Source organism: Pongo pygmaeus, chromosome X (assembly GCF_028885625.2).
Source record: "Pongo pygmaeus isolate AG05252 chromosome X, NHGRI_mPonPyg2-v2.0_pri, whole genome shotgun sequence".
Classification (NCBI taxonomy): Eukaryota; Metazoa; Chordata; class Mammalia; order Primates; family Hominidae; genus Pongo; species Pongo pygmaeus.
This window is the reverse complement of record NC_072396.2, coordinates 66,579,444-66,867,801: the sequence shown is the minus strand read 5'-3', so window position 1 is coordinate 66,867,801 and position 288,358 is coordinate 66,579,444. Positions and strand designations below refer to the sequence as shown.

General features: G+C 40.3%; 2 protein-coding genes and 1 pseudogene across 16 annotated transcripts; all 3 read left to right on the top strand.

Moving 5' to 3' along the window:
• Window positions 1-84,664: 84,664 nt before the first annotated feature.
• On the top strand, window positions 84,665-244,680 carry ARHGEF9 (Cdc42 guanine nucleotide exchange factor 9). 15 transcript variants are annotated; one of them, XM_063660645.1, is made up of 11 exons: window positions 115,603-115,788; window positions 146,151-146,330; window positions 164,307-164,498; window positions 173,369-173,548; window positions 198,649-198,881; window positions 203,049-203,178; window positions 211,174-211,305; window positions 221,437-221,680; window positions 235,576-235,644; window positions 241,426-241,585; window positions 242,334-244,680. In XM_063660645.1, exons 1-11 carry the CDS (start codon window positions 115,741-115,743, stop codon window positions 242,497-242,499), a joined length of 1,734 nt encoding a protein of 577 aa, XP_063516715.1. In that variant the 5' UTR covers window positions 115,603-115,740; the 3' UTR covers window positions 242,500-244,680. The 15 variants fall into 15 exon arrangements, with proteins under 15 accessions (XP_054327677.1, XP_054327683.1, XP_063516712.1 ...); XM_054471702.2 differs by lacking the exon at window positions 115,603-115,788 and adding an exon at window positions 84,665-85,078 and having other exon boundaries at window positions 241,426-244,680; XM_063660642.1 differs by having other exon boundaries at window positions 115,600-115,738; window positions 241,426-244,680.
• LOC129024569 (uncharacterized) lies at window positions 116,282-116,461 on the top strand. Its single transcript, XM_055019507.1, has one exon. It carries the CDS (start codon window positions 116,282-116,284, stop codon window positions 116,459-116,461), a length of 180 nt encoding a protein of 59 aa, XP_054875482.1.
• LOC134739011 (uncharacterized) lies at window positions 244,624-251,279 on the top strand (annotated as a pseudogene).
• The last annotated feature ends 37,079 nt before the right edge of the window (window positions 251,280-288,358 follow it).

Below are 288,358 nucleotides of genomic sequence, written 5' to 3'. Positions count from 1 at the left end.
GACACTTTTAATAGGATTTATTTTTACAGCAGTTTTAGGTTCACAATAAAATTGAGCAGAAGGTAGAGCTTTCTCATATATTCCTTGCCTCTAACCACCATGCATATACAACTCCCCCACGGTGGTACATTGTTAAAATTGATTAACCCACATTGATACATCCTTATCACCCAAAGTCTGCAGTTTACATTAGGGTTCACTCTTGGTGTTGTGTATTCTATAAGTTTGGACAAATATTTAATGGCAGGTATCTACCATTGTAGTGTCACCAATTATTTTAATTACTGTAAAAATTCTCTGTGCCCTGCCTATTCATGGCTCCCTCCCCACTAATCCCTGGCAACTACTGACTTTTTTTTTTTTACTGTCTTCATAGATTGGCTTTTCCCAAAATGTCATATAGTTGGAATCACAGCATATGTAGCCTTTTCATATTGGATTTTACTTACTAATACGCATTTATGTTTCCTGCACAGGTTTTCATGGCTTAATAACTCACTTCTTTTTATCACTGAATAAAATTCCATTGCATGAGTGTATCAGAGGTTATTTATCCGTTCACCTATTGAAGGACCTCTTGGCTGCTTCCGTGCTTTGACAATTATAAATAAAGCTGAAGTAAACATTTATGTACAGATTTTTATGTGGACATAAGTTTTCAACTCTTTTGGGCAAACACCAAGGATTCCGATTGCTAGATCATATGGTAAGAGTCTAGTTTTGTAAACCACCACCAAACTGTCTTTCAAAATGGCTGTACCATTTTGCAGTCCAACCAGCAATTTCTGCTGTTTTACCTGTTCACCAGCATTTGGTGTTTTCAGCATTTGAATTTTGTCCATTCCAATAGATGTGGTATGGTACTTCATTGTTGTTTTAACTTACATTTCCCTTATGACATATAATGTGAAGCATCTTTTTACATGTTTATTTTTCATCTGCACAGATGCTCCTTGACTTACAATGGGGTTATGTCCTGATAAACCCTTTATAAGTTAAATCTATCATAAATAGAAAATGCATTTAACACACCTAACCTACTAAATATCATAGCTTAGCCTGTCCTGCATTAAATATACTCAGAACACTTACATTAGCCTTCAATTGGATAAAATCATCTAACACATCTAACACAAAGCCTAATTTATAATAAAATGTTGAATACCTGATGCAATTTGTTGAATACTGTACTGAAAGTGAAAAACAAACTGGTTGTATAAGTACTCAAAATACAGTGTCTACTGAATATATATATCACTTGTACACCCTCATAAAGTAGAAAAATAATAGATTTAACTATCATAAGTCAGGAACCTTCTATATCTTTTTTAATGAAGTGTCTGTTAAGATTTTTAGGCCATTTTAAAACCTGGTTGTTTGCATTCTTATTGAGTTTTAAGAGTTATTTGCATATGTTTGATAACAGTCTTTTATGTAATATCTTTTTTTCTTTTATTATTATTATTATTATTATTATTATTATACTTTAGGTTTTATGGTACATGTGCGCAGTGTGCAGGTAAGTTACATATGTATACATGTGCCATGCTGGTGCGCTGCACCCACCAACTCGTCATCTCGCATTAGGTATATCTCCCAATGCTATCCCTCCCCCCTCCCCCCACCCCACAACAGTCCCCAGAGTGTGATGTTCCCCTTCCTGTGTCCATGTGTTCTCATTGTTCAATTCCCACCTATGAGTGAGAATATGCGGTGTTTGGTTTTTTGTTCTTGCGATAGTTTACTGAGAATGATGATTTCCAATTTCATCCATGTCCCTACAAAGGACATGAACTCATCATTTTTTATGGCTGCATAGTATTCCATGATGTATATGTGCCACATTTTCTTAATCCAGTCTATCATTGTTGGACATTTGGGTTGGTTCCAAGTCTTTGCTATTGTGAATAATGCGGCAATAAACATACGTGTGCATGTGTCTTTATAGCAGCATGATTTATAGTCCTTTGGGTATATACCCAGTAATGGGATGGCTGGGTCGAATGGAATTTGTAGTTCTAGATCCCTGAGGAATCGCCACACTGACTTCCACAAGGGTTGAACTAGTTTACAGTCCCACCAACAGTGTAAAAGTGTTCCTATTTCTCCACATCCTCTCCAGCACCTGTTGTTTCCTGACTTTTTAATGATTGCCATTCTAACTGGTGTGAGATGGTATCTCATTGTGGTTTTGATTTGCATTTCTCTAATGGCCAGTGATGGTGAGCATTTTTTCATGTGTTTTTTGGCTGCATAAATGTCTTCTTTTGAGAAGTGTCTGTTCATGTCCTTCGCCCACTTTTTGATGGGGTTGTTTGTTTTTTTCTTGTAAATTTGTTGGAGTTCATTGTAGATTCTGGATAGATGACATGATAGTATATCTAGAAAACCCCATTGTCTCAGCCCAAAATCTCCTTAAGCTGATAAGCAACTTCAGCAAAGTCTCAGGATACAAAATCAATGTGCAAAAATCACAAGCATTCTTATACATCAATAACAGACAAACAGAGAGCCAAATCATGAGTGAACTCCCATTCACAATTGCTTCAAAGAGAATAAAATACCTAGGAATCCAACTTACAAGGGATGTGAAAGACCTCTTCAAGGAGAACTACAAACCACTGCTCAAGGAAATAAAAGAGGATACAAACAAATGGAAGAACATTCCATGCTCATGGGTAGGAAGAATCAATATCATGAAAATGGCCATCCTTCCCAAGGTAATTTACAGATTCAATGCCATCCCCATCAAGCTACCAATGACTTTCTTCACAGAATTGGAAAAAACTACTCTAAAGTTCATATGGAACCAAAAAAGAGCCCGCATTGCCAAGTCAATCCTAAGCCAAAAGAACAAAGCTGGAGGCATCACACTACCTGACTTCAAACTATACTACAAGGCTACAGTAACTAAAACAGCATGGTACTGGTACCAAAACAGAGATATAGATCAATGGAACAGAACAGAGCCCTCAGAAATAATGCCACATATCTACAAGTATCTGATCTTTGACAAACCTGACAAAAACAAGAAATGGGGAAAGGATTCCCTATTTAATAAATGGTGCTGGGAAAACTGGCTAGCCATATGTAGAAAGCTGAAACTGGATCCCTTCCTTACACCTTATACAAAAATCAATTCAAGATGGATTAAAGACTTAAATGTTAGACCTAAAACCATAAAAACCCTAGAAGAAAACCTAGGCATTACCATTCAGGACATAGGCACGGGCAAGGACTTCATGTCTAAAACACCAAAAGCAATGGCAACAAAAGCCAAAATTGACAAATGGCATCTAATTAAACTCAAGAGCTTCTGCACAGCAAAAGAAACTACCATCAGAGTGAACAGGCAACCTACAAAATGGGAGAAAAATTTTTGCAACCTACTCATCTGACAAAGGGCTTATGTAATATCTTTTGCAAATATTTTCTCTCAGTCTTTTGCCTTCTCTTTTTATACTCTTGGCAGTGTCATTTGCAGAATGGGAAATTTTAATCTTAATGAAGCCCAGATTATCACGTTTTTCTTTCATGGATTGTGCCTTTAGTATTGCAACTAACAAGTAATCGCGGGCTGGGCGTGGTGGCTCACGCTTAAGATCCCAGCACTTTGGGGGGCCGAGGCGGGCGGATCACGAGGTCAGGAGATCAAGACCATCCTGGCTAACACGGTGAAGCCCCGCCTCTACTAAAAAAATACAAAAAAATTAGCTGGGCATGGTGGCAGGCGCCTGTAGTCCCAGCTACTCGGGAGGCTGAGGCAGGAGAATGGCGTGAACCCGGAAGGTGGAGCTTGCAGTGAGCTGAGATCGCGCCACTGCACTCCAGCCTGGGCCTCAGAACGAGACTCTGTCAAAAAAAAAAAAAAAAAAAACTTACCAAACCCACGATGATCTAGATTTTTCTTCTATATTGTCTTCTAGGATTTGTATCATGTTATGTTTTACAGTTAGATCTGTTTTAAGTTCATCCATTTTCAGTTAATTGTTAAGGACATGAGGTTTGTGTGTAGATTCATTTTTTGTCATGTTGATGTCTAGTTGTTCCAGCACCACTTTTTGAAAAGATTATCTTTATTCTATTGCCTTTGCTCCCTTGTCAAAGTTCAGTTGACTATATTTATGTTTGTCGATTTCTGGACCTTCTATTCTGTTCCATTACTCTCTTTGTTTTTGTTTTGTTTTGTTTTGTTTTCAGTACCACAATGTTTTCACTACTGTAGCCTTATAGTATGGCTTAAAGTCTGATAGTGTCAGTCTCTGATTTTGTTCTTCTCTTTCAATATTGAATTGACTATTCCAAGTCTTTTGCTTTTTCATATAAATTTTAGAATCACGTTGTTGATATCCACAAAATAACTTGCTGGGATTTTTATTGGGATTGTGTTGAATCTGTAGATCAAGTTGGGAAGAACTGAAATCTTGACAATATTGAGTATTCGTGTTTATAAGCATGAAATATGTCTCCATTTATTTAGTTATTTTATTTTTTCATCAGAGTTTTGTCGTTTTTCTCATACAAATATTGTACATATTTTGTTGGATTTATACCTAAGTGTTGCATTTGGGGTGGTGCTAATGTAAATGGCATTGTATTTTGAATTTCAAATTACACAATTTTATTGATGATATGTAAGAAATAAGTTGACTTTTGTGTACTAATCTTGAATCCTGCAACCCTGCTATAATCACTTATTAGTTCCAGGAAAATTTTTTTGTGATTTTAGATTTCTATGTGAATGATTATGTCTTCTGTGAACAAAGACAGTTTTATTTCTTCCTCTCCAATCTGTATGCTTTTTATTTCTATTTCTTGTCTTAATTAGCTTAGATTAAACAAGGACATTTGTATCTCTTATTTTCCAATTCACATGCCTTTTATTTATTTTCTTTTCCTTACTGCAGTGGCTGGAACTGCCACTACTATGTAGAATAGTAGTGGTAAGAGTAGACCTACTTGTCTTGCTCTCCATCTTAGAGGAAACATATTAGTCTTTCACTATTACATATGATATTAACGTAGGGATTTTGTGGATGTTCTTTATCAAGTTAAAGTAATTATCCTGTATTCCTTGCTTGCATTGACAGGTTTTTATCATGAATTCTTGTTTGATTTTTGTCAAATATTTTTTCTGCATAAATTGATATGATCATATGATTTTTCTTGTTTAGCTTCCTGATATGGGGAATTACATTGATTGATATTGAACCATTCTGTTTCCAGCAATAAATTTGATTTGCTCGTAATATATGAATTTTTATACATTTCTGGTTTTGAATTGCTAATATTTTGGGAGTTTGTAATTCTATGTTCATGAGCGATGTAAATTTGTAGTTTACTTTTCTTTCTTCCTTTCTTTCCTCCATTTCTCCCTCCCTCCCCATTCCTCTTTTTTATTCTCTGTCTGGTTTTGGTTTGAGGGTAGTTAATACTGGCATCATAGAAGGAGTTGGAAAGTGTGTTCTCCTCTTCTATATTTTGGAATAATTTATGAAGTATTGTTAATAATTCTTTTTTAAATACTTGATACAATTTACCAGTGAAGTAATCTGTGCTCGGGCATTTCTTTGTGGGTATTGTTTACTACTAATTCAATCTCTTTACTCATCTTTACTTTTCTTTGTCTTTAGTGTTCATAAGTGTAATCACAATGTGTCTTGCCATGAATTTCTTTGGATATATTCTGTTTGAAGTTGATTCAGGTTTTTGAATCTGTAGGTTTGTCTTTTCTCACATTTGGGAAATTTTTAGCCATTATTGCTTCCAATACACTTTCAGCTCTACTTTCTTTTTCATCTCCTTCTGCCAGTCTGATGATATGAACGTGAGAATCTTTTGTTATAGTCCCACAGGATCCTGAGTCTCTGTTCATTATTTCAATTCTATTTTCTCACTTCTGTCTAGATTGCATAAATTCTGTTAGTCAGTCTCCATGTTCACTAATTCTGTCCTCTGTCATCTCTCTACTACTAAGCCCATCCAGCATTTTTTTAGTTCAGCTAATGTACATTTTTAGTCTATAATTTTCATTTGTTATTTACAACTTCTATTTCTTTTCTTACAACTTTATATATTTAAAAAATTCAAAATATAAATTCAAGAGAATTTGTAATTGTTTGTTGAAGCATTATAATGGTAGTTGCATTAAAACCATTGCTGGATAATTCCAACATCTTATTCATCTTGGCATTGGCATCTGTTGGTTGTCATTTCTAATTTAGGTTGTATTTTCTTGGATCTTGGTATGATGGGTGATTTTCAGTGTATCCTGGACATATCAGCTATCATATGTGACAATTCTGGATCTTATTTAAATATTTTCTTACATATTTTCTTTTAATAGGCTGTCACCATGTTTAGCTCTAGCACACAGGTCCTCATTTATTTTTGTGAGCTGCGATTCCAATGACAATTTAATTTTTAGAGCCTTTTGTGGCGCTCTTATGGTCTGCTTAAATTCTCTAGTGCTATTGGGACAAAGAAGCTTTCCGGATTGGGCTTCTTGTTCTGGTGGATCCCCCTTGCTGGTGTCCCTTGGCAGCCCAGTATAACTGGTGGGGACTGGATTCTGAGGCCCATGGAAACAAAGAAGCTTCTCTAGCTCAGTGCATGTAGCTAGATCTCTTCCCTGGTGATCCCCAGCTGTCCTGGTTTCTCTAGGAGGAGGACACTCTCAGACATGTGGGTACATAGAGACTTCATGAATAGGCTGCTTACTGTAGCTGAGTCTCTTTTGTTGGTTTTGTGGTTCTGCCTGCCTTCCCCTATATCTCTTGGGGCAGTAGGTAGTGTCAGCTCCAGCAAAGGAGTGCTTGATCTGGCTGCTTATTGTAAGTGGGGATCTCAATGTATCGTCCTTGTTCATTCTGTTAGTTTACCTTTTTGGTGGAACTTCCCTTCAGTCAGGGGAAGGATGAATCTACCTAGGCTGCCTTCAGTTGCTAGAATAGAGGTTGTGAAATGCTGGGTATGGGCTGCCTTCCTCTGCTGAATGGGAGGGGGTCATACGATGCCATGCTTCTGTTTTACTCCTTTAGTCCTGATGTCCCTAACCAGACTGCTTTTCTCTTACTACCTTTCATAGTTATCCTCTGGTTGCTTCCTGTTTTATTTCCAGGGTTTATAGTTGTCTTTAACAAAGAGGATCAGAGAGAAATGGGTTTTCAACATCCAGTCCAAACTGCAGTTCCATCTCATGTATACTTTCAAATTTACAGAACCCATACCTCTGTCACTGAACTCCTTTCCTAGTGAATTCCCTTCTCCTTACTGATGATTGTTGAAGCCTCATCTCTCTTTGAGACCCCTTCCCACTTAACCATAGTCACTCATAGAGCTCCCATTTCCCTAGTGAATCTTCCTTCTTTTGTAATTCATTTTTCCTTACTAAATCCCCCTCTCCTGAGCCCTCTTTTTCTCTTTGAGCTACCTTTTCCACAGTCAACTGCACCTCATCCTGAAGGTCCTGTCCCTTCTCTTAGCCCCCATATGCATGATGATCGATGATCATTCTATCACTTATCCTAATCCCCTGGATTACTCACATTTGCTCACTAAGACCCCCTCTCTTTTCTTTATTTCCTATCCCTACCTCTCACATGCCTTCACGGCTTAATTAGCTTTATCCCTCAATTAACATCATCTCATGACAGTACTTCTTACCCTTCATACAGCCCTGGTCACCTCTGTTAGAAACTCCCTCGCTCTAAGCCCCTATCCAATCGTTGAGTTCCCAACCCCTTATTTATTTTTGACTAACTTCTAAGACACTCTTCCCTCTTTATCTACATTTGCTTGTTTTCTTTCCCATTGCGGAAACATTAGTTTTGTAGGTGAAATCCTATTCCGCTGGCCCCAGCAACCTCCTTCTGGCCCTCTTCTATAACCCTCAAGCTCTTTCCTTTCCTCACTTAACCCCTGGTCCTCTGCCAGTTCCCTATCTTTTAGCTGTGGCTCGCTTCCTTCTTGAAGCTTCCAACTTCCCTCTAAATCCTTATATACCCTCTATGCCCCATCTTCTCTCAATACCTTTCACTACCACTTAACTCTCTTTCTGCCACTTTACTTCTGAAATGTATTTTGTTCTGTGTAAACACTTAGTTCTAGTTCCTGTCTCTGCCAGAAGAGGAGTCACATTTAGACATCTGTTTTCTGGACAGAGATCTCTTGAGAAAATAAAAATATTCATAGCTTCTGAAACATAAATCCTCACTGCATTTTTACATCTGGGCAGGCATTTTCCACCCTACTTTTCTTGGGTTACTCTAAGGTTACCATGTGCTTACATGACAACTGCAAAGATTCAGCAAATGTTAATTCCATTTACTCCTTTGACAAGTTTCTTCTAGCCCACAGGACCTGAGGCTTTTGCCTAAATCTTTGTGAGTTAATGGGACGGCCTTTCACATCAGTCAGCCTCTGGATATCAGATGGAAGTAGAGGGAGAGCGGCATTTCTGGAGGCCAGGGTCCCTGTCTCCCTTAGTTTCTCCTTTTCTTTCATGGGATGGTGTGGACTGAGTTGGATAGACCAAAATCCTAGCCCAGGCTTGGCTACTTGTCAGTCACGTGGTGGTTGCTAAAAATACCAGCACCCTTGGGAGGGTCTCCTCTCTTTGTGTTCTTCTGTCTGCCCTCTTCACTTAGGAGATAGCATGCCCCATCACTCTGGGCATGCATGTATGGGCATACATGCCGTAACTTAGAATGTCAAAGGCCAGGGTCTTGCTGCTCTACTTTGGGATGCAGCCACCTCCTGTTGTAGAGAGTACATCTTTTATATCCTTTCAGTCAGTAGATTCTACCTTGGCTCTTGAGACATTAGAATTAGCCAAGGGCAGAGAGGCATGTAGGAAAGGAGGAAAAACAGGAATTCGAGTGTCAGAGCTGGAAGGCCTGGATGGAACATTTTATCCAATAGCACTGTTGCACAGCTGGGGAAACAGGTCAAAAGACAGGAGGTAACTTGTCCAGTTTGTGATATAGTTAAGGCCAGAAGCCAGGCTATGGGGGAAGGAAAGAGTCATCTTTTCCATCTTAGGCTCACTTTGGCCCCTCAGACTCACATCTCCACACTAAGATTTTGTTGATGTGATGACAAATATAACAGTTTTATTGGGGTCCTCTCAGGAATTGGGGACCAAGTGCTTCTTCTCCCAAGCAATGGGCTACTATCTCCACAGGGGTTTTTCTTGCGTCCATAGCAGAAATATATACTCTGGCTCCTTTGCCATCTGTGGGCCTGTTCAAGGCCCCCGGGATGGCTTGATACAACATTTCTGCTGTGGAGTTGCTGAGAAAATGAGTGATAATAGACAAATAGCTGGGCCTAAGCAGACACAAGTCTCCACTTGTACCCACAGATACACTCCCCTAATAATAAGAGCTACTATTTAAGTGTCTATTAAATACTCTGTGCTGTACATGCATGATTATATTTAATCCTTATAAAAACTCATGAGGGAAAGGCAATTATTATTTCTCTTTTATAGATGAGGAAACTGAAGCTCAGAGGGGTAGTATGACGTATCCAAGGTCACATAGTCAGTAAGTGGTAAAGTTGGGATTTAAACCCACATCTACCTGGTTCTGAAGGTCATGCTTTCATGAAGCTGTGCACCTATAGATGGTTTACCTCAGCCCCATGACTAGACAAGTTCAGATTGGGCCTTTGGGATGGTGATACCACAACCATGATGGTGATGAAAATTTAATATTTGCTCTTGCCTTTCCCCTCTTGGCACTATGCTATGTACGAGGGTTACAGAGATGAGTCAGACACAGCACAGCATGTTCTCTCAAAGCACTGATGGTCTAATGAAGGGTAGGAATACTATACAGACATATGGTGAAATAACAAGTGTTAGAGAACAGTGAAGGAACTCATTAATTTATAAGCTATGATGGCCGATGGCATGTGAATGGGATTTTTTAGGGAATTTTTTAGTATGTTTTTTTCCAACTATACAAAAGGGTAGGGCTAGTGAGAAGCATTCCAGGGAGAATGCACAGCATAAGTAAAGGCACAGAGGAATCAATGCTCTTGATTTGTTCTGCAAGTGGTGAGTAAGGCATGAGAGTGCCAAAGAGCAGGGAAAACAGTCACACTTTCAGGTTGCCACAGTAACTTAGTAACCTATGTTACTTCCCCAAAGCCATTAGGGATTAATTAACTTTGTAGTCCTGAGCCCTGGACCATCATGTGGTGTCCATGGGTGACCTAGTATAGGTAGAATCAATTAATTTGAACACATGGTTTATTGAGGCCTTGTCAGTGGGAGAAATAGCATGCCTGTGGCAACTCAATGTGTCTTCTCTTACCCTCAACTTAAATCTTTCTTCACATGATATCAGGCAAGTTTCCTTTGCCTTCTCCTCTCAGTTCTGCCCTGTTTCTTCTAGTTGCAAGAAAGCAAAAATTAGTCTGTTCTACCTCATCATGCCTGCATTCCCAAGTAGTTTTCTGACCCACATGTGAGACAATACAGAATAATGTTTTATTGGAATGTGGGCTCTGAAACCCAGATTGGTTGAATTCATATCTTGACCTAACACTTCCTAGCTGTGTAATCTTTGCCAAGATATTGAACATGGATATGCCTGTTTTTTCAACTGTAAAATGGTTATAATGATACTACCCCTCCCCTTTCAGACTCATGCAAGAATTAAAGGAGATAATGAAAAGTGCTTAGATTTGTGCTCATCTCATATAACCATTTAATCATATTTAATTATTTTATTATAATTATTTATTATCAATGTTGCCTGAGGATGTCTACCTTATTCTACTGAGTCAATAATGATTTCTACCCAGAAAAAGTACAAAATGTTACCAAATACTTTACATGACTCATCACTTTTAAATATTTTAACTATTTTCCAGGACTCGATTGATGGTCATTTAGGTTTTTAATTTTTTTTTTTTTTTTTTTTTTTTTTTTTTACTATTAGAGATAATGCTTCAGCTAAAACTAGAACATACTTGGAAGAAAACATAAGGGGAAATCTTCATGATTGTATTTCTCAATTATTTCTTAGGAATGGCACCAAAGGCACAGGTAATGAAAGAATAAATTGGACTTTATCAAAATTAAAATCTGTTGTGCTTCAAAGAGCACTATCAAGAAAGTGAAAAGAAAAACCATAGAATGAGAGATAATATATGCAAACCATATATCTAATAAGGGATCAATATCCATAATATATAAAGAATCTTTATGAATCCACAATAAAAAATCAAACAAGCCAATTAAAAAATGGGCAAAGGACTTGAATAGACAATTCTCCTAAGAAAATATACAAATGACTGATAAGCATAAAAACAAATGTTCAATATTGTTAGTCATTAGGGAAATGCAAATCAAAACCACAGTGAAATACCACTTCACACCCATTAGGAGGGCTATTATTAAAAAACAAACACACAAGCTGGGTGCAGCGGTGTAGGGCTGTAATCCCAGCACTTTGGGAAGCTGAGGCAGGCAGATCACTTGAGGTCAGGAGTTCGAGACCAGTCTGGCCAACATGGTGAAACCCCATCTCTACTACAAATACAAAAATTAGCCAGGCCTGGTGGTGCACATCTGTAATCCCAGCTACTCGGGCAGCTGAGGCAGGAGAATCTCTTGAACCCAGGAGGCAGAGGTTACCACTGCTCTACAGCCTGGGAAACAGAGGGAGACACCATCAACAACAACAACAAAAAACCACACACACACAAACCTGAAAATAAAAAGTGTTGACAAGGATGTGGAGAAATTGGAACCCCCTTCCATTGCTGGCAGAAGTGTAAAATGGTGCAGATGCTCTGAAAAACAGTTTTGGAGCTCCTCAAAAAGTTAAATATAGAATTACCATATGATCCAACAATTTTACTCCTAGGGCTACACCCCAAAATATTAAATGCAGGGACCACAAACATATACTTATCTACCTATGTTCATAGAAGCACTATTCACAATAGCCAAAAGGTAAAAACAACTCAAGTGTCCATCAGCAGATGAATGGATAAAAATATGTGAATTGTGGTATATACACATGAAGTGGAATATTATTTAGCCATAAACAAGAATGAAATTTTGATACATGCTACCACATGGATGAAACTTGAAAACATTATGCTCACTGAGGGAGAGAGCCAAGATGGCCGAATAGGAACAGCTCCAGTCTACAGCTCCCAGCATGAGTGACACAGAAGGCGGGTGATTTCTGCATTTCCAACTGAGGTACTGGGTTCATCTCACTGGGGAGTTCTGGACAGTGGGTGCAGAGCACCGTCCAGGAGCCGAAGGAGGGTGAGGCATCGCCTCACCCAGGAAGGGCAAGGGGTCAGGGAATTCCCTTTCATAGTCAAAAAAAGGGGTGACAGATGGCACCTGGAAAATCGGGTAACTCCCACCCTAATACTGCGCTTTTCCAACGGACTTAACAAACGGCACACCAGGAGATTATATCCCGCACCTGGCTCAGAGGGACCTATGCCCATGGAGACTCGCTCATTGCTAGCACAGCTGTCTGAGATAAAACTGCAAGGTGGCAGTGAGGCTGGGGGAGGGGGGCCTGCCATTGCCGAGGCTTGATTAGGTAAACAAAGCAGCTGGCAAGCTCGAACTGGCTGGAGCCCACCACAGCTCAAGGAGGCCTGCCTGCCTCTGTAGACTCCACCTCTGGGGGCAGGGCACAGACAAACAAAAGGCAGCAGTAACTTCTGCAGACTTAAATGTCCCTGTCTGACAGCCTTGAAGAGAGTAGTGGTTGTCCCAGCACACAGCTGGAGATCTGAGAATGGGCAGACTGCCTCCTCATGTGAGTCCCTGACCCCCAAGTAGCCTAACTAGGAGACACCCCCCAGTAGGGGCTGACTGACACCTCACATGGCCGGGTACTCCTCTGAGACAAAACTTCTAGAGGAACGATCAGGCAGCAGCATTTGTGGCTCACCAATATCCACTGTTCTGCAGCCACCACTGCTGATACCCAGGCAAACAGGGTCTGCAGTGGACCTCCAGCAAACTCCAACAGACCTGCAGCTGAGGGTCCTGACTGTTAGAAGGAAAACTAAGAAACAGAAAGGACATCCACACTAAAAACACATCTGTACATCACCATCATCACAGACCAAAGGTAGATAAAACCACAAAGATGGGGAAAAAACAGAGCAGAAAAACTGGAAACTCTAAAAATCAGAGTGCCTCTCCTTCTCCAAAGGAATGCAGCTCCTCACCAGCAATGGAACAAAGCTGGATGGAGAATGACTTTAACGAGTTGAGAGAAGAAGGCTTCAGAAGATCGAACTACTCCGAGCTAAAGGAGGAAGTTCGAACCCAAGGCAAAGAAGTTAAAAACCTTGAAAAAGTTTAGACAAATCATTAACTAGAATAATCAATGCAGAGAAGTTCTTAAAGAACCTGATGGAGCTGAAAACCATGGAACGAGAACTACGTGATGAACGCACAAGCCTCAGTAGCCGATGCGATCAACTGGAAGAAAAGGTATCAGTGATGGAAGACGAATTGAATGAAATGAAGTGAAAAGAGAAGTTTAGAGAAAAAAGAATAAAAAGAAATGAACAAAGCGTCCAACAAATATGGGACTATGTGAAAAGACCAAATCTACGTCTGATTGGTGTACCTGAAAATGAAGGGGAGAATGGAACCAAGTTGGAAAACACTCTGCAGGATATTATCCAGGAGAACTTCCCCTATCTAGCAAGGCAGGTCAACATTCAAATCCACCAAATACAGACAATGCCACAAAGATACTCCTCGAGAAGAGCAACTCCAAGACACATAATTATCAGATTCAGCAAAGTTGAAATGAAGGAAAAAATGTTAAGGGCAGCCAGAGAGAAAGGTCTGGTTACCCACAAAGGGAAGCTCATCAGACTAACAGCAGATCCCTCGGCAGAAACTCTACAAGCCAGAAGAGAGTGGGGGCCCATATTCAACATTCTTAAAGAAAAGAATTTTCAACGCAGAATTTCATATCCAGCCAAACAAAGTTTCATAAGTGAAGGAGAAATAAAATCCTTTACAGACAAGCAAATGCTGAGAGATTTTGTCACTACCAGGCCTGCCCTAAAAGAGTTCCTGAAGGAAGCACTAAACATGGAAAGGAACAACCGGTACCAGCCACTGCAAAAACATGCCAAATTGTAAAGCCCATCAAGGCTAGGAAGAAACGGCATCGACTGATGAGCAAAATAACCAGCTAACATCATACTGACAGGATCAAATTCAGACATAACAATATTAACCTTAAATGTAAATGGGCTGAATGCTCCAATTAAAAGACACAGACTGGCAAATTGGATAAAGAGTCAAGACCCATCAGTGTGCTGTATTCAGGAAACCCATCTCACGTGCAGAGACACACATAGGCTCAAAATAAAGGGATGGAGGAAGATCTACCAAGCAAATGGAAAACAAAAAAAGGCAGGGGTTGCAATCCTAGTCTCTGATGAAACAGACTTTAAACCAACAAAGATCAAAAGAGACAAAGAAGACGATTACATAATGGTAAAGGGATCAATTCAACAAGAAGAGCTAACAATCCTAAATATACATGCACCCAATACAGGAGCACCCAGATTCATAAAGCAAGTCCTTAGAGACCTACAAAGAGACTTAGACTCCCACACAATAATAATGGGAGACTTTAACACCCCACTGTCAACATTAGACAGATCAACGAGACAGAAAGTTAACAAGGATATCCAGGAATTGAACTCAGCTCTGCATCAAGTGGAACTAATAGACATCTACAGAACTCTCCACCCCAGATCAACAGAATATACATTCTTTCCAGCATCACACCACACCTATTACAAAATTGACCACATAGTTGGAAGTAAAGCACTCCTCAGCAAATGTAAAAGAATAGAAATTATAACAAACAGTCTCTCAGACCACAGTGCAATCAAACTAGAACTCAGGATTAAGAAACTCACTCAAAACTGCTCAACTACATGGAAACTGAACAATCTGCTCCTGAATGACTACTGGGTACATAACAAAATGAAGGCAGAAATAAAGATGTTCTTTGAAACCAATGAGAACAAAGACACAACATACCAGAATCTCTGGGACACATTCAAAGCAGTGTGTAGAGGGAAATTTAGAGCACTAAATGCCCACAAGAGAAAGCAGGAAAGATCTAAAATTGACACCCTAACATCACAATTAAAAGAACTAGAGAAGCAAGAGCAAACACATTCAAAAGCTAGCAGAAGGCAAGAAATAACTAAGACCAGAGCAGAACTGAAGGAAACAGAGACACAAAAAACCCTTCAAAAAATTAATGAATCCAGGAGCTGGTTTTTTGAAAAGATCAACAAAATTGATAGACCACTAGCAAGATTAATAAAGAAGAAAGAGAAAAATCAAATAGACGCCATAAAAAATGATAAAGGGGATATCACCACTGATCCCACAGAAATACAAACTACCATCACAGAATACTATAAACACCTCTATGCAAATAAACTAGAAAATCTAGAAGAAATGGATAAATTCCTCGACACATACACTGTCCCAAGACTAAACCAAGAAGAAGTTGAATCTCTAAATAGACCAATAACAGGCTCTGAAATTGAGGCAATAATTAATAGCTTACCAACCAAAAAAAATCCATGACCAGATGGATTCACAGCTGAATTCTACCAGAGGTACAAGGAGGAACTGGTACTATTCCTTCTGAAACTATTCCAATCAATAGAAAAAGAGGGATCCTTCCTAACTCATTTTATGAGTCCAGCATCATCCTGATACCAAAGCTGGGCAGAGACAAAACAAAAAAAGAGAATTTTAGACCAATATCTTTGATGAACATTGATGCAAAAATCCTCAATAAAATACTGGCAAACCGAATCCAGCAGCACATCAAAAAGCTTATCCACCATGATCAAGTGGGCTTCATCCCTGGGATGCAAGGCTGGTTCAATAAACATAATCCAGCATATAAACAGAATCAAAGACAAAAACCACATGATTATCTCAATAGATGCAGAAAAGGCTTTTGACAAAATTCAACAGCCCTTCATGCTAAAAACTCTCAACAAACTAGGTATTGATGAGACATATCTCAAAATAATAAGAGCTATCTATGACAAACCCACAGCCAATATCATACTGAATGGACAAAAACTGGAAGCATTCCCTTTGAAAATTGGCACAAGACAGGCATGCCCTCTCTCACCACTCCTATTCAACATAGTGTTGGAAGTTCTGGCCAGGGCAATCAGGCAGGAGAAGGAAATAAAGGGCATTCAATTAGGAAAAGAGGAAGTCAAATTATCCCTGTTTGCAGATGACATGATTGTATATCTAGAAAACCCCATCGTCTCAGCCCAAAATCTCCTTAAGCTGATAAGCAACTTCAGCAAAGTCTCAGGATACAAAATCAATGTGCAAAAATCACAAGCATTCTTATACACCAATAACAGACAAACAGAGAGCCAAATCATGAGTGAACTAACATTCACAATTGCTTCAAAGAGAATAAAATACCTAGGAATCCAACTTACAAGGGATGTAAAGGACATCTTCAAGGAGAACTACAAACCACTGCTCAGTGAAATAAAAGAGGATAGAAAGAAATGGAAGAACATTCCATGCTCATGGATAGGAAGAATCAATATCATGAAAATGGCCATACTGCCCAAGGTAATTTATAGATTCAATGCCATCCCCATCAAGCTACCAATGACTTTCTTCACAGAATTGGAAAAAACTCTTTAAAGTTTATATGGAACCAAAAAAGAGCCTGCATTGCCAAGTCAACCCTAAGCCAAAAGAACAAAGCTGGAGGCATCATGCTACCTGACTTCAAACTATACTTCAAAGCTACAGTAACCAAAATGGCATGGTACTGCTACCAAAACCGTGATATCGACCAATGGAACAGAACAGAGCCCTCAGAAATAATGCCACATATCTACAACTATCTGATCTTTGACAAACCTGACAAAAACAAGCAATGGGGAAAGGATTCCCTATTTAATACATGGTGCTGGGAAAACTGGCTAGCCATATGTAGAAAGCTGAAACTGGATCCCTTCCTTATACCTTATACAAAAATTAATTCAAGATGGATTAAAGACTTACATGTTAGACCTAAAACCATAAAAACCCTAGAAGAAAACCTAGGCAATACCATTCAGGACATAGGCATGTGCAAAGACTTCATGTCTAAAACACCAAAAGCAATGGCAACAAAAGCCAAAATTGACACATGGGATCTAATTAAACTAAAGAGCTTCTGCACAGCCAAGGAAACTACCATCAGAGTGAACAGGCAACCTACAGAATGGGAGAAAATTTTTGCAATCTACTCATCTGACAAAGGGCTAATATCCAGAATCTACAATGAATGCCAACAAATTTACAAGAAAAAAACAAACAACCCCATCAAAAAGCGGGTGAAGGATATGAAAAGACACTTCTCAAAAGAAGACATTTATGCAGCCAAAAAACACATGAAAAAATGCTCATCATCACTGGCCATCAGAGAAATGCAAATCAAAACCACAATGAGATACATTTCACACCAGTTAGAATGGCAATCATTAAAAAGTCAGGAAACAACAGGTGCTGCAGAGGATGTGGAGAAATAGGAACACTTTTACACTGTTGGTGGGACTGTAAACTAGTTCAACCCTTGTGGAAGTCAGTGTGGCGATTCCTCAGGGATCTAGAACTAGAAATATCATTTGACCCAGCCATCCCATTACTGGGTATATACCCAAAGGATTATAAATCATGCTGCTATAAAGACACATGCACATGTATGTTTATAGCAGCACTATTCACAATAGCAAAGACTTGGAACCAACCTAAATGTCCAACAATGATAGACTGGATTAAAAAAATGTGGCACATATACACCATGGAATACTATGCAGCCATAAAAAATGATGAGTTCATGTCCTTTGTAGGGACATGGATGAAGCTGGAAACCATCATTCTCAGCAAACCATTGCAAGAACAAAAAACCAAACACTGCATGATCTCACTCATAGGTGGGAATTGAACAATGAGAGCACATGGATACAGGAAGGGGAGTATCACACACTGGGGACTGTTGTGGGGGGGGAAGGGGGAGGGATAGCATTAGGAGATATACCGAATGCTAAATGACGAGTTAATGGGTGCAGCACACCAACATGGCACATGTATACATATGTAACAAACCTGCACATTGTGCACATGTACCCTAAAACTTAAAGTATAATAACAATAATAATAAAGAAAACATTATGCTCACTGAAATAAGCCAGACACAGAAAGACAGATTGTGTGTCATTCCACTAATGTGAGGTACTTAGAGTAATCAAATTCATAAGGACAGAAGGCCCAAGGGGCAGGGCATAGGTAATGGAGAGTTATGGATTCAGTCTGTTTGAGATGATGAAAATGTTCTTGAAATACATAGTGGAAAATGGTTGCATGACATTGTAAATATAGTTAACGCCACTGAATTGTACACTTAAAAATGGTTATAATAGGCAGGGCATGGTTCCTCATCCCTGTAATCCCAGCATTTTGGGAAGCCAAGGTGGGAGGATAGCTTGAGCCCTGGAGTTTGAGACCAGCTTGGGCAACATACCAAGTCTTTACCAATTTTTTTTCGTACATCAGCTGGGTGTGATGGCACATGCCTGTAGTCCTAGCTACTCAGAAGGCTGAGGCAAGAATATTGCTTGAGCCTGGGAGTTCAAGGCTACAGTGAGCTATGATAGTGCCACTGCACTGCAGCCTGGGTGACAGAGCAAGACCCAGTCTCTAAACAGTAATAACAATAGACCAGCACTGGCAACATAGTGAGACTCTGTCTCTATAAAAAATAAAAATAAAAAATTAGCTGGATATGGAGGTGTGCACCTATAGTCCTAGCTACTCCAAGAGGCTGATTTGGGAGAATTGCTTGAGCCTGGAAGGTCGAGGCTGCAGTCAGCTGTGGTCACACCTCTGTACTCCAGCCTGGGTGACAGAGTGAGACTCTGTATCAAAAAAAATGGTTACAATGATATATTATATCTTATGTATATTTTACTACAATAAAAAGATAGTGCATTAGTGAAAATCTTTATATTGTTGTTTAGATAAGGGATTTATTGAGATATAATTCACATACTGGAATTGTCATGCTGGAGATGGGAAGAAAGTGGGGAAGTCCCCACCTTGGCTTGGTGGGGGTAAGGCTGGTAAGTTGAACTTTGGTGATGTTGGTTTTGAGGTGACAGTACCCTATCCATGTAGTAAGGCTCAGGAGGCAGTAATGATTTTAGTCTAACCTTGGGAAAAAGGGTTGAGCTGAAAATACAATCTTGGGAGCCTAGCACATCTAAATGCTTGGAGAAAATGTAGGATTTAATGATACTGCCCAAAGAGAATATGAAGACCTTGAATTAAGACTCTGGGACAGCAGGGTAGAGAAAACTGAGAAGTAGTGGTCAGAGGAATAGGAATAAAATCAGGGCAGAATAGTGCCACAGAAAGCACAGGAAGAAAAGTTTTCAAGAAGTAGAAATAATTTCATGATATCAGTATTCAGAGGAATTGAATATGGTAAGTCCCCCAAAAAAAGGCAGTTGGCTTTGGCCATAGGGGCTTTACTAACCTTAGGAGCTAAGGTATTCTAGAGATAAGAGCATGGGCTTTGCAATTGAGTATACCTGCATCCAAACCTAAACACTGGTAATTATAAGCTGAGTGACAATGGGCAAGTCATTCAACCTCTTAGGACCTCAGGTTTCTGTCAAATGAGAGTAATAGCTACTGCTGAGTATTATTTTGAGAATTGGAGGAAACAGTGCGTGAAAAGGATTGGCACAGTGCCTGATATATAGGTGTTCAATAGATGTTCATTCAATTTGTCCCCTTTCCCTGTCCCCTTCCAAGAGAAGAATTTCATTGCTTATCTAAATGGTGATTGGATCTACAGGATTTAACTAGACAAGAAAGTGCTCTAATTCACAAACAGATGTTTGTTAAGGCCAACTCTTATGAATCTCTTAGGCTATCCAGAGATGAAAGAGGAATGGTTACCTTTTAGAAACTCAAGAGTCCAGCTGAGGAGACAAGAAAGTCAACTTCTAATTATACACATGTTACATGCCATTGGCAAGGTGGGAACAAAGCATTCAGGCACATGAAAGGGGAAAGGTTGGAGGATTGGACTGACTCTAAGTTATGTTTTCTCTCAACTAGACCATAGTTATACTTAATCATTGAACATGTTAATTGTCTGTTTTTTTAAAGAAATATGTAATTGGAGACCATTTGGGCTGAACTAATTTAACTTTATATTTTTAATAGAACAATGATGTGAATTAGGTTGATAGAAAAACAGTTTGGTAGAAAACACAAAATCTTCTTCCTCCCCACCCTCTTTTTTTGAGACGGGGTCTTGCTCTGTCACCCAGGCTGGAGTGCAGTGGCATGATCTCAGCTCACTGCAACCTCTGCCTCCTAGGCTCAAGCAATCCTCCCACCTCAGCTTCCTAAGTAGCTGGGACTACAGGCACATGCCACCACGCCTGACTAATTCTTTGTATTTTTAGTAGAGATTAAGTTTCACTGTGTTGGCCAGGCTGGTCTTGAACTCCTGAGCTCAAGTAATCCTCCTGCCTTGGTCTCCCAAACCCTCTACCTCTTTTATTTACAGGAAAAAAAAAAGAGTGAAAGCTTCTTCAGACTATAGCCCAGTCACCACTGTCCAACTTGGGACAAGTCTATCACTGCCGCCATGGCACCCCCAACTCTAGCATGCCAGGATAAACATCCCAGAGTGCAGGATGGTCCAGAACATGATTGGGAGTAAGGGTTTAGATAGGCAGGCAGGGCTGGAGCAGGGAGGCTAGGAAGGACAGGGTTCCAACCACCCCAAGTGATGATTTAGGAGCACCTGTATAAAGGCTGGGTTGTATGATGGAGAAAAGTATGCCAACTTTGGAAATGGAGGTACAGAAAAAGTGGCCACTTTCATTTGCTAGAAGAGTGTATGGTAAAGCTATTAATTTCCAAACAAAAATTAGCTTCAAAGTGTGCATGTGTGTACATTTGTCTTTCTATTTCTCTTTCTTTCTTTCTTTTCTTTTCTTTCTTTCTTCTCTCTCTCTCCCTCTCTCCACCCCACCTTTGGGCAAAAGTTCTGGGCTTGCTAAGACTCTTCCTAGCTTTTCTCTCTTTGTCTCTTCCCAACTTGCCCTAGTTACTGCAGCTTCTAAATGTCGACAGGTGTGCAGTGGATATCAAAACAAATATCTTCCACACTTGCTTGTCAAGGTGATAACCTTGACATCTGTCAAGTGTAATCCTATTATGAATATAGCAAGAGTTGTTTAATGCCAAGTAAGAAACAGATTAGTTAGGGCCCTGGTAATTTCTGCCCCTCCCCCAAACAGCCCATGTAATTGCTTCTTTTTTATATTTCTTTTCATTTTGCCTCTCATTTTGCCTCTCTTCAAAGGCCTTTTTGCTACTTTTGTCTTTTTCCAAGTTTTTCTTTATCTTGTTCTTTTCTTTCTGTTGTCTCAAATTCTCACATTTGTCCAGTCTTTCTCTTGTTCTTTCTCATGCTTACTTTCTCTCTCTTACTTGACTTTTCCCTCTTTCCTTTATTTTTCTGCAGCCCATGGATCTTATTCTGAATCTCTCTCTGAGTCTCTCCTTTCTTCAGGATCTGTTCTTTTTCATTTCCTCTCTCTCTTTTGTCTATAGTGGCCAGTTGAAGTTATGGAGCACTGGGTTTCTGAGGGCCCTTTACAACACTGCTGCTCTGGTTCTACCAGGTTGCTCTTGCTGCAGTCTGCTTAAAGAGCTGACCCTGCTGAAAATTCTGCCCACGCGTTGGCCCCAGGAGAGAAGGAGAGCACTGGGGATTTATTGACCTGTCAGGTAGAGGGGAGCACAAGTCCTCTCATCACATGGCCAGAAGATAAATATTGCAGTGACAAGACACAGCAGCAGCACCACTGTATCTGGAGTGAAACAGTTCATTTTTATACACTTTAATTAAAATATTCCAAAACTCTGTATACATCATCTTCAATCCCCTGGTTTCTTTTGAAGCCCTACCTAGGGAATCCATTGTTATAACAGCCCACGCTTGTCATCTGCCAGCAGGAGGAGGATAATTGAAGAAACGTGTGTTGTTTTAATTGTGAGAGACGGGATGGTAAGTGAGTGACAAAATGAGTTTGGAGTTTTACAGGATGTGGTGGGCATGGGACAGTGAGTGAAAGGATCTGGAAATGGCAGGGGTCTGGGGTAGGTGGAAAGGAGGTGAAGAGTTGAAATCATGCTTTTCCAGCAGTCTTGCTGTCCAAGTAAATGTTAATACCAGAGGAGAGTTGCTTTGTCTTGTAACTTATATAATAGCCTGCATTAAGATTGCTGGTGCTGCCTGATGCAAGCAGAATGCCTAATGAGTCAGCCCATCTCAGTCTCTCAAATGCCTAGAAAAACCAGCACTTTTCAACTCACATTCCTCCATGCTGAGACACTCTCTCTCTACCATCCAGAAGGTAGCACCTACTCTGACTCAGCTTCCAGTTATTGAACACCCCTACTGGGTACCAAACTCTCTCTATGGTAGATAATGGTATTTGCATTTTAAAGATTAAAAAAAGTTCTGAGTGGTTGAGTAACTTTTTGTAGGTCACACAGCTAATAAATAATTGAACTAGTGTTTAATGAATTGGCCTAGATATCAAACTGAGCTGAAGGAAATGGTGTGTGTGTGTGTGTGCATGCACATATGTGTGTGTCCATGTGACAGAGACTGAGAGAGAGGGAGAAGGGAAGAGAGAGAGAGTGAAACAGAGAGAGACTGTTGGGTCTGATGGGTTAGGGCAGAGATGCCAAAACCCCCTTTGCTTCTCTAGAAAGGGCACAAAATGCAGTTCTTCTTTTTAGGTATTGATGCTGAGTGGTAATTTCTGTGCAATAACTGAATAAGATAATGCTGCTAATAATCAGAGTAATCATTTTTATGTTTTCTTCCTGCAGCAGGTTGAGGGGTACATATAGTTCTGCAGTGATGCCAAATAGACATGGAATAAAACTGGCAATTTTCTTGTTATCTCTGACCATAAACTCCCAGTGGGCAATGGATTGCCATGCTCAATGCCCAGTGAGCTCAGAATGCCTAATCTATAGCCCTGATTTAAGAGGCCCATTTACTTAGCAGAACTGAAATCCATTTTGATGCTCCAAGTCATTATTAGAGTAGAGCCCTATCAAAGGTATGAAGGATTTCCTTTTGCCTCCAGTTCACACCCTAATAATCTTGGACAGGCAATCTTCTAGGCTTTGATACAGCCATGAGATTTTAAAACCTACCTTGGATCGGTTCCATGCAATGTCTCCCAACTCCTTATTTAAGGAGGAGTTCTTAATTTAAAAAAAGCTAACTCTAGTCCCCTTGGATAAGTCAATACAGGTCCCTTTCTGCTTGCCCTTTTTTGATAGTAAAGAAAGCTAGTTCTCATCTAGAAATACAGAAGTTTATCACTGAAAACACTTTGGATTTGAGGTCAGAATTTGAGCTCTGGCTGTCACCTCAGGGTATCCACCTTCTTAGAAATAATTTTGTCACTGTCTTCTCTTTGCTTCCAGGGGATGGTGGGATTAGTAACAAATGGATAGAAAGAGGCTTTCCTCCCCTCCAAGGTATTCCTGTAGCTCTTTTTTATTCTTATAGTACATTATTTATCACATTATTGGTCAATCATTGATTTGGGAATCTATATTTCTTGTAGGACTGTAAATTTATCGAAGGCAAAGACTATGGCTTAATTTATGTCTGTCTCTCTCTCTCTTCCTCTCTCTCTTCTCTCTCTCTCGTGGATACAATGGGAACACTTTCATGGCATAGGTATTTCATTCATTCAGTAGATACCTACTGAGGGCCTACTATTGGCCAGCCTTATGCCAGGTGCTGTATTTCAATTATCAGTGGCAAGGAGGGGATGGAAGTGGCAGACAAAGTGAACATTCTGATCTTATATTATGCTCATCCTCAGCAGTCTTGTGGCAGGCCACTGGCCTATCTGTCAAAACACAAAATGGCAGCCTCAGGGTGAGAAATCCTAGAAGAACGCTGGAATGGGGAAAAGAGCATGGAATCTAGACCCTGCTCTGCTCCTGCCTCCCTGCATACTGTATATATGAGTACCTCCATATTTAGGCCTTTATTTCCGTCATCTAATAATAATAGCTAACATTCATTGATGGCTTTCTGTGGGTCAGGAACTCTGTGAAACATTGTACGTATATTACTGCATTCATTCCTCCCATAACACTATGAAGCTATTTTTACATATGAAAATCTTCAGGCCCAGTAAAGATATGTTTAGTGAAACATAACTAAGAAAGAACAGAGCCAGGACTTGAATCCAAGTCAAACTCCAGAACATGGATATGCAACCTTTGTTCTATACTGCCTCCTTAAAAATGGAGGCTAATAATATTAGTGCTGCCTTCCCCACGCCTTAGTTGTGAGGACGAATTGAGTCTATAGATGGGCAAAGTGCTAAGCAAACTGTAAATCATTGTCTAGATGGAAGCTATATTGTTGCTATTGTCAGCTTTAGCATCAATTTAGGCCTTTCCTGTCCTGCTTTTTTGCTGCTATCACATCACATTTGGGCTATCAATACATTGTTGTGCTTAAAAGCATGCACTCTTGCAGATTTGTTCAAGTTCAAATCTCAGCTCTGCCACTCACTGGCTGTGTGATCTTGGGCACCTATTTAACCTTTCTGTACCTCAGCTTGCTCCTTAGTAAAATTGGGAATATAAGAGTGTCTACCTCATAAGGTTGTGGTAAGGATTAAATATGTTAGGCGTTTAGAACATATCTGGCACAGAGCACTTTGAGAATGCAGTGGCTTATGTTCCCTCCATTATTCTACCCATATTAACACAGATTAGCAAAGGGGATGGTGATGGTGAGAGGGGACACTTAGTTTGACATAGGATTAAAGCTGAAATAGCAAAATTCTGGGCCTGGTAGAAAGGCTAAACCCTTTCAGAGCAACACCTGCACGCTGGGGAACAGCAGATGGTTGACTTAGTTAATGTCACTCAACAGAAATTCAAGCCACAGCTGCTACCTGCCAAGCTTGGCTTTTTCTTCTAAGCCTGCCTTCTCCCTTCCAAGAGATATGTCTAAGATGGGGTTCAAGGAAAGAGCTTGTCGGTGGTTGATCTTGGAGCCTGGGCCATGTTACTAAATTGAGGTAAAGCTTATACTCTATCTGATGTAGTGCCAAGGGCGTGGGTTTTGGAGTTAGACAGATCTGTGTTTGAATATTAGCTCTGCCATTTACCAGCTGTGTGACCATGGGAAATCACTTTAACCCCCCTGAGTCTGCTGCCTCTTCTCTAAAAAGCCTGGATAATAATAGTGCATACCAGAGATTGGTTAACTGATACATAGTAGGCATACAGTAAATGTTAACTTTTCATTTCTATCCCTACCTGCCTTTTCACCTAGCAGCTGAAAGGATCAAGTAGTTACAGGCTTGGGGGCATAGGGAATCTGAGTGTCATTAGATCTGAGTTCCTGTAGCACAGCAGTGGACAGTATGATTCATGGGTTTGAAGTCAGAACCTGGGTTCTAGTTCTTATCTTCCCTTTATTAGCTCTGTCACCATGGGCCTCTTTAAGCGTTTGTTTTCATATCTTTCAAACACAGATTTGTCCCTATCTTGACTCCCTTCCAGCATTGTTAGAAAGTTAAAATGAGACGATGTTCCTGGTACATGATTATTATGGTCACACCCATGTGTGGTTTGAGAGAAGGAAGACCAGGTTGGGGGAAAGGGGATGTTGGTAAGCAGTGCCTTTGGAAGGCAGTTCAAAATTTCTGAGGATTCTTACTAAAAGTAAACCAAATGGTCCACTCAGATACCAAGACAGTGCACAGTCCAGTAACAATGAAACAAGCTGCATAGAAAGTAGGACATTGAGAGACCTGTCAGCCAGGAGTAAACACTGTAAGCCTGATTTCCTGTCCTCCCTTTTTTTCCAGGTAATAACAATAGGTGAAAAAAATTTGAGAAACATAAAACCCTTGTAATTTTACCATACTAGCACACTTATTTTGATTTCCTCTTATTATATCCAAGTCTCTATTCCCATGCTTAGATATTTTTATATAGCATGAAATTTATCCACTTTATTCATTTAACAAACACATCTGAGTACCCACTCTCTGCCTGGAACTGCACGCAGTGTTGGCACAACAGAGTTGACTCAAGTACTACCTAGGCCCTCAGAGTTCATTGGCTTGGAAGAATGGATAGGCACAGAAACAAATGACAGTAATAGAAAATGCTAAGTGCTGTAATAAGTGGTGTATAAAGTATTGTGTGTCCATAGATAAGAGGCCACATAATTTTGTAATTTGCATCTTTTCACTTACCCATCTGCTAAAAATAAACTTTTTCTCCATCTGTGGCTATACACTCTTAATAATTATGATCCTTTTCAGTGGCTGCATAATATTCCATTGAGTTATTCCATAATTTACTAAGCAAAAATAATGGAAGACAACCTCAGTGACCAATAACAGGAGTGTAGCTATTATCACAGCACAGGCTGTGCAACCTGAATAACCTGAATATGCAAAAACAGTCTGATCACTGGAAAAGGGAGCTTTCCATTGTACTCAAATACGTACTAGAAGACTTTATATAATTCTAGGTTCCACACTTAAAGGCAGATGAAGAGAGAGTGAAGGGAATCCTGAGGAGAGCCACAAAGGGCATTGGGAACATCTTCAAAAAAGATTAAAGAAGCTGAGAATGTTTATCTTGGAGAAAAGGAGACTTCAAGGCTGTTGAAAAATGGTCTTCAAATGTATGACCAATTGTTCTTTGTTTCCAGAGGCTAGAACAAAAGAAAATGGATTCTTGTTAATAAGAAAGATTTGGGATAAATATAAAGCAACATTCTTGACATTGAGAGCTGTTAAACTTTAAGATGAATGAGAGAGAGGCCTCAGAACTTTCTTCTCTGGAGCTCTTTTACATGGGATAGATTTCCCTCCTGGGAGAATGTAAATATGGACCTGAAATTAGAGAGTGGCTGAGTTGCCTCTTTAATATTCCCTCTTTCCTTCACTAAGTCCATGGGAAATGGCATTTTAAACCGTAAAGAGGTATGTAAGCATCAAAAATGGGCAAGGAGCACCTTCTGAGGTGCCTGTCTCCACATTTCCCCCATCTTTATCCCTAAAGAGCTCCAGGAAGATGTTCTTCTCTTGGTTATCATTCCAATTCAATTCCCAAAATGATTCTTTAAATATAACTTAAATATTTAAAGTTGTTGCCCTAGTTTAGTTTATCTTTTTCTGTTTTCACCAAGAACAATGTTCTTTAATAAATAAAATGGCTTTTAATTCAATAAAGTGTTAACTGTTCTTCTTTACTTTTCTCTTTCTTTGCTCCGTCAACTAACCTCAAGTCCTTTAATTTTTCTCCATTGATTAATTCTCAGGAAAGTCTTACTTTAGGACAGCAGTAGATAGTAAGAAGAATGAGGTAACTTGGCAAGTTTACATAGAGGAGGCTGGCCAGTCTGTTCTCGCAAAAGGCCAGCCCAACAGGTAGACTGGCCAATTCAAAGACCTAACAGCTTCCTCCAGGGTCTGCCTAGTAGGGAATGGCTACAAGAGGCAATGGCACAAGGCAAAAGTTGCTCAAAACCTCAAATTGGCAGCAGATGGCCTGCCAACCTACTGTGAAGGGAGTGCTATATTCGTTGGTAAGGATTTCATCTTCACTTTTGAGGAGAAGGTGAGTGTCTTAGTCTTTTTTTTTTTCTGCTATAACAGCATACCACAGACTGGGCAACTTATAAAGAAATGGTATTTATTTGGCTCACTGCTCTGGAGGTTGGGAAGTACAAGAGCATGGCACTGGCATATAATGAGGGCCATCCCATGGTTGAAGGCATCATGGTGAGGAAGCGTATGCAATGGGGAGAAAATCGGGGCCAAATTTATCCTTTCATCAGGAGCCCACTCCTGTAATAACAGCATTAATTGTGCCCTTATCACCTAATCACCTCTTAAAGGTCCCACCTCCTAATACCATCACAATGGCAATTAAATTTCAGCATGAATTTTGGAGGGGACATTCAAACCATAGCAATGAGTTTAGCCACTAAATTTTCCCAAAACTACCAGCCAGCTCTAATTTTCCATAAATTTTAACTACGTTAGGGATTACACTGAGAGTAGTATGGCGTAGGGGGAGAAAGACATTATATGTTCCTCACCGTACATGAATTGAGAGACACCACGAGCTGGAAGCTTTTTGCCAACGGAAATGGTTCCTTAGGTCTCTACTAAAAACTAGCAGAAGTTTTAGTCAATTGTTTCAACACGTATTGGAATCCTAGAGTTGGTTTTGAGAACTCTTCTCCCCAATAAGAAGATATAATCTAATGTACAATATTTACAAATTAAAAAGTTTATCAATATCCATGTCATGTGAAGTTATCTTGTGTATCTTGCTGCATGAAGCCAAGTTTTGGACTCCATTCTCATGTAGCTCTCAGGCCACACATTTATATGATGGTTCAGTTTTGAGTAGCATGAGTCAATCCATTAGCAAACGTGTGTTGAGAGATTAGTGTGTGCAAAACATTGAGTTGACAGTTTAACTTCAAGAAAGAATAGAAATGGTGCAATTTTATGATCCACAGATATAGGAAGAGTGAAAGTAAACATAGCTAGCAACCATTTCTCTGGAATAATTTCTGCAGCTCCAACTTTTACAAAATAGCTTTCTGATTAATGAAAAATGTTGTTTTTTTATTCTCCAGCTTCCTGCTACCAGCTAATTTCATTTAGGAAAAAGGACAGATCATCCATTAGAGAAAATTGAAGCATTCTCATCTAATTTAAAAGTATAGGGAGGTCACTCCGGTGGTTTCATTTTGGAATTTGGAAAGTGAAGAGTTTTAGTGAGGTACAGTGTAAGATAATGGCCTCATACTAGGTGGCCCAGGCTAGGTGGATGTTACTAGAGCTCAGGATATTACCATAGGCTTTGAATAACAACAGACACTGACTATTTCGTCCTCAGGATTATCAATAAGCCCTCATTTCCACAGCACTTAGGTTTTCTCTTTTTTCTAATCTAATTATCCTTTTAATTGACAGATAAATATTTCATATATTTCTCATGTACAACATGTTTTGAAATATGTATACAATATGAAATGGCTAGATTGGGCGAATTAATGTACGCATTACCTCAAACTTTTTTTGTGTGTTGGGAACACTTAAAATCTCCCCTCTTAGTGATTTTTAAGTATATGATACATTGCTATCAACTATAATAACCATGTTGTATAATAGATCTTTTGCGTTATTCCTTCCATCTAACTGAAACTTTGTGTCCTTGGACCAATGTCTCCTCAACATCTCCAGCCCCAGCCCCTGGTAACCACCATTCTACTCTCTACTTCTATGAGTTCAACTTTTTAAGATTCTACATATAAGTGAGATCATGCTGTATTTGTCTTTCTGTTCCTGGCTTATTTCACTTAACAAAATGTCTTCCAGGTTCATTCATCCTGTTGCAATTGGCAGGATTTTCTTCTTTATTAAAGCTGGAGAGCATTCTGGTTTGTGCGGTATTAGTAGATTTTCTTTATCTGTACATTTGTTGATGGACACTTAAGTTGATTCCGAACACTTTCAGACCTCTAGCCTCCAAAACTGTGAGACAATAAATTTCTGTTGTGAAGGTCATCCAGTCTGTGGTAGAATCCTAATACACAGGATTATGGCAATACTAACTAATACACAGTCCAACAAACTCCACCTGAGTCCGGGGATCCTCTCTGTCTCCTGGGAATTCAGCCCTGTTTACTGTGCTTCAGTCATCAGTCCCCAAAATGCAGCAGCAGAAGCTGCTGCTGCTGCTGTTGGCATTCTGCTGACAGCCCTTTTGCAGACGCATTAGGGTCTCGATTCACACTGCCCTATTCTTGTCCAGTTGCCTGTGTGGGACTAACTGTAGCAGAAATGTGTTTGTGTCAGTGAAAGAAGAAGGAAACAGATTATTTGAAGCCACCCGGGTGTAGCTTTATTTCAGTTACAAGTGACTATTTTTATCATCACTTTCTGCCTAGAAATGATCCCCTAGCTAGCCAATTTCCATAACCCTTTTAGTTACAGAGACTGTATTCCTCCCTCCTCTTTCCCCCAAGAACAGAGTGTTTTAAGATCAGCAGCTAATTTTTCTGGCACTCTAACTTGGGGGCTGGGAGTTGCCTGAGTCCTAGATAAGGACGGGTCAACTGCTAGGCCTACAGCAAAAGCCTATGGGATAGGCATACATTGGTGTATCTGTCTCAGTTGTCACTCTTTTCTCCAGAGGCTTAATCAAAATAATAATCACACACCACAGCAGGAAGGAGGACTGCAACCCCTCAAATCCACTTGGCAAGTCATTTGCCATCCTGCTGAATTACATTTTCTCACCTGCTGTGTGCAAACAGAACTCACTGTGTTAGTTAGAGGGGGAGGTAAAAGAAGTAAGGTGAAGGAGATGGTGAGAAATTAAAGAGGAAGAGGAGAATTAAAGATGAGGAGGAATGGGGAGGAATAAACAGAAAAAAAAAAGAAAGAACAAGAAATGGGAAGGTCAGGCTAGAATGGCTCCAGTGTCCTCAATGCCTTTGGGGTGGAATTGAGTTGGGGAGCACTGTTGAAGGAAAGCGGGAAATGATCACCCCTGTACTGCACTATCATTTGCTAAGAACTCGTACACTTACTAAATTCCTATTCTATGCCAAGACCTTTATATACACTACATTCATTTTATTGATGAGGAAACTGAGACACCAAAAGCCTGTTTCCAAAGCCCGTGCTCATTCCACTCCTCCACATTGCCTCTCATTTGGTGCAGACATGCATTTATATCTGTTAGAGAGTGACCTTGTGTGAGGTCCTTGGTTAGATTTGAGTTAGAATAAAAGGAAGAATTATAAACTTCCAAGGGCAGCTATCAGATTTCCAGGTTTGTCTTCAGTATCAAGGAACATTTAGAGGATAACAATAGATCTCTGAACTGTATGACACTATATGGACTAGCCTCTGTTTGATGCTCTCCACAAAGTAGTCATTTTCCAAACAACAGCAGCAATGTGGAAGATAAAATTATAATCACAATAGACTGGAGACCAAGAGAGACCTGAAGCATAATAGAGTCTCTCCAATGGAATGAACATAACCTGTAACATCCCTTAAGAAGTTGGTAGATAAGCCAATTTGTGTTCAAAGCAAATTGGTCATCAACACCCCAGAAGCTGTCCCTATAAGTGAGCTGATCTCTGGTATAGTCACTCAATTAGAAAAAGGGGGCTGGATCAGATGATGCCTCAAGGTCATTTCTAACTTCCTGTTTTCTGGACTGTAAGATATTGGAGTCACAATTGGTAGCTAATATTCTGGCCTCTGACAGAGTTTCATTTTGGGTGAAATGGCTCTGGTGCCTTTGAGAACAAACTGATTTTTAACTCTTTACATTTGATGTTTTTTATTATTCTTACAGGTGGGCATATTACCTTTCCCTGGGACATTTTGGTAGATGGACAAATGAGAAAAGGGTTTTTTTAAAATGAACATTGCAGTGGCTCTCTAGGCTGTTGTGGTGCTTGGAAATAGTTTTCAGGTTGGAGGCAAAAAGCAAGAAGCCAAGTAAAGAAGCTGTCCACAGAAGAGAAGGCTGGGGAATGGTTCATGAGAGCCTTTGGCCAAGCCAAATGATACCCAAGTTCCTGACACGTAACTCTGTAACGTTTTTTTCTCTCAGTGAAAGAGTGAATTCACTGCAGATTCTAATTAGGAACACCTATCATTTTGTCCTTTGGGGCCTCCATGGGCCAAGGGAAATGCATACAAATTACTCAAATCCAGAGAACAAATTAAGTCCATCAAGAAACAGTATAGAACCAGTTTCCTGACCCTGCTCAATTCCAAACATCAGCCTTGAGAACATCCCATGTAAAACATTTGATGGAACCTGCTAGAATCTGGGTTGCCAATGAAAATGTGACATTCTGTCTCTAGACTGAAGCTATAGAAGGGGACTTCCACCACCTGTCCTGCCCTCTGGATTTCCTGCTCCAATTTGGACAGATAAGTCCTGGCTTCATTTCCCAAGTCTCAAGAGACTCAAATCTGCCCTCATTGCTTCTCAGATCTGTGAGGTCCTGCCCTGTGACTCAGGTTTAATCAGCAGAGTGTAGCCTTGAGGCCTAATCAGGGCTCCCAGCTTCAGGTTGGCAATGAGTCCTTCAGAAGAGAATTGAATGACTCTTTGAGTTGTGAGGTCATATAATAACCCCCCTTCATTTACTAACTGTTATAACCTTGAGAAAGCTACTTCACCTATCTGTGCCTCAGCTTACTTATCAGTAAACTGGTGATGAAACTAATAGCAAATAACTTCTTAGAGTTGTTGTGAGGATTAAATGAGTGAATTTACATAAAGCCCTTAGAACAGTGCCTGACACACAGTGAGCATATATATATATATATATATATATATATATATATATGTGTGTGTGTGTTAGCTATGATGATGATGATGATGATCCTTCTACTCCCATGTGACAAATGAGGAAACTGAGGCACAGAGAGTTGAAATAATTTGCTTAAGGTCCCACAGCTAGTGTTAAACCCAATATTTGTGCCCAGGTCTCTTAACCCAATGCCCTTTCTATACTAAGGTGAAACCACTCATGCAGAAAAATGGTTTAATAGAAGTCATAGAACCATTTCTGGCCAGTGCCAGATTATTCTTCAAAGATGAATTCTGTCATGCTTAGGTTTTCTAAATTATTTGCAATTTTAATATTTCAGAGTCTGGCACATATAGATGCTCAGTTAATATTCATTGAGTAATGAGTTGTTCTAAGCCTCTTTCTTATTTCCTTACCATAGTGGCTGGAAGGTCAATTTAAAGCTATGCTTTAACAAAGACTTGATTTCCACCTCCATCTGGAAAAGAAATTTTAAAATGCAACAGATGGGTTTTGAGGTAATTCTAGAGGAAGCATTTACTCGCAGTGAAAGTTTGTTAGGCCCTGGAACCAGTGGTGTGCTGGTAGATATTTAACAAGAAGCTCTCCAGGACATGGATGGAAGGGAGTAACCTGATTTGCAGCATTTGCCAGTTTCAAACTATCAACTCCATGCTACTGAATGCAGAATTGGGAAGAGACACACAGTAGCACACTATTATACAGTGTTCCTAACATGCAAATAAAATAGTACAAATATTTGTTACATATTACATATATAATACACATGTACAATATAGTAATAATATGACAGACAATAGTAAAATGTAGTAAAATATTTTGGAAATGATGAATGTTGAATAGTTATCACTCTTGTTTCTAATATAGTTTAAAGTTTATAAAATTTAATGAAAATTTAATTGCACTAAAAAAACACAGCAGTGTTAAGTATATTTACATTGTTGTGAAACAGATCTTTAGAACTTCTCCATCTTGTAAAACTGAAACTCTATACCCATTAAACAATGACTCCTCATTTCCCCCTCCCCCAGCCTCTAATAACTGCCATTCTACTTTCTGCCTCTATGATTTCACTACTTCAGGTATCTCATATAAGTGGAATCATACAGTGTCTTTTTGTGACTGGTTTATTTCACTTAGCATAATGTCCTCAAAGTTCATTCATGTTGTAGCGTGTGACAGGATTTACTTCCTTTTTAAGGCTGAATACTATTCTATTGTGTGTATACCACATTTCATTTATCCATTTATCTGTTGGCAGATCTTTTGGCTATTGCAAGTAATACCACTAGGAACATGGATGCTAATTTAATTTTTAATGATGGTTTGGTTTTTGACAACTGGCTCACAAATTTCTTGAAAATTGTTTACAATCAGCTCTTGAGAGTTGGTGTGAGCTGGCTTTAACACACCACTGCCTGGAATCAGTGATTAGCCTTCACTTGAAGATTTAAAAATTGGGCCAGTTTGCCTGGGAGGATTTAATCCATGCTTCCCACCTACTGGTAGAAAGATGGACAAAATTATCAGGAATTTTGGTCTTGTGGAATTGCAAAACTTGGAATATCCCTGACTTTGAGATAACTTAGCCTTCTTACTCAAGGTGTGTCCTGTGGATCAGCAGCAGTTGTATTACCTGAAAACAGAAATGCATGATCCAAGATTCCACTTCAGATTTACTGAATCAGAATATCCATTGTAGCAGGGAACCCCTGTGCGCTTTAAAACTTGAAAAGCACTAGGTTAGTATGCTACTCCCACAACACACATGCACGTGCACTCACACACACACACATACACACACACACAGCTTCAACATCTTCTACTCCATTACACAGATGAGAAAATTGAGGTCTAGAGAGGGAAAGGTACTATCCCGAAATTAAAGTGTATGTCAGTGGCAGAACTAAGACCAGAATTTCTCTACCTCTAAAGAGGCCTTTTATATCTTTTGTTTATATCTGGTTAAAAAAAAGTATAAAAGGTATAATCTGAAGTATATATGGGTGAAAAGATATGATGGTGTGTTTGCAATATGCTTTACAATACTCCAGAAAGGAAGTTTGAAACAAGAATGGCCATTAATTCTTAACTTTTGAAGCTGGGTAGTGAGTAAATGGGGATTCACTATATGATTCTATTTGTATGTATGTCTGAATATTTCCGTATTAAAAAGTAAAATGAGGAAAAGTGTAGTGGAGCAGGGAGTTCTGGTAATATGATAGTAGCTGAAATTAGGTTTTCAGGTTCTTTGTGTGGATTTCACTTACTGGTGGAGTGGGCCATGCGCATAAATGCTCAGCAGCTGTATGGGTCCCAGGCAGGAGGGAAGCTTGGGTTCCAATCCCAGGAAAAGATGCTTCCTCTCCTTAAGAGCTTGAGTATCTGGTGCTTGGAGCTGCCCTGCATTTTTATAATTAGCATTCTGGTGCGTCCATCAATTGAGGGAGGAGAAGGCTTGAAGATGAGTACCAAATTCTGTAAAGCGGAACTTATCTCATTAGATCCTGACACACTGAAAGGATGCCCTGTCAGGCATCTCCAACCCAAGCTGTTTGGAAAGCATCTATTGCTAGAGATGAACAGAGACTGGGATAGGGGCAAGTAGGGAAATATTTCCTCCAAGTTGACATTCAGCAAAAGTAAATTTGGGGAGAATGTGAAAGCTGTCCTTTCATATTAGTTCTAAATATGACAGTATGCTTGCTGGATTTTGCAGAGAGCTGATGGCTGCAAGCCAACAGCGGGAATTGGGAGCAGGAATGAGGTGCTGCATACCTCTCTGGGTAGGCAAGGATTTGTTTTTCACAGGTTTGGAGTAAAATTCAGAGAGTGTGGCTGGTAGACTGGCCCTACTTCAGCATCCTAGCTCCCATCTGATTGACTGACTCTCGGGAGCCACAAAGTCACTGAAGCTTCCCCTTCAGTGCTTCTAGAATTGTCTCTCAGAGCTGTGTCTATTTCCATTTTAGGGCTATCATAGGATAGGAGAGGACTATGAAGTTAGAGAATGAGAGGGGCAGTCTGACAGGGTCTTGCCTTCCAGCTGTCTTAGCCTATTGATATAAAGGAATACTTGAGGCTAAGTAATTTATAAAGAAAAGTTTATTTGTCTCATGGTTTTGCAGGCTGTACAGAAAGCAAAGCATCAATATCTGCTTGTGATGAGGGCCCCAGGAAGCTTCTACTCATGGTGGAACATGAATGAGAACTGGTGTGTACAGATCGCATGGCAAGAAGAAGCAGGAGAGAGAGGAGGGAGTGCCAGGCTCTTTTAAGCAACCATCTGTTGCAGAAGTAATAGAGCAAGAACTCACTCATTACCTCGGGGAAGGCACCAAGCGATTGATGAGGAATCTGCCCCCATGACCACGCCCCACTTCCAACACTGGGGATCAAATTTTAACATGAGATTTGGAGGGCTCAAATATCTAAACTATGGCATCAACTGAGGACCACCTTTTGTCTCATCCAGGCTCTGAGAGTGACCTTGTTCTTCCAGCTCAGCATCCATAGCTGACTCCTACCCCAACAGAATATTTAACAATATGCCTGCTTGTTGACATGCTCATTTGGTGGATGTATTAGTCCATTTTCACACTGCTATAAAGATACTACTAGAGACTAGGTAATTTATAAATGAAAGATGTTTAATTGACTCGCAGTTCTTCATGGCTGGGGAGGCCTCAGGAAACTTATAATCATGAACGAAGGTGAAGGAGAAGCAAGTACCTTCTTCACAAGGCAGCGGGAAAAAGAGAAAGTGTGTGTGTGTGATGTAGGAACTGTCAAACACTTAATAAAACCATCAGATCTTGTGAAAACTCACTCACAGTCATGAGAACAGCATAAATGAAACTGCCTCTATGATCCAATCACCTCCCACCAGGCCTCTCCCTCAACACAGGGGATTATGAAGATTGCAATTAGAGATGAGATTTGGGTGGGGACACAGAGCCAAACCATATCAGTAGGGTTCACGTCATTGCACACTCTAAGTCACACAGTCATTTATTCCCTAGTCAAGGCAGACCTGACACAAAATTATGACCCTCCCTTGGCCCTCCCTTAAAGTCTTTCTAGATCTCCTGTTCCTGAAAATTATGACTTCATTGTATTGTATGTGAAAGGCATTTTCAACACAAATGTAATGATTGGTTCCAGAAAACTACTGGGAGTGGTATTCTCATTCTTCAGAGGCAGGTAGGCCTCTGAAGAATGAGTCACCCAGGCTGGAGGTGTGGGTGTGCCTTATTCACTAGGGGAGAGAGGGAGGCCTGGCAGTGAGGGAGGGCTCTCTGAGGCAAACTGGAAATTATATTCCTGACACAGACTGTGCCTAGAACCAGGGTAGAGGTCTTAGAGACCCCTGATTCAGGAGGCAATAAATTCCAGGGACCTCAGGCTGCAGAGCAGCCCAAGAATGCTGGCTGGAAAATCTACAGTTTATACTCTTCTCTACTTTTGTTTGTATTTAAAAGTTTGAAAGTGGATCTCCCTCAGGCTAAAGAGTAAGCAGCTTGGCTAGCCTCAAACCAAGCTCAAGTATGCCTGGGCTGCCAAAGATAGAGTATTCAAGCTATCCAGAAAACATATTAAAGTGGCATTGCTGAGAATGAAGCAGGGATGGGCTTTATATGCCTTCATTCCCATACATACATCCTCTTACCTTATAATAGCCTTCCAGGTCTTTTCTCAGAATTCTGGGACTCCAAAATTGCTGGAGTAGACAATCCTTTCTGTTTTTAAATTTTGTTATTGAAATTTTCAAACACATACAAAAGTAGAGAAAACAGTATAATGAACCCTCATATACCCATTATCCAGTTTCAGCAATTAGTAACTTTATTTCTCCATTCACTCCCTCACCACACATCTCTGGGTTATTGTGAAGCAAATCCTTGATGTCATCATATCATTTTGTCTGAAAATAGCATGTATCTCTGAATAATATAGACTCTTTAAACATTATAATTGTAATACCATTATCAAATCTAAAAAATACTAAGAATACATTCTTAATATCGTACAGTATTCATTCAGTGTTCAGATTTCACTGAGTGTCTCACAAATTTAATTTTCGAACAGCTGTGTTCCCATAAGAATACAAAGGTCCGTATATTATGAATGACTGATATGTCTCTTAAGGCTTTGTTAAGCTTAGGTTCTGGGTTCCCTCTCCCTCTCCCTCTCCTTGCCTCTATCCTTCCCTCCTTGTATTTATTGGGGAAGCCTTTTTTTTGTTTGTTTTTTTGTTTGTTTGTTTTAGCATTTTGCACAATGTGAAAGGCATTTTACTGGCTACATATATTTTGGTATAATGTTTTCCTATGTTCTATTCCCTGTAAATTGAGGTGATATAGAGACTTGATCAGATTCTGATTCAGTTTTTTTGGCAAAACTCCTTCACAGATAGCGTTGTGTCACTCCATCTGGAAGCTCTCTTTCTGTGATAATATCATCTCTTTTCTTTACAGATGAGGGAAACAGATTCAAACCAGGATGAGACTGACAGAACTGGGCACTCTATGTAGCCCAGGTCTTCTGACTCTCCATGTAGTATTCTATGCCCTGTGCCACATACCACCAGGCTCTTGAGTGAGGCACTTCATGAGTAGGTCAAGAAGACCACACTGGGAAGGGCTGCCTACTTTTTCTGTTTTAAGCAGAACATCCCCTTAGTTTCCTAGGGCTCTCTGGCCCCCACTCCAGCCCCCAGTATTCCTATGGCTTAGTTTGGGAAGTCCCCATCTGAAAAAAATGATCGAGGTAGGTTTCCCTATTTGTTCTGGCAAATCTCAAATAGAGTGGGGCAAGGTGGTCTTTCAGTATGGGGAAGAAACGCGTTGTTGGTCTCAGAACAGCAAGGTGAGATGTGCTTGCAAACTGGTGAAACTGGGTGGATGAGCCTACTGCCCTTCCTTGTAGGAGGAGTATCCTGGGCTTAGTGCCAATGGATTGGAGAAAAGGAAGGGAAGGGAGAGAGGGGAGAAGCAAGAGAAAGTATGGAGCATAGAATTCTGGAGAATCACCTTGAAGGAAGAGGTCAGCCTCTGGCGCTACTGTTCTTTGTGGAATGGAAGCAGGGAGTTCCAGCCTAGCTAAGAAAAACCCTTTCTGCCTGAAGATTATTCATTAGCAAGTTCAGACTCTTAATGAAAAGAATGGTTTGTCTGCTCATTTGTGTACATTTTAGATTTCCATCATGTTTCATGGATCCAGGTGGGCTATTTATTAAGCATAGGCGATTCAGAGAGTCTAAGACCTGGACGGACGCTAGGAGGTCTTCTCCGTCTCCCAACCTTCCTAAGAGATACCCCGATTTCCTTCCCCTCCAGTTCTGTTTCCTTTTCTACCAACCTTCACCATAGGGCAGTCCTTTCTCAGAGTTAATTCAAATCCTTCCTGATAAAACATAAGCCCATTTCCTCTTCTCCTTCATAGAAAAGAAGAGCAGCCTTACCTATAGTAATAACTCAAGGGCTTAATATTCTAGTTCAAACCTCTGTCACATCCGAGGCTAATTATTGCACTAGCCTATCTCTCGGCCTCATCTTTCACTCCTTCTGTCATCATCATCTATACTATGGCCAGATTGATCTTCTCAAGGAAAAGCACTGCACATGTCAGAAATGCTCTACATCTTGGTGCCTGCTTGGACAACTATCCTGGTTGGGCTACTTCCTAGCTGTATGACCTCAACTTATCTGTGCCTCAGTTTCCTCATCTGTAAAATAGAACTAACAACCTTTATGTTGTGTTTGTGAAGATTAAATATGTATGATGCACATACATAATTTAGGCTATGCATTTCTATGCCTGAACTAATCATTCCATACTGTCCCTCTATTTCTGTTTCTTGAAATACTACCTTGCTTCTAAGTCTAGCTCAGATGCTACCTCCTATATGAAACCTTTTCTGGGCTTTTCAGTTGGAAGCAGTCTCTTTCTTTCCTATATTTCCAGAGCAATTTTCTTTGTACAGCCCTTATAACATCCCCATATATTGCCATGTGCTGTCATCATTTACATGTGACTATCTTAATGGGACTACCTTAAGGGAAATTACCTGAAACACACCTACTATTCAGTCCAATGTTCAGTCAGTGGAGATGGTATTATTCCTGTATGTTTTGCTGTTTAAATCAAAGGTTCTCTGGGAGGTGGAGGTTGCAATCGCTCCAGCCTGGGTGACAGAGCGAGACTCCATCTCAAAAAAAAAAAAAAAAAAAAGAAAAAGAAAAAATCAGTCTCAGTCCTGGCTGTACACTGGGATCACCTAAGGATATTTAGAAACTACTGAGTCCTGGGTGCCATACCTAGTGATTCTGACATAATTGGTCTGGGGTGGGGACTGGAAATTTCTAATTTTTAAATCCTCTCGGGTGATTCTGACGCATAACCAGGGCTACAAATTCCTGGTTTAAAAAGTTTAGCAAGATATGAGAGCTTATGTAAACCTCACAACAACATTGGTAGGTTACATTGTAAGTGTATTAGTCTGTTCTCACACTGCTAATAAAGAAATACCCAAGATTAGGTAATTTATAAAGGAAAGAGACTTTACTGACTCACAGTTCTGCATGGCTTGGGAGGCCTCAAGAAACTTACAATTATGGCAGAAGGGGAAGCAAACACATCCTTCATCACATCGAGACAACAAGGAGAAGTGCCAAGCAAAAGGGGGGAAAGCCCCTTATAAAACCATGAGACCTGGTGAGAACTCACTCACTATCATGAGAAAAGCAACACGGGGGTAACTGTTCCCATGATGCAATTACCTCCCACCAGGTCCCTACCATGACATGCTGGGATTACGGGAACTACAATTCAAGATGAGATTTGGGTGGGGACACAGCCAAACCATACCATTCCACCCCTGGCCCCTCCCAATCTCATGTCTTCACATTTAAAAACACAATCATGCCTTCCCAACAGTCCCCAAACGTCTTAACTAATTCCAGCATTAACCAAAAAGATCAAGTCCAAAGTTTCATCTGAGACAAGGCAAGTCCCTTCCACCTATGAGCCTGTAAAATCAAAAGCAAGGTAGTTACTTCCTAGATACAATGAGGGTGCAGGCATTGGGTACATACACCCATTCTAAATGGGAGAAATGGGCCAAAACAAAGGGGCTACAGGCCCCATGCAAGTCTGAAATTCAATAGGGCAGTCATTAAATCTTAAAGTTCCAAAATTATCTCCTTCGACTCCATGTCTCACATCCAGATCACTCTGATGCAAGAGTCCCAGTGGGGACTCTGTGTGGGGACTCCAGCCCCACATTTCCCTTCTGCACTGCCCTAGCAAAGGTTCTCCATGAGGGCTCTTCTCCTTCAGCAAACTTCTTCCTGGACATACAGACATTTCCATACATCCTCTGAAATCTAGGTGGAGGTTCCCAAACCTCAATTCTTGACTTTTGTGCACCCACAGGCTCAACATCACATGGAAGCCATCAAGGCTTGGGGCTTGCACCCTGTGAAGCAATAGTCTGAGCTGTACCTTGGCCCCTTTTAGCCGTGGCTGGAGCTGAAGCAGCTATGATTCAGGGCACCCTGTCCCAAGGCTGTACAGAGCAGGGGGGCACTGAGCCTGGCCCATGAAACCATTTTTCCCTCCCAGGCCTCAAGGACTGTGATAGGAAGGTGTGCCATGAAGGTCTTTGACATCCCCTGCAGACATTTTCCTCATTGTCTTCGTGATTAACATTTGGCCCCTCATTACTTATGCAAATTTCTGCTGCTGGCTTGAATTTATCTCCAGAAAATGTGTTTTTCTTTTTCTTTTTTTTTTTTAATTTTTTTTTTCAGACAGAGTCTCACTGTGTCACTCAGGCTTGAGTGTAGTGGCATGGTCTCCACTCACTGCAACCTCCACCTCCCAGGTTCAAGTGATTCCCCTGCCTCAGCCTCTCAACTAGCTGGGACTACAGCCACCCGCCAGCACACTCAGCTAATTTTTTTGGGGGGTTTTTTAGTAGATACGGGGTTTCACTATCTTAGCCAGGCTTGTCTTGAACTCCTGACCTCGTGATCCACCTGCCCCAGCCTCCCAAAGTGCTGGGATTACAGGCGTGAGCCACTGTGCCCAGCCAGGATTTTCTTTTCTACTGCACCACCAAGCTGCAAATTTTTGAAACTTTTATGCTCTTTCTCCCCTCAAATGCTTTGCTCTTTAGAAATTTCTTCAGCCAGATACCCTAAATCATTTCTCTCATGTTCAAATTTTCACAGATCTCTAGGGCAAGGGCAAAATGCAGTCATGCCTACTCCAGTTCTCAACAAGTCCTTCATCTCCATCTGAGACAACTTCAACCTGGACTTGTTTGTCCATATCACTATCAGCATTTTGGTCAAAGCCATTCAACAGGTCTCTAGGAAGTTCCAAGCTTTTCTACATCTTCCTGACTTCTTCTGAGCCCTCCAAACTGTTCCAACCTCTGCCTATTACCCATTTCCAAAGTTGCTTCCACATTTTTGGGAATTTACAGTAGCAACCCACTGGCCAGTACCAATTTACTGTATTGTCCTTTCTCACACTGCTAACGAAGACATACCCAAGACTGGGTAATTTATAGAGAGAAGAGATTTAATTGACTCACAGTTTCACATGGCTGGGGGGGCCTCCGAAGACTTACAATCATGGCAGAAGGGGAAGTGAACATGTTCTTCTTTACATGGCAACAGCAAGGAGAAGTGCCAAGCAAAAAGGGGAAAGGCCCCTTATAAAACATCAGATATCATGAGAACTCACTCACTATCATGAGAAAAGCAGCATGGGGGGACTGCCCCCATGACTCAATTACCTCCCTCTAGATCCCTCCCACAACATGTGGGGATTATGGGAACTACAATTCAAGATGATATTTGGGTGGGGACACAGCCAAATTATCATTAAAATATTATTAATTCTGTTTTGTAAATACAGATACTAAGGCTCAAATAGGTTAAAATGACTACTCCAAGGTGACAGAAATGTTAAGTGGCAGAGTGGGGAAGTGTAGACAGGGTTTCTAACTCCAAATTTTGTGTTGTGTCCTCCAGAACACAGACCTCCTACCACATTGGTAGCTCCTCAGGTTCAGGAATGTTTCTTCAAGGTAAGAAACGTATCCTCAGGGTCAGAAACATGTTATCAAGGTCAGTTTATGTGTTTTTTTTTAATTCTCTGCACTCTGAGCAGGTGACATAGAGCCTTATCCTGAGTGAGGAATGGTGAAGAATAAAATGCACTGATCACTCATGAGTGAAGGGAGAAAAGAAGACGTAGATTGGTGGAGGGTACTGAGGTAGACTTCTTGAAGAAAGGCAGAAAGGCAAAAGCATAGTCTTCTGACTCCTAGTTCAGTGCTCTTTCCACTATATCTCACCACTTTTCCCAGATTAAATAAATAAATAAGATTGAGGAGAGGCAGCGAAAGGTGGTGGAATGGGACTCTGCAGTCATAGCCCTCCTACAGAAACATCAATTCAAACAACAATCTACAGATGAAAATACCTTCACAGGAGCTAAGGAAACCACAGCACCTGATTGTAGCACAATAATAAGTAAAAACACATGGAAGTGAGTTGGAAGGAGAGTCTTATATGACCCATGTCACCCCTCCCTCAACCCCAGTCAGCTCAATGTAGAGAGATATACTATTTGCTTCCACAATAATGAGTAAAGACACATGGAAGTGGGTAGGAAGGAGAGTCTCATATGACCCATGTCACCCCTCCCTCAACCCCAGTCAGCTCCATGTAGAGAGATATACTATTTGCTTCCACAATAATGAGTAAAGACACATGGAAGTGGGTAGGAAGGAGAGTCTCATATGACCCATGTCACCCCTCCCTCAACCCCAGTTAGCACAATGTAGAGAGATATTTTGCTTGCTTGGGGAAAAGAAGGAAGTGAGCAGAGACCTCTGCCTTAGACTGGAACACTGGGCCTGCCACAGTAAAATCAAGCACCAGGCAGGTCACCAGGGCTCCACACTCCAGGAAGGAACTTGCAGACTGAGGCACCAGACCTATCCTGGTAGCAGGTGGGACCTTACAGCCCCAGCTCACATCTGTGAGGCAGAGTCCATTTCCAGTCTGCACCACTTCAGGACCAACATCACTCACCCCACGAACCAGGCTCTTCTCACCAATGACATTCCTCACAGAAATAGAATAACCAATGCTAAAGTTTGTATGGAACCATGAAAGATCTTGAATAGCTAAAGCAATCCTGGGCAAAAAGAACAAAGTTGGAAGCATCACACTTACTTGACTTCAAAATGTACTACAAAGCAATAGTAACCAAAACAGTATGGAAAGGGCATGAAAACAGACACATAGAGCAAAGAAACAGAATAGAGAGCCCAGAAGTAAGTTCACACATTTGTAGTCAACTGATTTTTTTAATGTAAGTTATTGGGGTACAGTTGGTATTTGGTTACATGAGTAAGTTATTTAGTGGTGATTTGTGAGATTTTGGTGCACCCATCACCCGAGCAGTATACACTGCACCATATTTGTAGTCTTTTGTGTTCACCCACTCTCCCTTCCCAAGTCCCCAAAGTACATTATACCATTTTTATGCCTTTGCATCCTCATAGATTAGCTCCCACATATCAGTGAGAATATACAATGTTTAGTTTTCCATTCCTGAGTTACTTCACTTAAAATAATAGTCTCCAATCTCATCCAGGTCACTGAAAGTGTTATTAATTTATTCCTTTTTATGTACAGTCAACTGATTTTTGACAAAGGTGCCAGGAACACACATTGAGGAAAAGACAGTCTTCAATAAATGGTGCTTAAAAACTGGATATCCACATGTATAACAATGAAATTAGACTGTGACCTCCCTTTATATAAAAAATCAACTGAAAATGGATTAAAGACTTAAGTATAAGACTCTAAACTATGAAAATACAAGAAAAAAACATAGGGGGAAGTCTCCATGACATTGGTTTTTTTGGATATGACCCTGAAAGTACAGGCAACAAAAGCAAAATTAACAAATGAGATAGTATCAAATTGAAAAGCTTCTGCACAGCCAAGGAAACAATCCTGAGTGAAAAGACAACACATAGAATGGGAGAAAATATCTGTAAACCTTGTATCTGATAAGAGGTTGATTTCCATAATATATAAGAAACTCAAACAACTCAATAACAAGAAAACAAATAACATGATTAAAAATGTGCAAGGAACAAAAATAATAAAATACCTAGGATTGCAGCTAATCATGGAGGTGAAGGATTACTACATGGAGAACTACAAAACACTGCTTGAAGTAATCAGAGATTGCATAACCAAATGGAAAAACATTCCATGTTCATGGATACGAAGGATCAATACCATTAAAATGGCCATATGGCCCAAAGCAATGTATAGATTCAATGCTATTTCTATGATATTATCAAGAACATACTTCATAAAACTAGAAAAAAAACTATTTTAAAATTCATGTAGAACTGAAAAAGAGCATGAATAGTCAAGGCAATTCTAAGTAAAAATAACAAAGCAGGGGGCATCATGCTACCCAACTTCAAACTATACTACAGGGCTACAGTAACCAAAAAAGCATGGCACTGGTACACAAACAGACACATAGACCAGTGGAACAGACTAGAAAGCCCAGAAATAAGGCCACACACCTACAACTATCTGATTGTTGACAAAGCTGACAAAAACAAGCAACAAGGAGAAGATTCCCTATTCAATAAATAGTGCCTGGGATAACTGGCTAGTCATATGCAGAAGAATGAAATTGGACCCCTTCCTTACACTATATACAAAAATCACCTGAAGATAGATTAAGATATAAATATGAAACCTAAAACTATAAAAATCCTGGAAGACAACATAGGCAATACCATTCTTGACATAGGAATGGGCAAAGATTTCATGACAAAGATGCCAAAAGCAATTGCAACAGAAGCAAAAATTGATAAATTGGATATAATTAAACTAAAGAGCTTCTGTACAGCAAAATAAACTATCAACAGAGTAAACAGACAACCTACAGAATAGGAGAAAATTTTTGCAAACTATACATTTGACAAAGGTCTAATATCCTGCACCCGTAAGAAACTTAAATGTACAAGAAAAAAACAAACAACCCCATTAAAAACTGGGCAAAGAACATGAACAGACACTTTTTAAAGGAAGACATATGTGCAGCCAACAAGCATATGAAAAAGAACTCAATATCACTGATAATTAGAGAAATGCAAATCAAAACCACATGAGATACCATCTCACACCAGTCAAAACGGCTATTATTAAAATGTCAAAAGAATACTTATCTGGGCGACCTTAGATCAAGCTTGTATCCCCCAATACTACCACAACTGATGCTCTCTTTAGCATGCTACCTCCTGGTTGGAGGCCAACCAACTCAAGCCATTACAGCAACTCATAACAAAGCAACCCTGCTTCAAGGAAGGAGAAAACAACATCTACTTGGCTATCCAGAGGTCCTGAGTCTGCCTATTTGACATCTTCACTGCTAGTACAACCAGCATTTGAGAAAACCAGCACACTAAACAAAACTATAACTAACGATCATCACAGAGTCCATTTCACTTCCCTGTTACCTCCACTGGAGCAGGCTGTGGTATCGACGGCTGAGAGACCTGAAGATTGATCACATCTTGAGACTCTTTGCAGACACTCCCCAGTACCAGCATGAAGCCTGGTAGCTCTACTGTTTGGCTAGACCCAGAAGAGCAATAACCATCACTGCAGTCTGGCTCTCAGGAAGCCCCATCCCTAGACAAATGGGGAGAGCACCGCATCAAGGGATCACCCTGTGGGATGAAAGAATCTGAACATCAGCCCTTGAGCCCCACATCTTTCCTCTGACATGGCCTACCCAATGAGAAGAGAGAAGGAACTAGAAAAACATCTCTGGTAATACGGAAAAGGAAGGTTCTTTAACACCCTCAAAAGATCACACTAGCTCACCAGCAATAGATCCAAACCCAGAAGAAATCTCTGAATTGTCAGTAAGAATTCAGAAGGCTGATTATTAAGCTACTCAAGGAGGCGCCAGAGAAAGGCAAAAACCAAATTAAAGAAAATAAAATAATAATACAGGATACGAATATAAAAAATCTTTAGAGAAATATGTAGCATAAATAAAAAACAATCGCAATTTCTGGCAATGAAAGCCACAATTAGAGGAATGCTAACTAAACTGGAAGGTTTCAACAATAAAATTGAACAAGTAGAAGAAAGACCTTCAGAGCTTGAGGACAAGGCTTTCAAATTAACCCAACCTGACAAAGACAAAGAAAGAAGAATTAAAAAAATAAAATGAACAAAACCTCCAAGAAGCTTGAATAGTAATAAAATATTTCCAACAAAATAAGTCCAGGACCAGAGGGATTCACAGCTGAATTCTATCAGATATTCAAAGAAGCATAGGTACCAATCCTACTGAAACTATTCCAAAAGATGGAGAAAAAGGGAATAGTCCCTAAATCATTCTATGAAGCCAGTATCACCCTAATACCAAAACCAGAGGACGTAAAAAAAGCTACAGGACAATATCCCTGATTACCATAGATGCAAAAATCCTCAACAAAATTTTAGCAAATGGAATCCAACAGCATATTCAAAAAAGATAATCCACCATGATCAAGAGAGCTTCCTACCAGAAATGCATGGATGGTTTAACATACGCAAGTCAGTAAATGTCATACACTACATAAACAGAATTATAAACAAAAATCACATGATCATCTCAATAGATGCACAATAAGGATTTGACAAAATCCAGCATCACTTAATGATTAAAACCCTCAGCAAAACTGGCATAGAAGAGACTTATCTTAAGGTAACATAAGTCATGTATGAGAAACCCATAGCCAACATTATACTGAACAGGGAAAAGTTGAAAACATTCCCCCTGAGAACTTGAACAAGACAAAGCTGTCACTTTCACCACTTCTGTTTAACATAGTACTGGAAGTCCTAGCCAGAGGAATCAGACAAAAGAAAAAAATAAAGGGCATCCAAATGGCTAAAGGGGAAGTCAAAATGTTGCTATTTGCTGATGATATGATCATATACCTAGAAAATCCTACAGACTCATCTAAAAAGCTGCTTAATTCTATAAATGAATTTAGCAAAGTTTCAGGATACAAAATTAATGTACACAAATCAGGGGCACTGCTATACACCAACAGCGACCAAGCTGAGAATCAAATCAGAAACTCAATCCCTTTTACAATAGCTGCAAAAAATAAAATAAAATCCTTAGGAATAGACCTAACCAAGGAGTTGAAAGACCTCTACAAGGAAAACTACAAAACACTGCTGAAATAAATAATGGACAACACAAACAAATGAAAACATACCCCATGCTCATGGATGAATAGAATCAATACTGTAAAAACGACCATGCTGACAAAAGCGATCTGCAAATTCACTGCAATTTCCATCAAAATACGATCATCAGTCTTCACAAAACTAGAAGAAACAATTCTAAAATTTAAGTGGAACCAAAACACAGCCTGCATAGCCAAAGCAAGATGAAACAAAAAGAACAAATCTGGAGGCATCACATTACCAAACTTCAAACTACACTATAAGGCTGTAGTCACCAAAACAGCATGGCACTGGTATAAAAATACACACATAGACAAATGGAACAGAATAGAGAACCCAGAAGTAAAACAAAATACTTAAAGTCAACTGATCTTTGAAAAACCAAACAAAAATATGAAGTGGGGAAAGAATATCCTATTCAACAAGTTGTGCTGGGATAATTGGCAAGCCACTTATAGAAGAATGAAACCAGATCCTCATCTCTCAGCCTATACAAAAATCAACTCGAGATGAATGAAAGACTTAAATCTAAAATGAGAAGGCATAAAAATTATAGAAGATAACATTGGAAAAACTCTTCTAGACATTGGCTTAGGCAAAGACTTTATGACGCAGAACCCAAAAGCAAATGCAACAAAAACTAAGATAAATAGATGGGACTAAATTAAATTAAAAAGCTTTTGCACAGCAAAAAATAATAATAATGATAATAATCAGCAGAGTAAGCAAACAACTCCCAGAGTGGGAGAAAATCTTTGCAACTATGCATCCAACAAAAGACTAATGTATGGAATCTACAAGGAACTCAAACAAATCAGCAAGAAAAAAAATCCCATCAAAAGTGAGCTAAGGACATGAATAAATCTACAGAACTCTCCACCCCAAATCAACAGAATATACATTTTTTTCAGCACCACACTTCACCTATTCCAAAACTGACCACATAGTTGGAAGTAAAGCACTCCTCAGCAAAAAGAACAGAAAGTACAACAAACTGTCTCTCAGACCACAGTGCAATCAAACTAGAACTCAGGATTAAGAAACTCACTCAAAACGGCTCAACCACATGGAAACTGAACAACCTGCTCCTGAATGACTACTGGGTACATAACGCAATGTAGGCAGAAATAAAGGTGTTCTTTGAAACCAAGGAGAACAAAGACACAACATACCACAATCTCTGAGACAAATTCAAAGCAGTGTATAGAGGGAAATTTAGAGCACTAAATGCCCACAAGAGAAAGCAGGAAAGATCCAAAATTGATACCCTAACATCACAATTAAAAGAACTAGAAAAGCAAGAGCAAACACATTCAAAAGCTAGCAGAAGGCAAGAAATAACTAAAATCAGAGCAGAACTGAAGGAAATAGAGACACAAAAAACCCTTCAAAAAATTAAGGAATCCAGGAGCTGGTTTTTTGAAAGGATCAACAAAATTGATAGACCGCTAGCAAGATTAATAAAGAAGAAAAGAGAGAAGAATCAAATAGATGCAACAAAAAATTATAAGGCAGATATCACCACCGATCCCACAGAAATACAAACTACCATCAGAGAATACTATAAACACCTCTATGCAAATAAACTAGAAAATCTAGAAGAAATGGATAAATTCCTCGACACATACACCCTCCCAAGACTAAACCAGGAAGAAGTTGAACCTCTGAATAGACCAATAACAGGCTCTGAAATTGTGGCAATAATCAATAGCTTACCAACCAAAAAGAGTCCAGGACCAGATGGATTCACACCCAAATTCTACCAGAGGTACAAGGAGGAATTGGTACCATTCCTTCTGAAACTATTGCAATCAATAGAAAAAGAGGGAATCCTCCCTAACTCATTTTATGAGGCCAGCATCATCCTGATACCAAAGCCGGGCAGAGACACAACAAAAAAAGAGAATTTTAGACCAATATCCTTGATGAACCTTGACGCAAAAATCCTCAATAAAATACTGGCAAACAAAATCCAGCAGCACATCAAAAAGCTTATCCACCATGATCAAGTGGGCTTCATCCCTGGGATGCAAGGCTGGTTCAATATACACAAATCAATAAATGTAATCCAGCATATAAACAGAACCAAAGACAAAAACCACGTGATTATCTCAATAGATGCAGAAAAGGCCTTTGACAAAATTCAGCAACCCTTCATGCTAAAAACTCTCAATAAACTAGGTATTGATGGGACATATCTCAAAATAAGAAGAGCTATCTATGACAAACCCACAGTCAATATCATACTGAATGGGCAAAAACTGGAAGCATTCCCTTTGAAAACTGGCAGAAGACAGGCATGCCCTCTCTCACCACTCCTATTCAACACAGTGTTGGAAGTTCTGGCCAGGACAATTAGGCAGGAGAAGGAAATAAAGGGTATTCAATTAGGAAAAGAGGAAGTCAAATTGTCCCTGTTTGCAGATGACATGATTGTATATTTAGAAAACCCCATTGTCTCAGCCCAAAATCTCCTTAAGCTGATAAGCAACTTCAGCAAAATCTCAGGATATGAAATCAATGTACAAAAATCACAAGCATTCTTATACACCAATAACAGACAAACAGAGAGCCAAATCATGAGTGAACTCCCATTCACAATTGCTTCAAAGAAAATAAAATACCTAGGAATCCAACTTACAAGGGACATGAAGGACCTCTTCAGGGAGAACTACAAACCACTGCTCAAGGAAATAAAAGAGGATACAAACAAATGGAAGAACATTCCATGCTCATGCGCAGGAAGAATCAGTATCGTGAAAATGGCCATACTGCCCAAGGTAATTTATAGATTCAATGCCATCCCCATCAAGCTACCAATGACTTTCTTCACAGAATTGAAAAAAACTACTTTAAAGTTCATATGGAACCAAAAAAGAGCCCACATCGCCAAGTCAATCCTAAGCCAAAAGAACAAAGCTGGAGGCATCACGCTACCTGACTTCAAACTATACTACAAGGCTACAGTAACCAAAACAGCATGGTACTGGTAGCAAAACGGAGATGTAGATCAATGGAACAGAACAGAGCCCTCAGAAATAACGCCGCATATCTACAACTATCTGATCTTTGACAAACCTGAGAAAAACAAGAAATGGGGAAAGGATTCCCTATTTAATAAATGGTGCTGGGAAAACTGGCTAGCCATATGTATAAAGCTGAAACTGGATCCCTTCCTTATACCTTACACAAAAATTAATTCAAGATGGATGAAAGACTTAAACGTTAGACCTAAAACCATAAAAACCCTAAAAGAAAACCTAGGCATTACCATTCAGAACACAGGCATGGGCAAGGACTTCATGTCTAAAACACCAAAAGCAATGGCAACAAAAGCCAAAATTGACAAATGGGATCTAATTAAACTAAAGAGCTTCTGCACAGCAAAAGAAACTACCATCAGAATGAACAGGCAACCTACAGAATGGGAGAAAATTTTCACAACCTACTCATCTGACAAAGGGCTAATATCCAGAATCTACAATGAACTCCAACAAATTTACAGGAAAAATCAAACAACCCCATCAAAAAGTGGGCGAAGGATATGAACAGACACTTCTCAAAAGAAGACATTTATGCAGCCAAAAAACACATGAAAAAATGCTCACCATCACTGGCCATCAGAGAAATGCAAATCAAAACCACAATGAGATACCATCTCACACCAGTTAGAATGGCAATCATTAAAAAGTCAGGAAACAACAGGTGCTAGAGAGGATGTGGAGAAATAGGAACACTTTTACACTGTTGGTGGGACTGTAAACTAGTTCAACCATTGTGGAAGTCAGTGTGGCGATTCCTCAGGGATCTAGAACTAGAAGTGCCATTTGACCCAGCCATCCCATTACTGGGTATATACCCAAAGGGCTATAAATCATACTGCTATAAAGACATATGCTCACATATGTTTATTGCGGCATTATTCACAATAGCAAAGACTTGGAACCAAGCCAAATGTCCAACAATGATAGACTGGATTAAGAAAATGTGGCACATATACACCATGGAATACTATGCAGCCATAAAAAATGATGAGCTCATGTCCTTTGTAGGGACATGGATGAAATAGGAAATCATCATTCTCAGTAAACTATCGCAAGAACAAAAAACCAAACACCGCATATTCTCACTCATAGGTGGGAATTGAACGATGAGAACACACGGACACAGGAAGGGGAACATCACACTCTGGGGACTGTTGTGTGGTGGGAGGAGGGGGGAGCGATAGCATTAGGAGATATACCTAATGCTAAATGACGAGTTAATGGGTGTAGCACACCAGCATGGCACATGTATACATATGTAACTAACCTGCATATTGTGCACATGTACCCTAAAACTTAAAGTATAATAATAATGAAATAAAATAAAATTAAATTAAAAAAAAATTCTCAAAAGAAGATATCCAAATGGCCAACAGACATATGAAAAATGCCCAACATCAATAATGATATGGTTTGGCTGTGTCCCCAACCAAATCTCAACTTGAATTGTATCTCCCAGAATTCCCACTTGTTGTAAATGTTGTGGGAGAGACCCAGGGGGAGGTAATAGAATCATGGGGGCCACTCTTTCCCATGCTATTCTCGTGATAGTGAAAGTATCACAAGATCTGATGGGTTTATCAGGGATTTCTGCTTTTGCTTCTTCTCTCATTTTCTCTTGCTCCCACCATGTAAGAAATGCATTTCTCCTCCTGCCATGATTCTGAAGCCTTCCCAGCCATCCTGAACTGTAAGTGCAATTAAACCTCTTTTCTTCCCAGTTTTGGATATGTCTTTATCAGCTGCATGAAAACAGTCTAATACAACTAATAATCAGAGAAATGCAAATCGAAACCACAATGTGATACCACCTCACTCCTTCAAGAATGGCCATAATTTAAAAATCAAAGAAATAATAAATGTCGGTGTTAATGTGCTGAAAAGGGAACACCTTTACACTGCTGGTAGGAATCTAAACTAGTACAACCACTATAGAAAACAGTATGGAGATTCCTTAAAGAACTAAAAAACTACCATGTGATCCAGCAATCCCACTACTGGGTATCTACCCAGAGAAAAGAAGTCATCGTATGAAAAAAGACACTTGCATGCACATGTTTATAGCAGCACAATTTGCAATTGAAAAAATATGGAACTAACCTAAATGCCCGTCAACCAATGAGTGGATTTAGTGGATCAAGAAAATGTGACATATATATATATGTATATATATATTACATATATATGTGTATATATATAACATATATACATATATATATATAATGGAATATTACTCAGCCATAAAAAGGAACAGAATAATGGCATCTACAGCAACCTAGATGGAGTTGAAGGTTATTACTGTAAGTGAAGTAACTCAGGAATGGTAAACCAAACATCATATGTTCTCACTTATAAGTGGGAACTAAGCTATGAGTATGCAAAGGGATAAGAAGGACATAATGGACTCTAGGGACTTGAGGGGAAGGGAGGGAGCGGAATAAAGAATAAAAGACTACACATTGGGTTCAGTGTACACTGCTGGGTTGATGGGTGCACTGAAATCTCAGAAATCACATCTAAAGAATTTATACATGTTACCAAACACAATCTGATCCCCAAAAACCTATTGGAATAATAATTTTAAAAAACATCAAAAATAACAGATATGGCGAGGTTGAGGAGAAAAAGGAATGCTTATACACTGTTGTTGGGAGTGTAAACTAGTTTAACTATTGTGGAAAACAGTGTGGTGATTACTCAAAGACCTAAAAGCAGAAATACCTTTTGACTCAGCAATCCCATTACTGGGTATATACTCAAAGGAGTATAAATAGTTCTGTCATAAAGACATAAAGACAGATGCAGAGGTATTTTCATTGCAGCACTATTCACAATAGTGAAGACATGGAATCAACCTAAATGCCCATCAGTGGTAGACTGGATAAAGAAAATGTGGTACATATACACCATGGTGTACTATGCAGTCATGAAAAAGGACAAGATTATATCCTTTGCAGGAATATGGGTGGAGCTGGAAACCATTATCCTTAGCAAACTAACTCAGGAACAGAAAACTAAATATCACATGTTCTCACTTATAAGTGGGAGCTAAATGACGAGAACACATGGACACATGGGGGGAACAACAGACACTGGGGCCTACTTGAGCATGAACAGTGGGAGGAGGGAGAGGATCAGGAAAAATAACTGATAAGTACTAGGCTTATTATCTGGTTGACAAAATAATGTGTAAAACAAATTGTCATGACACAAGTGTACCTGTTTAACAAACCTGCACATGTACCTCTGAACTTAAATAAAAGTTAAATTTTAAAAAATGGACAAAGGGTCTGAATAGAAATGTCTCAAATGAAGACATACTAATGGCCAAAAATTATATGATCAAATAGTCAACATCACTAATAATCAGGGAAATACAAATTAAAACCACAAGAAAATATTACCTCTCACCTGTTTGAATGGATACTATCAAAAATACAAAAGAAAACAAGTATTGGCAAGGATATAGAGAAAAAGGAACCCTTGCATACTGTTGGTGGCAACGTAAATTAGTACAGCCATTATGGAAATCTTTATGGAGGTTTCTCAAAAAATTAAAAATAGAAGTACTATATGAGCAAGCAATCTCACTTTTGAGTATATGTCCACAGGAAATAAAATCAGTAATGTTGAAGAGATAATTGCACTCCCATGTTTACTGCAGCACTATCCACAACAGCCAAAATATGGAATTAACCTAAGTGTCTATGGGTGGATGAATGAATAAAGAAAATGTGGTATATATACATAGTGGAATACTATACAGCTATAAACAGAAGGAAATGTTGCCATTTGCCGCAAGACGAATGAGCCTGGAGGACATTATGTTAAGTGAGATAAACCTGGCAGAGAAAGGCATATACTGCATGATGTTACCTATATTTGGAATCTTAAAAAAATGTTTTCATAGAACTGGAGAGTAGGATGGTGGTTACCATGGGCTGGGACAGTTGAGGAGGTGGTGGTTGGAGAGATGTTGGTCAAAAGATACAAAATTTGTGTTAGATAGGAGGAATTAGGTTCAAAAGATCTATTATAGTACATAGTGACAATAGTTAATATATTATATCTTGAAAAGTGCTAAGAAAGTGTATATAAAGTGCTTTTACCACAAAAATTATAACTGTGTGAGGTAAAGTTATGTTAATTTGGCTAGATTTAGACATTCCACAATACTTTAAAACATCATGTTCTACATGACATATACAAACAATTTTATCTGTGAATAAAAGTATAAAATAAAAAAGATTGAGCTAAGTAGTCGAATGACAGCAGCATAATAGATTACTGAGGAAAACAAGGATGTTAGGCAATTTCCTTGGCCTTGGGGTTTGCTGTCATCTGGTCATTCAAGCCCTGCTCTTACAGATTCTCCACTGAAGGAGATCTGGACTAGAGGGGCTGTGAACCAGCCTGGGGTACCTTGAGAATATTGTGGTTATGGTCTAGGAAGTCATTGCAAGTTATGGTAACAGGAACATGCAAAAGGGAAAGAGGAAAACGGTCAAGGGATGTTGGAACTGCGGACTAATTAGAAATTGGCATGGAAGGAAAATAAGGTCTCAGTAAACAGCGACAAGCATATCTGGTACTATTCCAGGTTGTCAGAGCAAATGCAGATGAGAGAAACAGAGGCAAAAGACAACCCTGGGTGGGGCGGGGGTACAGCAATCTCCTCACAGTGTGAATATAAACTTACCAACTCCACCGAAGCTTCATGAAGATAACCCTTACCACCATCTTAAATTTTACCCCAAGTTTTCTGGTGCTATGGAGTTAAGTGACCTCCCTGAAGAGATAAGTTAATTGCTCAGCCAGCACTAGCACTCCCATTTGCTGAGGGATGTGAGGGAGTATCTGTTACATGCCTTTCTCCTAGCTTCTGGTGGTTTGCTGGAAATCTTGGGCATTCCTTGTATTCTGCTGCATCACCTAGATCTCTGCCTTCATCTTCACATGGTGTTCTTCGTGTGTGTGTGTGTGTGTGTGTGTGTGTGTGTGTGTGTGTGTGTGTGTATCTGTGTCTGTGTTTAAGTTTCCCCTTTTTATAAGGACACCAGTCATATTGGATTACGGGCCCACCCTACTCCAGGGTGATCTCATATTTCCTTAACCAATGACAACTGCAGCCGCCCTATTTCTGAGTAAGTTCACATTCTGAGGTCCTGGGAGTTATACCAACATAATAATTCGTGGGAGGGACACGATTTACCCCATGACACTCATCATCTGATGACTCTCCCCCAAAGACTATCAGTATCAGTTTGTTTATTGATAGTCAGACCTATATATCAACTGCCTGCTGGACTAAGTATATCTACAAATCCCATGAGCATCTCTGTCCTAATCAATATGCCTTACCTTCTACCACTGCTATGACCTCACCTAAACTTGGCTCACCTCCTGAGTGATCCCTCTGGGTTATTAGCTTTACCATCATCCCAGTTATGCAGCTATGAAACCTCAGAGTTTTCTCTGATTCCTCCTCTCTTCTCTCTCTGTATTATCATTTGCAAGGTCTTGCAGATTCTAGTTTTATGATGTCTTGATTTTGTCTTGCCTTGCTTCTCCCCTGCTACTGCCCTAATCAAATGGCACTATTTCTTCTCACCTGGAAGGGTACAGTAACCTCCCAGCTGCTCTCCCTGCCTCCCATTTAGCCTCTCCTGCTCTATCCTGTCTGACATACAAGAGTCACCATCATCAAGCACAGATCTGCCAGTGGCTTCTCTCCTCAGAAACAGCTGCTTTCCCAATTTCTGAGCCTTTTCCTGTGCCAATCTTGTTCTCTATAATGTCCTCCCCTTTGTTCACCTAAGTAGATTTTTAGCTGAAAGGCCACAGTCTCCACAAAGCCCTTACATCCCATATGACCTTTTGTTTCTCAGGCTGTGTTTATATCTCTTGAGTAGCACTTAACATATTCTACCCTGTCTCAGAACTACATATCTCCTTTGTCACTCTTCCAAACATACACTAACACAATATGATTGTGTTTAGGCAGAGTCTGAGTCTTCCTCATCATAGTGTTCTACATGATGTTTGGCTCACAGCAGGTGCCTAATAAATATTGCTTGAGTGACTTGGAAAACGTTGAAGCTTTCTGCCCAAGTCTCTCTGTGTACTGCTGTAGTGCAGCATAAAAAGCAGCACTCTCAGGTTTTTAAAAAATCTTCCAAATTGGGTCAGCTTATAGACTAGGCATATCAGCTGCTTAGTGCTCACCACCCAACTCAGCAAGCATCTCTCAGAGAGGGATAGGAAGGTGGGGGCAAAGAGGGATTGAACGAGCTCCCCCCATCTAGCAGCAGCTGCTCAGCAGTAGGTTGGGGAGGCTCAGAGAGCAACAAGGCCAAATATGCAGGTCAAAACCTGATTTATGCTGGAAAAAAATGCACAGTGACCTTAACGGCAAGATAGCTTATCATGTGAAACCTACAGTAGCTGAGGGCTCATTTAGACTTTTAGCAGCAGATACCTCTTCAGCCCACCCCCATTTTAAACTTCTTCATTTGAATCTTCTTTTGACCTTTCTTTGAAATGATGGCTATTTTTTTTTTTTTTTTGCTCCTAAGCTGTCACTTAGTATACAAAAGTCATCATTTTTACATACTGTGTTGCTAAATCTGGACACAAAATTATTTCTTCTGCCTGCTTCCCAGCAGTGGAGCTGGAGACATCAGAAAAGAGAACTGACTTGCCCAAGGTCACACGGCAAGGGCAGGCCCAGACTGGAAATCAGAAGCTGCCCTTGCCATCATTTCTCCTTACAAGAGTCCAAGGATGAAGTGATGCACCATTGGGAATGGAGCCTCCAAAGGACTGAAGGAAGCAGGTAAAGAGGCACCTCCAGGCAAAAATCTGAGGCCTAGAAAACCTAAGAGCATCACTGCAACAAATGACAAGGGAAAGGTATTACCTACAGCCTTAGAGTGTAGGCCTGGAATCTGACAGGCAGTAAACAAATGGCGCAATGTATGTTGTTAAGGGCCACAGAAAGAGAAGTAGTTTGTTGCATGAATATATAATATGATTGTAAGGGCTGCAGTAGTCCCTCACTTCTTAGGTAGCATGTAAGAGCATTGGCTCCAGACTAGTCTGCCTCGGTTCAAATTTTGATTTCACTACGTATTAGCCCTGTGACCTTGGGCAAGTCAGTTAAGTTCTCCAAGCCTTAGTTTCCTCCCCTAGAAAATGGAACTCATTATTCACAAATGTTTACTGAACACATACCAGTCAGGTACTCTTCTATGTACCTGAGATACAACAATGAACACTTAAAACAGAAATCCCTAACTTTGTGGAGCTGACATTCCAGTAGGGGGAATATTTACAAACAATCTCCTCACCTCCCAGCATGTGGGGAGGGGTAAATGAGAGAATGCATGCAAGGTGCTTGGCACAGACATAGTACCTAATGAATGCTTTAGGCTAAACTACAATTTAGCAAAAGGGATGTGTCAGAGCAGTGAAAATTGTGCCCACTTGTCTGCCCTTCCATTTAACTCCAGCCCTCTTCAGAATGCTGTCCTGACAGGCATCCAAGCTCAGAGGAAGGTGAAGGAAAATGGCATTTGAGGTTGACATTATAAATGAGTGGGAGAAGAAAGAGCTGAAAAGGCCCTGACAGGCCAGGCTGAAGACTTCCCAGGCTCTTGGGATTTGATACGCAGTATGGAGATGTTGATAAAGTAAGAAAATGATCCCAGACTGGGGATTTTTTGACTGGGTTGAGGGTAAGAGAAGATCTTTATTTTCCCATATTTGAGACTGGAGGTGAGTGACAGAGATTTAGTTCCACGATGTGTGTGTGTTTGTGTTGGTGTATGTCTTTATAAAGTGACCAGAATTTTAGCAAGTCCCACTGAGGGAATAAATCCAGCGTTGATCCTTGGCAAAAGACATACAAGTCCTTATTGTTCTGAGCTGAATTTCTCACAGAGATCTGCTGAAGCTATAGTCAGGCCTACCAAACCCAGAGGCATAGTGGGTCTAGGGAACTGGAAAGGCCACAAATACTGGCCAAGGTGATTCAATGTCTGGAGTCCAAGTACATTCTCTTCTGGCTTTTTCCCCTCCAGTCCCATAGTACCTGTTTCCCCACTGAAAGCCAGCAAGACCCTGGTGGTGCCATGTCTCCAGCTCGTGTTCCAGTGAGACAGAGTCAGGAATGGCTTCCAGACCTTTGGCCTCTCAGTGGAGGGGAAAGGAGAGCTTACTTGGGACCCCAGCCTGGGCTTATCATTTCTTATGATACCACTGATTGGGCTGCCATATAAGACTGCCTTTCTTCCTCCTTATGGCAGGAGCAGATTGCATGGCAAGATCACTGGTTTCTCCTTGTCATTTGCTTGCTGTGAAACATAGTGGTGAAAGTGTGTGGGCTCTGAAAACAAATTGCTGTGTTTGGAGCCTGCCTCTGTTACTGCCAATCTGTGTGATCTAGACAATATATTTAATCTCTCTACCATCAGTATCTTTGTCTATAAATTGGGGATGATAATAATACCTATCTCACTGGATTGTTGTGAGGGTTCAATGATCTCCTCCTCCAGGTAAAGTTGCTAGAATTGTGCCTAGCTCGTAGATTATAGGTTATAAGTTAAGAACTTGCTCTAATCACTGCCCCTTTGGGAGGCCTCCATTTCCTCATCTGTGCAATGCAATAATGCTTACCCTGTGTAGCTCCTGAGGTGAGGGACCAAATGGACAAGAAAGCACTATGCTAAGAGAAGTCATACAAGATGCAGTGTCCTGAGGTTGGGGTGCAGTATCAGGGGCACCCTCCCTGGGGACATGATTCAATGGGGTTTTGGCTATAGCTGTAATGCAAGTTGAGAAAATTAAGGTGTGTATAAGACTAGTGGCCTTTATTTAGTGATTTAGATATCTGAGATTATCTGTGGAGGGTGGCACCAAGCTACATTCTGGATGACATTAGGAGGTCTCTCTCTCTCTCTCTTTTACACACACACACACACACACACACACACACCCCTTTAATTTCTTATACAGTGAGGATTTCACAGCTACATGTTACTTTTGACTATTACAGCTTAACAGTTTCATGTAGTTAGGTTACAGCTGATATTTAATAATAAGGTCAGAGTACTTTTATTCAGTCAGTTTTCTTAAAGAATCATAGATAATTTACCAGTTTAAAAACTTTTTTAAAAAGATAACATTGTGGTAAACAACACCTAATCTTGCATTGGAGTTTTGGGATTTTCATGCAAAATTTTAAAATGACCATGTAAAGCATGAGAAATATGAATAAAGAGTTTAGTCAAGCCTTAGTTTCCCATCTGTAAACTGGAATTGATAATCTATTTTTTGGTTGTTCAGCAGGACCATGGTATAACTAAGATGTGATCATGAATGTCAAAATGAGTAAAAAATTATAAAATGATATATATGTATGAATGCTAACAGTAATATTAACTCTATGTACTGAGTACCTATATTGGACTACATGTTTTTAATAATGATAGCTGACACTTTTGTAGTGTTACTCCTTGTCAGATGCTATTCTATAAGCTTCACATGAATTAGTTCTCACAACAATTCTAGTGGGTAAGTACTAGTATCATCTTCAACCTTGTTGAACAGAGGTGACATTGATGCACAAACAGGTGAAATCACTTGCTGTAGGTCACACAGCCAGTAAGTGGCAGATCTGGGATCTGAACCTAGGTAGTTTGATTTTGGAATGCATGCTTGTAAATACTATGCTACAAGCTTTCAGAAAGGGTCTTTTTAGAGTTGTAAGGTAATTGTGTTGTTTAATGACAATCCAGCCTGAAAAGCCCCCCCACTGGCCAAATAGTGACAAGTGAAAAAACAAAATGAAAACATATACACATGAAAACAAAACGTAACAGCTAACTGAAATGAGTTGAGTCTGTAAGAAATTTGAATCTATGATGATTAAAAAAATGGGCAAATAAAATCATTGACTCAGTAGAATGGGGCAGACATGCCTCAGACCACAACAGTAGTGAAAATAGCTAACATTTTTTCATGTTAAATGCTTATTGAGTTTATGGCATCATTTACTATGGGTCAAATACCGAAGCAATGTATGCATATCAATTCACTTAATCCTTACAACTACTCTATGGAGATAGGTGCATTTGTTATCATACCCATTTACACATGAGATAAATGAGGCACTGGGAGGTTATATACCGTGACCAGGGTTCTACGGGCTAGTAAATGTTAGGGTGTATTAGTCTATTTGTGTTGCTATAAATGAATTCCTGATGCTGGGCAGTTTTTGGCTTATAGTTCTGCAGGCTGTACAAGCATGGCACTGGCAACTGCTCGACTTCTGTTGAGGCCCAAGAAACTTTTATTCATGGCAGAAGGCAAAGAGGAAGCAGGCATGTCATACGGTTAGAGAAGGAGCAAGAGAGGGGATCCCAGACTCTTTTTAACAACCAGATCTCTTGTGAACTCATTTCCGTGGGGAAGGCACCAAGCCATTCATGAGGGATCTGCCCCCATGACCCATACATCTCCCACTAGGTTCTGCCTTCAACATTGAGGATCACATTTCAACATGGGATTTGGAAGGGAAAGGATTCACAACTCAGATAGTCTGGCCTCAGAGTCCACTGTGCTCACCTCTCATAAATTACTGCCTAAATACATTCACTTTATATTCTTTTCTGTTTGTAAAGCCTGGATTGGTAAAATAATTAACATTTATTGAGTGCTGACTATCAGACACTGTGATAACAGTCATTACAAATGAACAATGTCTTTAATCTTGACAATAACCCTGAGAGTCAGGGACTATATTTTTAAATCCCCATTTGACAAAAGGAAATTGAGAATTAGAAAGGTTACATGAGTTACTACTACAAGCAAATAACGTAAGTTTTTTTTCTTTTTTTTTTTTGCAGAATAATTCAAAATGATTTATTTATAATAGATATTTTACTCTCAAAGAGGTTGAGTGTAACTTCCTACTCCTTTTTTTTTTAATTTTATTATTATTATACTTTAAGTTTTAGGGTACATGTGCACAACGTGCAGGTTTGTTACATATGTGTACATGTGCCATATTGGTGTGCTACACCCATTAACTCGCCATTTAGCATTAGGTATATCTCCTAATGCTATCCCTCCCCCCGCCCCCCACCCCACAACAGTCCCCCGTGTGTGATGTTCCCCTTCCTGTGTCCATGTATTCTCATTGTTCAATTCCCACCTATGAGTGAGAACATGTGGTGTTTGTTTTTTTGTCCTTGCGATAGTTTGCTGAGAATGATGGTTTCCAGCTTCATCCATGTCCCTACAAAGGATATGAACTCATCATTTTTTATGGCTGCATAGTATTCCATGGTGTATATGTGCCACATTTTCTTAATCCAGTCTATCATTGTTGGACATTTGGGTTGGTTCCAAGTCTTTGCTATTGTGAATAGTGCCACTATAAACATACGTGTGCATGTGTCTTTATAGCAGCATGATTTATAATCCTTTGGGTATATACCCAGTAATGGGATGTCAGGGTCAAATGGCATTTCTAGTTCTAGATCCCTGAGGAATCGCCACACTGACTTCCACAATGGTTGAACTAGTTTACAGTCCCACCAAATAACATAAGTTTTAAGAGCGGAGACACAACATCACAAAGCTAGTAGGTGTTGGAGTTGGCATTTGAACTCTTGTCTTTCCTCCAGCCAAGCCTATGGGTAGAGAAACCTTCCCAACTGTCTACCTTCATAGCCCCTCTGTATCTATTCTCCACACTTCAGCCAGTAGTGTGTTTGAAATGTAAATATAAACAAACTTCTTTAAATGGCTGTCCTTTGGTTTTTGGACAAAGGCCCTTTAGACCCTTAAAGAGGTCCATGTGGCTATAGCTGTTGGGAGGTAGTGGTAGTCAAATGAAGTCAAAGAGGTTGGCAGGATCCTGCAAGATCCTTGGAAGCCATAATAAAGAGTTTGGATTTTATTCTGTGATGAGAATGTACTGGAAAGATTTGGGCTAGGCAGTGGCATGATGTAAATGGCTCTTTGGTTTCTGTGTATGGAATGGTCTGTAGGGGTCAAGGGAGCCAGAAGCTCAGTGAGGAGGCTATTGTAATATCCAAGTGAGAGAGGGTGTTGGCTTAGAGCAAGGAGGATGGAAAATGGCCAGTGACTGGATATATTTAGAAGGTAAAACAACAGGCTTTGCAGATAGACTAGGTAGGGAATGTGAGGGAAAGTGGGAAATCAAGGATTACTGCTAGATTTTGGCCCCATCAACTACATGAATGGTGGCACTGCTAGTTGAAGAAATGGGGAATATGGGGTGGGGGAGGGGACTGAAACCGGTGAAACTCAAGAACTTTTACTGGCCAAGTTTGAGATGCATATATAAGAGAAAAAAAAAAAAAAAACTGGGAATCTAGAGGAGGAGAAACACATTTCCAGGTGAGGAAATTGGAGGGGGTTTTCCAGTGAAGGTGGCAACTACGATATTCTGGGCTTGGAAAAAGAGGTAGGATTGGGAATATGGAGTTAGTGAGGAGAGGAAGGATGGGAAGAGGTTAGGTCAGTGTTTTTCAAACCCAATAATTTCTGTCATTTACAGACATCATTTTGCATACTATTTTCCCTAAAGTGACTCAATTTTGGAAAGTTAAATAATTTAAAAAGAGATCTTTATGCTAGTGCTGTAAATTGATTTAGTTATCTGTTCTTAAATACACATTAAAAATAAACATCTATTAAATGTGTTGTTACTGTAATAATAGCTAGCATTTGTTGAGTACTGCTAGGAGCAGTTCTAAGTGCTACAAATCAATAATTTCATTTGCCCGGACACTGCTCGTTCCTAAGTGCTTTATGTGTACTAACTCATTTAATCCCTGTGGCAGTGTTATGCTATGGGGGTATTGTCTTCCCTGTTTTATAGACAGGGAAGATATAGCCCAGAGGATTTGAGCAATTTACCAGGGTTGCAGAAATAGTAAGTAGCAAAGCTGGGCTTTGTGCTCCAGGTCTCTTTGCTGATTGACTTCTCCAGCAGTGCTCAGGGGAGAGCACCTTTGGCTGCACATGAGAGTTACCTGGGGAGTTTTTGTGTTTGTTTTTATTTTAATACCCATGTCTAGGCCCCACCCAAACCAATTAAATTAGAATATTTGGGATGGGTCTCCAGCATCGGGGTCTTTGCAAAGTTCCCCAGGTGATTCTCATGTACAGCCAGGGGTGAGAACATCTGCCCTAGGCAATAAGGCCTCTACCACCCATCTATAATCACCCCTTTAATTACAACACTCTGGGAAACACGAGCAAGCTTAGGGCATTTGAGACAGAGAAATGCTCAGGAAAAGGCATGAAGATATTCGTTAGCAGCTCAAAGAAATGTATCTAGCCCCCTTTAGATACACAGAGGTCCAGGAGTTCATGTATCTGGTATGGAAACCGCAGCCCACACAGGGAGTGTACTTGGTAGAAGCTCACACAGTCCTCTGAGATGAGCCTGGATCGCCTGGTTCTCGATTAACATGCTGTCTGATCTTTTCACCAAATTTAATTTGCTGGCAGATTATTAACTTCCAGTTGCTGAAGTGTGTTGGAGCCTGAAAAGGGGAAAGGAGCCTAGCAACCGATTGCATGGCTTAGCAACCAATTATCACACTTTAGTTACAGCAGATGTGGGCGTCTGTCTGCAAAATTGCCACTGCTGGAGCTGGAAACACAAGTTACAGGGTAGCCAGGCAGTTGCTGGTAGCAAGTAAGGAGAAAGCATCCTGCTGCTAACTCACTGGCTGAATTTAGGTAAGTCATTACTTGTTTCTGAACCTTAGTTTCCCCAGCTATAAAATGGGACTAGTTTGCAAATATCAAATGAAAAATGTCTTCATTCTTTTCTGCAAATACAAACTTAGATTGAGTTATTTAGTTTTATATTTTTCATTTATAGAGCATTTACCATGTATATTAGTTTCCTATTGTTCCTGAAGAAATTGCCACAAATTTGATGGCTTAAAACAACAAACATTTATTATCTTACAGTTCTGGAAGTCAAAATTCCAAAATTTATCTCAGTGGCTAAAATTAAGGTGTCAACAGGATTGCATTCTTTTCTGGAGGCTCTAGAGGAGGAACTTTCCTGCTCTTTCAAGCTTCTAGAGGCTGCTAGCATTCCTTGACTCATGGCTCCCTTCCATCTTCAAAGACAGCAATGGCTAGTCAAGTCTTTCTCACACTGCAGTACTCTGAAACTAACTCTGCTGCTTCCTTCACATTTAAGCACCTTTGCAATTACATTGGGTCCTCCTGGGTGATCCAGGATAATCTCCCTATTTTAAGGTCACTGATTAGCAATTTTAATCCCATCTGCTACTCTAATTCTCCATGTCCCTTTGCCATGTAACCTAACATATTCACAGTTTCTAGGGATTAGTAGTATGTGAATATGTTTGGTGGATGGGGGAGGGGTCTTTATTATAACTACCACACCCTGTGTCAAGCACTATTCTAAGTATTTTATATGTATTAAATTTATTTAATCCTCATATGTATCAAACTCATTTAATAATCCCTTGAAGTAGACAGTATTACTATCTCCACTTTACGTAAAAGGAGACTGAAGCATGCAGAGGTTAAGTAGTTATATGATTTACTTATTTTTACCACCCCAAGGCCAAGAACTTTTATGCTTGTTTTATGTATTAGGAACTATATTTGGCTGCTAGTAACAGAAATGGGATATAAATGTGGCCTAAATGAGGCAGACATTTATTTTTATATTATGTAAAAAAGATCTAGAGATAGGCTGTTCAGGGTTGGTATGGTAACTTCATACCATGGTTTTTATCCTGAAGGTCACAGGATGGCTGGTGGAGCTCCAGTTATCATATCCCCATTGCAAACAGTGGGAAAAACAAAAATGGTGCATGACAGCTTTCAGGGAAATTTGATTTTCAGTAGGTAACTAGTAGTCTCTCTACCACAACTATCAAGAATGAAAAACTAGTGTCTTACCATAGTCCATGGCTATGATGCCTCAGCCCATGGTCCTCCTGGGAACCCTTAGAAGGAAGCTTTCACCCCTTGTTTGGGAAAATGCTGCAGGGTGTAGGGCAGGGAAGGTCAGCTGCAAAATCTTATGTAGAATTGATTGGTAAGTTACATGAAAGACAAAGACATTGCATTTGAGAGTGGTGAGGCTGGGTGCAGTGGCTCACACCTGTAATCCCAGCACTTTGGGAGGCCGAGACGGGTGGACCACCTGAGGTTAAGAGTTCAAGACCAGCCTGACCAATATGGTGAAACCCCTTCTCTACTAAAAATACAAAACTTAGCCAGGAGTGGTAGCGTGCACCTGTAGTCCCAGCTACTTGGGAGGCTGAGACAGGAGAATTGCTTGAACCCGGGAGGCAGTGGTGGCAGTGAGCCAAGATCATGCTACTGCACTCCAGCCTGAGTGACAGAGCAAGACTCCATCTCAAAAAAAAAAAAAAAAAAAAAAATAGGAGTGGTGGGGAGTATGTCAAACTAGAGATCACATGCTGTGTCTAAATGAAGCCAGCCACTACCCAGTTCTAGTTGATTTTCCTAAATGGCCAGACCTTCTGATTTTCTTTAACGGAATCTGGAAATCCAGATTTTCTTATGTAATATTTTGCTCTTTAAATAATGGATCAACTTCATTTTTACATTATGTGGGACAAACTAAACATAGATTCCAGCCCCACATAACTAGTTTCCAAGCACTGGTGTAATGGAAAGAACACTACATTAGGAGAACAAGATTCTAGCTCAATTTGCTGTGTGGCCATGTGCAAGTATCTTTCGGTCTCTGGGATTCACATTTCCAATCTTTAATCTGAGGTATTTGCCTAGAGAATTTCTATGGAGTCTTCAGGTTCTGATGTTCTATAATTTTTCCTTATATCTAATAACCAAATGAAAGATTACTTGCTTTAAAAAATTTTAATGCTTATTTCAAATTTTACTTTTTAGGGGACATAACCCATTATATATTTATTTGCTAACTCTACAATTGCCATTTGAGAAAAACATCCAGTGGCTTATTTAGCATTTATTGCCAAGACTTCCTTAGTTAGAACCTACTTGCTTCACCCAATTCACTTAGGTATTTTAAAGCTACTGAAATTCCTGCTAACTTATTCTTTTAATGTATATGTTCAACAAATAATGATTGGTATAGCTGTCTATGATAACTTTTCAGGAAAGGCTGAGGGAAACATGACAGCTGGGAATGAGTCAAATCTAAGAGGAATTCCTTTGGGGGATAGTGCAGGAAGCAAAGAGCTAATGGCAGAAGGAGTATAAAATTAATCATAAAATCTGTTATTTTTTGAATACCTACCAACACTTCCTATAAATTAAATCATTTGATCTACCCACAAACGAATTAGAGGTATTGTCTTGCCCATTTTATCGTGGTAAGCAGGGGACGATAAACTTTTTCAGTGAAGGGACAGACAGTAAATAGTTTAGGCTTTATGGACCAAACTAGGTGCACGTTGCATGTTTTTCTTTTCTTTTAAAACAATCCTATAGAAAAGTACAAAAATATACAGAAACAGGCTGTAGGCAGGATTTGGCTCACACTGTAGTTGGACAGTGCCTAGGTGTAAATGCTAAAAGCATGGACACTGGAGACAGCAGAGTTAGAGTCTGGGCTCTACTTCTTTATTATTATTATTATTATTATTATTATTATTATTATTATTATTATTATTATACTTGACTCTGGGCTCTACTTCTTATAACTATGTGCAATTGAGGAAGGTACTTAGCCTTTCTCTGCCTCCATTTCTTCATCTGTAAAAATGGGATAAGAATAGAACTTACCTCACAGGGTTGTTGTGCGGATTCACTAAGTCGTCATTTGTAAATGCTTAGAAAAGTGCTTCACACATAAGTGCTTGTCAGATAAATAAGAGACCCTAGAATCTGATGTTGAAAGGGTGGAGGTATGTTTGGAAACAGAAACCTCTCTAACATGCGTCTGATTTTACCCTATGAGTAGCCACTTTCTCTACATCTGTGACTGGTGGGCCAGGTTTTCCAGTGAGGTTCGCTGCTCCATCTGCTCTGCTGTCTGTATTAAATGCCTCAGATGACACACCAGACACACAGAATTGCTGGCCAATCTTGCCTAGGTTAGTGTGCCTTTCAGCCTAGAATCTGAATGCCACACTGCCTCTGTATAAGCCACTCAAGGAGTTGTCAACCTCCTCTATTCCTTGAGAACATATACCACCATTGTATCGGCTTGTCATGGAGCTGGACCCCTTCTCAACCACAAAAGAATTCCTCTCATCAGCACTTGACAAAGTTGACAACTCTTTCCTCCTTGAAACTCTTTCTTCCTTGGCTTCCTAGACTTCCTTGGCTTTCAAGACTCTCCTAGTTTCACTCCCACCTCACTGATTGCTCCTTCTCAGACTTCTTTGCTATTTTCTTCTCACCTCCCCAACCTCTAAATATTAGAAGTCTTCAGGAGTTAGTCATTGGACCTCTTCTTTTCTTCATTTCGATTTCCTTCCTTGGTGACCTCATTTAGACTCATTACTCTAAGTAAAACTAATAGGTTAATGTCTCCAAAATTTATATCTCCAGCCTGGCCTTTTCCTTCAACATGTATATCTAACTGACTACTTAACCTCTCCACTTGCATATCTAATAGGCATTACAAATTTAATATGTCCCAAACTGAACTCCTAATACAAAAACCAAGATCAAGTTCTTCTGCACTTTTCCCTCCCTACCTCAATTAATAGCAAATTCCAGATGCTTCCTTCCAGATGCTCAGAACAAAAGCCTTATGGCTCATTTTCTTCCACATCCCACATCTAATCCCTCCAGAAATCCTGTTGGTTCTACCTTCAAAATCTATTTAAAATTGATTACTTCTCACCACGTCCTCTGCTATCACTCTAGTCTAAACTACTGTTATCTAGGAATGCTACATTATCCTCCTTACTGCTCTGTTTCTTCTCTTAACATCCTACAGTCAATTATTTACACAACATCCAGTGTGAGTGTATTGAAACCTAAGTCAAATCATATCACATGTCACTCTTCTGCTCAGAATCCTTCAGTTGTCTCCCATCTCACTAAGAGTAAATGCTCAATTCTCACAGTGATATTTAAGACCTTACATGATCCGGTCCCCATTACCTTGGTCACCTTATCTTCTACTGTAGTTCAGTGCTCATTCCACTTCAGTCACACCAGCCTCCCCACTCTTCTTTAGAGTTGCCTGGCACATGCCAGCCTTAAGGCCTTGCTGGCTATTCCTTTCATCTGGAACAGTCTGTTTTCAGATGTCTGCATGGCTGGCCATCTCACCTTGCTCAAGTATTGTTTATGAGTCATCTTCTCAATGAGACTTACCCTGACCATCCTTTTAAAAATTGCATGATACTTTTCCCCACCCTCTCTGCTTTTCCCGTCAATAGCAGTTATAACCATCTGATATACTATATATTTTATTTGTTTGTCATTTGTCTCTCCCTGCTAGAATATAAGCACCATGAGAGCAAGGATTTTGACAGTTTTATTCACCAAAATATCCCCAATGCCTGGAACAGAAACAGTGCCTAGCACATAGAAGGTATGAGATAAATATTATTTGAATAAATAAATAAAACAAATGCTTCCCCCACTGTATCCTTCCCTTTATTGCTTTCCTTCTCTTCAAGAATATAAAATAAACCTAAACACCCTGAGAGGTTCTAGAGGGAGGCTCACAAAAGAATCATAGCACAAAAGGAGAGAAAGAGTGAAGAAAAATAAACACGTTGTCTTATGCCTGCCTGGATTTAATTTGTCTGGCTGCCAGGGTTTCATGAGACTGTCTCAATCTAGGCTCCGGGGTTTGGGGTTGGGATATTTTCACTGCTTCTAATAGTTGCCGCCACAAGCCTGGGCCCCCTTCTCCTCTTGGCCTCAAGCACCTTAATTCTGTGACAGGCACAGATTCCTCATAGGAGTGAAGCAACCAGCATACCTGGCTGCTGACAGAGACTAAGGGCTTGTGAGTCCACTCTGTGTGTCTGTGTGAACGCATGCAAACAAGTCTTTTTAAAAAAATTTTTTTTTTAAATTATACTTTAAGTTCTAGGATACATGTGCAGGACGTGCAGGTTTGTTACATAGGTATACACGTGACATGGTGGTTTGCTGCACCCATCAACCCATCATCTACATTGGGTATTTCTCCTAATGCTAGCCCTCCCCCAGCCCCCAACCCCCAACAGGCCCCAGTATGTGATATTCCCCTCCCTGTGTCCATGTGTTCTCATTGTTCAACTCCCACTTATGAATGAAAACACACGCTGTTTGGTTTATTGTTCTTGTGTTAGTTTGCTGAGAATGATGGTTTCCAGGTTCATCCATGTCCCTGCGAAGGACATGAACTCATCCTTTTTCATAGCTGCATAGTATTCCATGATGTATATGTGCCACATTTTCTTTATCCAGTTTATAATTGATGGGAATTTGGGTTGGTTCCAAGTGTTTGCTGTTGTGAACAGTGCTGCAATAAACATACAGATACATGTGTCTTTATAGTAGAATAATTTATAATCCTTTGGGTATATACCCAGTAACGGGATTGCTGGGTCTAATGGTATTTCTGGTCCTTGATCCTTGAGGAGTCACCACACTTTCTTCCACAATGGTTGAACTAGTTTACAGTCCCACCAACAGCGTAAAAGTGTTCCTATTTCTCCACATCCTCTCCAGCATCTGTTGTTTCCTGACTTTTTAATAATCTCCATTCTAACTGGCGTGAGATGGTATCTCATTGTGGTTTTGATTTGCATTTCTCCAATGACCAGTGATGATGAGCATTTTTTCATGTTGTTTGACTGCATAAATGTCTTCTTTTGAGAAGTGTCTGTTGATATCCTTTGCCCACTTTGTGATGGGGTTGTTTGTTTTTTCTTGTAAATTTGTTTAAGTTCTTTGTAGATTCTGGATCTTTGTCAGACAGATAGATTGCAAAGACTTTCTCCCATTCTGTAGGTTCCGTGTTCACTCTGATGGTAGTTTCTTTTGCTATGCAGAAGCTCTTTAGTTTAATTAGATTTCATTTGTCAATTTTGGCTTTTGTTGCCATTGCTTTTGGTGTTTTAGTCATGATTTCTTTGCCCATACCTATGTCCTGAATGGTATTGCCTAGGTTTTCTTCTAGTGTTTTTAACGTTTTAGGTTTTACATTTAAGTCTTTAATCCACCTTCAGTTAGTTTTTGTATAAGGTGTAAGGAAGGGGTCCAGTTTCAGTTTTCTGCATATGGCTAGCCAGTTTTTCCAATACCATTTATTAAATAGGGAATCCTTTCCCTATTGCTTGTTTTTGTCAGGTTTGTCAAAGATCAGATGGTTGTGGATGTGTGGTGTTATTTCTGAGGCATCTGTTCTGTTCCATTGGTCTATATATCTGTTTTGATACCAGTACCATGCTGTTTTGGTTACTGTAGCCTTGTAGTAGAGTTTGAAGTCAGGTAGCATGATGCCTCCAGCTTTGTTCTTTTTTGCTTAGCATTGTCTTGGCTATGTGGGCTCTTTTTTGGTTCCATGTGAACTTTAAAGTAGTTTTTTTCTAATTCTGTGAAGAAAGTCAGTGGTAGCTTGATGGGGATAGCATTGAATCTATAAATTACTTTGGACAGTATGGCCATTTTCATGATATTGATTCTTTCTATCCATGAGCATGGAATGTTTTTCCATTTGTTTGAGTCCTCTCTTATTTCCTTGAGAAATTGTTTGTAGTTTTCCTTGAAGAGGTCCTTCACATCCCTTGTAAGTTGTATTCCTAGGTATTTCATTCACTTTGTAGCAATTGTGAATGGGAGTTCACTCACGATTTGGCTGTCTGTTTGTTTATTACTGATGTATAGGAATCCTTGTGATTTTTGCACATTGATTTTTTATCCTGAGACTTTGCTGAAGTTGCTTATCAGCTTCAGGAGTTTTGGGGCTGAGATGATGGGGTTTGCTAAGTGTACAATCATGTCATCTGCAAAGAGAGACAATTTGACTTCCTCTCTTCCTATTTGAATATCCTTTATTTCTTTCTCTTGCCTGATTGCCCCGGCCAGATCTTCTAATACTATGTTGAATAGGAGTGGTGAGAGAGGGCTTCTTTGTCTTGTGCCAGTTTTCAAAGGGAATGCTTCCAGTTTTTGCCCATTCAGTATGATATTGGCTGTGAGTTTGTCATAAATAGCTCTCATTATTTTGAGATATGTTCCATCATTACCTAGTTTATTAAGAGTTTTTAGCATGAAGGGGTGTTGAATTTTATCAAAGGACTTTTCTGCATCTATTGAGATAATTGTATGTTTTTTGTCATTGGTTCTGTTGATGTGATGGATTACGTTTATTGATTTGTGTTTGTTGAACCAGATTTGCATCCCAGGGATGAAGCCAACTTGATTGTGGTGGATAAGCTTTTACATTGATGTGCTGCTGGATTCGGTTTGCCAGTATTTTACTGAGGATTTTTGCATCGGTATTCATCAGGGATATTGGCCTGAAATTTTCTTTTTTTGTTGTGTCTCTGCCAGGTTTTGGTATCAGGAAGCTGCTGGTCTCATAAAATGAGTTAGGTAGGATTCCCTCTTTTTATATTGTTTGGAATAGTTTCAGAAGGAATGGTACCAGCTCCTCTTTGTACCTCTGGTAGAATTTGGCTGTGGATCCATCTGGTCCTGGACTTTTTGTGGTTGGTAGGCTATTAATTACTGCCTGAATGTCAGAACTTGTTATTGGTCTACTCAGGGATTCGACTTATTCCTGGTTTAGACTTAGGGTGTGTATGTGTCCAGGAATTTATCCATTTCTTCTAGATTTCTTAGTTTATTTGTGTAGAGGTGTTTATAGTATTCTCTGATGTTAGTTTGTATTTCTGTGGGGTCAGTGGTGCTATCCCCCTTATCATTTTGTATTCCATCTATTTGATTCTTCTCTCTTTTCTTCTTTATTAGTCTGGCTATTGGTCTATCTATTTTGTTGATCTTTTCAAAAACCAGCACCTGGTTTCACTTACCTTTTTAAGAGTTTTTTGTGTCTCTACCTATACCAGTTCTGCTCTGATCTTAGTTATTTCTTGTCTTCTGCCAGCTTTTGAACTTGTTTTTGCTTCTGTAGTTCTTTTAATTGTGATGTTAGGGTGTCAATTTTAGATCTTTCCTGCTTTCTCTTGTGGGCATTTGGTGCTATAATTTTCCCTCTAAACACTGCTTATCTGTGTTCCAGAGATTCTGGTATGTTGTATCTTTGTTCTGATTGGTTTCAAAGAACATCTTTATTTCTGCCTTAATTTCGTTATTTACCCAGTAGTCATTCAGGAACAGGTTGCTCAGTGTCCATGTAGTTGTGCAATTTTGAGTGAGTTTCTTAGTCCTAAGTTCTAATTTGATTGCACTGTGGTCTGAGAGACTGTTATGGTTTCCATTCTTTTGCATTTGCTGAGGAGTGTTTTACTTCCAATTACGTGGTCAATATTTGAATATGTGTGAGGTGGTGCTGAGAAGAATGTATATTCTGTAGATTTGGGGTGGAGAGTTCTTTAGATGTCTATTAGGTCCGCTTGGTCCAGAGCTGAGTTCAAGTCCTGAATATCCTTGTTAATTTTCTGTCTCGTTGATCTGTCTAATATTGACAGTGAGGTGTTAAAGTCTCCCAATATTTTTGTGTGGCAGTCTAAGTCTCTTTATAGGTCTCTAAGAACTTGCTTTCTGAATCTGGGTGCTCCTGTATTGGGTGCATGTATATTTAGGATAGTTAGCACTTCTTGTTGCATTGATTCCTTTATCATTATGTAATGTTCTTGTCTTCGTTTTTTCTTTGTTGGTTTAAAGTCTGTTTTATCAGAGACTAGGATTGCTATCCTGCTTTTTTTGCTTTCCATTTGCTTGGTAAATATTTATCCATCCCTTTATTTTGAGCCTGTGTGTCTTTGCACATGAGATGGGTCTCCTGAATAAAGTACACCAATGGTTTTTGACTCTTTATCCAATTATCCAGTCTGTGTCTTTTAATTGGGGCATTTAGCCCATTTACATTTAAGATTAATATTGTTATGTGTGAATTTGATCCTGTCATTATAATACTATCTGGTTATTCTGGCTGTTAGTTGATGCAGTTTCTTCATAGTGTCGATGGTCTTTACAATTTGGTATGTTTTTGCAGTGGCTGGTACAGGTTGTTCCTTTCCATGTTTAGTGCTTCCTTCAGGAGCTCTTGTAAGGCAGGCCTGGTGGTGACCAAATCTCTCAGCATTTGCTTGTCTGTAAAGGATTTTATTTCTCCTTCGCTCATGAAGCATAGTGTGGCTGGATATGAAATTCTGGGTTGAAAATTCTTCTCTTTATGAATGTTTAATATTGGCCCCCACTCTCTTCTGGCTTTTCTTCTGTAGGGTTTCTGCAGAGAGATCTGCTGTTAGTCTGATGGGCTTCCCCTTGTGGGTAACCTGACCTTTCTCTCTGGCTCCCCTTAACAATTTTTCCTGCATTTCAACCTTGGTGAATCTGATGATTATGTGTCTTGGGGTTGCTCTTCTCAAGGAGTATCTTTGTGGTGTTCTCTGTACTTCCTGAATTTGAATGTTGCCCTGTCTTGCTAGGTTGGGGAAGTTCTCCTGGATAATATCCTGAAGAGTGCTTTCCAATTTGGTTCCATTCTCCCCATCGCTTTCAGGTACACCAATCAAATGTAGATTTGGTCTTTTCACATCGTCCCATATTTCTTGGAGGCTTTGTTTGTTCCTTTTCCTTCTTTTTTCTCTTATCTTGTCTTCTCGCTTTATTTCATAAAGTGAATTTTCAATCTCTGATATCCTTTCTTCTGCTTGATCAATTCAGCTATTGATACTTGTGTATTCTTCACGAAGTTCTCATGCTGTGTTTTTTAGCCCTATATGTTCTTCTCTAAATTGGTTATTCTAGTTAGCAATTTGCCTAACCTTTCTTCAAGGTTCTTACCTTCCATGCATTGGGTTAGAACATGCTCCTTTAGCTCGGAGGAGTTTGTTATTACCCACCTTCAGAACCCTACTTCTGTCAATTTGTCAAACTCATTCTCCGTCCAGTTTTCTTCCCTTGCTGGTGAGGAGTTGTGATCCTTTGGAGGAGAAGAGGCATTCTGGTTTTTGTGATTTTCAGCCTTTTTGCGCTGTTTCTCTCCATCTTTGTGGACTTATCTACCTTTGGTCTTTGATGTTGGTGATCTTTGGACATGGTTTTGGTGTGGATGTCCTTTTTGCTGATGGTGATACTATTCCTTTCTGCTTGTTAGTTTTTCTTCTAACAGGCCTTTCTGCTGCAGGTCTGCTGGAGTTTGCTGGACATCCACTCCAGACCCTGTTTGCCTGGGTATCACCAGCAGAGTGTGCAGAAGAGCAAAGATTGCTGCCTGTTCCTTCCTCTGGAAGCTTCATTCCAGAGGGGTACTCGCCAGATGCCAGTCAGAGCTCTCCTGTATGAGGTGTCTGTCAATCCCTGCTGAGAGGTGTCTCCCAGTCAGGAGATACGTGGGTAAGGGACCCATTTGAGGAGGCAGTCTGTCCCTTAGCAGAGCTTGAGTGCTGTGCTGGGAGATCCACTGCTTTCTTTAGAGCTGGTAGGCAGGAATATGTTTAAGTCCGCTGAAGCTGCACCCACAGCCGCCTTTGCCCCCAGATGCTCTGTCCCAGGGAGATTGGAGTTTTATCTAAAATTCCCTGACTGCAGCTGCTGCCTTTTTGCAGAGATGCCCTGCCCAGAGAGGAGGAATCTAGAGAGGTGGCCTAGTGGGCTCTGCCCAGTTTTAACTTCCCAGTGGCTTTGTTTATGCTGTGAGGGGAAAACTGCTTACTCATGCCTCAGTAACAGCAGATGCCCCTACCCCCACCAAGCTGGAGCATCCCAGGTCGACTTCAGACTGCTGTGCTGCCAGCAAGAATTTCAAGCCAGTGGATCTTAGCTTGCTAAGATGGTGAGTGAGATCCACTGAGCTAGATCCCTTGGCTCCTTGGCTTCAGCCCCCTTTCCAGGGAAGTGAATGGTTCTGTCTCACTGGCATTCCAGGCACCACTGCAATATGAAAAGAAACTCCTGCAGCTAGCTCGGTGTCCACCCAAACAGCCACCCAGTTTTGTGCTTGAAACCCAGGGCCCTTGTGGCATAGGTACTGGAGGGAATCTCCTGTTCTGTATCTTGTGAAGACCATGGGAAAAGTGTAGTATCTAGGCTGCAATGCATCTTTCCTCATGGCACAGTCCCTCATGGCTTCCCTTGGCTAGGGGAGGGAATTCCCCTACCCCTTGAGCTTCACGGGTGAGGTGATGCCCCACCCTGCTTCTGCTCACCCTCTGTGGGCTGCATCCTCTGTCTAACCAGTCCCAATGAGATGAGTCTGGTACCTCAGTTGGAAATGCAGAAATCATCCACCTTCTGTGTTGATCTTGCTGGGAACTGCAGACCTGAGCTTTTCTTATTTGGCCATCTTGACAGCTGCCCACACAAGTCTTTTTATAGTCTGCACCCATCATGAATGGGTGTCAGTCCACATGGTCTGCATCAGGTTTGGCAAAGTCCTTCACCATCCTTAGTGGTCATTTCTGCAATCCCCTCAACCCTACCTCTACTTCCACCCAACAGCTAATCACTATTATCAGAGCTAACGTATGCCAGGCATTGTGCTAAAAACTTTACATGAGCTCACTTGTTTACTCCTCAAAGCAACTTTTTGATATAGGTATTATTATTATTCTTGTTTTCCAGATGAAGAAACTAAGGTACAGAGAGGTAAACTAGCTCAAGTTCTATATTGCTTCCAGCTGAGTTTGGTGTAACCTTACCTGTAGTCTGATATTTTCTGTTAAAAAAAAAATCTCATCAGGATATATCTAATTGATTTTACCACACATATGGATCCACTTCATCATTCACTAAAAGTTTGCAAACCACCCTTTGAGAATCACTGCCTTAGGTGTTTTCCCTCTTTCAAGGCTGTTTGCATTTCTCAGAGACCTCCAAAATGTTTCCTACCCCAAAAGGTGTCACTCTGTGGAATTTCAGGAATCAAGAGAGGCATGAGAGGAGATGGAGGCATCTTTAGCAAGCCTCAGAGTGGTGAAAGTTGGACCCTGCATGGCTTGCTCTGGTCCTCTCAGAGTTTGCTCTGCCTTTCTCAGAACCTAAGCTCTGGCCTTTCTTTCTCCTTTCTCTGAACACCAATTCACTCAACAAACATTTTCTGAGAGCCTCTCAACACTAGAGGCTCTGACAGAGGCTATGAGCAAGCAAAATTGTATGTAGGAGATAAGTTCATAAACGGCTAACTACATAAACGAAGCGGTGGCAAGTGGCTGAAAAAGTGCACCAGCAAAACATCATTTGCATTTACAGAAAGGGAGATGGATTTCAACTTGGGTCCGGGCTTTAATTAATAGATGGCATTTGATCCAGGCCTGGAAGGATGGCTAGGATGTAGACAGCCAGAAGTAGGGGAAAATAAATTCTGAAAGAATATACAAAGAGACTAAAGAGTAGGTAGAAGAGTACTCAGGGACAGGTTGTAGATACTTGTTAATATCTTGCTAAGGAATTTGAAGTCAATCTTGTATGCAATTGGGAGTCATTAAAAGTGTTTGATCAGGGGAAGATCTGATTCACGCAGTGCCTTTGGAATATAACTTCAGCAGCATTGTGAGAATTTACTGGAAGGCAGCAAAAATTGAGGTGAGGGGACACATAGGAGGCTGATGGGATGGTCCAGGAGAGACATAATAAACAAGAGTCTGACCCAGGGTAGTGGTTATGGGTATGAAGAGGAGGGGGCACACAGAAGAAATGCCATAGGAGTAGAGGTAACAGGCCTTGGCAACTAATATGTATATGTGTAGAGGCAATGCCTTCTCTTCTCCTTCCCAGTTTACCCCATTAGGGATTCCACAGCAGCCTATATGATCTCTGGGAATCTATCGTATCAGGAAGATGAAGCATTGGCTTTGTTGGGTGGCTCCTGCTGTGAGACAGGAGAGGAAGAGGAGACAGTTCACCATAGGCAGGCTGGATGGAGCCAGCTCATCCTGTTTTCATAGCACTCGGTGGAGGGTATTTCTTCACACAGCATGTGAATGAACTAATACAGGGACTTTAGGAAAAACCTCAGCCTTGATCTCTTAAGGTTCCCTCTTCCTCATCTTTCCTTCTTTCCCTTCTCCTCTCTCCTTCCCCCTCCTCATCTTCTTTTCTCCTCATTCATCACCATGTCTTCATCCTCCTTCTTTTCCATTTTTCTTGTGTCCCGTTTTCCTCCCCTCCCTCTCTTCCTCATCCTCCTGTTTATCTTCCTCCTCATTTTCCTCCTTTCTTTCACCCTCTCAAAACTTTCACCAGTAAAGCAAGTTTCCCTTGGAGCTCAGGAATCAGCTCCTCAAACCTGAGAGATGGCCTAAGCCAGTTGAGGTCAGGGAAGGGGGTCAGATCCCCTGGAAGAAGCCTCACCTCCCTCTAAACAGACACCATGCCGGCTTTCTTTGTAATTCTTTTTCTCTTCAAGCACTCCTCCGGCTGGAAGATTCTCTTTTTGTCCTCTCACCACCTCACTGGAGAAAGGCTTAGCAGGCCCACCAAACAGAAGGTTTAGTGGTTTCCCCAGAACACTGAAGGTTAGTGAGAATAGGGGCTGAAGGCCAACCCTCTTGTTTCCTCACTTGTTTCTCCTTTCTACGGGCCCCTAATATCTAAAGTGTGGTCCATGGACTAGCAGTATCCACATTACCTGAAGGCCTGTTAGAAATGCAGACCCTTAGGCACCACCCCAGACCTACTGAATCAGAATTTTCATTTTAACAAAAACATCCATGAACATTAAAGTTTGAGAAGCACTGCTCTACATAGACCTCACTCCTCATGTATGGACACAGCCATTTCTAGAACAACCCATTCTGGGTTTGGTCTCCTAGACCTGTGGAGGGGTAAAGAAGCTGAAAATCAGAGAGACCTGGAAGGCAGTGGTCTCTGGTGACCAGGCATCTGGTCATCATGCAGATGCCGGCAGAAGCTGGGTAGGGGCCAGTGGGCAGGGGCTCTGGCTCTAAGGAACGTAGCTGCTGCTGAGCTCAAGCTCATTACTGCAAGGTAGGAATACAAGCCCAGGGCTGCCAGACTTTCCAGTGTTTCAAGAGAAGCTGTATTTTTATATGAAGTCCAGATTTTTATGTAAAATATATTGAGCCTTTTGAAATACATATTGTTTAGCATCCAACAAGCATTTAAGACACTGTGGTGGGCAAATAAAACAGGCGGTCAGTTGCCCAGACTTTCCATTTATAGCCATTGATGTAGTTTCACTTTGTTTTTTTAGAAGCAGGAACTATGTTCAATCATAATCTTACCTGGAAGCTTAATGTGTAGAACTGGTGAAAGAAGAACCACTTTGGTGAAAGTGGAGCCTAGAGCTCCTCCCACTCAGCCTCCCACATGTCCCCCAGGACAAGAAGTAGCCTCTGAAGGACCCTCCCTACACTCTACAAAAGCAGAGGTCAAAAAGTATTGAGAGGTTCTAAACACACACGTCATTTGACACATGAGGAGACTGAGTAGCTTATCCGAGGTTACACAGGAAGTTAGCAGTCACCCAACTCCTAGTCCAGTGCCCTTCTCCCCTTGGCTCACTGACTTCTTTGCATGGTTCTCTAGTGCAGCCTTCTATCAATGGAAAAGTCATTCTACAGCATCTCTGGCAGGTACTTTTCTAGACTCTGCTTGGACACCTTCAGTGATGGGATTTCATAAGGTTGGACATTAATATGTGAATTTAGCTTTTCAGAGAATCTTTGAAGAGATACATAATATATATGAGATTTGCAGGTCCTGAATCTACCCAAGTGATTTAATCAACACCACTGTCTGGATGGAGGTTAAATCTGCTCATCTAATTGAAACTCCTCATGCCATTATTTCAGTTCCTGCCTTTGTCCTGAAAATTAATAGTGAACTGGAGAGCAAATTATTTGTTAGACAAGAAGCTGTTTGAGGCTGAAGGCATGGCATGGGAGGAAGATAAGAGGGAGGTAAAGAGGAAAGAGACAGACGTTAGGAAGAAGTGAACTTAAAGTCACTTCAGTTATACAAATTTAAGAGTAGAGAGCCCGTGGAGAGCTTAAAGAACAAGACTAACTAATGGGTATATACCTTGGCGGAAGGAACAGGCCTTTCATTTGACTGGGTGATCAATCTGAAGTGGCCTGGGGGAGAGTATTGGGCCAAGACCCCCTACTTTCTAGGGTGATGCTTTCTACAGCAGCCTATTGAGCAGCATCTGATCCTGTCTCCAGGCTTTGGCTGTTGTTGTCTGAAGGAAGACAACTGTGACCACTTCCTGCTCTTCCTTGATCTGCTTGGAGCTGCTTCAAGAGCTTGCTTCAAGTTTCCCCGGGGATCATGGGTTTACAGTGTCAGGGACGTGTTTGGAAAACATGGGTATGAAGAATTGTGTTCTGAGGGGAATGACTACCTAGCTGATGTTCCCACAGAGGAGATGGGAGCCCACATGCTCAGTAAACCTTTTTTTAAAATGAGGAATCCTGCCTGTCCTCAGCATCTTTGACTATCGTGCTTCCAAATGCTGATAAAGATGTTTCCTTTTGAGGTGGGGGGAGGGCAAATAAAATTACCTTAATGGCTCCAACACAATGACAGGAGTTTGGTCTAGACCTGAGCTTCTCACACTTAATGTGCACATGTGTCACTGGCGAACTTACGAAAATGTCCATGCTGAGTCAGTAGGTCTGGGGTACTACGGTCTTCAAGGCTTTATATGACCCGGCTTCTGTCAAATTTGTCTCCTATCACTCTCCCTCTTTCTCTCTAGGTTTCAGCCTCATTGCACTTCTAATTCCTGCAACACTACATGCCAGTTCAATCCTTTGGGCTTCTGTACTTTCTGTTTTCTGTGCCTGGAATACTTTCCCCCTACCTCTTACATGGCTGGCTCACCTTAAGCCTTTAGGCCTTAATTTGAATACCTTCTCCTTGGAGAAGACTTCCTTATCTAAACTCCCTTTCCTCCCCCAGAGTTACTCTATCCCTTCACTTTCTTTCTTTTATAGCACTTATCACCATCTGTATTAGCACATTTACTTACCAGATTTACTTGTTTATTGAATAGAAATGAGGGCATGAACTCTGTCCATCTTGTTCACTGCTATGGCATCAGTGCTTAACACACTATACCTGGTACATTGTAGGCACACATATTTATTGATTTTATGAATAAATAAAAATAGGTAGTAATGTATGTATCAAATATTGCTTTGTAAAGATAAGAGTTTATAATATACATGTTAGTCTTGGGCCTCCAATATTTGGAATTATAGTAGTTGTGTCCTTTCAGTATTTACCCGTTTTCACTACTGCACTCCACTCACTGGAGAATCAAGGGTTTGAGTTTTTATCCCAGCTCAGCCACTAGCTTACTTTGCGACTTTGGGAGCTCCTTCCATTCCCTGGGGCTATATCTTCTCATCAGTAAAATGAGACTGTTGGAGGAAATAATCTTTACAATTATTAAGGCCAACCCTGATATCTATGGATCAGTGATCCTTTAACACTCTTAGGTACACAATTAGTGTGTTCATTGTATGGCTGGAGAAACTGAGTCACAGATAAGCTGGGACATGACTGTCTTTCTCTTCATTTTGCTCATGGCCCTCTACTAGAGTGGAGAGCTGGTGCCTGGCTAGGTACCAAATGGGCTTCTGGGAGATCACAGGACTTCAAGAGAGTGAACACAGAGATTATGGAAACCCCTTTTCCAGATTTCTATTGTCCTGTCCTGAATTCTTACTGGCTTCCAGGCCCTGTGCTAAGTACTTTCCTTGGACAAATTTATCAAATCTTTTTAACAATCTTGTCAGCCCTATTCACAGATAAAGAAACTGTCAGGGCATAGAACGTTGAATAATCTGCCCAAGTAAGTGGTAAAGCCAATAACTGAATACAATCCAAGTTGTTCTGACTTCAGAGATTATGCCCTACCAACTACATTATATCTCCTCTAACTACTCATATGGTTCTAGGAAAATAGGTGCTCAAGACATAATGACTGGATTCAACAGCATCTATTTACACCTCTGGGATCAACACCTGTTTTTTGCAGGAGTCTCTAGGCACCTGTTTTTTGCAGGAGTCCCTAAGCTTTATATTAACACTGGCCTGTTTGCATCCAGATCCATTCTCCACTCTTCTCCTGAAAATTACATTTCTTAGATTTCCTTGCTTTCTCACTTCTTTTGTCCAATGGGAGACATGTACAGGAGATTGGTGGCTAGGAGGAAGGGAGAACCCAGGGTATTTCTCCCACCTCCTGTATCAGAGAGGTGTTTTCTGGTGGTAGCTGTATTCCTCCATGTCTCCAGCTCCTCTTGAACAACTCCTCCATTCATGGCACCTGCTTCCAATAGGCTGTCCAACCCATGATTTTAGCTTCTGCATGGCTTCATCTGTTATCCATCCATCCCTACAAGTGGTAGCAGCTTTCTGTGTTTGTTAAATGCTAGATTGCTGCATCCTCATCCTCTGTCTGGCTTCTTAGCTCTGCAAGTGTGATGCATTAAATGCTCGCAGTTTAAAAGACCTAGGGTGGTTTTTATTTTCCCGATTGGACCATGACCGATACAGATACCTTCTACAATTCCAGGGCTACTCACATCACATAAATTGGTTTATATCCTTCAGAGCACATATTACAATCTCTAAATATTTTTGCTTGTTTACTTATTTATTGTCTATCTCTCTTCTCTAAGTAGATTGTAAGGTCCATGAGGAACTTTGTGTTGTATCCTGAGCATCTGTCACAATGCCTGGCACATAGGGGCTAAATGATAATGTTGAATGAATGCATCCATCAAAAAATTCCAAGTTTTTACTGGGTATTTACTATGTGCCAGTCACTGTTGTAGAAGATACAGAAATTAGTAATTCATTGCCACTGCTTCAAAAAAACGTAATGCCATTTAAGTGAAAGGGGACAGTAAAATGTTCATATGACCATTGTGTTAGTTCGCTAGGGCTGTGCCATAACAAAATACCACAGACTCTGTGGCTTAAACAACAGAAACTGAGTTTCTTATAGTCCTGGAGGCCAGAAGTCTGAGAACAAGGTATCAGTGGGGTTGGGTCTTCTGAGGCCTCTCTCCTTGGCTTGCTTTTTAGGTGACTGTCTTCTCCGAGTCATCAGAGTCTGAGGTACTGGAAGGACTTCAACATATAAATTTTGGGGGAAAACAATTCAGCCCGTAACAACCAGGAAATAAAAAGATCATTTTTAATTGAGAGAGTGAAATCATAGTGCTATAGGAATCAAATGAAAGATGACAAAATCAGGGCCTGGAGGTATTCCTGGAAAGCTTTCTAAAGGTAGTGTTCCTGGTGCCAGATCTTAAACAGTCATGACAGTTTGAATGGGCTGGTTGGCAGGGCAGGTGCATCCAAGATACTGAGCATGAGAGAAGGCCCAGAGATGGGAAAGTGAGAGAACATTGTGGAATCACTGATGCCTGGGTTACCAGACTTGGGAGGGAAGTTGAAAGGTCATCCAGGGCAACCTCCCATTTGATTCAGGAATCCCTTGCCAAAGGGTCATTCAGCTTCTGCTTGTACACCTCCCATGATGGGGTGCTCATTAAGGTACTGCTTCTATCTTTGCCCAGCTCTGCATGGACAAAACAACAGGTTGGATGAAGTGCAGAAGTTGTGCTAAAAAGAAGAGGACAAATAAAGTTGTACGTGTGACAGGCCAGTGATGTCTTCATGCCAATTATCTCCAGGAACTTCTTTCTAATATCACACTGTAACTCCTTCTACTTTGGTTGCAACCTCTGTTTTTGCAATTCTGTCTTTGCCTGACCTGCTCTTCTAGTCAGGAGCCTTGGATTTTTGTCTTGTTTGGCTGTGCTACTTTGAGCAGAAGTCTTTCAATCTCTGGGCTTCAGTGTTCAAGTCTGTAATGGTGGGCAATTAAGAATGCCTGTTGTGTCCATCTCATAGAGTTACTGTGAGGATTATAAGGGATAATAACAGATGTCAGTGTGACTGACAAAGTCAATTTTTAGCCTAAGCAAAGGTACCAGCCTGTGTTGTGTTCCCCAGAGTTGGGGGAATCATAAAGAGGTGGGTGGTTTCTCCGTTTGCCTGTTTTGCTGATGTACATTCAACTCATTCTCAGCAAAATAAGCAAATGGAAAATTCGTCCATCAACAAGCTACCTTTCATGTTCCTGAGGGTGTGAAGGAGAAGCCTGGAGTGGTGTGTGTGAGATAGAAAGGGAGAGATAGCCGAAAGAGGCTTGGAAAGCCGCAGAGGGTAAAGTCGAGGATTTATCTTTTTTTTTTTTCTTTAATGTGATCTTATGCCCCTTCCCTCTTCCAAACCTCCATTTATTTATCTGTAAATTGGAGATACTAATGCCTGCCTCTACAGGGTTGTTCTGAGAAGTGAAAGTAATGCAGATGAAAGCTCTCAGATAGTACACAAAGAGAGAAGACCCTAGGGGAGTATGCAGAGGGAGGGTGGGGGAGGGAGGCATGAGAGTGCTGGCTTGGCTCCACTGGGGCAGGATCTTATTATTCTGGAGATTGGTCCAACACCTCTGGTAACTTTGGAAAGGACTTTCCGCTGACTCGACACAATTGGGAAGCCCCACAATAAACGGCATCTAACTCCAGCGCGGCCGGAGGCAGGCAGAGGTAGCAGCTGCCTTCTCCTGGGCGGGCGGAGGCTATTCGCCCCCATCCTCTCCCTGCACCCCACCCCCACAGTTCTCAAGCCTTGGTGGGGGACAAAAGCAGCCCATTGGGACCCCCCCACCCCCACCCGCCACACTCGCACCTCTCCCTGCCAAGACCTCTAGAAGCAGCAGGGCGGAGAGACAGTGCCTGCCGGTTGGCATGGAACAAACTGACTGAAGGCGAGGTCGGGGCGGAGGGGATTGGGTTGTAGGGCTGTGGAGGAGGGGAGGCGGAGGGGGCGCTGGGGCTCTCGCTTGCTTCAGCCCAGCCCTCCTAGTCAGCCCGCGACAACTCGCGCCAGCTACGGGGCCTCAGAGAAGCCGGACTTCGCAAGCACCATGCAGTGGATAAGGGGCGGATCGGGAATGGTGAGTGCATGTAGCCTTGGCTTCCCTTGCTTGAGCCTCCCAGTCCCCCAGCCCCACCTCCAGTTCCTCCAACGAGCCACAACGCAGTGAGCACCCTGGCCTCTGCCCACCGCCCTAGCCGCCGTCCTTGAGACACCAGTGAGCTTGCTGTGGCCATTTTAGGAGTCCCTGCTCGCCTGCCTGCCCAGGAACCCCCCCTACCATCCCCCTCCACTTTTCTATCTCCCTCTGAGATTAAGGTGGAATAGGGGTGGGGGCCAGATTATGTGCCCACGAACATCCCAGGGGTCACTTGGGAGGCCAGAGAGGGAAGGGGGATGGCAGAGGGCTTCTCTGGAAGCAGTGAAGCTCGCAGGAGGCTGACAAGCTGGCACGGGGTTGTGGGGGGAGGGGACGGTCACAAAGCCTGGAATTGTGGAGGGGGCCTTATGGGAGAGCTGCATGACTCCCCCCTGCCCCCAACTAGATTTCCTGCAACTCCTTTCCCTGGTCAGCCCCAGGGCATGAGGGCCAGAGAGCCACTCTCTCTCTCAGGAAGCTGCCTGAGGGAGCCCTAAAGCCCTTCCTTGTCTGGGCTGGGGTCACCCTGTCCACACTTGGGGCTTTGTCAAGGAGAGACAGCTGCAGAAACCCACATTCTGGAAATGGGTTTGGGCCACAGTCAGTTAACAGAGCTCTTCTCTCCCTCCCAAGGAGTGTGTGCTTGTGTGTGTGTTTAGTATAATCCTCCAACAGTTCATTTTATGCCATGGTGTTCCCCTCTCCACCTGGAGACCTTGGAATGACTTCCTTTTGCAGAGAGGAAGTGGTGGCTGCATTTTGATGCCTCTCTGACTTAGCCAGGAGCAGCTTAAGCCTGGTTAGGGCCTCTGGGGAGTGGGAGGCCACCATGACTTTGTCCTCAGCTGGGAGGCATAAGCAAAAGGGCCTTAGAAGGCAGTTAGGTTGGGTCAGCAGGCACTGATGGCAATAGCCCACACTTCTAAGCTGCCACCCATAACCCGCAGATGAAGGAAAGTAGCCTGAAGTGGTTGGGCAAAAACTGATATTTAACTCCTTTTTTGCTTTCATTGTGGAAGGGAAGAGGGAATCTGGTGTGGGCTAGGACTATATTCAAAGGAGCTGTCCCCTTCCTCAGAGTTTTGTTAGATCTCTGTGTCAGTGGTTCTTAAGGGCATCCGGTTCATATGCCTATGTGTTGGGGCTTCAAAAGACCCTTCTTCCCAGACCTCCCTACTTCCCTGAGGTCCCATTAAAGCTACGTCAAATGTTTGTAGAACCAGAAAAGATTAGAGCAGGTAAAGACCTTAGAGTCCTTGCTGTCCAACCAGGAAAGCTGAGATCCAGAGAGTGGGAGAGACTTGCCCAGGGCCACAAACTCCTTGGAGGCAAAGCTGAGTCTAGCACTTGAGTCTCCTGACTGCCACAGTCCTTCCCCACTGCTCCACCAATCATTTGCTCAAATGGTGCTGAGAGAGGAAGAAAGGAACAGAGTCATGATCTTGGGAAAGGACTTTCTTCAGGATGATCGAGTGCCATTAAATTTACCTGAAAGCCGGACGCGGCCGCCCACGCGTGGATTCCCAGCACTTTGGGAGGCCGAGGCGGGTGGATCACCTGAGGTCGGGAGCTCAAGAAGAGCCTGACCAACATGGAGAAACCCCATCTCTAAAAAGACAAAATTAGCTGGGCGTAGTGGCACATGCCTGAGGCTGAGGTAGGAGAATCACTCGGACCCAGGAGGCGGAGGTTGCGGTGAGCCGAGATTGTGCCGTTGCACTCCAGCCTTAGCAACAAGAATGCAACTCCATCTCAAAAAAAAAAAAAAAAAAAATTACCTGAAAAAAATCCATGCCAGTCCTGGCATATCTGGCAACTGGGAACTGGGTCAGGGTGAGACTTACTTCCTCTCCCAAATATATTGAAGTATAGGGGCCCAGAGCCACTCATTGACAGCAGGTTAAATTAATGAAGAAATTTGAAGTTTTGCCAACAGTGTATGAGAGAGAAAAGGGTGGCAGACATCTTGTGGAGACTGTGTAATTAAGGATTGGTTGATGGGGAAAAATCTCATAATATTCTTAGAGGGCTGAGGCAATGAATGTTATATGATGAAAGCATTTATTTAGCTGTTTACCAGAATTCAAGAGATGGGAGTAGTAAACTCTATTCTTGCCTGAGAGGCAGGGAACCTCTAAGTTTTGACCTTGCCACTAATAGAAATCCTTTGGGCCTCAGATTTCTTACCTATTAAATGTGGATGTTAATAAGCACCAAAATTCCTTCCAGGTCTTAGATTCTCAAATTCCTAGAAGTATGTGTTGGATAAAATTTAACTAGTGGCTCATTACGAACAAATAGGGATTGTGTATCTAGCCACCATTTTATAATGTGGCTAGCTGAAAGATCTTTGCTTCTTGTTCTTTCATTTGCAAGGTGCCCGAAGTACAAACTGAGCTTTTTATAACAGTGAGATTTCTTTTTAGTACATTTGACTGTAGTAACTTATTTAAAGTGTTACATGTAAATCATGGCCCTTGAACATAAAACATTGTTCAAGATTTTACAGAACAAAATCTGTCTCATAGAGGATGCTAAACTGTGAGTTCACACTGGATGGTAAACTGTTATTTATTCTTGGCTTCTTTCTGCAATGCCAGTTTGTGCTGGGTTAGCCAGTATGTCTAAATTGGAAAGAACACTGTTCTCAGAGTAACAAATCTGAGGTTTAGGACCTGGCTTTTACGTTTCTCAGTCCTGAAACTATTACCAATTGTCAAACCTACTTTATTCTCTGTATTCTCTTACATAAAATGGGGATAAAGTGCCTTTTTATGGGTACTATCGGGTCATGAATTTATTCAACACAAATGTAGAGCATCTACTATGAATTGACACTGATCTAAGTTCAGGGGAGATCACAATGAAAAAAAATTCCTCACTTTCATGGAGCTTATATTCTAGGGGTTGTGAGGTTCATTAAACCATAACAGAAATGAATATACACTATGTCAGGAGGTGGTAATCACTAGGAAAAAAAATAAAACCTGTTAAGAGCATAGAGACACATGGGAAGTTGGATGGTATATTAGATCCGTCGAAGCCTCACTAGTTAAGGGACATTTGAGCAAAGATGTGAAGGAAGTGCAGGAACAAGCTCTGTGTATATGTTTAGGAGAAGAGGATTTTAGGCACAAGGAACATCCAGAAAGAACACAACTGGTTTGTTTAAAGAACAGCAAGGAGGCCAATGTCCTTGGGATAAAGAATTAGTACATGGAAGAAGGATAGATGAAATCAGAGAGAAAACAGCCACTTTTATAGGGCATTATTCTGAGTGAGATTGGGAGCCATTGAAAGGTTTTGAACAGATGAGGGACATGATCTGACTTAAATTTTAACAGGAGGCTAAATTGTAGTGGGACAAGGACGAGAACTGTGAGGAGGCCCAGGGTAGAAGTGATGGTTGCTTGGATCAGGGTGATAATGGTGGAGATGATCTATATGAAATGACTGACATCATTGTTTATAGATGATACGTGTCTTTCTCCTTTCTGGTCACCTGCTCGGACCCTCAGATCACTAAGAGTAGGGCTAGAAAGAACATAGAGTGGGTGTATACATGGAGGGGCATTTCATATCTAAGTCAATGTTCGAGTGATCTGCTTTTGGACTTCTGACCATGGTAGGGCTAATTGAGACTTGGTTCTATGTGGACTACCAATAAATTAATACCCTGCTTTCTGGAATTCTGGAGAAGAAGATTAAGTGTATTATTAGCACTTCAGTGTTGTGGTATACCTATTGTTTATCTATAATATCTGGAATGGATCATTTTTAATAGTCTTATACATGAAAAAATTATTTTCAGTAATAATCATCAGTACTATTTATTATTTTCTTGATTTGTTCTTTTATTTTCAATTACCGAGGAAAACAACACATTTTAATGGTAAAGATATTCAAATTCACAATTTATCTCATGTATAAACTACAATGTGCACTCACTAAACAGAAGTATTACACCTTTCAATTTTCATTGTTTCACTGTTTTAGATTTTAAGCACACATAAAACTACAATTGGTCACACAGAATGACAGAATTGAAGTGACCCACATTCTGTTTTGTTGTCTTTATAATCACTACGTTATTATTGTTTACTTTCAACCTACTATGTAAATGCTGGAACATATAGTACCAGAGGGATTACGGACACAAAACTGACCTAATGGTATCTTTAATGATTTTGAACCTTTACAAACTGAAATGAGCTGAACGAACACTTGTAGTTACAACTGTGTGCGTCAGGGGCCAACGATGTAACTGGGAGCTCTCTGAGTCAACTTCCATGTAGAATAAAGTGTCGATTAAAGGATAAATAAAAAGGTGCTAATTTCAAGCTTCATATATATTATTAAAAGTCAATAGTAACCACAACAATTGTTTTAAACTTTGACCAACCAAAGTTTTTTTGTTTTGTTTTTGTTGTTGTTTGTTTTTTGTATTAAGGAAGGATTTTTTTATTTCTAACATTGTTTAAAATTGCTGGTGCAAGGTGATAGAAAATGCTTTGACTTTTAGTCTTAAAAAAATTCTCTATAGCTATTGTACTCTTATTGCTTGCACTCAGGGTTGTCTGCTCCCATTGCCACATCTTTGGTGTGCCACCACTCTGGATAAGAATATGGAATTGTGGACCAATTCCATGCCCAATACCATATGACCTGCGTAAGAGTCATATATGACTCGGTGGCCATCTCTCCAGATGGAATGACCAACTGCAAGGTTTAACAGCTGATTTTACTTTATTCAGCTATGAATAACAGAAGTATATCTATACTGACTTAAAACACACAGGTTTTATCTTTTCACATAAAAAAATCAGGAGACAGGCATATCTGGGCCAGTATGGCAGCTTCAGGAAGTCTTTAGAGACTTTTCTCCTCTGTCATCCATAGCACTTGGCTTCCATTATTCATAGTCCAAGATGAGTGCTAAAGCTCAAGAAAATCTATTAACATCCATAATTTTGGAAGGCAAAAGAGAAGGAAAAGTTCTTCACCCCTCCTTTTTAAGAAGTCTTCCTAGAAGTCCTATTTAATACTTCTACTTATGTCTCATTGAAGAACTGTGTCACATGGCTGCTGCTAGCTGCAAGGGAAGCTAGGATATGTGGTTATATAAACTAGGTGGCAAGTGTACACTTAAAAATTGGGAGTAGGGTTTCTAATACAGAGGAAGAAGGGAAGAATGATGTTTTTGGGAGACAAACTGCAGTCATTGTCATGATTAGTTGAACTATATGCCTGCGATTGTAGAAACACAGAATCTAAGGGCTTGTAGTCAGCTTTGGACTGTGGGCCAAAGCCTGATAGATGTTGCTAATAGTAAAAATGCTGCCATCAATCTTGTGAAGGATCAATAAAGACTTGACGTATCCTAGTCCTCCTATGCTTCCTACTAGTGACAGTCTTTTTGTGAAACTAGATGGATGGTTATATGGTTTTGCTGTGTCCCCACCCCAATCTCATCTTGAATTGTAGTTCCCATAATCCCCATGTGTCATGGGAGGGACCTGGGGGAAGGTAATCAAATCATAGGGTCAGTTACCCTCATGTTGTTCTCATGATAGTGAGTTCTCAAAAGATCTGATGGTTTTATAAAGGGCAGTTCCCCTGCACAGGCTCTCTTGTCTGCCACCATGTAAGATGTGCCTGTGCTCCTCCTTCACCTTCTGCTGTGATCGTGAGGCCTCCCCACCCATGTGGAACTGTGAGTCCATTAAACCTATTTTTCTTTGTAAATTACCCAGTATCCGGTATTTCTTCATAGCAGTACAAAAATGGACTAATACAGTAAATTGGTACCAGCAGAGTAGGATACTGCTATTAAGATACCCCAAAATGTGGAAGCAACTTTGGAACTGGGTAACGGGCAGAGGTTGGAACAGTTTGGAGGGCTCAGAAGAAGACAGGAAGATGTGGGAAAGTTTGGAGCTTCCTAGAGAATGGTTTAGGACCTAGGTTTAGGACCTGGCTTTTACGTTTCTCAGTCCTGAAACTATTACCAATTGTCAAATCTACTTTATTCTCAGTATTATCTTACATAAAACGGGGAGAAAGCGCCTTTTTATAGGTACTTTCGGGTTATTAATGTATTCAACACAAATGTAGAGGATCTACTATGAATTGACACTGATCAACCACTGAATGGTTTTGACCAAAAAGTCCAGGCTGAGGTGGTCTCAGATGGAGATGAGAAACTTATTGCGACTGGAGCAAAGGTGATTCTTGCTATGTTTTAGCAAAGAGACTGGCAACATTTTGCCCCTGCCCTAGAGATCTGTGGAACTTTGAACTTGAGAGAGATGATTTGGGATATCTGGTGGAAGAAATTTCAAAGCAGCAAAGCATTCAAGAGATGACTTGGGTGCCCTTAAAAGCATTCTGTTTTATTAATTCACACAGATGTGGTTTGAAATTAGAACTTATGTTGAAAAGGGAAGCAGAGCATACAAGTTTGGAAAATTTGCAGCCTGGCAATGCAATAGAAAAGCAAAACCGATTTTCTGGGGGAGAAATTGAAGCTGGCTGCAGAAATTTGCATAAGTAACAAGGAGCCAAATATTAATCGCCAAGACAATGAGGAAAATATCTTCAGGGCATGTCAGAGGTCTTCCCAGCAGCCCCTCCCCTCAAATGCCTGGAGGTCTAGGAGGAAAAAATGGTTTCATGGGCCAGCCCAGGGCCTTGCTACTTTGTAAGGTCTTGGGACTTGGTGACCTGCATCTCAGCTGTGGCTAAAAGGGGCCAACATAGAGCTCAGGCCATTGCTTCAGAGGGTACAAGCCCCAAGACTTGGCAGGTTATACATGATGTTGGGCCTGCGGGTACACAGAAGTCAAGAATTGAGGTTTGGGAACCTCTGCCTAGGTTTCAGAGGATGTATGGAAATGCCTGGATGTCCAGGAAGGAGTTCAATGCAGCAGTGGAGCCCTCATGGAGAACTTCTGCTCAGGCAGTGTGGAAGGGAAATGTGGGGTTGGAGCTCCCACACAGAGTCCCCACTGGGGCACTGCCTAGTGGAGTTGTGAGAAGAGGGCCACTGTCCTCCAGACCCCAGAATGATAGATTCAACAGCTTGCACTGTGTGCCTGGAAAAGCTGCGGACACTCAATGCCAGCCATGAAGGCAGCCTGGAGGGGGACTGTACCCTGCAAAGCCAGAGGGGCAGAGTTGCCCAAGCCTGTGGGAGTCCACCTCTTGTTTCAGAGTGACCTGATGTGAGACATGGAGTCAAAGAAGATTATTTTGGAGCTTTAAGATTTGACTGCTCCACTGGATTCCGGACTTGCATGGGACCTGTAACTCCTTTCTTTTGGCCAATTTATCCCATTTGGAACAGGCTTATTTACCCAATGTCTTTGTATCTAGGTATCTTTATGTCTATAATTTCATTGTATCTAAGAAGTAACTAACTTGCTTTTTATTTTCCAGGCTCATAAGCAGAAGGGACTTGCCTTGTCTCAGATGAGACTTTGGACTTGGGCTTTTGAGTTAATGCTGGAGTGAATTAAGACTTTCAGGGACTGTTGGAAGGGCATGATTGTGTTCTGAAATGTGAGGACATGAGATTTGGGAGGGGCCAGTGGAGGAATGCTATGGTTTAGCTGTGTCCCCACCCAAGTCTCATCTTTAATTGTAGTTCCCATAATCTCCACGTGTCATGGAAGGGACTTGGGGAGGTAATTGAATCATGGGGGCAGTTACCCTCATGCTGTTCTTGTGATAGTGCCTGAGTTCTTACAAGATCTGATGGTTTTATAAGGGGCTTTTCCTCCTCTTTGCTCTACACGTCTCCTTGCTGCCTCCATGTGAAGAATGATGTGTTTCCTTCCCCTTCTGCCATGATTGTAAGATTCCTGAGGCCTCCCCTGCCAATGCTGAACTGTGAGTCAATTATACCTCTTTCCTTTATAAATTGCCCAGTCTCAGGTATGTCTTTATTAGCAGTGTGAGAATGGGCTAATACATGACATGCTTCATGGAGATAGGGGATGCAAAATAGAGCAGTGTTTCTGGAGGATTTACGGGGAAGAGATGACTAGTACAGTAGTATAGTCTCAGCCCTGATGAGTTTCAGATGCTTGGACAGTCTTACATTGTAGATATCTAATAGGCAGTTGGTGATCAGATATTGAGCTCAGAGGGGATTGGGAGATATTGATGACAGTTGAAGTTCTGAGGGTAGATGAACTACCTAGCATTTAAAAGTGCCATACAGCCTGGGAAAGTGAGAGGTAGGAGCAGAACTTGAATCTCCTTCTGTTTTAATTCTCCTAACCTGGAACAGTCCACTTTGTTATCTACTTTCTAGAATTTACATGTCAGCACTATTGTTTCAGGCTTTACTCTCTGCACAGTGCTCATGTTGCTTCTGGACTGCCTGAGCTATAATGTCCAAGTTGGATGACCTTGGGGATAATCTAGCTCGACTCCTTAGATCAAGGGTCAACAAACTATAGCCTGATGGCCAAATCTAGCCAACAAGCTAAGAATGATTTTTACATTTTTAAATTGTTAGGAAAATATCAAATGAAGAATAGTGTTTGGTGGTACAAGTATATGAAATTATAATAAAATTCAAATTTCAGCATCCATAAATAAACCTTCATTGGAACACAGCCATGCCCATTCATTTGCTTATTGTGTATGGCTGCCTTTGTGATACAAAAGCAGAGTTGAATAGTTGTGACAGAGACCATATGGCCCCCAAAGCTTAACAAATTCAGTATTTGGCCCTTTACAGAAAAGGTTTGTAGACTCCTGGCTCTGAGCCCTAGGGTTACCATGGCAGTGCCTTGGTGAGGGGGAGAAAGGAGCAGAAAGGAGTGTGGATCTCTCACCTCTGGTCTAGAGCACCTGGGCCCTTTGCTTTATACATTGGATTGTTGCTTAAGATTTTGGAAAAAGGGGGTTTTTCTCATCCTGCATTCCCTCTATCCCCCACACAAAATGTACTGGGCTGAGATGTGGGAGAGTCAAAGGAAGATGTGGCTTATGTCTTCAAGCAGCTTAGTACTGAGTAGGGGGGAAATAAAGACAGACTGGATTACGTGCTTTAGGAATATATATAGAAGATAATGTAAGGAAATAGGAGAGCAAGAATGTGGTGGGTGAGGGGTTCAGGGTATTGTGTAGGGCTTCCAAGAGACAGTATTTAAATGTACTTTTTATTTTATTTTTTATTTTTATTTGTATCTTCTAATTTTTATTTCAGGTTCAAGGAGTATGTGTGCCAGTTTGTTATATGGGCGTATTGTGTGTCATGGGGTTCGATGTATAGATTATTTCTTCACCTAGGTAATAAGCATATTACTCGATAGGTAGTTTTTCAATCCTCACCCTCCTCACATCCTTCACCCTCAAGTAGGCCTCAGTGTCTGTTGCTCCATTCTTTGTATCCATGTGTACTCAATGTTTATCTCACACTTGTAAGTGAGAACATGCAGTACTTGGTTTTCTGTTTCTGTGTTAATTCGCTTAGGATAATGACCTCCAGCTCCATCCATGTTGCCGCAAAGGACATGTTCTTGCATTTTTATGGCTGTGTAGTACTCCATGGTGTATATGTACCATATTTTCTTTATCCAATCCACTGTGATGGGCATCTAGATTGATTTTATGTCTTCACTATTGTGAATAGTGCTGTGATGAACATACATGTGCATATATCTTTATGGTAGAATGATTTATATTCTTTTGGGTATATATCCAGTAATGGGATTGCTAGGTGAAATGGTATCTCTGTTTTAAGTTCTTTGAGAAATCTCCAAACTGCTTTCCACAGTGGCTTAACTAGTTTACATTCCCACCAACAGTGTATAAATGTTGCCTTTTCTTTGCAACCTCATCAGCATTTGTTATTTTTTGACTTCTTTAATAATAGGCATTCTGACTGGTGTGAGATGGTATCTCATTGTGGTTTTGATTTGCATTTCTCTAGTGATTAATTATGTTGAATATTTTTTCATATGCTTGTTGGCCACATGTATGTCTTCTTTTGAGAAATGACTGTTCATGTCCTTTGCTCATTTTTAATGAGGTTGTTTTTTGTTTTTTTTTTTTTTGCTTGTTGATTTGTATAAGTTCCTTGTAGATTCTGGATATTAGAACTTTGTTGGATACATAGTTTGCAAACATTTTCTCCCATTGTGTAAGTTGTTCGTTCACTCTGTCTCTTTTGCTGTGCAGAAGCTCTTTAGTTTGATTAGGTTGCATATGTCAATTTTTGTTTTTGTTGCAATTGCTGTTGGTGTCTTTGTCATGAAATCTTTTCCAAGGCCTATGTCCAGAATAGTGTTTTCTATGTTATCTTCTAGGGTTTTTATATAAACTGCATTTTTTACAGCCTTTCACATAGCACAGTTGCATGGGATGGGGAGTAGGCATGGTAGGTGAAGCATGAGTTGTTCCAAGCAGAGAGTACAATATAAGATAAAGAATCAAGGCATTAAAGGAATAATAAGTTCTGGAAATAGCACATTAGTGTTCTGGTGTGGCTGCAGCCTGTAATTCTGGCAATGTGTACTGGGGCTAGAACAAGAAGAGCTCAGAAGCTTTGCTTGGTAGAAAGGATAATGACATGATGAAACAAAGTAGTGGAGGATTCCTTTGGCAACACAGGGCACTGGCAGAGTGGGTTGGAAAAGGAGAAGGGTTGCATTTGACAACCAGAGGCAAATTACACAGATATTATGATAGGCAATCTCAAATACTCTGACTGAAATGAAGGTCTGTTGTAGAAATTTCATGGGAAAAACGTATGATTAAAAGTCAGATGGACCTGGGTTTGAGTCCTGCCTCCACCAGCAGCTGTCACTATGTGTCCTTGGCCAAATTGCTAAACCTCTCTGAACTTCAGGATCCTTATCAATTAAATGAGGGTAATATCTTGTATTAGTAAAGGTTCTTTAGAGAAGTAAAACCAATAGAATGGATGGGTGAGTGGATAAGTAGATAGATAGATAGATAGATAGATAGATAGATATTATAATGGATTTGCTCATGATTAGGGAGGCTGATAAGTCCTAAGATCTGCATTCTGCAAGCTCAAGTCCCAGGAGAGCTAATGTGTAGGTGTAGCCCCAGTATGAAGGCCTGAGAACCAGAAGAACTGATGGTGTGAATGCCAGTCTGAAAGCCATCAGAATTGAGACACAAGAAAAATTGATGTTTCAGTCCAAAGTCTTAAGCTAGAAAAAAACAATGTCCCAGCTCAAGCAGTCAGGCAGGAGGAATTCCCTTTTACTTGGCCTTTTTGTTCTACTCATATCTTCAACTGATTGGATGGGGGCTCATCCACATTGTGGAGGGCAATCTTCTTTACTTTGTCTACTTATTCAAATGTTAATTGAATCTGGAAAAGTCCTCACAGACACACCCAGAGTAATGTTTGATCAAATATCTGGGCACCCTGTGGCTCAGTCAAGTTGATACATTAAAATTAACTATCACATAGCCCTCGCTTGTCTTCCCAGTCTGCTGTGAGAATCAGATGATTGAGCAGGTATAGATGGGAAAGTGTTGTGTGAACTGCGCTACTCTGTATCTGTGTGGGGAGTAATTATTATTCCTGGCAGGACAGAGGAGACGCACACTTGGGTGGGCAGAGTATGATCTTTCCCACTTCCCTGAATTTATACCTTAGAAGATCATACCTTCTCCTTCTATGAGTGCTAAGAAATCCAATAGGAATTTTATTCACAAGGAACAATCCCTTCTGCCCCAACCCAAGGCTTCCTGGATTCTGTGCTAGAGAAAAGACTGAGAAAACACCAAACAGTTCTATGATATAATGTGAGGAGCTTCTTCTTAAGATATCATTGCTTTTAAAGTTTTCATATGATGCTGATTTTGTTTTTTGTGTGTGTGTGTGTGTATGTGTGTTAGAATGTGGTTAGTTCTGTAAGTGATTAAGCTGCTAGATGATGGAAACTGGACAGTGGAGGAGAGAAATGCATTTAGCTATCTCTAAGAGATCCTATTGCCATGAGGACATATACTATCAAAGGGTCATCCTAGCAAACCAGGGAAGTGACATTTCAGCTGAGTCAGTTGTGTAGAGACTTAGGGAAAGATCCTGACACATTTGGATTACAATTAAAAAAAAGGAAGAGACAGTGAGGCTTACGGGAAGTTGAGGGGAGGCAGCAGGAATAGCACATGCAAAGGCCTTCAGGTTGAAACAACTTGGTACACTTGAGAGACAGAAAGAAGGCTAGTGTGACTGACACAGTAAGAGAGGGAGACAAGTGGCATGATAGGAGGGTAGAGAGTAAGGCAGGGACCAGCTCACAAAGAACCTTGTAAGCCCTAGGAAAGTATGCATTGGCTATACTCAAAGTTAGTGCGGTTCAGTGGTCAATAGCACAGACTCAGAAACCATACTCCCTGGGTTCAAATTCTGACTGTGTCACTTCTTAGCTATGTGACCTTGAGAATGTTACCAAATCTTTCTGTGCCTCAGTAATGCCCTCCGAAAAGTGAGGAAAATAATGACACTATTCATACTGTTATTGTGAGGATTAAGTGAGTTAACATGCCACAGTGTGCATGGCAGTACTAGGCACATGGCAAGCATTATTTATTTTAAACACAATAGGAAGTGTTCGAAAGAGTGGAATGATAGGGTCTGCTTTGTGATACAAGAAAAGGACTTTTGCAGGCCCTGTAGAGAATGGACAGGATATGGTAAGCCCAATTGAGTGGCTGCTGCAAAAATCCATGCAGCTATAGGAGTTGGATAGAGGAAGGAAGACTAACATCCATTTTTGAAATAAAATCAATGGGACTTGCTGGTGAATTAATTCAGAGACATATAAGACAGAACGGTAACAAGGAAGATGACCCCTAGGTTTCTGGCTCTGCCACAGACCAGCTGTGTAATGTTGAGTAAGTGACTTCACCTGTTTAAGCTTCAGTTTCCATATTTATTAGTGAGGGTTCTCCAGAGAAACAGAACCAATAAGATATGTACATACATAGAGAAAGAGTTATTTTAAGGAATTGGTTCACACAGTTTTGGTGGTGCAAGTCCAAAATCTGCAGGGTAGGTAGGCAGGCTGGAGACCCAGGGAAGAGTTGCAGTCAGAGTCCAAAGGCAGTCTGCTGTCAGAATTCCTTCTTGCTCAGGGAAGGTCAGTCTTTAATTCCATTAAGATCTTCAAGCCGGGCATGGTGACTCATGACTGTAATCCCAGCAGTCGGGGAGGCTGAGGCAGGTGGATCACTTGAGGTCAGTAATTAAAGACCAGCCTGGCCAACATGGTGAAACCCTGTATCTACTAAAAATACAAAAATTAGCCAGGCGCGGTGGCTCATGCCTGTAATTCCAGCTACTCGGGAGGGTGAGGCATGAGAATCACTTGAACCTGGGAGGCGGAGGTTGCAGTGGGTCGAGATCATACCACTGCACTCCAGCCTGGATGATGGAATGAGACTCTGTCTCAAAAAAAAAAAAAAAAGTTCTTCAACTGACTGGATGAAGCCCACCTACATTATGCAGGGTATTCTGCCTTACTCAAAGTCCACCAATTTAAAAGTAAATCTCGTCTATTAAAATACCTTGACAGAAATATCCAGAATAATCAACCAATTATCTGGGCACTGTGGCTCAGCCAAGTTGACACAAAAAATTGACCATCATGCCTTTCCTATGAAATTGGAAAAATGGTAATATCCAGTCATTGGTACTATTGTTTTGAGCATGAAATAATATGAATTTAAATAAATAATATTCATTTAAAGCACTTGGTACAGTGTCTTTCATATAGCAAGGGCTCAATTAATGATAGCCTTTACTATTTCAATGTAATAATAATCCTTCACATTCATTTGGTATTTCATATTTTCAAAGTACCTTCACAAGATATACAAAATGGTCAACAAACATATGAAAAAATGCTCAATGTGACTAATCATCAGGGAAATGCAAACTAAAACCACAATGAGATACAACCTTACTCAACCAGAATAGCTATTATTAAAAAGTCTACAAACAATAGATGTTGGCGTTTATGTGGTGAAAAGGGAACACTTATATACTGCTGGTAGAAATGTACTGTATTAGTTTGTTTTCACACTGCTGATAAAGACATACCTGAGACTGGGCAATTTGCAAAAGAAAGAGGTTTAATTGGACTTACAGTTTCACATGCCTGGGGAAGCCTCAGAATTATGGCAGAAGGCAAGGAGGAGCAAGTTACATTGTATGTGGATGGCAGCAGGCAAAGAGAATGTACCACCAGAGGAAATGCCAGGTACTTATAAAACCATCAGATCTTGTGGGAACTCACTCACTATTATGAGAGCAGTAGGAGGAAACCACCCCCATGATTTAATTATCTCCACCTGGCCCCACCCTTGACAAGTAGAGATTATTACAATTTTAGGTGAGATTTGGGTGGGGACACAGAGCTAAACCATGTTATTCTGCCCCTGGTCCCTCCCAAATTTTATGTTTTTACATTTTAAAACCAATTTTGCCTTTCCAACAGTCCCCCAAAGCCTTAATTTATTTTAGCATTAACCCAAAAGTTTACATTTTAAAATTTGAGGCAAAGCAGATTCCTTCCGCCTATGAGCCTGCAAAATTAAAAGCAAGCTAGTTACTTTCTAGATACAGTGGGGGTACAGGTATTGGGTAAACACAGCCATTTTAAATGGGAGAAATTGGCCAAAACAAAGGGGCTCCAGGCCCCATGCAAGTTTCAAATCCAGTGGAGCAATTAAATTTGAAATCTTTAAAATGATTTCCTTTGATTTTATATTTTACATTCCAGTTACGCTGATGTAAGAGGTGGGCAGTTAAATTTTAAAGCTTTAAAATGATTTCCTTTGACTTTATATTTTACATTCAGGTTACACTGATGGAAGAGGTGGGTTTTTATGGTTTTGGGCAGCTCCACCTCTGTGGCTTTGCAGGGAACAGCCTTCCTCCTGGCTGCCTTTGTGGGTTGGCATTGAGTGTTTGCAGCTTTTTTAGGTGCAAGATGCAAGCTGTTAGTGGATTTACCATTTTGGGGTTTGGAGGACAGTGGCCCTCTTCTCACAGCTCCACTAGGTGGTGCCCCAGTAGGGACTCAGTGTCGGGGCTCGACCCCACATTTTCCTTTCACACTGCCCTAGCAGAGGTTTTTTATGCATCCCCCGCTCCCACAGCAAACTTTTGCCTGGGCATCCAGGCATTTTTATACATTTTTTGAAATTTAGGTAGAGGTTTCTAAACCTTAATTTTTGACTTTTGTGCATCCGCAGGCTTAACACCACATGGGAGCCACCAAGGCTCGGGCCTTGCACCCTCTGAAGCAACAGCCTGAGCTGTACCTTGGCCCCTTTTATTTATGGCTGGAGTGGCTGGGACACAGGGCACCAAGTCCCTAGATTGAATACAGCAGAGGGACCCTGGGCCCGGCCCAAGAAACAATTTTTTCCTCCTAAACCTCTATGCCTGTGATGGGAGGGCTTGCCATGAAGACCTTTGACATGCCCTGGAGACACTTTCCCCATTGTCTTGGGGATTAACATTTAACTTCTTGTTACTTACGCAAATTTCTGCAGCCTGCTTCGGTTTTTCCTTAGAAAATGGGATTTTTTTTTTTTCATTGCATTGTTAGGCTGCAAATTTTTCAAACTTTTATGCTTTGCTTTTATTATAAAACTGAATGTCTTTAGCAGCACCGAAGTCACATCTTGAATGCTTTGCTGTTTAGAATTTTTTTTTCACCTGATACCCTAAATTATTTTTTTTAAGTTTAGTTTCACAAATTTCTAGGGCAGGGGCAAAATGCCACCAGTCTCTTTGCTAAAACATAACAAGAGTTACCTTTGCTTCAGTTACCAACAAGTTCCTTATGTTTATCTGAGACCACCACAGCTGGACTTTATTTTTCATATTGCTATTAGCATTTTGGGCAAAGCCATGTAACAAGTTTTTAGGAAGTTTTTAACTTTCCCACATTTTCCTGTCTTCTTCTGAGCCTCCAAACTGTTTCAACCTCTGCCTGTTACCCAGTTCCAAAGTTTCTTTCACATTTTTGGGATTTTTTTTAGTAGCACCCCACTCCCGGTACCAATTTACTGTATTTGTTTGTTTTCACACTGCTGATAAATACATACCTGAGACTGGGCAATTTACAAAAGAAAGAGTTTTAATTGGACTTACAGTTTCACATGGCTGGGGAGGTCTTACAAGTATGGTGGAAGGCAAGGAGGAGCAAGTTACATTTTAAGTGGATGGTGGCAGGCAAAGAAAAAATGTACCATCAGGGGAAATGCCAAATGTTTATAAAACCATCAGCTCTCATGAGAACTCACCCACTATTACAAGAACCATATGGGGGAGACTGCCCCATGATTTAATTACCTCCACCTGGCTCCTCCCTTAACATGTGGGAATTATTACAATTAAAGGTAAAATTTGCGTGGTGACACAGAGTCAAACAATATTGTATACATTAGTACAGCCTCTATGGAAAACAGTATAGAGATTTCTCAAAGAACCAAAAGTAGATCTTCCATTTGATCCAGCTATCTCACTACTGGGTATCTGCCCAGAGGGAAAGAAGTCATTATATCAAAAAGACACCCACACACATATGTTTATCACAGCACAATTCACAATCGCAAAGATATGGAATTAACCTATGTGCCCAACAATTGATGAATGGATGAAGAAAATGTGGTATATAAACACCGTGGAATACTATTCAGCCATAAAAAAAGGAATAAATAATGTTTTTTGAAGTAACTTGGATGGAGCTAAAGGCTCTTATTACAAGTGAAGTAACTCAAGAATGGAAAATCAAATACTGTATGTTCTCACTTATAAGTGGGAACTAAGCTATGGGTACACAAAGGCATACAAAGTGGTATAATAGATATTGGAGACTCAGAAGGGGAAGGGTTGGAGAATGAAAAATAAAAAACTACATATTGGGTACAATGTACAATACTTGGGTGGCTGGTGCACTAAAATCTGACTTCACCACTATACAATTCATTCATGTAACCAAAAACCACTTGTTCTCCAAAAGCTACTGAAATAAAGAAAAAGTGCCTTGACATGCATGAATTCATGTAATCCTCACAACAACACTCTCTCTACTTTAAAGGTGGGGAAACTAAGGCTGGAAGAGGGGTAATATCTTCTCCATGCAACTATCTCCAAACAGAGCCAGAATGAAAACCAGGTGTGTAACTCCATAGTAGTTATTTGGTCATTACTCTTCTCACTTGCCAGGAGTGAACACTGCCCAGCCTCCTTCATTCTAGAGGTGAGGGGTACCAGGAATAAGGTTATAAATGCAGTATGTCTTAAGAAAGATAGCTTACCTTTTCCAAGCCAGCATTTATGTTGTGCCAGGCACTGTTCTAAATGTTTCTGCATGTGTGTCTAATACAATCTTCTCAACAATCTTATGAAGTAGGCACAATTCTTCTTTTTTTGACTAAAGAACTTTATTAACCTTTGTCTCAAACTTTATTCCCAGGCTTCTTCATCTTAATGAGCTGCAAAGGGTGAATTGTTTATAAGCAAAAACTGAAAAGAGCTGCAGTGTCCAAGGGGCTTGGACTTAAAAATTTTAGAGAACTAGATTTTATCAGATCCATAAACAAAAATTTTTTAAAAGCAGTCATAATATAAAATAGCAGCTCCCAGTAACTTCTTCAAGTTTTATCTTCTTCAGAAGTTGACTCAATTCAGTTTGCCTCATTCTTGGAAGCCTCATCAAAATTTTCTACAATATCTGGAACTTCATCATCATCATCCTCTCCAGTAGCAAGTGGTGCTTTCCATCCACATATTGTTTAGGCAGAGCTTCAGCCAGTCTCCTTAAACTAGCCAAACTGCACCAAGCTGGTTTAAGATGCTGCGTAGCATTTCTGTCAGCTGCTTTGTCACAGCATGGCCTGTAATGGTGAAAGTGTTCACCGCTAGAGATGCCTAAACTTTAGGGTTGTTAAAGTGGATCACTGTTCCTTGGTTTGTAAACATATTCACCTCTTCAATACCAGAGACATTGTTTACCTCTAACTTCGTTAAGGAGAACTGAAGTTTTTAATCATCTGCTGTGGCTGTTTTATGAACCACCTCCTTCTTTCTGTGAGCAGTTCCTTTCCTGCACTTTGGTGGGTTTTCCTGGCCCATGATTGTTTCTTTCATCTTGTTGGAGTGGATGAGGGGCCGCGTAGGGGACTAGGGTTGGTGATCAGGGGTCTTGGATGGCTCAGCTGAGGTTAGGCATGCACACGCAGAGACACAAGATGGGAGATAGAGGGGCACAGTTCTTTAGTGAGGAAAATGCAGGTAGGGCATGGAGGAGAGGGACACTCAGTTCATATGCTGAGAAGACTCAAATGACTTTTGCCCTTTCTTCTTTCACCATTGTACATTCCAGAGAGGATGAAAACTCAGAGAAGTCCTTTGAGTGTTTGTGAGGTGCATACATCGGGGTATGTAAAGGCAGTGATGCCTGACAGAATGCCTTTTGTAGACATAACAGGCACTCTGTTACTGTGAACCTCAGGCAACCTGTAGCCATCAAGCCTGGAGCTGGCCCTAGAGAGGGCAGAGGCATTGGTAGCAAATGACTCTTTTGGCCCAGGTAAAATGCCACTGAACCAGCCAAGCAGTAGGGTGAGGGGAACAGGCTGAAACAAGACACTTCAGAAGTCATTCCTAGAAAAATTACCTAACTCCTCTGGATATCAGTTTATTCACACACAAATGGGGCCTTTCCCATCAGAGAAATGCAAATCAAAACCACAATGAGATACCATCTCACACCAGTTAGAATGGCAATCATTAAAAAGTCAGGAAACAACAGGTGCTGGAGAGGATGTGGAGAAATAGGAACACTTTTACACTGTTGGTGGGACTGTAAACTAGTTCAACCATTGTGGAAGTCAGTGTGGCGATTCCTCAGGGATCTAGAACTAGAAATTCCATTCGACCCAGCCATCCCATTACTGGGTATATACCCAAAGGACTGTAAATCATGCTGCTATAAAGACACATGCACACGTATGTTTATTGCCGCATTATTCACAATAGCAAAGACTTGGAACCAACCCAAATGTCCAACAATGATAGACTGGATTAAGAAAATGTGGCACATATACACCATGGAATACTATGCAGCCATAAAAAATGATGAGTTCATGTCCTTTGTAGGGACATGGATGAAATTGGAAATCATCATTCTCAGTAAACTATCGCAAGAACAAAAAACCAAACACCACATATTCTCACTCATAGGTGGGAATTGAACAATGAGAACACATGGACACAGGAAGGGGAACATCACACTTCAGGGACTGTTGTGGGGTGGGGGGAGGGGGGAGGGATAGCATTGGGAGATATACCTAATGCTAGATGACGAGTTAGTGGGTGCAGTGCACCAGCATGGCACATGTATACATATGTAACTTACCTGCACATTGCGCACATGTACCATAAAACCTAAAGTATAATAATAATAATAATAATAATAATAATAATAAAATTTAAAATAAAAAAAACAAAAAAAAACAAATGGGGCCTTTCTCCCTCCCTCCATTTCCTCCTCTCAGTGTGCATGCACACACATTCATTCAGTCATTCAGTACTATTGAGCATCTGTTATGTAGCAGGCACTGTTTTAGGCACTAGATGTGTGTACAAAACAGACAAAACAGATGGTGTACAAAACAGACCAAAATTCTGTCTTCAGGGAACATATATTCTAGAAGGGAAGTTATATGCTAAGTAAATGACTAAATATGTAATATGGTAGTTTTACATGCTAAGGAGAAAAAATACAGCAGGGAAGAGGGATAAGAAGTATGCATGTGGGTGGTTAAAATTTTAGGTTCCTATTTCCTGCTGCATTTCCCTCACAAGGTTGTCATGAGGTTGATATGTGATAAAAAGCCAAGTATTTAGGAAGCTGTGAAGTTCCATTTACATGTAAGGTGCAGTTATTCTTGGGCGATAATTTTTTCTAGTTTCTTATTTGCTGTTCCCTTCTCCATTAACAGTATAGTAAAGCTTCAAGAATTCTGGCCGGGAGGGTGGGAAACTCAGGTTCTAGGCTTCACTCTAGCATGACAATTTTTAAAAATCCCAAATGTATAGAACTGTACAGATTCTAAAACACTTTTCCCGGAACTGGGTCTTCTGGCTGTTAATCCTTTGTTCTTTCCACTCTTCCATGAAGCAGTAAGAGCAGTGGCAACTCATTTGCTTCCTCAGAAACAGTCTTTCCCTTCTGGAAAATGGGAATGATGAACCACCCCACCCCCACCATTACCCCTTTCCAGTCTCCTTGGGCTTTTGTGAGGTACAAATCAGATAATGCTTATGAAACAACTTTCTATGTCATAAAATAAGATTGTAAGGGCTGGTTGCTAAGGTTGCTAACATCTAGAGTTGGTACTCCTGCTTAAGCGAGGGTTTTTTTTTAAATTTTTTTTATCCTTGTTAACTGGGTGTATGTGTGGAGTGGGGAGAGTGAGCCTTTGGAACTGGTGCTACTTCCTTTCCTTTCTGAGAAGCAGCTGAGGGGAGCGGGGGCAGCACTGAGCCCCAGCGTCTCCTAGAAATAGGAATAGTTACATGGAAACAATTGGCATCTCATGATAGACTGGCAACCACTGATGTGCAGCTCATTTTGTCCACTCTGCTTTTGGGAGGTGGGAACTGGGACTCATTTCCTGAAACTTAATACACAAATGACTCATGGCCTTTAAAGACCTCCACTTGCCCCTCTGATACAATCTCATTTGGAATGCTGGGGGTGGGAAGGGGGAGCCTTGAATAGGTGAGATCTTCATTTAGTACCTCACCTTTTTCTGCTATGACAATTCTTTTGTGTTGTTTTCTTTTTCTTCAACTTTTAAATTCCAGGGTACATGTGCAGGATGTGCAGGTTTGTTACACAGGTAAACATGTGCCATGGTGGTTTGTTGCACAGATCAACCCATCACCCAGGTATTAAGCCCAGCATCCATTAGCTATTCTCCCTGATCCTCCCCCTCCCCCAGCCCCCCCAACAAGCCCCAGTGTGTGTTGTTCCCCCACCATGTGTTCTCATCATTCAGCTCCCACTTATAAGGGAAAACATGCAGTGTTTGGTTTTCTGCTCCTGCATTAGTTTGTTGAGGATAATGGCTTCCAGCTCCATCCATGTCCCTGCAAAGGACATGATCTCATTCCTTCTTATTACTGCATAGTATCTCATGGTGTATATGTACTACATTTTCTTTATCCGGCCTATCACTGATGGGCATTTGGGTTGATTCCATGTCTTTGTGATTGTGAGTAGTGCTGCAATGAACATACACATGCATACATCTCTATAAGAGAATGATTTATATTCCTTTGGGTATGTACCCAGTAATGAGATTGCTGCATTAAGTGGTATTTCTGCTTCTATATCTTTGAGGAATTGCCACAGTGTCTTCCACACTTGTTGATCTAATTTACATTCCCACCAACAGTGTAAAAGCATTCCTTTTTCTCCACATCCTTGCCAGCATCTGTTGTTTCTTGACTTTTTAATAATTGCCAGTCAGAATGGTGATGAGATGGTATCTCATTGTGGTTTTGATTTGCATTTCTGTAATGATCAGTATTGTTGAGCTTTTTTCATATGTTTGTTGGTCGCATGAATGTCTTCTTTTGAGAAGTATCTGTTCATGTCCTTTGCCCACTTTTTAATGACGTTGTTAGTTTTTTCCTTGTAAATTTGTTTAAGTTCCTTGTAGATTCTGGATATTAGACCTTTGTCAGATGGATTCATTGCAAAAGTGTTCCTCCATTCTGTAAGTTGAACTATGACAATTTTTGACATACTAACTGAATTTTTCATTCCATAGAGTACTTTCAAATCCATGATCTCATCATCTCTTTGACAGGTATTACGTCTTCTATTTATAGATGAGGAAACTGAGGCTCAGAGAGGTTATGATTTGCCTAAAGCTAGGCACATATAATCACACCCTCAAATAGTAGTATTTATTATCATTTACTGAGCATTACTATGTGCTGGACATTGTTCTAAGTACTTTACAGCTTTTCACTCATTAAACCCTCATGAACACCTACCCCTGTTTTGCAAATGAGGAAACTAGGTGACTGAGAGTCAGGGGTTTGCTCGAAATGAGGGACAGCATGAGTATCATGACATTATACCATTCTCCCTGATTTAAAGATGAGTAAAGTGAGGCTCAATGACATTAAATAAGTTGTTCAAGTTCTCACAACTAGCAATTGGAAGAACTAAGGTTGGATCTCAGTAGGCTGGCTCTAGAGCCTGTATTCTTAGCCATTAGGCCATATACTGCTTTTAACTCTTAGGATCTTCCTAGCTTGATAAACTGAAGCACGGGGTAGGGGGAGGGGGTGGGGAAAGAGAGAGAGAGAGAGAGGACTTATTAAGATCACATAATGGATTTAACATTTTTAAATTTAATATATTAATAGATAATATATTTATGTGCTAAAAAATCAAACTATAAAAATGTGTACAGTCTGTCTCTCTATCTACCCATCAGAGATCACAAACTTAATGGCTTTCTATGTATCCTTCCAGAGTTTCTTTATGCAGATATAAGCAAATCCAAATATATTTTTCCCCTCTTCTTTACCTAAAAGATCACACATCATAATACTAAATTTGACCCTTTAACAACATGAGGATTAGGGGCCCCAAATCCCACCCTCCATGTAGTTGAAAATCAACGTGTTACTTTTCACTCCCTAAAAACTTTACTAATAGCCTACTGTTGACTGGAAGCCTTATCTATAACAAACACAGTTGATTGACACATATTTTGTATATGTTTTATATACTGTATTATTACAATAAAGTAGCTAGAGAAAATAAAATGTTATTAATAAAATCCTAAGAAAGTGAAAATATATTTACTATTCATTATGTGGAAGTAGATCACCATAAAGGTCTTCATTCTCAGTGTTTTCACATTGAGTGGGCTTAAGAGGAGTAGGAAGAGGAGGGGTTGGTCTTGCTGTCTCAGGGATAGCAGAGGCAGACGAAGTTAAGGAGGTGGAATGGGAGGCAGGAGAGGCAGGTATACTTGGTATTAACTTTTATTGAAAAAAGTCCCGGTATAAGTGGACCTGTGCAGTTCAAACCTGTGTTGTTCAAGGGTCAACTGTATTCTGCATCTTGCTTTTTCCACACTGCATATCTTCAAAATCTCTCCCTGTCAGTCCACAGAGAGCTTCAGCAGTCTTAGCTAGGCCCTCATTAATTTCTATAAGCCCCCATCTATTTATGTGTCCTGCACACTTCTCTTCTTTACCAATCTTTGGGGATGTCCAGCCCTTTCTTAACATCTTCACTTAGAGTCTCATTGCTAGACTATCTTGGCCTTCTACAGAAAATACAGTTCCTCAAAGTGAATTCCTTAGTCTCCCTCCGACATATAATCTAGCCTCTTACAAACTCCCCAGCTATACTTACCTCCTTTCTTGCTTTGCAATTTCAACATATTACCATATCCTGGCTATCTACCTGCCCACCTACCTGCTTATCTATGTGATTCTTGTTGAGTACCTCTTATAAGCAAAGCTCCATGCTTAATTTGATGATGAGTGATTAGTGTCCCAAATGTCCAATGGCTTGCGTTCAAATAAAGCTTGTAAACAAATACACCTGGACATGGAGATCAGAGGGGCTTAGCTGACTGAATGAGTTATGAGGCTCAGGAGTGGAATTATCCAGGAGATTAGGCTCTACAACTAAACACTGGGTTCTGATACTGAGAGAAATGTTCACTCCCTACCACAGTCTTGAACTGATGCATGATTGACTTTAGCTGCCCCAGAAAGATCCTGAGCTTGACAGAAAACCATTGTACTTCCTCTAAAGGGGCTTTTAGACCTTTGCTGCTCTTTTCCAACCAGTTCTTTCTCTACCCTGAGTAGAGCCAGATGGTCTGGCCTACTAGCTTGCTTGAAATAGAACTGAAAGAGGCCTAAAATAAATGTGAAATAGGCCCAAAATAGATTCATGTGAAGGAACAGAAGGAAACTGCTGTTTCCTGGGTATTTACTCAGGTATTTATTCAGTCATTAGCCACAGGAGGGTGGTATAGGCAGTTTTTCTTGAGGGAAAGGTTTCTGGGTGGTGGTTTAGGGTGGCAACTATGTCATCAGAGAACAGAAAACTAAAGAGATCTTGAAATTCTCAAACTGTAATCTTTATAGTACCTTTTGGAGGAGTACTTACTAATGAAGGCCCTTGGGGTGGGAGAAGGGTGAAGATTGGTATTCTCAGGCTGTAGCAGAGAATACTTTCCATAACAAGACTTCCTTTACATTTTACATTTCGAGTCCTCAGGGCTATGCCTTGCTCTTCATTCACTCATTCATTCATTAATTTAGTTATTCAGTCATTAAAAATATATTTATTGAGTGCTAAGCACTATTTTAGGTGCTGAGGATACAGATATGAACAAAGCAATGTGCTTTCATGGAGCTTACATTTTATAAAGGAGACAATAAATCAATAAACAATAAAAATATATAATATTTTAGGCAGATGTAAGTCCAGCCTCTGCTTCTTGGTAGCTGTGTGACCTCAAACAAGTCTCTTGTCTTCCCAAAAGCTCAAACAGCTGACTTATTTTTAGTGGTAGATTTTTAAAAGCATTGGTAGTTTTAAATCTTCAACAGCCTTGCCAAAGGTGTGGCAGGCATACCCTTGGTTTCAGGTGGTAACCTGCACAAATGACCATGGGTGATTTGTGGCTTTGGAAAGCCAGGGCTGAGGAGCTAATCATTCCATGAGAGGGTCTGGGATAGTAATGCCCTCAAATTCACACTAGTTCTCAGGTATGAAAGGCAGTTCAATAGATTATGATAATGATAGTTAACACTTACAAACTGCTTTGGAAGAGTGGCTTTGGAAAGAGATCTCAATTCAAATCCTGCTACTGCTTCCTCAAACTTGTATGGTTATGGGCAAATGATGTAAACACTCTCAGGTATAGTTACTCTTTTAAAATAATGATAACAATTTCTTCTTCTCAAACTTCTAGGGATAATTAAGTAAAATAATATGTTAAAAGGCCTAGCACCATGTGGGCCCAAAGTAGGTGAGTAGGTGTTTCCTTCTCCTCCTCCCCCTCACCTTTCATATACTGTAGAGAGGATACCTACACAGGGAGGTTGGGAGGAGATGATCTCTTTTTCCCTTTTGAACATAAAATTATTTATTTGTTCTGTAATCATCAACAACTTTATTCATTACCTGATTGTGCTTGGGATACTTACTGTATGACATTGAAATTATGTGCATCACTGATTAGCTCTCCCACTAAACTGTAAAATCCCTGAGATCCACTCTGTATCCCTTAGCTGTCAGAATAAGGGCTTATTGAATTGAACTGATTTTGGAGGAGTAGTGATTTCTGTGCTGAATAATTGAACTAAACAGGAGTTTTTGTCCTTAGGGGGCAGCCTGTCTTAAATAGAGATGATACCCATGAACATGCAAGAGCATCTAGTTGTATCAGTAGCTAAGACAATAAACAGACAGGATTCAGTATCTGTAGACTGTAGCAAGCATGAGGGACTATGAGGAAGCTAGGGTAGGGGTTGGATGGGAAGTGAGCAGCAGTGGGGATTGGGACAAAAAAATGGAACTTTGCCTGGGAGTGCTTCCTGGCAGAAGTGGGTCTTTGGGAGCTATGCAAAACATGAGAAGCAAAGGACAACCAGGAATTTTTTTTTCCCTGACAGAAGGAAAAGCTTTGAGAACTAGGGATCTTGGGTTTGGGAGGTAGGCCACTAAGGCCCAAATCAAGACACTGAAACAGTTTATCCCTTTGACCTAGGAGACATCATATCAGATGTTATTGAAAGATGGGACATGTGTCACTTATTGGCATTTATATAGAATAGTTTTTAATAGCAGACTCTAGAGCTAGACAATTTGAGTTTACATCTGCACTCCATATCTTACTAGCCATGTGACCTTAGGCAAGTTATTTAACTTCATTCTCTCTCAGTTTCCTCATCTATAAAATAAGGACAATAATAGTACCTACCTCATAGAGTTGTTGTGAGGATTAAAACAGTTTATGTATGTACAGGGCTTCAAACAGTGCCTGCCACAGAGTAAGCAGTTTGTAAGTGTTAACTATCATTATCATACTCTATTGAACTGCCTTTCATATCTGAGAACTAGTGTGAATTTGAGGGCATTATTATCCCAGACCCTCTCATGGAGTGATCAGCTCCTCAGCCCTGGCTGTGGTAGAAGTAGTGACAACATCTGGCTCAAAGAGATGGAAGAACTTTCTACCATCTGAGATTGTCCCAAAGATGAAGGGGCTGTCTTGGGAGGGAGGAACTGCCCCATCATTGTAGGTGTTGGAGCTGAGACTGGATAACCAATTAGTGGGGATGTTGCAGAAGGGATGGCAGGATGGAACTGGAGTTGTGCTAGACCAAGAGATTATCTAATTCCTTGAGACTTGTCAGCAAGAAGGGATAGATCTGGGGAAGGGGTATTGCTACTCCAAATGTAGAGGACTCCTCCATTAAAAAAAATTGTGAGCAAAGTTGATTGGTCACATAACTCAGAAAGCTACCCACACATGGACAGGGCTGGTATCAAATCCCATGGTCCAGGGTTTGAAATCTCTCAAAAGTACTTTTGAGACTTAAGATACAAGGGCTTTGGTTCCCACTCTGCCAGCAATTAGCTGTATAATCTTAGACAAGTTGCTTCCCTTCTCTGTGAACCTGGAATATAAGGGCTTCGATTTTTCTCTGTGGTTCCATCAGGTCTTGCCTTCTGTGGTTGGAAGATATGAGTCTTTGAGTGGAGACCAATGGATGAAGGAGACATTCATGCATCCAATAGGTGTTTGTTATGAAGCACCTGCTAAGTGTCAGGCACTGCGCTGGGCACAAAAGGAGAAAGCAGTGAACAAGACAGTCATGGTCTCTGCCCTCCTAGCTTCACAGTCCAGTAAAGGATACAAACAAGAAAAAAATACAATACTGTTTAATAAATGTTTCAAGAGGATGAAACGTAGGATCCTATGGGAGAGGACTATCATTCAGAATATTGTTGAGGAAGAGAACATTAGAGAGAGCCTTCTGGAGGTGGTGGCACCTCAGCTGAGCTTTGAGATGGGGAGCTGGAAAGATAAAGCAGCAGTTTATATAGGCCCTGAGGCAAGAGAACCTCGTGAGTTATGAGAACTACTGTAGGTTCTATGTAGCTAGAGAATAGAGAATGAGAGGGCACTGGTAAGAGCTGAGGATACAGAGGCCAAAGGACATCAGATTGGCAGGACATTTTATGCCACACTACAGAATTTGCCTTAAATGCGCCGAGGAGCTATTGAAGGCCTTTGAACAGAGGCATTATATAAGTCAGGTTTCAGCTGCAAAAATAAACCACTGTAGTTCTTTTCAGAAGAAGGAGTTTTAATATAGAAAATAAAGTGCTTACAAAATTGGTGGGAGGGCTGGAGGGGCAAGCTTTAGGCTATGCCTCCAAGAACAATGTCAGGGTAGCTGCTCTCTCTGACAAGCAGGAAGATGAGGTGTCAGGGGCTCTAGGAGCATGCTGCCTTGTCTGAAATTTAGGAATGAGGAAGCTGCCACAGCTCTAACCATCTGTTGGCTAGAGTATCACTATGCCTACCAGATCCTCAGTGACAGAAAAAAAAAAAAAAGTCCCATTCTCTGGCTCTCAGAATGCACAAAGCCAGTGGCTAGACACTGGAACCTACGGTAACACACACAAAAAACCCCAACACTTTCACCATTGTGCTTTCCAACAGAAGCAACAGAGACATGACTTCTGCCTCACCAACCACCTCCTTCTAAATACTGTGCATGTGCATGTGATTGGCATCACTATGTCATATCCAGAATGCTGGCTGTAAAGGAATCTTGGAAATGCCAGTTTATTGTTGTTGTAGTTTTTTTGGTTTTTAGCTTTTCAGCAATATAGGAAGGCAGGCTAGAAGGAGTGGATCCTTAAAAACCAATCCAGAGTATCTACCACAAGATTGACAAGAGCAAAACTGCTTTTGAGGAAAGAATTTGGGCAGAAGATTAGAGGCTTAATTGGGGAGGGAGAGCAGCATAAGATAACTGGTAATGAATTGTGATGGATCAGAGACTATGAGGAACTGATTAAAAGTAGTGACAGCAGGGAGAGAGAAAGGGACAAATGAGAGAGATTAAGGAGGAAGAGGATTAACAGAACTAAAAGACTTGTTGGCCATCAGTGAGGTGAAGGAGAGAAAAAACTTGTAGATATTTTCTTGGTTTCTGGCTAGTTCAGTGTGTGACTGCCATTCCCAAGAGACAAAGGACTGAGGGGAAGAAGGAAACCAGCAAGAGTGGGAGGAGATGACTTCAATTTGGGACTTTTTAAGTTTGATATGCTTGTGAGATACTAAGGAGGAGATATCCAGAAAACAGTAGAACCTTCATTCTGGGGTCCAGGAGAGCTACCTTGGAGTCAACAGCAGCTCTCTGCTTACGTGCAAGCAAGGTCCTGTGTCTGTTTTGTTTCCCAGTGGTGGTCTAATTTTGTTGAAAGGAGGTGCATCAATGTGCAATATAGGTGGTAGTTTAAGCCTTGGAAGTAGATGAGCCCATTCAGTGCAAATGCAGAATGAGAAGAAAAGGGGACTGCGATCAGAAGAACTCAGAAATCATGGCATTAATGACTGGATGAAGAAGAACCCATGCAGGAAGTGAAGACAGCATAAACATACACGTCATATGGATGGTGTTCCCAAGGAAAAGGAGCATTTCAGGATTGAGGAAGGCATCAGTGGAGTCAAATGGGAGAAAAGTTAGGAAAGGTAAAGATTGAAACTTGGCCATGAGATTTAGTAACAAGTTGGTTGTTTTTTTTTCTATTCACAAGAGGTTTCAGTTTTCTATAGGACAATGAGGGTAAAGCCAGGATGCAGTGGGTAGAGGGGTCAAAAGATAGGGAGGAAATAGAGACAGGATAAGACTGAACTTTCAAAGACTAGGAGAAAGATTGTAGTTGCTTATATTACGGTACTGTCCTGATCACCAGTATCTGTCTCAACATAATCTAGAAGAGTAGTTTTCAAACCGTTTTGACTATTACTTGCTATAAGAAACACATTTCACATTACAGGCCAGTACATTTATATTTATATATAACTGAAACAAAAGCATCATGAAACAGTATTTACCCTAACTATATGAACATTTTCTATAAATGGAATCATACAAAAGCCTTTTTCTCACATCTTTTATTTACCATGTTTTCAAAGCTCATCTATGTTGTAGCATGTATCAGTACTTCATTCCTTTTTATGGTTAAATAATACTTCATTGTATGGATATACCACATTTTGTTTACCCATTCATCAGTTGTTGGACATTTGAATCGTTTCCATCTTCTGGCTATTGTGAATAATGTTGTTATAAGCATTCATGTATAAGTTTTTGTGTGGGCGTGTTTTCATTTTTCTTAGGTATATACCTATCTGTTCAGTCATATAATCCTATAATATAAGAGCAAAAAGGCTCTGAGAGATCTCCTGTATAAGGGAATCCTTGGTTTGAAGGCCCAGGGAACGAATGAAATTGTTTTTTTCTGAGGTGAGTGTTCTGAGGTTTAACTGAATTCTCAGATAAGTCTAAGTCCTCATTGACAGGAGGGAGACAGAAGATAGACCCCTGAGAGGAAAAGGTTTGAGGTAGGGCTGAGAGTAAATTTGAAACCTTCTGGTCTCCACTCCATGGCTTTCCCCCACTTAGCTCCAGATACCAGGTCACAGAGCAGGGCAATGATTACAAGCAGAGTGCAAGTTCTACAGAGGATTTTCCATGGCGAATGTTTAACCCTATGCTGGCTTCCCTTCATAGTACCCAGAATGCTGGAAAAGTGCAAGCTAACTGTCCTAGTCTGAAGAAACTATAATTAAGAAAGGAAATCTGACCAGGTAAGGGCAGTGGTATCCGGGAAAGCCAAATAGAATTGGATTTTGGAAATTCTGTCGTATGTCCCTGTGATTCTGTCCACAACACTGGTTTGTTGGCTTTTTATAGCTAATTGTGAGTTGCCTGTAAATTCTTAGGCAGTGGCCAAAAGCACCTTTGCTTCCTCCTTGGCCCAGGCTCCAAACAAAGTGGCTGCTAGGCACATGCATTCTCCACAGCTACCTATCCTTTTTCCCCCCTATTCCTTCTTTCTCCTCCCCATCCTTTTTTCTGCCTTTCCCCACAATTCTCTTTCTTCATTATCTTCCCTCTCTTCTCCTTCCTCCTCGTCTTTTCTTCTTTTTCTCCCTCTTCACGTGATCTCCCCCCCTGCATCCTATTGGGTCCCTTCCCTCCCTCTTTCCCAGTCCTTTTCCGCTCCATCTCCTTATATACCCCCTCTATCCGCCCCCAAGAAGCTCCCCACCCCCAAACCAGAACTGGTGGCTGGTGACTCTCGCCGGTCTGTGGAGAGCGAGCTTGCTTGGGAGCCTTGAGCCCTCTGATTGGCGGTCGCGGCTAGCACGCCAGCGCAAGTCCCGCCCCCGAGCAGCGAACGTGCTACTGCGGCATCTGTTATTGGTCGGCGGGTATGTCAGTGGCTCTGGCCGCGCCTCACGCAAGCGCCCGCAGTCGCTCGGTGAATAAAAAGGCAGCCTATGGGCTAAGCGGGGGATGGGGAGAGAAGAGGGATAGGGCCAGCAAGGCAGGGATCGAACGAGTGTCTGGCAGCCGGGAGCCCAGCGAAGAGAGCGAGCAAGCTTAGGAAAACGAGCGAAGTAAAGGGAGTAGGGGAGACTGAGACTGACCGGTAGCCAGGCAGGCGGACGGACGCACGCCCGGACAGACTGAGCAGGCGCCGGAGAACCACTCACAGGTTCCCCCCGCCTTTCCCTTTGAAAGCTAGGATTTTGCCTTTCCCGTGGCGCCCGAGAGAGAATGCTGGACTCTGCCGACTTCAGCGCAAGCTAAGATTTCTCAGCTAGGGACAAAAGATCAGCCCAATCCTGAGAAAGGGGGAACCAAGCACCCCGTCCCCATCCCCCTCCCCTCCCCCGACTAAACTCGGGCGCCAAACCCAGCCCTTCCCTAACCACCCTACTTCCTCCTCTCCTTTCTAGCATGGTGGCTGTATGGACAGTCTGACAGAACAGAGACTGACATCTCCCAATCTGCCGGCCCCCCACCTGGAACACTACAGTGTTCTGCATTGCACCATGACCCTGGATGTGCAAACTGTAGTCGTTTTTGCCGTGATTGTAGTCCTCCTGCTTGTCAATGTCATACTCATGTTTTTCCTGGGAACGCGCTGAATGGAGTCCAGCCACCTGAGCTGTCGCGAACTCTCGCTTTGATTTCATCCCGAGAGCCACCGAGAAAAAAAATTCACAGACAGACAGGGAAAGAGAGAGAAAGAACAAGCTTTCTTACTCAGGGGGGAAAACGTTTTGAGCTTCAACATGGCCTCGCTGTGATATGTATGACGTTGGTATATTATCTCTCCCTAAATCTTTTGTCGTGTTTTGTCTTTTAAGAATGCCTGCGCGTATAGTTGCCTATTGCTTGAGTGAAATTGTTGATGAAGAAATGCTTTCTATTTAAGTGTGCATGCGTGTGTGCATTTTTAATCTATGTGGCGTTCATGGAGCAAGCTCTGCGTCCTTAAACAGTGGCTTTGCTGTCTGTGGTGTCTTAACTCATTTCCTTGAAGACTACCTTTAAACTCTATCAGGGAATTTTAGTCAAAATTTCTCTCTTGCCATCAGGAGTGCATTTGGGTTTGAGGGGAAAAGGGTTTGTGGAAAAGCATGATGAATATTTGACATCGTAGGAAAGACAGTCTTTGCACTGGATATTTAGAGGGAAAATGATGCAAGGAATGGATTTAGGGAAAATGCTTCTTTATAGTCTCTAAGGAGAAGCAAGAATTTGGGAAGTGACACGGGTGTGTTGTGCTGGCAGTTGGTGACTGTGTCCTTTGAATCTCAGTTTGCTCTCCAGGGTTCACAATTTTCAATTTTGAAAGAAGCCACATTTAAAACACTTCTTGAACCTTAAAGCTTTAAGATATTTAAAATGTCAATTTCCTTGGAATCATTAAATAGTATGTGAAAGCATTCTCTGATTTTTTGAACTGGCAAGAGAGGACTTTGACAGGAGCTATTTGGGCTCCCTTTCCCAAAGATTGTACCCCTGGATTTGAGTTTGGGGATTTTGTCTGTCTCATAAAAAAAAAAAAACCCACAAGAAAGAAAAACCAGCTCTTTATCCATCTTGGGAATAATAGTATTTGGATATGGCTCCTTTGGGATAATCTCCTTTGCAATGATGTTCTTGAACTACATTTTAAATATAACTTGATAAGGCTGATGAGAAAGTGGTGATGCTATTGTGTGCTCCCCTGTTTGTTACTTTAAGATCAGAGGTCTCTGTAATTGAAACATTCCCGTAACAAACTGAAAGTCTGTAATGTGCTAAATTAAGAGTTATCAAATTTTGGTGCTAAATTTGACCACCAAAACCCAAAAACGTCTAGATGGAAAGGGATGAGAGCATGGAAAACATGAGCTGGAAGCAACATTCCAGTTTGAGATATGACTGCTTGTCTGTATCAGATGGTGTTGGTGGTTTCTGTTATTATTGCTATTGCTATTATTTTTATATTTCTGTTTCCTTTGAGAAAGCTCTTGGCAGAGCCAGGAAAAAAAATGTCTCTCATGCCAGTCTGTATAATACTTGTTTTTTTGCGTTTTGGTTTTCTTTCTCCCCTGTTAATGTAGGCAGGCCTTCCCCATTCCATTGCTTACCTGGCTTGAAATAATGCCATTTATGGCTCATGTATTATAGCAGTGAATCAGGGCACATACACATCTACACACATGCTCCCCCTCCACCCATGTGGGTGGCTGTTCATGTCTGATGTGCAAATCTGCTGGCATTATGCTGTCAAGTTCCATGTCCGGTTGTTCAGTCTCTTTGGAAATGATTGTGAAAGGAGAGGGGCTGTGAAGGGGGCCTTTGAAATTGTCTTGGCCACAGGACCCAGAGAGTATTATTTAATGGCGTCAGAGGGGATTTTGGGCCTCAAAGCATGCTGTCCTTGACTTGGTGTGGGTGAGAAGCTGAGGTTTTTGTGAGATTAGTATCATGGTGTAAACATGATCTGGGAGGTTTGCTGGCATTGATTCTTATTAATTACTCTTTGATCCGTTTGTGGAGACCCCCGGATGGAACTGAGAACCTATTTCTTTGCAAAGATAATTTAGTGATTTTTTTTTTCCCCCCTTAGCTTCAGTGTATTATTTAAAGTAAGCTTATATCTTGTCTGGGCATTTTGTGTTGGAGAGTAGGGAATGGCTCTATGCTGGGCAGCTGCAGACCTGATTTTTTGTTTTGTTTTTTGTTTTTTCCATTCAGCAGCTGTTTGACCTTGGACAATTTTTTTCCTCCTTGGTGGGTTTGGGATTCCCAGTAACATTGGCATTTTTTGCTGTCTCCACTAGGTGACTTCTAAGTTCTTGCATTTTATGATTTTATGACCCCTAGACACTTGAAGTTGGGGGGAGGGTGGGGGGGATGAGCTGGAAAGACAAGTGAAAAGGAAAACAAACTGTTAATCAAAGGGTGATGGGAGGAGGAGAAGGATATCTGGTACTAGAGCCTGGATAACAAGTTTAAGGGAAGGGATTTTTTTTGCCTAGTTATTTGGGAAGGAAACTGGGACAGCAATAAGGGAATGCTTTTTGACTTTTTTTCCCCCAAGGGGAGAAGGGGTCTCTGAGACTAGTCTTTGATCTAGGTTTATGACTTAAGTAGTGTCACGAAATGCCTTCTCCTCTGTGAGCCTGACAGACCTTTGGCAGAAAGCCTCTGGGAATGTATGTGTGTGTGTAGGGTGTGTGGCAGTATGTTCATGGGGGTGTGTGGCGGGGAGCACACTCCTGAGTGTGGATGCGGGGTGTGGTGGTAGGAATGAAGAAAGACAGTATTGAGTTCCACAGTTCTGAATAGCCTCCTTGTGCTAGGACCTATAAGGATTTCACAAATGCTGGGATGGATGGGTATCACCCATGCCAGTCCTCTTTTCACCACCTAAAACCCCTCAGGCTAAGGAGGTGTCTTGAATGAGCCCTTCCATTAGTAATTTAGCTGTTGAAATGGGTTAGCGCTTTTAAAATTGTCTCCAGGCAAATAAAGGGATGTTGCTAGCCAGATGGCAGGCCACCATCTAGCAACCAGAAGGGAATTTGAGAGTAGAGAACAAAAGGTAGCAGTGTGACTTTTTACTTGTGTGAATCCTAAAGGTTTGGCATTTCTGCTTCAGACTTGTGAGGATATTTTTCTCTAGCAAAAAGAGAAAAGAGTGGGAGAAAATGAGAAATGCAGCCCAGAGAAGCGGAACCCTATGCATTTTGACTTGTCTTCTTTTTTCCTTCCTCCTCTGCCTTCTCTCTTAATCTTTCTCCTTCTTCCTTTCTTCCCACCCCTGACACCACCTCCTCCTCCCACCTCCCCACTGTAAATGGGTGAGAAGTAAAAAAGAGAAGAGGACTTTTCCTCTCTGATTTGTCCCAACTTTTCCCAATAAAGCTCCTCCATTCCCTTCCATCCTCTCTGGCCCCTTTGAGTAGAGGATAAGCTTTTGCTATGTAGGAGGGGCAAAATCCCAGCTTAGGGATTTTGGCTCCTGGATCCCCATCAAAGAATTAAAGAAAATGCCCTCTACTGGTATCCTAGCAACCCCTGTATCACTGAGCACCCACTGAGCTCCAGAGCCCACCCTTTAAAGGCCCAGGCACCAATAACTCTAGAAAAAGGGGACTAGAGCCTAGCAGGACTTGGAGAGATGCTTTTGGGGAGGGAACAAAGAAAGAACAGAATCCCAATTTCCTGCAAATGCCTCGGAAACATGTCCACAGCAGACATGTAGAGCCTAGCCTCATCCAGCTATGCGATTATTTATTAGAAAACTCCTGGTTTCAAATTCCTTTCTAGTCAGTCCCATCTCCTTAAGATTAACTGTGTCATTTTACTGCCTAGCTTTAGTGCCAGAAGCTCTGCCGGTCCTGAAAAAACAATTTTTTTCACCCTAACTTTTGGCTGCATCAGGGAGGGGGTGAAGTGATATCTTGGTGGGAACGAACTGAACAGCATTCTTCTTCCATTGAGACAGCCTCCATCTGTCAGAACCTGCAGTGTGCTTGTGCAGTGTGCCCCAATTTTGTCTGTGGCTTGGGGAATCCTGATCAGCCTAGCTTTATAGAATTTGGGAATTTTTCTTTCTGTGGTTTTGGTGTAGTAGTTTCTGACAGAGGAGGCTGGACAAGTTGAAAGAGCAAGTTTGATAACGGAGCTGGTCAATAGGGCTTGGACCCTGGCTCAGAGACTCTCACCCACCGGTGTGTGTGTGATTCAGCTACTAGGGAGCTGAAAGATCCCAGCAAGGCTGTAGGTGAGGTGCTCTTCTGCCCTTGAGGTAAGGCCCAGATTGGGAGCAACCAGAGGGCACAGTCTGGTGGTTTGAAGGATGGTAACAAAGCATGTCTTCCTCTTTAGCCTTTGTCTGCCATCTCAGTTTCTGGTCCCTTGACCTGCAGAGTGCTTGCTCTGGGCAGGGATATAAGAATTGAGCCTTTTCTCCCAAAATAACTGCCTCCTCAGAAGACCTCCTACAAGGCATCTGGATCTTGCTCCAGTGGCTTTGCCCCGAGAAATGGGATGGAGGAGGGGAATCTTGGACTCTCTAGCTCTTATTTCCAGCTCTGCAACTTGTTCTAGGCCAACTGAGTCTCTGGCTTTCCAAGAATCCTTGATGAAAGTTTAGCTTCTCCAGTATCTGCCCAGAGTGTCTCCTTCTGTCTTAGGTGGATCCAGCTCCGTAGAGTATTTAGTCTATTGTACTTTGCTCTAGCACCAAAGTACAAAGAGGAAAAACTAGAAGGGGAAGAATATAGAGGGGAAAGAAGTCTCAGGAAGCAGTCCAGTAATGACAATACTAATAACTCCTTATGAGTGCATGGGCCTATAGAGTTTATGAAGGAATTTCACATCCTTTCTAACTTGAGCATCACGTCAGCCTTGTGAAGTGGGTAGAGATTATTGTGATTCCCAGTTTTACAGATGAGGAAAGTAAAGGTCAGCAAGATTGTTGGGATGGGAGTGGGTCTGCCTTTCAAATAGAGAGGAGAGTCAGAGTTGGTCATTCCTAGCTAGTGTGATGTTGAATGTAGGGAGGGAGGGCCTGACATGGTGGCTCACGCCTGTAATCCCAGCACTTTGGGAGGCTGAGGCTGGTGGATCACCTGAGGTCAGGATTTCGAGACCAGCCTGGCCAACATGGTGAAACCCTGTCTCTACTAAAAATACAAAAATTAGCCGGGCATGGTGGCACGTGCCTGTAGTCCAGCTACTTGGGAGGCTGAGGCAGGAGAGTCGCTTGAACCCAGGAGGCGGAGGATGCAGTGAGCCGAGATCGTGCCACTGCACTCCAGCCTGGGTGACCGAGCGAGAGTCCGTCCCAAAAAAAAAAAGAAACAAAAGAAAGAAGGGAGATTTGGGAGTCATCCCTGAAGTCATACTAGCTTCCTCAGCTACTCACATTTTTAATAACTTTCATTTGTATAGCACTTTTGCTCAGAATTTTCGTTCTATAAAATGCCTTTTTGTCTTGAATATGCATCAAAGAGTTCTATTTAGTTTTATGAAAACTCACTATTTGGGATCTTCAAGGTGAAAGGCCAGTGTGAATTGCTGAAGCCTAAAATACAGAATGTTTTGAAGGAACTGTAGTTTTAATACAACTGTTCTTCTCTTTGAAGCACACTTATTTTTCTATATTTCTTTAAAAATCTGCTGCCTAGAACTGTTCATGCTACTCTAGGTGCCACCTGACTGAGATCAAGTGCAAAAGAACTTTGTTTTGTCTGTGAAATGTCTAATAATGCAGCCTTCTACTGATTCTCAACCCTCACTGAACATTCAGATCACTTGCAAAGCTTTTTTTTAAATACCCATGCCAGGTCCCCTATCTGAGAGATTCTGATTTAATTTTCATGGGCTAGATCCCAGGGAGCTTTATTTATTTATTTTTTAATTTAAAGTTCCCTAAGGTGATTCAAATGTGCAGCCAGGGTTAAGAGTTAGCCTTTTGAGCATGTAGGTCCAAACCCTTTCCTGTCTAGTCCAGTCCTCTACTCTCTTGTGAAGTTGGCCACTTTAGGGTTTTTTGAACCAAACTTGCTACATTTTATCTTGATATGTTGGTCCATTATTCTAGCTTTCTGTGGATTTTAAAATTTTTTCTTCATGCTGTGCTACAAATTAGCAGTCCCTTCTAGCACTGCATCAGTTAAATTCTGTTTGTTTGGTTGGACTATTCTTCTAGCCTTTGGGAGGTTTTTATTTTTTTTCTTCATGTCACACAACAGGTTAGCAGCCTCTTCTAGTGTTGCATTATTTGAACACTGAATAAATGTCATTCGAGTCGTTGATTCAAAGAAACGTTTACTATGATATGATTAATGCTAGCTCTTCTGTCACCTCACCAGAGCCCCTCTTGGAGTTGGGACTTGATAATTTTTGTATGTATCTGGTCAACCAGTGCAGACTGCACCTGGCTGTGCCAGCATTTATCCTACCAGGGTGTTAATGTGAATAACATAGCATGACAGATTTGTTGTATGCTTTGTGGGCATCAAGATATGCTAGGTTCATAGCAAGCATCTGCCAAACTGATAGCCCCATCAGAAAAAGGAGTATAAGTTACTTAGCCTCTTACTCATGGTAAATCTGGTTGCAGGCTCCAGAGCTTCTTGTTTTCTTTCTATGCCTACAATGCAAATGTTTCTAAAGTGGATTCAGAATTTGGCTGAGGGTCAGTACTACAACTGTAGTTTCTGTGTATTACTTTCTCCTCTTTGAAAAAGCAGGACATAATGGATTTAGCTTTAAAACAGAATATATTTTGTGCTCAAAGAGTTCCGGAAACTCTTTGTGTATGTTTCTCTTGTTGTTTTGCTTAATTGTTTCCATTAACCCAGTGGTTCTCATCACTGGCTGCACATTGGAATCACCTGGAATATTAAGAGTAACAACAATTCCTAGAATCTTTGGGAGAGATCTGATTGAGATGGTCGTAGTGGTTTCCTGGCATCAATATTTTTCTAAAAGTTCCCTGAGGTGATGGGAATGTTCAGCCGGGGGTGAGAATGACTGCTATGGAATGCTTCATAGGAAATGTTAGCTCAGCCTGTCTGACTTATCACACATGTGACTAGGCAAGCTTCACAGATGGTGAAATTTTATTCTAGGACTGTGGGAGCCTCGATAAGTCCCAGGGGCTTGTGCTCACTCTAAAAAGGAGGAATCAACCCTAGGGACTGAGTAGTCTGGAGACCTAATTGTATTTAAAATAATCAGCTGTGAGATGGTTTGAATACTTCAGGAATAAAAAAAGTTCAGTTCCTACACATTTGCTATAATGATGGGGAAGATTCTGCTCATTTGCTAGTGACCTCAGGCAAATTACTTCTCTCCTCTGAAATTTGGTTTTCTTCATCAGCAAAATAAGGATAGGTGGATTTGATGACTTCAAAGATTTCTTCTAGCTCCAACAATATGTGCTTATTTTGTGATTAATATTAATGATCAACACGAGTACAGATATTGTTTAAATCTAGCAGGTAATCCAGAGATCCATTTTAGCAGGTTTAGAATACACAGAATGGTTTTAAGGATAGCAGTTTTGCCTTCTTAATTATACTTGGCTTAGGTTTCTTTTAGAACAAGTGAACTTAGATTGTATTCTTTGAGCACACACTGGCCGCCAAGCAGGAAAGGAGACTGTATGAACACGCACTGGCTGCCAAACAGGGAAGGAAGTGGTACAGTGAATTGAGTAGCAAGGGTATACCAGTTTGGGATTCTGTTTATTCAAGAGATATGTCATATGGATAATTGAGAATTGCCTCTCATAGATATAATACCAGTCTCATAGGTCTGAAAAAGATGGATTGCTTTGACAGCTCAGAGCCCCTTCCTGCAGTATTTTAAGTAGCCATTCACTTGATTAATAATACTACTTCTATTAATAAGAGTTTCAACAAATAAGGTTTCCTATGTATTTCATGGGCTTGGCTTCTTCCTCAAACCTAAAAGTAGTTAAGAAAGTGAGGCTCATAGAGATTAAGCAGCTTACTCAATGTCACACAGGTAGTGGTAGTGATTAGTGGTAGTGGTAGTTCTAGTGACCTAGAACCTAGGCATCTTGATACCACATCCTGCAGTGCTTCTGGTATAGCCTGCATAATGGACTCTGTGGTCAGGATGCAGTCATGACTCTGAGAATTAAAGGGGTTTTACTGACATAGAGCAGTATTCAGGAGGAAGCTTTGAAGAAAGGAGCAAAAGGGGCAATATGGAGGAAGAAAAAAGGTTTAGAGAGGGATGTGTTCAGGCCAGTTTTTCTCTTGCCCTTATCACTCTTATGTGCTAGTTCCGGGCCCCTGATGGGAATTGGCCATTGATCTTTGAGCACCAAGGTTGAGTGTTGGTAGCAGACAAGAAGGAAAGTTGTACATGTATGGCAGAAGGATAGCATGTGGAAGGCAGACTTGCAGTAGGAGAAAAAACAAGAAAAGGCCTTAGGAGCCCTAGGATTAAGCCTTGGCTCGTACCTACCTTGCTGCCAGATCTTGATCAAGGCCCTTCCCACCTAGGCGTCAGTTTCCACGTCACTAAAATGAGAGTGGTTTCAGTAGAAGAACCATGTTCTCAAATGGAATGTTAGCCAGAAGCTTCTATATAAAACAGGAAAAAGCACAGCTGGTCTGGTTGAAATGGGCATGGGGCAGGTATGGAGGACAGAGTCTAAAGTTCCAGGCAACCATCTTGCCTATGCAGATTTTGGTCACTAGGGGAACTGGAATTAGAAGAGTGGAGATGGCTCTGCCAAGCCCAGCCATAGCGCTTGGGGAGATAGAGCATCCTTGGTTGGAGTTGTGTGATGGGGGTGGGTATTTCATTTAAGTGGCCAGGATTTACAGAGAATCACTTAGGGGCAGATATTAAAGTGCCCCCACTCCTTTTTTTACAAGTGAGAAAACTAAGGCACAGGAGGGGAAAGGGATGGGTCCAAGGTTGCAGTGATGGTTCTGGGATTCTGATTCTTTAGATAGGGCTCTTGCCTGCTGTAACTTGCTACTTCCCCTATAGGTTTCTGGCTCTATGCTCCCTTGGCTAGATCAGAGACCTGAATGCTCTTTCAGGTTTAGTTGGAGAAAGCAAGCTGACGAGAGGCTGGGAGAACAAGAGCTTTATATAACCTCCTGGAGGGGGAGCAGGCCTGTTAGTAGTCCTTGGAGTTCCAGGGAGTAGGATGGGGATGAGGGGAACATAGTCTCCTGAAGGCCACATTAGCTCTCCTGAGGCAGAGCAGTAGATGCAGCCCTGTGAGTGGCCATCTACCCTCAGGGCCCAGAGGAGGCCAGCACTGCACATCCATAGCCAGCTCTGGGAATGGCTTTGGCAGCTGATTTCTCCGCCTGCCTGCTTTCATTAGAGAAAGGAAAGCCATGTACCTCCATGCCCAGCTGGCTGCAGGAAGGATGTACTAAGAGCCCACCCCCCACCCCCTCAGAGTGTGGTGCCTAAAGGCAGTAGCTACTTTTAGCTGAACCTCCCACAGGCTCTCCTCCACCCACTCTCTCCCTCCTCCCTCTGTGAATTGTGCAGGATGGCAAGAAGGCTGGGGAGTAGGTGCCTTGGCATTGGGATAGAGGCAGAGGAGGAGCTAGGCATCTCTAGGAGGGGCTCTGATAAGCCCTGCATGGCAGGAGGGCTCAGAACAAAAGCAAAATGATGAGACTACTTTGTGCTTAGGACCCAAAGGGATTTGAGGGATTTATTAATTTCCTTTGGAGCATGCAACCAGCTGAGGTTCATGTCTTGTAAATTTAGACTGAACTGCATGGGAAGACTTACACTCTACTTGGATTAAGAGGAAAGCAACTGGGGCTAGTGGATACTCACTTGATTCTTAACTACTCCTCTTGAACAGTCTTACACTTTTCAGTGGGTTTTGTACATCATCTCACTTGATTTTCTCTGTGGCCCTATGAAGTGGGTAGGGCAGAGATTATCTCCATTTCACAGGTGAGAAAAAGATGTTCAAAGACTTACTGTCACATAGCTGCTTCCAGCCTGGCCTTCTGGGCTTCAGCTCTGGAAATTATAGTGCCACTTAAAGTCACGCAGACAGCTATATTTTCTAGAAAAATAGGTGCTGGAGCTGTCCTGATTCTAATTTCCTCATTGTGGAAGCTGGGGAACTAGGCCCAGAGAAGAAAAGGACTTGCCCAAGGAAATGTGGTACATCTGTAGTAGTGCTTGAATTAGAACATTGCCTGGCAAGGATGTGAATTCCTGGACCTACAAGATGTGCAAGCCACTGTGGTCTTTCGAGGGTTGTTTGGGAAACCTGTGTGGTGTGATGGAAAGCAAAGTGTCACAGAACTAGGAGTTTGTTATTTTTCAGTTCAGGTAGAACTGTGGGTGACTGCCTCAGTGGAGGCCTGACACTCAATAAACCCGCTATAAAGATTTGGTTGAATGGAAGATGTACACATGAGTAAAAAGGAGGTGCAAATGTGAAGTCAGTTGCTGTGTGACCTTGAACAAATCCCATTGTCTCTGTCCCTCATTTCTCTCTCTCATTTTTGGAGGACTCTTTTTACTTCTCGCCCTTAGAAGAAGAAAGGCCCTGTGACCTGGCCCATGTCTTGGGTGCTTGGTGGAAAGCTGTTTTGTTTTTTGATTTTTGTTGTTGTTGTTGTTTTTAAATAAGCTTTCTTTTGTTTATCCCAAGCTCCATTTCCCATGCAGTCACACACATGTTGCTATGAAGAGCAGACTAACTTTCTCTCTCATCTCCTGCAAAGTTAAAAGAGGAACTTGGAAGAAAGCCAAAATTAATTGTGTTTTTATTTAGCACCTTCTTAAGTCCATCAAGCCATAAACCACTTAGGCACATGGCAATTAAAAAACAATTCTTGGCCCCTAGATCCTTGGCTAGGATTTGTGATGGATTACTGGATTTTCATGATATGATCAAAAATTGTTTTAGAAATTGCAGGTTCCTGCCCAATGAGCTGTGTAGAACAAATCAACACTCTTCACTTATACTTGAATTATTTTGTTTGGAAACATCTCACTGATCTGGGGGCAGGACAAGAAGATAAAGACTATTGTATAGTCTTCTGCTCCTGACACATGTCCTTTTCTCCATTACACTATTAGGTGGCCAAAGCCAAGATTATTTTCCCAATTTTATGGCTAAGGAAGTTGAAGCTCAGAGAATTGCTTTGACTGACTCAGGTCAGTACTGCATCTTAAAGTCAGTGGTATGCTAGGAAGAACATAGCATATAGGGTTAGGTATTATCAACTCAGCAGTACCAAGTGTCTCTAGGCAAGCCATTTATTAAGATTCCTTCTGTAGTTTGCTTCTAAGTATTTTGTTGTTGTTGTTTGTTTGTTTATTTTTTGAGATGGAGTCTTGCTCTGTCTCCCAGGCTGGAGTGCAGTGGTGCAATCTCAGCTCACTGCAACCTCCGCCTCCCAGGTTCAAGCAATTCTCCTGCACGTCACCATGCCCAGCTAATTTTTGTATTTCTAGTAGAGACGGGGTTTTGCCATGGTGGCCAGGCTAGTCTCGAATTCCTGACCTCAAGTAATTCACCCACCTCAGCCTCCCAAAATGCTGGGATTATAGGAGTGAGCCACCACACCTGGCTCTAAGCATTTTTACAAAAGTTAATCAAAATAGAAGAAAGAAGTAGGCAGATGCTACTGGATAATTGGATAGGTCGGCATTGGACCATTAATTGGTATTTTGGTGCATCTACTGGATCTACAATAAATTCATCTGGATATCATATTGTCCAGGGATACATGAGAGGCCTTTCAAAATGAAGAAAAGTGGCCCCAGATTCTGTAGTCTTTTGTGACCTACTTAGTTTGAACGTTTTCTCTTTGTGGGTTTACCTGGCCATGTTCTTAAAGACTGTGCCTTGATCCTAAAAGCAGGCTCTTTACCCTTACCGGTTTCTATGGTCATCCCAAAGGATGGGGAAGAATGATTTGGATAAACTACATGTCATTTTGCCTGGGCTTTGGTGGAGATTGTATGCCATTCATTTTACTCCAGTTGGTTCAGCCACTGGGAAAATGAGTGTGGAATGACAAGAATAGGGAGACAACCAATAGCTTGCTGAGGGTTAGAGGGGGCCTAGCTGGGATGAGACATCTGCAGGTGCTAATCCACATGCACATATCTACACACTGATTCTTTGTGGTGTTGGGGGGAGCAAGCAGAGTTTGTCCGTAGTACTTAAGCTGACAAGTGACTGGGTAACAGTGAGAGGAACCCATGCATTGAGCTCGTTCCTTCAGTGTACTGCTGGGGAAACTGAGGTCTAAGGAGAGGCAGGAACGTGCCCAGAGTCTCAGAATTTGTCCGTGATCTTTGCCTATTCTCTCTAGTCAGCCAATGGCTAATTTACCTTACATTTGTGAGGCTCTTTAGATGAATGAAGGGTGGCAAAGCCTCTTGGGAAAAGCACCTGTGATTACCACATTCAGGAAGTGACAGAGATGAAATTTGAAACCAGGTCTTTTGTCCTGCTTAAGAGCAGATTGACCCAGACTTGAAGGAAAGCTGTTGGAAACAAATTGATGGGGAAGAAAATTGGTTCAGCTTTGCTGTCTATCCATGCTCTATGCCCGTACCTTCACGTACACATACATGATAGATCATATGCGACGCACACTTACACATACTCAGACACATGGGATGTATTTGGGACACACATGGGACACACAGCTGGAACATATTTTCACATTAACACACTTGGAACACACATTCAGTTAAACATGGGAGGAATATTCACACTTGCACATTCTCAGCACAGGCAGGATACACACACAGGAACACACATGAGGGATACTTGTACACATCTGTATGTGTGAATGCACATGGATGCATATAAGGCACAATTGTGCACCCACATACATATGGGGCATGCTGAGATGCACTCTCAGATATACTTTTACCCAGGACATGCACTCCTATACCTGAGATACACACTCCTAAAGACTACTTGGGCAAACAACACTCCACACTTGAGTGTTGAGTCACACTTGAACACACCTATGGGACATATCCACATGCTCCCCACAGCCCTGTGGGACATATTTTGATGCAGAACACGTCCTTCCCTTAGGGCCAGCCAGCTGTCACTTTTTCCTAAGTGGGCCTCACAGGGTACTGGTCCCAGCTGGTGGGCCTCCATAAGTTTGCTCTGGCTCTCCTTTAACCTTGAAATTAGACTTGAGAGGGCAGTAAGCTCAGTAATAAAATGGATGTTCAAGATGGCATGTTTTGTAGCAGGCTCTGTAAGGTAAACAGGGTTCAGAGCAGAGCCCTCAGATGTGAGTTAACAGGCAGATGCAGAAGAATGGAAAACACAAATTGGGACTGATCAATGCAGAAAGCTTGAGCCTGCTCCTTCATCCCCCAGTTCACTTACAAACCATTGTGGAGTGATATGGTTATGAAGCAATGTCACAGAAGGCCTAAAGTCACTGAATATTAAAGTTCATCTTTCTTGGGAATGAAATAACAGTCTGGACTAGAGCAAAGATATCTAAATTGTGGGTGTTAGGGTGTGAGGGGAAGTGGTAGGATGCATAAGCAGGAGATCCCTTTAGGCAGTGGCCCATCCTCTCCTGGGTTAGTGGTGGCCTGAGACCAGCCACATCCTTAATGACCACAACCTAGCCCCTAGGCACAGCAGCTTGGGTCATCTGGCCCCACTAATGAAGACCTGCTATTTTTAGAGTTCCTCAAGCTGGAAACCAGGTCATGGTGTCCTGGGGAAGCCTTTGTGGTCCTTGGTACCTAAGGCTGAAGCTGGAAAGACCGGCCCTAGTTTGGGTCTGAGTGAAGAGTGGGAAGCAGGGAGACAGGTAGCTGGGGAATACCAGGCTTGCCTGGAAGCAGCATCCTCAGAGCCTCAGTTGGGTTACTATTAACTATAACAGCCTCATGTCCATTTCTCAGCTTTGGCTTTGAGGTCAAGAAACATGAGTTTCAGTTGCTACTCTGCCTCTTACAGTGTGTCTCAGTCACATTCCCCTCTGCTGTCTGAGTCTTACTTGCTTTATTTATAAAACATCCAGTATTGCCCTTAGATGATGGAAAGGCTCAGCTAGGCTAAGAGTTGAGAAAATGTTTTGAAGATACACTTTTCTCCATGCATAAAGCTGCATCATCATTGTCCCTAAGCTGGATTCAATTCCTGCCAACAATTGGACCTGACTCCTATTGGAGTAGCTGTAGACAGAAAAGGCCAAAAAAAAAGAGCCAAGAGAAGACACCCTCATGGAGTCAGGTTGGTCAAAGTCATGCTGAGATTACCCCCATGTATACAGATGCTTTTCAATGCCAGGTCAGTCATTCTGGGAAAGAAAACAGATTTGCAGCATTTAGGTGGTCATGTAGCTTTGGCTCCTCAGGAATATCCTAGGTAATGAGAGAAAGGGAGGCATCAGGAGCAGGGATTTCTTCCTCAACTAGGAAATGGAAGGCCAGGTCACCTGTACCTGCCACCTGCCAGAGGAGGCAGCCTAGAGTGCCAGCTCTGGCTCTAAGAGAATCCTCTTTGTGTTTGTGCTCGTGGCCATTTTATCTGGTTTGCTGAGAGGGAGAAGGTCAGGAGCCAGACTATGTAGTTCAGGTTTCCCCCTGCTGCAGACATTGTGGGCAAAGTTCTCCTGACCCTCAGTTTTCTGGTCTGTGGAATGGGCTTAACTGTAGTCTCTCATAAGAGTTTTAAGTGCGAGACTTCATTGTGACATAGGATGTGAAAAATGTCTTGTAAAATGTTGAACATGTGTTCCTGCTGTTTGGATTGTTAAGATTTCATCCAGGTTGTAATTACACATAGCTTGGAGGTAATTGAGAAACTTCACTTTATTTCTCTACCCCATTCCCATACCGTTCTTTTAAGGCATTATTATATCCATTTTACAAATGGGGATACTGAGGCTCAGAGAAAAGAGAAACAAGTCTGAGGTGACAGGATTAGGTGGTGGTGGATACAGGACTAGAAGCCATGCCTTCAGATTCCCAACCCATTGTACTCTGGCCCTGAGCTGCCACCAATGAATTCCAGTGCTAAAGGAATCTGCCAGAGGTAACTTAAGTAAATATATGTAAAGACTTAGATTTTTCTCTGACAAGCAGTACAGGGGATTCTCTGGGGCACAGCTTTACCCAGCACTTTCCCTGCTTGCCCAAGAGAGACACACGGATTGACCCTTCATCCCTCCCACAGCAGCTCATGTCCCACTGTCTCCTGCATGTTGAAAGCAGTGAAGAATTGGAGATGTTAGGCTGTTGTGAGAAGCAATCCTTCTGCTGGTTTAAGCCACTTCAAGACAATAGGAGGATTCTTGGAGGCACAAAATCCACCTTGGTCACCCGCACCTCCTCACAGTTTTTTGGGTACCCCTGACCTGCCTAAGGGGTCAGCTGAAAGGGATCTAAGGAAATATATTTGAGGGCCTTGATCTCTGGAGGATTGTGCTAATAGTTGAGGGATAAGATTGTGGAAGTAATCCAAGAACCAAAACTGGGAGTGTCTCTGGAGACCATTTGGGCTGAATTTCACCTGGCTTCAATGAGGACATTAAAACCCAGCTGGGCTTACTTTTTCTCCCTTAGTGTGATTTTCCTTTGTACACCACAGATTCTTGTGTTCAGTCAGATTTCCTGGAGTCTTTCTAGCTTGCTTGTTTTTGCTATTCTGAGCCCAGAAGAGGGAAGGGGCGACACATTGGGTGGAGTGGTGAGAGGAAAGAGATGGAGGAATCTGATGAGCTCAGGCCTTGAGGGGCAGGCATTGGAGGAAAAGGCCTTTTGTGTCTCTCTTCATTTGTATTGCTGCTAATGCGTTATTTTCCTATCTTCCACTGATTGGCTGTGGGAGCCTAATCCAATCTGTTGTTATCTTCACTTTTGCTGCTCAAACCTCCAAAATGACTACAGTATTCATTTTGAGGGATGTCTTCTGTGGGATTGGATAAGCAGTGGGGCAGGGAAGTGGAGTGGGGGGAATGCAGTGCTTCAGGAAAAACGGGGAGAGGAACTTTCTTTTCTTCAAATTTGAGAGCCCAGAGAAGTGAATAGGAAAAGGTTAGCCTGCACAGCCCTGCCAAGAAGTAGCCATGCAGTTTCCTAATCTCTTTTGACCATAGATACCTTATTTTTAAAATTTTATTTTTGGATAGGAAATATATTCACGTTTCAAAATTCAAAAGGTCCAAGAGAGTGCACAGTGAAAAGTCTCCCTCCCACTCCCTGCCCTCTGCAGAGGCCACCAATGAGTCCTTCCAGAAAAATGTTATTTGGATGTATAAACAAATATGAATATATTCCTCTTTCTCTTTTTTATGGTAATATACAACACATATTGTTCTGTACCTTGCTATGCCTTGGAGATTCTTTGATACTTCATTGAATTTCACCTTTTGGGGATGTGAAGATGTGCTGTGGAAAATAGAGGTTAAGGGCACTGATTCGAGAGTGAAACTGTCTGGGTTCAGGTTTGGATTCTGGCTCTATGAACTTCAACAGTTACTTTATTGTTTTTCTGAACTTTGGTTTCCTTATCTTTAAACTGGGGATCAAACAAGTTATTATATGTAAAAACTTAGATTTGTCTCTGACACATAGTAAGCATTCAATAAATGTTAGCCATTTTTTATTATTAGGACAAAAAACCCACTGGACCATGCGCCAGCAGATCTAGGTTTTCTCCTGGCCTCTGTGCTCCTGGGATAGCTGGGTAACTTCCTTTGTTCACAAATTAGTTTCCTTACCTTTAAAATGGAACAACTCATCCCCACTCTGCTTATCCCCAGGATTTCTGGGCGGATCCAGTGAGCTCATGAATATGAAGGCAACTTAGCAATTGTGATGTTCTGAGCAGATGGAAGAAGTGCAACTTAATATTTTAATAGACACTACTTTGGGTGGCTTGAACCCAGTGGTCTGAACTGGGTGGAAGAGGCAGTGTTTTTCCTTCTACCAGTGGAACCCAAAAGCCATCCCTGTACTAGAGTTGTATTTTGAGTGGGAGATAGCCCATGGCAAAAATTTGAAATACTCAGGTTTTGTCTTCTGACCTTTTTTATTCTACCCCATCCCTCTCCTGACTTCTTTGTTTCATTTTTTTTTGGGGGGGGGCACCCCACCCCTGTCAAAACCTGCTTTTAGAAGCCAAGCAGCAGAATATGTCAAAGATGACCTCAATTTTCCATTTGAAATAATTTAATACAGCTGGCTCAGAGAGGCGCTGGATCTGCCCAAGTTCATACAGCAAGTCCAGAATCAAGCTACACCTAGAACTCATTCTTCCCATCCCAGTTTTTATTACTGACATTTTCAGTTTAGTGTGAATTTGAATGTGAGATTCCTTAGCAAAAAACATCTGGTGGTGGGGGAGATTCTGGAAGTATCTTTACTCATCCTTCATACTGAAGTGTTCTTATCTTTTAATCTTCAGGGTCAGACCTGTTTGGGACCCTGAGCAGGGAGGGAAAGTCAGGTTCTGGTTGTAGTACTGAAGGGATGATGTCTATAGAGCAGTGGGAGAGAAGAACACCAGAAAATGTTGAAAGCGGTAACCTCCAAGGTGAGACTTAGGGAGAAAATATTAGTTCTTTATATATTAAATTGTTAATCTCATTGTTATTTAATTTCTATTTTGTGGAGCTTTTTTTTTTATAAAACACATACTACATTAGTGTTTAAATATTGGGATAGGTGTTTCTTTTTTTTTTTAAATAAATTTTATTGTGTATATTTGAGGTTTACATGATGTTGTAATATAGATAGATAGTAAAATGATTACTATAGTGAAGCATATCTGTCATTTCACAGAATTACTTTTTTGTGACAAGAATAGCTAAATGTTTGTGTTTTTGTTTTTAACATTAGAGGTACATGATCCAAAAACTATTGGCTACCGTTCTTCTAAGACTGTAGGCTTGGTTTCTAATCTTGGCAGTTCTGCTGCTAACTAACTTGATGCCTTAGGAAACTTTTCTCATTGGAGCCTCATTTTTCTTACCTGTAAGAAAGGGAGGATTGAGCTAGGTGTGCTAACTAGTTACTTGGAAATCTCCAATCCTGACCACCTCTGAGTATAAGAATCCACTGCCTTTGGGGCTCTTGAGCTGAGACAGTTAAAAGGAGTTCAAGCCCTGACACCTTACTAGATGCTTTATCCCTCTATCAGCTGCCTTGGTTTCCTTCCCTTCTCTACCCCCACCACTTTCACCTAGCCCAGACTGGTAGATGCTTCCTTACATAGGTTTAGCGAACCTACTTGACATTGTTTTGTTACAAGCACAACCACTTTTCCTGTAGACACAGACCTGGTGCCATCCCTTCTGAGCTTTGAGGGTGTGTCTGATTTTGCTTCTATTTTGTCCTCTCTGGCAGCCTAGGTTTAGTCGTTGTATCCCCCTGGCTAAGTCTTTGGTTTCAAGGTCTGAGGGGAAGCCAGCTCAGCCAGTTTGAGTCCCTTGGGGCCTGACCCAATGGCTGCTCACTGAATCCCTCTGCCACTTCCTCATCCAGGACTGGGCTAGACTTTTTTAGGAGAACATAGTCCATTCCTGAGCATAAAAGGCTTCTGACATGGACTAGAGGCATTGCTAGGTGCCTTGGCCTTGGCTGGATGTCTTTTCTCTCACAGTGAGCCAATAGGTAGAGGGAAATCATTGCACCACTGGAAACTATCTTCCACTTTTTGATGGGCTGTTTAAATGCCGATGTCCTCTCTGGGCTGTAAAAACTCCCTGGGAGATACTTACATTCTCTTTGGAAACGTATGCCAAGTTCTAGAGTTTTTGCAAGCCTGTGTCCTTGCTGGGCATGCTCAGTAGATGTATAGGTGGTTTCAGTTAATTGAAATATATTTATTTTTCCTGCTTCATCTCTAGATATAGGAGCAGGTCACAGTGCTCCTAACTAAATGTCGTTTCTGTTCTTGTCACTGTAAACCAGATGGCCACATTTAACGACGTTAGGACCGTTAGTTCCAACCTATCTCCTCCCCTGCTCCTCCCGCTACCTTCAGCTCTCCTTTCTCTACAAGATTTTAACACGACATCTGACAAATGGACAAAAAATGAATTTCCCTTTTTCTCTCTGCCTTGCCCACCCACCCTCTGCCTGTGGTGTTGAGTATAGAACCATGCATGTGGGAGGCATGGAGGACAGATTTCTTCATGTAGTTCTAGCCCCCTCCTCCTACCTTCTGGAAACAAAGGAACCCCACCCCTGCCCAGAAAACTCCAAAGCCTGGCTTCAAGTCATAGTCCAGGAAAAGTTAAAGCTCCCAGGACTGGTCCTAAGGGGACTACATGAAGAAATTCCAGAACCCAGATGCAGACCTTAAGATGAGTTTAGGTCGCCTAAGGGATTTGTGGCTCTTAGAGCATCCCTGCATATTCCCTAGGTTTGTCCTCGTCAGCTCCCATATCTCAGGGTGGTAAGGCAACAAAAGACTTCAGTGGGTAGCTGGAGCTCGACATTCACACCAAGTCCAAGAAGACGAGCATGGCTCCCAGGGCAGGAACATTTTGGGTATAAGACCCATGCTGGCTCAACAGATGGGTGAAGGTCAGGGTAACCTCAAGCTTCAGATGGCATGTTCTGACTCAGGAACTCATGGAAAGGGCATTGCTGAGTCCATTATTATTATTTTTACTAACCATCTGTCTCTTAGAATATTGGAGGTTGCCTTGGGGAGATTTAATACAGCTCTAGGAAATTGCTTCCAGATTATAGCATAGAGAGATGCTGCTAGGACTTTCTATTAGAACTAGTGGTAGCTTCAGTGCCTGAAGGTTGGGACAGGAATGAGGGTGGAACAGAGCAGAAGCAAATAGTCTCTCAAGGCAGGCTGGGAGAAATCCTCTCGGACAGGCCACCGTGATTCCTCAGCCTTTCTGGAATCTGACACAAGAAGGATAAGCCTAGAGTTGGACTTCCAGAGATTCTGGTTTCTTCTGAGTGGCCCAGTGTAGTAAGAGGAAATTCCTGTAATATAAACTCTCTGGTCCCAGAAAGATTAAGACAGTTGGTTTCAATGTGGCACATGATTCAGAATCACTCTGGTTGCTTGTTATTAATAAATATGGTAGGGTGGTTCTGAGCAGGGGTCTGTGGACCTCACATTAAGAAACAGTGTTGTAGTGCATCAGAAGTGCCAAAATATCCCAGAATAACTTGACAATTACTCCTGTTCCCAAGACATTTTGTAGATACAAGCTAATGTTTATCAGATTGGGAGCTGTTGTAGTATAGGACCTTCTCTAGCCAACATCATCCAGGTTGGCCATTCAGAAACATGTCTTCTCTTTGATATGTGCAATCCTTGGCCCATTTGGCTGCATTTTCTTTAAAGGGGATCATTCTCTCAACAAGACCAAGTTCTTAACATTGTGAACTTTGAGGCAGCAGCTGGGTCTCACTTCAGAAACTCCTGGGCCCATTTGGTTGAGCTACTGGCTTGGGTTTCTTACCATCTATTGCTGAGGTCCAGACAAGCAAGCAACAACCCTTCTCTCATCTGTTGGGTAACCATTAGAGCAGAGATCACCTTTTAACTTCCTTTGGAAGAAGTTGTTATTAGCCTCAATGAGAAAATATTCTGGATGGCATCATGCCCTAAGGGGCTTCTCTGGGTTTTCCAAGCTAAAATGTCCTAAAAGGTCCTGGAAAGTGTGGATCAGCTTGTGACCACTGTTCATATTGGGCTCTAGATCAGGTGGTCTGTCTTGCTCAAGGCTGACCCGATCTAGGCCTACCTTTTGTGTCTGCCAGGTGTGGCTGAACAGTAGATCTTTCATTTTATTAAAGTGAAAACTGGATGGTATAATGGGATATTGAAGGAAACTGATGTGTAATGACTCACAAATCACATACCCAAATTAGGAAAAAGATGATTTTGTGTCATGAAAAAAATGTATTTACATACTTCCATTCAGCATATTTAGAGTCATTATCACTTGAGTGCATTAATTATTCTGCCAAGAAATGAAATTATTTACTTATGGGCAATAGCAACAGCCACACTGAAACTGGAAACAATCAAGTGCAAAATGTTAAAACCTGAGGAAAAGAAAAGGCAACTCTTGGGATGTTTTTGATATTCATAGTGGGATTTTTCTTACCTAGCATCTATCTCTGCTTCTTTCCCTGGTGATCATTGGGCACCAGTGCAGATCTTTAGCAAAAACTGGCCTGCCATAGAAGCCACCTGGCAATAAATCCTGGCAACAGTGGACTGGCATATAGGGCAGCTGGGTACATATTATGTAAACAATTTCCTTGGCCCCATAGATTGTTCTGCCACCTGACAGAGATGCTTACTCTATTGCTGTGTTCTGCCTCAGAGTTTGCTTGCTTTTAGAACTCAAGTCAGAACTTTAGATGGAGTATACAAATTGTTCATTATGGATTAAGCTTATGTTTTAGACCTATCATTCAGAAGTATACACTCTGGTTATTTGAAGAATAACACTCTGGTCAACAACTTGAATAACTCTTCCAAATTTTTGTTTTCTGCTTATCCTAGGTAGATAAGGTTACTGAAAGAGGCAAAGAGAGAGAGAGAGAGGATACAGCCTGGAGTCATCAGAGAAGGGATTAAGGAGTAGGTCGGCCACAATCACACAACTAGGAAGAAGCAGCCTGGCTCCAGTGTTGCGACGTGTAACCATTGGCTAAGGATATGGCCAAATCAGAGGCACAGAAGTAGGATTGATCATTATTTTATTGGAGGCAGTAGCAGGCCATCCAGTGAAATGTTGAGCAGGCAGTAGGAAATGTGGGACTGGAGGTGAGTGACAGCTGATGTCATGAGAAGGATGCAAGAGACTCATTTTGGCAAGAGTGGTGGAAAGCCCCTGCCTTGTTAGAGGTAAAGGTAGGATCCAGAGATGAGGCTAGATTAAGGAGAGCTTTGAGATAGTGGGGAGTTACTGAAGCTTCTTGAGCTTGAGGAGTGATACTAGCAAAAATGCGTTAAGATTTGCATCATTAAGGCATAGCTTGAGGAAGGGACAGACCTGTAAGGGCCAAGGAAGCCGTTTGGGAGACAGTTTGAGCTGATGAGGACCAGGATGAGACAGTGGGAATGAAGAGAATGTGTTGTATCTGAGAGGGAGAGACATGAAGAAGAAAGAAATAGCAGGTCCAGAAGATTTTCCTTAAATGGGAAAAATTGAGAAGGAGGGGGAATGGGGGAATATGATGAATTTTGCATTTTATTGGAGGTGGTAGCAGGCCATCCAGTGAAATGTGGAGCAGGCAGTAGGAAATATGGGACTGGAGGTGAGTGAGAACTGATGTCATGAGAAGGATGATTTATCTCAAGAACTAAGTGGAGAGAACAAAAAGCAAAGGTCCCTATTGGCTTTTGAATGCGGCAGTCAAGGGTTTAAGTGGGAAGCCCATTTCTCAATTTTCCCAGGTAGTCTGACTGTTTTGCCAGCAATGCTTGAGTGAGTTATCTTCAGGAAAAAGTTCTCATTTTTTTAAGCAGAAAGCAGTAAAAGCATCCTATCAAGCACAAAGAAGGGTGAGGAGAATTAAGCTGCAATAATGACATCCCTGTCCTTTGCAGAGTAAGTGTTAGCCTCAGTAGACTACCAGAGCTGGAAGGGACTTGAGAGGTCATCTGTATGGTTCCAGTCTGTCACTTGACATGTAAAAAAACTGAGACAGGCTGGGTGTGGTGGCTCACGCCTGTAGTCCCAGCACTTTGGGAGGCCGAGGCAGGTGGATCACCTGAGGTCAGGAGTTCAAGACCAGCCTGGCCAACATGGTGAAACCCTGTCTCTACGAAAAATACAAAAAATTAGCCAGGTGTGGTGGCAGATGCCTGTAATCCCAGCTGCTTTAGAGGCTGAGGCAGGAGAATCACTTGAACCCCGGAGGTGGAGGTTGCAGTGAACCGAGATTGCACCACTGCATTCCAGCCTGGGCAACAGAGCAAGACTCCGTCTAAAAAAAGAAAAAAAAGAAAAAAAAAAAAAAAACTGAGACAGGGAAAGGGACCTGTCCAAGATCATTTGGTGAGTTACTGGCAGATTTTCTTCCAATAGCCAATCTGAGTCTTTACTGTACACCATGGTACCTCATAGCTGTTGTTGGGGCAGCCTGGTTCACACCTTTCCAAAAATAGGGAGGATGGTTATCCTTCAACACTTTGGGCAAGATAGCCAGAGTGTTTTCAAGGCTGTATTAAAAGGAATCTAGCTTTTTCAGGAGAGAACATAAAATCTCAGCTTGTTTTAGATATGCTTAAGGGAGCAAGGGAAAATAATTTGCTCTTGTCCAAGTTTAGCTGTTCAGGAGAAGGGGGCCTTCTGAGAGGATACGGGCAGACACCAAACTGAGAAAACCTCATAGGCAAACCCCTGTCATGTCCCTCCTTTTCCTCCTATAAAGCTTCTTGGAAGGCAGGTCCAGCTCATCTACCTTCATGGCAATTGGCATATTTGCTATTCCATACATGTGAGGTTCACATTTTTTAACCCATTCTCCCTTCTGCTTCTTATTATTAAAACGCTAATATTTCTGACAGCCACCAAGGCTAATTAAATATCCATTTTGGGGGTGGTGCTGTTGAACTAGAGGGGAAGAACAAGAAGTTGTAGATAAGTGGCATGGCTCTAAAAGACTGGGTGACAGCCATAATCACAAGTTTTTTCCTGTGTTAACACAGCCTGACATTGGGCATGCTGCTTACATGACCCCAAATACCCTTTTTCAGACATTTATCAACCACTGAGGAAGGCCTCGTAGATAGGCAGGGAGTGCTGGAGGCAGGGAGCACAACATATGGTGTGGCATGGGGAAATCTGTGAAGAATGAGGCATCAGAAGAGGCAAGGGTAGGGCCTACATTAGGAAAGTCCATTAGGACAGTGGTTCTCCAGATGGGATTCCCAGACCAGCAACATCAGTATCACCTGGGGATCTGTTTGAAATGCAGGTTCTCAAGCTGCACTTCAGACCTACCTAATCAATACTCAAGACCTATGTGGCCCAGCAACCTGTGTTTTAACAAGCCCTCTGAGGAACTGAGAATCACTGCTGTAGGTCATTCACAGGTTGAGCTGGTCCCCCTCCCTGCCATTTGACTGGTTCCATGGGGGACTGGCAAGTAGCAAAGCTGCAGAGTAAGGCCAACTGGAGATTGAAATCTGCTCCACCACCTACTAACTGGGTAACTGTGGGTTACTCGTTTTATCTCACAAGTTATCTTCAGTAAAAATGGAGATGTTAATGCTTACATTGGAGAATTATAGAGGTTGAAATCACAAAAGAAAGCCCTTTATCCAGTTTGCAGCATATGTTTTCTACAAGTGCAAGCTTCTCTTGCTTCGTCCTTCCCTTTATAACTCTTTTACTTTCCTTCTGTCTTTTCCATTTCTTCTTTTGTTCCCACTGAAAGAGTCCACTGGCCACCCCAAGCTCACTGCAAACACACATGCCTTTTTTGGTCACAGAGACCAGCCTTAGATCTCAGACTCCCAGTGCCTCCAGGGTATAGCAATCATATTTCTAGGTTAAAAATCAAGGCACATGACAGCTGATAACAGATATATCTACTTTGGGGAGCAATTAGATAGAATATTTGATATTAGGATTGTCTTCGGAAATCTGGATACAAAGAAATAATATCCTATTCTGTCTTTAAGCATAATGCAGGACTCTTAACCCTCCCCATCCTCTTATTCATGTCCGAAAGTTTTGTTGATGTGGGAGTGGGAAACACTATGTGTCCCACTCACTTGTAAGTCTGAGCAAGAGCTACCCTATATTTAGTGCTTCCTCTGAAATGTCCTGGGGGTTGGGAATTATTTTGTTAGAAGCCACAGTAGTGCTGTCCTAAGGCTCAGAGCTCTTTGAGTACCTTGCTAGAATGATGCTGCTCTGTCTTCTGGCTTTATGATATGCTTGCAAGATGAAGGATGGTAACAGTTGGAGTTTGGCAGGGAGAGGAATATAAACCAGTTTGGGAATAGAGAATATAATATCTGCTATAGCTACTCCCAAGTGGCCTTTTCTTGGTTTTCTTTTTATAGCTCTGTACCATTTGATAATGTTGATGAGCTCTTGCTGCTTGAAACTCTTGTCTTTGACTTTTGAGAGATCATGCTCCTTTGTATCCTAATGATGTGCTAACAGCTTCTTTTAGTTTTGTTTATGTAGCTCTTTTTCTGTTCCTTACCTCACTTTCCATCTTTAAGCATAAATCTCAATTTTCCAAGGCTTCTGGCCTTCTTAGCACTTTTTTCCAGGGCAAACTCTGATTTTCACAATTTCTCCTGGGCCATTGATTCCCAAACCTGTATATATACCCTAATCTCTCTTGAGCTTCCCAACCACCTGCATGTCCTGCTGGCCCCCCATATTTAACACCTTAAGGAGAAAATTTGTCATTTCTTCTCTTGCAAAGCCAAGCCAATATTTCCTCCTAATTTACCCTATGCTTTAATTGACGTTTGCACCCAAAAATTAACTTTGACCTTTTTCTTTTCCTCAAACTAGATTTAAGGTCCTTCAAACATGACTTCACTCACCTTTTTAGCCATCACTCCCTCCACTCCCCTTTCCCAACCCTAACTTCTCCAAACTCCACTACTTGTTCACCATCACATTTCCCAGTCTTCTTCTCTGAGACTTTGCTTAATCTCATTTCTCTGCTTCAAATGCGCCTCCCTTTCCTTCTGTATCTGGCACCATCCTACCCATTCTTTAAGGGCTATCTTCATTGCCACACAAAACCTTTCTAGAGCCCAATACCCATGTATAATCAACCTTCTTTCTCTGAAGTCTTGTACTAGGCCAGCACATGCCAGGCACTGTATATCCACCATATGAGTTCACCCTCTCTATAACCCTGCCTGTGAGGCAAACGTTATTACCCCCATTTTGCAGATGAAAAAACTGAGACCCAAGGTTGTATAGTTAGAAACTCTTTGGCTTTTGTGAAATTATACTCCTAGATGTCATAATTACATGCTGACAATTACATTTAAGTTTGTCTCTCTGACTCCTCTTCTATTCCTCACCTCCTATTGTCATTGCTACTTTCTAAAGTAGTAAAGCCCAGAATTGAAGGTAGGTATGCCTGCCCATAAAACCACCTTTGCATCCTGCTGGAAAGACATGCATTGTTGGTACCTGGAAACCCTTTGTTCTTCAGGTAAGGACTGCAGCTGAGTCACAGTGAGCAGATCCCCGCACACAGTAGGAGCTCAATGAATGAATGTTGGATGGAAGATGGATGAGCAGAGCAAAGTGCATTTTAACAAAAATTGTAGCAAGTTAAAAGTTAATTCTGTACACAAATGGAAGATTTGGAACCAATTTCCAGGTTAAGTTTAGTTTACATTTTAAAAACAACTCAGAAGATGAGGGAGGAACATCCCCTTGCTCCTGCTTGTGTTTGTGAGGAGAGAACACAGAAGCCCCACACAGCTGTTAACCCCTTCTGGATTAGCGTTCCTCTCACCTCCATGCACATACCTGTCAGCTCTCAGTTCAGTGTTTTATACCCTACAAAGCAGATGGTAGAGTAGAATTATCCCCATTTTATAGGTGAAGAAACTGAGACCCAGAAGCAGAATAGTTTATAAGAGCAGAGTCTCTAGAGCCAGACTGTGCCTCTACTGGAATAATGGCTTCAATAGTTATTGGCTGTGTGAACAAATTATTTAACTTCTTTGAGCTTCAGCTACCTCATCTGTAAGATATGAATAGTAATAGTTTTTCCTTAAAGGGCTGCTGTGAGGCTTGAATGAATTAATGTATATAACGTGTTTAGAATAGTGCCTGACATATAGTAAGCGCTCTATATTAGCTAACATCATCATAATTATCATTACACCTTTAGCTAGTAGTATAACAAGGTCTTAAATTCAGATTATTTTTTCTACCTGTATTCCCTCTCTGTGGTGTTATGTTAGAAAAAACACTAGTCCAGGAGGCTGACCATTTGATGACTGTAGGCAAGTTACTTTTGTTAATCCTCATCTATAAAATGAGGGCATGAAGGTGATGATCTTTAAAATTCTGTCCAATTCTGACAGTCATTAATTCTAAGTAAGCCCTGACAACAGGCTTGCAAGTTGGTTAGTTGTTTTTGTGATCACTAGGTCCTAGATTGGCTTTGTCCAGGGTATAGCTGAGCCTTGTGACCTGAGGGCCCAGGTATATCAGCTGGACTAAATGGGGGACAAAAGTCAGCTATCTGCTTCTGGGAAAAGCCAGGCATGGAGTTCCTGAAAAGAAGACTGCAAAGTAAAAAAGTATAGACAGTGGAATCAGCCAGATCTGGGCCTGGGGGACCTCAAAGAGCACCACAGATAGTGTCCTGAGCAGAAGGTTGGTAACTGATACTGAGATACTCTTTGACACTTGATAAAAAGCTATGGGTATAGCTTTAAACTACAGGTCTTAATGGTGCTCTGGGTTGGGGCTGTATGTGCTTATTGAGTTCTAACAATGCCTACTTGGGACCCATCTTTTCCAGGAGCGGGGAGACTTCTCTATAAAAATTTACTTTAGTAGGCCAGTGACCAGCTTTTCTTTTTCTTCACTGAGGCCAAAACAAGGAGAAATTGACTTTTAGTACAATTGGAAGAAAGCAAGTTCAACATAAAAATGAATGTCCTCAGCATCAGGGGCATCTATGATTAAAGGTGGCTGTGTAAATCTCCTGTAGGGTTCTTTAGGAGACAACTGTCTTATGATATCATAGATGGAATTCAGTATAGATAATGAGTAGACATTGGTAGTACAGTTTGATAATTATAAGAGCACACAAAGTTAGAAGACCCAGCTTCATAATGTATTACTTGTCTTATTGGCTGAAGGACTAGGTCACCTTTCTGAGCCTCAGTTTCCTCCTCTTTAAAATATAGGTAAATGGCCAGGTGCAGTTGCTCACACCTGTAATCCTAGCACTTTGGGAGGCTGAGGTGGGCAGATCACTTGAGGTCAGGAGTTTGAGACCAGCCTGGCCAACATGGAAAAACCCCCATCTCTACTAAAAATACAAAAATTAGCTGGGCGTGGTGGCATGCACCTGTAGTCCCAGCTGCTTGGGAGGCCGAGACACCAGAATCGCTTGAACCCAGGAAGTGGAGGTTGCAGTGAGCCAAGACTGCGCCACTGCACTCCAACCTGGGCAACAGAGAGATTCCATCTCAAAAAATAAAAATGAATGAATGAATGAATGGTAATAGTGAGGCCCAGTTTATTCCGTAAGGATCAAGTGATGTAGTAGATGTGAAAACACTTAGCAAAGCGTAAAGCATGACGTATTTGAAAGGTGGTGTTGTGAAAGGTCCTGCTGGAAATTTATTTTTTATCTATCTTGAAGAGCTCACCCTATGCCTTACCTTCTATGGAAGGCACAAAGATGAATCCTGAGCCATGGCAGATGCATCAGGCAGGACCTGAACAAAACATGTTAACTTAAGTCAAAGATCAGCATGTGTGTATGTGTGTGTGTGTTCATATATATGTGTTCATATGTGTTGTGCATTTATTTTGAGAACCTAGGGTTATTCTGTGGCTAGCATGTTGGAGGACAGATATATGAAAGAGGATGTATATTCTATAGACTATTTCTATTGTCTTAAAGTTGTTTTAGTTTTGGTCTTACGGAGCCATTATTGCCTTGAGCAAAGTAGGCTGATGGAAAAGCTGACTTCTAGAGGACTTGTTCAGAAATTCAATGCTTGGGAGAGAGTGCTTGAGTCTCTTTGCCTGATAGGCCATGTGTTCTCTATTCTGGAATCTGTTACCCCAAATGCTGAGAAGACTGATGGCCCATACAAGCTGGAACAGTTGAGGGAAAAAGAACAAATAACACAGTGAGCAGGATGGTAGAGAGAGGCAGACTACCTCCCCACCCCCACCCCATCCCTATCACTGTGCTTAGATGAGTTTCATGAATGTCTGTTTGCTGGTATGGCAGTGGAATAGATGTCTGCCTGCTCTTGTGTGGAGCCCAGTCCTGCTAGCCATGAAGTCTAGTGAGCAGGGTTAGGGTCCATTCCATGCACAAGTCCTACCTTGCGGGCTGATCTCCAGCTCATCACTTCCTTGTTCAGTTTTGCCATCCATCAAATGCAGAATTCAACCCAGACATCTCCCCCTACTGTATCTCACAGGATGGTTGTACAAATCACTGAGAGAATCTGTGCTAAAGTTGAGTTTCTTGGGTGCAAGGCATCACAGAAAGCCATATTCTTTCCTACCCATGACCTCTCTGGATGACATCATGTGTGAGTGAGAGGAGGAGGCTGCAGGACTGGGGTCCATTATGCGTGAGGAATGTTATGGTCTGTTACACCAGGAGGAGGGTCACGGTGGGGTTAAATAATGTACCACCAACTCTCAATTGGTCAGTTCCAAGGAGGAGGAGGAAAGGGGAAGGAGCACAGGGAATTGAAAGCAAATAAGCTTGAGTCTCATTTTAGCCATTGCTTTCAGCCTCTCCACCCATTCCTGACCTAGAGCTGCCTTGAAGCACCAAGGAGAGATGGACTGGAGCTTTCTTTGTTCTGCGTAGGAGAAGTTCATGATTAGGGATAAAAAGCATGAGGCATATGTAGTACATATTCATATTCTGGGTCATTCCGTGCACTGGCTAACAGAGAGTTGACAGTATTGTTTGTCTTGTGGTCTAATGGAACTTTTGTTCCAGTGCCATCCCCCTCACCCCTATCTCTCACCACTTGAGTATATGAGTTTCTCTATAAGTAGTAGAGCTCTGTGGGTGGGGGAAGGGGCAAGCAAGGTAGCTGTGTGGACTGAACACATTCTCATTTTGTCTCCTAAGCTGATCACTGGAGATTCCATCGTTAGTGCTGAGGCAGTATGGGATCACGTCACCATGGCCAACCGGGAGTTGGCATTTAAAGCTGGCGACGTCATCAAAGTCTTGGATGCTTCCAACAAGGATTGGTGGTGGGGCCAGATCGACGATGAGGAGGGATGGTTTCCTGCCAGCTTTGTGAGGGTGAGTGTCAGTCTTCACTCTCCTCTCCTATTTCCTTGGCTGCCTGTACCTGGCTTCCCCTTCACCAGCCTCTGTTCTCCTGTTTATTTCTCTCCTGGTGGTTTTTCTCATATTTTTTTCCTTTTTTTTAAATTGTCTCATACAGAGAACTTGGGCTTCCTTTAATCTGTGACCTTTTAATTTTTAGATTTTTCATTTGTCTCTTGTTTAACACCCCCGCCCCACCACCTCCCACCTTTGTACAAATCACTTACCTTGTCTGGGTCTTGGTTTCCTCTTTTGGGGTTGGCCTTGGTGGTTTTTGAATAACTTTTTTAACCCTATATTGCTGTGAACTTTTGTCTTTCTTATCTCTCTTTTTTCTGCTTTCTATTTCTCATCTTTTTTTATCCTTTCTTCTCGTAGTTTCTTCCCATCTCCTCCTCTTGCTCCTCTGCTCTTCTCCTCTCCTTCCTGTCTACTTCTTTGCCTCTCACACCCCTGTGTGTTGTCACTATGTATTCAGATGTTAATATAAGAGTGTGAGCTCCCTGCCCCCCAGGCGCTAGAGCTTACTGATATCAGATTTTACTTTTTTCAAGAGAATCAAGTGGCTGGGATCTAAATATGCTGGGGGTGGGAAGCAAGTGGCATGTAAGGTCTTGCAGACCTTCTGCCTCTTTGACATTGTACCATGAAGAACCTGGTCCTTAACAGAGAGGCTCTTGAGAGGAATTTCTCAGCAGTTTTTGCTTTTTCTGGGTCACTATAAAGGAAGTGATCCCAATGTGCTTATGACCTCAGGGTGCTATGGGAGAATAACATTGGTTAGGTGTCTCAGCTCTTATTCTTTCTTGGAATTGTGAGCTGGAATCAGTTATTTGACTATTTTGAGCTCTGATTTTCCTCATCTGCACAATGGTCTTGACAGTTCTTTAATGCCAGGGCATGTCACAGTGAATGAGATAAAACATGCAAAAACTGCTTTGTGGCAAGACAAGTACTGAAGCTACATGAGGGTGTGTTATAACTATCCTTACGACAGCCTATCACATTTTGTTAGTTTCTCCTGTAAAATTAGGCTGAAGTCTTCTAGACCCCAAACAAAAGGTCAGAAGGGCTAGCTAGGGCTCCTAGAGGTTGAAGGGCCTTAATATTAGAATTATGGCAATGTGATATAAAGAAAGGAACAGGGCATTTGGAGTCAGAAAACTTGAGATACAGTTTTACTACCTTCTAGCTCTATAGCTTTTGGTAAGATTTTTAACTTCTCTGAGCCCTGATTTCCTCATCTGAAAAATGGGGATAACAGCCTTTTTATAAGGAATTAGATCATACATGCCAATAAGGTGTCTAGCACAGTGCTAGACAGATATTAGGAACTTAGCAAATGGTAACTTGTTTTATGATTATCATCATAATTATAATCATCACCACTACCTTATTAGCTCCAAGAAGGTCCATGTATCAAGGCTTCCCTCGAGGTTGATAGAGGCCTCCTTCCTCAAGGTAAAAAATCCAGAAAGTATTGTTACCTGGTTGGGACAGTTTAGGTGAGGGCACTGCCTAGAAGCAGAGGAATGGACAAAATTACCTCTCATTCCCTTCTATCATGGATAATGAAATATCCAATCTTTTCTTCTCTTCTGTCAGAGTCTGCAAATGCCATCTGTGTCCCATCTCATCTTTGCTGGTTAATGAATCAGTCCCAGGGATAGTCAGAAAAAGCGTATCAATAACCACAGAACTTCAGGACTAATGTGAGGCCCTGTACGCATACAGCTGGTATGTCTTGTGCTTACAGACCTCCCTCTTTAAAAGAAGGATTAAACTGTACCAAATGATGATGCCACCCAAATCCAAATGCATTTCATTTTCAGGGAAATGTCACTTTTATAATAAATAGTAAATCCAAGGATGGGGGGAAATGATTGAGCAAGCCAGGATGGCTCAGGGAAGCAAATGACAGAGCCAGACTTCAGAATATCAGTGAGCAGCCATTAATGCCCCTAAGTCCAAGGCCGGGAGGAGTGTTCCTACAGGAACCACAGAGTCTAGCTCAAGTGGTTCTCAACCCTGGCTATACAACAGAATCACTTCAGTAGCACAAAAAAACAAAAAAAAACAACAAGAAGAACCCAAACAAACAAAAACACTTAACACCCAGGCTCCAGGCTAGTAAAATAAGATCATTTGACTAAATTGGTGACTGACATGGTGAGGTATCTTCATTCCCTACCTGGAAGTCTCATTGCTGACATTTGAACCCTAGGATGGATAATCAAGGGTGCTTACTGTGGTTCTGTTCAAGTTAGCCCTACCTGTTGTTACACGTTAAAACCCAACCTGCAGTCTGGGAAACCCAGATGCTTGCCTCAGTTCTATTATTAGAAATGCAACTTGAGCAGCTTCCTATGCATCTTCAAATATCAGTTTTCTTCCTTGTAAAATGGGGACAATTCGGTCTTGTAAAAATGCTTTGTTACCTGTGATATGCTGCATACTTGTAAAGAAGAATTATGATACCATTTAACCACTGTACAGGAACTTACCAGGTATATGTGTCTTGACCTATTCACACCTGTCTCCTCTGTTGTTCAGAATTTCATACTTGTATGTGCTTGTGTGTGTGTATATGTGTGTTTGTGTGTTCTCAGGTTCTTTCCTTTCTGTACTGGGGACATGGCTTCACAAGAGCAATGTAGGAGCTGATATACCTTCCCAGTAGTTGGTAAGGTTAAATGAATTAAACTTGCTGAACATCAGTCCTCATATCTAGTTGTCGACATCTTCAGCTGTTTTTCTGGGCTGGTTTCCCTGCTAGGAGCTAAGGGTAGACTACTAGAATATGATTGTGTCTCTAAGTAGCAAATCCTACCTCTGTGGTGGGCCTCCTTTTGTCTAATAGACCCTAACTTCAAGTCATTCAGGCTCTTTTCCTTTGTCACTGTGCACAAAATGAACCTTTTTTTTCTGACTTTGGGCCATGGCCTGAGGAGAGCTTGCTGCCTAATTAAGGGTAGGTTGTGGACAGGACACATGACAACCTGTTACTGATGGGAGGTGAGGCTTGTGTGACAAGGCATGGGTTTGGTCAGAAAGTAAAGAGCTTGCTGAGGTGTCATCAGGAGCTGGATATATACTTTTCTTGTTCTTTCAAATTCTTTATTTCTCTGGTTTCTGGCCTGCTTGGAAGTATGGAGATGAAAGGATCATTTCTTGGCTTTCTACAGACCAGATATCATGGAAACCCAACTTTTCCTTTTCAAAGGAAAGCCCATTGTTTCAGAGTGTGACCTGGCTTTTATTTATGTATTATCTCTTTTGGCTGCAAAAAGAGATACTTGGGAAAAGCTTTTCACCTTTATGAAACCCTAGATTCACTGTAGATTTAGAACTGGAAAGACCCATCTTAGCCAAGAGTGGCCAACTTAGATGCTTACAGGGGCCAATTAAGTGAGTGAAACAAATTGAGACAAGGGTTAAGTGGGCACCTGTGTCCAACTGGGAGATCCATGCCCCATCTAAAGACAGCAAAAGTGACTTGGATGGTTCGCATCATTAGAGTGGGGTATAGTGGAGAGGAAAGCCCAGAGGGGCCAGATCTTCTAGTATTTCAAGAAAAGCCAGGAATTGGATTTTTATGTAAAACTCTTTATATTTAAAACAGTGTTAATGAGGAATTCATATTTTTAAAGAAGCACAATGAGAGTCAAACAGAACACATCTGTAGGATAAATTATCTCCCAAGGACCCAGCTTGTTGCCATTGGTCACCCTACCTCCACATTGTATAAATACTGAGGCAACATGGGCCCAGAAAATGGAAATGACTTGCTTTCTCATGTAGGGAATTAGTGGCAAAGCCAGGACTTGAACCCAGGCCTCCTGAATCTTAAGATAATTTTACTAGACAGTCTTTGTCTAATAAGTTTAATGTCTTGGCTTCCTTTGGTATGTTTTCTGCCAAATTATTTTTTTCCTGTGAATAGGTCACATGTTCCTGTTTTCTTGTAGGCCTTGTAATTTTTTGTTGAAAACTTGGCATTTTGAATATTATAATGTGGTAACTCTAGAAATCAGATTTTCTTCTCTCCCCAGGGTTTGCTACTGTTGATTGTTGAGGGCCGTGGTTGTCCATTTGTTTAGTGACTTTTTCCAACTATTTTTGCAAGATTGTATTCTTGTTATATATGGTCGCTGAAGTCTCTGTTCTTTTATCTCATTGGTCAGCCAATAACCTGACATTTCCTTAAACATCTGGATCCAAGAAGAAACAAACAATACTACTTTCCTGGTTTTTGCAGCTTGACTCTGAGCTGGAGTACCCACTTGAGACTGTGCCAGGTCATCAACTCTTCTGTCTCAGCCTTCTCCTGTTTGTATGTAGATCACACATCCTCCAGAAATACAAGCCTATGGTCCTCTGAGGGTTTTTTCTGAGCATGCATCTGGTCCTGGGCATGTGTGTTATAGTGTGACTTCCCTGGTATGCATGGTGGCCCTTATGAATCCTTATTCCCGAAAGAAACTTCCTTTTTAGCTTCCTCCTTCCTGTGCTATTGCATGTGTTTGCTATTTGTCCTGTCCACAATCCCTTGTCCCAAGTGGACATGAGCAGTGTATGTCTTTAAATCTTTCAACAAAGGCAGCCACAGCCTGGAAAGCCTCTCCAGCCAGAGGTCAACCTCTGTGCTAGTCCCTCAGTGCCAAAAAAGTCAAAATGCACAGCTACAATATTGTAAAGAACAAGGTCATTATCTCCTGGCACCAGCAAGCCACACCAGGAATGTGGGCCACTGTCACCTCAGCCGCTGGGGAATGGGGGATGGTAAGAGGATAAGCAATAGTGCTTCAATGCTCTCTTACCAAATTTTTGCTGCCCTTTTCTGCATTACACAATCCCCTGTAAGTTGCTGCAAGTTTTGGATTAGATTCTGGGGTTCCAAAACAATGGGTTCTGTCATTCATTGCCAGTTTAAGGTTGTTTCAGTGGAAGAACTGATTGTTTGTGTGCCCTGCTCCAGCACTTTTAGTGATGTTGTCCCCTTCTGAATCTTAATCCTGTGCTTTCTGGCCTATAGCACAATCAAGAAAGGGCAGGCTTGGGCTGCTAACAAGACTGTTAACACTTGAGGACTTACCTTCCATTCCAGACTAAAGGCAATAGTGTTTTGCGTTCTTGAGAGGAGTTTCAATATACCAACGCTTGTTTATCCATTCAAGCTTCAAAGTGTTCGTAAGTCTCTAGTCTTAAACATTTATATCATTTATATGTGTGGCCCTAGAGGTAACACATTATAGGTTGTGAGTTTAGGCTGACATTAGCAGGGAGAGTCTTTCTCCCTGGATTATGGCAATTTCTCTCCCCTGTACTAGAATTTCAAATGACATTATTAGAACTCATTTGCATTCACATAATCTATCTTAATGGCTTCTCACTATGCACATTTTTTGGATTACATCATCTAGCACATCATTTGGCTAATTGGAGGTTTTTTATTTTTTTCTTTTAATATGGAGACCTCTTCAGCTCAGAGAGAACCTTAAATGTAGCTGTTACATCACCCAGATGATTCCTCCAAATTAGGTAGCACAGGTCACCCTCATAGAAATCCCAAGTTGAAAGCAACCTTGAGAGTCATATAGCCTATCCCTCAGCCTCCAGGCAGGACCAGAGCTAAAATTACCCTGGGCTTTTGAGAACCTGGCCAGCATCTGTAAACCAAGCTTGAACTACTCTGCTATTTCCAGCTACTAGCCCTTATGCTGTAGTCTGAGCCAATTTCTTGAAACATGTTGCTTTTTTTCAATAGGAAGATGGTATTTAAGAGTTGACACCAGTAGGAGACATTCTGAATGGTTTTCTTGGCTCTGGGGCTTTCCAAGGCCCTTCTGTTGACCCATAGCATGGATTTGTAACCTGGTTGGCTGCCTGAGTTGAGGCTATGATCTTGGGCCTGGCACCTGTTTTTCTCTGTGTAATCAAACCCCGGGTTCATTTGGGGATTAGCGTAGACCTTCCTAGCATCGTGTATGTACTGCCTTGGTGGTGTGATGACTTGAGGAGAGGAGGACCATGACTGAGTACCTGGAGATGAGGTCTGTTTCTGTGGCTCTTTGTAAAGTACAAAATTTTTGGAAAATCATCATACTTGTATATATATATTTTCTTTTTTCATCAGTATATTTATCATTATGAGTAAGAGTGAAACCACTTATCTTTACATGGCTCTAGTGCTATTAATATCTTCTCACCAGTATTTACTAAGTCCTGAACAAAAGTGACTGTCTAGCACTTAGCAACAGCCACCTCCTGGAGTGGTCTAGACAAGTACTAAGGGTATCTGGCATCTTGAGAGGTCTGTTGTCCTCTATATTAGAGGGTCACTAGAGAAACAATACTCAGAAGTGGGTTGGTCTCTTTTTTTAGTTTTCAGAAGTGAAAACTGACAGATAGCTCCGTACCTCTTCAGGCCACCAGTTATACCTCAGGACAGATCTGAAATAGTTTGTCCTTATGTTGAACTAGAATCTGTCTTTCTGGAGCTTCTACTCATGGGAAGGGTGTAAATGTCCAAGAGAACTGGCTCTGGAGATAATCTTTCTGGATTAGAATCAGAGCCTTTCCATTTATTAGCAAAGTGGCTATTGTATGCTTCAGTGATCTCATCATTAAATTGAGGATATAACAACACCTATCTCATTAAGTTGTCGGGAGAACTAAACAAAATACAGGAAGAGCACTGACAATAGGATCTGACACATAGGAAACACTCAATAATAATACTGGTAATACTTGCAGCAAACTCTTAATGTAAATGGTAGAAATAATGTCCTCATTTTTCGCTGCTCCTCTCTCAAACCCTCTTGGAATATACTGACTCTCCACTCTGTCTACAGCCCGTCAGAGATCTGAAACCTAAGACCAGGTCAGCCAAGCCTCTCCTGTCCTCCAGGCTTCTGAGCTTTCATCTTTTAACCATTATTTGGATGAATCAGCTTCTTGTTGCTGCTATGTGTGAGTGGCTAGACTGAGGCCATCTGGGCATGCAAGGCCCACTCCATTCAGCCACTTGTATGAGAACATGGGCTACATGGAGGCCTGGACATGCTGACACTGCCAGGCTTTCAAGACTAATAGGAATGATATTACAACTAATGACCCTGCTGAACGTGTAATTGGACAGTGTTCTTTCTTGGCTGTTCTGACCTCTACCAAGAGGCATAATAATGTTACTGGGGCCATACATCAGCAGTTAGCTTCCATTTATGAACAAATAAATGGTGGAACATTGTGTTATATGTAGGAACCCAAGAATGGATTGAAAAACTTCTTTTTAAGATGTACTAGGGAAAAGAGCCATAATAATAGACCTGAAAATTCTGCCCATTGGTCCAACTCTTTGTTTTGATAAGCTTATTAAGGTAGTACAGTTATTGACATTGCTGCTCAGTAGAGCTTGGCCCTGAATGCCATGTGTGGGATGGACTCATTCCCATATTTATATAAAGTAACCATAGCTTACTGTTAAGGGTACATTTAATAAAGATGCTATATATGGGACGGGGCCAGCAGTAGCCCTGAAAAACAGTGCAGCCAGATGAACTTGAATTTGGGGCAAGTCCTAGAAGTTCACTTTCCCTTGTGGGTTGGGATAGGCTGAGAGTGTGCGGTGGGTAAGGACCCTCCCAACTGAAAATATTGGGAGAAAGTCCAGCCCAGTAGGTAGAGTGTAGCATCAGTAGGCAGCAGACAGAGGGTGGTTTGTTGTCATGACAAGTGACTGGTATTATTGGTCTAACATCAGGTTGTTTAGTGTGCTTCAATAAGCAGGTAAAGCATGGTGAACAGGTATCCAGGGGCAGGGAGTATGCAGTGAAAATGGTTTCTTAATTTGTAGAATGAAGGACTTAATAAAAATTCATTCACCCAACAGATGATCATCAAATGGCTACTGAGAAGATACAGAGGTACTCTAGACCTTCAGCCCATCCTCTAAGAGTCTGATAGTAGATGTGAAAACTTATGCATAAGGGTATGCATAAGGGAGGTGATTTGCCTAAGCTCTGTCACTTTAGTCAAGTTCTTTCACTTTGCCAAATCTCACTTTTCTCCCCTGAAAGATGGAGGGGTTGGAACAGATATACTCCAAGAACTTTTCTAGCCCATTCTCCATAATTTCTTTTTTTTTTTTTTTTTCTTTGAGACAGGATCTTACGCTTTTGACCTGGCTGTAAGTGTAGTGGCGTGATCATGGCTCGCTGTAGCCCCAAACTCTTGGGCCCAGGCAATCCTCCCACCTCAGCCTCCTGAGTAGCTGGGACTATAGGTACCTGCCACCACACCCAGCTAATTTTTGTATTTTTTGTAGATGCAGGATTTCACCATGTTGCCCAGACTGGTCTTGAACTCCTAGACTCAAACAATCCACCTGCCTCAACCTCCCAAAGTGCTGGGATTATAGGAGTGAGCCACCACCCCGGCTAATCTTTTTTTAGTTGAGGTAAAATAAACATAACATCACCTTCCCCATTTCAATCATTTTAAGGTATACAATTCAATGCATTTGCAATGTTGTACAACCATCACCACTATCTTATTCCAGAACTTTTTTATCACCACAAAAAGAACTCCATACCCATTAGCACTCACTCCTCATTCCTCTCTCCTCTCAGTCTGTAGATGGTATAATGTTTTGTACAAATGTTAGCAGGTAGAAAGTACAGGATAGTTAGGGAAGGGATTAGATTCATAGGAACTGAGGTCGGGAAGAGGCATATGACTTCAGTAGCTATAGGAGACTACATCAGCCTGGATACAGGCTAAAAGGAGTAAAAAACATAAGACAGATGTTGCGAGAAAAGCCTCAATAGGGAACAGGTGCCATCTAGGGCATTGGTACTATCCTGGAGGATCAGAAAGTAAATGAGACCCTGCCAGACTTGCCTTTAACTTGTTAGTAAATGGCATAGCCCAAACAAGATCGCATTCCAACTCCAAAGCCAGTGTTTGCCACATCACCATCCTGAAGTGTTTTTTTTTTTTTCTTTTTCTTTTCTAAATGTCTGTCAAATAATTGCAAGCTTTCTGGGAGATGAGTAACTCAGGTCAGCTTGATTTCAGCATTCTCCCTTAGTGAGGCTTTCATCATGAAATCGGTACTTCCATATCTGAATAGCTTAAATGGAAGCCTTCTCTTTATTTTAGCTCAAACAGAAAGAAAATCAAAGGAAATACAGAAGAAATGAACTTCTAAAGGTCTTGGTAGAGCACTCCTTTTGTGGCTACTTAACTAATTAACCTAAATTCTATCAACATCTAAGCAGGATAATTCCATGAAAACCAATGAAAGGAGAAGACTTAGGGGTAGAGTGGAGTGTAGTTCTTATTAGAGGCATCTAGTTTTCTTGACTGGGAAGGAAGCTATGTTATCTGTGAAGGGTTTCCCTACACTCCAATCCACTCCCATTCTAGCTTGAGTTCTCACTTTGAGAAGCCTTGTCATGGGCAGAAATCATCAATACCTCTAGCCTCGACTAAGTAAGTCTCCATTCATTGGGAAGGGTTTTTGAGTCTGGTTGTCAAGGAGGTGGCATTTGGAGTATAAGAAATTTGGGACAATTGCGAAGCAATTACAAAAGTACTTCCTAAAACTCTTTCCTGACTAGAGAGGACAATGTTTCTCATATGTTGCTTCATTGTTCTAGGGGCAGATGATGCCAACCTAGGGGATAATAACAAGAACAGCTTATTTGACTCTGTGCTAGAAACCGTTTTACATGCATTACCTTATTTAATACTCACAACAGCCCCATGAGATAGATAGATATTATTTCTGTTTCAGAGGTAAGGAAACTGAGGATCAGAAAACTTAAAGTTGCTTACTCTGTGTTACTCAGAGGTAGTTGTAGAGCCAGGATTTGAAATCAGGCTCCCGAGTCTTCACCCTTTACCACTGTCATAGACTGTCTCTCCTAATTTTGGCCTAAGAGTCCGGAGACTTTGCTTCAATCCTGACTGCCACTTTGATGCATCCCCCTATCTGGCCTTGTATTTCTCATCTGGGAAATGGAAATAAAAAGGTTTGCTTGCCTGCCTTGCAGGGCTGTTTTGAAGTCCAAGTAAGAGAGTTTGTGGGAAGGCACTGTTCTTGAACTAGGTTTTCAGAGAAGCCAGGGACAAAAGAAGAATGATAGAAAAGAGTAGGGAAGGTCTTCCTGAAGAGGGAGTAGGGGGCAGGCATTAGAAAGATACAAGGTACAGAGGTGTGAATAAACAGAATGTGTTGGAATGAATGGAAAGGGTAGCTTGCCTGAGGTCACACGTCTGTGTTGAAGAGCAATGAAACTCGGTGGGTCGGTCCCATTTTAATGTGCTGATGGAAAGCCATGAATGCAAAAACAGGATATTCACACAGGTCTTTTCTTTTTCTCTTTTCGTCTGTTATATAACAAAAATTTTCATTGCTCTGATTGAAGCTGCTTATTTCTCATTGTGTTGGTGCTGGAGAGGGAGAACGATTTGTTAGCAGCCTTCTTATTATGATACTTCATATAATTAGTGACAGTTATTAAATCTTCCCTTGAGGGGTAGAGGAGTAGTTTCTGTGCCTGACTGTACGTACCATGCTGATTGTCTTTGTGCCAGGCAGGAATGCTAAGTGCTTCCTGGCATGCACATTCAGGAATCCCAAGCACTTCTGATCCTCCTGAAAGCTGAGACTGGGGCTCCAAAACAGGGTGTGTGTGTGTGTGTGTGTTTGTGAAGTGGGAGCTCTGCTTGCAACTAACCAGGTTCCTCTCAGTCCCTCACATTCACCTTTGTATCCACACTTCACCATTGCTTCACTGTGGTGGCAGAGAAAAGGCCTTTTGGTGACCTTCGTTACTGAAGAGTTCACGTTCCCTCCAATCTCTCTCCTTTGTCTGTGTTTTGCCCTTTTGTAGTGTTTGCTGAGATTTTTGGTTGGCAACTTTATTCAGACAGAGACAGAGCTCATGATTAGAATTATCTGAAAAAGGAAAGGGCTGCCTTGGGAGACAGTGATCTCCTCATCATTCGTTGTGTTCAAGCAGATAGGCTATGCAATTGCTGGCAGGGTATGTTGTCAAGGGAGTTTATGTATTGATTGGGGAGCAAGGGGTGGCATGGACTAGTCCACCTTCCATTTCCTTTATAAACTGATGCTATAGCTTTGAGAGTCTGTTGTTCAATGAGACTGGAAATAACCCCTCACCTTCTCAAAGGATGTCTTGCTTTTTACTCTCTGGTTGGTTAGATTTGGCCTTTGAAAATATCAAGGTGAGATTTAGACAATACCGCTTACCCATTCTCTTCTCAGAAATATTACACTGCTGGAGACAGGGGCCGGCTGGCTTTCTAAGACACTCCTTGAGCCTTTATTAACTTTATGAAGGAATTACTGGCTGGATATTATGGCAGTTTTCTTTTAGAACTACTGATCCATTTGCAGGGAGAGGCTACTAAAGATGTTGAAGAGGTTGTACCAAGGACTGGGTAATCATCACTTTATCATATGGAACAGTGGTGAGTCTGTTGGAATATGCATATAGGTATATAAATGCAAGGAGAGAGGTTGACAAGGATTTCACACAAAATCCATAACCATGGTTTCCTCTGGAGAGGTAGAATATGGTTAGGATAGGGAACAATCAGGGGAAATTTCACCTTATCTAGACAGTTTTAGCTTTTTATGTATCTATTTTAATAGAGATATAATTTCCATATAATAAAATTTACCATTTTAAAGTATACAGTTTATTGGGTTTTAGTATATTCACAAAGTTGTATAACCATCACCATTGTCTAATTCTGGAACATATTTTTAAAATCATTTTTAATAGATAAAACTGTATATATTTGGGAGATGTAATGTTTTGATATATATATGTATACACATATTGTGGAATGATTAAATTAACATATCATCATCTCACATACTTATCATTTTTTGTAGTGAGAACATTTAAAACTGTACTTTCTTAGCAATTTTCCAATAATAATAGTATTCTATTATATAACTATGCCATATTTTGGTTTATCCATTCATCAATTAATGAACATTTGGGTTGTTTCTACTTTTGGTTGTTATGTATAATGCTACTATGAACATTTGTGTACAAGAATTTGTGTGAGCATGTGTTTTTATTTCTCTTGAGTACGTACCTACGAGTGGAATTGTTGAATCATATGGTAACTATATGCTTAACTTTTTGAGGAACTGCCAAAATATTTTCCACAGCAGCTCTACCATTTTACATTCCTGCCAGCAGTGCGTGAGAGTTCCAATTTCTTCACATGCTCGTCAATACTTGTTATTGACCTTTTAAATTATTATAGCCATTCTAGGACGTGTGAAGTGGTATCTTTTTATGGTTTTGGTTTGCATTTCCCAGATGGCTAATGATATTGAGCATCTTTTCATGTATTTATTGGCCATTTATATGTCTTCTTTGGAGAAATGTCTATTCAGATATTTTGCCCATTTTTAAGCGGGTTGTTACTTTATTGTTAAGTTACATATATTCTGAATACTACATCTTTATCAGATATATGATATGCAGATATTTTTCCCATTACTGGGTTGCCTTTTCACTTTATTGATGGTATCATTTGTAGCACAAAGTTTTTAATTTTGTTGAAGTCCGCTTTATTTTTGCTTGGTTGCTTGTGTTCTAGGTGTCATATCTAAGAAACTATTGTCTAATGTTACAGATTTTCCTCTATGTTTTCTTTAATGACTTTTATAATCTGATTCCATTCAGATAGTTCATCCATTTTGATTTAATTTTTGTGTATAGTGTGAAGTAGGAGCCAAAGTTCATTCTCTTGCATGTGGATATCCAGTTGTACCAGCACCATTTGTTGAAAAAACTATATTTTCCCCCTTGAATAATCTTGGCACCTTTGACAAATATCAATTCAGCATGAATGTAGGATATATTTCTGGACTCCTGGTTTTATTTCATTGATCTTTATTCTTGTGCCAGTCCCCCATTCTCTTGATTACTATAGGTTTGTAGGAAGTTTTGAAATCAGAAAGTGTGAGTCCTCCAACTTTATTCTCCTTTTTCAAAATTGTTTTGGTTATCCTGCGTCCCTTGAAATTCCATATGAGTTTTAGTACCAGTTTTTCAATTTTCTGCAGACACCAGGTGAGATTTTGATAGGTATTGCGTTGAATCTGAATTAATCTGAGGAGTATTGCTATATTAGCACCATTAAATCTTCCAATCCATGAATAGGAGAGGTTTTTCTATTTAGTTCTTCTTTACTTTCTTTCAATAATGCTTTGCGGTTTTCATTGTATAAGACTGCACTTCTTTTGTTAAATTTATTCCTATGTATTCTTTCTTTTCCTATTTAAATGTGATTATTTTCTTAATTTAACTCAGATTGTTCATTGCTAGTATATAGAAACATAATTGATTTTTATATCCTGCAACATTGCTGAACTTATTTATTCATTATAACAGGTTTTTTTGGTGGATTCCTTATGATTTCCTGTATATCACATTATATGATCTGTGACTAGAGATAGTTTTACTTCTTTCTGATGCAATGTTTTTTATTTCTTTTTCTTGTCCAATTGCTCTGGCTAGAACCTTCAGTATAAGGTTGAATAAAAGTGATGAAAGTGAATATCCTTGTCTTGTTCTTGATTGTAGGATGAAAGCCTTCAGTGTTTCACCATTAAATATGATATTAACTATGGATTTTTTATAAATGTTCATTATTATTTGGAGAAAAGTTCCCTTCTATTTCTAGTTTGTTTAGTATTTTTTTTTTAATCATGAAAGGGTGTTGGATTCTGCAAATGCTTTTTCTGTGCCTGTTGAGATGATCATGTGGGATTTTGTAACCTTATTTCACTAATATGGTGTAATTTACATGGACTGATTTTCGTATGTGAAGCAACCTTCCATTCCTGGAATCACATCTGGTAAGGTAGACAATTTGTTTTTAATATGTTGCTGGATTTGGTTTGCTAGTATTTTATTGAGGATTTCTATATTTTTGTTATTTGGAAGGGTTTGTGAAAGATTGATGTTAGTTATTTTTTAAATGTTTGGTAGAATTCACCAGTGAAGCCATCTAGTCCTGAGGTTTTTTTTTTTTTTTTTCCCATGTGGGAAGTTTTCAAGATTGAATGAAATTATTCATTAAATCTTTTTCTTGTTATAGGTCTTCTCAGATTTTCTACTTCTTCTTGAGTCAGTTACTGTAGCTTGTGTCTTTCTAGGACTTTGTCCATTTCATCAGGTTATGTAATTTATTGGCATACAATTGATCATAATATTCCCTTTAATTCTTATTTCTGTAAGACTGGTAGTAATATTTCTTCTTTCAGACATGATTTTAATAATTTTAATCTATTTTTTCTATTTTAACTTTTTGCAAGGCAAATGTGTTCTTGTATAACGTATAATTTTAAAAACAGAAAAAAATGGAAGGCACAAAATAAAAATGCATATTAAAGATATGGGTATATTGCTAACTCCCTGGGTGTCTCTGTGGGTATCAGTTTCTTTATTATGAAATTGAGAGGATGGATTACTGTTGCTGAAGTTTTTGAAAGCCTTTGGACTATAGTATTTCTATGTTTGAGCACGGGATTAAAGAACATAGATGGGAATATTTGTGGACGGAAAATAGACCAGTCTGGGAGGAACCCAATATTCCTAAAGGAAGTAGTAGGAAGTAAGAGTGGAAATACAGATTGGAGTCAGATTATGGTAATATTTGAATGTCAGGGTGAGGGATTTGGACTTGCTTTATAATCAGTGGAGAGCTATTAAGGATTTTGGGTTTATGGGATTAGCCAATCAATGTGATAGTCAAGGAAATTGGTCTAATAGTGGTATGTGGGAAGGGTAAAAGCTAGAGGATCACCCAGGAACTTGTTCAGGTATAAAAGTATGAGAGCAATGACAGTGAAAATAGAAAAGGGAGTAATGAAGACCAGAGATTGTCTCCAATTTGGAAAGCACTCCGTGGTTTAGAAGGAGGAGGGAGGAGTGAGTTGTCTTGCTCATCTGCATGTCCTTCACAGTTAGTGGTTAGGCACAGAATAGGTCCAAAGTAAGTATTTGTTAAATTGAACTGCATTAATCAGCCTTGCTTCGGAGTTCAATGAAGTTCAAAGGCTGGTTTCTCCAGCCTTTAAGCACTCTAAGAGGACTTCCAGGACAGCCCTTCAACCTGGCAGGTTCCGGGCATTGTCTGTCTTCTTACTTGTCACCCAGGCATCTATATGTGCTAATTGCAGCATCAGTGAAGAAAAGGTACCCATTAGCCTGCACAGATTGTTGGGCAGGGTTGATAATGGCTCTCTGGTCTGATATTTCAACCAGGGCAGATAAGCTTATGGGCTGACCTGTGTCAGTGCACTCTGACATACACGCAGACAAAGACCTTCCTCTTTACAGAACAGAGAAGCTCCAAGAGCAGAGGACTTAGAGGTTAGACCAGAAAGTCTTATCATTAGGCCCAGGGGATGTTTTGTGGGAACCTGGGATCAGGAGAAAAACAGTTAGGCCTTATATGCCACCTTTTTCTAGGCTAAGAAACATCTTCCCTCAAATGTCAGCTCTATAAAGTGCAGTGATTTCTGTCTTTTTTATTTGCTGTTGTATCCCTAATATCTGGCACATTATCCGTACTTGGCATAGATTTAATGAATGAATGAATCTGTTAGTAGTTATTTGGGATGAAAGCAGCATCTTAACCTAAGGAATGGGCTTCTGGGGTTGTTGCAGTAGAGTAGATGAAGGTGTCTTCTCAGAAGCTCCTTATGAAGGACCCTGCTACACAGGCCTTTAGGTATAACCAGAAGGACTTCTCTACCAAATTCTTCATAAGGAATCTGTTTTCACTTGGCTGCAGTTGCCTTCGTCTTTTCTCATTGTTATTTGGAACGACAGTGTCATGGTGTATAGCTTGAACCTAAATGTGGTTCTATTTCTGCCTTTACATCTGCTTCCCCTCTCCTTCATATCCTGTCTTCATTCCCACTAGAATTGTTCAAAATATTCATCTTATTCCAGCTATCCAAAAGTGAACATTTGGACCTGACTTTTCTTAACTCCTAAGAAGAAAAGAAATGATTCTTATTCCTTAAAGTCCTGCCTATGTTACCCTTTCCATAGCAGGGTTTAGCTTGCTTTGTGAGAAGCAGGGAAAAGCTAATGGATTATTAAGAGGGTGAGGTTTTCATTGTTACAAATAGACAGCATCATGTATATGAGATGTTTGTTTCAGTGCCTTAAATCACTTTTTTTTTGCCCAGGTCTATTCTTTTGAATAATTATCTCTCATATTGCCTATTGATTGCATTAAAGGACAGCTATTAGCATATTGAAGACACAAAGCTGACCTTTTAGAAGCTGGAAAGAGATTTATAATGGAGCACTTGCAGAGGGTGATAGGTTTTGGATAGAGATACATTTTGCAAATTTGACTGTATATACAAAATACATAAAAACAGAGTGAGCCCTATTTACTTTGGCCTATGACAATTCAGTGATCTATATGCTGGTGACATCTCTAAGTTCGCTGAGTGGTAATCATGCCCCCTCACCTCCTATGAGAAAAAGAAAGAAGGAAGAACATACAGAGTTGGGAAGTAACTACCATCCTTCTAGTTCTATCCCAAAGCCTCTTCCCCCCGAGTGATTACCCACTAAAAGTCTTTTCTGATGGCAGAAATAGGGATGCATCTAAATTGTGTGATTTCAGCTTCTTGAGGCAGAAATGTGGAAAAAACTGGGGTTTAAGGAGGGAAAATATGGAAAATATGGAGAATTGATTAAACCTGTTGAGACAACTGGCAAGCTCTTTGGATAATTACCCCTGACAGATTTTGTCACTCTGCCAAGCGGGCCCACCCTTCTTTTCCTTCCTGCCCCCATGGTTCCCCCACTTCCTAGGACTGCGGGGGGTGGCAGGAAGGGCTATCTTCTTGGGCCTTCTTCTTGATTTTCAGTCAAAGTCATCTAGAAGATCCAGAGACATCTCACTCGGCCGTCCCAAAGGTTGTTTTTTTTTTTTTTTTTTTTTAGCTTTCCACTGCCTTCAGGATTTAGAATGGACAGTCGTAACTGTTATCAAATTTATCAATTTCTGATGATTCTAATAATTCTCTGCCCACCTTGGCCCAAGCCCTTTCCTTTTCTTTTCCTGTCTTCCTTAGAACCAGAGGCACAAAGATTCTAGCACAGTGTTTAAGAGCATAGGCTCTAGAGACAGACAGACTGGCTCCTATGCCAGCTCCTCTGCTTCCTGTGTGACTTGGGATAGATTACTTAACTTCTCTGAGCCTCAGTCTTCTCTTCTGTGAAATAGTGGTAATAGTAGTACCTATATAGCAGGGCTGAATACAGTATATTGCAAGCTCTTAGCACAGTGAATGGTGTATAGTTGGTGCCAATTAATAGCTATTGCTAGTATGTGGTGGGGAAGTATTCTCCCATCCCTATCCCAATCTTGAAGAGGTAGAGATCTTTGCATGTCCAAGGCATTTTACAGTCAAATTTTGATGATTATTTATATATCCTATCACAGAAATCAACACTGAACTTTGTTTTCAAGACACCCACTCTAGTATTTAACTTTGGCCTCTATACTTGCAGGTGCATAAATGCTGTGTTTTGACAGCAATCCAAATGTGGCACTCAAGATTTATAGCTTAACCTTTTTAAAAATCCAGTTGTGCTACCTAGATGTGCTCCAGCATGAATGAATTTAGTCCCTCCACTCTATTTACAGATAGGTCACCAGAGACTTAGAGAAGATTAAACCCATGCCCAGGGCAAAAAGTCACCCTAGAACCAGGTTTGGAATTCTACTTGCAGAGGTCTCTGGTTGAAGGTTCTCTGAATACCTGAGAAGTTCGGTTCATCCTTTTTCTACTTGCCTGGAAACCTCTCAAAGAAGGAAGCTAACTCATTATTTTTCTTTTGCCTGCTTCCACAGCTCTGGGTGAACCAGGAGGATGAGGTGGAGGAGGGGCCCAGTGATGTGCAGAACGGACACCTGGATCCCAATTCAGACTGCCTCTGTCTGGGGCGGCCACTACAGAACCGGGACCAGATGCGGGCCAATGTCATCAATGAGATAATGAGCACCGAGCGTCACTACATCAAGCACCTCAAGGATATTTGTGAGGTAACCGTGGTGGTTCATGTGGAGGCACTTCCATGAAGAATCAACAACCCGCCTGGGCCCTGCCTGTGACAGTCCCAAGATGTTGGAAAGGGCACATAGCCTCCCAGATTCTGTTCAGTGAGGTGAAACTGCTTCCTTAGGGTCAGTGAGGTGAAACTGCTTCCTTAGGGTTTCTCAATCTCTGTTTTTCACATTTTTCTCTCTGTCTAGTTTTAATATTTATTCATTTATATTCATTGTCTCTCTCTCTTTACCCTTTCTTAGTCTTCCTCCTTCTCTCCCCTGCATCTCTACCTTTATCTTTTTGGTATCTGATCCAGTTACAGCCATCTCATGTAAGGGCTTAACCTCACTAATTAAAGCAAAATGCATCTCCCGCCAAGCCAGTGATTCACAGACTTCAATATGTACCAGAGTTTCTGGGGGAGCTTGTTAAGCAGCCCTCTCACTCTTGTCCCCCAAGTCATGGATTATCAGTCTCAGATAAGGCATGAGCATTTTTTGGTTTATTGAGCATCCCTGGTGATGCTGATGCTGCTGGTCCTACTCTCTCACTTGGAGAACACCGGTTGTGAGTTTAAGCAGAAAAGAGCTTGGAGACAGGACTCCACAGAAGATGAAGCCTGGATGGACAAACCTGGGCTCCTTCAGTATGTCACTTTTTTTCCCCAAGAGCTGTCTCTCTACATTCCCTGACCCCATTCCTTCCATCTCTTTGTCCTAAATGAAGATGAGAGCCTTCACTTTCGTACTCTCTTAAGCTTAGTAGATGCAAGTTGGCATTTTTAAAGGGCATTTTACTGAACAGGAAGGGAAAACCAATGGGAAATGAAGGCAGCGTTTTAAAAGGATTAAACACACACATATACACACACACACACACTTATATCTTTCTTCTTGACTCAGGTAAAACTCTGCATTGAATCTTTTTGTCTCCTTCCTTCCAGAGGAGGGGTTAGGTTCTATTTTCTGTCCCCCAGCCTAGGGTCCACTGTGGAGTCAGTAGTACAGCTCCAGCGTTTTTCAAAGTTCTTATTTCTCTACATCAGTACTGCCCAATGGAACTTCCTGCAATGATGAAAATATTCCATGTCTGCATTCTCCAATATAGTAGCTATAAGCCAACAATTTATGGTTGTTGAAGAGTTAAAATGTGGCTGGTATGACTGAGAAATGGAATTTTAAATTGTATTTACATTTAATTAACTTTAATTTAGTTAACCATACATCTGTAATGACAGCCACATTGGACAGTATAGCTCTGGAAACACCAAGGCCAAGGATTTTGTGCCTGAACTTTCTTTATCTCAACTCATTTTCTCACCCCTTTCAGGAAGATTAAAAGTTATCTTTTCCCACTGCCCCACTCCCTGCCCTGCCATGAGGCAGATAGAGTAGAAAGAACAAGAGGTCTAGGGACATGGAATGCTGGTTTTTCACATTCTAACTTGGTCATTAATTAACCCTGTGAGCTTGAAGATACCCCTTAACTCCTCTGACATTCAATTTTCTTATTTTTCCAATGGGCTTCATTATACCAATCTCTTAAGTTTGTTGAGGAAATTAAGTAAATAGAATATTGCAGTAACGTATGTTGTATTTGGAAAAAGGTAATTTTCTTTTTTTCCTCCTTTTTAAATTTATTCACCCATCCATCCATATGTCTTTTTCTTCTTCCTTCTCCCTTCACATCAATGGCTGATGCTAAAAAAATCCCCCCTCGTAATGTGCTACATGGCATTCAGCATCAAACCACTGACATTTCATTCATTCAGCAAACTTTTAGTGGAATTCTGTTCTGTGCCAGGCCTGGACATAACTTCTAGCCTCAAAGTGTTGTACTTTAGAGCAGCATCTGCATCACCTGGAAACTTGTTATAAATGCAAAATCTTTGGCTCCAACCCAGATTTACTGAATCAGAGTATGCATTTTAACAAAGTTACTATTTGATGTATAATACATATTAAAGTTTGAGGAGCATTGCTCCAAAATGATACCTATATTACAATGTCATAGTGTTTTTCATAAAATTAAGTACAATCTATTCTTCGCTTGGTAGCTGAGGGATGCTGTCAAGATCTAAGTCAGGTCATATCACTCCTCTGCTCAGAACCTTCCAATGGCTCACCATTTCTACCTGAGTAAAAGCCAAAGTTATTATTGTTTACAAGGGCCTGTGTGGTCAACCCATCCTTGCCTCTATGACTTTCACCTCCTGCTCCTTTCTGCTATGCTTTCTTTACTACTCCAGCTATACTGGCCTCTTGCTTTTCCTTCAGCATTACTAATATGCTCCTCCCTTAGAGCCTTTGCACTGGTTTTTCCCTCTGCTTAAAGCATTCCCCTCCCCAGCCCACATTTACATGGCTCCTGTCCTCAGCTCCTTCAAGTCTTTGCTCAAATATCATCTTCTTGAGACTTCTCTAAGCATTCTATTTAAACCTGTAACCTTGCACTGCCTCTGCCCCTTTCCTGCTTTATTTCTGTTACATTTATCTATCTGACATATTATATATTTAACTTATATATTTTGTTTATTGTCTGTCTCCTCTACTGGAATGTACTTTCCATGAAGGGCAGGGATTTTCATCTATTGATTTACTGACATATTCCCCCAGCACAGTGCCTGGTACATAGTAGATGCTCGATAAATATTGCTTAAAGTCAAAATTAAATATAATTGCTCACATGTATGTACTGCTTTGATTGGCAAAGTACATTCACATCATATGTCATTTGATCTTCAAAGAGGACAAAAGTTGTTATTGTTATTCCTATTTTCTAGATCAACAGATTGAGTCTTTAAGAAGCAAAATTATTTTCCCAGAGTCCTCAGGTACTAGCCCAGTGGAAGTCCTTAGAAGGTTCTCTCAACTCCCACACATCTTGGCCTCTTCCTATGGGACACAGACTCAGGACAGCAATGGAAGTTATTTGTCTTTCCAGAAAGTAGGGGGTGAAATGATCCTGCTTTAAGGAGTTTTCCAATCCAGCCAACCCAATCAAACCTTTTGTTGACAATTTGCTGGTTCCTTATTTTTCAACAATTATTGGTGCTGAAGTTAAGTATTTAAATGGGAGCTATCTCGTTGTCTCACCCTATAATCACAGGCATCAAAGGAAAGTGGAGAAAGCTGCATCTAGCTGGATCAGAAGACAGTAATTTAGCCCAGGATTGTGTAATCTTTAAACCAAAAGCTGTGAGGAGCGAATGGTTTATCAGAAAGAATACCAGACTCAGAATTGGGAGTGCTGGGTTCAGAAACCTACCCAGGTTCCCCTACCTGGGGAATCTCAGATGAGTCTTTTCACCCTAGGCCTTGTACCCCATCTCTAAATTGCATAGGTTGGAGGAGTTCTTTAAGTTCTGTCTGGCTCTTACTTTTTCTCTAGTTCTGTAAGATGTAGATATGCCCTCACTAGAGAAAAACTGTGATAGTGAGCCAGGCTACTTCTGCCTTTTCTGCCTCTTCCTTCTTGGTACCCTTGGAAGCATGTCTTACTCAAGCATGGATGTGTTAACATGGCATAAACCACTCTTTCTGTAGGTTATGGGAGAGCTCTAAACACTTCCTACTCTTGTGCTTGTTGAAGGGGAAAGGGGGAAAATTATATTCAATATAAAAAAAGTCACACTATTTATTAGAGGACATTCTTTTTCCCTCCTGGGAGCAGAAAGTGCTTTACAAACATTTAAGTTATAATATCCTTATTTTACAAATGAAGAAGTAGGAAATAAAGGGGCTTTTAATTGAAGTTATTCAATGAGGTCAGTAAGAGACATAATCTTTTCAAATGAGTTCTCTGCAGATTACATTCTTCTTTCTAAACCCAGACAGTAGTATAAAATACCTTCAGTTTAGTTCTAGATCACCTTGACCAACAATTGGTGATATTGCCTCTTGTAACCTTAGAACTCAAAGTACAATCAAGGAAACTGTGGCAAGAGTAAGCAGAGCTAACTATGCTTTATAAAGCTGTCTTGTCTGTTTTCTCTTGAGGAAGATAATCTCAGACCTCTGAAATACCTTCTGTCTTCAAATGCTTCCAGAGAAGCTGGCCTAGCTTTCCTCACTCATCTGTATTGGTGATCATACCATTCACTATCAAGAAATTCTTTCTTAGGCATGCTGTAGCTTCAAGTCATTTCCATTTGGTATGTTTTAAGCCTGAGGTTTTCAAATGTATTAGCCATTTGGGTTTTCCCTTCTGCAAATTGCCTATCTCAATACATCCCAATTGTCTTTACATCTTGGCACATAGAAAATGATAACACATGGTATAAAATAGTAATATTTGTACAGCATCCTAGGATAAAAATATGAGTCAGCTAGTCAGCCTAAAATGCCAAGCCCAGGGGTTTCTGCCTGCCATAGGCCCTACCTGTCCATTCTGTCTGGACATTCTGTGCCGTGTTCCTATTCTTTGCCCATTTTCATGGAGTTTCTTATGTTTTTTCTTGCTGATTTGTAAGAGTTCCTTGTATATTCTAGATATGAACTCCTTGTCAGCTTTCAACGTTGCAGGTATCTTCTTTATTCTCTTGTTTTTGAATATCTTTTTTATTTCATTTGAAGAAAGGGTTTCCTATCTCAAAGAGAGGAAGAAGGAAATAAAAGAAAACCACCAATTTGAACATTCTGCTTCTAACTTACCTTTGATCATCACCAGCATGGGAAGAACTAATTAGCATTTAGTTGACAAATAACTGAGCAGCAACTATACGCCAGGTATTCTGTTAAACTTTGAGGATACGGCTGTGAATAACAACCATGGTCATTGTCTCCTAATTTTCTTAAAAAAATCTTCAAGATGTTTGTCAGGCCTCCCATCAGGCCTCAGGTTCCAGGCAAAAAAAAAGACTTATGAAACCCCTAGAATGTCAGAACTGAAAGGATCCATGGAAATCTTTTTCGATGTCTTCGTTTTAGAGACAGAGACACTGAGGTCTAAACTTTTTGTGAGGGCCCTTCCCTAAAGAATTTCATAAACCCCAGGTGATCCAGGGGTTGTTTGGTTCATCCTATTTTCTGGTAGTTTCTAGGATCTTTTCTGGAGATCTTGGGTATTGTTTATATCCCATATCAAGGCATTGCTTCTAGATCAATGCACTAGGTTTCAACTCGTAGATCAGCCCTGGTGGGTTTAAGAACAAAGTGAAATAGATAGGCATCTTTCCTTGCTGTTACCATAACAGTGCCAGAGCTAATTTATGCCAATTGTGACTGATTTGATAATACCCACATTTATCTCAGCTACTCTGTGGCCTGCCTTCCCACCCATGCCCACTTTACTCCTAGGAGACAGAAGTTAGGCTCTAGGAAACTGCTTCCCTTGAGCCATAGTACCCTGTTCCCTGTTACCATTCAGATGGGGCGTTCAAAGCATACCTGGCAGTAAGAGCCACAGACCCCTTTTGTTCCCCCTGCCCTGTGACAGGCCTTCAATGGGCCCTGAGTCTTATCTAAGACAAACAAATTTTATTTCTTCCATCATTCTTCATGATGTTGCTTTTCAGGCCCTTCCCTACCCTGCTCACTCCCCTCTGACTGTGTGCTATTTTCTTGGTGTTCCTCTGAAAAGAGGGTGGACTCAAAATTTAATTCTGCTCTCCTGCAGTGGCATGACTACCTTCCAATTATCTCTCCCATTTTTGCCTCTCAATATACTTCTTCTTTTTTCTAACTGAAAATGGTATTAGGCTTTTTGGCAATCACGTTTCACTGCCAACTCATTTTAAACTTACATACCTTCAAAAATGAGTGAATGAGAGTAGACAAGTATTGATTGACCCCCTAATCTACCCTCTGTTCACCGCTGATGTGGAAAATTTGATAGCCATCAGGCCAGCCAAAAGAAGGGGATAAAAAAAGCAAGACTCGAAGGAGCTAATCATTTCTCCTGGCCTTTCTTTTTCCAGAAACTTGTGTGGTATAGAGGTTGAGGGTGACACTTGGGTTATCCAGCTACTCCCATATTCCTATGTCTCATCGCTTATCTTTTTGATAAGGGCAGTTTACATCTATTATTTGTAATCTTTAGCAAGTGAGTATCTTAGACACTAGGGCTGCAGGAGATCCTGAGAAGACATTGGGTCTTCCCTCCTCTTTCCTTGATAATATTTCATTCCAGGCAGCCTTCTTATAGCTGCGTTTTCTTTTCTTTACACTCTCTGGCAAAGACTTTTATCCCATTTTTGATCATGAAGACAAAAAACAGCATTAGAGGAAGTTTAAAAATAGGAACAAAAATCAGCCAGAATCCATCAACTATAACAGAATTATTTGCACTTTTGCATAATCCCTTCAAATCTGTCCATATGTATATATATTTACAGAGTTGTAATCACACTGATACACCATTTTATGTCCTACTTTTTAACATTGTATCATAAACAATTTTCCATGTTTCTACATGGTCTTCCTAATTATCATTTTAACTGCTATGTAATATTTCATCAAGCTAAATGTACCAGAATATATTTATAATCTATCATTGGCTTTAAAAATAAGAGTTGATAAAACATTCTAGGGTCCTACCATCCTGTGGGCATTCTTCCTAATATATCCCCTGACATAACATACATAATATAATAGAAAGAAAATGATTTACTTGAGAGTGGCAATAAATAACATATTTAGGGACTTAGGAAGTTGGACTGAATTCTTTATTCATTCTCTTTTCCTAAGACCACTCTCTTATTTTTATTTCTGTTATATTTTATGCTGATATTGACTCCTAGTATCGTTGTTGAATTTTGGCAATTTTGTGGTGTTTTGTTTCTTCCCTGAGACTTTTCAAATAGGAGCAGTGGACACAACTATTAAATATTTTCTGAACTGGCTTCTCAGGAGATAAATGAGCTATCTAGGCTGGCCTCTTCTGTCTCTCATTGTGGTCACTCATCAGTACCTATTGCTTACCCGGAAGTAATATGTTGAATGTGCCACTGTTACTATTTTCCCCCAGCTGTGCTCCTCAGCCTGCCTTAGGGAAAAAAAAGTGGGAGAAGGGGTAAGGAAGCCCTCACTCCCATTTAATGTTGAGATGATATGCTCACTGCTCTACCTGCTCCATTGTAGCTAAGACACGTCCAGAGATGGTAGGGTGAAAGAGACAGATAGACAGGCACAAAGGCACAGACCAACCCAGACATACTAGGCTCTGGGAATTACATATTAGGTAGCGAAGGGCCTACAGGAGTTTATTGCCATTCCTTCTGGTAGTCAATGTAAAGCTTTCTAGGGAGGCAGAATTTGGGGAGCAACCTCTGTAAAGGTAGTGGAGCCAAAAGGGTGTTCTGGGAATTTTCTTCCTGATCAAAAATTGCATATGAAAGAATGCAGGAAATTTTCAACATGTCAGTCAATGAGGGCACAAATCATTAGTTAAACAGATGTCAACACAGGCATAGACTATTAATTTGCCAACTATTTAAAGACACCTACTAATTAATGGCTAAATTGGAGAGTGAGAACAGATATGGGAAGTGAGATTTGTTGTAGGGGTCAGTAAAAGGCATTGAAGCCAGGGATGAGGATCTTCCTGGAGTGTGCCCAGATGACCTCATTGGTAGCTGTGTTAAGGGAGACAAGTGAGGATAGGGACAGGGCTATATGTGGTAAATTAGTCCCTGTAAAACTCTTCCTTGGGGGTTCAACCCTTAAGAAAAGTGTTAAGATAATTTCACTTAGCTTTTTGATGAAAACAAATGAATATAATTTATTCTCACCAAGAACATTTTTATGTGTTACTGATTTCTAATGAGGACAGTAACTATCAAGTGAAAACCCATGATAGTAGGTTCCAAATGGAAGATGCAATTTAGATAGGGCTGTTTTTGTCCTGACTTAAGTATGCCCTGAGTCTGGTTTATGTTACCCCAGTGCTTTCTTACTAGACCAAGAATCTCTTTCATCCTTTTTTTCTCTTTCGTCAGTGGTTATCTTTATTAATGTGTTTTATCTGTTTAGGGCACATTTATGTGTTTAGGACACATGTGTTAAGTGTTAGGACATATTAATGTGTTAGGACACATTTATTTATAAATATATATAAATTTATTAATGTGTCCTAAACACCTGTTCTGTTAAAAACACCATGTCCAGGCACACATAGGCTTGTTGGCTAAGCTCATCTAAATGATCACTCCTGGCCAGCTACCTCAGATAGTTGAGACATTTGCTTTGAGAAATGGTTTGGCAGATATTTGCATAATGTGAATAGTATGAATGCATTTTCTTAAAGTATGTGAAGACATGAATGTCTAAGAAAATATCGTATGTGTATTTTGATATACACAACAGGGAAAGTCTAAAATGATAAACAACTATTATTCCTGGTTATTTCCTGACATTAAAGTTCATGAGGGAATTTTTTTTTTTTTTTTTAAGAAATGGTTTTGTTTTGTCAATTTCTGTTCCCTTATGGGAAGTTGTCCTGTTCTGGCCTCTGTTCCCAATTTTTTGTCAATGTTATTAAGACCTTTGGTTTGGTCCTATAAGGAATAGAACTTTAGAGATGTGAATGGATCCAGCTAAACCAGTAGCTAATAAGACCTGTGAAAATGTGCTCAACCAGCTTCTTGGAAAGGGATATTTGACTTTGGGGGTCTTCTTCGTAGAGGATGGAGGGAAAAGACTTTGGAGTCTTTTTACTCTTAAGACTTTTGCTGACAATCCAGCTTTCCTAATTACTCACTGGGGGAGTGATTTCCTTCTGTAAACCTCAGTTTCCTCATATGAAAAATGAAAATAATTATTCCATGCCTACTTCTTGGGACCAAAATGAGGCTCTTAAGTGCTTAGGAAGCGTAAAGCTTTCTGGAAGTCAGAGACTTCCTCAGCCTAGGCTTTTTCTTTGTCTGCAGGGCTATCTGAAGCAGTGCCGGAAGAGAAGGGACATGTTCAGCGATGAGCAACTGAAGGTAATCTTTGGGAACATTGAAGATATCTACAGATTTCAGATGGGCTTTGTGAGAGACCTGGAGAAACAGTATAACAATGATGACCCCCACCTCAGCGAGATAGGACCCTGCTTCCTAGAGCACGTAAGTATCTTATCCATTTGGGGAGGGTTTTGAGAGGTGTTAGGAAACAATGGAAGGAGTGTTTGAGCTGTCTGGTTCTGTTCAGCTCCTTTGTCCTGCAGTGGGGGATGGGTTCCTCTCGGGACTTCATTTTGACCCCTGGTTTCTAGCCAGGAAACAAGGACTTAGAAAAGTGCTGTGATTTGCCCTATAAATGTTAAGCATGTGTATGACCTGCTGGTTCCATTCCCAAATGTATATTCCAGAGAAACTCACAGAAGTCCACAAGGGAGCACATACAAGGCTGTTGTTGATTGCATGTCAGTGTCGTATGTGGTGGAGTACCATTAGAAGCAACCTAGGATTCTCCTTCTTTACCATTCCCCTCCCCTCTCCCTTTCCTTCTTGGCAGTTACCAGTAGAATTTTTCTTCATCTTCCCTTTTTTGTTTCTGTTAAGTTTCCATGAGACTCAGTGTTTTGGGAGGAACTCAAAATATTCACTGCACAGAGAATCAAGGAATCTGAGAAATAAGAAGGACCATGGTTAGTAAGAAAGTGGTCCCTGTAAGACATTTATGGGAAGGGCACTGGAGAAGGAGAAGTGACAAAAATAGGAAAAGAACACATGGACTTCGAGGACAGAGCTCTGGGAAACGGGATAGTGAGGATTTGAGTCCTGTATCTGTAGTGTCTGTCTGGGTTACCTTTGGGCAAGTCCTTCATGGGCTTTGGTTTGTTCATCTGGAATGTGAGGTTACACTGTATGATCTCTCTGGTTCTTTGACATCATCTGAGTCTCATTCACAGGTGACCTAGTTGTTTTGACAGCACGTTTCCCCTTTTAATAAAGTATTTATTTTTAAAGATTTAATATGTGCACATAATATAAAATTCAAATGACACACAAAAGCATGCAGCTAAAAATAAGCTTTTTTGGAAATATTCCTGTTTTACTTATGAGACTCTGTGTTGGGGTCGGTTCCCTAAGATCACTCTTATGTTTAGTGATTTGGACTCAGAATATGGTTATATTGAATATGGTTTAGGACTCAGAATATGATTATACTCATAGCTATGATTTATTATAGCAAAATGATTCGAAGTAAAATCAGCAAAAGGAAAAGGCACATGGGGCAAAGTGCAGAGGAAACCAGGCACAAGCTTTCAGGAGTCCATCCCCCAATGGAGTTACACAGGATGCACATAAATCCCCTAGGAATGAGTTGGGACAACACATATAAAATGTCTGCCAAGAAAACTCATTAGAGACTCAGTGTCCAAGGTTCTTATTGTGGGCTCATCATGTAGACACCTTCTGCTTAGTGTATACTAAAATTACAGACTCCCAGAAGGAAAGCAGGTATTTAGCATAAACCATATTGTTTGTACAGGCAGTCTGGACACAGTGAGCCACTCTTATCAGGGAATAGTGGGGGAACCCTCTTGAGAACCAAGTTTCAAGATGCCAGTCAAGGGGAAATATTTCCAGCAGGTTTTTCTGAGAATAGCAATTTCAGGCCTGATATGATAACTCTTTTCTGTATGGTATGTAAACTCATTCAGCCATTCTAGAAAGCACCTGGGTAGTATTTATAAATGTTAAGGATGTGTATGACCTGCTGGTTCCATTCCTGAATGTATATTCCAGAGAAATTCTCACAGAAGTCCACAAGGGAGCACAGACAAGGCTGTTGTTGATTGCATGGCAGTGTCGTATGTGTTGGAATACCATTAGAGGCAACCTAGGTATTTATCACCAGGGAGATATATAAGTGGATGGGGTTTGCTTATTGTGAGGTATTATGTAGCAACAAACTGAAGACTAGATGTATGTACCTTATAGCAACATGTATCAGAAACATAGTATTGAATGGGGAAAGTAGAATATAGAATAGTGGTTCTCAACTGGGAGCTGCCCTGTACGTTGTAGGATGTTTAACAGCATTCCTGGTCTGTAGCCACTAGATGTCTGTAGCAATGCCTTGCTACCCAGTTGTGACAACCAAAAATGTCTCCAGACATTGACAAATATCCCCTGGGGGCAAAAAAGAATCACTTATGTTTTGAAATGATAACATACTTTTACCTTTAATCTGTTAATGCATTGCATTTGGATTGAATGATTTTCATATGTGAAATGAACATTGTATTACTGGGATAGACCCCACTTAAACACCGTGTGTTATCTCTTTTAATGTATTATTTTTCCTTTTAAAAATTAATTGTTTTCCCTTTTATTAGTTCTAGAATTTCATTTTTATCAGCTTTACTTAGATATAATTTACATACAATAAGATTCATTCATTTTAAGTGATTTTAAGTGTATACTTTAAGGAGTTTTAACAAATGTATATAGTTGTGTAACCACCATAATAATCAAAATATAGGACATTTCTATAACTCCACAAAGTCCTCTTATCTAGACATTGCAAACAATCTGTGCGCCTACTCCTGGCTACTGGCAAACATTGATCTCCTTTTTATTTGAAATTTTGCTTTTTCTAAAATGTCATATATGTGAAATCATACAGTATATAATCTTTTGTGTTTAGCTTCTTTCATTTAACATAATGCCTTTGATATCCATCCATGTTTTTGCATATATCATTCGTTTATCCTTTTTTATTGCTTAGTAGCACTCCATTGCATGGATATACCACCTATTCACAAATTAATGGATATTTGGGTTGTTTCCAGTTTTGAACTCTAATGCATAAAGCTGCTATAAACATTCTAGTACAATATTTTTTGAGAATATATGTTTTCATTTTTCTTGGTTAAGGTCTTCCAGGGTTAGGGTTGCTAGGTGGCATGGTAGATTTTTTAACTTATTAGATAATGCCAAACTATTTTCCAAAGTTTCTATACCTTTTTGCATTTTCACTACTAATATGTAAGAGTTGAAGTTACTCCACATGGTCATCAACACTTGATATTATCAGTATTTTTTTTTTTTGGAGACAGAGTCTCGCTTTGTTACCCAGGCTGGAGTGCAGTGGTGCAATCTTGGCTTGTAGCAACCTCCGCCTCCCAGGTTCAAGCAATTCTCCTGCCTCACTGTCCCAAGTAGCTGGGATTATAAGCATGTGCCATTACACCCAGCTAATTTTTGTCTTTTTAGTAGAGATGGGGTTTCACCATGTTGGCCAGGCTGGTCTCAAACTCCTTACCTCAAGTGATCTTCCCATCTCGGCCTCCCAAAGTGCTGACTAGGATTACAAGCGTGAGCCATCGTGCCTGGCCAGTCACTATTTTTTTTTTTAATTTTAGCCATTCTAACATGTAGGTGTGTAGTGGTATCTCATTGTAATTTTAATTTGCATTTCCAATGGATAGTGATGTTGAGCATTTTTTTCATGTGTTTATTTGCCATCTATGTAAAAACTGGTGAAGTGTCTGTTCATGTATTTTTCCCATTTTAAGTGTATTGTTTGTTTTCTTGTTCAGTTTTGAGAGTTCTTTTTTATTAAAAATTAATATGTAATAATTTTACTTATTTATGGGGTACATGCGTTTTTGTTTTTGTTTTTTTTTTTTGAGATGGAGTCTTACTCTGTGACGCAGGCTGGAGTGCAGTGGCGCTATCTCAGCTCACTGCAACTTCTGCCTCCCGGGTTCCAGCAATTCTCCTGCCTCAACCTCCTGAGTAGCTGGGATTTACAGGCGTGTGCCACCATGCCCAGCTAATTTTTGCATTTTTTTAGTAGAGACAGGGTTTCACCATATTAGCTAGGCTGGTGTCGAACTCCTGACCTCGTGATCCATCCGCTTTGGCCTCCCAAAGTGCTGGGACTACATGTGGTGTTTTGATACATGAATACAATGTGTAATGATTAAATCAGGGTAATTGGGATAGCCATCATCTCAAACATTTATCATTTATTTGTGTTAGGGGCATTCCAAATCTTCTAGCTATTTTGAAACAAGCAATTAATTATTGTTAACTACAATTGTTTTTATAATTATAACTATTTTGAAATATACCATTAATTATTGTTAACTGCTGTGATATGAAACACTAGAACTTATTTCTTCTATATAACTGTAGTTTTGTGCCCATTAACCAACCTCTCTTCATCCTTCTCTCCCCACAACCTTCCTAACTTCTGGTAACTACTACTATACTCTCCACTCCATGAGATCAACTTTTATAGCCCCTACTCACATATGAGTGAAAACATATGATATTTGTCTTTCTGTGCCTGGCTTATTTCAATTGACATAATGTCTTCCAGTTCCATCCATGTTGCTGCAAATGACAGGATTTTCTTTTTATAGCTCAATAATATTCCATCCTGTATATATAGCAACATGTTCTTCATCCATTGATCCATCAGTGGGCACTTAGGTTGATTCCATATCTTGGCTATTTTGAATAGTGCTGTGATAAACAAGGGAGTGCAAATATCTCTTCTGACATATTGATTTTTCTTCTTTTGACTATATACAATATATACCCAGCAGTGGGATTGCTGGATCATATGATACTTCTATGTTTAGTTTTCCATACCATTTTCCGTAATGGCTGTACTAATTTAAATTCCGATCAGCAGTGTATGAGAGTTCTCTGTTCTCTGCATCCTCTTCAGCATTTGTCATTTTTTGTCTTTTTGATAATAACCATTCTAACTGGGGTGAGATGATACGTCCTTGTGATTTTGATTTACATTTCCCTGATGATTAATGATGTTGGGCATTTTTCGTATACCTATTGGCCATTCGTATGTCTTTTTCTAAGAAATGTCTGTTCAGAGCATTTGCCCACTTTTAAATCAGATTATTTGTGTTTTTTTGCTATTGAGTTGTTTGAGTCACTTATATATTTTGGCTATTAATGTTTTGTCAGATGGATAGTTTGCAGATATTTTTTCTCATTCTGTATGTTGTCACTTCACTCTGTTGATTGTTTCCTTTGCTGTGCAAAAGCTTTTTAGCTTGATATAATCCCATTTGGGTATTTCTGCTTTTGTTATCTGTGCTTTAGAGGTTTAACTCAATAGAGTCTTTGTGCATATCAATGACCTGAGTCATTTTTCCAATATTTTATTCTAGTAGTTTCATAGTTTCAAGTCTTACGTTTAAGTCGTTCATCTATTTTGATTTTATTTTTTCATATGGTGAGAGATAGGGGTCTAGTTTTATTCTTTTGCATATGGACATCCAGTTTGTCCAAGAACATAAATTGAAGAAGCTGTCCTTTCTCCAATATGTGTTCTTGGTGTCTTTACTGAAAATGAATTGGCTGTAAATGCATGGGTATATTTTGGGATTCTCTATTCTGTTCAATTGGTCTATTTGTCTGTTTTTATTTCAGTACCATGCTTTTTTGGTTACTATAGCTTTATAGTGTATTTTGAAGTTAGGTAGTATGATGCCTCCAGCTTTGTTCTTTTTGCTCAGGATTGCTTTGGCTATTCTGGGTCTTTTGTGGGTCCATATGAACCTTAGGATTTTTTTCCCATTTCTGTGGTGAATGTCATTGGTATTTTGATAGAGATTGCATTTAATCTGTAGATTGCTTTTGGTAGTATATTTTAACAATATTAATTTAATATTAATTGCATTTAATCTATAGGTTGCTTTAGGCAGTACATTTTAACAATATTAATTCTTCCCATCCATCAATATGAGATATCTTTCCCTTTTTGTGTGTAGTTGTCAATTTTTTTCAGCAGTGCTTTTTAGTTTTTATTTTAGAGATCTTTCATTTCTGTGCTTAAATTTATTCCTATTTTTTTGTAGCTATTTTAAATGGGATTGCTTTTTTGGTTTCTTTTTCAGATTGTTCACTATTGGCAAACAGAAATGCACCTGCTTTTTGTATGTTGATTTTGTATCCTGCAACTTTACTGAATTTGTTGATCATTTCCAGCATTTCGTGTGTGTATGTAGTCTTTAGGTTTTTCTAAATATAAGATTATATCATCTGCTAACAAGGATAATTTGATTTCTTCCTTTTCAATATGGATACCCTTTATTTCATTCTCTTGCCTAAACTGCTCTGGCTAGGACATGCAGTACTACGCTGAACATAAGTGGTAAAAGTGGGCATTCTTGTCTTGGTCTAGATCTTGGAGGAAAGGCTTTTGATTTTTTTCCTGTTCAGTATGATGATAGCTGTGGGTTTGTGATATATGGCTTTTATTATTTTGATGCATGTTCCTTCTGTACCCAGTTTGTTGTCTTTTTATCATGGAGGGATCTTGAATTTTATGAAATGCTTTTTCAGCATCTATTGACGTGGTCATATGGGTTTTGTCCTTGATTCTGTTAATGTAATGTATCACATTTATTTATTTGCATATGTTGAACCAAACTTTTGTCCCTGGGATGAGACCCACTTGATCATCATGAGTGATCTTTTTAAGGTGTTGTTTAATTCAGTTTGCTAGTATTTTGTTTGGAATTTTTGCATCTATGTTTGCCAGTGATATTGGCCTGTAGTTTTCTTTTTTTGATGTGTTTTTGTCTGGTTTGGGTACCAGGGTAATGCTGGCCTCATAGAATGCGTTTGAAGTATTCCTCCTCTTTACTTTTTTGAAATAATTTGCATAGAATTGGTATCAGTTCTTTTTTAAATGTTTGGTGGAATTCAGCAGTGAAACCATAAGGTCCTTGGCTTTTCTTTGATGAGACACTTTTTATTACTGTTTTGATCTTGTTACTTGTTATTGGTTTGTTCAGGTTTCCTATTTATTCATGGTTCAATCTTGGTACGTCATATGTATCCAGGAATTTATCCATTTCTTCTAGGTTTTCCAATTTGTTTGCCTGTAGTTGTTCATATTCTCTGTAATGATCCTTTGTATTTTTGTGGTATCAGTTATATTCTCCCTTTTCACCTCTGATTTTATTTATTTCGGTATTCTTTTTTTCTTAGTCTAGCTAAAGATTTGTTGATTTTGTGTATCTTTTCAAAAAAACAACTTTTCATTTCATTGATCTTTTGTATTTTTCAGCCTTAATTTCATTTATTTCTGCTCTGGTGTTTGTTATTTATTTCCTTCTACTAGCTTTGGGTTTGGTTTGTTCTTGCCTTCCTGATTCTTTGAAGTGACTTGCTAGATTATTTATTTGAAGACTTTCTCTTTTTTTTTGATGAAAACTTTTATTGCCATAAATTTTCCTCTTTGTACTGCTTTTGCTGTATTTCATAGGCTTTAGTATCTTGTGTTTTCATTTTCATTTGTTCTGAGAAATTTCTATTTTTTAAAAGAATTTTGTTATTTACCCACTGATCATTCAGGAGCAATGTATTTAATTTTGGTGTATTTGTACAGTTTCTTAAGTGCTCTTCTTACTGATTTCTAGTGTTATTTCATTGTGGTCAGAAAAGATAGTTGATATTAATTTGACTTTTTAAAACTTATTGAGACTTGTTTATGGCCTAACATACGACCTATTTTCAAGAATGTTCTATATGCTGATGAGAAAAATGTGTAGTCTCCAGCAGTTGGATGATATGTTCTGTTATTTTCAGTTACGTACATTTGGTCTATAGTACAACTGAAATCCAGTATTTCTTTGTTGATATCCTGTCTGGATAATCTGTTCATTGCTGAAAGTGAGTGTTGAAGTTCCCTATTATTATGGTGTTGTAGTCTATCTCTCTGTTTAAATCTACTAATGTTTGTTGTGTATATTTGGGTGCTCCAGTGTTGGGTGCATGCGAATTTATAATTGTTATATCCTCTAGCTGAATTGACCCATTTATTATTATATAATGACATTCTTTGTCTCTTCTTACAGTTTTTGACCTGAAGTCTGTTTCGTATGATTTATGTGTAGCCACTGCTGCTCTTTTGTGGTTTCTATTTATATGCAGTATCTTTTTCCGTCCCTTCATTTTTAGTCTATAAGTGTCTTATTCACTAGAAATTCACTTAAAGAAGTGAACTTCTTGTAGGCAGCATATAGTTGGATGCTGGTTTTTTTTTTTAATCCATTCAGCCACTCTCTTTTAATTGGAGAATTTAGTCCCATTTACATTCAATGTTATTTTTGAAAGGTAAGGACTTACTACTGCCATTTTGTTATTTTCTGATTGTTTTGTAACTCCTCTCTTCCATTATTTTACTACTATCTTCCTTTGTTGTTTAGTGATTTTTCTCTGGTGGTATGTATTAATTATTTGCTTTTGTTAGTGTGTCTTTTACAGGTTTTTGCTTTGATGTTACTGTGGGGCTTAGAACATCTTATTATAAACTGATCACAACTTAACTTTGATCAAAAGAAAAATTAAAAACTAAAATCTCTACAATTTAAGTCCATTACTTCCCCATTTTAACTTTTTGTTGTCTCAATTTACATCTTTTTATATTGCCTATCTCTTAATAAATTGCCTTTTTTTTTTTTTTTTTTTGAGATGGAGTCTTGCTCCGTCTCCCAGGCTGGAGTGCAGTGGCACGATCTCGGCTCACTGCAACCTCTGCCTCCCGAGTTCAAGCGATTCTCCTACCTCAGCCTCCTGAGTAGCTGGGATTATAGGCACATGCCACCACACCCAGCTAATTTTTGTATTTTTTAGTACAGATGGAGTTTCACCATGTTGGCCAGGTTGACCTTAATAAATTGTCATTATTTTTGATAGATTTTTTTCAGTCTGCATACTAAAGCTATGAATGGTTTACACACCACAATTCAGTATTTGTCTGCATAGTTTATTCTGAATTTGTCTGTATACATTTACCAGTTTATTTTATAACTTCAGATGTTTTCTTGATACATATTAGGGCTCTTTTAAGATTGAACAACTGGCTTTAGCAGTTCATGTAAGACAAATCTTCTGTTGATGAATTCCCTCAGCTTCTGTCTGGGAAAGTCTGTATCTCTCCTTCGTGTTTGAAGGATGGCTCTGCTGGGCACAGTATGGGAGGTTTTTTTTTTCTTTAATTTAATTTTATTATTATTATACTTTAAGTTTTAGGGTACATGTGTACAATGTGCAGGCTAGTCACATATGTATACATGTACCATGCTGGTGTGCTGCACCCATTAACTCGTCATTTAGCATTAGGTATATCTCCTAAAGCCATCCCTGCCCCCTTCCCCCACCCCACAACAGTCCACAGAGTGTGATGTTCTGCTTCCTGTGTCCATGTGTTCTCATTGTTCAATTCCCACCTATGAGTGAGAATATGCGGTGTTTGGTTTTTTGTTCTTGCGATAGTTTACTGAGAATGATGATTTCCAATTTCATCCATGTCCCTACAAAGGACATGAAATCATCATTTTTTATGGCTGCATAGTATTCCATGGTGTATATGTGCCACATTTTCTTAATCCAGTCTATCGTTGTTGGACATTTGGGTTGGTTCCAAGTCTTTGCTATTGTGAATAGTGCCGCTATAAACATACGTGTGCATGTGTCTTTATAGCAGCATGATTTATAGTCCTTTGGGTATATACCCAGTAATGGGATGGCTGGGTCAAATGGTATTTCTAGTTCTAGATCCCTGAGGAATCACCACACTTACTTCCACAATGGTTGAACTAGTTTACAGTCCCACCAACAGTGTAAGAGTGTTCCTATTTCTCCACATCCTCTCCAGCACCTGTTGTTTCCTGACTTTTTAATGATTGCCATTCTAACTGGTATGAGATGGTATCTCATTGTGGTTTTGATTTGCATTTATCTGATGGCCAGTGATGGTGAGCATTTTTTCATGTGTTTTTTGGCTGCATAAATGTCTTCTTTTGAGAAGTGTCTGTTCATGTCTTTTGCCCACTTTTTGATGGGGTTGTTTGTTTTTTTCTTGTAAATTTGTTGGAGTTCATTGTAGATTCTGGATATTAGCCCTTTGTCAGATGAGTAGGTTGCGAAAATTTTCTCCCATTTTGTAGGTTGCCTGTTCACTCTGATGGTAGTTTCTTTTGCTGTGCAGAAGCTCTTTAGTTTAATTAGATCCCATTTGTCAATTTTGGCTTTTGTTGCCATTGCTTTTGGTGTTTTAGACATGAAGTCCTTGCCCGTGCCTATGTCCTGAATGGTAATGCCTAGGCTTTCTTCTAGGGTTTTTATGGTTTTAAGTCTAACGTTTAAGTCTTTAATCCATCTTGAATTGATTTTTGTATAAGGTGTAAGGAAGGGATCCAGTTTCAGCTTTCTACATGTGGCTAGCCAGTTTTCCCAGCACCATTTATTAAATAGGGAATCCTTTCCCCATTGCTTGTTTTTGTCAGGTTTGGCAAAGATCAGATAGTTGTAGATATGTGGCGTTATTTCTGAGGGCCCTGTTCTGTTCCATTGATCTATATCTCTGTTTTGGTACCAGTACCATGCTGTTTTGGTTACTGTAGCCTTGTAGTAGAGTTTGAAGTCAGGTAACGTGATGCCTTGAGCTTTGTTCTTTTGGCTTAGGATTGACTTGGCAATGCGGGTTCTTTTTTGGTTCCATATGAACTTTAAAGTAGTTTTTTCCAATTCTGTGAAGAAAGTCATTGGTAGCTTGATGGGGATGGCATTGAATCTATAAATTACCTTGGGCAGTATTGCCATTTTCACAATATTGATTCTTCCTACCCATGAGCATGGAATGTTCTTCCATTTCTTTGTACCCTCTTTTTTTTCATTGAGCAGTGGTTTGTAGTTCTCCCTGAAGAGGTCCTTCACATCCCTTGTAAGTTGGATTCCTAGGTATTTTATTCTCTTTGAAGCAATTGTGAATGGGAGTTCACTCATGATTTGGCTCTCTGTTTTTCTGTTATTGGTGTGTAAGAATGCTTGTGATTTTTGTACATTGATTTTGTATCCTGAGAGTTTGCTGAAGTTGCTTATCAGCTTAAGGAGATTTTGGGCTGAGACAATGGGGTTTTCTAGATATACAATCATGTCATCTGCAAACAGGGACAATTTGACTTCCTCTTTTCCTAATTGAATACCCATTATTTCCTTCTTCTGCCTAATTGCCCTGGCCAGAACTTCCAACACTATGTTGAATAGGAGTGGTGAGAGAGGGCATCCCTGTCTTGTGTCCGTTTTCAAAGGGAATGCTCCCAGTTTTTGCCCATTCAGTATGATACTGGCTGTGGGTTTGTCATAGATAGCTCTTATTATTTTGAGATACATCCCATCAATACCTAATTTATTGAGAGTTTTTAGCATGAAGGGTTGTTGACTTTTGTCAAAGGCCTTTTCTGCATCTATTGAGATAATCATGTGGTTTTTGTCCTTGGTTCTGTTTATATGCTGGATTACATTTATTGATTTGTGTATATTGAACCAGCCTTGCATCCCAGAGATGAAGCTTACTTGATCGTGGTGGATACGCTTTTTGATGTGCTCCTGGATTTGGTTTGCCAGTATTTTATTGAGGATTTTTGCATCAATGTTCATCAAGGATATTGGTCTAAAATTATGTTTTTTGGTTGTATCTCTGCCAGGCTTTGGTATCACGGTGATACTGGCCTCACAAAATGAGTTAGGGAGGATTCCATCTTTTTCTGTTGATTGGAATAGTTTCAGAAGGAATGGTACCAGTTCCTCCTTGTACCTCTGGTAGAATTCGGCTGTGAATCCATCTGGTGCTGGACTCTTTTTGGTTGGTAAGCTATTGATTATTGCCACAATTTCAGAACCTGTTATTGGTCTATTCAGAGATTCAACTTCTTCCTGGTTTAGTCTTGGGAGAGTGTATGTGTCGAGAAATTTATCCATTTCTTCTAGATTTTCTAGTTTATTTGCGTAGAGGTGTTTGTAGTGTTCTCTGATGGTAGTTTGTATTTCTGTGGGATCAGTGGTGATATCCCCTTTATCATTTTTTATTGCATCTATTTGATTCTTCTCTTTTTTCTTCTTTATTAAGTCTTGCTAGTGGTCTATCAATTTTGTTGATCCTTTCAAAAAACCAGCTCCTGGATTCATTAATTTTTTGAAGGTTTTTTAATGTCTGTATTTCCCTCAGTTCTGCTCTGATCTTAGTTATTTCTTGCTTTCTGCTACCTTTTGAATGTGTTTGCTCTTGCTTCTCTATTTCTTTTAATTGTGATGTTAGGGTGTCAATTTTGGATCTTTCCTGCTTTCTCTTGTGGGCATTTAGTGCGCTAAATTTCCCTCTACACACTGCTTTGAATGTGTCCCAGAGATTCTGGTATGTTGTGTCTTTGTTCTCGTTGGTTTCAAAGAACATCTTTGTTTCGGCCTTCATTTCGTTATGTAGCCAGTAGTCATTCAGGAGCAGGCTGTTCAGTTTCCATGTGGTTGAGTGGTTTTGAGTGAGTTTCTTAATCCTGAGTTCTAGTTTGATTGCACTGTAGTCTGAGAGACAGTTTGTTATAATTTCTGATCTTCTACATTTGCTGAGGAGAGCTTTACTTCCAACTATGTGGTCAATTTTGGAATAGGTGTGGTGTGGTGCTGAAAAAATGTATATTCTGTTGATTTGGGGTGGAGAGTTCTGTAGATGTCTATTAGGTCCGCTTGGTGCAGAGCTGAGTTCAATTCCTGGATATCCTTGTTAACTTTCTGTCTTGTTGATCTGTCTAATGTTGACAGTGGGGTGTTAAAGTCTCCCATTATTATTGTGTGGGAGTCTTAAGTCTCTTTGTAGGTCACTCAGGACTTGCTGTATGAATCTGGGTACTCCTGTATTGGGTGCATATATATTTAGGATAGTTAGCTCTTCTTGTTGAATTGATCCCTTTACCATTATGTAATGGCCTTCTTTGTCTCTTTTGATCTTTGTTGGTTTAAAGTCTGTTTTATCAGAGACTAGGATCACAATCCCTGCCTTTTTTTGTTTTCCATTTGCTTGGTAGATCTTCCTCCATCCTTTTATTTTGAGCCTATGTGTGTCTCTGCATGTGAGATGGGTTTCCTGAATACAGCACACTGATGGGTCTTGACTATCCAATTTGCCAGTCTGTGTCTTTTAATTGGAGCATTTAGTCCATTTACATTTAAAGTTAATATTGTTATGTGTGAATCTGATCCTGTCATTATGATGTTAGCTGGTTATTTTGCTTGTTAGTTGATGCAGTCTCTTCCTAGTCTCGATGGTCTTTACATTTTGGAATGATTTTGCAGCGGCTGGTACCGGTTGTTCCTTTCCATGTTTGGTGCTTCCTTCAGGAGCTCTTTTAGGGCAGGCCTGGTGGTGACAGAATCTCTCAGCATTTGCTTGTCTGTAAAGGATTTTATTTCTCCTTCACTTATGAAGCTTAGTGTGGCTGGATATGAAATTCTGGGTTGAAAATTCTTTAAGAATGTTGAATATTGGCCCCCACTCTCTTCTGGCATGTAGAGTTTCTGCCAAGAGATCCGCTGTTAGTCTGATGGGCTTCCCTTTGTGGGTAACCCGACCTTTCTGTCTGGTTGCCCTTAACATTTTTTCCTTCATTTCAACTTTGGTGAATCTGACAATTATGTGTCTTGGATTTGCTCTTCTCGAGGAGTATCTTTGTGGCGTTCTCTGTATTTCCTGAATCTGAATGTTCTCCTGCCTTGCTAGATTGGGGAAGTTCTCCTGGATAATATCCTGAAGAGTGTTTTCCAACTTGCTTCCATTCTCCCCGTCATTTTCAGGTAAACCAATCAGACGTAGGTTTGATCTTTTCACATGGTCCCATATTTCTTGGAGGCTTTGTTCGTTTCTTTTATTCTTTTTTCTCTAAACTTCCCTTTTCGCTTCATTTCATTCATTTCGTCTTCCATCACTGATACCCTTTCTTCCAGTTGATTGCATCAGCTCCTAAGGCTTCTGCATTCTTCATGTAGTTCTCGAGCCTTGACTTTCAGCTCCATCAGCTCCTTTAAGCACTTCTCTGTATTGGGTATTCTAGTTATACATTCTTCTAAATTTTTTTCAAAGTTTTCAACTTCTTTGCCTTTGATTTGAATTTCCTCCTGTAGCTCAGAGTAGTTTGATTGTCTGAAGCCTTCTTCTCTCAACTCGTCAAAGTCATTCTCCGTCCAGCTTTGTTCCATTGCTGGTGAGGAACTGCATTCCTTTGGAGGAGGAGAGGCGCTCTGCTTTTTAGAGTTTCCAGTTTTTCTGCTCTGTTTTTTCCCCATCTTTGTGGTTTTATCTACTTTTGGTCTTTGATGATGGTGATGTAAAGATGGGTTTTTGGTGTGGATGTCCTTTCTGTTTGTTAGTTTTCCTTCTAACAGACAGGACCCTCAGCTGCAGGTCTGTTGGAGTTTGCTAGAGGTCCACTCCAGACCCTGTTTGCCTGGGTATCAGCAGCGGTGGCTACAGAAGAGCGGATTTTCGTGAACCGCGAATGCTGCTGTCTGATCATTCTTCTGGAAGTTTTGTCTCAGAGGAGTACCCGGCCGTGTGAGGTGTCAGTCTGCCCCTACTTGGGGGTGCCTCCCAGTTAGGCTGCTCAGGGGTCAGGGACCCACTTGAGGAGGCAGTGTGCCTGTTCTCAGATCTCCACCTGTGTGCTGGGAGAACCACTGCTCTCTTCAAAGCTGTCAGACAGGGACACTTAAGTCTGCAGAGATTACTGCCGTCTTTTTGTTTGTCTGTGCCCTGCCCCCAGAGGTGGAGCCTACAGAGGCAGGCAGGCCTCCTTGAGCTGTGGTGGGCTCCACCCAGTTCAAGCTTCTGGGCTGCTTTGTTACCTAAGCAAGGCTGGGCAATGGCGGGCGCCCCTCCCCCAGCCTCGCTGCCACCTTGCAGTTTGATCTCAGACTGCTGTGCTAGCAATCAGTGAGACTCCATGGGCATAGGACCCTCCAAGCCAGGTGCAGGATATAATCTCCTGGTGCGCTGTTTTTTAAGCCCGTCGGAAAAGCGCAGTATTCGGGTTGGAGTGACCCGATTTTCCAGGTGCCGTTTGTCACCCCTTTCTTTGACTAGGATGGGGAACTCCCTGACCCCTTGCTCTTCCTGAGTGAGGCAATGCCTCGCCCTGCTTCAGCTCGAGCACGGTGCGCTGCGCCCGCTGTCCTGTGCCCACTGTCTGGCACTCCCTAGTGAGATGAACGTGGTACCTCAGATGGAAATGCAGAAATCATCTGTCTTCTGGGTCGCTCAGGCTGGGCGCTGTAGACCAGAGCTGTTCCTATTTGGCCATCTTGGCTCCACCCCCCCCCTTTTTTTTTTTCATTCAGTACTTTGAATATGTTGCCGCCCTCCCTCCTGCCCTTAGGACTTACACTGAAAACTCTGTTACCAGAGGAATTGAAACTCCTTATATGTTATTTGCTTCTTTTCTCTTGCTGCTTTTAAGATTCCCCTCTTTGTCTGTTACCTTTGAGAGTTTGATTATTATATGCCTTAGGGTAATCTTATTTAGATTGAACATGTTTGGTGGTCTTTAACCCTGTACCTGGATATTTATATCTTTCTCTAGGTTTGGAAAAGTCTCTGTTATTATTACTTTGAATAAACTTTCTACGTTTTGTTCTTTCTCAACATCCTCTTTAAAGCCAGTGACCCTTTGGCTTGCTCTTTTGAGGCTATCCCCTAGATCTTGTTGGCGTTCTTCATTTTTCTCATTATTTTTTCTCTTCTTATTGTGTATTTTCAAACAGTCTTAGAGCTCACCGATTTTTTCTTCTGCTTGATCAATTCTGTTGTTGAGACCATCCCATGTATTTTTCAGTTTGACTATTGTATTTCTTAGCTCTAGGATTTCTGATTAATTTTTTAAAATTTCAGTTTCATTGTTAAATTTCTGTAATACATTTCTGAATTGCTTTTCTGTGTTACATTGGCATTTTCTGAGTTTCCTGAAAATTGCTATTCTGCATTCTTGATCTGAGAGCTCACACAACATCATCTCATTATGGTCAGTCACTGGCTCCTTATTTTGTCTATTTGGGAATGTCATGGTTTCCTGTTTGCTCTTTCTATGGATATATGTCTGTGCATTTGCATTGACGGATTAGTTCTTTATTCCAGTCTTCACTGTCTGGCTTGGTTTGGTCTTTCAGAAGTATGTCTGTCTAGAGGTTTTGTACAGAGTGACGATTTAGTTCCCTTAGCCTGAGATCACTGCCTCCTTTTCAACACTAGATGGCACCCTGAACCCAGATTTGACATAGTCTTTCTCAAGTTCAAAGTGCTAATCATCCTGGATGGGGAGGAATCCCAAAGATACCCCAGCTCTGTGGGAAAGCTGGATGGAGGTTTGTCCCCAGAGGACTGATGAAGTGTGCTTCCTGCAACGTGATGCTGTTAAACAGCCTTTCTGATTTGGTGTCTTTTTTGAGGTCAGATGAAGGGAAGCTGGAGTTTCATGCACTGGGTGTTGCTAACCCCACCCCCACCCTCTCTAACTGTAGCTGCCTTTGGGATTTTTTACTCTGCAGGCATTCGAGAGGCTTCTTACAGGTTGAGGCAGGAATAATTTCTGAAAAGGAATCTAAGATGGTGGGGAAGCTAGCTGTCTACTTTTATTTTTTCCAGTATTATAGGAACCTTGATTTTGAGGGTGCCTTTCTACACAGTCCCTGGCAGCTTGGGGAAGGAGCTATTTTACCTTTTGCTTGCAGTGTTTCAGTTCGCTGTGGCCTCTGGGATTGTCACAACTTCAGTCGTTGAGTTCTGGAATATTCCTTTTGATAATCTTGGCAGTGGCTAGTTCTTTTTGGTTTTCTGTGGAGGAGAGTAAAGCTACATATACTGTGTGCTATTTCGGTGACATTCTCAGTTATGAGAATTATATATTTTGTTAACAAGTCCTTTGTCAGATAAGTTATTTGCAGACATTATATCCCAGTCTGTGGCTTAGCCTTTCATTTTCTTAACTGTGTATTTTCTAAGTTGTGCATATTTATAGAGTATGTGAGAAATTTTTAACATATGTATAATGCATAGTGATCAAGTTGGGTTTTAGGGTACAATGCATTTTTTTAAGTATAGTCATCCTAGTCTGCTATTGAACATTGAATGTATTCCTTCTATCTTATGTTTGTACCCTTTAACCCATTTATCTTCATGTTCTCCCTTCTCATCCGCTCACACTTCCCTGTCTCTGTTATTTTTCCACCCTCTACCTCCATGTGTTCAAATTTTTTAGCACCCCCAAATAAATGAGAACATGTGATATTTGTCTTTTTGTGCCTGGCTTATTTCACTTAAGACAATGACCTCTAGTTTCATCTATGTTGATGCAAATGACATAATTTCATTCTTTTTATGGCTGAATACCATTACATTGTGTAGAAGTACCATATTTTCTTTATCCATTCATTTGTTGGTGGACACTTAGATTGATTCCTTATCTTTGCTATTATGAATGGCGCTGCGGTAAACATGCAAGTGCAAGTATTCCTTCGATATAATGATTTATTTTCTTTAAGTCAATACAGAGTAATGGGATTGCTGGATTGAATGGTAATTTGATTTTTAGTTTTAAGAGTATCTTTTGAAAAGCATAAACTTAATTTTATTGAAATCCAGTTTATCGCTTTATTTTATGGGTCATGCTTTTTGTTTCCTGCTTTCTTTGCCTATCTCAAAATCATAATGATTTTCCACTTTTTTAAAAGATAGAAGTTATATAGTTTTATTTTTTACATTTAGGCCTATGATCCCTTTTGTGGTAATTTTTATATATGGCACAAAATACAGATCAAGGTTAATTGGTTTCTGTATGGATATTTGTTAAAAAATACTGATTCCCCTATTGAATTGCCTGGGCACCTTTGTCAAAAATCAATTAAGCATATATGTGCAGATCTATTTTTAGGTACACTCTTCTGTTCTAGTGATCTGTGTGACTATTCTTGTAATAGTAACCCACTTTCTTGATTAATATAGGTTCATAGCAAGTCTTTAAATCAGATAGCATAACTCCTCCAACTTAGTTCTTTTTCAAAACAATTTTAGCTATTTTAGGTTATTTGTATTTGTATATAAATTTAAGAATAATCTTGCCAAATTTTACCAAAAACAAGCAAACAAAAACCCTGTCAGTGTTTTGGTTGGGATTGCATTAAATCTGTGAATCAGTTTTGGGAACATTGATATGATGAGTCTTCAGATCCATGAACATTTAACTGTTTATTTCGATTTTTTCGTGATTTCTCCCAGGATTGTTTTCTAGTTTTCATTGTATGATTTTGACCTTTTAAAATTTGATTGTTTTAAAAAATATTTAAGATATAAATTTAAGATGTACAATGTGATGTTTTGATATAAATGATGAAGTGATGACTACAGTCAAACAGATTAACATATTATCTCACATAGTTACTTTTTTGTGGTAATAGTATCTAAAATCTACTCTCTTAGCAAATTTCCAGTGTATAATACAATATTGTTGACTCTAGTCCCCATGCTGTAGGTTAGATCTCTAGACTTTTCCTACATAACTACAACTTTGTGCCCTTTGACTTATATCTTCCCATTTTCTCCCACCCCCTCACCTCTGGTCACCACCATTCTAATCTGTTTCTATGTATTCATTTTTTTTCCTTTTGATTCCACATATAAGTGAAATCATGCAGTAGTTTTCTTTCTGTGACTGGATTATTTCATGTAGCATAATGTCCTCTAGGTTCCTCCATGTTGTGACAAATGACATGATCTCCTTCCCTCCTTCTTTTTAAAGTCTGAATAATATTCTATTCTGTGTATATGTAGTATATATAAAAATAAATTAAAAATAGAGGTAATTTATTAAAATATAGGCAACATATTACGTATACATATACACCCGACAGTTTCTTTACCCATTTATCCATTAATGGACACTTTGTTTGCTTCCACATCTTGGCTATTGTTAATAATACTGCAATGAACATGGGAGTGCAGATATCTTTACAAGGTGGTGAGTGCATTTCCTTTGGCATATACTCAAAAGAGGGATTACTGGATAATTTGATAATTCTATTTTTTATTTCTTTGGGAACATCTTAAAGGTATTATTTTCCACAGTGGCTGCTGTACCAATATATATTCCTACTAACAGTGTACAAGGGTCTCCTTTTCTCTAAACCCTTGTCAACACTTGTTATGTCTTATCTTTTTGATACTACCCATCCTAATAGATGCTAGGTTATTTCTCATTGTGGTTTTGATATGCATTTTCCTGATGATTAATGATGTTGAGCATCATCATATACCTGTTGGCTATTTTTATGTCTTTTTTGGAGGAATGTCTATTCAAATTCTTTGCTCATTTCTTAATTAGTTTATTTGTTTATTTGTTTATTTTTTTGCTGTGAAATGATGTGAGTTCCTTATATATTTTGAATATTAACCACTTATCAGACATACAGTTTGCAAATATTTTAACTCAGTCTATAGGCTACCTTTGCATGTTGTTGATTTTTTTTTTCTGCATAGAAGCTTTTTAATTTGATGCAGTCCCACTTGTTTCTTTTTGCTTTTGTTGCCTGTGCTTTTGGTGTCATATAAAAAAGCACAGCAGTAGTGCTTTTAGTAGTTTTATTATTTCAGCTCTTATGTTTCAGTCTTTTATGCATTTTGAGTTGATTTTTGTGTATGGTGTAAAATATGGGCCCAATTTTATTCTTTTGCATATAGATATTCAGTTTTTCCAACAACATTTATTGAAGAGACTATACTTTCCCCAGTGTGTCCTGTTGGTGCTCTTGTCAAAAATTAGTTCACTATATTTGCTTGGGTTTATTTCTGGACTCTCTATTCTATTACATTTGGGTTTATTTCTGGACTCTCTATTCTATTACATTGGTATATCTGTTTTTATGCTAGTACCATACTGTTTTGATTTCCATAGTTTTCTAATATTGTTTGAAATCAAAGAGTGTGATGCCTCCAAATTTATTTTTATTTCTCAGAGTTGCTTTGGCTATTAAGGGTCTATTTTGTTTCCATAGAAATTTTATATATGTTTTTGTCTATTTCCATGAAAAATGCCATTGGAATTTAGATAGGGGTTGTGGTTTTTTTTTTTTTTTTCAGCTTAAAATATATTTTTCAGTTCTGTTTCCATTCAAAATGTTCAAATATGTCTCTGGTTCCTAATTGAACAGGTTTATTAGGTGACATCATTTGTGTTGAATCTGTATGTCGCTTTGAGTAGTAGGGACATTTTAACAATATTGGTTCTTCCAATCCTTGCACATGGGAAATCTTTCTATTTCTTTGTGTATTCTTCAGTTTCTTTCATCAGGGTGTTTTGGTTTTCTGTGCACAGATCTTTCACCTTCTTGAATAAATGTATTCCTTAAGTATTTCACTCTTTTTGATGGTATCATAAATATGATTTTTTAAAATTTCTTTTTTTGATACATCATTATAGGTATAAAGAGTGCAACTGATTTTTGTACACTGATTTTTTTTTTGTATCCTGCGTCTTTACTGAATTCATTTATTCTAACAACTTTTTTTTTTAATTTTTGGGGGGAGTCTTTTGGGCTTTCTACATATATAATCATCTTATCTCCAAATAAGGCTAGTTTACTTCTGATCTAATTTGGATGCCTTTTATTTATTTTTCTTATCTGATTGCCATGGTGAGTATTTCTAGTACTATTTTGAATAAAATTGGCAAGGATGGGCATCCTTGCCTTATACCAGATCTTAGAGGAAAAGCTTTCCATTTTTCACCATTGATTATGATGTTACCTGTGGGCAGCTCATAAATGGCCTTTCTTATGTTGAGGAAATTTTTAATATTAATACCTAATTTGTGAAGATATTTTATCCTGAAAGGATGTTGAACTTTGTGAAAGCTTTTTCCACATCTATTAAAATAACCGTGTGGTTTTTAAATTATTCCTTTTGCTAATGTAATGTATCACAATAATTGATTTGGATTTGTTAAGCCATACTTGCATCCCAGGGATAAATCCCACTTGGTCATTATGTATGATCTTTTTGATATGTTACTGAATTTGGTTAGCTACTATTTTATTGACAATCTTTGTACCTATGATCATTAGTGATACTGGCTTGTAGTTTTCTTCTGTTTTTTTGTTTGTTTGTTTGTTTTTTGACAGAGTCTCACTCTGTCGCCCAGGCTGGAGTGCAGTGGCGTGATCTCGGCTCACTGCAAGCTCCACCTCCTGGGTTCACGCCATTCTCCTGCCTCAGCCTCCCAAGTAGCTGGGAATACAGGCGCCCACCACCATGCCTGGCTAATTTTTTTGTATTTTTATTAGAGACGGGTTTTCACCGTGTTAGCCAGGATGGTCTTGATCTCCTGACCTTGTGATCTGCCCACCTCGGCCTCCCAAAGTGCTGGGATTATAGGCGTGAGCCGCCGTGCCTGGCCCTTTTCTTGTATTTCTGTCTGACTTTAGAATCATTTGGGAGTATTCCCTTTAGTTCTTTTATTTATTTATTTATTTATTGAAGAGTTTAAGAGGGATTGCTACTAATTCTTATCTGAGTATTTGGTAGAATTCAGCTGTGAAGCCATCTGGTCCTAGGATTTTTTGTTGTTAGGAGATTTTAAATGACTACTTCAATCTCTTTATTTGTTAATGTTCAGACTCTCTATTTCTTCTTGATTCAATCTTGGTAGGTTTTATATTTCTAGGAATATATTCATTTCCTCTGGTATTTCCAAGTTGTTGTCACATAATTGTTCATAATAGTCCCTTGTAATCCTTTTCATCTCTGAGACATCTTTTGTAATATCTTCATGTTCATTTCTAATTTTATTTACCTATATTCTCTTTTTCTCTAAAAACCAAGTCTTAGTTTTGTTGATTTTTTTCCCTAAGTTTTTCTGTTCTCTGATTTATATCTGCTTTGATCTTTTATTTTTTTCCTTCTGCTATCTTTGAGTCTACTTTGTTCTTCTATTTCTAGTTCCTTGAGGTGGAATATCAGACTGTTTATTTCAGATTTTTTTTAGTGCTATCAACGTCCCTCTTAGAACTTTTTTTTTTCTGCATCCCAAAGGCTTTGGTATGTTGTGCTTTCAATTTCATTTGTCTCAAGATATTTTTAAATTTCCCTTTTGATTTTTTTCTTTGACCCATTTGTTATACAGGGATATGTTGTTTAATTTCTACTGATTTAAGAATATTCTAGGCCGGGCGCGGTGGCTCACGCCTATAATCCCAGCACTTTGGGAGGCCGAGACGGGCGGATCACGAGGTCAGGAGATCGAGACCATCCTGGATAACACAGTGAAACCCCGTCTCTACTAAAAATACAAAAAAAAAATTAGCCGGGCGTGGTGGCGGGCGCCTGTAGTCCCAGCTACTCGGGAGGCTGAGGCAGGAGAATGGCGTGAACCCGGGAGGCGGAGCTTGCAGTGAGACGAGATGACGCCACTGCACTCCAGCCTGGGCGACAGAGCGAGACTCCGTCTCAAAAAAAAAAAAAAAAAAAAAAAAAAAATAATATTCTAGTTTTCTTCCTGTTACTGACTTGTAGTTTTATATCATCATGACCAGAAAAGATACTTGATATGATGTTGATCTTCTTAAATTTGCTAAGACTTATTTTGTGGTATAACATGTGGTCTATTCTGGACAGTATTCCATGTGTGCTTTAGAAGAATTTGTGTGATAGCCTGTCTGCCTGGGTCAGCTTTGGTAACACGTGGTAGTGAGACTAGAATCCCTAGTTTGGGACCCTAGGGCTGTTTGCAGGTACATGCATGGTAGCTGTGCTGGGTCACTGGGCCAGAGGATCCAAGGAGGCAGTACTTGCTTAAGTACCTAGAGAATGCAAAGGCTCCTGTGCTGAGTCCCTTGGCCAAGGCACCTGTGGTAGGAGTAGCTCAGGCAGCTCTGGGCATGGGGGAGGGAAAGCTCTGGTGGATCAGGGATCTGGAGAATGTGAAAGCTGTTGGCCTGCATCACCCCTTCCCACTGGGCTATAGTAACCACAGCAGCAGTTGGGCAGCTCTGGGTGGCTCCAGGAAGTAGAGAAGAAGAAGGGACATGGCTCAGGCACGTTTTTTGTTGTTGTTGTTGTTGTTGTTTGTTTGTTTGTTTTTTCTCCTAAAACTGAGAAGGAAGAAAAAACAACCCATGGACCCTTAGCAGTATAAGCTGCAGGGCGTCTGCTGATACTATACTAGCAGTTGGTTTTCTCAGCAGCAAAAGCTGAAAAAGCTTCTGGGGTCTGTGACTGTGAACACTGAAGAATCTTGACAGGTAAAATCTACAGGAGGTACCCAGTAGCTATGAGGACTGTTGAGGTCCTTGACAGAGAGGCCTACTGGGGCCCTGTGCCAAGCAAGCCACGGCAGATCACTGCGACTCCTGCTACTTTGCTGATACTGATAAAACCAATCCCTATTCTTTGCTCTCTGCTGTCTCCAGACATCTAGGCTATATCTGTCTTCTCAGAGATCTAGGTGGGATGAAACTGAAGCTGGTCATTAGGGCAGTGTCCCATAAAGCTGGGGAAGCTGGTTGTACACTCCTGTCTCCTCCCTGTATGTAGGACAGAAGATCCAAGGAGTTTCCGTTTCATAATGAGCAGTACCAGCTATGGGGACAGGGTGATGCAGACAAAATGAAACTGTTTTTCCTACTCGTTTTGTGTATTTGTTTTCTGACTTTTTCTTTCACTATATTGCTGTGGCTTCCTAAGTGGACCCCTAAGCTTTTCTAGAATTAATTTTTGTTCATGGATAGCTACCAAATTGTTGTTGTTTGCTGAAGAAAGAAAGGCGATATTTCCTACTCTGCCATCTTACTGACATCCTCTCCTAAAAGTTGATTTCTAAGTATTTACAATTTTTTTGGCTGCTATTGTAAATGGTATTTTAAGATGTCAATTTCCTATACTCTATTACTATTACACAGGAATACGGTTGATTTTTGTACCCTGACTTTGTGTCCTGACACATTACCAAATTCACTAATTGTTTCCAGTATTTTTTTTGTAGATTTCTTAGGATTTTATGCATATACAATTATGTCATCTCTGAAAAAAAGAGTTTAATTTCTTCTTTTTTCAGTCTATATTCTGTCTATTTCCTTTTTTATCTTATTTCACTGGCCAGGATATACAGTACAGTCTTAACTAGAAATGGTGAGAACAGGCATCTTTGTCTTGTTTTGATCTTAGGGGCAAGCATTCAATATTTTACCAAGTAATTAGCTTAACGTTTTTCATGGGTACCCTTTATTACATTATGGTAGTTTCTTTCTATTTCTAGTTTGCTGATGTCTTTGTCATAAATTTATTTTCTCAAATGCTTATTCAGCATTATTGAAACGATCATGTAATTTTTCTCCTTTAATCTGTCAATGTGGTGAATTGGATTGGGATAAGTCTGTCCTGATCATGGTATATTATTCTTTTTATGTGCTATTTTGCTTGTTTTTCAACCCTTATATAACAACTCTATCTTGATTTTTTGTTGATCAGTTTCTATTGCCTATTGTTTCTCTTGGGTTTTATAAATATTTTCCATTCTAATGTATCAGGTTATCTTTTATTAAGTACTTGTCAATATATAATAAAAAACATAGAGTTTTTTTAAAACTTTACTTGGAATTAATTTCAAACTTATGGAAAGATTGAAAAATAAGAACCATACAAAAAATACCCAGATTCCCCTGTTGTTAACATTTTACCATTTTGTCTTATCATTTGAGTGTGCTCTCCCTCTCTCTCCTGACTCTCTCCTCTTCCCCTCTCTTTATATACATATTTATATGTCCATACATACATATACACACACTCATACATTTTTTTCTCAGCCATTAGTGTTTAACTTGCATACATCTTAGATTCCTTACCTCTAAACACTTCATCACATTGCATTTCCTTAGGGACATTTTATGGAGATAATATCAGGCTCTGGATTATGTGATTCCTTCAAACAGATATTTATTTATATTTTTAGCTTTTCCAGCTACTCTCAGTGGCAGGGTTTGTCTGCAACAACTTAGTCTGTCATTGCCAGAAGTAGAGTCACTGATCTCTTGCTTTTTGTGATCCAGTCCCAGAGTTTTATTGCCATTCTGTGTTTTACCCTTATTAGGGCCAGTGTTCCCTCATTACCCTTCTTTTACAGAATGTCCCTACTATTCCTATTTACTCATTTTTCTATAAGAACTTTATAGTCAGTTTGTCTTGTTACTGAATAATTTGTTTTGATATTTATTATTAAATTATGAATCAATTTAAGAATAATTGACTCATTATCATTTTAATATTTCTGCCTAAGAATATGATCTGTCTTTCCATTACTTCAAGACTTCTTTTGGGGTCCTCAGTAGCCTTTTCCTTTCCTTTTTTTCTTTTCCCACAGCAAGATGGATTCTGGATATACTCTGAGTATTGTAACAACCACCTGGATGCTTGCATGGAGCTCTCCAAACTGATGAAGGACAGCCGCTACCAGCACTTCTTTGAGGCCTGTCGCCTCTTGCAGCAGATGATTGACATTGCTATCGATGGTTTCCTTTTGACTCCAGTGCAGAAGATCTGCAAGTATCCCTTACAGTTGGCTGAGCTCCTAAAGTATACTGCCCAAGACCACAGGTAATGGATTGAGGGAGGCAGGAGTGAATGAGGGAACTTCCTCTATCTGTTGGTTCTCATTGAGCATACATGTCCTTTTGCCCTTTCTGAGCTTCTGTTAACTTATCTACAAAACAGGATGATACATTCTTGATTACCTTATAGCCAACAGGGTACAGAAGGCAGAGCTATCACTGGCTTTGTTACTCACACAAAAGGAGGGTCCATTGCCACTATATTTGGGTTAAAATCTGAAATCTGCCTAGGGCTCCAGAACCACTAAAGCATATAAGATATGATTTGTTAGAGAAGCAACATCAATTCAAAAATGAACCCAAAGATGTAAACCAAACCAACTGGCCCACACCCACGCCTAATGCATCTGGGTCTGAAAGTTAGCCCCAAGGAGACCAAGCAATGGAGCTAAATCATACTTGTGGACTGATAATATTCACTAGGTAAATTATATATGGCATAATTCATCTTAAAAGTTCCAGAAAAAAGTTTTTAAGCATAGCTCAAAGCTATGTTAGTTTCTTAGGCCAAAACAACCTCAGAGCTTTTTGGGGGTTTGGTGGGCACCAAAAAGATAGGACATTCGCCTGGGATTTGCCATTTCTGTGCACTTTCACCTTGTGACTGGAACTCCTGCTTCAAAGTCCTCTTGCCATCTAGCTCCCTGATTTCCTCTCCTCTCACCCCTTGTGCTCCAGAGTCACAGTAGAGTAGCTCAGGCAGTGTCAGGCTATATCAATTTCTGCCCTTTCTCAGAGTGACCTGTTGGGCCCAGCACAACTCCCACGACATGGACAACCCCTTTTGGCAGGTCTCAGGAATCTGTATTAAGATGATGGCTCCTGCCATGCATGTCAAGAGTAGCTTGGATTTGAAGGCAATTAAAGGCTGATGCCAGCTTGGAAGCTTAGTAAGATAGGTGTTCAGATAGGTAGGGCTGAAATACAGGCAGTCAGAATGGCCCCTGAGGGAGAAGATTAGATGAAGAATGATAAATAGAGAAGAATACTGACTTTGCTTACAGATGATTGATATAATTCCCTACCCTACCTTCCTTAAGTTGATGAGAATGAAGACTGCATGTAAGACGGAGGCTAGCTGACATGTCTGGAACTAGAAAATCTTTGTTCTGTTGCTCTCCCCAATAAGAGGCTGGGCCCAGACCTCATCTGAGGGCTTTGACCAGAGTTAGGCTGGACCACAGCTATTCCTTTCTTCTCCTGTCGACTGCTAAAACTAGTAGGACAGGTTAGAGATGGGCACATTCCCCCTCTAGCCATTTTGAGAAAGGCAACCAGCTAAAAATGGCAAAAATAGGCAGTATGGGACACTGACAGTGAGGAATCCATGGCTGAGTAATCTTGGTGTAGAGGAAATGAACATTCTCATGCCAGGACTGCCCAGTAGAACTTTCTGCAACAATGCAAATAGTCTATATTTGTGTTATTCAATATAGTAGTTACCAACCACATGTGACAGTTTGAGCACTAAGAAACATAGCTAGTGCAACTGAGGAACTAAATTTTAAATTTTACTTAATTTTGATTAAATATGGCTAATAGCTACCATGTTGGACAGTACAGCTCTGTGCTTTACTTCCAAGAAAGTGGCTTAGAGCACTGATCTCCTCAAATCAGAGAAAGGAAAGGTACAGGGGCAGAAAATGGGTCCAAAGAGCAGGAGCACTTACTTATGTTAGCAGTTTCGGTGCTGCAGTCTTCCCTTCTGTCACCACTCTACCTCCTTCTAAGTGTCAGGCTCAGACATCTTGCCAAGGAGAAACTTCGGTGGTGTCACAGAGCCCAAAAGATCCCCATACATTGGAGCAACTAACTGTAAAAGAATGAAATGTAACAGAAACAAATGTAGAGTGTTTCTATTGGGTCTAAGATAAGAAATAAATAGCTCACGGACAGGCTGAGAGAGATACAGCTTCTAGAGAGTGTTTTGAAAAGACTTAGGAAGTGTTAGTTGGCCATAAGCTCAATATGGGTCAGCAATGGGATCCAGAAGAAAAACTGATAATAGCTAACATTCACTGAGGCTCAAAATAAAGACTTTTCTAACATATTTGTCTTGAGACAGAATAGACTGGTTAGGAAGTATAGTGAAAAGCCTTTCACTGGAGGTGATAATGTAACATTGTTTGAGAGCCATGGCTCTGACAGGTGTGCGGATCACAGATTGGAGTGAGGGATGTGAGCTAGGAGGAGGTACTACAGAGGATCTGCCCTGGCAATTAGAAGTCCTTTCCTCTGCCTTTCTTTGGTCCATCAACCCACTATTCAATGTTGTGGGTGTGCAGTTGTGCAGTTGTGCAAAGATGTGTGGTTGTTGCACATCTATTTTTTTCTCCTTCCTTTTTTAAAAAATGATACTGAGAGATTGAGCAGACTAGTGACCACAAGGCATTTTCAGTTTCTCTAAGGAAAGGTGTTAACACTGAACTGTAATGCATCCTCTTGTCTTCTCAGTTTATTTTTGCCCCCACTGAATGGCTGAGATCTCACTATCAATCTGCCTTTCCCAAGAGCCATTTGATTGGAAATCAGAAAAGAACAGCAGAAAAAAACTGGACAGGATATGTAACTCTCAATACATCTGCTATCCAGAGTCCCAGGATGTGAGGCCAAGGGTTACACTTCTGAGACTAGGGGTTTTAAGAGGCATCCCATGTGATGTCTCTACTACAGAAATGTTTGATTTGTAATAATAATACTGCTAACATTTGTTATATGCCAAGAGTAAGATAGTTTACATGGATGATTGTATTTAATTTATGAAACCTTCAATAAACTATACTTTTCCCCATTTTACAGATGAGGAAATTGAGTTAATGAGAGAGGGAGTGAGGCTTGCCAAAGGCCACACTGCTAGTCAGTGAGAAAAACTGGCATTTGATCCCACAAAGTCTGGCTTCAGACTTTGTGTTCTTACCCACTGTGCTACATTCTGTTTCTATATTGTGCAAAAGCAAACGTGAGGATATTTCACAGTGATTTTGGGCAGAAGCTCCATAGAAATAGATGATGGAAGAGATGGTAAGCGGTCTATACTGTGTCATGTGCGAGGCTCCCTTCTTGGTCCTTGGCTGGCTGTATCAGATAGGACACAAAAATGTGATGTAACAAAATAGTGGTCCATTTGTCTCTCATGTAAAAGAAGTATGTATTCTGAAGTTTATGACTGGTATGGTGGCCTCATGGTCATCAGAAACATGAGCGCCCTACAGCTATCTACTATCCTATACCTAGGGTATTGACCTTGTCCTTATGGTCCAAGATGGCTACCAGAGGTTCGGCCATCACATCAACCTTCCAAGCATCAGGATTGAGTAAAGGCTAAAGAAGGGTATGCTCTCTTCCTTAAAGGTGATTTCTCAGAAGGCCTACCTGATAGAGCAGGAGCACTGTCATCTTGGACAAACACCACCACTTCAAGTTCCAGCTCCCTTTCTAGCCTCATGCATTTCAAGGAAATCACTTCTTTTCTAACTACAAGCAGCCAGAAAGAGCAGACAGTAAGACAGCTCAGGCACAGAAGGAGGTGGGGGGAAAGTCTCTTGAGTAACTGCCAAACTTCACCCTCATACAATGGGCCCCAGTAAAACAGTGGGCGTTAATAAGCACATTCCTTTTCCTTCAGGTGCACCAAGATAGACAAGATAAAAGCAGACTCAGGGGATATGCCTGCAGCTGCAAAAAGATGTATGGGAACAGACACACAACTCTCTCTCCCAGATAAGCACAACAAAGAGGCGCAAAAGCAGTTTATGCCACTGATAAAGTCTCCCACCCTGAATCCTTAAAAACTCTTAGTCTGTAAGAAAGTGTGGCTCTGACCTACCTCGGCCAGCCGCTCCTCTCAGGTTTATTTAAAATCAACCTGTCCCTGTTGACTGAAAAGCCATCTTTCATGTTTCTCTCCTCTTTCTTTAATTCTTACACTACCCAACACTTCTATTTACATATCAGTGTACAAAACTTACTTGCATAGTCATTTTTGCTGAAACAAAAGATAGAAAATGTAGTCTTTAGGTGGTGTGGGTTCCCATCTGAAAATCAGGACTCTGTTACTAAGGAGGTAGAGGAGAGTGGATGTTAAGATTGGCACCTAGCACATTGGTTCTTTGGCACATTGGTTCATTCAACTTGCACTCTTTTGTTTTCACAGTGACTACAGGTATGTGGCAGCTGCTTTGGCTGTCATGAGAAATGTGACTCAGCAGATCAACGAACGCAAGCGACGTTTAGAGAATATTGACAAGATTGCTCAGTGGCAGGCTTCTGTCCTAGACTGGGAGGTAGGAAACTTACCAACCAGGGTATTGGGGAATCTGAATAGCTTGGCAAAAGCTTCCCATCTTAGCTAAGGATGGGTGAAGAGAAATTACATTTGAAGAGCAACAGTAAGGATTTAGATTAGACTCAAGGTAAAATTTCCTGCTAATGAGAAGTGTTGGATACTTGAATAACTTTCTAAGAAGATTGGAGAAATTTTTGTGATGATACCTCATTAAGAAATGAAAGGTTCGTTTCTTTAGGTATTGCCAGAGAACAATTGGGTTGACTCAGTAGCCTTTCAAAGCTCTTTCTGGATTTATGACCAACAGATTCACACTTAGATAAGAAGTAGTATATACTAATTTACTTCCAGACTCAGAATACGAGGTTGGTTCTCCTGTTCCCAACCATGCAGGACAGCCAACATACTTTTTTTTTTTTATCGGTGATATCACCTCACCCTGGCACATCTATTAGGTCTCTCTATTAGGCCTGTACACTATAGGCCACAACCATCATCCCTGCCAAAGCCACAGTTTTCACATCTGTTTTTAAAATAATCCCTGATTATTTCATTGTAGACAGCCATGACTTCTCTGAATTCTGAAAGACCTTCCCTTCCTAGATTCCCACCAAAAGTACCAGGAGTAATGACATTTCACATATGTCTTGCAGGCCCAGGTTGTGCAATCTGGTAGTCTGCTGGCTAAAATAACCAAGATGGGAGAGGCTGGACGTGCTACTAGGGAGGGATTAGCAATCTTAAGCCTTGTGGTCACAATATAGAGGTAGGGTCTGCTCCCTATTCCACTGACCTCAACTCAAGTGTCATTTTCAGTGATTAAGAGGTAGTATCTCTCTTAATACTTAAAGTATTTTAGCCCGTTCCAAGGGAACCAAGCATCATCCTCACAAACAGCTACTTAACCAAGGCCCAGAAAAAAGTCACCTTCCTTTTATTCTGCTACCTCTGTCCTACCTTAATGTAGATTGTTGAAAAAGACCACAATTCAGATCAGCTGACATCCTTTTGGGTTATATTTGAAGGATAATATTCCCATATAAGTAGAACAGCACTTTGATTTGCAGAGAAAGGAATTTGTCTAGATGAGGAGACTCTGATTCTCTTAAGCAGAAGCCAGCACTGGGCCAGACTTACTAGAAAATTGTGGGTCCTTTTTTCCTTGTGTTGGCCTTGCTTTGGCCATTTGCCTGATTAGAGGCAGAGAGCTGGACCAAATGACTTCTAGCAAGCCCATCAACTCTAAGACACTCTAAAATTAAGGTGGATTAGCTGGCCTTATTCTCTCTCGTTGGCAGGGTTTTTCGTAAGAGAAGGTGCCCAGCAGCAGTTGTCTTCCTATTCCCTGGAGCATCTCCCCAACTTCCCAATGCCTCGAAGACCTTCTGATTCCCCTGTGTGCTCTGGGACATCAGTCCTTGGAGCAGGAGCCATGGGGAACCAAAAATAGCATGAAATTACCTGGCCTACTCAGGGAGCTTCAGTAGCACCAAGCTCAATAACACTGAGCTATGATTTAAACACTCAGCATCTCAGAAGGAATTTCCTGCATGTTTGTCTGGATGGGGCCACAAAAACATAGTTCTAACAGTTTCTGCCTCCTTTGTTAGCCTGATTGATTGGTACTCTAATCTCATGTAAGCCCACACATAGCTTGTATGCTCCTGCTTGGTGAAGCCTTTCTTTATCTAAATTGACATCCTACTTCATTCAGGCTGCTATAACAAAATACCATAGACTGGGTGGCTTATAAACAACAGAAATTTATTTCTCATAATTGTGGAAGCTGGGAAGTCCAAGATCAAGGAACCAGTAGATTCAGTGCCTGGTGAGGGCCCTCTTCATAGACTGTTGTCTTCTCATTGTAACCTCACATGGCAGAAGGGATGAGAGAACTCTTTGGGGTCTCTTTTATGAATGCTATTCCCATTTAATTCATGACAGCCTCATTCTCATGACCATCATCCCCCAAGGCCTTACCTCCAAATACCATCACAGTAGAGATTATGTTTCAACATGTGAATTTTATGGGGATACAAACATTCAGCCTATAGCAATTTGTAAGAAGAAAAATTCTTCATGGTCTTCTTGTCAGACTGAGGTCACTGTGGAACTTGCCAGTTCCAGCGAAGTTGTCCTCTAGGAAGTCTTTTCTCTAGTAAAGCCTGATGGATATATTTCAGAGGCCAAGCCTAAAGTTTCTGTCATATTTGCCATACCTGTGTTAAAGACTTCTAGAATGTCAGAATCACCAAGGCTCTTAGAGGACTCCCCCTACAACCCTGATGATTCTTGTGTGTATACACATGCACATATGCACATATACACATACTCTCACACACTTACTCTCAAACACCTTGCAATGATGGTGGAAGACAAAGAAGCAGGCAGAGAGAGGCTTATTTCCTACCAAGGCCACACAGCAAGTCAGTGACAAAGCTGGAACTTGAATCTAGTCTCCTGATTCCTTGTGTGGTGTTGTTTTCAGTAAGGTACCACATATTCCTTCAACCTTCTGCCTCTCACAGCCCAATTGCTGTTCTTTGTGATATTGCAGTGACTTGCTTTTTGTATGTAGTAAAGAGTTTATATTTAAATAAGACAGTGAGACTACCTTGGGGAGGTCATCCAAATCCCAGTCAGGTGGTGGGTGAGTGCTGGGGAGTCTCCCTAAGAAAGCAGTGAGACATGGATACTCCATGGCTTGACGATGGTTAAGATTGGTGGCCCAATTTCACAGGTTCCCTGGTATAGGTTCTTTGTGCATTCCACCTGCCCAAGAAGTTGTCTAGGCAAGGAGAGACATTCTGCCAGATTGCCAAGGACTGCTGTGAACAGACCATGCAAATCAAGAAAAAGATGCCATATTTTGCTGTCTCTGCCACCCCCTTGTCTCCCAGATGTTTGAACAAACAGAGTGGCTGTCAAAAGCATCTGCATGATAATTTCAGCTTCATTTGTCAAATGAAAAAGAGGAGTCATAGGGGAAACCTTCAGAGCTTAATCTCCCTTGAAGAGGAATTTGGAGGGTAGCATGCAGGCAATTAGTGTCTGCTCAATAGATCAGAGTGTCTGGCTAGAGAGCAGGAAGCCTTGCATTATATCAAGGCCTGACCCTTCTCTTAGCTTATTCCGTGAACATTCTTGGTCTCTTTGCCCAACTCTGGTTATTATCCCTGCCCTCTACCATTCTATAGGGACTAGAGTTCCTGAAGTAACTCTCCTTTTACCCCACCCCCCAGGGCTCCTGAAAATCAAATGGATGAGTAAAAGTGTCAGTCATCTTTCTACTAATCAATACATTAGAGCAGTATGCGGGAGCAGCAGGGAGAATAATCTGTTCCCAGGGACTGCAGTTTCTGGGAAATTTCTATTTCTAATTTCTATGATGCTGAGGTTTGGTTGAGCTGTCACTTTGCCACGTTGCACACTCATTTAATCCACTTGAAAACAAGGGAAAGGTAACATATCCTGGATAGCTTCTTTTTAATCCTTTTTTTTTTTTTTTCTGGAGATTTGTAGCAGGAACTTAACATTGTAGCTCATGTTTGGGAGCTTGATTGTGTGTGGTTGTGATTTCCTCTTTGTGGCACCCCTCTCCTCCCAGCCTGGTTGTGTAATACCCAAGGACCTGTTCAGTTTACTATTTGATGATTGAATCCAAAGAATTTGGAGGAAACAAGAAAACCCAACATGATGAAGGCAGCAAAAGCATCTACTTAAAAGCTAAACTGGCTTGATGAGGCATACTCCTGGGACCAGAAGATCAAATATAGGGCTGGATGGATTTGTTACTCCTCTGCCTTCCTGTCAGTAGGCAGCACTGAAAATAAACTAGTTAAAAAGTATGGCATTCCCCTTGTCTTTTCCCTGGATCTGCTCAGATTACAGCCCCATATCAATTGGCCTATAATTAGAATGGGGTGAAATCAGGCAGAATGGGGTGAATTAGAATTAGAATGGGGTGAGGCCTCTTCTCTCGGGCTCTGACCCCAAGGAAGGAAGGTAGATAAGCTGGCAAGAAAGCTTTGGGTAGTTTTTGGTGGCCACTGTTCTTTCCACACCTGTTGATTTAGTTGTCAAACAGTATTTATTGAGTACTTAAATATCAAGTACTCTGTGTCAGACCTTATTCTAGGTTCTGCAAAGACATCAGTGAACATGACAAAGTTTCCACTCTCATTGATTTATATTCTAGTAGGGAAAAGAGGCAACAAACAAACATATATCATCAGGTAGATGGGCCTCTGAAGAAAAATAAAGTAGGATAACAGGTTAGGGAGTAATGGGGATACTACCTGAGGAAGTAACAGTTAAGAACAGACCTGAAGGAGAGGAAGGAGCAAACCATTTGGTTTTCTTGGGGCACAGAATTCTAGACAGAGGAGAAAACAAACACGAAGACCCTGAAATATAGGAGTGTGTGCTAAAGGAACAACACGGAAGCCAGTGTGCCCAGAGTAGAGTAAGTGAGTGAGTGGGAGCAAATGAAGTTAGGGAGGTGACTGGAGGTCAGATCCTGTCTTCATAAGACTGACTGTTAGTTTGAGTGAGAAGGAGGCCACTGGAGGGTTTTTGAGCAAATATGTGAAATTATGAGACTTATGTTTTGAGCATTTCCCCTCATATGCCAGGCCCTATGCTGGGCAATGAGGATATTGAGATCAATGAGATGTGGCCTTGAACATCTAGTGGGGACAAACATATTCCAGCAGAGGGAACAGTGTGAGCAAAATCCTGGAGGAAGTGAACAGATCCGAAGGCCCACAGTTGGGGATTTTTGGAAGGAGTTGTACTTTTGGGGGCAAGACAAAGAGATGTGTTATGTAAGTGGAGCAGAGGAAGCAAGGGTGAGATCTCTAAACAATGAGAGGGCTTTCTCCTTTCCATGAACTCATTTGATGCTCTCAAACAGCCATGTGAAGTGGGTCAAACAGGAACTGTTTTAATATTCCCACTCTACAAATGAGGAAACAGATGGCGAGAGTTTAAGCTAGTTTCTAACTTGAGAGTGAGCTGGTAGCAGCATTGGACTCAGAGCCCAGGTCTTTTGAGATTCTCACCTTAGAAATCTTCCATGGCATCTGGTTGTTCCCCTGGGTTGGCGACAGTGGGAGGAGATTGGGTGGGGGCCATCATTCTAAAGTGGTTTGGTGGATAAGAGCATAGGCTTTGGAGGGCTTCTGACCTAGGTTCTGCCCCTTTGGGCAAATTACTTCCAATTTCTTTGACCTTGGTTTTGGGGTAATAACAAAACATCACTTACTGGGTTGCTATATTACTAGGAGACAGGATAGGTATGGAAACTGGGGCACACAGTAATAGTCAAGAAAATAAGTATCACTTATGTTGAGCTTATAGTGTGATGTGTACCTTCTAGGCACTTTATATGTTTTAATTTAAATAATCCTCACAACACCCAAATGAAGTTAGTACTGTTATTATCCCCATGTTAATGATGAGGCAACTGAGTTATAGAGAGACTACGTGTGTTGCTCAAGGTTAGTCAGCTTGGTGAGCATAGAGGAGGAGTATTTTAATCTTTTTTCTATTTGATGGAGTTACATGTTGCAAGTAATTAAAATATAATTGATGCTGGGCACCATGGCTAACATCTGTAATTCCAGCACTTTGGGAGGCTGAGGTGGGTGGATCGCTTGAGGTCAGGAGTTTGAGACCAGCCTGGCCAACATAGCAAAACATTGTCTCTACTAAAAATATAAAAATTAGCTGGGCATGGTGTCACACACATGCCTGTAATGCCAGCTGCTTGGGAGGCTGAGACACAAGTATCGCTTGAGGCCAGGAGGCAGAGTTTGCAGTGAGCCGAGATCGTGCCACTGTACTCCAGCCTGGGCAACAGAGGGAGACTCTGTCTCAAAAAAAAAAAAAAAAATTTAGAATCGAGATGCCCCTGGCTGGTGGAGTGGATGGACCAGATAATACTGGGTAGCCCTGCTGGTTGTATCATCCACATTTAGTAAATTGTATATTTAAAAGTCATTCTGACCATCTTCTTATGGCATTGGCTCTCTTTTATGGCTTTATTGGACTTCATACATATTCAAAGTGGACTGTAGCACCTCTCTCAGCTTCCCATCCCTCCAGCAGGAAATCGCTGTACTGCTCCCTAACCCTGGTGGCTTTCTTTCCCAGTATCAGGCCTCCAGAGGTTCTGTGCTAGTATGTCAGCCCCTCTAGAAGGAGTGTTTACCTAGTTCCTAGATAATATTGAGGCTAAGTCTGGAGCCTAGAGTTGAAGCACTATTTCTAAGCTTTTTTTCAGCGGGGGAGAGGGGGTTCTATTATTAGAAAATAATTCTACTGAGTTCCCCCTTTCCTTCCCATCCTTTAGACTGGGGGAATAAAATGGCATGCTCGAATACACCATTTCTAGATGCCCCACTCTCTGGCCTACTACCCTGCCTGATTTGTTATTGCCTCTGATTATTTCTGGGAGGTATAAAGGTCTCCATCTCTAACCTTGCCTTGAAGCTTTTGGGTGTAAAGCTGAGATCTTAGCATCAAGGTATCAGCACTGAGACCATGAAGATCATCCTCATACTACATCTGGGAAAACTGACACCTAGAGAGAGAGGAAGGAATGGGTTCTCCAATGCCTTTTTGGCCTAAAGACAGTATAATGTAGTACAAGGAGTGAGCATACTCTATGGATCCCCAGAGGTTGGAGTTGGGTCATGGACCTGTAGCTAACTAATTGGGCAACTTTGGCTTATCACTTGATCTTTTTGTACCTCTAACTGTAAAATGGGAACAAGAATATCTACTTCCCAGGGCTATTGCGAGGCTCAGATAAGATAGATTGAAAATATCTGGTGCACTGTCTGACCCATATACGTGCTCAGGAAATATTAATTCTTCTGTGTCTTGGGGCACTACTCTTTGTCCGTATCTTCACATAGGCCCTGGAATACTCACCCCTGTGCCCACAACTTCGGTGTTGGTTTGCCTTGTGTTTCATGAGTTTTGAGCATACCTGCATTCATCTCCTCCATGAAGACATAAGCTCCTTGAGGACAGGGGCCAGCCAGGTCTACCTTGACATCTGACACACACCCGCAACGTACTTCTGACCTATCAGAGTTGCCATAAAGAAGGAGTAGGACTTGGAAACTCTATAAAATTGAATTAGCTAGGACTTAGGTGTCTTGGTGCCTATTTGTGTCAGACTCTTTGTAGCAAGGAGGAGAAGTAGTTCTAGGCTTTCTGGATAACAGACCAAGGAATCATGTGGCAGTTAAGTTTCTTATTCAATCAGTAGATTTTAGTGAACTGAGAGGAGAAGGAAAAACAATTATAAGAGGGGAGTGGGTTCTTTTTCTCTCCCTCTGTTATCATCTTCCTTCTTGTCCTCCCCTGTTTCCTTCTACTCATGTGGGAAGCAGTGAGATTAAGGCCTGTTCTTCAAGTATTAGAAAGAGACTGAGGGACCAGAGCAGGGATTGAGAGACTGGGACAGAAAAAGAGATTTATAGAGAAGAGAGATGGAGAAATATATATATATATATATATGTGTGTGTGCGTGTGTGTATGTGTATATGTGTGTGTGTATATATGTGTGTGTGTGTGCATATATATATATATATAAAACATCTCTCTCTCTTTCTCCACACACATATATATGTGTGTATGTAGAGAGAGAGAGAGAGAGAGAGAGAGAGAGGCAGACACAGAGAGAGACAGACAGACAGAGAACTTATAGGACCAGAGGGTAACTGGCGTAGAAAAGCTGTAGCAGTCCCAGGTGGCGGGGCACATTTGGCCTTGGGGTGAATAAGAAAATGGGTCTTCCTAGCTCACAGAGCTGTAAAGCTTTTTGAGGAGTCCCAGGAGTCCCTCTCTCCCTCTGTCTCTACCAGGGCCTTTCTGGCCTCTTCCTGTCCCAGTCTATGCCCAGCCTTGGGTGCCTCCAGGCAGGTGATGGTGCCATCCTTCTGCCTGGCTGCCTCTCATCATCACATGTCCTTCCCAGGGCGAGGACATCCTAGACAGGAGCTCGGAGCTGATCTACACTGGGGAGATGGCCTGGATCTACCAGCCCTACGGCCGCAACCAGCAGCGGGTCTTCTTCCTGTTTGACCACCAGATGGTCCTCTGCAAGAAGGTAACCCTGCCCCCTTCTTCCCTGAGGGAGATGGGTACCTAACAGGGTACCGGACCCTCCTCTTCATCATCCCCAGGCTCCCAACAAAGTGGGCAAATACTGATGGGGGGAAAACAGACAGGAGATTGTCAGCAATTCTGTATCAGGAGCACTAATGTGGCATGAATGTCACAGGCAGGGTTGGCTTGTGGGCAGTGAAAAACTCTGAAGTCGGTGCATTTTGTCTTGGTATTTTTTTTACCCTTTGCCCTAATGACCCTGGGGTGCTCCTTCTCACTTTCTTCTACCCAGAGCTGCTGGTCTGCACCATTTGTAAAAAATATTGAAATATGTCTATCTTAGTTGGTAAATAGTAGTTTCCCTGAGCACTTTTCCTCATTTCCACTCTAATGGCTCTGGCCATGTGGCCCCTCTCTGCCCTGGAAACCAACAAGGAGCCTGCTACTTTTGCCCTGACAGGTAGGTACCTTTGTGATATAGCAATTTTTTCCATGCCTCTACCTATTTTCTATACAAGGTGCACTGGTTCCCCACAACCCCCAACCGTGCTCTTCTCCACTCTTCCTTTGTAATCCATTTGAGGAGAGGTCTTACTCTTGTCACTGACTCCTGGATAACTCTGTGAATGTTGATTTCTAGGACTCTTCTCCTTGGTGAGGCTGGGAAGGGTAGCATATGTTCTAAGCGTCACCCCTCCTTATGGGATACTCTTCCCCCTACTTCCTCACTAATAGTAGAGAGTTCAGACCAGTTTTGGCTCCAGGGGCTAAGTGGGAAGAATTGGGGACCAGGGAAAGTAAAACTGGAAGAAGAAACCAGAATGCTTAGAGTGACTTTACAAATTCACCATCCTACCCTTGGCTCTTTTGCCATCATCCAGTCCCTTTGTCCTCTCCTTCACCCAGTAGTGAATGCCTCTGAAGAGGAGTGCTGAGTCACAAAACACCAGAGTAAATAGTGTTATATTTTTCTGGGCTGGAACATGAACCACACAGTTGTTTTAAGCCCCCTGTCCTCTGTGTGTGTATGTGTGTGCCATATCTTGTATTGAATCTTTATCCATTTGCTTTGACAGTGGATTGAGGGGAAAAACACTGAGCTTAGGTTCAGACTGCCTCAGTATTTGGTGATAAGCTCTGAATGTCCACTCTGGAACCAATAGCCAGTCAGTTAATGGGGATAATAACTTACCTCAGTGTGGAGCTGACCCTCAAACAGAGAACTTTTATGAATCTGAAACTCAGCCAAACACTAATGCTTCTTTTTAGCTCCCCCAACTCTTCTCAGGACTTTCATACAATCAGGAGGTAGGATTTTTGAGGGTTAATTTAGGCAGCCATGGAAATTCTCAGCATATCAGCCATGTCACCAACACTAATGTGCCTGTTCTTCCCACTAAGGTGTTTACACTCAGAACAAGTAGCCATAGAGACAGCAAACAAATAGGAACCTGGCTTATTTTATAGTTCTACACCCCCTAGGCCCTGTTAATTTTGGCATCTGTTAGCCAAGGCTGGGATTACTTTAACTAAAATGTGAAACTAGGCTCTAGAAAGCAGTGGCTATAAGAGATAGACCAGGATCCAGAACATAAAACAGTGAGTCAGAAGCCAGGAATAAAGGGGAAGAAACAAGATAAACAATGGGTTTAACTTGGAACTCAACGGGCAGTGGAAGACCAAGATGGAGTAATGAACCAAGTCTAAGCCAGATAGTGAGAGCCAATGATTAGGAAGAAACTAGAAGTCAAGTCAGGGCTGGGGATTCAAACCAGCCAAGCTGGCAGGGTGGGGGAAGCATATAACAGGGATGGTGAAAACAAGAGAAACCTCGAAGCAGTCATAGCTTCCCACAGAAGGGAGCTTTCTTGTTTTTACAAGAACCATAGGCTTTCTTCCTAAGACACAGCCAGCCTAGAGTCTGGGGTATAAAGGCTACTAACTCCATATACCTGGGTGTTCTTGACACTGGCTTCCCACAACACGAACAGTTATAGCCTAATTGTTCAAAGGCCATTAAAACTACCTGATGTTTGTTTTGAAGATTTCCATTTGTTATCTACAATAAGACTTTCCATTCAACAAGTAGGAATAAACTTTTGAAAAATGGTCATAGGGCCAAGAGAAGGTATGCAAAGAGACAAGGTATTTTGTCTACTGGGTTGTTTAGGGACCTTTTGCCATTACTACAAAAGACTCTCTTCTTGAGATAGAGCTGGGAGGAATGGACTAGGCTCTCTGGAGGTGAAAATTCGTTTGACAAAGAGAATCCATGGAGGAAAGGAAGGGAATGTCTGGACTGGGCCAAGGTGAGTGAGGCTGTCACCTTACTCACCTCAGGCACATAATTTAAATGGATATCCGAAAGTTCAGTAATCCTTTTTGCCAGGAAGAAAGGAGGTGAGTATGCTAAATAATGAAATATGGCCACATTAAGCTTTCTGATGATCTCATTTTTAAAAAGGAGAAAACAAAGACCCCTAGCAAGTGGCTAAATAATATATAATATTTTACATATGATATAATATTTAACAGGGGTGACAAAATAGTTTCATGAATCCTAGAATGAGTCAAAATCAGTTTTTAAAAATGCTTAATTTTAATTACTTTTAAAGCTATGTTCAAATGAAGAAAAAAGAAGTGATAGTCTGACAACCCCCTGTTTGAGGCAGATGGTTTACTGATAACAGGGGAATATAAATTCCTTCTCTATCAAGGAAAAGAAGGCATAAACTTGTTTCAAAGGGAATTGAAGCCCAAAGGATCTGAGGTTGTAATAGAGTACTTTGCTGCTCTGAATTCTTTCATGCTGTAGATATTGAGCCCCTCTTCTGTGCCAACCAGCTCTACTTTCATAGGGATTCTAGTCTAACAGAACTTAAGTATGATGTTATTTAAAAATATATACATCCCAGGGCACTGAAATAATTCTAAGATGTCCCAAGTGGAATTGCTGTAGGTCATCTTGACAGAATTATGGGTTCCAGGAGATCTGTGAGAAGACAATAGATACGAAAATGTACCAGTTTTCAAAGCAGAAAATAATATGTTCTAGAAAGTAGAAATGAACAATAAAATATTAATGAACTAGCATTTATGGAGTGCTTCTATGATTCTGTTCTAAGAACTTTACACTTATTAACTCAATTTAATCCTCACAACAAACCTATGAAGTAGGTACTATTATTATATTATTTCCATGTTAAGGATATGTAAAGTGAGACCTAGATAAGTTATATAATTTTCCCAAGGTGAAATAGCTAATGAGTGATAGAGCCAGGAATTAAATTCAGATAAGCTGGCTCCAGATTCCACATTGGTAATATTTATGTCATTATTACCATTGAGCTTGTCAAAATTCTGTACTTGATTATTAAACAGCCTGTGAACATTTAGAAAGAGATACAGTGGCCACAGGGGTCATGTTTGGCTTTCTGAGAACAAGTCATATCCCATAAAACTCAGTTTCTATTTTGCCAGTAACTTAATTAGTTGATAGGAGGATTGCACAGGACAGAGAGTATCCTCCTGCATTTCAGATTTTCCCATGGTTTCCTTGCAGACAGAAGTCATATGGAGTGATAGATAAAACATAAAGTTTGTAATCAGACAATTCTGGGCTCAAATCCTGATTTCAACACTCGCTAACTATATGATTTCAAGCAAGTGACTTTTTGCTTCTTGTACCTCCATTATATCAATTGTGAATGGTGAGGATAACTATTCTACAGGATTGTCATGAAGATTAAATGGAATCAATGCATATAAAATGCCTGATAGAGTGCCTGGTACTCATTAATCTCGTCTTACCCAACCTCCAACAAAGAAATAGACAGCCTTATAAAGTGGTGAGGTCCCCATCACTAGATGTACCCAAATATGGGCTAGATTATTATGTGCCAAAGATAGTATAGTAAACATTGGAACACTGATCTCTCTCCATGAGCATGTGGCCTCACCACTAAGTTCTCATCCAACTGTTAAGATTCCCTTAATTCCCAGTCAATTATGCAACAATGTGCCTGTTTTGTACATTGGGAATTGGGATTGACTAATCCACTCAGAACAGCTTAAACAACTTATGCAGCTTGTAGCTTGTTTCAGAGAGAGAGAGAGAGAAAAGGAGAGCAAGAGAGTATGTGTGCATGTGTGAAGGTACCTTTAAAATGGCAATTATAGTATGTGGGAAAGTCACCAGTGGCTTCTAATTATGTGACCCCTTCTTTAATTTTTGCTGTCACCACTCTTTTAACTTTTCTTCCAAAAAATCCAGATAAGACTCTGTTCTCTTTCTTCATATTATCTATACTTGTCAGTCTCTGCTCCTCTGTGTTTCATTGCATTTTTATTTTAGTTTTTGATGTGTTTTATTATTTTCTTCCTGATATAATTATTTGAGAAATTAGTTTGATGCTTTGAGGGGATTTTTTCTCTTTGACTATTTACTGTGGAAAGGAGCAGATCCCCTTTTCCTGCACCCTCTGTCCTATCGTGCCAGTCTGGCCATGTTCTGTTGTCCCTTGTGTCATAACCGTTCTTTTATTCCTGTTGCTTTCACCATATTCAAGGGGATCAGAACTAAACAGCGTGTAATGATGTTGGGCAGAAGACTTCTGTTCAGGGAATTTTCTGCATTTGGACAATTTCTTCTTGCACTGAAGGGTCAGACTTGGAGGATGAGCTGTTTGGGACAGCTTATAAATCCAATAATAGCAACAGAAATGGGGCTGGAGCAGAAAGAAGGGGATTTGAAACCAGAACTCCTGGGTACTTAACTTTACTCTGTCTCTTACTAACTTTTCTAACCATTGGCCAGTTCTTTAACTTTGTCCTTATTTTCCTCAGTGTCAAATCAGGCTGATGATAGAAGTCATCTCAAGAGGCTTTGGGAGGAAACCACCTGAGGTAGTGGGGAGCAGTGGAGTATAGGGTTAAGAGCATGGGTGCTAGGGCCAGACTAGAGGGCAATCTCCTTTCTCCCATGAGCTATATGACCTTGGGCAAACTTTTTGTGCTTATAATTATGCCCTTGTTTGCAAAATGAGAATGACAATGTATCTACAAGGAAGGGAGGTTGTCAGGGTTAAATGAGACAATGCAGATGTAGTTCCTGGCACGTAGGAAGTACTTAGTGAATGTTAGCTATTAATACTATTACTATATATGCAGTGTTACTAATAATTCATTCAGTACTTTTTTATTTAGAGGCAATATAGCACATTATAAACAAAAGCAGAGATTTTAGAGCTGGACAGCCTGAACCCAAAGCCAAGCTCTGCCATTTAGTAGCTTTTATTCCTGGAAAAATTTCTGTTTTTTCTCCCAATTTTTATTTTAGCTTTAGGAGGTGCATATTCAAATTTGTTACGTAGGTAAATTGCATGTTGCTGGGTTTTGGTACACAAATGATTTCATCACGTGGGTAATGAACATAGTACCGATAGGTGGTTTTTTATTCCCACCCTCCTCCCACCTTCCACCCTCAAGTAAACCCCAGTGTCTGTTGTTTCCTTCTTTGTGTCCCTGTGTACTCAATATTTAGCTCCCTCTTGTAAGTGAGAACATGCGGTATTTGGTTTCCTGTTCCTGTGTTAATTTGCTTAGGATAATGGCCTCCAGTTCCATCCATGTTGTTGCAAAAGGCATGATTTCATTTATTTTGATGGCTTTGTGGTATTTTGTGGTGTATATGTACCACATTTTCTTTATCCAGTCTATCATTGATCATCATTTAGGCTGACTCCGTGTATCTGCTATTGTGAAAAGTGCTGCAGTGAACATACGCATGCATGTGTCTTGTGGTAGAACGATTTATATTCCTTTGGGTACATACCCAATAATGGGATTGCTGGGTTAAAAGGTAGTTCTTTTTTAAGTTATTTAAGAAATATCCAAACTGCTTTCTATCATGGCTGTACTAATTTACATTCCCACCAGCAGCGTTATAAGCATTCTATTCCTGAGAAAGCTTCTTAGCTGCTCTATGTCTATAGTTCCTCATCAGATGGGGTTATAACAGTACCTACATTGGAGGATTATTTAAGTTAATAAATGCAGAGCATTTAGGACAGTACCTGGTACATAATATATGCTATTTAAGGGGTCACTGTTGCTATTATTGTAGTTGTTATTATTTTGTTGTAATTATTAAGCATGCATTCTAGGATGCTGGAATATAGTAGTGAGCGAAATAAATCCAGTCCGAGCCCCATGTACCTTCCCTAGGATCTGGAGAGAAAAGGCTAGAGAAGAGTAACTAGGGTCCCCTCTATAAAGGGGCAGGGAGGACCTTATTTACAAACAAGTGAAGCAGGCTACAATCCTGAACAGTTACATTCCCCAGATTGCAGCATCTGTCATTTGTAGAGAATATCCTGCAATGTCTTACTAAGGAGGAACTAGCTCCCTTAATGTCTCCCAACTCAGACGAGCACAAGGAAAAAGGAGGAAGGCTGGCATTTTATTGGAAATGATAAACTTCATTAGGCAGGAAAGTTGTGATGATCCAAATAGCATCTGTTTTCAGCACCTGCTCACCATGTCCCTGTGAAGGCACTCAGACTACCATTAACAAGTGGCATATGGGCAGCCTGGTTCCAACAGGACCACAGGCAACCAGGGTTCAAGAGGACTTTGTCCCCTTGCCATGTGCAGAGGACAACCAGAGGAAACTCTGGGGCTTTGTCAGCTGCTCTTCTCTGGACAACCCCTAAGTGAAGCAAGACCAAAGAAGATAGAGTGCTGGGCACAGCCTTAATGGGCAGGCAAACGAAAAGCTGTGAGCAGCATGGTGGCTAAGTGTCAAGTGTGTGGTATGTCAGGGCCTTCACAATTGGTGTTAGAATTTGGAGAAGGGGAGCCACATCAGCTTGAGCAGTCAGGGAAAGTTTCTTTGAGGAAGAAGAATGTGTAAGTTTGACCTGGAAGGCTAAGATTGGAATAGGAAGCATAGTTGGGCCAGAGAGCAGCTATTAGTGTGACCCCAAATATATATCTGTTATTTTGGTGACAAATACGATTTGGCAAATACCACCCTGTCCTGAAAGGATGTATAGAATTTCCAGGGACAGTGGGGCAGCTATGTAAATTGAAAAAATATTCAGAGTTACCCTTACTTTGACTTATTTTTACTCACAATATTTAAATTATTTGGAACGTTTAAATGAGCTAAAGGAGGTAGTGAGATGTTTTTTCTTTTAAGTGTATCAAAAGAGGGTTTTAAGGACTATGAAACACTGGCCCAGGAGCAAGAAAGCTCAGGGCTGTATTTGGTGGACAAGTCTGGCCTCATGTCCTGGAAATGACATGTTTATATTAGAGCTTTATAGCTATTTTACAGAGTAAGGATAACTGTCTTCATTTCTTAGTTGAGGAAATTGGCGCTCAGAGAGGGTTAACTGGCTTGTCCGTAACCGTACAGCTGGTAGGTTAAGCAGCAAGGCATCAAACTCAGGGCTTCAGACTCTACATCATGCTCTTTCTTTTGTTCCATGCTGCTTACTGCTTATGGTCTTAGCTACTCTTTCTGATTGGAGTTCCTGAACTAGTAGGTCATTCTTAGTTATTCCTATCACATCTCTACATTTGGCTTATGACTAATCTAGTGCCTGAAAACTCACATTTAACCCTCTGGGGGACCGGGGAGAACAGGCAAAGGGATAATTTTAGCAACACATCTCTCTAGCCCTGTTTCCCCACCACAGAAGCAGAAATTCTCTCTAGCTTCTTGTCATCCTTACATATCTAAAGAAACAATAGGAGATTCAATTGATGCTTTTAATGTAGCTCCAAGATCATGCATATTCTTTCTATTTTGGGGAACTAGCAAAGGTGTTGAAAGCTCTTAATGACTATGACACACCAACTCGGAATGGGGGCGGAGCGGAAGGAGGCTGCAGACTGAAGTTAGCAACAAGGAAGTTGAGGCTGCCTGTTTTAGGCAATGTGGTCCGGTGAGAATGTGTGGTTCAGATCTGGCTTTCCAGGTTTGTATGTATTGTATTATGTATGGTAAGGCACAATTCAAACCTTTCTGAGATCGAGATAAATTACATTCATACATTCTGCCTAGCTTATCCTGCTTTTGTACTTAGATTAGCCTGATAGGGCCCACTTTTTATACATGTGTCTCAAAAAGTGTTCCTGAGAATTGTGGAACTCAGTATATGGGAATCACTCTATCCTTTCGGCCAGGATTGAGCTTGTGTGCACTGAACATGGTAAAAGGAACCCAGATTCTGAAATAGGCATGGGGCAACATTGGCCCTCTCTGTATAGCTGAACTCTTCCTCTCCTGTGAACTTGATCCTGGGGACAACCAATAGATCAGAATCCATCTATATTCTTTTCTTATTTATATGAACAATCATTATGGGAGGAAAAAAAGTAACATGATTGTTATTTTTTCAAAAGCAATTCAACGACATCTGTATTTTCCAGCCTGGGCCTTTGAGGTTGACAGAGCTATGCTGGGAATCCTGCAAGGTAGCCTTTCCCAGCCCAACTGAAAATCTCAGTGTACTGCACGGTGTGAAGAGTTAGGATTGGGAATGTGAGTGGCCAAAAGAAGATCCTTCATAGGGAGCACACAGCTGAGAAGTGAGTCAAGTTAGGCAATTCAGTAGAATGGAAATGGTTTAATTGAACTGTAAAATGCTAATAAAAATTAATGAGCATTTCTGACTGTCCAGCTGACTGAAAGAGCAGATAAAGCAGAGAGGAGGGAGAGTTGGCCCGAAGACAACAGGACAGGGCTCATAGGGGCCTTCCTCAACCTGACTCAGCCATACCACATCTCCCAGCAGTGGATGTGTTCTCAGAGGAGGCTGAGGGCAGCGCCAAGAGGAGGAGGGGCTAAAAGGCCACTCCAAGATATTTATAAGATCTGACATTCCATAGGCCTATATGTCATTTCATCCATCCCTCTATTTTCTTTTTTAACTTATGAAATATTTGACATTCAAAAAGATATAAAAATAATATAATGAGTACCCACGTGCTTACGATCCGCCTTAAGAAATAATTCATTACAAATAGTTTTCCTTCCCACCCTCTCTTCTGCTTCTTTTTCTTCCCCTTCCTCTCTTGCCCCTCCCCATTTTCTGCTCTGTACTGTCTGGAACGTGGCATATATCATTGTCACGTATTTCTTTATAGTTTTCTACATACGTATATATCTTTAAACATTATGTGGCATTTTTTTGTATGTTTTTCAAGGTAACAGATACAGATGAGGTAAAACTATATAGAAAGGAAACCATGGAAATGATGAACATAGGCTTTAGGATGGAGGATGCCTTAGAGTTGTAACTTTGGGATTGGTGGCAGATTCACCAGTACTTTATATTATTAAAATAAGTAAGTAAATGAATAAATAGAGAAATAAAAATGCCATGCATGGACCAATTATGAGTGTCTCATGGACTAGGGTTAGGATTAATCCAATTTTGTGTCTATGAGAGCAAAACAACAATAACAAATAGGCAACATACTGTTTGTATCCATCTACAACTTGTTTTTCTCCATAAGATAAGATTTGTGACATTCATCTGTGTTGATATGTGAACTTCTTTATTTACTTTTACCTCCATTTCTCTTGCCAGACTGGGCCTTTTCTAAAAATCCCCAGAGTGCTAAGTGTTAGACCCTCCCTAGGTAATCCTTTGCCAGCAGTCTGTGGCCTCCTAGCTACTCTTACCACTCAGTCCCCCTCTGAAGTTCAGGTCTCACTGGCCTGCACAGATATTTGAACACACTCCAGGCAACGAGCCAGCTCATTTCATACCTCTAGTGGGCTTGCTGATGTTTTAGAAAAGGAGAAGCCCTTGCTAGCCGTGTTTATGTGGCTTACTGTTTCCTACCTCCTATCAGCAGACTTGCACACACGTCCAAGGATTGATTCTGGTGTCTGAAATGATCTTTTGAGGTGAGACAGAGGCTTTTTCTTTGGGCATCTAGTTAACCAACCTGTCAATGTCAGACTACTAATATAACCTGGCCAAATTTAGAACAAACCAACCCCCATTGGTACTTCAAAACGGTGACAGTGTTAGCATTCTGCTGTGCCCGTGTGCCAACTCTTCTAGTACTCACCCTACACATAACTTCAAGAAACCTCTTCCTTCCCATCTAGGACCTAATCCGGAGAGACATCCTGTACTACAAAGGCCGCATTGACATGGATAAATATGAGGTAGTTGACATTGAGGATGGCAGAGATGATGACTTTAATGTCAGCATGAAGAATGCCTTCAAGCTTCACAACAAGGAGACTGAAGAGATACATCTATTCTTTGCCAAGAAGCTGGAGGAAAAAATACGCTGGCTCAGGGCTTTCAGAGAAGAGAGGAAAATGGTACAGGAAGATGAAAAAATTGGTAAGTGACCCGAGAGTAGAAAGAAGAATATGGCTATGAAGAACATAGGAGGTTTGAATTGGTTTCCATTTTCCTGGAGTCAGAGGGAAGATTTCTGTTGCAAACTGACTTAAGCTACTTTGGTGGTTCCTTATTATTAGGTTCTTTTTGGTAAGTACCAATAGCTTCCATTAGTCAGTGGTAGGTTTGAACTATAGGTTGTCCTCCCCTACTAGCTAAGAATATCACACTGAAAGCCAGCCTCAGGCTTGATTCTCCCAAACATACATTTATTAGCAAATAAACAAAAATCAGTTATACAACCTGTTCTGTAGTCTTCATAAAGCCTCAGTTCTCTGTCATTAGGTATATAGTTTGTACTCCTGATTAGGATACTTCAGATGTTAACTAAATCCACCTAAACTGTAGATTCAAATAATATGCACATACACATCACACTTTCTGTGTGGAAGTATTTAAAGTAAATTATAGAAAATATAACAGGACCTAAAACCATGACCATTTTCATGATTTCGAATCACACTGAAACATACTTTTTTGCCTTACAATAGGTTGTTTCTCTTTTCCAGTGGGGATATAGATAGTAGAGATATTTTTCATGCTGCTTCCCAACTGTGGGATTTAGACGCCATTGGTTATAGCTTTGTGACTTATAAAGTACTGTCTGGTCTCTTGCTCATGGTCCTGCCTTTCTGTCATAAAAAATACCAAGCAACGAGACTTGTTAATTCCCTGAGAAGACATACAGTTTCTATCTTTGCCCTATTGCTTATGGGAGTGAAATTGTACTTTAGAACGCCTGTAAGCTCAAGTTTGTGGAAATTGTCTCTAGAAAAATGGGCCTACTCATTGAATCCTGTTGCAAAAGCGTTCTCTTATCCTTCCATGTGGGCGATTGAAATTATCCAGAGGTAAGAAAGGGTGGTCAGAAAGACAAATCTAACTCCAGTCTTCTCCTCAGAACTTGGGTAGAGTGCACATTAATAACTCACTTTGAGTCTCATTGGAATCAGATTGCTTTCAGTATGTGGACACTCCATTGGGACATGATGTGGAGTGGCATATAAATGTTGCTGGCTACTTCTCTCAATGGCAAGCAGCAGCAGCCACTGACCTTGCCTAGGCTGTTAGAGTTATTAAAGGAATGGTCTTAGTGTTCAGACCTTGAATCAGTTAGAAGGCCCCTGCCATTCCCATTGGCTCTAACACAATGTCTCCCACACAGTGCCCTAATAAACCTGTGACTTTATCTGCTTCTAATAGAAAAGCTTCTAGAAATTACTTTCTGAACAGGCATATGCTCATCTTTAAAAATATTGAGGGGTTTTTTTTGGTTTGATAATAACGGTAAATCACTTCCATTGTAGGAAATTTGGGGAAAAAGCAACAGAAAAGTACAAGAAAAAAAAAACACACATGAACATACTCACTAATAACTTTCATAAACATTTTGATATATATTTCCAGCCTTTTTTATGTGTCTAATTAGAAAAACCAAGGTGACTGAATCTTTTTTCTTCTCTCCCCATACCTGCCGCTCTATGGTGGATAGATATAATTTTGTATCCTCATTTTCACTCATCATTATATCATTAACATTTCTATCAGATTATTTCATATTTTTAATCATTATTTTATGAGGGTCATATAGTTTTAATATAGCTTTTTTTAATTTTTACTTTTTAATTATAAAATTAATGCATGACCATTATAACCATTTAAACAAATATGGAAATATATAAAGAAAATTTAGCATTCTTTCCTCTTCTCTGTCACTTCCATACTGAATGAAATAACCAGTGTTAACAGTGCAGTATGCCTCTTTCCATACTTATCTCATGCCCATATAAACATATACAAACATAATACTTTTATATTTACAAAAATTATATATATTACCTTGTAGGTTGCTTTTTTAAACTTAATTTATCATAAGTAACTCCCCAGATAAATAATATAGAATCTAACTATAACCCCTTGTATCAGTTAGGGTTCAAGCAAAGAGGCATAACCTGTAGGAGATACATCATACCACTGCTGAAAATTGTATTACAAGGAATTGGCTTATGTGATTGTAAATGTTGAGTAAGTGGCTCAGAATTCCATAGAGCAGGCAGTCAGAAATGGAGGATCACAGGCAGGCTCAAACCCATGGACATAGGCCAAAGCTGTCATCTACAGGCAGTCAGGAAGAGAAGCTCATGAGAAGGATTAAATGGGACAGACATGGGCTAAAGCTGTGGTGCACAGGTAGAATTTCTGCCCTTTCTATGTGAGACCTAAGCTCTACTTTTAAGGTCTTGCAACAGATTCAGTCAGGTCCATCCAGATTATCTAGGATATTGTCCCTTATATAAAGTCAACTGATTAGGGCCTGTATTAGCCCATTTTGACAGTGCTATAAATACCTGAGACTGGGTAATTTATGAAGAAAAGAGGTTTAATTGACTCACAGTTCTGCAGGCTTAACAGGAAGCATCACTGGGAGGCCTCAGGAAACTTAGAATCATAGCAGAAGGCAAAGGGGAAGCAAGCATCTTCTTCACATAGTGGCAGGAGAGAGAGTGAGAGAGCGAGGGGGAAGTGCCACATACTTTTAAACCATCAGATCTTGTGAGAACTCACAGACTATCATGAGAACAGCATGGGAGAAATTTCCCCCATGATCCAATCACCTCCCACCAGGCCCCTCCCCCAATGATTACCATTCCACATGAGATTTGGGTGGGGACACAGAGCCGAACCGTATCAGGGGCTTTGATTATATCTGTAAAATACCTTCATGGCAACACCTATATTAGTGAGGACTACAGTCTAGTCAAATGGGCACATCAATAAATTCATCACACTTTTCTTATAAACAGCTGTATAACATTCCATAATATTATGTAATAACCACAGTCATCTCTTGGTATGCACGGGATATTGGTTCCAGGACTCCCGTGGATATCAAAATCCATAGATGCTCAAATCCCTTATATAAAATGATATAGTATTTACATATAACCTATGTACATCCTCCATATACTTTCAATCATTTCTAGATTATTTATAATACCTAACACAATGTAAATGCTATGTAAATAATTGTTATACTGTATTGTTTAGGGGAAAAAACAAGGCAAAAATCCATATGTGTTCAGTAAAGAAGCAACCAGTCGCTTTTTTCTGCACATTTTTGAACCACAGTTGATTGAATCCAGATGTGGAACCCATGGTTACAGATGGCTGACTGTTCTTTTTTTGCTAGACATTCATTTTATATTTAGCTTTATTTCCCACTACAGATATCACTGTAATAAATATCCATATACGTATCTCATTGTTACTTATTGGTGCTTTTATTCCTGTAGGATACGTACCCTAAAGTGGAATGACTAAATGTTAGGATGTGAACAGTTTTAATACATACTTGCATATTAAATTCTGAAAGATTTGTAGAATCTATACTCCTAGCATAATTTTATGAGTACCCACTTCCGCATACCCTCACCAGCACTGGATGGTATCTGTTTGTTTCAGTTTGCCATTTCTCAACTAGTAAATTGAAAAAAAGTGTTGGAACCTTTTTTTTTTCATATGCTTAATGGCTATTTTCATTTCTTTTGTGAATTGCCTCATACCCTTTACTCATTCTTTTAAAATAAATTTGGAAGGACTCTATATTGTTGATGTGACACTTGGTCAGTCACGAATTTCACGTTTTCACCAGTCTGTTTTTTGTCTTTTGAGTTTGTTTATATTGCCTACTTCTATAAATATTTAAATTTTTACTTTGAAAAATGTATCTATTATTCCTTTTTTGGCCCCTAGTTTCATCTTGCTTAAGATCTCTTGCCATCAAAACTGTAAAATTTCCTAACTAAAAATATATTTTTGGTTTATTTTTAGAACAGTAATCCATCTGGAATTTACATTTTTATATGATGTGAGAAAGGAGATCTCATTTTTTTCTTCCAGGTGGATAGTCAGTTGCATCTGCATCATTTATTAAATAAATCATTTATTTTCCACACAGTTTAAATGCCATTTTTCATATATAGTAACTCTGCATATATACTTAGATGTGTTTTTTTTTTCAGCTTCGCACTATTTTTTTCTTTATTATTATTATTATTACTATAGGTTTTATGGTACATGTGCGCAATGTGCAGGTAAGTTACATATGTATACATGTGCCATGCTGGTGCGCTGCACCCACTAACTCATCATCTAGCATTAGGTATATCTCCCAATTCTATCCCTCCCCCCTCCCTCCACCCCACAACAGTCCCCGAAGTGTGATGTTCCCCTTCCTGTGTCCATGTGTTCTCATTGTTCAATTCCCACCTATGAGTGACAATATGCGGTGTTTGGTTTTTTGTTCTTGTGATAGTTTACTGAGAATGATGATTTCCAGCTTCATCCATGTCCCTACAAAGGACATGAACTCATCATTTTTTATGGCTGCATAGTATTCCGTGGTGTATATGTGCCACATTTTCTTAATCCAGTCTATCATTGTTGGACATTTGGGTTGGTTCCAAGTCTTTGCTATTGTGAATAATGTCACAATAAACATACGTGTGCATGTGTCTTTATAGCAGCATGATTTATAGTCCTTTGGGTATATACCCAGTAATGGGATGGCTGGGTCAAATGGAATTTCTAGTTCTAGATCCCTGAGGAATCGCCACACTGACTTCCACAATGGTTGAACTAGTTTACAGTCCCACCAACAGTGTAAAAGTGTTCCTATTTCTCCACATCCTCTCCAGCACCTGTTGTTTCCTGACTTTTTAATGATTGCCATTCTAACTGGTGTGAGATGGTATCTCATTGTGGTTTTGATTTGCATTTCTCTGATGGCCAGTGATGGTGAGCATTTTTGCATGTGTTTTTTGGCTGCATAAATGTCTTCTTTTGAGAAGTGTCTGTTCATGTCCTTTGCCCACTTTTTGATGGGGTTGTTTGTTTTTTTCTTGTAAATTTGTTGGAGTTCATTGTAGATTCTGGATATTAGCCCTTTGTCAGATGAGTAGGTTGCGAAAATTTTCTCCCATTTTGTAGGTTGCCTGTTCACTCTGATGGTAGTTTCCTTTGCTGTGCAGAAGCTCTTTAGTTTAATTAGATCCCATTTGTCAATTTTGGCTTTTGTTGCCATTGCTTTTGGTGTTTTAGACATGAAGTCCTTGCCCATGCCTATGTCCTGAGTGGTAATGCCTAGGTTTTCTTCTAGGGTTTTTATGGTTTTAGGTCTAACATTTAAGTCTTTAATCCATCTTGAATTGATTTTTGTATAAGGTGTAAGGAAGGGATCCAGTTTCAGCTTTCTACATATGGCTAGCCAGTTTTCCCAGCACCATTTATTAAATAGGGAATCCTTTCCCCATTTCTTGTTTTTCTCAGGTTTGTCAAAGATCAGATAGTTGTAGATATGTGGCATTATTTCTGACGGCTCTGTTCTGTTCCATTGATCTATATCTCTGTTTTGGTACCAGTACCATGCTGTTTTGGTTACTGTAGCCTTGTAGTAGAGTTTGAAGTCAGGTAGCGTGATGCCTCCAGCTTTGTTCTTTTGGCTTAGGATTGACTTGGCGATGCGGGCTCTTTTTTGGTTCCATATGAACTTTAAAGTAGTTTTTTCCAATTCTGTGAAGAAAGTCATTGGTAGCTTGATGGGGATGGCATTGAATCTGTAAATTACCTTGGGAAGGATGGCCATTTTCACGATATTGATTCTTCCTACCCATGAGCATGGAATGTTCTTCCATTTGTTTGTATCCTCTTTTATTTCCTTGAGCAGTAGTTTGTAGTTCTCCTTGAAGAGGTCCTTCACATCCTTTGTAAGTTGGATTCCTAGGTATTTTATTCTCTTTGAAGCAATTGTGAATGGGAGTTCACTCATGATTTGGCTCTCTGTTTGTCTGTTATTGATGTATAAAAATGCTTGTGATTTTTGTACGTTGATTTTGTATCCTGAGACTTTGCTGAAGTTGCTTATCAGCTTAAGGAGATTTTGAGCTGAGATGATGCGGTTTTCTAGATATACAATCATGTCATCTGCAAACAGGGACAATTTGACTTCCTCTTTTCCTAATTGAATACCCTTGATTTCCTTCTCCTGCCTAATTGCCCTGGCCAGAACTTCCAACACTATGTTGAATAGAAGTGGTGAGAGAGGGCATCCCTGTCTTGTGCCAGTTTTCAAAGGGAATGCTTCCAGTTTTTGCCCATTCAGTATGATGTTGGCTGTGGGTTTGTCATAGATAGCTCTTATTATTTTGAGATACATCCCATCAATACCTAATTTATTGAGAGTTTTTAGCATGAAGGGTTGTTGACTTTTGTCAAAGGCCTTTTCTGCATCTATTGAGATAATCATGTGGTTTTTGTCTTTGGTTCTGTTTATATGCTGGATTACGTTTATTGATTTGTGTATATTGAACCAGCCTTCAACAAGGATACCCAGGAATTGAACTCAGCTCTGCACCAAGCAGACCTAATAGACATCTACAGAACTCGCCACCCCAAATTAGATGTGTTTTTAAACGTTCTATTCTGTTCCACTCTTCTGTTTGTCATTTCTTGTATCAAGACTATGCTGTTTTAATTACAGTAGATTTTGAGAAAGTTTTAATGCCTGGTACAATCAATTCTTATTCACTCTTCTTTTATCATTGTTTCTTAGCAGTTCTTACATGTTTATTCTTTGATATGAATATCAAATTTATTTATTCTAGGTTTAAAAACACTGCCGTAAAAACTGGCATAAAAAGCCCATTTGGATTCTGATTGGCATTATATTAAATTTTTTAATATGTAACGGCTTGGCATTGTTACTAAGTTTTCACATTTAAGACAAGGCTCTGCTCTCCTTTCGTCAAAATCTTGTTCTGTATGCTTCAGGAAAATGGTAGAGTTCTCTTTTTAGATTCTGTACATTTCTGCCTCTTTGTACATTACTTTTGATAATTTCTATTTTTCTGGGAAATTGTTGATTTCCTCTGGATTTTTAATTTAATGCTATATATCTACTCATAACATTTTCTAATTATTATATCTTCCATAATTGTAGTTATCTCCCTTCTTTTGGGTTCATAATATTTCATATATTTTTATTTTCTCACTTTAATCTTTTAATCAGGCTTATCAGGGAGCATTGGTCTTTTTTATGTATATATAATCATTATACATATTTTTAAGGTACATCTGATATTTTGATACCTGTATACAATGTCTAATGATCAAATCAGGGTAATTGTGATATCCATCACCTCAAATGCTCATCTTTCCTTTGTGTTGGGAACATACCAAATATTTTTTTAGCTATTTTGAGATATACAATAAATTATTATTAACTCTAATTTCCCTACTGTCCTGTCACAAACTAAATCTTACTCCTTCTAACTGTGTTTTTGTACCTATTAACCAGCCCCTCTCCATTGACCTGAGCCTTTCTTTCTGAGCCACTGATAATCACCATTCTACTCTCCATCTTTATGAAATCCACCTTTCAGCTCCCACGTATGAGGGAAAATAATCATATTTCACTTAACATAATATCCTCCAGTTCCATCCATGTTTCTGCAGATGACAGGATTTCAATTTTTTATGGCTGAATGATATAACGTCATGTATATATGCCACATTTCCTTTATACATTCATCCACTGATGGGCATTTAGGTTGATTTCATATTTTGGTTATTGTGAATAATGCTGTGATAAACATGAGAGCATAGATATTTCTTCGGTATATTGATATTCTTTCTTCAGCAGTGGCATTGCTGGATTATATAGTAGTTCTATTTTTAAATTTTTTAGGAACTTTTGTACTGTTTTTCTATAATGGCTGTACTAATTTACATTTGGTCGTTTCAAATAACTTGTTTTTGGTTTGTTTATCCCTTCTGCAGTTTATTTCTGTTTCTTCTTAATTTTCACTTTTATTTCCTTCTTTTTCCTACTTTCTTTCAGGATTTAAGGAATATTTTAGATTCTTTCCCCTCTTTCATTGATTGAATACTTACTTTGTTTATTTTGATTTTTACAAAATTAGAAAATCATTTTAGACTTGGGAGGGTGTATGTGTCAAGGAATTTGTCCATTTCTTCTAGATTTTTCTAGTTTATTTGCGTAGAGGTGTTTATAGTATTCTCTGATGGTAGTTTGTATTTCTGCGGGATCGGTGGTGATATCCCCTTTGTCATTTTTTATTGCGTCTATTTGATTCTTCTCTCTTTTCTTCTTTATTAGTCTTGCTAGCGGTCTATCAATTTTGTTGATCCTTTCAAAAAACCAGCTCCTGGATTCATTGATTTTTTTGAAGGGTTTTTTTGTGACTCTATTTCCTTCAGTTCTGCTCTGATCTTAGTTATTTCTTGTCTTCTGCTACCTTTTGAATGTGTTTGCTCTTGCTTCTCTAGTTCTTTTAATTGTGATGTTAGGGTGTCAATTTTAGATCTTTCCTGCTTTCTCTTGTGGGCATTTAGTGCTCTAAATTTCCCTCTACACACTGCTTTGAATGTGTCCCAGAGATTCTGGTATGTTGTGTCTTTGTTCTCGTTGGTTTCAAAGAACATCTTTATTTCTGCCTTCATTTCATTATGTACCCAGTAGTCATTCAGGAGCAGGTTGTTCAGTTTCCATGTAGCTGAGTGGTTTTGAGTGAGTTTCTTAATCCTGAGTTCTAGTTTGATTGCACTGTGGTCTGAGAGACAGTTTGTTATAATTTCTGTTCTTTTACATTTGCTGAGGAGTGCTTTACTTCCAACTATGTGGTCAATTTTGGAATAGGTGTGGTGTGGTGCTGAGAAGAATGTATATTCTGTTGATTTAGGGTGGAGAGTTTTCTGTAGATGTCTACTAGGTCCACTTGGTGCAGAGCTGAGTTCAATTCCTGGATATCCTTGTTAACTTTCTGTCTCGTTGATCTGTCTAATGTTGACAGTGGGGTGTTAAAGTCTCCCATTATTACTGTGTGGGAGTCTAAGTCTCTTTGTAGGTCGCTAAGGACTTGCTTTATCAATCTGGGTACTCCTGTATTGGGTGCATATATATTTAGGATAGTTAGCTCTTCTTGCTGAATTGATCCCTTTACCATTATGTAATGGCCTTCTTTGTCTCTTTTGATCTTTGTTGGTTCAAAATCTGTTTTATCAGAGACTAGGATTGCAACCCCTGCCTTTTTTTGATTTCCATTTGCTTGGTAGATCTTCCTCCATCCCTTTATTTTGAGCCCATGTGTGTCTCTGCACATGAGATGAGTCTCCTGAATACAGCACACTGATGGGTCTTGAATCTTTATCCAGTTTGTCAGTCTGTGTCTTTTATTGGAGCATTTAGCCCATTTACATTTAAGGTTAATATTGTTATATGTGAATTTGATCCTGTCATTATGATGTTAGCTGGTTATTTTGCTCATTACTTGATGCAGTTTCTTCCTAGCCTCAATGGTCTTTACAACTTGGCATGCTTTTGCAGTGGCTGGTACCGGTTGTTCCTTTCTATGTTTAGTGCTTCCTTCAGGAGCTCTTGTAGGGCAGGCTTGGTGGTGACAAAATCTCTCAGCATTTGCTTGTCTGTAAAGGATTTTATTTCTCCTTCACTTATGAAGCTTAGTTTGGCTGGATATGAAATTCTGGGTTGAAAATTATTTTCTTTAAGAATGTTGAATATTGACCCCCACTCTCTTCTGGCTTGTAGATTTTCTGCCAAGAGATCCCCTGTTAGTCTGATGGGCTTCCCTTTGTGGGTAACCCGACCTTTCAGTCTGGCTGCCCTTAACATTTTTTCCTTCATTTCAACTTTGGTGAATCTGACAATTATGTGTCTTGGAGTTGCTCTTTTCGAGGAGTATCTTTGTGGTGTTCTCTGTATTTCCTGAATTTGAATGTTGGCCTGCCTTACTAGATTGGAGAAGTTCTCCTGGATAATATACTGCAGAGTGTTTTCCAATTTGGTTCCATTCTCCGCGTCACTTTCAGGTACACCAATCAGACATAGATTTGGTCTTTTCACATAGTCTGATATTTCTTGGAGGCTTTGTTCGTTTACAGGCTCTGAAATTGAGGCAATAATTAATAGCTTACCAACCAAAAAAATTCCAGGACCAGACGGATTCACAGCTGAATTCTACCAGAGGTACAAGGAGGAGCTGGTACCATTCCTTCTGAAACTATTCCAATCAATAGAAAAAGAGGGAATCCTCTCTAACTCATTTTATGAGGCCACCATCATCCTGATACCAAAGCCTTGCAGAGACACAACAAAAAAAGAGAATTTTAGACCGATATCCCTGATGAACATTGATGCAAAAATCCTCAATAAAATACTGGCAAACCGAAACCAGCAGCACATCAAAAAGCTTATCCACCATGATCAAGTGGGCTTCATCCCTGGGATGCAAGGCTGGTTCAACATATGCAAATCAATAAATGTAATCCAGCATATAAACAGAAGCAAAGACAAAAACCATATGATTATGTCAATAGATGCAGAAAAGGCCTTTGACAAAATTCAACAACCCTTCATGCTAAAAACTCTCAAAAAATTAGGTACTGATGGGACGTATCTCAAAATAACAAGAGCTATCTATGACAAACCCACAGCTGATATCATACTGCATGGGCAAAAACTGGAAGCATTCCCTTTGAAAACGGACACAAGACAGAGATGCCCTCTCTCACCACTCCTATTCAACGTAGTGTTGGAAGTTCTGGCCAGGGCAATTAGGCAGGAGAAGAAAATAAAGGGCATTCAATTAGGAAAAGAGGAAGTCAAATTGTCCCTGTTTGCAGATGACATGATTGTATATCTAGAAAACCCCATCGTCTCAGCCCAAAATCTCCTTAGGCTGATAAGCAACTTCAGCAAAGTCTCAGGATACAAAATCAATGTACAAAAATCACAAGCATTCTTATACACCAATAACAGACAAACAGAGAGCCAAATCATGAGTAAACTCCCATTCACAATTGCTTCAAAGAGAATACAATACCTAGGAATCCAACTTACAAGGGACGTGAAGGAACTCTTCAAGGAGAACTACAAACCACTGCTCAATGAAATAAAAGAGTATACAAACAAGTGGAAGAACATTCCATGCTCATGGGTAGGAAGAATCAATATCGTGAAAATGACCATACTGCCCAAGGTAATTTATAGATTCAGTGCCATCCCCATCAAGCTACCAATGACTTTCTTCACAGAATTGGTAAAAACTACTTTAAAGTTCATATGGAACCAAAAAAGAGCCCGCATCGCCAAGTCAATCCTAAGCCAAAAGAACAAAGCTGGAGGCATCACGCTACCTGACTTCAAACTATATTACAAGGCTACAGTAACCAAAACAGCATGATACTGGTACCAAAACAGAGATGTAGATCAATGGAACAGAGCAGAGCCCTCAGAAATAATGATACATGTCTAAAGCCATCTGATCTTTGACAAACGTGAGAAGAACAAGCAATGGGGAAAGGATTCCCTATTTAATAAATGGTGCTGGGAAAACTGGCTACCCATATGTAGAAAGCTGGAACTGGATCCCTTCCTTACACCTTATACAAAAATTAATTCAAGATGGATTAGAGACTTACATTTTATACCTAAAACCATAAAAACCCTAGAAGAAAACCTAGGCAATACCATTCGGGACATATGCATGGTCAAGGACTTCATGTCTAAAACACTAAAAGCAATGACAACAAAAGCCAAAATTGACAAATGAGATATAATGAAACTAAAGAGCTTCTGCACAGCAAAAGAAACTACCATCAGAGTGAACAGGCAACCTACAGAATGGGAGAAAATTTTTGCAATTTACTCATCTGACAAAGGGCTAATATCCAGAATCTACAATGAACTCAAACAAATTTACAAGAAAAAAACAAACAACCCCATCAACAAGTGGGCAAAGTATATGAACAGACACTTCTCAAAAGAAGACATTTATGCAGCCAAAAGACATGAAAAAATGCTCATCATCACTGGCCATCAGAGAAATGCAAATCAAAACCACAATGAGATACCATCTCACACCAGTTAGAATGGCAATCATTAAAAAGTCAGGAAACAACAGGTGCTGGAGAGGATGTGGAAAAATAGGAACACTTTTACACTGTTGGTGGGACTGTAAACTAGTTCAACCATTGTGGAAGTCATTGTGGCGATTCCTCAGGGATCTAGAACTAGAAATACCATTTGACCCAGCCATCCCATTACTGGGTATATACCCAAAGGATTATAAATCATGCTGCTATAAAGACACATGCACACATATATTTATGGTGGCACTATTCACAATAGCAAAGACTTGGAACCAAGCCAAATGTCCAACAACGATAGACTGGATTAAGAAAATGTGGCACATATACACCATGGAATACTATGCAGCCATAAAAAAGGATGAGTTCATGTCCTTTGTAGGGACATGGATGAAGCTGGAAACCATCATTCTCAGCCAACTATTGCAAGGACGAAAAACCAGACACCGCACGTTCTCCCTCATAGGTAGGAATTGAACAGTGAGAACACGTGGACACAGGAAGGGGAACATCACACACTGGGGACTGTTGTGGGGTGGGGAGAGGGGGGAGGAATGGCATTAGGAGATATACCTAATGTTAAATGACGAGTTAATGGGTACAGCACACCAACATGGCACATGTATACATATGTAACTAACCTGCACATTGTGCACATGTACCCTAAAACTTAAAGTATATTTTTAAAAAAAAGTGAAAAAAAAATCATTTTAGGGTATATTTTCCTTTGAATAAAGTCTCAACTGTATCTCATAGGTTTTGATATAAAATGTCCTCTTTATTTATTTTTAGATATTTTATAACTTCAGTTATGGTGTCCTTTTGATCCAGGTTTTATTCAGAAGACTATTACACTGGGTGCAGTGGCTCATGCCTGTAATCCTAGCACTTTGGGAGGCTGAGGTGGGAGGATCGCTTGAGCCCAGGAGTTCAAGACCAGCCTGGTAAACACAGGGAGACCCCGTGTCTACAAAATATAAAAATTTCAAAAAAATTAGCCAGGTGTGGTGGCATGAGCCTGTGGCCCCAGATACTCAGGAGGCTAAGGTCGGAGGATTGCTTAAGCCTGAGAGATCAAGGCTGCAGTGAGCCATGATCATGATCATGCCACTACACTCCGGCCTAAGTGACAAAGCAAAACCTTGCCTCCAAAAAAAAAAAAAAAAAAAGAAAGCTATTCCTTCCAATATTTCAGATTAGGATTCTAGTAATATTATGATGTCTGTTTTTTGTTAAGTGAGCTGTCCTTTCTGTTGTGAAGCTTGTCAGATTTATTTTTTATCCTGAAGTTTGGGAATTATACTAGTCAATATGTAGATGTGCATCTATGTATGCTCATCCTGCCTGGGACTTAGCAAGACCTTTTATTCTTTCCACAGTAAGTATATCCTTTTTTTCCCCTTAGTTGAGTGTTTTGTTACTTATTTGTTACTATTTTCCATTTGATTTTTTCCTCCTTCTGAAACTTTTATAATCTATATATACGTTTTCTGTTTGAATTATATCTTTTGCCTCATTATGTCCTTTTCTTTATAATTTTGCTTTTGGTTACAAAATATTTTTTTCCTATGTCATGCTTTATTTAACAGTTCTCCATTAACAGACTCTTAGCCCATGTTCATAATTCTTTTTTTGGCTCTCCATTCTGTGATGTGCATTTTGTAGCTAAGTTTTTGTTCAAGTTTGTGACAAATTTCCTTAGTGAAATTCCTAGAAAGAAATTACTGGGTTAAAGGGAATGACTTTTTTTTTTTTTGTATTTCAAGATCTTTGATATGTCTTACCAAATCTTTCTTACAGAAAAGTTTACTCATTTATACACTCAAGAAGGGTGTGTCTCATTTAAAAAATCATATATTTTTCTTTTTTAGGCTTTGAAATTTCTGAAAACCAGAAGAGGCAGGCTGCAATGACTGTGAGAAAAGTCCCTAAGCAAAAAGGTAAAGCTGCCCCACTCAGTCTCTGTGAAAGACTATGGAATCATAAGCTATATGCTTACATATTCTTAGGCCCATTTCTGTGCTGCGGTTTACTTGGGGGTGGTGGAGGAGTATCCCTAGGTGTCCTTGATGACAGGTAGCAAATGGTTTTAAATGCTTAAGGCTAAGGAGTGAATAGTATAGGGTATTGGTATCCAAAGATAGCTCATTGAGTATAGCAAAAAATAGAACCTCTGTTCCTTTTTTTTTTTTACTTAAAAATAAGGGAAACTTTACTAACAATTTAGAGATCAATGGACAATAGTAAATATATACTTTATTTAATAAGTATAGTTTGGGCGTGATGGCTCACGCCTGTAATCCCAGCACTTTGGGAGGCCGAGGCAGGCGGATCCCAAGGTCAGGAGATTGAGACCAGCCTGGCCAACTTGGTGAAACCCCGCCTCTACTAAAAATACAAAAACCAGCTGAGCGAGGTGGCACGCACCTGTAGTCCCAGCTACTGGGGAGATTGAGGCAGGAGAATCGCTTGAACCTGGGAGGCGGAGGTTGCAGTAAGCCGAGATTGTGCCACTGCACTCCAGTCTGGCGACAGAGCGAGACTCCATCTCAAAAAAAAAAAAAAAAAAAAAAAGTATAAAGATATTGCTCAGCTTTCTGTCACCGATCTGGAGGCATGTGCCAAATCAGGAGCCCCAAATCACAATAAAGAACCTCAAACTAAGCCAAGACAAAAGATTCAGATATTCCCTCTCTTTCTCTTAACCACAACCAAAGTACTTAAGAAAAAATACCTTGCAAATCAATTTAAATCTGAAGTTAAGCTTTAGTTTCTCTTTTCTCATGAACCAGAACAAAACTATCATGCTCAGCCAAACAAAGGGAAGGAACTACCTTCTTCTGCTTATTAGAATACCTATTCAGTGTCAGTCACTTTATATAAGTCATTTCATTTCATCTTTATGATAATCCTGAGAAGCTGGGCACTAACTCTGTTTCTCAGATGAGGTAGCTAAGGGTCTTTGAGTGAAGTAACTCTGAACTTAATTTGGCTTGACTCAGAGTCCACCGCTTTCTCCTCTCCATCTCAGGGTCCTGATGAAGCCCCATGCTTGGAAAGAAGAGTTTGGTTTTCTGTCTTGCCTCAATTACTGACAGCTGCTTCTATTACTGATAGCCATGTTCACTGTCCCCAGGTGTGGGCAATCTTAATGAGACCTTACTTTCCCCGGGCCTTTCCTTCTGCTTTCTCAGTGGGCTTTGTGGTTCTGAATGAGTCATCATCCAAAATGATCAGATTCATGTCTCCTGAAATTTCCAGCAGCCATGTAAAGCACTATTTTTTTTTCCACTGAAGCTCCTTTTGATTGAGGCTGAATGCCTGTGAACATCTGATTTCCAGTTAAGCAGTGCACCTAGCTCCGCTGACTAGACATGCCTCCCCTTCAACTGCTTATTACTTCTTGCTCTTGGGAGGCCCTTATTGTCTCTTTTCCTCATCATGAGAATGTGATTCCCCTTATATAGGGAATAAGACCAGCCTTAATTAGCCACCAAAAAGTTGGGAGTTAATTTAAGGTGGGGAATTAACCCCTAACCTTTTGACTGCTATAATAACATGTGAGAGATGGTGTTAGAAAGCAATCTGGAGTTAATGTCAGTAAGGATATGACCTGTATTAACAGAACTCTGTAAGATTTTGCTCCAGTTCCTCAGACAGAAATGTGAGCAGAAAAGAGCCCAGCCAACTGAAGTTTTCAGGCTGCAAAAGGGATACTGTCCTAACAGCTTGCCATTGTCTCCTGGATGCTCTCAACTCCTGAACTTTCTCACTCTGATTTCCTCTACTTCCCCCACTGTATTCTTCAGTGTTCTCTAGAGGGACAGAACTAATAGGATATATATCTATATATAGGAGTTTATTAAGGAGTATTAACTCACACGATCGCAAGGTCCCACAATAGGCCATCTGCAAGCTGAGGAGCAAGGAAGCCAGTCCAGGTCTGAAAGCTGAAGAATGTGGAGTCTGATGTTTAAGGGCAGGAAGCATCCAGCACGGAAGAAAGGTGTAGGCTGGGAGGCTAAGCCAGTCTAGTGTTTCTAGGTTCTTCTGCCTGCTTTTTATTCTGGCCATGCTGGCAGCTGTTTAAATGGTGCCCATCCAGATTGAGCGTGGGTCTGCCTCTCCTAGTCCACTGACTCAAATGTTAATCTCTGGCAACACCCTCACAGACACACCCAGCAACAATACTTTGCATCCTTCAATCCAGTCAAGTTGACGCTATTAACCATCACATCCACCATACTGACCTTTATGGTACTCCTTTATCCAAGCCCGAGTTCCTCAAGCATATCTGAGACTGAATTGTCTTTTCACTTCAAACAAAGGAATACCTATAAAGCAACCAGGAGTTGGTTAACCAGAAGATAGCCCTGCTAACTCATGCCAAGCATTTTGGTCAAGGCCCTTCCCCACCCTATGTATCTCCAGGCCATTCCTTTTAGGGCCTTTTGTGTCTCCCAGTGTCTAAATACTGGTTCACTTGAACAGTTTTCTTTCCTTAACAGCAATTCTAAAGTCTTCAAAGAAATTCATTTAGTTTCTTTCTTTCTTTTTTTTTTTTTTTTTTTTTTTTTTTCTCCTGAGATGGAGTTTCGCTCTCATCGTGCAGGCTGGAGTGCAATGGTGTGATCTTGGCTCACTGCAACCTCTGCCTTCTCCTGCCTTACCCTCCCGAGTAGCTGGGATTACAGGCACCTGCCGCCAAACCCGACTAATTTTTGTATTTTTAGTAGAGACGGGGTTTCACCATGTTGGCCAGGCTGGTCTTGAACTCCTGACCTCAGGTGATCCCCCCACCTCCTCCTCCCAAAGTTCTGGGATTACAGATGTGAGCCACTGCACCCAGCTTCATTTAGTTTCAAACCTCCCAGGATTACTACAAATCTCCTCCCTTATTTCTATTTTTGGTCTTCAAGACTCTCCTAGTCCAGGGCTGTAGTAACTGATGTATTTTGAGACTCAAGAGTGCCATACATGTGGAAGTGGTTCTCAAATGTAGGAATTCAGTAATTACAATATGTACATGGGAAGAGCAAGAAGGGATTATTTAAGATAACCATGAAAGCTGGCTTCCTTGAGCTTTTCAATGACCCATCGCAGGAAGTGAGGGGCATTGTTAAGAGGTCTCCAATGCAGATATCATTAGATAGGTAACTACTCTAGTGTCCCTTTCCAACCCCATCTGTAACACTGGGACATTATCAACTCAGTCTGCTGCTCTGGGAGAGGGGGAACCTGGCTGAAATAACAGTAGAGAATACCAGATCTAGCTCCAAGAAAGGCCTTTTCACTTGACCTTTGTCTTTCACGGTGCTTTCAAGTATTGATATATAACTTCTTGAAAGTTATATGCTAATTCCTGGTACATAAACCTAATTAACTAGATCAATATAGAGCTCCCCATGGCTATGAGTACAGACTCCATCTCCAGAGACCTTGGGGCCAGCACAAAATCAAATGAGTGCCCTAGAATAGCTAAAATGATCTCGAAAAAGAAGAATAAAATGTGAGTAATCAATCTACCCAGTTTCAACACTCATTATATAGTTAACAGTAACCAAGACAACGTAATTTTGGCAGAAGGGTGGACATATTAGATCAATGCCACAGAACCCAGAAATAAATGTACACAAATATGCCCAATTGATTTTTAAATTTATTTTGTATTGATATGTAATAATTGTACATCTTTACTGAGTACATGTGATATTTTGATATGCATACAATGTGTAATGATCAAATTAGGGTAATTAGGATATCTGTCACCTTAAACATGTATCATTTTTTTTGTGTTGGGAACATTTCAAATCTTCTGTTTTATGTATTTTGAAATATGCAATAAATCATTGTTAACTACTGTTACCCTGCTGTGCTACTGAACACTAGAACTTATTCCATCTATCAAACTGTATTTTTGAATCCATTAACCAACCTCTCTTCATTTCCCTAGCACCATCCTTCCAAGCCTCTAGTAACCATCATTGTACTCTCTACCTCCATGGAATCCACTTTTTTAGCTCCTACATTTGAGTGAGATCATTTGATATTTGTCCTTCTGTGCCTGGCTTATTTCACTTAACATTATGAGCTCCAGTTCCATCCGTGTTGCTGAAAATGACAGGATTTCATTCTTTTTGTGGCTGAATAATATTCCACTGTGTATGTATACTACATTCTCTTCATCCATTCATCTATTGACAGATACTTTGGTTGATTCCATATCTTGGTTATTGTGAATAGTGCTGTGATAAACATAGGAGTGCAAATATCTCTTCAATGTACCGATTTCCTTTATTTTAGACATATACCCAGAAAAGATTGTGGTTATAAAAGTGTAACAACAGGGATCCTTGTGATTATGGAAATGTTCTATATCTTGACTGTATCCTGTTATAATGTCAATATCCTGGCTGTGATATTGTACTATTGTACTATTGTTTTGCAAAATGTTACCATTGGGAAAACTGGGTAAAGAGTACACAGGATCTCTATTATTTCTTAAAACTGCATGTGAATCTGTAATCATTTCAAATAAATGCTTTTTTTAAAAAAAACCAAATTAGTACTCACAAAACTCCCTCTCTAATATCTGTGTATTGTCTGTTGGCATTCAATACCCTCATACTTCTGACACTTACCACCTTGCAAAACTAGCTCTTAGAAAAGAATCTGATCTTTCTCACTGAAGTGCCAGTGGCTGATGATGGCTTAATTGATACTACTTCCAGGGTAAACGGACTTAGTCATCAAGCAAAGGCAAACAAAGTAACTGTAATGTTGGAATTTCAGACCCTGAGTAGCAGGTGAAGAAGGTATTTGGGAGCAGCAGAGAAGCCTTCCTGGCATATCTGAATTATATGCTGTATGTCTTGTCCTATTCTGCTCTGAATGTAGATCAGGATTGAACTTTCACTTTAGGCCTCCAGGTTCCTGGAATCCTCCATTAGTGTGGATTTTGCTTTGATGGTTGCAAACCTACCTACAAATGTTGAGAAGGTTTTTAATATTAGTGTCATTTAAGCTATTCTGTTTGAAAAGACGCACGTATATTCCGTCTTCCTTGCTCCCCATGAATTATACTTCCTGGTAGTAAGTTTACTTTTTCCTTCACCTACTAATGTCAATTCTCTATTAAGTGCAGGTTCATCACTCTCAACCCAGGACAGAACACTAAATCATTTGCACCTTATGCTTTTAGAAAATTTCTCCCAGAAACCTGTCCTGAAGTCAATAGTTCTTAACCAGGCTCTTTTAAAACTTCCAGGGGGGACTTGGAGAAGGAGAAATAGAGTTTGTTGGGTTCTTTGCAGGACCAAGCCCTGCATAAGGGATTCTGGTGTCTTGGAAAGAGCTCTGAACTGAGAAGTCAAAGAATGTAGGTTCTAACCCTTGCTTTGTCACTAACTTACCATGTGACCTTGGGTATGACATTTCTTTTCAGACATCAGTGTTCTCACCTGTAACATAGATTATAGCAATACCCCAAATTTCTTTGATACCTGACTAGATGTGGAAGTGTGTAGGGTTGCAGTAGTAGCCATGGTATTCCAAAATCTGTTTGAAAGAGGAATTCTCCCCTTGGATGATTTGTAAAACCAGTTCACACTCTCTAAACCAGTCTGCCTTGAGTTGTCTGCCCAGAGTGGTCACTGGGTAATTTGAGAAGCCCTTTGTTACATAACTTATACCCTTTCCCTTTGATCTCTCATCTACTCTAGGTGTCAACTCTGCCCGCTCAGTTCCTCCTTCCTACCCACCACCGCAGGACCCGTTAAACCACGGCCAGTACCTGGTCCCCGACGGCATCGCTCAGTCGCAGGTCTTTGAGTTCACCGAACCCAAGCGCAGCCAGTCACCATTCTGGCAAAACTTCAGCAGGTTAACCCCCTTCAAAAAATGATACCTACAGGGAGGCAGATAATTTTAAAATAAAGTAAATAAAATTATATTTATAGATGGACCTTTTTTCGGAGAAGCACTGTTGAAATTTATACACACACACACACAGAGAGACCCTTGAGTACACATACACACACACACACACACACACACATACACACACACACACAGAGAGAGAGAGAGAGAGAGAGATAAGGAACAAAAGTGTTTTCTGTTGTTTTGGGGAAGTGAAATATGTGGTTGGTAGGAAGAGGTACCAATGACTTCCAAACATGTGATCCTATCTTAAAAGTTTTCCATTTTTACCCTGTCCCCCTTCCCTTTGCTTTCAGAAGTTGACATTTCTATTCATTCCTTTTCTTATTAAGATAATCTCTTTACTCCCCTGTGAGTGATTCACTGCCTTGTCATTATTACCATAGATGTGTTCGTATTGTTTTTTTTTTCCTGATGATGCTGATGTTGATGAATTTTTAATTTTATTTGATATGGTAGAGTTGGGAGGTTTCAGGGTTTTTTTCCCTCTTTTACTTTCCATTGAGGAAGGGAATGAGCTCCTTTCTCCTCTCCTTCAGCCAATCATTTTCAAATGTTCCTTCAGCCCTGCAGTTGCCCCAAATAACCTTTTTTCAGCATCCTCTGTCCTCAGTCATGCCAGTCTGGACATGATCTGTTGTGCCCTGTGACAAAACTGCTCAGTATTCCTATTGCTTTTACTGTGTTTTAGGTACTGTGAAGGGATCAAAAAACCAAACAGAAGCAAGAGAGTATCAGACTATGATGATGCTGGAGTGGACTTCTGTTCAGGGAACATTTTGCATTCGGGCTGTTTCTTCTATCACTGGGGTTTCCCATGTTGCAGCACTGCTGGGTCATTGCAATTTTGCATCTAGGAGTTAGTTTGATCCAGTTATTCTCTTTTTTCAAGTCACTTTTGTTATAGGTCTCCCTCTAGGCCTGTCTCTCCCTTAGCCCAAAAGATCTGAACTGGAAGCAGAGGTTGAGATTCTGCCTCCCAGGAGAGGGATTTACCTGCCCCCTAGTACCAGATAGGTTTAGGGCAGGGATCCCTACAGCAATCAGTTCAGTGTCCTGGTTGTCCCTGCTCCCATTTACAGATGTTTGGGCAGCATTGATAGAAGTATGGAGGGGTTCAAGACAGAGCCCACCTGACCAAGATCATCAGCTACCTTCAAATTATTGACCTGGACAGGGTCCAAGGCTGATAGTAACCTTTTACAAGAAAGAACAGGGATGGGAATGGAAAGAGATAGTCTTGATCCACAGTATTGTACCTGCATTTTCTACCACCCTAAAATTGTGTGGGACTTCTCCCATTGTTAACAGATTGCATGGACAATCTTCCCTGGCTTCTTTCTTTCCCTCTCTCTTTCTTCTTTCTCCTGCCATCCTAGCACAGGAGGATTTTTGGTATTGACATAGTTAAAGCTGTTCTGGCACTCAAAGAAGGCCCTGTTTCCAACATCCTCTCATCCCAGGACATTTGGGGCAAGTGAGTTAGGGGCCCAGGGGCAATTTTCCCTCTGAATAAGGGGTCTGAGGCAGGGATGCTACCCTCAGGCTCACTTTTGGCCAGCTTTTTGCTTGGGAAAATCTGACTTCTTTCACAAGGAGGCAGGCTTCCTATGGATGTTGGAGTACCTGTTTTTCCTCCACACATAGCCCTTTTCATGGATAGACCTTGAACAACAAAAAGGGTATAAGGGAATAAGGATGAACTCTGCTGTGAAGAGCAAGCCACTGTAGTGAGGAAAGTGGAGACTTGGAGTCTGTCCTAAACCCCATGGGAGAAGACTTCATCATGAAAGGACTTCATCTTACCAAGCAGCAGCCATAGCTGTGTGGAGGCTTCAGCATAGCTAGCATGTTTACTGCTCTATGCCTACTGATCCAGACCAGGCATTGCCCAGCCTGGGAATCTTTTCTTTGTGGGAATCAAATTACAAGCTATTTAAGTTTCTATTCCATCACAACCAAGTTAGACTTGTATTATAAGTCAAGGATGAGCCTGATCTGGGGAGAGGGCCGGGGCTCGGGACTGGCCACCACTGTTCAGCACATGACCTAACTACGTAAGCCTCCTTGGCAAGGGACCTGGTGCCCAGCACCCAGGCTAAAATATCCTGTCTGGCAGAGTGTTTTGGTAGCGGTGCAGGCCTCCCTTCAGTGTACCTCTTTTTCCAACTTCTCCCTCCTCCTCACTAGGCTTGGCCTTGACATGCTTCTTCGAGGGTTGGCAGCACACCGGGAGGGGATGCTTGGACAAGTTTCTGGGCCTACATTTCTTGACTAGGCCCTCTCATTTCCTCCCTCCTTGGGGCTTCTGCCCAGGGCTCCAGGATCAGGGATATTACTTCTCAACCCTCACTTCTCCTCTACTGAACTCACTGGCATCACCAGATGCCAGTAATTTGTGAACAACACGAAGTCATCTCCCCATTGGTTGGAGTATTCCCTCAGCCTATAGCATCAAAGCAGACCAGTGGCCAACAGCCCCAAGGGGAGCCCAATTAAATACCTGGGTTCAGTATCCCAACCTGTTGTGTCCTGACAGCAATGGTAACCCCAATAATTCTGTAATGCTCTAATTTCCGCATGGCCCCGAGCTCCCTTTTCCTCAACTCAATGAGGCCAGGATTTGCTTTCCAAAAGGCTTTGCTAGTGTGTTCTATGGGAGCTGCTATGGGGAGTCCTAAGACAGACATCTAATTATTCTCTCTTTTTTTCTCCCCGTCTCTCTATGTGTATATTTCTAATGGATCTATAAGAACAGCAACAAGAGAGTTCTAACAATTCTAGTGTGAAGCCAAATAGTGATCTTTTAGTGCTTTGGGGATGGGGTGGGCTGGGGTGGATGGATGGGCAACAGTGACTTTGATTACCCTTGCTGCTCTGCATTTGCCAGTTTATTCTTTTGTTTCTTTTATCTGACTGACTCTGTCAAACAAGTGTCAAAGTTGTGTGTTAAAAAAATGTTTAACAAAAAAAATGTTGTAATGACACAAAGCCTTATGAAAATATTTATGGAGTTCAATAAAAGAAGTAAAAAGACACCTCCTGGCATAGCTCTCGTTCCTGTGTGTGGTGTGTGTGTGTGTGTGTGTGTGTGTGTGTGTATTTTGCCAATTGTGAAATAAAGGGAATTTGCCTGGTGTGGGGCAGCTTACCCCAACCCAGCCTTGACCTGCCAACCCTGCTGTTCTATTCCCAGGCATCCTATGGGCCACCTATGGCCTTGCATGTGTTTTCTGGAAGAGTGGACCACGAGGACTATGTTTGATCCTGTAGCCAGGGGCAGTCAAATGTCTTTATGGATGGGACTGTCCTTCATGTCACCCAGCCCTTTGACAAGACTTAAAGGTCCATTTCTGACCTTGCTCTTTTTCCTTATAGCAGCAAGTCCAGTACTGGCCCTGGGCCCTCATGGAAGCTTAAAGGCTACCTTTTGAACCCATCCAGAGACCATATCACTTAGGAACTTGCAACTCTCAGTTCCTTCCTAAAGCCTTTGGTCCTGTCTCTTCAGAGGTAGTTATCTTCCTTATCTATTCCTCAGAGTGGGTGGAGTGACCTTACTATTTCTTCCATCATGGTGTTACCTGGATGTAGATGTTCCTTGCTGTCAGTAGGCCTCTATGTGGTATCTGATGCTCCCTGTGGGAAACCCAATAGAGGTTCCTTTCTGGCATTGCCTTACCTGCCTTTCTTCAGAGCAACTAAACACTCCAATAAAATGCTTATTTACTAAAAGGATCCGGATAATTATTCCAATCTGTAGAGTTGGAAGGGGGAGCAGATGTTGGGCCTCTGGATTAGACTGTGAGCCCTGTCTGTCTTGGCCTTCAGGATCCTCCCACCACCATCCCCAGGATTTGATTTGAAGAAAGTGATAATTAAACCTTCCTCTCCTTTACTAACTTTTCCCCTTTCTCCATTCCTTGGCTCTCCTTATTTAACCCCTTCCTCTGCTATCACCATCATTTCCCTTTTCCCTAGAGTCTGCCATCTCTCCCCACCAAAATCAGCAGGACTTAGCTCTCAGCAGTCGCTTCTGCATCTTGCCAATTCCTAGCTTCCCCAATTTCTGGAAATAAATCTCACTTACCTCTTGCAGAGAGCAAGAGGGCAGCATTGGATCTCAGTCTTCCCTGACTACTTTCCAAGGGCACTAGAAGTGGGGAGACAAATGGTAGGGGTCTTACACTCTAAGATAAACTTGGTTCTCTCTTATGGTACCTAAAATGAAACACCTCTTATCACCATAAGAATCATTTCTGAACACCGCCTGTGATGGTTAATACTGAGTGTCAACTTGATTAGATTAAATGATACAAAGTATTGATCCTGGTGTGTCTGTGTCAATGTTGCCAAAAGAAATTAACATTTGAGTCAGTGGAATGGGAAAGACAGACCCACCCTTAATCTGAGTGGGCAAAATCTAATAAGCTGCCAGCATGGCTAGAATATAAGCAGGCAGAAAAATGTGAGAAGAGAGGCTGGCCTAGCCTCCCAGGCTACATCTTTCTCTCATACTGTATGCTTCCTACCCTCGAACATCAGACTCCAAGTTCTTCAGTTTTGGGACTCGGACTGGCTCTTACTCCTCAGCTTGCAGACAGCCTATTGTGGGACCTTGTGATCATGTAAGTTAATCTTTAATAAACTCCCCTTTACATGTATATATATATATATGTGTGTGTGTGTGTGTGTGTGTATATATACACACACACACATCCTACTAGTTCTGTCCCTCTAGAGAACCATGACTAATACAAATTTTGGTGACGGGAGTGGTTCTAGAGGAACACAATATTAAGGATAGAGTTCTTTCGTTGGTTTTGGGGTTTCTGGAGTTGACTGCTTAATATGATTAGGCCCAAAAATGCTAAGGACTGTACTTCTAATAGTATGGAGAACACTGATAGTCCTTGATGTGAACTGTTTAGAGAGTAATGTAAAATAAATGCATTTGATACTCCTGATTCACCACTCATCAGAGGCAAGGAGTGGACAAAGTGATGAAAAAAAATGATGAACTCAATGGATTCTGTCTCACAGCTTCAGAAGCAAATACTGAGCCTCCAATCTGCTAAGATTGCCCTGAGTGAGAGTCTTATCTACTCTAGAGAAAGAGTTGAAATAGGGGAAAAACAGACACAAGCTCTTATCATGCAAGTGGCTGACCTGCAATGAAAGGTGCATGCACAGCCTTGCCAGGTGTCTGCTGTTAAAGTGAGGACATTTATTGGAAAAGAATGGGACCCTGGAACTTGGAATGGAGACATTTGGGAGGATGCTGATGAACCTGAGGACACTGAGTTTGTAAACTCTGATGAACCTTTTTGCCAGAAGGAACAGCTTCCCCATGCCCAGTAATGGCAACATCCCCTCCTTGACCCATGCTGCCATCAGCCTTTCCACCTTTGTCTGAGGAAATAAACCCTGCATTGCCTAAGGCCACAGTGATGGCCTCCCCTGAGGCAGTTGACAGGACAATGTTGATATTCCTCAGGAGCAACCCACAACATCCCTGTTTGCTTCTAGACCTATAACTAGAGTAAAGTCCCGGCGGGCCTCTAGAGGTGAGGTTGAGAGTGTGACCCATGAGGAGGTGGGCTACACTCCAAAAGAACTGCTTGAGTTCTCTAATTTATATAAGCAAATCTGGAGAACAGGTATGGGAATGGATATTAAGAGTATGGGATAATGGTGGAAGGAACATAGAGTTGGATCAGGCTGAATTTACTGACTTGGCCCATTAAATAGGGACTCTGCTTTTAATGTTGCAGCTCGGGGAGTTAAAAAAAAGATTCTAATAGTTTATTTGCTTGGTTAGCTGAAATATGGATTAAAAGGTGGCCCACAGTGAGCGAGCTGGAAATGCCTGATCTCCCTTGGTTTAATATAGAGGAAGGGATCCAAAGGCTTAAGGAGACTGGGATGGTGGACTGGATTAGTCACTTTAGACCTACTCATCCCAGCTGGGAGTGTCCAGAAGATGTACCCTTGACCAATGCCTTGCAAAATAGATTTGTGAGGGCAGCACTTGCATCTTTGAAGAGCCCTATAATTGCTCTTCTCTGTATGTCGATTTAACAGTCAGAACCATGGTCACTGAACTACAAAATTTAAATACAATGGGAATAATTGGATCCCGAGGTGGCAGATGCCAAGTGTTGGCACTCAATCATCAATGAATGGCAAGGTGGGCATAGCTACCATAATGGACAGCAGAGACAAAAGTAGCAATCAGAATAGTCTGACTCATGTAGAGCTCTGGCATTGGCTAATTAATCATGGCATTCCTAGAAGTGAAATTGGTAGGAAGCCTACTGCATTCTTCCTTAATTTGTATAAGGAGAAAGCTTCTAGGTAGAATGGACAACAGACGAATTTGAATTATAAAAACAGAGAATCATGACAACCTCAATCATTTTCCATACTTGACCCAGTTTACAGGCCCAAAACCCTTTGAATGAAGGTAAGGCCGGGTGCCCTTGAGGAAGGACCCCACTACATTACTGACAACTTATGCAGTGAATCTTCCTCTCATCCTTCCCCAAGGAGACCTCTGACCTTTTACCAGGGTAACTGTACATTGGGGAAAGGGAAGTTATCAGACATTTCAGGGACTACTGGATGCTGGTTCTGAGCTGACATTGATTCCAGGGGATCTGAAACGTCATTGTGGTTCTCCAGTTAAAGTAGAGGCTTATGGAGGTCAGGTAATTAATGGAGTTTTAGTTCAGATCTGACTTACAGTGAGTCTAGTTGGTCCCTAGACTTATCCTTTGTTCATTTCCCCAGTGCCCGAATGCAAAATTGGCATAGACATACTTAGCAGCTGGCAGAAACCCCACATTGGCTCCCTGACTGGTACAGTTAGGGCTATGATGGTGGGAAAGGCCAAACGGAAGCCATTTGAGCTGCCTCTGCCTAGAAAAAATACTAAATAAAAAAAAAAATACATCCCTAGAGGAATTGTGAAGATTAGTGCCACCATCAAGGACTTGAAATACACAGGGGTGCTAACTTCCACTACATCCCCATTCAACTCTCCCATTTGCTCTGTGCAGAAGACAGATGGGTCTTGGAGAGTGAAATGAAACACCCCTTATTACCATAAGAATCATTTCTGAACACCCCCTGTGATGGTTAATACTGAGTGTCCACTTGATTAGATTGAATGATACAAAGTATTGATCCTGGATGTGTCTGTGTGGGTGTTCCCAAAAGAAATTAACAGTGGATGATTGTAAGCTTAACCAATGGCAGTGGATTATTGTAAGCTTAACCAAGTGGTTACTCCAATTGCAACTGCTGGACTAGATGTGGTTTCATTGCTTGAGCAAATTAACACATCTCCTGGTACCTGATATGCAGCCATTGACTTGGCGAATGCCTTTTTCTCAGTTGCTGTGCATAAGGTTCTACCAGAAGCAATTTGCCTTCATCTGGCAAGGCCAGCAATATACCTTTACTGTCTTATCTCAGGGGTATATCAACTCTCCAGCTTTGTGTCATAATCTTACTCAGAGAGACCTTGATCGCTTTTGGCTTCTGCAAGATAACACACTAGTTCATTACATTGATGACATTATGCTGATTCGATCCAGTGACCAAGAAGCAGCAAGCACACTGGACTTATTGGTGAGACATTTGTGTGCCAGAGGATGGGAAATAAATCCAACTAAAATTCAGGGACCTTCTACCTCAGTAAAATTTCTAGGGTTCCAGTGGTGTGGGGCCTGTCAAGATATTCCTTCAAAGGTGAAGGATAAGTTGCTGCATTTGGCGCCTCCTGCATCTAAGAAAGAGACACAACACCTAGTGGGCCTATTTGAATTTTGGAGACAACACATTCCTCATTTGCATATGTTACTCCAGCCCATTTATCGAGTGACCCAAAAGGCTGCCAGATTTGAGTGGGGTCCAGAACAGAAGAAGGCTCAGCATCAGGTCCAGGCTGCTGTGCTAGCTGCTCTGCCACTTGGGCCATATGACTCAGCAGATCCAATGGTGCTTGAGGTGTCAGTGGCAGATAGGGATGCTGTTTGGAGCCTCTGGCAGGCCCCCATAGGTGAATCACAGTGGAGGCCTCTAGGATTTTGGAGCAAGGCTCTGCCATCTTCGGCAGATAACTACTCTCCTTTTTAAAGACAGCTCTTGGCCTGTTACTGGGCTTTGGTTGAAACTGAATATTTGACTATGGGTCATCAAGTCACCATGCAACCTGAACTGCCTATCATGAACTGGGTGCTTTCAACCTATCTAGCCATTAGGTGGGTCCTTCACAGCAGCATTCCATCATCAAATGGAAGTGGTGTATACATGACAGGCTTGAGCAGGTCCTGAAGGCACAAATAAGTTACATGAGGAATTAGCGCAAATTACCCATGGTCTCCACTCCTGCCACCCTGCCTTCTCTACTCCAGCCTGCACTGATGGCCTCATGGCAAGTTCCCTATGATCAGTTGACAAAGGAAGAGAAGACTACGGCCCGGTTCACAGATGGATCTACACAGTGTGAAGGCACCACCCGAAAGTGGACAGCTGCAGCATTACAGCCCCTTTCTAGGACCTGCCTGAAGGACAGATGAAGGGAAATGTTCCCAATGGGCAGAACTTTGATCACTGCACCTGGTTGTGCACTTTGCATGGAAGGGGAAATGGACAGATGTGCGATTATATGCTGATTCATGGGCTGTAGCCAATGGTTTGGCTGGATAGTCAGGGACTTGGAAAAAGCATTATTGGAAAATTGGTGACAAACAAATTTGGGGAAGAGGTATGTTGATGGACCTCTCTGAATGGTCAAAACTGTGAAGATAGCTGTATCCCATGTGGGTATTCACCAATGGGTGACCTCAGCAGAGGAGGATTTTAATAATCAAGTGGATAGGATAAGCCGTTCTGTGGCTATCACTCAGCCTCTTTCCCCAGCCACCCCTGTCATCACCCAATGGGTCCATGAACAAAGTGGCCATGGTGGCAGGGATAGAGGTCATGCATGGGCTCAGCAACATGGAATTCCACTCACCAAGGCTGACCTGGCTATGGTCACTGCTGAGTGCCCAATTTTCCAGCAGCACAGACCAACACCGAGCCCTCAATATGGCACCATTCCTCAAGGTGATCAGCCAGCTACCTGGTGGCAGGTTTATTATATTGGACCTCTTCCATCATGGAAAAGGCAGAGATTTGTCATCACTGGAATAGACACTTACTCCAGATATAGGTTTGCCTATCCTTCATGCAATGCTTCTGCCAAGACTACCATCCATGGACTCATGGAATGCCTTATCCACAGTCATGGTATTCCACACAGCATTGCCTTTGACCAAGGCACTCACTTTATGGCTAAAGAAGTGTGGCAGTGGTCTCATGCTCATGGAATTCACTGGTCTTACCATGTTCCCCATCATCCTGAAGCAGCTGGATTGATAGAACTGTGGAATGGCTTTTTGAAGTCACAATTACAATACCAACTAAATGACAATACTTTGCAGGGCTGGGCAAAGTTCTCCATAAGGCCATGTATGCTCTGAATCAGCGGCCAATACATAGTACTGTTTCTCCCATAGCCGGGATTCACGGATCCAGGAATCAAGGGGTGGAAGTGGAAGTGGCACCACTCATTCTGCTGACCTAGAGGTCTTAGTTCCAGAGGGAGAAACACTGCCACCAGGAGACACAACAACAATTTCATTAAACTGGAAGTTAAAATTGTCACCTGGACACTTTGGGCTCTTCCTACCTTTAAGTCAACAGGCTTAGAAGGGAGTTACAGTGTTGGCTGGGGTGATTGACCTGGACTATCAAGATGAAATCAGTCTACTACTCCACAATGGAGGTAAGGAAGAGTATGCATGGAATACAGCAGATCCATTAGGATGTCTCTTAGTATTACCATGCCCTGTGATTAAAGTCAATGGGAAACTACAATAGCCCAATCCAGGCAGGACTACAAATGTCCCAAACCCCTCAGGAATGAAGGTTTGGGTCACTCCACCATGAAAAAAATGCGACCTGCTGAGGTGCTTGCTGAAGTCATAGGGAATACAGAATGGGCAATAGAAGAAAGTAGTTATCAATACTAGCTCTGACCATGTGACCAGCTACAGAAAGGAGGACTGTAATTGTCATGAGTATTTTCTCCTTCTTTTATTAAAAAATGTTTGTGCATATATACACTTATACTAAGAAAGTATCTTAATTTTATTTCCTTTCTTTTTTATCATGTGACATAAGATTTATTGATTTCACATCAGCATTTAAGTATTGTTAACCTTATGTAATAGTATTTGGGTAGGAATTGGGTGCATTTCCAGTTGTATGAAGGATAGCTGTATTATGTTAGGTGTAAGTATGACCTTATTATTGTCTTTATTTGAAGATTATGTATGATCTCAGGAGATGTGTATGGGTTCATGTTGACAAGGCGTGGACTTCTGATGGTTACTACTGAGTGTCAACTTGATTGGATTGAAGGATATAAAGTATCGATCCTGGGCGTGTCTGTGAGGGTGTTGCCAAAAGAGATTAACATTTGAGTCAGTGGGCTGGGAAAGACAGACCCACCCTTAATCTGGGTGGGCACAATCTTATCAGCTGCCAGTATGGCTAGAATATAAGCAGGCAGAAAATGTGAAAAGACAGTCTGGCCTAGTCTCCCAGCCTACATCTTTCTCCCATGCTGGATGCTTCTTGCCCTGGAATATCGGACTCCCAAGTTCTTCAGTTTTGGGACTCGGACTGGTTCTCCTTGCTCCTCAGCTTGCAGACAGCCTATTGTGGGACCTTGCGATCATGTAAGTAAATACTTAATAAACTCCCCTACATGTATGTATATTTCATGACTAAGTTGGGTTTATCTCAGAAACACATTTGTTGTTGTTGTTGTTGTTTTTTGTTTTGTTTTTTCAAGATGGGGTCTCTCTCTGTCATCCAGGCTGGAGTGTAGTGGCATGATCTCATGTCATTGCGGCCTTGACCTCCCCGGCTGAAGTTATCCACCCACCTCAGCCTATATATATATATAAAATATTATGTGTGTATATATATAAAATGTTATGTATATATAAAATATTATGTGTATATATATATAAAATATTATGTGTGTGTATATATATATAATATTAGTTTTGTCCCTCTAGAGAACCCTGACTAATACACCACCATATGATCAGCATGATAAATTCATATTCATCATTACCATAAAGAGTAGCTCTATGACTTACAAACTTACTTGCTAAGAGAATTAGTTCTGCAAAGTTGCTAGACATTTAATCTATATAAACAATAACACTTCTATACATCAGCAAGAGTCAGTAAGTGTAACAAAAAGATAAAATTTACAAAAGTATCAAAAATATTTGAAAACTAGCAATAAATTTAAAAACATGTAAGATTTTCACAGAGAAAATTGTAAAATATAGAAAACATGAAACCAAACACCTAGGTAACAAGTCCAAAGTTTGCAAAGACTTAACAGTGGCAGATCTATTCCAAGCATCTATGTATTAAATGCAGTTTTGATCATGACAGTTAATGTTACCTGACGAACCTAATCTAGTCAATATATGAAAAAGTAATTTTTCAAGGCTTTTTGAAATTCAGTAGTAAGATATTAAGATGGATCATAAAATTATAGCTACTTAAACAATATGTTTTCAAATAATACACATAGAAACTCTGCCCTTAAGGAAGCATAACTCTCCACTCCATAGTTGTGGGATACACACAGAGATTTTCTTTTATTTTTTTAATAATTACAATATTTTACTGTTGTATAGTATCTTATAGCTCATTCAGATATTTTTTATAGACAATATAGTTTCTCATTTTTACATTACAACATGCCTGTTAAAAAATTCCCTCTTTTAACAGACGATGAAATTGGGGCCCAGAGAGCAAAAGGTTCTTTACCAAGTAAAAACATAGCTAGAAGATAGTAAAGCCAGGGCCAGCTGGCAATTCTCCTGGCCTTTGAGTTATGGTCTAGGCCAGTGGGCAATGAGGATGAGCCACGTACCTAGGCTAAATGATTTATTATTATTATTTTTATTATTATACTTTAAGTGTTAGGGTACATGTGCACAATGTGCAGGTTTGTTACATATGTATACATGTGCCATGTTGGTATGCTGCACCCATTAACTCGTCATTTAGCATTAGGTATATCTCCTAATGCTATCCCTCCCCCCTTCCCGTAACCCTCAACAGTCCCCGGTGTGTGATGTTCCCCTTCCTGTGTCCATGTGTTCTCATTGTTCAGTTCACATCTATGAGTGAGAACATGTGGTGTTTGGTTTTTTGTCCTTGCGATAGTTTGCTGAGAATGATAGTTTCCAGCTTCATCCATGTCCCTACAAAGGACATGAATTCATCATTTTTTATGGCTGCATGGTATTCCATGCTGTATATGTGCCACATTTTCTTAATCCAGCCTATCATTGCTGGACATTTGGCTTGGTTCCAAGTCTTTGCTATTGTGAATAGTGCCACAATAAACATACGTGTGCATGTGTCTTTATAGCAGCGTGTTCTATAATCCTTTGGGTATATGCCCAGTAATGGGATGGCTGGGTCAAATGGTATTTCTAGTTCTAGATCCCTGAGGAATCACCACACCGACTTCCACAATGGTTGAACTAGTTTACAGTCCCACCAACAGTGTAAAAGTGTTCCTATTTCTCCACATTCTCTCCAGCACCAACAGTGTAAAAGTGTTCCTATTTCTCCACATTCTCTCCAGCACCTGTTGTTTCCTGACTTTTTAATGATCACCATTCTAACTGGTGTGAGATGGTATCTCATTATGGTTTTGATTTTCATTTCTCTGATGGCCGGAGATGATGAGCATTTTTTCATGTTTTTTTGGCTGCATAAATGTCTTCTTTTGAGAAGTGTCTGTTCCTATCCTTCACCCACTTCATTTTATAAGGCCAGCATCATCCTGATACCAAAGCCTGGCAGAGACACAACAAAAAAAGAGAATTGTAGACCAATGTCCTTGATGAACATTAATGCAAAAATCCTCAATAAAATCGTGGCAAATCGAATCCAGCAACACATCAAAAAGCTTATCCACCATGATCAAGTAGGCTTCATCCCTGGGATGCAAGGCTTGTTCAACATACACAAATCGATAAATGTAATCCAGCATATAAACAGAACCAAAGACAAAAACCACATGATTATCTCAATAGATGCAGAAAAGGCCTTTGACAAAATTCAACAACGCTTCATGCTAAAAACTCTCAATAAATTAGGTATTGATGGGATGTATCTCAAAATAATAAGAGCTAGCTATGACAAACCCACAGCCAATATCATACTGAATGGACAAAAACTGGAAGCATTCCCTTTGAAAACGGACACAAGACAGGGATGCCAGCTCTCACCACTCCTATTCAACATAGTGTTGAAAGTTCTGGCCAGGGCAATCAGGCAGGAGAAGGAAATCAAGGGTATTCAATTAGGAAAAGAGGAAGTCAAATTATCCCTGTTTGCAGATGACATGATTGTAAATCTAGAAAACCCCATCATCTCAGCCCCAAATCACCTTAAGCTGACAAGCAACTTCAGCAAAGTCTCAGGATACAAAATCAATGTGCAAAAATCACAAGCATTCTTATACACCAATAACAGACAAACAGAGAGCCAAATCATGAGTGAACTCCCATTCACAATTGCTTCAAAGAGAATACAATACCTAGGAATCCAACTTACAAGGGATGTGAAGGACATCTTCAAGGAGAACTACAAACCACTGCTCAATGAAATAAAAGAGGATGCAAAGAAATGGAAGAACATTCCATGCTCATGGGTAGGAAGAATCAATATTGTGAAAATGGCCATACTGCCCAAGGTAATTTATAGATTCAATGCCATCCCCATCAAGCTACCAATGACTTTCTTCACAGAATTGGAAAAAACTACTTTAAAGTTCATATGGAACCAAAAAAGAGCCCACATTGCCAAGTCAATCCTAAGCCAAAAGAACAAAGCTGGAGGCATCACACTACCTGACTTCAAACTCTACTACAAGGCTACAGTAACCAAAACAGCATGGTACTGGTACCAAAACAGAGATATAGAGCAATGGAACAGATCAGAGCCCTCAGAAATAATGCCATATATCTACAATTATCTGATCTTTGACAAACCTGACAAAAACAAGCAATTGGGAAAAGATTCCCTATTTAATAAATGGTGCTGGGAAAACTGCTTAGCCATATGTAAAAAGCTGAAACTGGATCCCTTCCTTACACCTTATACAAAAATTAATTCAAGATGGATTAAAGACTTACATGTTAGGCCTAAAACCATAAAAACCCTAGAAGAAAACCTAGGCATTAGCATTCAGGACATAGGCATGGGCAAGGACTTAAAACATCAAAAGCAATGGCAACAAAAGCCAAAATTGACAAATGGGATCTATTTAACTAAATAGCTTCTGCACAGCAAATGAAACCACCATCAGAGTGAACAGGCAACCTACAGAATGGGAGAAAATTTTTGCAACCTACTCATCTGACAAAGGGCTAATATCCAGAATCTACAATGAACTCAAACAAATTTACGAGATATTTTTCAAAGAGTACAGCATGGAAAGTGGTGGGAAGGAGATTAACTTTATAGCAGGTAATCTGACAAACACTACCTTAGCTGAGTAATCACGGTCAACATCAAAAGTGACAAACAATTTTTATATGTATTCTTGTTATGATGTTCTCCTAGTCCATTTGTATTGTTATAAAGAAATGTCTGAGACTATGTAATTTATAAAGAAAAAAGGTTTATTTGACTCATGATTCTGATGGCTGGAAGATTAGGCATTTGGTGAAAGCTTCAGGCTACTTCTACTCATGGTGGAATTCACAGGGGAGGTGGTGTGTGCAGAGATCATGTGGGATCAGAGAAAGGAAGAGATGGGTGGGTAGGCTCTTTCTAACAAGCAGATCTAGTGGGAACTAACAGAGCAATAACTCGCTCGTTATCATAAGGAAAGCACCAATCTATTAATGATACATCTGCCTCCATTACCCAAACACCTCCTGGTAGGCCTCATCTCCAACAATGAGTATCAAATTTTAACATAACTTTTTGGGGGACGAATATCTAAACTATAGTAGATATTATGAGAATGGCACTTTACTTCTGTGATCTTCCTTCCCCAAACTCATAATGCCCATCTAATGATGAGAAAAAATATCATAAAAATTCCAATAGATCGGTATTCTACAACGTACCTGACTAGTACTCCTTTAAACTGTTAATGTCATCAAAAACAAAGGAAAGTTTGAGGAACTATCATAGTCAAAAGGAGTCTAAGGAGAGTGATAACAAAATGTAGTGTATTATCCTGGATGGAATCCTAAAACAGAAAAAGGACATTAGGTGAAAACTAATAAAATGAAGTATGTAGTTTAGTTAATCATTATGTATCAATGTTGATTCATTAACTGGGGCAAATGTATCATAGTAAAGTAAGATGCTAATAGAAGAAATTCATGGGCGAATATAAGAAAATTCTCTGGGCTATCATCTCAAAGTTTCTGTAAATCTAAAACAATTATAAAAGTTAAACCTATTTAAACAAGCATTATGGAAGAAGTGCAGACATAGACAAAAAGTGCATTCAAATATGGAAAGCCTAGCAACAAACTTAAGCAGAATTGGCCTAGAACTCATATAATCATATAGTTTACTCTATAAATGGTAGCACTTATTTAAAAGTGAAGTGAGGAACTACTAATAATTATGCTGTGACAACAAATGTACACTAGCTTTAGTCTAAACAAACTGAAATACATGGTCACCAAACACATAACACAATAAGCTTTATAAATCTGTGGTGAAAAGATAGAATATTCAATAAATGATTTTGGAGGAAAAAGGTATAGAATGGTTTATTATATTATGTCAGCCTTGGTATAAAAAGTGAGTGGGGGTAATAAGGCATACATTTATATTTACACAGAACAACTGGAAGGATACACAAGAGACTGACAAAGTAATTTCTTGTGATAAAAAGACTGAGAATATGGAAGTGGGTCTGAGACTTTTACTTGATCATCTTTTTACATTCTAAAATTTTTGACTCATGAATATATTAACGTTTCTTAAAAAAATTAAAGAAGTTTCCACTCTATTTCTAAGTATTTTTTTAAAAAATCTAGAATGGGTATTGAATTTCACCAAATGCATCTTATGTATCTATTGAGACAATATTATGTTTTTCTTTCTTAGTGTATTAATATGGTAAGTTATATTAATATTTTCTGGATCTTTAAAAAAAAAAACTCACTCAGGAGTTCAAGACCAGCCTGGGAAACATGGCAAAACCCTGTCTCTCCAAAAAATACAAAAATTAGCCAGGCATTGTGGCATGTACTTATAGTCCCAGCTACTAGGGAGGCTGAGGTGGGTGGATCACTTCAGCTGGGGAGATCAAGGCTGCAATGACATGAGATCATGCCACTACACTCCAGCCTGGATGACAGAGAGAGACCCCATCTCAAAACAAAACAAAACAAAATGAAACAACAACAACAACAACAAAAACATGCGTTTCTGAGATAAACCCAACTTAGTCATGAAATATGGTATTTTTTAATGCTCACTCTTTAATTGGAATACAGAACATATACAGAAAAGTGAACAAATTATAAGGACTCAGATGAATAAATTTTCACAAGTTAAAAATATCAAATTTAAACAACTCTCAAATAATAATAATTAAAACAAAAGATTATCCAGAAACTCTCTATTGCCCTTCATCCCATGATGACTTTCAGGCACCACCTCCCAAGAGTAAACACTATCCTGACTTCTACCACTTGGATTCATTTTGCCTGTTTTTTTTAACTCTATATGAACATAATCATGCAGTGTATTTCTGTCTTATCTGGATTTGCTTAACATTATATTTATGAAAGTCATCTATACTGTCATGTGTTGCAGTAGTTTGTTCCACACCCTTGCCAACACTTAGTATTAGCTATCTTTTTATTTTAACAATTCTGGTGGATTTATGATAGTTTTAGTATACGTTTTTGTAATGACTAATATTAGCCATTTGGATATCATCTTTTGTGATATTCCTGCTAAGGCATTAATATTAACTTCTGACCCTCTCTTAATAAATAGTATGTTTTTAATAAAGCAGTTTTAATTTCACGGTAGTCTAATTTCTTAATAGTTAACACAACACTTTTTATGTCCTTTCAAGGAAATATTTGCCTACCTCAAAGTCATGAAGATATTTTTCTACTGTGGTAGGTTAGATTCCCTTTTTCTACTTAGTATTAGCTATCTTTTTATTTTAACAATTCTGGTGGATTTATGATAGTTTTAGTATACGTTTTTGTAATGACTAATATTAGCCATTTGGATATCATCTTTTGTGATATTCCTGCTAAGGCATTAATATTAACTTCTGACCCTCTCTTAATAAATAGTATGTTTTTAATAAAGCAGTTTTAATTTCACGGTAGTCTAATTTCTTAATAGTTAACACAACACTTTTTATGTCCTTTCAAGGAAATATTTGCCTACCTCAAAGTCATGAAGATATTTTTCTACTGTGGTAGGTTAGATTCCCTTTTTCTACCTTTCCCCTTTCTACCTTCATGAACAGAGTTCACTTCCTTGTTCCTTGATTTTAGGCCTGGCCATGTGAATGCTTTGGTCAATTCAATGATAACAGATGAGATGTAAGCAGAAGCTTGAAAATTAATTACATATTTGGCCTTGCTCTCTCACTCCTCTGCCATCAACACTGAGAAAATCATACCACAGCTAGCCCACTTGTGCAAGAAAATGAGAGATAAGTAAAGCACATCTCAGCTGCCTTCAAAACAAGGAACAACAAGTCCTATGAGACTGGCAGCTTGAAAGAGAGCTGCCCAGTTGAGTCCAATCTAGATCAGCCCCCCTCCAGATGTCCTATGGACCCAAGAGCTAAATACATGCTCATTGTTTATGCCACCGATATCTTGTGGTTGTTATGCAGAAAAGCTAACTAATATATGTTTGTTTTTTAAAGCTTTATTATTTTACCATTCAGATTTAGATTCTATAATTAATCTGAAATTGATTTTTATATATGATGTGAGGGAGTTAAGATTAATTTCCCTAATGGATAACCAACACAATTTATTGTAAAGGCAATCCTTTCCAAAATGTGCATCAGGCATAATATATATATATTTATAATATATAGAAATTAATATTTTATATTAATTATTATAATATATATAAAATTTATATTATTAATGTCAAATAATGTAAATAATAATCAATAAGTAACTATAAATAATCTTAAACAGTTGGTAACATAAATATAAATAATATAAATAAATAATTAATATAAGTTAAATAATAATATAAATAACAAATAACATTAATATAAATAAAACAATATGAAATATTATAAAATTATTATTTTATATTAAAATGAATATATTTGCTAACTCTGCTTTATGATTTTGAATCATTTCCTCTATATCACTGGGTAAAATTGCCTGTAATTTTTTCTCTTGAGTTAGTCTTGTTTGGTTATCATTAAAAGGTTCTACTTCCTTAAAATAAGTTGGGAAGCTATCACATTTTCATTCTCTAAAACAATTTGTATATGATTAGGATTATCACTTTCTTAAAGTTGTGTTAAAAGTTATCTGTTTAGGCTGGTGTGGTGCCTCACACCTGTAACCCCAGCATTTTGGGAGGCTGAGGTGGGCTGATCAGTTGAGGCCAGGAATTCCAGACCAGCCTGGCTAACATGGTGAAACACCGTCTCTATATAAAAAAATATAAAAATTAGCCAGGCGTGGTGGTGCATGCCTGTGGTCTCAGCTACTGGGAGGCTGAGGAGGGAGAATCACTTGAAGCCAGGAGGTAGAGGTTGCAGTGAGCCAAGATAACACCACTGCATTCTAGCCTGGGAGACACAGTAAGACTATCTTTAAAAAAAAAAAAAAAAAAAAAAAGTTATCTTTTTAACGATCTGGGCCTAGTGGATTTTTTTTTAAATTATACTTTAAGTTCTGGGATACATGTGCAGAACATGCAGGTTTGTTACATAGGAATACTCGTGCCATGGTGGTTTGCTGTACCCATCAACCCGTCATGTACATTAGGTATTCCTCCCCTAGCCCCCCACCCCCCAACAGGCCCTGGTGTGTGATGTTTCCTCCCCTGTGTCCATGTATTCTCATTGTTGAACTCCCACTTATGAGTGAGAACATGCAGTGTTTGGTTTTCTGTTCCTGTGGTAGTTTGCTAAGAATGATGGTTTCCAGATTCATCCATAACCCTGCAAAGTACCTGAACTCATCCATTTTTATGGCTGCATAGTATTCCATGGTGTATATGTGCCATATTTTCTTTATCCAGTCTGTCATTGATGGGCATTTGGGTTGGTTCCAAGTTTTTGCTATTGTGAATAGTGCTGCAATAAACATATGTGTGCATGTGTCTTTATAGTAGAATGATTTATAATCCTTTGGGTATATACCCAGTAATGGGATCACTGGGTCAAATGGTATTTCTGGTTCTAGATCATAGAGGAATCGCCATACGGTCTTCCGCAATGGTTAAACTAATTTACACTCCTACCAACAATGTAAAATTGTTCCTATTTCTCCACAACCTCTCTAGCATCTGTTGTCTCCTGACTTTTTGGTGATCACCATTCTAACTGGCGTGAGATAGTATCTCATTGTGATTTTGATTTGCATTTCTCTAATGATCAGTGATGATGAGCTTTTTTTCATATGTTTGTTGGCTGCATAAATGTCTTCTCTTGAGAGGTGTCTGTTCTTATCCTTTGCCCACTTTTTGAAGGGGCTCTTTGTTTTTTTTTTTTTCTTGTAAATTTGTTTAAGTTCCTTGTAGATTCTGGATATTAGTCCTTTGTCAGATGGATAGATTGCAAAAATTTTCTCCCATTCTGTAGGATGCCTACTCACTCTGATGATAGTTTCTTTTGCTGTGCAGAAGCTCTGTGGTGTAATTAGGTCCCATTTGTCAATTTTGGCTTTTGTTGCCATTGCTTTTGGTGTTTTAGTCATGAAGTCTGTGCCCATGCCTGTTTCCTGAATGGTATTGTGTAGGGTTTCTTCTAGGGTTTTTAGGTTTTAGGTCTTAGGTTTAAGTGTTTAATCCATCTTGAGTTAATATTTGTATAAGGTGTAAAGAAGGTGTCCAGTTTCAGTTTTCTGCATATGGCTAGCCAGTTATCCCAACACCATTTATTAAATAGGAAATCCTTTCCCCATTTCTTGTTTTTGTCAGGTTTGTCAAAGATCAGATGGCTTTAGATGTGTGGCATTATTTCTGAGGCCCTAGTTATTTCTTGTCTTCTACCAGCTTTTGAATTTGTTTGCTCTTACTTCTCTAGTTCTTTTAATTGTGAAGTCAATTTTAGATCTTTCCTGCTTTCTCCTGTGGAAATTTAGTGCTATAAATTTTCCTTTAAACCCTGTTTTAGTTGTGTCCCAGAGATTCTGGTTGGTAGTATCTTTGTTCTGATTGGTTTCAAAGAACTTATTTATGTCTGCCTTAATTTTGTTATTTACCCCGTAGTCCTTCAGGAGCAGGTTATTCAGTTTTAATGTAATCATGCAATTTTCAGTGTATTTCTTAATTCTGAGTTCTAATATGATTGCACTGTGGTCTGAGAGACTGTTTGTTATCATTTTTGTTCTTTTGCATTTTCTGAGGAGTGTCTTACTTCCAATTATGTGGTCAATTTTAGAATAAGTGTGATATAGTGCTGAGAAAAATGTATATTCTGTTGATTTGAGGCAGAGAGTTCCATAGATGTCTATTATGTCTGCTTGGTACAGAGCTGAGTTCAAGTCCTGAATATCCTTGTTTATTTTCTGTCTCGTTGATCTGTCTAATATTGACAGTGAGGTGTTAAGTATCCCACTATTATTGTGTGGGGGTCTAAGTCTTTTTGTAGTTCTGTAAGAGCTTGCTCTATGAATCTGGATTCTCCTGTATTGGGTGCATATATATTTAGGATAGTTAGCTATTCTTGTTGCATTGATCCCTTTACCATTATGTAACGCCCTTCTTTGTCTTTTTTTGATCTTTGTTGGTTTAAAGTCTGTTTTAACAGGGACTAGGATTGCAACCTCTCCTTTTTTTTTTTTCTTTGCTTTCCATTTGCTTGGTAAATCTTCCTCCATTTCTTTATTTTGAGCCTATGTGTATCTTTGCGCATGAGATGGGTCTCCTGAATACAGCACACTGATGGGTCTTGACTCTTTATCCAATTTGCCAGTCTGTGGCTTTTAATTGTGGCATTTAGCCTATTTACATTTAAGGTTAATATTGTTATGTGTGAATTTGATCCTGTCACTATGATGCTAGCTGATTATTTTGCCTGTTAGTTAATGCAGTTTCTTCATACTGTCAGTGGTCTTTATAATTTGGTATGTTTTTGCAGTGGCTAGTACTGGTTTTTCCTTTCCATATTCAGTGCTTCTTTCAGGAGCTCTTGTGAGGCTGGCCTGGTGGTGTCAACATCTCTCAGCATTTTCTTGCCTGTAAATGATTCTATCTCTCTTTCACTTATGAAGCTTAGTTTGGCTGGATATGAAATTCTGGGTTGAAAATTCTTTCCTTTAACAATGTTGAATATTGGCCCTTACTCTTTTCTGGCTTGTAGATATTCTGCAGAGAGATCTGCTGTTAGTCTGAGGAGCTTCCCTTTGTGGGTAACCAGACATTTCTCTCTGGCTGCCCTTAACATTTTTTCCTTCATTTCAACCTTGGTGGATCTGACAATTATATGTCTTGGGGTTGCTCTTCTAGAGGAGTATCTTTGTAGTGTTTTTCGTATTTCCTGAATTTGAATGTTGGCCTGTCTTGCTAGTTTGGGGAAGTTTTCCTGGATAATATCCTGAACAGTGTTTTCCAACTTGGTTCCATTCTCCCTGTCACTTTCAGGTACACCAATCAAACGTAGGCTTGGTCTTTTCACATAGTCCCATATTTCTTGGAGGCTTTGTTTTTTCTTGTTCTCTAATCTTGTCTTCACACTTTATTTCATTAAGCTAATCTTCAATCTCTGATATCCTTTTTTCCACTTGATCGATTCAGCTATTGATACTTGTGTATGCTTCAAGAAGTTCTTGTGCTGTGTTTTTCAGCTCCATCAGGTCATTTATGTTTTTCTCTAACTGGTTATTCTAGTTAGCAATTTCTCTAACCTTTTTCCAAGTTTCTTAGCTTCCTTGTATTGGGTTAGGACATGTTATTTTAGCTCAGAGGAGTTTCTTATTACCCACCATCTGAAGCCTACTTCTGTCAATTCATCAAACTCATTCTCCATCCAGTTTCGTGCCCTTGCTGGCAAGGAGTTGTGATCCTTTGGAGGAGAAGAGTCATTCTGTTTTTTTGAATTTTCAGTCTTTTTGCGCTGGTTTTTCCTTATCTTCATGGATTTATGTACCTTTGATCTTTGATTTTGGCGACCTTCAGATGGGATTTTTGTGTGGATGTCCTTTCTGTTTACATTGTTGCTATTCCTTTCTGTTTGTATGTTTTCCTTCTAACAGTCAGGCACCTCTTCTGCAGGTCTGCTGAAGTTTGCTGGAGGTCCATTCCAGGCCATGTTTGCCTGAGTATCTCCAGTTGAGGCTGCAGAACAGCAAAGACTGCTGCCTGCTCCTTTTTCTGGAAGCTTCATCCCAGAAGGGATACTCGCCAGATGCCAGCCAGAGCTCTCTTGTATGAGGTATCTTTTGACCCCTGCTGGGAGGTGTCTCCCAGTCACGATACACAGGGGTCAGGGACCCACTTGAGGAGGCAGTCTGTCCCTTAGCAGAGCTCAAGTGCTGTGCTGGGAGATCTGCTTCTCTCTTCTGAGCTGGCCGGCAGGAAGGTTTAAGTCTGCTGATGCTGCCCCCACAACCACCCCCTCCCCAGGTGCTCTGTCCCAGGGAGATGGGAGATTGATCTATAAGCCCCTGATGGGGGCTGCTCCCTTTCTTTCAGGGATGCCCTGCCCAGAGAGGAGGAATCTAGAGAGGCAGTCTGGCTACAGTGGCTTTGCTGAGCTGCAGTGGGCTCCATCCTGTTTGAACTTCCTGGTGGCGTTGTTTAAACTGTGAGGGGAAAACTGCCTACTCAAGCCTCAGTAATGGCAGACGCCTCTCCCTACACCAAGCTCAAGCATCCCAGGTTGACTACAGAGAGCTGTGCTGGCAATAAGAATTTCAAGCTAGTGGATCTTAACTTGAAGGGCTTTGTGGGTGTGGGATACGCTGAGCTAGACTACTTGGCTCCTTGGCTTCAGCTCCGTTTTTAGGGGAGTGAATGCTTCTGTCTCACTGGTGTCCGGGCGCCACTGGGGTAGGAAAAACAAAAACTCTTGCAGCGCTCTTGGTGTCTGCCCAAACAGCCATCCAGTTTTATGCTTGAAACCCAGGGCCCTGGTTTTGTAGGCAACCAAGGAAATCTTCTGGTCTGCAGGTTGTGAAGACCATGGGAAAAGCGTAGTATCTGGGCCAGAGTACACCATTCCTCACAGCACAGTCCCTCATGGCTTCCCTTGGCTAGGAGAGGGAGTTCCTCAACCCCTTGTGCTTCCCAGTTGAGGCGATGACCCACCCTGCTTCTGCTTGCCCTCCATGTGCTGTACCGACTGTCTAACTAGTCACAATGAGATGAGCCAGGTACCTCAGTCAGAAATGCAGAAATCACCCACCTTCTGCATTGCTCTTGCTGGGAGCTGCAGACCAGAGCTTTTCCCTATTTGGCCATCTTGCCCAGGAATCCTGGGCCAATTGATTTTTTATGTTTGCTTGCTTGTTTATTTTTGTGTATGGGGGTAATTTTTAACTATTTATTCAATTTAATTGAAAGTTGTATCTCTATTCTGTTATTTTATTTCTTCTTTCATTCAGTGATATGTGTGCCTATTGATATGTTCTATGAGCAACCAATTGCTTAACCCAGTAAACATACTCCAGGGGTAATTACCTCGTATTTAATTGAAATTTTGTACTCCAAAAGCAGTTGTTAAAAGCTCTTCAGCTGTAATTATATTTGATCAACACCGGTGGTTTTATTAATTAGTATAATTTATATTGGAAATAAATTTTCACTGATGAAAATATTGGTTTACAAGATATATAGACTTTTTTTTAAGCATATATATACATTCAATTTTACCATTTTCTTCCCAGCAAAGTCCAGATTTTATGGTTATAAAACCAATCCTCTTCCAGACTTTGTTCTAAAACTTTTTTTATTATTATTATACTTTAAGTTTTAGGGTACATGTGCACAAAGTGAATGTTAGTTATATATGTATACATGTGCCATGTTGGTGTGCTGCACCCATTAACTCATCATTTAACATTAGGTATATCTCCTAATGCTATCCCTCCTCTCTCCCCCCACCACACAACAGGACCCGGTGGGTGATGTTCCCCTTCCTGTGTCCATGTGTTCTCATTGTTCAATTCCCACCTATGAGTGAGAACATGAGGTGTTTTTTTTGTTCTTGTGATAGTTTGCTGAGAATGATGGTTTCCAGCTTCATCCATGTCCCTACAAAGGACATGAACTCATCATTTTTTATGGCTGCATAGTATTCCATGGTGTATATGTGCCACATTTTCTTAATTCAGTCTATTGTTGTTGGATATTTGGGCTGGTTCCAAGTCTTTGCTGTTGTGAATAGAGCCGCAATAAACATACGTGTGCATGTGTCTTTATAGCAGCATGATTTATAATCCTTTGGGTATATACCCAGTAATGGGATTGCTGGGTCAAATGGTATTTCTAGTTCTAGATCCCTAAGGAATGGCCACACCATCTTCCACAATGGTTGAACTAGTTTATAGTCCCACCAACGGTGTAAAAGTGTTCCTATTTCTCCACATCCTCTCCAGCACCTGTTGCTTCCTGACTTTTTAATGATCACCATTCTAACAGGTGTGAGATGGTATCTCATTGTGGTTTTGATTTGCATTTCTCTGATGGCCAGTGATGATGAGCATTTTTTCATGTGTCTTTTGGCTGGAAAAATGTCTTCTTTTGAGAAGTGTCTGTTCATATTCTTTGCCCACTTGTTGATGGAGTTCTTTGCTTTTTTCTTGTAAATTTGTTTGAGTTCACTGGAGATTCTGGATATTAGCCCTTTGTCAGATGAGTAGATTGCAAAAATTTTCTCCCATTCTGTAGGTTGCCTGTTCACTCTGCTGGTAGTTTCTTTTGCTGTGCACAAGCTCTTGAGTTTCATTAGATCTCATTTGTCAATTTTGGCTTTTGTTGCCATTGCTTTAAATGCTTTAGACATGAAGTCCTTGCCCATGCGTATGTCCCGAATGATATTGCCTAGGTTTTCTTCTAGGGTTTTTATGGTTTTAGGTCTAACATGTAAGTCTTTAATCCATCTTGAATTAATTTTTGTATAAGGTGTAAGGAAGGGATCCAGTTTTAGCTTTCTACAAATGGCTAGCCTGTTTTCCCAGCACCATTTATTAAATAGGGAATCATTTCCCCATTTCTTGTTTTTGTCAGGTTTGTCAAAGACCAGATGGTTGTAGATATGCACCATTATTTCTGAGGGCTCTGTTCTGTTCCATCGGTCTATATCTCTGTTTTGGTACCAGTACCATGCTGTTTTGGTTACTGTAGGCTTGTAGTAGAGTTTGAAGTCAGGTAGCGTGATGCCTCCAGCTTTGTTCTTTTGGCTTAGAATTGACTTGGCAATGCGGGCTCTTTTTTGGTTTGATGTGAACTTTAAAGTAGTTTTTTCCAATTCTATGAAGAAAGTCATTGGTAGCTTGGTGGGGATGGCATTGAATCTCTAAATAACCTTGGGCAGTATGGCCATTTTTATGATATTGATTCTTCCTACCCATGAGCATGAAATGTTCTTCCAGTTGTTTGTATCCTCTTTTATTTCATTGAGCAGTGGTTTGTAGTTCTCCTTGAAGAGGTCCTTCACATCCCTTGTAAGTTGGATTCCTAGGTATTGTATTCTCTTTGAAGCAATTGTGAATGGGAGTTCACTCATGATTTGGCTCTCTGTTTGTCTGTTATTGATGTATAAGAATGCTTGTGATTTTTGTACATTGATTTTGTATCCTGAGACTTTGCTGATGTTGCCTGTCAGCTGAAGGAGATTTTGGGCTGAGACGATGGGGTTTTCTAGATATACAATCATGTCATCTGCAAACAGGGACAATTTGACTTCCTCTTTTCCTAATTGAATACCCTTTATTTCCTTCTCCTGCCTGTTTGCCCTGGCCAGAACTTCCAACACTATTTTGAATAGGAGTGGTGAGAGAGGGCATCCCTGTCTTGTGCCAGTTTTCAAAGGGAATGCTTCCAGTTTTTGCCCATTCAGTATGATATTGGCTGTGGGTTTGTCATAGATAGCTCTTATTATTTTGAGATACATCCTATCTCAATGCCAAATTCATTGAGAGTTTTTAGCATGAAGGTTTTTTGAATTTTGTCAAAGGCCTTTTCTGCATCTATTGAGATAATCATATGGTTTTTGTCGTTGGTTCTGTTTATATGCTGGATTATGTTTATTGATTTGCGTATGTTGGAACAGCCTTGCATCCCATTACCTCTATTTGATTCTTCTCTCTTTTCTTCTTTATTAGTCTTGCTAGCAGTCTATCAGTTTTGTTGATCTTTAAAAAAAAAAAAAAAACACTTCCTGGATTCATTGATTTTTTGAAGGGATTTTTGTGTCTCTGTCTCCTCCTGTTCTGTTCTGATCTTAGTTATTTCTTGCCTTCTGCTAGCTTTTGAATGTGTTAACTCTTGCTTCTCTAGTTCTTTTAATTGTGATATTAGGGTGTCAATTTTAGATCTTTCCTGCTTTCTTTTGTGGGTACTTGGTGCTCTAAATTTCCCTCTACCCACTGCTTTAAATGTGTCCCACAGATTCTTGTATGTTGTGTCTTCGTTCTCATTGGTTTCAAAGAACATCTTTATTTCTGTCTTCATTTCATTATGTACCCACTAGTCATAAAGGAGCAGATTGTTCAGTTTCCATGTAGTTGAGCAGTTCTGAGTGAGTTTCTTCATCCTGAGTTCTAGTTTGATTGCACTGTGGTCTGAGAGACAGTTTGCTATAATTTCTTTTCTTTTCCATTTGCTGAGGAGAGCTTTACTTCCAACTATGTGGTCAATTTTGGAATACGTTCAATGTGGTGCTGAGAAGAATGTATATTCTGTTGATTTGGGGCGGAGAGTTCTTTAGATGTCCATTAGGTCCACTTGGTGCAGAGCTGAGTTCAATTCCTGGATATCCTTGTTAACTTTCTGTCTCGTTGATCTGTCTAATGTTGACAGTGGGGTGCTAAAGTCTCCCATTATTATTGGGTGGGAGTCTAATCTGTTTGTAGGTCACTCAGGACTTGCTTTATGAATCTGGGTGCTCATGTATTTGGTGCATATGTATTTAAGATAGTTAGTTTTTCATTTTTTTATTTATTATTATTATACTTTAGATTTTAGGGTACATGTGTGCAATGTGCAGGTTAGTTACATATGTATACATGTGCCATGCTGCTGCGCTGCACCCACTAACTCATCATCTAGCATTAGGTATATCTCCCAATGCTATCGCTCCCCCCTCCACCTACCCCACAACAGTCCCTAGAGTGTGATGTTCCCCTTCCTGTGTCCATGTGTTCTCATTGTTCAATTCCCACCTATGAGTGAGAACATGTGGTGTTTGGTTTTTTGTTCTTGCGATAGTTTACTGAGAATGATGATTTCCAATTTCATCCATGTCCCTACAAAGAACATGAGCTCATTATTTTTTATGGCTGCATAGTATTCCATGGTGTATATGTGCCACATTTTCTTAATCCAGTCTACCATTGTTGGACATTTGGGTTGGTTCCAAGTCTTTGCTATTGTGAATAGTGCCACTATAAACATACGTGTGCATGTGTCTTTATTGCAGCATGATTTATAGTCCTTTGGGTATATACCCAGTAATGGGATGGCTGGGTCAAATGGTATTTCAAGTTCTAGATCCCTGAGGAATCGCCACACTGACTTCCACAATGGTTGAACTAGTTTACAGTCCCACCAACAGTGTAAAAGTGTTGCTATTTCTCCACATCCTCTCCAGCACCTGTTATTTCCTGACATTTTAATGATTGCCATTCTAATTGGTGTGAGATGGTATCTCATTGTGGTTTTGATTTGCATGTGTCTGATGGCCAGTGATGGTGAGAATTTTTTCATGTGTTTTTTTAGCTGCATAAATGTCTTCTTTTAAGAAGTGTCTGTTCCTGTCCTTCGCCCACTTTTTGATGGGGTTGCTTGTTTTTTTCTTGTAAATGTGTTGGAGTTCATTGTAGATTCTGGATATCAGCCCTTTGTCAGATGAGTAGGTTGTGAAAATTTTCTCCCATTTTGTAGGTTGCCTGTTCACTCTGATGGTAGTTTCTTTTGCTGTGCAGAAGCTCTTTAGTTTAATTAGATCCCATTTGTCAATTTTGGCTTTTGTTGCCATTGCTTTTGGTGTTTTAGACATGAAGTCCTTGCCCATGCCTATGTCCTGAATGGTAATGCCTAGGTTGTCTTCTAGGGTTTTTATGATTTTAGGTCTAACATTTAAGTCTTTAATCCATCTTGAATTAATTTTTGTATAAGGTGTAAGGAAGGGATCCAGTTTCAACTTTCTACATATGGCTAGGCAGTTTTCCCAGCACCATTTATTAAATAGGGAATCCTTACCACATTGCTTGTTTTTGTCAGGTTTGTCAAAGATCAGATAGTTGTAGATATGTGGCATTATTTCTGAGGGCTCTGTTCTGTTCCATCGGTCTATATCTCTGTTTTGGTACCAGTACCGTGCTGTTTTGGTTACTGTAGCCTTGTAGTATAGTTTGAAGTCAGGTAGTGTGATGCCTCCAGCTTTGTTCTTTTGGCTTAGGATTGACTTGGCGATGCAGGCTCTTTTTTGGTTCCATATGAAGTTTAAAGTAGTTTTTTCCAATTCTGTGAAGAAAGTCATTGGTAGCTTGGTGAGGATGGCATTGAATCTATAAATTACCTTGGGCAGTATGGCCATTTTCACGATATTGATTCTTCCTACCCTTGAGCATGGAATGTTCTTCCATTTGTTTGTATCCTCTTTTATTTCCTTGAGCAGTGGTTTGTTCTCCTTGAAGAGGTCCTTCACGTCCCTTGTAAGTTGGATTCCCAGGTATTTTATTCTCTTTGAAGCAATTGTGAATGGGAGTTCCCTCATGATTTGGCTCTCCATTTTTCTGTTATTCGTGTACAAGAATGCTTGTGATTTTTGCACATTGATTTTGTATCCTGAGTCTTTGCTGAAGTTGCTTATCAGCTTAAGGAGATTTTGGGCTGAGACGATGGGGTTTCATAAATATAAAATCATGTCATCTGCAAACAGGGACAATTTGACTTCCTCTTTTCCTAATTGAATACCTTTTATTTCCTTCTCCTGCCTGATTTCCCTGGCCAGAACTTCCAACACTATGTTGAATAGGAGTGGTGAGAGAGGGCATCCCTCTCTTGAGCCGGTTTTCAAAGGGAATGCTTCCAGTTTTTGTCCATTCAGTATGATATTGGCTGTGGGTTTTTCATAGACAGCTCTTATTATTTTGAGATACCTCCCATCAATACCTAATTTTTTGAGAGTTTTTAGCATGAAGGGTTGTTGAATTTTGTCAAAGGCCTTTTCTGCATCTATTGAGATAATCATGTCGTTTTTGTCTATGGTTCTGTTTATATGCTGATTTACATTTATTTATTTGCGTATGTTGAACCAGCCTTGCATCCCATGGATGAAGCCCACTTGATAATGGTGGATAAGCTTTTTGATGTGCTGGATTCAGTTTGCCAGTATTTTATTGAGGATTTTTGCATCAATGTTCATCAAGGATATTGGTCTAAAATTCTCTTATTTTGTTGTGTCTCTACCCGGCTTTGGTATCAGGATGATGCTGGCCTCATAAAATGAGTTAGGGAGGATTCCCTGTTTTCCTATTGATTGGAATAGTTTCAGAAGGAATGGTACCAGTTCCTCCTTGTACCTCTGGTAGAATATGGCTGTGAATCCATCCGGTCCTGGACTCTTTTTGGTTGGTAAGCTATTGATTATTGCCACAATTTCAGCTCCTGTTATTGGTCTATTCAGAGATTCAACTTCTTCCTGGTTTAGTCTTGGGAGGGTGTATGTGTCGAGGAATTTGTCCATTTTTTCTAGATTTTACAGTTTATTTGCGTTGCGGTGTTTGCAGTATTCTCTGATGGTAGTTTGTATTTCTGTGGGATCGGTGGTGATATCCCCTTTATCATTTTTTATTGCGTCTATTTGATTCTTCTCTCTTTTCTTCTTTATTAGTCTTGCTAGCGGTCTATCAGTTTTGTTGATCCTTTCAAAAAACCAGCTCCTGGATTCAGTAATTTTTTGAAGGGTTTTTTGTGTGCCTATTTCCTTCAGTTCTGCTCGATTTTAGTTATTTCTTGCCTTCTGCTAGCTTTTGAATGTGTTTGCTCTTGCTTTTCTTGTTCTTTTAATTGTGATGTTACGGTGTCAATTTTAGATCTTTCCTGCTTTCTCTTGTGGGCATTTAGTGCTCTAAATTTCCCTCTACACACTGCTTAGAGTGTGTCTCAGAGATACTGTTATGTTTTGTCTTTGTTCTCGTTGGTTTCAAAGAACATCTTTATTTCTGTCTTCATTTCGTTATGTAGCCAATAGTCATTCAGGAGCAGGTTGTTCAGTTTCCATGTAGTTCAGCAGTTTTGAGTGAGTTTCTTAATCCTGAGTTCTAGTTTGATTGCACTGTGGTCTGAGAGACAGTTTGTTATAATTTCTGTTCTTTTACATTTGCTGAGGAGAGCTTTACTTCCAACTGTGTGGTCAATTTTGGAATAAGTGTGGTGTGGTGCTGAGAAGAATGTAAATTCTGTTGATTTGGGGTGGAGAGTTTTGTAGATGTCTATTAGGTCTGCTTGGTGCAGAGCTGAGTTCAATTTCTGGATATCCTTGTTAACTTTCTGTCTCGTTGATCTGTCTAATGTTGACAGTGGAATGTTAAAGTCTCCCATTATTATTGTGTGGGAGTCTAAGTCTCTTTGTAGGTCTCTAAGGACTTGCTTTATGAATCTGGGTGCTCCTGTATTGGGTGCATATATATTTAGGATAGTTAGCTCTTCTTGTTGAATTGATCCCTTTACCATTATGTAATGGCCTTCTTTGTCTCTTTTGATCTTTGTTGGTTTAAAGTCTGTTTTATCAGAAACTAAGATTGCAACCTCTGCCTTTTTTTGTTTTCCATTAACTTGGTAGATCTTCCTCCATCCTTTTATTTTGAGCCTATGTGTGTCTCTGCACGTGTGATGGGTTTCCTGAATACAGCACACTGATGGGTCTTGAGTCTTTATCCAATTTGCCAGTCTGTGTCTTTTAATTGGAGCATTTAGTCCATTTACATTTAAAGTTAATATTATTATGTGTGAATTTGATCCTGTCATTATGATGTTAGCTGGTTATTTTGCTCGTTAGTTGATGCAGTCTCTTCCTAGTCTCGATGGTCTTTACATTTTGGCATGATTTTGCAGCGGCTGGTACTGGTTGTGCCTTTCCATGTTTAGCGCTTCCTTCAGGAGCTCTTTTAGGGCAGGCCTGGTGGTGACAAAATCTCTCAGCATTTGCTTGTCTGAAAAGTATTTTATTTCTCCTTCACTTATGAAGCTTAGTTTGGCTGGATATGAAATTCTGGGTTGAAAATTCTTTGCTTTAAGAATGTTGAATATTGGCCCCCATTCTCTTCTTGCTTGTAGATTTTCTGCCGAGAGATCCCCTGTTACTCTGATGGGCTTCCCTTTGTGGGTAACCCGACCTTTCAGTCTGGCTGCCCTTAACATTTTTTCCTTCATTTCAACTTTGGTGAATCTGACAATTATGTGTCTTGGAGTTGCTCTTCTCGAGGAGTATCTTTGTGGCATTCTCTGTATTTCCTGAATCTGAATGTTGGCCTGCCTTGCTAGATTGGGGAATTTCTCCTGGATAATATCTTGCAGAGTGTTTTCCAACTTGGTTCCATTCTCCTCATCACTTTCAGGTACACCAGTCACACATAGATTTGGTCTTTTCACATAGTCCCAGATTTCTTGGAGGCTTTGTTCGTTTCTTTTTATTCTTTTTACTCTAAACTTCTCTTCTCACTTCATTTCATTCATTTCATCTTCCATCACTGATACCCTTTCTTCCAGTTGATCGCATTGGCTCCTGAGGCTTCCGCATTCTTCATGTAGTTCTCGAGCCTTGGCTTTCAGCTGCATCAGCTCCTTTAAGCACTTCTCTGTATTGGTTATTCTAGTTATACATTTGTATAAATTTTTTTCAAAGTTTTTAACTTCTTTGCCTTTGGTTTGAATTTCCTCCTGTAGCTCGGAGTAGTTTGATCATCTGAAACCTTCTTCTCTCAACTTTTCAAAGTCATTCTCCGTCCAGCTTTGTTCCATTGCTGGTGAGGAACTGCGTTCCTTTGGAAGAGGAGAGGTGCTCTGCTTTTTAGAGTTTCCAGTTTTTCTGCGCTGTTTTTCCCCATCTTTGTGGTTTTATCTACTTTTGGTCTTTGATGATGGTGATGTACAGATGAGTTTTTGGTATGAGTGTCCTTTCTGTTTGTTAGTTTTCCTTCTAACAGACAGGACCCTCAGCTGCAAGTCTGTTGGAGTTTGCTAGAGGTCCACTCCAGATGCTGTTTGCCTGGGTATCAGCAACGGTGGCACAGAAGAGCGGATTTTCATGAACCGCGAATGCTGCTGTCTGATCGTTCCTCTGGAAGTTTTGTCTCAGAGGAGTACCGACTGTGTGAGGTGTCAGTCTGCCCCTACTTGGGGGTTGCCTCCCAGTTAGACTGCTTGGGGGTCAGGGGTCAGGTACCCACTTGAGGAGGGATTCTGCCCGTTCTCAGATCTCCAGCTGTGTGCTGGGAGAAACACTGCTCTCTTCAAAGCTGTCAGACAGGGACATTTAAGTCTGCAGAAGTTACTGCTGTCTTTTTGTTTGTCTGTGCCCTGCCCCCAGAGGTGAAGCCTACAGAGGCAGGCAGGCCTCCTTGAGCTGTGGTGGTCTCCACCCATTTCGAACTTCCCAGCTGCTTTGTTTACCTAAGCAAGCCTAGGCAATGGCGGGCGCCCTTCCCCCAGCCTGGATGCCCCCTTGCAGTTTGATCTCAGACTGCGGTGCTAGCAATCAGTGAATCTCCATGGGCATAGGACCCTCCAAGCCAGGTGCGGGATATAATCTCCTGGTGCACCGTTTTTTAAGCCCGTCGGAAAAGTGCAGTATTAGGGTGGGAGTGACCCAATTTTCCAGGTGCCGTCTGTCACCCCTTTCTTTGACTAGGAAAGGGATCTCCCTAATCTCTTGCCCTTCCTGAGTGAGGCAATGCCTTACCCTGCTTTGGCTTGTGCACGGTGCACTGCACCCACTGTCCTGTGCCCACTGTCTGGCACTCTCTAGTGAGATGAACCCGGTACCTCAGATGGAAATGCAGAAATCACCTGTCTTCTGCGTCGCTTATGCTGGAAACTGTAGACCAGAGGTATTCCTATTCGGCCATCTTGGCTGCCCTCCAGGTCCTAAGGTCTTGGGCAGCTCCACCTTTGTGGCTACACCAGGTACATTCCCCACAGTGGCTTTCATGGCCTGTCTTTGAGTGCCTGTGGCTTTTCCAGATGCATGGTGCCAGATATTGGTTTCTACCCCACAGTTCCTCTCTGTATTGTCCTAGCAGAAATTCCTCATGAGGGCTCCACCTCTGCATCAGACTTCTGCCTAAACATCCAGGTGTTTCCATACGTCCTCTGAAATCTAGGCAGGGGTTTCGAAAACTGAACTGTTGTCTCTGCACACCCACAGGCCCCACAGCACATGGAAGCCACCAAGGCTTGGGGCTTACCCTGTCTGAATCAATACCTTGAGCTGTATGTTGTCCCCTTTTAGCCATGGCTGGAGCTGAAGCTGATGGGTTGCAGAGCACCAAGTTCTGAGGCTGCACAAAGCATTGGGGCCCTGGGCCCAGCCCATGAAGCACTTTTTTTTTTCCTAGGCCTCTGGGTCTGTGATGGCAGGGGCTGCCATGAAGATCTCTGAAATGCCCTGGAGACATTTTCCCCATTGTGTTGGTGATTAACATTTGGTTCCTTGTTAACTTATGCAATTTTCTGCAGCCAACTTGAGTTTCTCTCAAAAAATTGGTATTTCTCTTCTACCTCATGGTCAAGCTGCAAGTTTTCCAAACTTTTATGCTGTTTTCCCCTTTTGAATAAAAGTTTCAGTTTCTGATAATCTTTTTGTGAACACATATGACTGAATGTTTTCAGAATCAGCCAGGTCACCTCTTCACTGCTTTGCTGCTTAGAAATTTCTTTCACCAGATAACCTAAATCATCTCTCTCAAGTTCAAATGTCTGGAGATCTCTACGACAGGGGCAAAATGCCACCAGTCTCTTTGCACAGCAAGAGTGAACTTTGCTCCAGTTCCAAAGAAGTTCCTCATCTGCATCTGAGACCACCTCAACCTGGACTTCACTGTTCATATCAGTATCAGCATTTTGGTCAAAACCATTCAACAAGTCTCCAGGAAGTTCCACACTTTCCCACATCTTTCTGGTTTTCTTATAAGACCTCCAAATTGTTCCTACCTATGCCCATTACCCAGTTCCAAAGTCACTTTCACCTTTTCAGGTCATCTTTATAGAATAACCCACTAACCCAATGCGAATATTCTCTATTAGTTTGTTCACAGACTGCCATAAAGATACTACCTGAGACTGAGTAATTTATAAAGAAAGACGTTTAATTGACTCACAGTTTCACATGGCTGGGAGGCCTCTGGAAACTTACAAACATGGCAGAAGGTAAAGGAAAAGCAAGCACCTTCTTTTCACAAGGCAACAGGAGAGAGAGAGGGCACAGGGGAATCTGCCACTTTTAAAACCATGAGCTCTCATGAGAAATTCCTCACTATCATGAGAACACCATGGGAAAAACCTCCCCCAAGATTCAATCACCTCCCACCAGGTTCCTCCCTTGACCTGTGGGGATTAAAATTTGAGATGAAATTTGGGTGGGGACACAGAGACAACCCATATCAAGAAACAAATGGAAAAAAATTTTATGTTCATTTGTATAACAGAAAGAATTAATATCATTAAAATGGTTATGCTGCCCAGTTTATAGATTGGATGCTATTCCTGTGAAACTACCAAAGCCACTTTTCATAGAACTATATAAAAACTATTTTAAAATTCATATAAAACAAAACAAACCCAAATACCCATGCAAAGTCTAAGCAAAAAGAACAAAGAAAAAGGCATCACACTACCTGAATTAAAACTATACTACAGGGTTACAGTAACCAAAACTGCATGGTAGTGGCACAAAAATAGACATAGACCAATGGAAAAGAATGGAGAACCCAGAAATAAGGCCACCATCTGAACTTTGACAAGCCTGACAAAAACAAGCAATGGGAAAATAACTCCCTACTCAATAAATGGTGCTGGGATAACTGGCTAGCCATATGCAGAAGTCAAAACCAGACCCCTTCCTTATACCATATACAAGACTCAACTCAAGATGGATTACAGACTTAAATGTAAAACCAAAAACTATCAAATCCCTGAAAGACAACCTAGGCAATAACATTCTGGACATAGGAATGGGCAAATATTTCATGAAAAATAAACCAAAAACAATAACTGACATGGGAGCTAATTAAACTAAAGCACTTCTGCAGAGCATAAGAAACTATAAACAGATAAAACATACAACCTACACAGTAAGAGAAAATATTTGCAAGCTGTGTATCTGACAAAGGTCTAATATCCAACATCTATAAGAAACTTAAAGAAATTTGCAAGTAAGAAGTAAACCACCTCATTAAAAAGTAAACATAAGACATGAATAGACACTTTTTGAAAAAAGACATAGACATGCACGCAGCCAACAAGCATATGAAGAAAAGGCTCATCATCACTGATCATTACTGAAGTTCAAATCAAAACCACAATAAGATTTCATCTGACACAACTCACAATGGCTATTTTTTAAAAGTCAAAAAAATAACAGGTGCTGGCAAGGTTTTGGAGAAAAGGGAACAGTTATGTTGTTGGTGGAAGTGTAACTTAGTTCAACTATTGTGGAAAACAGTGTTGTGATTCCTCAAAAACCTAGAAACAGAACTACCATTTGGACCAGCAATCCCATTATTTGATATATACCCAACTGAACATGAATCATTCTAACATAAAAACAAATGCATGTGTATGTTTATTGCAGCACTATTCACAACAGCAAAGACATGAAATCAACCTAAATGCCTATCAATGAAAGACTGGATAAAAAATGTGATATATGTGCACCATGGACTACTATGCAGCCATAAAACATAAGGATATCATATTTTTGGAAGGAACATGGATGGAGAGTTCATTATTTTTAGCAAACTAATGCAAGAACAGAAAACCAAATACTGCATGTTTTCACTTATAAGTAAGAACTAAATAATGAGATCACACAGAAACAAAGAGCAGAATAACGAACACTGGGGCTTATCATAGGGTAGAGAATGGGAGAAGGGAGAGGAGCAGAAAATAATATAATAACGATTGGGTACCAGGCTTAATACCTGAGGGATAAAATAATATATACATCAAACCCCTGTAACACAAGTTTACCTATATAAGAAACCTTCACATGTACCCCTGAGCCTAAAAGAAAAGTTTAAAAACAAAGAAAAAATGATACATTTACACAATGGATTTCTATTCAGCCATAAAAATGAATGAGATCCTGTTATTTGCAAAAATGTGGATTGAACTGGAGGTCATTATGTTAAGTGAAATATCCCAGGCACAAAAAGACAAACATTACTTGTTTGTTCTCACTTATTTGTGGGAGCCAAAAATGAAAATAATTGAATTCATGAAGATCTAGAAGAATGATATCCAGAGGCTGGGAAGGGTAGTAGGTGGGAAAAAGGAATTGTTAATGGGTGCAAAAATATAGTTAGGTTGAATTAATAAGATCTAATATTTGATAGCAAAACTGGGTGACTACAGTCTACAATAATTTATCTTACATTTTCAAATACCTAAAAGAGTATAATTGGATTGTTTGTAACACAGAAAAAGTATAAATATTTGAGGTGATGTATACACCATTTATCCTGATGTGATTATTACATATTGTATGACTGTATCAAAATATGTCATGAACTCCGTATGCATATACACTATGTATCACAAGAATCAAAAATTAAAATTTGTTTTACAAACTATAATTCTTTCATAAAAAACAAAAAGAAAATATTATTGTTTGATTTTGAGATGCTTGCAAGTTTCTCTTAAAACTTTTTATTTTAATTTTTATAGATACATAATAATTGTACATATTTATGCAATACATGTAATATTTTGATACAAGTGTACAATATGTAATGATCAAATCAAGCAAATAAAATATCCACCACCTCAAACACTTTTCTTTGGTGGTGGAAACATTTCAAATCTCCTTCTCTAGCTACTTTAAAATGTACAATAAATGGTTGTTAATTTTAGCAGTCCAATTCTACTACAAATCATTGGATCTTATTTTTTTCTATCTGACTGTATTTTTGTACCCATTAAGCCAAACCTCTATATTCTTCCTTCCCACTACTTCTCCCAACTTCTGGTAACCATCCTTCTAGTCTCTACCATTATGAGATCAAATTTTTAGCTTCCACATGTGAGTAAAAAGGTGATATTTCATATTTTTTTCTGTGTTTGGCTTATTTCATTTAACATAATAGTCTCCACTTCCAGCCATACTCTTGAAAATAATAGGATTTCATTCTTTATGACTGTATAATGTTTCACCGTGTATATATTTCAGATTTTTTTATCCATTAATTCAATCATAGAAACTTAGGTTGATTCCGTATCTTGGCTATTGTGAATAGTGCTATAATAAACATTTGAGTGTAGATATGTCTTCGATATAGTGATTTTCTTTCTTTTGAACATAGATCCAGCAGTAGGATAAATGAATCATATAATAACTCTATTTTTACTTTTTTGAGACACTTCCATACTCTCCTTCACAATAGCCATATTAATTTAAATTGCCACGAACATTAAATGAGTGTTCACTCTTCTTCTCACCCTCAACAACATTTGTTAGAATTTCTCTTTTTGATAAAGTTATTTAACCCAGATAGTGATGCTATCTCATTGTGGCTATAATTTACATTTTTTTCTGAAGATTAGTGCTTTTGAGCATTTTTTCACATACTTGATGGCAACTTATATGTCTTCTTTGAGAAAAGTCTATTTAGATCTTTTGCCCATTTTAAAATCAGATTATTCATGGCTTTTTGTTATTAAATTGAGTTCTTTTATATTCTATTTATTAATTCCCTATTAGTTGAAGACTTTGCAAAAACTGTTTCCCATTCTGTAGGTTGTCTCTTCACTTTGTTGATTGTTTCCTTTGCTGTACAGAGTATTTTTAGCTTGATGTAATCCTGTTGTCCATTTTTGCTTTAGTTACCTGTGCTTTTTAGGTTTTACTCAAGAAATCTTTGCCTAGACCAATATCTAGAAAGAGTTCCACAATATTTGTTTCTCATAGTATTTTAGTTTCTGGTCTTACACTATAGTCTTCAATCTATTTTTACTTGATTTTTGTATATTCTGAGAGAGAGGGTTCTAATTTCATTATTATGTATATGCATGTCAAGTTTTTCCAGCACCATTTATTTAACAGACTGTCCTTTCCTAATGTATGGCCTTGGTGTCTTTGTCAAATATGAATTGACTGTAAATGCATGGATTTATTTCTGTGTTCTCTATTCTGTTCCATTGGTCTGTATGTCTGCTTTTATGTCAGTACCATGCTGTTTTGGTTACTATAGTTTTATAGTATAATTTGAAGTCAGGTAATGTGATGCCTCCAGGTTTCTTCTTCTTTTCTCAGGATTGCTTTGGCGATTCTAGATCTTTTTTGGTTGCCTATGAATTTTAGGATTGTTTGTTTTATTTCCGTGAAGAAGGTATTTGGTATTTTGTTAGGGATTGTATTGAATGCAAGGATTGCTTTAAGTAGTATGGACATTTAAAAAGTATTGATTATTTCAATCTATGAACATGGAATGTATTTCTACTTCTTCTCTTCTTTTACATTTCTTTCATCGGTGTTTTATTTTTTATCATGTAGATATATAACTTTTTTGATTAAGTTTATGTTCAGATAATTAATTTTAGTTGTTATTGCAAATGAGATTGCTTTCTTGGTTTCTTTTTCAGGTTGTATGCTGTTTGTAAATAGAAATGCTACTCACTTTTTTGTGTTGATTTTGTATCCTGCAACTCAACTGGATTTCTCAGTTCTAATTTTTGGTAGATTTTTAGTTTTCCTAAATATAAGATTATATCATTTCCAAACAAGAATAATTTGTCATTTAATTATATATATTCTCTCTTTCTCTATATAGATATAGATATATAGATAGAGAATATGATAGTTCAATTTTTAGCTTTTGAGGCGTTTCCATACTCTCCTCCATAGTGACCATACTAATTTAAATTGCCACCAACACTGGGTGAGTGTTCCCTCTTCTTCACATCCTCACCAGCATTCATTATAATTTGTCTATTTGAAAAAAGTCATTTGACCTGGGGTAAGATAATATATATTTGTCATATATATACATATGTATACACACACACACACATATATATACACACATATACATATACAAACATGTGTCAACATGTATACACATATGTGTGTATGTATATATGTGTTTTATATATATATATATATATATATGTGGTACAAGTGCAAATATCTTACATGTATATATTCCACAGTGGTGAAGTGTGGCCCCTTAGTGTATGGATTAAACTGAAAACCATTATTCTAAATGGATGCCCTTTATTTATTTCTCTTGTCTAATTGCTCTGGCTAGGAACTCCAGAAATATGCTGAATAAAACTGTTAAAAGTTGGCATTTGGGGCAAAAGAATAAACTATCTAGGAATACAGCTAACTAGGGAGGCAAAAGACCTCTAAAAGGAGAACTACAAAACACTGCTCAAATAAATCAGAGATGACATGAATAGGAAAACATTCCATGCTCATGGATAGAAAGAATTAATATTGTTAAAATGGCCATAATGCCCAAAGCAATTTATAGATTCAATGCTATTTCTGTCAAACTACCAATGACATTTTTCACAGAACTAGATAAAAACTATTTTACAGTTCATATGGAAAAAGAAAAATAGCCATGCAATCCTAAGCAAAAAGAACAAAGAAGAAGGCATCTTGCCACTTGACTTCAAACTATACTATAGGGCTACAGAAACCAAAACAGTATAGTATTCGTACAAAAACAGACACATAGACCAATGAAACAGAATAGAGAGCCCAGAAGTAAGGTTATATACCTACAACCATCTGATCTCCAACAAACCTGACAAAAACAAGTAACGGGGAAAGAACTCCCTATTTAATAAATAGTGCTGGGATAACTGGCTAGTCATATGCAGAAGATCAAAACTGAATCCCTTCCTTATACCATATACAAAAGTCAAGATGGATTAAAGACAAATGTAAAACCCAAAACTATAAAAACCCTGGAAGTCAACCTAGGCAATATCACTGTGAACATAGGAATGGGCAAAAATTTTGTGACAAAGATGCCAAAAGAACAGCAAAAGAAATTAACAAGAGATTAAACAAACCTATAGAATGGGAGAAAATATTTGTAAACTATGCATCTGACAAAAGGGTAATATTCAGCATCTATAAGGAACTTAAACAAATCTACAAGAAAAAAACAAACAACCTCATTAAAAACTGGGCAAATAACACGAATGGACACTTTTCAAAAGTAGACTTACATGCGGCCAACAAAGGTGAAAACGAAAAGCTCAGCATCAGTGATTATTAGAGACATGCAAATTCAAACTACAATGAGATACTGACTCACAGCAGTTACATCGGCTATTACTAGTATTGTTATTATTATTTGAGATGGAGTTTTGCTCTTGTTGGCCAGGCTGGAGTGCAACGGCAAGGTCTTGGATCATGGCAACCTCCACCTCCCGGGTTCAAGTGATTCTCTTGCCTCAGCCTCCCGAGTAGCTGGAATTACAGGTATTCGCCACCACTCCCTGCTAATTTTGTATTTTTAGTAGAGACAGGGTTTCTCTGTGTTGGTCAGGCTGGTCTCTAACTCCCAACCTCAAGTGATCCACCCACCTCTGCCGCCCAAAGTGCTGGGACTACAGGCATGAACCACCGCGCCTGGCCGGCTATTACTAATATTATAATGTCAAAAACTAACAGACCTGGCGAGGTTGTGGAGAAAAAGTAATGCTTATACACTGTTGCTGAGGGTGTAAATTAGTTAGTTGATTGTGGAAAGCAGCGTGGTGATTCCTCAAAGACCTAAAGACAAAACTACCATTCAGCCCAGCAATCCTATTACAGGGTGTACACCCAAGGGTATATAAATTTTTCTATTATAAATATACATGCACATGTATGTTCATTGCAGCATTATTCCCAATAGTAATCACATGGAAGCAACCTAAATGCCCATCAATGATAGACTGGATTTTTAAAATGTGGTAGATATACATCATGGAATACTATACAGCCATAAAAAAGCCTGAGATAGTGTCCTTTGCAGGAACACGAATGGAGCTGGAGGCCATTATCTTTAGCAAACTAATGCAGGAAAAGAAAACCAAATACCACATGTTCTCACTTATAAGTGGGAATTAAATGATGAGAACACATGGATGCATAAAGGGGAACAACATACATTGGGGCCTATTCGGAGGGTGGAGGGTGGGAGGAGGGAGAGGAACAGGAAAAATAAGTAAGTGGTACTAGGCTTAATTCCTGGGTGGTAAAATAATCTGTACAACAAACCCCCATGATGTAAGTTTTCCTATGTAACAAGCTTGCACATGTACCCCAGAACCTAAAAGTTAAATAAATAAATAAATAAATAATAAAAGAGGGGTCTCATGTTGTCAACCCCATATTTTTCAATTTGGCTGACTTCTAGGATGCCTACCATCAGATCAAGAATGCTAATGTCTTTTTGATTCATGTTATTTGTTTTCTAGACACTGAATTATTTGAATAGACATTTATCAAAAGAAGACACACAAATAGCCAATAGATATATGTAAAATGCTCAACATAACTATTTATTAGAGAAATGCAGTTTAAAATCACAATGAGATATTATGTCACACCTGTATAAATGGCTATTATCAAAAAGATGAAAAATAACTAGTGTTGATCGACATGGGGAGGAAAGGAAGCACTTGCATACTGTTGGTGGAAATGTAAATTAGTACAGCCATTATGGAGGTTTTTAAAAAAATAAAAATAGAACTGTTGTATGCTCCAGCAATTTCACTGCTCAGTATATATCAAAAAATGAAATGGCCATGACTAAAAGATACCTGCACTTTTATGTTTGTGACAGCATTATTCACAATAAGCAAGTTATGGAATCAACCTAACTGTCCATCAATAGATGAATGGACCAAAAAAATGTTTTATTTACGCACAATGGAATACTATTCATCCTAGAACAGAAGAAAATTCTATCTTTATGACGACATGGATGAACTTGAAGAATAAACTTGAAGAAAATTATGCTAAAGGAAATAAACCAGACTCAGAAAGACAAAAATCACTTAATCTCACTTATATGTGGAATCTAAAAAAGTTGAACTCACAGAAGTAGCAAGTAGAATGATGGTTGCCAAAGTCAGGAGCAGTGTTGAGTCATGGGGAGACGTTAGTTAAAAGATACAAAAGATTCAGTTACAAAAGATTCAGATACAAAAGATTCAGTTACAAAAGATACAAAAGATTCAGTTAGATGGAAAAAATGAATTTTTAGGACCTATTGTACAGCATGGTGACTATAATTAATAATAATGTATTGTGCATTTCAAAATAATAAGAGTAAATTACAAATGTTCTCCCTAGAAAAATAGTCAAGTAAGTGATGCAATGGATATGTTAAATCACTTGATTAAATTATTTCACATTGCATTCATATATTAAACCATCACAATGTACTTAAATATATATGTGTATCTATATATACAATTATAATTTTGTCAGTAAAAGTAAATGTTCCTTAAAGTAAGAAAAGGCTGATGTCTAGACCTAAGGGAAGGACAACAAGAGAAAGAAAAGTATCTACTGTTCCCTGTGCTTTGCTTAAGCTAGATTTGTAGCAATCTTTCTTCTTGTCTTCTTGCAAAAGTCAGAATGGAAGAAAGTTCTATAATTTTTCACATAAAATAGAAGATCACAAATCATTGTGTAACCATGGAACATTTTTTGAATTTTATCCTGTGTGTGATAGGCTGTTGCTGAGTGATTTTTATAAAAAGTATAATTTTAACATATTTGGGTTCTAGGAATACATTTCTAGTGACAATATGGAGCTTGTATTAGACGGAAAGAATTAATAATGAGTTAATAAATCAAAATATTAGATAGAAATATCGAGAAGAAATTATTAGAACATGTACTCCAGATATTGCAGGTGAAAAAGAGTAAGGAAAAATCTCAATAAGTATAAATAAATTCTGTTATGTAACAGCAGGAATACTTCTTTCACTACATCTGTTTAAGAGCATCTTGAAGCTTGCTTAAATATTGTAGAATATGGGACAAAAATAAAAGTGATAAATGCAGGTGATGCAAAGGGCAACATGTGAGACATATAAGAAAATTTGGAGAATAGAAAATGAATTCAGCTATGGTCCAGCTGAGAAGTTTCAACTCATTTATCAGAAGGTAGAGGTAGCGATAATAATAGGAATGATTTTCAACGTAATGCTGACCAAAATGAAAAATGTCTGAATGAAATGCAAGTATGAGGAATCTTAGGAGAAATAATCATATTATTTCGGATTTTAAAACAACAAAGGAGTAGGTTATAACCAGAAGTCTGTCCTAGACTTGAGGAAACAGATATTTCCAAAGCTTGGAAGGGAAGAGAGGCACATGACTATGGCAAGATATTCTAAAAGAATACATTGTTTAAATAAAACAGGAGGCTCTTAATAATAAAGTTCTTGGGTAATTATGAATGAATGTGTCTGCAATGAATATCTACAGAGATGAAGTACAAAAACTCCATGATGCATGTATTTCGAGTATTTTCTTCCATTCTGCAGATACTCTGTTCACTCTATTAATTATTCATTTTGCTGAGCTGAAAATTTCTAGTTTAATTAAGGCTCGTTTGACTATTTTTGTTTTTGTCGGCTTGCTTTTGAGGTCTTAGTCATAAGTTTGTTGCCTAGACCATGGTACAAATGAGTTTTCCTTAGGTTTTATTCTAGTACTCCATTTAAGTCTTTAATTCTTCTTGAGTTGATTTTTATATATTTTGGGAGACAGGGGTCCACTTTTATACTTCTGCATGTGGCAACCCAATTTTCCCATTTTCCAAAACCTATTTATTGAAAGAGGTGTACTTTTCCCAGTGTATATTCTTGTCGACGTTGTCAAAGATAAGTTGTCTGTAAATATGAGTGGCCTTATTTCTGGGTTTTCTATTCTGTTCCATTGATCTATGTGTCTATTTTAATTCCACTACCATGCTGTTTTGGGTACTATAGCCTTGTAGCATTATTTGAAGTCAGGTAGTGTGATGCCACTAGCTGTGTTCTTTTTGCTTAGAATTTCTTTGAATATTTGGGTCCTTTTTTGGTTCCGTATGAATTTTAAAATTGGTTTTTCTAGTTCTGTGAAAAATGATGTTGGTATTTTGATAGGTATTACATTGAATCTGTAGATTGCTTTGGGCACTATTGTCATTTTAACAATATTAATTTTTCCTATCTATGAGCATGGGATGTTTTTCTGATAGAATATACAAGGAATTCAAACAACTCAATCAAAACTTCCAAAAAATTTCATTAAAAAGTGGACAAATAATAGACATTTTCCAAAAGAAAAGACAGAAGTGGCCAACAGGTATATGAAAAAATGCTCAATGTCACTAACCATCAGAGACCATGCAAATTAAAATCACAATAAAATATCGTCTTATCATGGTCAGTATGGCTTTTATTAAAAAGTCAAAAATAGCAAATGTTGGCAATACGTGGATAAAAGGAAATGCTTATATACTGTTGGGGCAATGCAAATCAGTATAAACTCTATGGAAAACAGTTTGGTGATTTTTCAAAGAACTAAAGATACAACTACAATTTGATTCAGCAACTCCACTACTGTGTATCTACCCAAACGAAAATAAATCATTATGTGAAAAAGTTACCTGCGGTGTATGTTTATATTGGCACTATTCACAATAGCAAAGATATGAAATCAACCTATGTTTCCTCTATGGATAATTAGATAAAGAAAATATAGTATATATGCCAAATGGAATACTATTCAGTCATAAAAAAGAATGGAATCAGAGGGGAGAGTCACGTGGCCAATTAGACACAAACAAGTGGAACAGCTCCCACGGAGGGACTGAGAGGTGATGTAGTCTGTTAAAAACATGACTGGCGTGCTTTTAACAGATCTTCAGAGGGAACATGCCAAGAGAGGATGGAGGGAAGGCACAGAAGCTGGGCTGAAGGGGAAGAGAGCTGGGAACCCTGCATAGGCTACCACATACTGAAACTCAATGTTGAACCACAACAGCTCTGGGGAAACAGGTAAGTTGAACTAGCAAGGAGCAACCTGCTCTTGCCTCGGGCTTCTGGATCCACAGAAGGAGGGAACCCCTCAATTACCATGAACACTGAGATGGCAGGGAGAGCTGCTACTTTAGAGAAGCGGAGGGGCAGCAAGCCAGCTGATGTGGATGGAGCCCAGCGGGTTTGGTGTGCGAGTGTCAATAGTGGAGCATGGCCATGGATGGCAATCCCTCTAGGCTCTACTTGCTCCCATAAAAGACTTTAGCTCGGCCGGGTGCAGTGGCGCACACCTGTAATCCGAGCACTTTGGGAGGCCGAGGCGAGCGGATCACGAGGTCCGGAAATCGAGACCATCCTGGCTAACACGGTGAAACCCCGTCTCTACTAAAAATACACAAAAATTAGCCAGGCGTGATGGCAGGCATCTGTAGTCTTAGCTACTCTGGAGGCTGAAGCAGGAGAAGGGCGTGATCCCAGGAGACGGAGCTTGCAGTGAGCCAAGATCCTGCCAGTGCACTCCAGCTTGGGCAACAGAGCGAGGCTCCATCAAAAAAAAAAAAAAAAAAAAAAGAAGACTTTAGCCCTAGGGGAACTGTCAGACTTGATCTTTGCAAGGTGGTCATGCACATCAGACAGGGCTGGTCCGACCTGAGCATCCCTTGGTTTTCTGGCCTTTCCCGGGATTCCAGCCTGGCAATACCTTCTCACAGGACAGTCTCAGGTACCCTGGGGGCCCACACCATACCTTCTGCACCGGCAGACCATTAGTAACCAGTAGAAAGCTCCAGCGAGGCGGCCCCTATGGCTGTACACCAGCCCACACATGCTCTCCCCATACTGCAGTTTCCCCTGAGCCCATGGCAACTCCCCACACCACTTTGCTGGTGTGCCTTACTGCATGGGTGGGTATTTGCTTTACTTGTCCCTCCAGCACATGGGAATGCAGTCAACATCCCCCACCTCCATTCCCCT

Excerpts from the sequence above, each read along its gene's own strand:
- ARHGEF9 (XM_063660645.1), top strand. The coding sequence starts at position 115,741 with ATGTCAGTGGCTCTGGCCGCGCCTCACGCAAGCGCCCGCAGTCGCTCG. Across the intron at positions 198,882-203,048 it reads TATACTGCCCAAGACCACAG|TGACTACAGGTATGTGGCAG; the intron begins GTAATGGATTGA and ends TTGTTTTCACAG. Across the intron at positions 241,586-242,333 it reads TTCTGGCAAAACTTCAGCAG|GTACTGTGAAGGGATCAAAA; the intron begins GTTAACCCCCTT and ends ACTGTGTTTTAG.
- LOC129024569 (XM_055019507.1), top strand. The coding sequence starts at position 116,282 with ATGGACAGTCTGACAGAACAGAGACTGACATCTCCCAATCTGCCGGCC.